General features: G+C 46.4%; 3 protein-coding genes across 17 annotated transcripts; 2 read left to right on the top strand and 1 right to left on the bottom strand.

Moving 5' to 3' along the window:
• Positions 1 to 24,041: 24,041 nt before the first annotated feature.
• Positions 24,042 to 29,507, bottom strand: LOC110485938 (neuronal pentraxin-1). Its single transcript, XM_021557185.3, has 5 exons — positions 28,333 to 29,507; positions 27,625 to 27,832; positions 26,368 to 26,612; positions 25,905 to 26,084; positions 24,042 to 25,293 (listed from the first exon to the last, which is right to left on the bottom strand). Exons 1-5 carry the CDS (start codon positions 28,774 to 28,776, stop codon positions 25,072 to 25,074), a joined length of 1,299 nt encoding a protein of 432 aa, XP_021412860.3. The 5' UTR covers positions 28,777 to 29,507; the 3' UTR covers positions 24,042 to 25,071.
• A 24,877-nt stretch (positions 29,508 to 54,384) lies between these two features.
• Positions 54,385 to 267,124, top strand: LOC110485936 (regulatory-associated protein of mTOR). 4 transcript variants are annotated; one of them, XM_036940602.2, is made up of 36 exons: positions 54,385 to 54,838; positions 57,740 to 57,914; positions 73,995 to 74,097; positions 85,599 to 85,681; positions 123,519 to 123,677; positions 124,373 to 124,519; positions 131,982 to 132,157; positions 160,942 to 161,001; positions 174,681 to 174,781; positions 176,814 to 176,958; positions 183,361 to 183,436; positions 189,172 to 189,273; positions 193,786 to 193,869; positions 195,674 to 195,784; positions 197,104 to 197,178; positions 197,472 to 197,537; positions 198,809 to 199,000; positions 200,852 to 200,992; positions 201,191 to 201,311; positions 202,378 to 202,518; positions 205,882 to 206,037; positions 212,566 to 212,684; positions 218,120 to 218,223; positions 218,450 to 218,642; positions 219,048 to 219,158; positions 223,493 to 223,598; positions 247,418 to 247,532; positions 248,356 to 248,480; positions 251,151 to 251,252; positions 255,389 to 255,439; positions 260,022 to 260,128; positions 261,495 to 261,622; positions 263,544 to 263,630; positions 263,864 to 263,980; positions 264,212 to 264,341; positions 264,635 to 267,124. In XM_036940602.2, exons 2-36 carry the CDS (start codon positions 57,747 to 57,749, stop codon positions 264,701 to 264,703), a joined length of 4,071 nt encoding a protein of 1,356 aa, XP_036796497.1. In that variant the 5' UTR covers positions 54,385 to 54,838; positions 57,740 to 57,746; the 3' UTR covers positions 264,704 to 267,124. The 4 variants fall into 4 exon arrangements, with proteins under 4 accessions (XP_036796497.1, XP_036796496.1, XP_036796494.1 ...); XM_036940601.2 differs by having other exon boundaries at positions 251,151 to 251,276; XM_036940599.2 differs by having other exon boundaries at positions 218,093 to 218,223; positions 251,151 to 251,276.
• Positions 267,125 to 269,007: 1,883 nt separating this feature from the next.
• Positions 269,008 to 282,512, top strand: pecam1b (platelet and endothelial cell adhesion molecule 1b). 12 transcript variants are annotated; one of them, XM_036940591.2, is made up of 17 exons: positions 269,008 to 269,272; positions 269,397 to 269,420; positions 270,740 to 271,024; positions 271,226 to 271,383; positions 271,552 to 271,675; positions 271,933 to 272,205; positions 272,608 to 272,889; positions 273,616 to 273,897; positions 274,046 to 274,321; positions 275,391 to 275,492; positions 275,595 to 275,625; positions 276,068 to 276,150; positions 278,952 to 279,002; positions 279,137 to 279,229; positions 280,292 to 280,348; positions 281,194 to 281,219; positions 282,178 to 282,512. In XM_036940591.2, the coding sequence occupies exons 1-17, from the start codon at positions 269,197 to 269,199 to the stop codon at positions 282,286 to 282,288; spliced, it is 2,334 nt and encodes a 777-aa protein (XP_036796486.2). In that variant the 5' UTR covers positions 269,008 to 269,196; the 3' UTR covers positions 282,289 to 282,512. The 12 variants fall into 12 exon arrangements, 8 of the variants coding, with proteins under 8 accessions (XP_036796486.2, XP_036796487.2, XP_090052125.1 ...); XR_005035492.2 differs by having other exon boundaries at positions 269,009 to 269,272; positions 276,072 to 276,150; positions 282,181 to 282,512; XR_016485800.1 differs by having other exon boundaries at positions 269,009 to 269,272; positions 276,072 to 276,150.
• Positions 282,513 to 288,358: the final 5,846 nt, after the last annotated feature.

Raw genomic sequence — 288,358 nt, 5'->3', positions numbered from 1 at the left:
CATACAGTGCCTTGCGAAAGTATTCGGCCCCCTTGAACTTTGCGACCTTTTGCCACATTTCAGGCTTCAAACATAAAGATATAAAACGGTATTTTTTTGTGAAGAATCAACAACAAGTGGGACACAATCATGAAGTGGAACGACATTTATTGGATATTTCAAACTTTTTTAACAAATCAAAAACTGAAAAATTGGGCGTATATAAGGCACTGTATATATATATATATATATATATATATATATATATATATATATAAATACATATAAATAATATATATATATACACACACATATACACATATATATATATATATATATATATATTATTTTTTAGCCAACTCTTATCAGGTCTCTAAAAGAAAATGGTTTACTACCTCGAGATTCTCCTGGGTCGTAATAATTAGGGCACACCGTCTAAAAATATTTAGCAACGGAAGTAGTTCAGGTAGTCCCTACGTTTCAGTCCGTTTGGTGCTTAATTAATATTACCGTGGTGAAATAAATGTCTGATAAAAACAAAACGTCTATCTCACCGTGGCCGGACACACTGGGGTCTTTACACTCCTTTATAAAAGCCTGGTTTTCCAGACTGATCCTCACTTTACCACTGTGAGCCTTGTTATCCAGGACTATCTGTAGAATCAGATGGAAAGAGCAACAGATCAGACATTCCTACAGGTAACTAGCACTTGCTGTAAACGTTGGCAATAAAATTAAACATAAAAAGTGGTGGACTCTTCAAGGGATAATAAACTCAGCAAAAAAAGAAACGGCCCTTTTTCAGGACCCGGTCTTTCAAGGATAATTTGTAAAAATCCAAATAACTTCACAGATCTTCATTGTAAAGGGTTTAAACACTGTTTCCCATGCTTGTTCAATGAACTATAAATATTTAATGAACATGCACCTGTGGAACGGTCGTTAACACACTAACAGCTTACAGACGGTAGGCAATTAAGGTCACAGTTATGAAAACTTAGGACACTAAAGAGGCCTTTCTACGGTCTCTGAAAAACACCAAAAGAAAGATGCCCAGGGTCCCTGCTCATCTGCGTGAACGTGCCTTAGGCATGCTGCAAGGAGGCATGAGGGCTGCAGATGTGGCCAGGGCAATAAATTGCAATGTCTGTACTGTGAGATGCCTAAGACATTGCTAAAGGGAGACAGGACGAACAGCATGACCACATGTAACAACACCTGCACAGGATCGGTGCATCTGAACATCACACCAGCGGGACAGGTACAGGATGGCAACAACAACTGCCTGAGTTACACCAGGAACGCACAATTCCTCCATCAGTGCGCAGACTGTCCACAATAGGCTGAGAGAGGCTGGACTGAGGGCTTGTAAGCCTGTTGTAAGGCAGGTCCTCACCAGACACCACCGGCAACAACGTCGCCTATGGGCACAAACCCACCGTCGCTGGACTAGACAGGACTGGCAAAAAGTGCTCATCACTGACGAGTCACGGTTTTGTCTCACAAGGGGTGATGGTCGGATTCGCGTTTATCGTCGAAGGAATGAGCGTTAGACCGAGGCCTGTATTCTGGAGCGGGATCGATTTGGAGGTGGAGGGTCCGTCATGGTCTAGGGCGGTTTGTCACAGCATCATCGGACTGAGCTTGTTGTCATTGCAGGCAATCTCAACGCTGTGCGTTACAGGGAAGACATCCTTCTCCCTCATGTGGTACCCTTCCTGCAGGCTCATCCTGACATGACCAGCCAGCATGACAATGCCCTCAGCCATACTGCTCGTTCTGTGCGTGATTTCCTGCAAGACAGGAATGTCAGTGTTCTGCCATGTGGTCCATGGCTCTGAGTGTGGTCCATGGCTCTGGGTGTGGTCCATGGCTCTGGGTGTGGTCCATGGCTCTGGGTGTGGTCTATGGCCCTGGGTGTGGTCCATGGCTCTGGGTGTGGTCCATGGCTCTGGTGTGGTCCATGGCTCTGGGTGTGGTCCATGGCTCTGGGTGTGGTCCATGGCTCTGGGTGTGATCCATGGCTCTGGGTGTGGTCCATGGCTCTAGGTGTGGTCCATGGCTCTGGGTGTGGTCCATGGCTCTGGGTGTGGTCCATGGCTCTGGGTGTGGTCCATGGCTCTGGGTGTGGTCCATGGCTCAGGGTGTGGTCCATGGCTCTGGGTGTGGTCCATGGCTATGTTAAAAGAGATGGGCAAGGACATATCCACCCTCCGAAAGAATCTGAACCACTGTAAGGCCTGGGAGGGGACGTGGATGAAATAAATGGAAGAGCTCAAGAGAAGGGGGGTCACCATGTTCAAAACTAGATACCTTGAAATCTATACTCTCAGGCAATAGAAAGTAGATCTGGAGATGAGACTGAGGCAAGCAGAAGAGGGAGAGATGTCCAGTCAGAACCAGATAAATGCTCTCCAGGAGAACCTCCGGGCCAAGGAAGAATAGTGGATGGCCAGTCAGATCGAGCTCCAGGAGACCCTCCAGACTTTGGGGAAGCAGGTGGAAACTACCATCACCAAGAAAGAATGGTGGACGGTCAGGCAGGGAGAAATGCAGAGAGAGATAGACACGGAAGAGCTACACAAAATGACCAAAGCCACCATTGACCTTCAGCCCTCTCTGACTCTCAGAGGAACTGGAAGGGAGAGAATAGAGTTGGCCGGCCAGCAGCTGCTGAATGTTCTTCTGGAGACACACCTGGACATCAAGAAAGAGCAGGTGAATGAGAAAGAAGATATGGAGAGGAGGATCTGAACACTCTCCAGCAGACCCTCCGGGCCTTAGGCAAAGAACATTTACATGTTGCCAACTCAGTGTCCACCCTAAGATTTGAAGGTTGGGAGTTCGAGCCCCAGCCGATTCATACCAAATAGTGTCAAAAATGGGACCCAAAGAGTCTCTGCTTGGCACTCAGCATTAAAGAGATAGATTTGGGGTAAGGCCTTGCGATAGACTAGCGTCCTGTCCAGGGTGTGTACTTGTACATCAAGCTGCCTATTTTCCCATTATATTGATCCTCAAAAAAACTAATATTTTAATTTATATCAACAATAAAAAAATAAAGATTGACGCACAATTGGCCTAGCGTCGTCCAGGTTAGGGAGGGCTTGGCCGGTAGGGATATCCTTGTCTCATCGCGCATTAGCGACTCCTGTGGCGGGCCGGGCGCAGTGCACGCTAACCAAGGTTGCCAGGTGCACGGTGTTTCCTCCGACACCTTGGTGCAGCTGGCTTCCGGGTTGGATACACGCTGTGTTAAGAAGCAGTGCGGCTTGGTTGGGTTGTGTATCGGAGGACGCATGACTTTCAACCTTCATCTCTCCCGAGCCCGTACGGGAGTTGTAGCGATGAGACAAGATAGTAGCTACTAACAATTGGATACCACGAAATTGGGGAGAAAAATATGATAATAATTAACAGCAGTGCTGTGTCTTGGTATTTGGATTCTGTTTGAAGAATGAACAGAGCACCAATAGTTCATTGTCATAGTTAGTTTGAGCCCTGTGCTTGTAGTCAAAGTAGGGGTGGTATCGTCTCTTTTGGCAATGCACCACACACACTTTCATCTATCACTCACTCTGTCACTCACACACACTTTCATCTATCACTCACACATTAATTTCTCTCTCTTTCAGTCGCTGTCTTTTCTTTTTACCTTTATTTAACTCTGCAAGTCAGTTAAGAACAAATTCTTATTTTCAATGACGGCCTAGGAACAGTGGGTTAACTGCCTGTTCAGGGGCAGAACAACAGATTTGTACCTTGTCAGCGCGGGGGTTGCAACCTTCCGGTTACTAGTCCAATGCTCTAACCACTAGGCTACCCTGCCGCCCTACACACACACACACACACACAGACAGACACACAGACAGGCAGGCAGGCAGGCAGGCAGACACACAAACAGACAGACAGACAGACAGACAGACAGACAGACAGGCATCACTGCACAGACTCAGTGTAGCTCTCCTCTTCTCTTGTTCTCTCATCATAAACTCAACAGCTCTCAGAAGATCCACTTGAAAGCACCAGAAGAGAAATAAACATACATATTTCATCCACATTTTTCATCCTGTGGTTTTTGCAGTTGATTTGAGGATTTCCTAGCTTGATTTAATCTTCAAACAGTGTTTCATGTGGTCCCAGCCTCCAAGGGAGGTGCAATCAGGCATTCTCAGAGCAGATTTTAAAAGAAATTAACTGTAGTCTATCAAGTCTTAATGAAGGGACAGTACCAGACAGTCTCACTCCTACTCAGCACACAGCACTTACCTGGATAGAGAAAGAGAGGAACACAGACAGACAGAGGTAGACACAAAAGCAGACAGAAAGAGAGGGGGACAACGACAGAGAGAGAGAGAGAGGGTGAGAGAGGACAGACTCCATGCTCCTCACATGATTCTGCTCGATTGAAGTTAACAAGCTCTTTGATGTGTCTTTGGAGACGGCCTGCGTGAAAGCGTTCGTCAGGAGCTGACAGCGCAATGTGTATCCCCTCTGTAATTTGCTAACATGGGGGTCCTTGTCAGAGCCCCTCTGTTAGTGCAGCCTCTTATCTGTAGGTGGTCGGCTGGGACAGAGTGCCCTCTCATTTGTCTCTCTTTGAGGGGGTTGCTTGGTCGCCTCGGGCTAGATTCAATCCCTAGCCTGAAGAGCTGCGGTACAGCGCGATACAAATGTATTGCCAATGTTCCTGTGTTAGCAGAGACTGCATTCACGGTAAAGCTGTCGGCTCAATATGAAAATGACCTTTACATTTCAAATCAATTTAAAGTTTATTTGTCACACGCGCCAAATACAACAGGTATTCAGTGAAATGCTTACTTACAGGCCCTAACCAAGAGCGCAATTTTTAAGTAAAAAATAAGTATTAGGTGAATAATAGATAAGTAAAGAAATAAAAACAACAGTAAAAAGACAGTGGAAATAACAGTAGAGAGGCTACATACAGGCACCGGTTAGTACATGTATGTACATATGTACATGTAGGTGTAGTTAAAGTGACTATGCATATATGATAAACAGAGAGTAACGGCAGAGTAAAAGAAAGGTTGGCGGGTGGGGGGAGGTGGGAGGTGGGACACAATGCAGATAGTCCGGGTAGCCAATCTGCGGGGGCAGGACCCAGGACCCAGTTGCAGAGGGATGTGTTTAGTCCCAGGATCCTTAGCTTAGTGATGAGCTTTGAGGGCACTATGGTGTTGAACGCTGAGCTGTAGTCAATGAATAGCATTCTCACGTAGGTGTTCCTTTTGTCCAGGTGGGAAAGGGCAGTGGAGTGCAATAGAGATTGTATCATCTGTGGATCTGTTTGGGCGGTATGCAAATTGGAGTGGGTCTAGGGTTTCTGGGATAATTGTGTTAATGTGAGCCATTACCAGCCTTGCAAAGCACTTCATGGCTACGGACGTGAGTGCTACGGGTCGGTAGTCATTTAGGCAGGTTACCATAATGTTCTTGGGCACAGGGACTATAGTGGTCTGCTTGAAACATGTTGGTATTACAGACTCAATCAGGGACATGTTGAAAATGTCAGTGAAGACACCTGCCAGCTGGTCAGCACATGCCCGGAGCACACGTCCTGGTAATCCATCTGGTCCCGCGGCCTTGTGAATGTTGACCTGTTTAAAGGTATTGCTCATGTTGGCTACGGAGAGCTGATCACACAGTCATCCAGAACAGCTGATGCACTCATGCATGCCTCAGTGTTGCTTGCCTCGAAGCGAGCATAGAAGTGATTTAGCTCATGTGGTAGGCTTGTGTCACTGGGCAGCTCGCGGCTGTGCTTCCCTTTGTAGTCTGTAATAGTTTGCACTACGATTCAATCTTAGTCCTGTATTGGCGCTTTGTCTGTTTGATGGTTCATCGGAGGGCATAGCAGGATTACTTATAAGCTTCCAGGTTAGAGTCCCACACCTTGAAAGCGGCGGCTCTATCCTTTAGCTCAGTACGAATGTTGCCTGTAATCCATGGCTTCTGGTTGGGGTATGTGCCTACAGTCCCTGTGGGGACGACGTCCTCGATGCACTTATTGATGAAGCCAGTGACTGATGTGGTGTACTCCTCAATGCCATTGGAGGAATCCCAGAGCATATTCCAGTCTGTGCTAGCAAAACAGTCCTGTAGTTTAGCATCTGCTTCATCTGACCACTTTTTTATAGACCAAGTCACTGGTGCTTCCTGCTTTAATTTCTGCTTGTAAGCAGGAATAAGGAGGATGTTATTGTGGTCAGATTTGCCAAATGGAGGGCAAGGGAAAGCTTTGTATGCCTCTCTGTGTGTGGAGTACAGGTGAGCTAGAATGTTTTCCCTCTGGTTGCGCATTTAACATGTTGATATAAATGAGGTTAAAATGATTTAAGTTTCCCTGCATTAAAGTCCCCGGCCGCTAGGAGCGCCGCCTCTGGATGAGAGGTTTCCTGTTTGCTTATTTCCTTATACAGCTGACTGAGTGCCGTCTTAGTGCTGGCATCTGTCTGCGGTGGTAAATAAACAGCCACGAAAAGTATAGCTGAAAACTCTCTTGACAAATAGTGTGGTCTACAGCTTATCATGAGATACTCTACTTCAGGCGAGCAAAATCTAGAAACTTCCTTAGATTTCGTGCACCATCTGTTGTTTACAAATATGCACAGACCGCCCCCCTCGTGCAGCGTATATCCCGTTAGCTGAATATCCATGTCGTAATTCAGCCACGATTCGGTGAAACATAAGATGTTACAGTATTTGATGTCCCGTTGGTAGGATATTCGTGATCGTACCTTGTCTAATTTATTGTCCAATGGTTGTACTTCGGCAAGTAATACTGACTGTAAAGGCAGATTTCCCACTTGCCGTCGGCGGATCCTTACGAGGCACCCCGCTCTGTGTCCTCTGTACCTGCATCTCTTTTTCTTGCCAATGTCTGGGATTTTGGCCTTGTCGGGTGTCTGAAGTGCATCCTGTGCATCCTACTCGTTGAAGAAAAACTCTTTGTCTAAACCAAGGTGAGTGATCTCTGTCCTGATATCCAGAAGCTCTTTCTTGCCGTAAGATACCGTGGCAGAAACATTATGTACAACATAAGGTACAAATAATGCGAGAAAAAACACATAATAGCACAATTGGTTAGGCACACGTAAAACTGCTGCCATTTATTCCGGCGCCATTTTAGAGTGCTGAACTTCAGCACTATGGATTGAATCCCGCCCTTAGTCAGGAGAACTTGGGTTTGACACTTTATGATGCTTGTATAATGCAGTTGTTTCTGGGTTTGAAATATCACAATCAATTATTGCCGGGTTGTTTCAGCTTCCTTGCTTGATTGCACTTGATGTACGTGTTGTAAGTCGCTCTGGATAAAACTGTCTGACTTATTACACTAAATGTCTAAAATGAACTTTCCAATTTAATGTGATCCGTCAAACTGGGTAGAATGAAGTTGGGCTTTGAAACATCAGTCATTCAGTTGCTAGGAGATGAGGGATAAAGCATGCCATCGTAAGAAGACCAAACACACATTTTCTCTCTCTCTCTCTCTCTCTCTCTCTCTCTCTCTCTCTCTCTCTCTCTCTCTCTCTCTCTCTCTCTCTCTCTCTCTCTCTCTCTCTCTCTCTCTCTCTCTCTCTCTCTCTCTCTCTCTCTCTCTCTCTCTCTCTCTCTCTCTCTCTCTCTCTCTCTCTCTCTCTCTCTCTCTCTCTCTCTCTCTCTCTCTCTCTCTCTCTCTCTCTCTCCTCTCTCTCTCTCTCTCTCTCTCTCTCTCTCTCTCTCTCTCTCTCTCTCTCTCTCTCTCTGTCACTCTTTCTCTCACTTTGTCTCTCTCTAATCCAGTCGAAGAATGATAGCTTTCCACATTCATATCTTCATGTGTACCAGGGAAGATAATCAAAACAGGTTGGCCACTCAAACCTAGACGACCTTTTCTTCCTCAATGCCAGGCAATTACTGCTGTATACAGAAAGGTTTTCACGACCCACAATGTTCCAGCCAGGCATGCACTAATAAAGAGTTAGAGAAGTCTGAAACGGTAGCTGGGCTATTGTACGAGTCGAACCGACGCCAAGGCATTTGACCTGAAGAAAAACTTTTGAGTACAAAGCAAGGACTCGTACTTTTTAAAAGTACTGCACTGACTTAAGTACTGCACTGACTTTTCAAACATTTGGGATGTAGATGATGGCTCTTGACTGCTATGACTCGATTACCTTTTTTTTTTTTGTACTATCGTTCAATGATTGGTCAATTTCATTCTGTAAGCTCTTTTATTCCGCTCGTCTCCCACTCTGTCACTGAGTCACCCCTCCACCTTGTACTGTATATCTGTTTGTTTACCGTGTTGGATTATATTGTATTGTATCTGACCTGGCATTGGTTTACAAAGGGGATCCCAAAGGGAAAACCGGTGCATCAAAGCTGGGTCCGAGAGGCTGAAAAACAGCCTCTATCTCAAGGCCATTAGACTGTTATATTGCCATCACTAGCCAGACTCCACCCAGTACTCTGCCCTGAACTTAGTCATTGTCACTAGCTGGCTCATCCCCGTACCTTGCAAATGGAGTCACTGGTCACTGTAATCATGTTTACATACTGTTTTACTCATTTCATATACTCATGTATATACTTTATTCTACTGTATTCTAGTCAATGCCACTCCGACATTGCTCGTCCTAATATTTATATATTTCTTAATTCCATTCTTTTATTTTGAGATTTGTGTGTATGGTTGTGAATTGTTAGATACTACTGCACTGTTGGAGCTAGGAACACAAGCACTTCGCTACGGCCGCAATAACAACGCCTAAATATGTGTGTTTGATTTGATTTTAAGTATGAAAGAGGAAGCCACAAGTGCACCCACATGCACAAACACTCCCCACCAACCCCACCACAACTCTTGTATTCATCCTCTCTCATCTTCACTCTTTCGCTCACTGAATCTTTGTTTGTTTACAGATATGTGTGTCTACCATGTTGTTTGTGACCTCTGATAGGTCTATTAAGAAAGAGTTAGGATGGGGCCCAGGTCTGATGGAATAGAAATCATCTCTCTCTCTCTCTCTCTCTCTCCTACTCTCTCTCTCTATTTCTCTCCCTCATATACACACACACATACACACACACCTGCATCCCTCCCTCCTACACACGTGCAACGAGGGCAAAATGTGTTTTAACTCATCTCCAGTGCCAGTATGTGAAGTGATTTCTTTCAGTGTGCAGAGGGCTTAGGTTTCCTTTCACAGGGACAACACTGAAGTAATTAGTGTGAGAGGAGGGGATGGTTGCTCCACTACGCCATGGTTCCATGGTTCCAACTCATAAGGTCAAACCTGATGTTTTCAACCGGAGTCGCCAGATGTGCAAGAACAAATGCTCCAGTACCTTTCTCCCTCAGTTCTTTCTCAGGTCTCTCTCTCTCTCTCTCTCTATCTCAGGGCTTCCTCAGGTCTCTCTTTCTCAGTTCTTCCTCAGGTCTTTCTCTCTCTCTCTCGCAGGGCTTCCTTAGGTCTCTCTATCTCAGGGCTTCCTCAGGTCTCTCTTTCTCAGTTCTTCCTCAGGTCTCTCTCTCTCTCTCTCTCTCAGGGCTTCCTCAGGTCTTCTTCTCTCTCAGAGATTCCTCAGGTCTCTCTCTCAGGGCTTCCACAGGTCTTCCTCCCTCTCAGGGCTTCCACGGGTCCCTCTCTCTCTTTTCATCCTCTTTCTCTCTCTGTTTCATTCCTTCCGATTCCTCCCTGCATCAATCCCTAAGCATATTGTCTGTGATGTCTTCAAGACTGTATGTGTGTTGTTTTATTATCTCTCTTTGTTTCTCTTTGTCTCTCTTTGTCTCTCTCGCTATCTGTTTGTAGTGTCTGCGTGGAGGCATTTCAGTATTAGTCAGTGCTGCAGTCCCATTTTGTTCCCTCTGCCTGAATTTCACTCAGCTTCTGAATTACAGTCTTCGATACTGTCTCTCCTCTTGTCTGCCAGCCCTCGGTCCCAAAACATTATATAGTGGAAAGAAATAGAAAGGGTCAAATCTGTTGATAGAATTCTGCACTTCAGAACATGTGACCCAAAGTTATTTTCATTTATTGTCCAAAACCCGTTTGCTTTGGCAATATTTACACTGTCTACTGTGGTTTCTGCCGATAAAGCTTTACTGAATTGAAAAGTCTAGGCACTGATATTGTGCGGCTTGTGCCAACCAGAACTGTGTGTTTATATACTAAGTACCATAGTTGCCATGTGGTAGCTTAGTAGCTAACTCTCTTGGCTGCCTCTGTCTCATTTTCTGGGGTTTAGTGTGCCTGCATGTGGTCCGCCTGTTTTAGGCTAAGTCCATTAGACTGCTAATCATTGGGAAAGGAGTTTTACTGCGAGTTCTGCCTCTCTTTTCCTATTCACCAGTTGTGCCCAATAGCTGTGACCTTTAAAATAGCAGATGTGCAATTAAGGAGGTTACACCTGCTGCTATTTGATTACAGCCCCATTTACCTACAAAGCCCTTCTGTCTGGTCTATCTGCTGCCCAAATTGGAATTTACATCAGGCCCAAGATACAGGTTGGCAGGCACTCACACACACACACACACACACACACACACACACACACACACACACACACACACACACACAGACACATACACACACAGACACACACACAGACACCCACACATACAGACACACACACATACACACACAGACATACACACATACACACACAGACACACACATACACACACACACACACAGGCACACGCACACGCACACATACACACACACTCTCTTTCGTTCTTTCTCACACAGACAGACACACACTCTGACTCACTGACTCAGTATGCCTGCTCACACTACAGACAGGTGACATCGCATCTCTTCTTGGAGAAGATAATGTTTAAGGAGATGCGTGCATGAGTATATACGCATGCTCGTGTGTGTGTGTGTGTGTATGCGTGAACGTACGTGCGTGCATATGAGCGGCTGGCACAGCCCGCGACTGACCTAATAATGAAGGGGTGCGGCGCCCAGATGGTAGGTGGGTAGAGGCGAGGCGAGGCGATTGAGGCGTGTGGAGCAACACGGAGTGTAATGCGTCTCCTCTTGTCACACCTCCATATAGTGTGTGTGTGTGCGCGCTTGTGCCTGTGTGTCTAGCACTGTGTGTGTGTGTGTGTGTGTGTGTGTGGGGTGGGGGGGGGGGGGGGGGGGCTACCGTCTCCTTAGCTAAATGTTCCCCACAGGTAAACAACCGGTCTCCAGTCCACACAGATGATTACATTACTGTACTCTAATCAGATTGCAGGTACTCTACTATAGAGATTAAAGGCATAGTCCAGGATAGAACTGCCAGCGCATTTAGCTAGCAGATCCCCTTCCGGGCGAGGATTTGTGTTATTGTTGTTCTCGTGTATCCCCAAGGAGATAACCCCTCTCCTCCACACAAACTGTTGTTGTACGGGGTGGTGTGTTTGAAAAAAGCTATTGCCGTCTCTACAGCTGCCGCCTCAAGATATCCGCAACAGAAATTCTCCAATCCCCGATTCGGGCTCGTTCAATGTTCAATTATTCATGCTGATATTGCGGCACTCGGGCACGGAGGGACGAAGGAGAGAGAGCGAGAGAGCTGGCATCATCGGCATTCCCCGACCTGGCAGTGAGATGGAATATGTACAGTATGGTCCTACCGGCCCAACGGCATCTATCATATTCTGTTCCCCTGTCATCAGACCCCCGTCCCACAGCGCTCACTCTACCATTCTCACTCTGCCTCTCCCTCCATAACGTGCTTTCTCTAACTCTCCATCTCTCGCTCTGCCTCTCTCTCCCCTTTCTCCCACTGAGTCCTGGTCACACACAGACAAGCTCTTCCATTAGAGCTGTGATCACTCAAGGGGGAGCTGTGGTAAAAAAAACATCAAAGGTGTTATCATCTGCCCTTAATGCCTACACTACAGCCAAGGTCGCTTCTGCTACAAGTGACCTTGAATATGTGAAAGCGCCTAACTGAGGATCCTTGGGGAGATTACATAGCTCAATTTACACCCTTCCCCTTTCCAGCTCTAGGTGGTCACCATTTGTGACAGACCACATTCATCCCACACAGCATTCTCTATACACTCTATACACGTTCTTCTATACACGTGCATTCACGGCCGCTTAGGTTCCTATGATCTCCACCACGTGGCTGTGACTTCTCCTCCTCTCCTCTCCCGTCCTCTCTTCTCCTTTCCCCTCCTCTCCTCTCTATTCCTTGCCCCTCCTCTCCTCTCTTCTCCTTTCCCCTCCTCTCCTCTCTACTCCTTGCCTCTCCTCTCTACTCCTTGCCCCTCCTCTCCTCTCTACTCCTTGCCCCTCCTCTCCTCTCTTCTCCTTTCCCCTCCTCTCTTCTCTACTCCTTGCCCCTCCTCTCCTCTCTACTCCTTTCCCCTCCTCTCCTCTCTACTCCTTGCCCCTCCTCTCCTCTCTTCTCCTTTCCCCTCCTCTCCTCTCTACTCCTTGCCCCTCCTCTCTTCTCTTCTCCTTTCCCCTCCTCTCATCTCTACTCCTTTCCCCTCCTCTCCTCTCTACTCCTTGCCCCTCCTCTCCTCTCTTCTCCTTTCCCTTCCTCTCCTCTCTACTCCTTGCCCCTCCTCTCCTCTCTACTCCTTGCCCCTCCTCTCCTCTCTTCTCCTTTCCCCTCCTCTCCTCTCTACTCCTTGCCCCTCCTCTCTTCTCTACTCCTTGCCCCTCCTCTCCTCTCTACTCCTTTCCCCTCCTCTCCTCTCTACTCCTTGCCCCTCCTCTCCTCTCTTCTCCTTTCCCCTCTTCTCCTCTCTACTCCTTGCCCCTCCTCTCCTCTCTACTCCTTGCCCCTCCTCTCCTCTCTACTCCTTGCCCCTCCTCTCCTCTCTACTCCTTGCCCCTCCTCTCCTCTCTTCTCCTTTCCCCTCCTCTCCTCTCTACTCCTTGCCCCTCCTCTCCTCTCTACTCCTTGCCCCTCCTCTCCTCTCTACTCCTTGCCCCTCCTCTCCTCTCTACTCCTTGCCCCTCCTCTCCTCTCTACTCCTTGCCCCTCCTCTCCTCTCTACTCCTTGCCCCTCCTCTCCTCTCTACTCCTTGCCCCTCCTCACCTCTCTACTCCTTGCCCCTCCTCACCTCTCTACTCCTTGCCCCTCCTCTCCTCTCTACTCCTTTCCCCTCCTCTCCTCTCTACTCCTTGCCCCTCCTCTCCTCTCTTCTCCTTTCCCCTCCTCTCCTCTCTACTCCTTGCCCCTCCTCTCCTCTCTACTCCTTGCCCCTCCTCTCCTCTCTACTCCTTGCCCCTCCTCACCTCTCTACTCCTTGCCCCTCCTCACCTCTCTACTCCTTACCCCTCCTCTCCTCTCTACTCCTTACCCCTCATCTCCTCTTCTCTCAACACTGTTTAGTCAATGCAAGGATCAGTTCAATGTCAGCTTTTCTTTTTGTATTATGGAAATCACTCGCCTCTGGTGGATGACCTGTTTCTGTGAGATGTGGTGTATAACTGGCTCCCCTGGGACAGGCAGAGAAATGAGAGAGCGAGAGAAGGAGAAAGACAGATAAGGAGAAAGAGAGAGCACGATAGAGAGGGGTGGAGTGAGGTATGGAGAGAGAGGGAGAAAGATAGGTGGGGAAGGTATCAGTGACTGTGTCTCTCTCTCTCTCTGTACAGTGTGCTCTCGGTGCTACAGAACGTCCCACTGCACCAGTCCTTTTCTTTGTTAACTGGTGTCACGCCTGCTACCCCCTAAACTCTGTTCCCCTTCCCGAATCCGATCTCCATCTCATCACTCTGGCTTAGAGAGCCCTCAGAGAGCTGCTACCAGAAACTCTCCCTTTCAAACAAGTCATGATTCGCTAAAGTGGAGATCCTTATGTGTTTCCCTCATCCCCTTGCTGCCTCTTCCCCGTTCCTCTTCAACTTCCTGTTGATGTGCGTCACTCGTGCATTTTTCATGCTGGCGTCGGTAAGGGGGAAAAGAACGCAGGGTTGCTAATGCTAAGCTAGGCTAGGCTACTCATCAATGATTCAGGACAGTTGGAGGTAGCGCGGTGAGGGCTGGAGAGGTTATATTGGCCTGTGTACCTTCTTTTAGCCAGGCTTCCACAGTTGCCCGACTGACCTCGTTGCCCAGTGTCTGGGCAGTGTTGTCTGGTACACAGCCAATAACAGCTGGTCAGAACCACTGGGCTGGACCTGTCTGAACTGTGAACTGACCTGAGAGGTCAGAGAGCCGCAGGCATAGAGATCCTCAATCTGTGGACCTATAGCTCAGCCTTTACTGACTGACACCAATACCATCCATCCTGTTGGTGCTACTGGAGAAGGATACAGCATTCGAGTGGGTCAAACTTGGAGTGGACCAAGTCTGGAGCGTAAGGATCCCCTTCAGGCTAGATATGCTTCTTCTGCTTGTCTTGGGTTGACTCACACCCACCATCGACATTCATCTTACCTTTGATGGAAGGATTTCTTTCTGAGAAATCGAAAAAGAGGGCAATGGACACAGAAGGCCGGGAATGTTTCTTCTAGTCTACGTTTTGGGTTGGAATAGGAAGCTAGAGAATCTCCCTCTCGCTCTCTCTTGCTCTCTTTCTCCAGTCTCTGTCCAACTGCAGTGGAGATGTGCCGTCAGAGACCTCCCTATAAGGAGGAAGAACCACGTGGATCCCGACCTTACCTGTGCGCGCGGGCTCATTATCCCAGCCTGCATCCAGCCCGGAAGACTCCACTGCTCGTTAAATGCCACGAGCCGTGCTTGTGCTGCCTTCTGTAACTACCTCTCCATGGCAGAGGACCAGAGGAGGAGAAGATAGGAGGAGGAGGAGGAGGAGGGAGGGAGGGAGGTGTGGCTTTCTCTCTTTATCTCTCTTTAAAGACTTGGCTGAGTTGGACGGCCCACTTTTAGTCCTCAGCTGTTAGTGGAATCCCCCTTCACCCAGAGTGTCTGTTCAGTGCAGTTATGATAAAAGAGATGTTTCCTGCATGTGGCACAGGCTGAAATAACACACTGACAGCCCTGCATACAGATGTAGGATCTTCATTTTAGCAGTTTGCTACAGGCGAGACCCAGATGCAGACCACGGGAGGCAGATGGTTGGAGTCTTAGCTGTTTATTATATCCAAAAGGGTTAGGCAAGAGAATGGTCGGGGACAGGCAAAAAGGTCAACACCAGTTCGGAGTCCAGGAAACAGGCAAGGGTCAAAACCGGGAGGACAAGTAAATAAGACGATAGAAAAGGCAGGCGCACAGAGAGGAGGGAAACACGGGGATAAATACACCGGGGATAACAAGCAACTGATCAGGGTGTGACAACAGCAGGAAAATGATTTGTCAGCAACAGGAAATGAGAATGATTATGTGGATAATAATACATTTACATTTTTGTAGGGGTTGATACATTTTTCATAAGGGTGGAAATGACAAACTTGAAGCCTTTTTCAACCTCAAATACACTGCACATTTGAAATTTCCTGCCTTGCAGGAAAGTACTCCTGCAACAGGGTGATCGAATTAAGATCATACATCTGTAGTAAACAGGCCTTGCAGTGCACAATACATAAGGGAGTGTGTGTGTGTGGGGGGGGGGGGGGGGGGGGGTTCTGGGACGGGACTTCCAGATTTTCCTTGCATTTTGCATTTGCAAGTTTTAGTACAGCAACCCCAGGCTCTCAATATGGTGCATGGTGTTGTGCAAGTTTGTGCTACCCCACGTCAACATGAGGTATGACTCCTCCTCTGAGAGGTACTGCACTAGAGCCTTATTCATCTTCCTCCCAGAGACTAGTGCCACCTGGGACAGGTTATGAATTAATGAGACGGCTGAGATGTCATCTCTTTATCCACTCAATCTGAACGAAGAACTCCTCCCTAGGAAAGATTGACATTGCTGGGGAAAGGCACCGTGAAGCTTACTGATCTTGTCGATGGATATGCTGACAGATATGGCAATATTGGTTGACAGAGATGATCGGTTTTCTGGTGAGGTGAACTGATCATGACATTGATCTGGAGGATTTGAACAATATTTCAATTGTGATATGGGGGTATTTAAGGCTGTGGCGTACGAGTGGTTGACAGTGGTCACTGGTTTGGTGGATGAACTGAGCATAACATAGTGTGTCACGTTTTGTGTATCGTTGCATATAAAAAGTTGTATCTTTGTTGGAGAAGGACGCAAATCATGTTCTTTCCTTCATAGCTTATGTGCCATTATCCTTGAAATAGAACCGCTATCCTTGCCTATTGTACTTACAGTAGCACTGTATCGTAAAGAGAATATAGCGTTCCAGGAGCTTACCAGGTCCGTGCTCGATACTGAGAGAAAATGTATGTGCGAACCAGTATTTCTCAGGCTGACTCTTTTATTCCAGACATTGCATTGTGGAACACTGATCACAAAACGTAGCTCTATGAAGAGGGTTGAAGCCTGAATTGGGAAGTAGGGCACCTCTTGGGTTAACCTCTATGGTATGAGAAAGAACAGATGTTTACATAGAGGCAAGAGGGGTGCCCTAAAGAACGGTGCTTGCCCAGCAAAACGTAATCTAATGTAACTCAGAATATAAAAGCATCATCTGTAACAACCGTTGGCAGAAATCCTCACACTAAAGTCTGTTACTGTTTCTATATTGTCCTTGTGGAGTTCGTAATTTGATTGAATGGTTTGTCTGTTTGAATTAAAATTGAGGGCATTGATTTATGGATTGGATAATTATCAATGACTTAAATTAGGATCTGAAATTACAGTTACCCGGATCAAGTCTAGGTCTGTTTGACAGGAAAGTGTTATCGTGTTATATATGAGATGTCATGTCTTTCACAGGTTGATCCTTCCACTGATTTCTATCAGCTTCTCAGATCAGTTATTTACATTTTTCAAGGGAATGTCTGCCGGGTACTATTGATGACGTCTCCTGGCACAAAGAACACTCAGATGACCACTTCACAAATCCACGCTCGGACTCTAGCAATGCAACTCCACCACCTCTACAGCTTAGCAGCATTACGCTAGCAGGGAATTAGTGAGCAGTGTTGTAATCAGCAGAACCCAGTGATTATGATGGCATGGCCAGTCGGCCATTGACGGGTGCTTTGTGGTGACGTCAACTGAGAGGCTGGCTATAAGCGTATACTGTGGCAGAAGATCACCCTCCCTCCTCTCCTCTCCTTTGACCCTGCTGTTGTTTGAACAGTAGAGTGGAGCCTCATCCCTTGTCAACGTGCTGTTTGGGAGATTCTCAACCCTGTCCTCGGGCCACCAAGCCACTTCCACTTCGAATCTATTTCAGTAGTAGTACACCTGCGTGAACTAATCACAGGCTTGGTTATTTGTTGACTAGTGAATTGAGTGTGTAGGATGTCCTAGTCCTGTACTAAATAAACATATTGAGTGAGACATACAGGGGTGTTCAAGAGGGCTGGGCACTCCCATATCAAAGCAGGGGAAGCTCCCTGCAGAGGTGTCATGCCCATAGGGTGAAGTTCCCCCTTCAGATTTGTCCTCTTTAAAAAAAATCTGATGTTAAATTGATTACAAACTGTCTGGACCAGGCAAAGAGTACCCCCTCCCCCATTCTCCCTAGTAAGTGGTTCCTTCCAAGGTGTACCATGGAGCAAAGAAATGCTAGGCAGGACACTAGATGCTTAATAATGAATTGCACACACATGGTGTCCCAGGTCTAATTCAGTCCCTGATTAGAGTGGGGGAAATGAAAGAACACAGTGGAACTGGCTTCGAAGTCCAGCGTTGAGTTTGAGTGTGTGCAGACAGTATCATCAGTGGAGGAAAGAGAGTGTTGAGTGACCACACAGAGCGCTTGATTTGATTTTAGCTGCCAGCGATGGGCATGACTCGTAAGCCTATTGATTCCATCTTGATAAATAAATTAAACTAATCTCCCAACCTCTTAACTAGCTACCAAGCCATTTCAGGCTATCGATCAAGTTAGAGTAGCTTGCCAAACTATCGTAGCAGGCATGCCTGCTGGCAAGGTTGCTACAGTAGACTTTAGAAAATACTAAAATTGCTTTAATTCTTGGGCTATGATGCAATATTCCAGTGTTGTATTAATCCCGAGGCTTAAAAGCTCTTAAAGAATCTTAATGTGCATCTTTAATTAAAATAAAGAGGTATGCTTATATAACCTATGCAGAAAAATATACATATTTTTTTTACATAGAAATAGGAATAATGGTTATGGCTGTAGATTTAAGGAAAAAGCTGTTTCAGGTGTTTCAAAAATGCTAAATTCCCATATTTATCAGCTATCACGACTTCCGTCGAAGTCGGTTCCTCTCCGGCATTCGGCGGTCGACGTCACCAGTCTTCTAGCCATCGCCGATCCACCTTTCATTTTCCATTTGTTTTGTCTTGTTTTCCCACACACCTGGTTTACATTCCCTCATTACTGCGCCTGACTTCCCTGCAGCCAGTCACGCACCCCTTATAGAATTTCACACCCGAATATGGAGTCAGCAGAAGAAGGTGCCCCTGGTATAGGGATCGAGGAGCGCGTCCAGGAGCACGCAGAGATGCTCCACCATCTCGGTGCCACCATGGACCGCGTCATCCAAACCATTGACCGCTAGGAGAGACAGGGAGTTCCTCCACCAGCACAACCGGGGTTTCCACTACTTGCCCCCCCTGCACCCGGTCCGGGACGACTGCACGCTGCCAGGGTTTCCTGTTGGAAACTCTACCTGGCAACCGTCCACCCGGCTCCTTCGGGCCGTGAGAAGGTGTCCACCCTCGTCTCGTGCCTCTCGGGGAAAGCCCTGGATTGGGCCAACGCCGTGTGGAGAGAAAGAGATGGGGCGCTGGACCATTTCGAGGATTGCAGTCTTCGGCCCCCTGCCCGAGGGTAGAGCGGCGGGTGAACATATTTTCCATCTGAGGCAGGGGATGAGGAGCACACAGGAGTTTGCGATGGACTTTCGGACCCTGGCCGCCGGCGCGGGATGGAACAACAGGGCCCTGATCGACCACTATCACTGCAGTTTGCGCCAGGACGTCCGTCGGGAGTTGTCCTGCAGGGACACCACCCTCACCTTCGACCAGCTGGTGGACCTGTACATTCGGCTGGATAACCTGCTGGCTACTCGCGGACGTCCAGAGCGGGGTCTGTCGGTGCCATCCCCCAGCACCACCGTTCCGATTCCCATGGAGCTGGGAGGTGCTGCGCTCAAGGAGACCGGAGGAGGTTCCGTCTTGTGCACCATCTGTGGCCGCAGAGGTCATACTGCCGGTCGGTGCCGGGTTGGTTCCTCTGGGGATCGAGGCAGCAGGCAGGGCACTCTGGCGTCACCCCAGGTGAGCCGGCATCATTCTCACCCAGAGCCCTCTGTTGCACACATGTTTTTGTATGTTACTTTTCCTGAGTTTTCCCCACATTCCCAGCATAAGGCGCTCATCGATTCAGGCGCGGCTGGGAATTTTATAGACAGATTATTCGCCCATAGTTTAGGGATCCTCATTGTTTCAGTGGCTATGCCCTTCCCAGTTCACGCCTTAGACAGTCGACCATTAGGGTCAGGGTTGATTAGGGAGGCCACCGCTCCTCTGGGAATGGTGACGCAGGGGGGTCACAAGGAGAGAATCAGTCTCTTCCTCATTGACTCTCCTGCATTTCCTGTGGTGCTAGGCCCCACTGTTTCATGGCAACGGAGAGCTCTCACGGGGTGGTCGCGAGAGTGCTCGGGGAGGTGTTTAGGGGTTTCCGTTGGTGCTACTACGGTGGAAAGTCCAGACCAGGTCTCCACCGTGCGCATTCCCCCCGAATATTCTGACTTGGCTCTCGCCTTCTCCAAAAAGAGGGCGACTCAATTACCACCTCATCGTCGGGGGAATTGTGCGATAAATCTCCTGGTAGACGCCGCACTACCCAGGAGTCATGTGTATCCCCTGTCACAGGCGGAGACGGTGGCTATGGAAACATATGTCTCCGAATCCCTGCGTCAGGGGTACATTCGGTCCTCTACTTCACCTGCCTCCTCGAGTTTCTTTTTTTGTGTAGAAGAAGGAAGGAGGTCTGTGCCCGTGTATTGACTACCGAGGCCTAAACCAGATCACTGTGAGGTACAGTTACCCGCTACCGCTCATAGCCACAGCGATTGAGTCAATGCACGGGGCACACTTCTTCACCAAACTAGATCTCAGGAGCGCTTACAACCTAATGCGTATCCGGGAGGGAGACGAGTGAAAGACAGCGTTCAGTACTACCTCAGGGCACTATGAGTACCTCGTAATGCCGTACATGTTGATGAATGCTCCATCAGTCTTCCAAGCCTTTGTAGATGAGATTTTCAGGGACCTGCACTGGCAGGGGTGTATATTGATGACATTCTGATATACTCCACTGCACGCGCCAAGCATGCTTGGTCGACTGTTGGAGCATGACCTGTACGTCAAGGCTGAGAAATGCCTGTTCTTCCAGCAGTCCGTCTCCTTCCTAGGGTACCACATTTCCACCTCAGGGGTGGAGATGGAGAGTGACCGCATTTCAGCCGTGTGTAATTAGCCGACTCCCACCACGGTAAAGGAGGAGCAGCGGTTTCTAGGGTTTGCCAATTACTACCGGAGGTGTATCCGGGATTTTGGTCAGGTAGCGGCTCCCATTACCTCACTGCTGGAGGGGGGCCCGGTACGTTTGCAGTGGTCGGCTGAGGCAGACAGGGCTTTTGGTCACCTGAGGGCTCTGTTTACCTCGGCTCCCGTGCTGGCCCATCCGGATCCCTCTTTGGCGTTCATAGTGGAGGTGGACGCATCCGAGGCTGGGATAGGAGCCGTGCTCTCTCAGCGCTCGGGTACACCAACGAAGCGCCGCCCCTGTGCCGTCTTCTCGAAGAAGCTCAGCCCGGCAGAGCGAAACTATGACGTGGGGGACCGGGAGCCGTTGGCTGTCGTCAAGGCTTTGAAGGTGTGGAGACATTGGCTTGAGTTGGCTAAACACCCTTTTCTCATCTGTACTGACCACCGCAGTCTGGAGTACATCCGGACAGCAAGGTGGGCCATGTTTTTCTCCCGTTTTATTTTCACTCTTTCTTACAGACCAGGTTCCCAGAACGTGAAGGCAGGCGCACTGTCCCGGCTGTATGACACAGAAGAGCGGCCCATGGATCCCACCCCCATACTCCCGGCCTCCTGCCTGGTGACGCCGGTAGTGTGGGAGCTGGATGCGGACATTGAGCAGGCGTTACGTGCAGAGCCCGCTTTCCTCCAGTGTCCCGCTGGGCGTCTGTACGTTCCGTCTGCTGTCCGTGACCGGCTGATCTATTGCATCCACACGTCACCCTCCTCTGGTCATCCAGGCATCGGTCGGACGGTGCGCTGTCTGAGTGGGAAGTACTGGTGGCCCACTTTGGCTAAGGACTTGAGGGTTTAAGTTTCCTCCTGCTCGGTGTGCACCCAGTGTAAGGCTCCTAGGCACCTGCCCAGAGGTAAGCTACACCCCTTACCTGTTCCACAATGGCCTTGGTCGCACCTGTCGGTTGATTTCCTTACCGATCTTCCTCCCTCACAGGGTAACACCACGATCCTGGTCATTGTGGACTGTTTTTCCAAGTCCTGTCATCTCCTCCCTCTGCCCAGTCTCCCTACGGCCCTACAGACTGCGGAGGCCTTGCTTACACACGTCTTTCGGCACTACGGGGTGCCTGAGGATATAGTGTCTGATCGGGGTCCCCAGTTCACTTCGAGGGTCTGGAGGGCGTTCATGGAACGTCTGGGGGTCTCGATCAGCCTTACCTCGGGTTTTCACCCCTAGAGTAACGGGCAGGTGGAGAGAGTTAACCAGGATGTGGGTAGGTTTCTGAGGTCTTATTTCCAGGACTGGCTCTCGACATGAAACCTGCCCCTCCGCCTGCCCTGCCGGAAGCTGGGGCTGCGGTTTATGGGGCCATTTAAAGTCCTGAGGAGACTGAATGAGGTTAGTTACATGTTACAGATTCCCCCCGATTACCGTATTAACCCCTCGTTCCATGTGTCTCTCCTCAGGCCGGTGGTGGCTGAGGTGCGGGAGGTTCCTTCGCCCCCTCTGGACATCGAGGTGGCCCCGGCGTATTCCGTAAGCTCCAAACTGGATTTGAGGCGTCGGGCAGTACCTTGTGGAGTGGGAGGGGTACGGTCCGGAGGGGAGATGCTGGGTTCCAGTGGAGGACGTGTTGGACCCTTCAATGCTGTGGGAGTTCCACCGTCTCCGTCCGGATCGCCCTGCATCTCGCCCTCCGGGTCGTCCCTGAGGCCAGTGTTGGCACGCTGCTGGAGCCGCGCGTCAAGGGGGGGTACTGTCACGACTTCCGCCGAAGTCGGTTCCTCTCTTTGTTCGGGCGGCATTCGGCGGTCGACGTCACCGGTCTTCTAGCCATCGCCGATCCACCTTTCATTTTCCATTTGTTTTGTCTTGTTTTCCCACACACCTCGTTTAAATTCCCTCATTACTTGCCGTGTATTTAACCCTCTGTTCCCCCCATGTCTGTGTGTGAAATTGTTTGTTGTAAAGTGCTTGTGCACTCTGACTGGTTCGCAATGGGTTATTTTTGTACCCATATTTTGTTGTTCTGGGTGCTGTTGGTTTTGCATATTAAACTGCTCTGGTTTTTACCCAGTTCTGCTCTCATCCGCCTGACTTCCCTGCAGCCAGTCACGCACCCCTTACATCAGCACCCCTCCGGACCACCCCCCTCCATCCTAACTTACTTTGCACCCGCTCTAAAATAATGGATTGATGACACCCCTGGCTCCCTGTGTTGAACGTGTAAAACGAGCTACCTCATTAGTTATTGAATTATTGTTGGTTCAACCCACTCGTCTTAGGCCACCCCCTAGATTCATTATGTGATTCCAACCATTCTCCAGCATTGTTACCAGTCCAATATACTCTCTCGCCCCTTCAAAAACAGGCCTCAGGTGTAACCAGTCCAGTTTGGTGTGTGTTCTGTATGAGGGTGAAATTATGATAGTGAGAAGAGCAAGGACGCCTGTTCTCTAAATGAGAACCTCATGACTTTGTTGCTGGGCTCTTGACCTTGGGTAAAAGGTAGTACACCTTGGGAGAAATGAGTCTCTGGGTCAGTGAGGCTGTGTGTGAATGTTCTGTCCGAACTAATGAGGGTCTGTCCCCTCAAGGGACCTCTTTCTATCAGGGACTACATCTCCCATCTCTCCCTCTGGCTACCTACTAAATAAGGCCAATAGCCGCTCATTGCTCGCTATCTGATCAATGTTGGCCCTCAGGGAAGATCATTTTTCTAACTGGTCTTTCAAAGAGGCCTTCCCTCCCAGTTCTCCCTCTGGATAACTAACTACCCACGGGATTTATGAGTAACGGCCATAGATTTCTATGGTAACAGCAAGCCAAGCATGACGGTGCAAGCGGCACAATTTCTCCAAAGGCCATGCTGCAGGAGGCTGAGTTAAATGTGGGTGCTTCTTTGATATGTTCGTTACACCATCTGATACGTGGGTGATAACGAATATTAACTGACTCAGCTCAATGCAGCAACTGTCAAAGTACAAGACCATCAGCATCCAGGACTGGAGTGTTTTGTTACATGATGCATGTGATGGGAGAGGATGGCACTTAACACAACACTGTAAACTGATACAGAACCAAATAGAGCAGCATAAGCTACGGTATAGCATGGTGCTTTCTGTGGGTTTGGTTCAGATTGCATTGCAACCGATTGAGCTGACTCTTGAAAGGGGGGGGGGGGTGATATGACTAGGCGTTTTCTTCTTCCGACAGCCTCGCTTTCATTAGGGTAGAATGTGCGCGCCTCAAACGCACGCACACACCACAAAGCATTTGGTAGTGTTGTCTTCTGCAGTCAGCTAAAAAGAGACACCACACACACTGTTTCAGTTGTTCCCAGCACCTCTCTGACCTTCAGTCTGAGTTCAGGCGTTTTTTTCACTTATCCAGCACTAACGTCTTTCTCCTACACCATGTGACAACATTAAATCAGATTTAACCAGCAATAATTATCGTTCTCTCGCTTGCCCTCTGTTTCTCCCTTTCTCGCCCACATTATCCCTCTCTCTCTCTCTCTCTCTCTCTCCCATCTACACCTTTTGCTGCATACCATTAATGCCAGCCCATTAATACACTTTTAACTCTTATGTATCACAATTTTATTTAAAAAATTAGATCTTTTTCATATCTTTCAGTGTTGCCATGCTTGGAGCATATAACAATCCAGTAGAAAACCACTCAGTCCCAGAAAGGATAGTCAAGCAGATGTCGACGACGATGTGGCAGCGTTCTGTCACTCAGTCATGCTGTTACTATACAGACTCCATAACATTCCGAATACAGATACCGGTAGTACAAACACCTGCCCAAACACGTCATCATATCCGTGAACAAACCTCAATTAAATGACATTTATCAGAATAATAACAAGAAACTCTCCCGCCCTCCCTCAAAATAAATACAAAACAAACAATACATATAATTTGCAACGTAAAAATTATGTGCTGAATATTTGCACCTGCCCAAGGCACCCAGGCTTTGTAGCATGTTGGCAATTAACGACATTCGTTTACAACACTTTGAAGCGAACGACAATTACAAATGATTTCTACAGTCCGACTTTGCAATGTCCTTCAACGTACCCTCGGCGTCCTCTCCCTACATGGCTCTCGTCATTCACAGTGCAAGATCCGGAGGGGTGGGTGAGGTTGAGGGATTTGAAGGGCTCTGTATCATTTCACGGCGTCAAATACTGACAATACTTGGACAGACAGCGTGAGTTCCACTCCAGAGGCTGGCTCCATAAATTCCGCACTCTGCTGTGAATTGTCCAACATAAGGCGTGGATTGCCCAGCTGCCAGTCCAAGACAAAATAAGCGAATCAAAAATGCTGAAGTGCGCTTGCAACAAAACTCCAATAGAAAAACAAACAAACAGATACCAACACTGTCCAACTGAGGTTTCCAAGACGAATTAGATTTTTCTCAAGATCAAAAAAAGTTGTTTCGTACATAAATATCTAATAGAAATCCCAGATTTAAGCTTATCATTAAATACATACCAAATTGTCTGTAACGAAACGCATTAATGAAGACAAGAACGACAGAAGCTCAAAATAAATACACATATGTCGGATTGGCCTTGGTTTCATGTCGAAATGCAGTTCAGTTGAGCGCACGGCACGGCTCGAATGTCCACTTGGTAGCTCCACCAAATATTTCAATGTTGGACTCCGACCAAGAGAATACGTTGCCAGTTTGCGCTTTGCTGTTGCAGGTTGCCAGGTTATAAATCTCCCCGATGGAAAGCTTCCTGTCCCACATGTTGAGATTTGCTAGCTCACCCACATAAGCTTGTGTCGCGTCGAAACCTCCCCCCAGCGTGTCCTGTGGAGCAACAAGATGACAAGTTCAAGGTTAGTGGCACGCGGCCTTTCTTTTACGCATGGCCAATCTATTACAAAATGTGTGTACTAGGCTAGTCACACTGTACTGTATTAGGAAGAAATACAATTGTCCTATACCATGGAAATGCATTGATTTCTATTTCTAACTCTCATAAAACTATAATGCCAAGCAGACACTCTTCGTGACAGTTCCACCACCGCCGAAATTCAAATTCAACCATGTGTTATTTGCTTTGCATGACAAGATATGCCTATTACTCTTTAATTGCTAAAGATTTGCTACTTTTCTATCTGAAGTGGATTGTGTGTTGTCCCAATTGAGTGGGGGGTATTCCACGATCTCTAGCTCGACGGCCTTCATTTGTTAATTAGATGGCTACGTCTTAATTGACCATTTCGTCAAGGTCTCTCAACTTTCCCATTATATGAATATTCCTCCCTTTGATAATTGGAGAAAAAACGTGCTCTAATATTTTCATTACTAATGGGTATAATTATTTCCCCCAGGCCATTTATCTCAATAATATATCACGACTTGCATACCAATGTGATCATAAAGTTAGTTCGTCCTCATTTAGTGAACACTCGTACCTGCTCTTGTCCCAATACGAGGACCCCCTGCGGCTTGATGGGATGGTATGGCGCCAGATTCTCTCCACTGCCCCGCAGCACTCCGTCCTGAAACGCCTCCCACATCCCGTCGCGCGTGGTCCAGGTGATGCCGATGTGATGCCACTTCCCGTCGTTGATGATGAACGGCAACTTGGCCACCTGCAGCATGTACAGCGCACCCATTACTATATGTTCAAAAAGGTCTGGCCTAGAACTAATGATTGCTAAGGTTTTTAATGTTTTCAGACATGGCACTGGCTATGAATAAAATATTTGTATAATTAAGTTGCTTGTCACGTCTCCATAACTTTCCCAGACATTACATAATGCTGCGTAGTTTAATTTGAGAGTCTGGCACACCACATGTGCGCATGGCGATCTGTCCATTTTGCCTAGAACCAAATGCTGTGTAGAATATGTAATTTCTGTCAGCGATCAGTACCTTATCATTGATGAGTATCTCCATCGGGTTATTTCCCCACTCAATCAGCACCAGCTCGTTGGCCTGCCCTGGGACAGCGTAGGAGAAAGGTGTGCCCACCCCGGGCGACGCGTTAGATTTAATCCACAGACACACCGTGAAGGCATACATCTCCGGCAGGGTTCTCTTGGCTTTGGCGTACATGTAGTTGGTTCTCAACGGGAATGTCAGCTGGAACTTGTCCAGCGGTCTGTTGTCTTTCCCACCTGCGGACGAAACATAGGTCTACTTGTTAACCTTTCAGTGATTTATATCATTTGCATTGCACTCATAGGCCTATGTTATAGTCAGTTACGTCATATCATGCGATTGATGGATTTATTCGTATACATGGTTTGCTCCACCAGTAGAGATTTTCGATCCCTAACTCAAGGTTTTCTCCTTTCTTTTTAGTTTGACGATGCTCTGATTTATATAATTGGCTTAGAACAGACTGTGCATCTCTCTCAGAGCGTTATGATGTGACCACGTGAGAAGGGCAAACAGGGAATTTCTCTCTCTCTCTCGCTCTCTCTCTCTCGCTCTCTCTTACACACGCGCGCCATCCCTTCCTAACCTCCACCCCCTCATTCTCCCCATCCCTTTGGGGTTGTCAGTAAGGAACTAAACATTGATCGATGTTCCAAAATGCGCCTGTCCGTCTCCAACACTGTGCGCGCTTTATCAAGCACTGCGCACATCGTTAAAACCCTCTTGTAAAGTTCCTGAGCGCTATGTCCCCTACAAAACCAACGACTCTCGTTCACAGTCACTGGAAATAAAGCGATCATTGGCTGTCGCTCCATGACACGTGAATTATTATCCCTGCGTGGCATCACTGTGTTAATATGATATATGCAAAGCAATGCAGCTACCTCCTCCTCTCCATCTCCCATCTCCCCTTACGCACTGTGGTGAGAGCTGCGCTGCGGCACTGTCTGTATTGACAAGCTACTGTGGTATGTGGAGTGATTCCTCATGTGGGCCAGGCAATTAACCAAGTGAAATGCAGGGTTGTTTTTATACATTGGCATTGTTTTAGACATATAAACCATTGAGCGAGCCAATTCCACCACTTGTTGATTATTTTTTTTTTTTTTACTATTAAAACTTTATGCACACATTATTATCAAAATAATGTCATCAGTTTAGTCGTTTTTATAATCATTCACATGAACATAACTATTATATTGACTGTGTACATTTGGGTAGGATCTATTTGCCTCATAGCTCACTCACCTTTCTCTAGGTCCGTTATCCGGTGATGCACGGAAGTCAGCGTGGACTCCACTCGGTTCCGCTGGTCCGTATCGTTCTTCTGACCCGGTTTGGTCTCCTCCAGGGTGTTGACCCGGGACAGCACCTGCTTCTCCATATCATCAATCTTGTTCTGAAGCAGGTCTTTCAGACTATTCGCCTGGGCCGTACCGTTGTTTCGGCTGTATTGCTGTATAACGGAACAAGGACAGAGAAACAGACAAGAAGAGACGATTAAAATAACTTTGGGTTTAAATAAACACTCCTACACGTGCGAGGCGGGACTCGCCGTGGGTAAAGCTCTGGTGCTTAGCTCGTTTGTGGAGGGCTTACTGCCTCGGCAATTTGCATCAAATGCATAAATTGGTCCAAAGATGAGGCGTCTATCTGTCCTTATCGGGAGTGTGGTGCTGCTTTATGTAGTGCTCTAGAGTAATTACTTTATGTCTGGATGCGGAAAAATAGCTTTAAATAGGTCTATCGCATTTGCGACTGGACTGAAATAACCCTATAGCAAGCAATTCACAACTATATAGAGCACTTATAACTAGCACATTGAGCACTATTGGCTATAAAACCAATTGAGCAGATTGGAAATGCGTAAAAAGGATTCCAAGTTGATTGAAAGCTCAACCTGCATTCCAAATTACTAGGTCAAAATAGGGAGGCCAAACAAACGCCAATGCATACCTCAAGATTCTCCAACCTCTGTTTGAGAGTCTGTAAAGTCTGTCCTAGTTGAGCGAGAGTGTCCTGAGGACCCCTTGATACGTCCCCCATAGTGTTCTTGGCGCCGGGTACTATTCTCCGGCCTCCCGCTCCCGCCTCGGGCAGACTCTGGCTCTCACACCTGCTCAACTTGGACGTTAGTTCCCTGATTGTCTCCTTTTGGTTCATAATGGTCTCCTTTTGCTGTAACACGGTCTCCCTCAATTGCATCACTGTCGTCTTCAAGTCCTCCGCCGGACCGCTGTTCTGCATCGTAGCCGCGCACAAGTCCATATCCTTGGGCACAGACGTGCAAATAAACTGGGTCTGTCCGAAATCTTGCGTCGACCCCTCCAAAACCAAGAAAGAAAGTAGGAAAAGTTGCCAAGAGTGTCCCTCCCTGATTCCAGGCATGTTTCCTGGCATGTGTGTGGTGTTGCAGCCGCTAAGTGTGTTTTCAGGCAGTTGGTTTCAACACCACGGAGCTGTCCCCTGTCTATAGCTGTGAGGGTTCAGCTCTGCTTGTCCTAGTTTTTATAGGCTAGCTACAGCCGGGATGAGTGCAGCGTTGAGGCGGGTTCTCTGCAGCACAGTGGGGAGGAAGCAGGTTGTGCTGCTTAATCACGTCCAGCCTTTTATTTAAGGTGGACCGGGGCGATTGGAGGCATATTATATATGTTTTACACCACTGCATAACGTGAGTCGTGTACTATTATGTCAGGAAATGCAGGACCGAGTAAGATAAAGCACTGCTACTAAGCCTATACTTGTTTTAGGATTGAGTTTCTTAGGCTGCTATTATTATGGTCTGCAATTCACATCTACAAATACAGAAGTGAGAGTAGAAGATGAACTGGTTTTACCAGGAGTAAATATCTTGTAGATGGCAGTCTGCTTTACATTCTTTACATTCTGAAGGTGAACTGGCATTTAAATCCACCCCAAAAACATTTTTTTATTAGATTCAACTACAGTCGTTTCGAAGTCATATATGAATTTGAGCTAACTCGTGTATTCCATTAGGCCAAGTATAGCCTATGTGTCTGAAGTTCCACCTTAAAGGAAGCCACTCCCCATGTCCCTAGAGTGAGGATCCTGGCAGAGTCCCTCTCTCTGACTATCCCACAGAGTATTATCTCTCTTTCTCTCTCTCTCTCTCTCTGTCCGTCTGTCTCTCTTTCTTTTTCTCTCTGTCTCTCTCCTGTCTCTCTCTCACCTTCCACCAGTTGGCGTGTGTCTGATTCATCCCCATATTTCCCCACAGGTTTATCAGTTGCAATCTCGGTGCAGTGTCATGTTTTATTTCCCACGCGGGGACGAGCTGTGTCAATCATACAATGAATCTACCTGCCTGTGTGTTCATCACACAATATATTATGCATGACATGCATTCAAATTAAAAGTATTGCATTAGGCTATTAGTATTTTGCCCATAGTCTGGACTCCTTAGTCTGAACTCCTGGATGCCTTGTAAAACTTGAAATTCTGCTTCTGGATTTTTTTTCTTCATTTGTGAGGGAGGCTACTGAGGAGTCCGGTTCAAATGTGCCTCTGACATATTCATTGCAAGGAGTTACTTTATTCACTTGAATCAAATTAAATTATAATTCATTGTCTGCACTATACCTTCATCAGACCCGTTAGCATCAAGTTTCTCGTGTTCGCACATCCATGCAAGAATAGACAATATCTTGTCACCCAATTCAGCAACCCACCGAAAAACGTTTGGCAAAGTAAATGCATGAAACATTACATTATCATAGGCTAAGCAAATAGATCATTAGTCAGTGATTGGGTCCATGTAGGCTACATTTCCTCACAGAGCAAACATGTCCTCACGCTTGCGGAGTCAAACGAAAAGGAACGGTGAACTACCGTTTTTCAAACCCTCACCATGGATCCGAGGGGTGCTAAAAGAATAGGAAGTGGATTCAAATAATTAATTTAACATGTTGTTGTGTAACAAGCCCCGAGGCTATGACATGAATATTTATTAAATACTCAAATCAAATCAAATCAAATCAAATGTTATTTGTCACATACACATGGTTAGCAGATGTTAATGCGAGTGTAGCGAAATGCTTGTGCTTCTAGTTCCGACAATGCAGTAATAACAAGTAATCTAACTAACAATTCCAAAACTACTGTCTTGTACACAGTGTAAGGGGATAAAGAATATGTACATAAGGATATATGAATGAGTGATGGTACAGAGCAGCATAGGCAAGATACAGTAGATGGTATCGGGTACAGTATGTACAAATGAGATGAGTATGTAAACAAAGTGGCATAGTATAGTATAAAGTGGCTAGTGATACATGTATTACATAAGGATACCGTCGATGATATAGAGTACAGTATATACGTATGCATATGAGATGAATAATGTAGGGTAAGTAACATTTATATAAGGTAGCATTGTTTAAAGTGGCTAGTGATATATTTACATCATTTCCCATCAATTCCCATTATTAAAGTGGCTGGAGTTGAGTCAGTGTCAGTGTGTTGGCAGCAGCCACTCAGTGTTAGTGGTGGCTGTTTAACAGTCTGATGGCCTTGAGATAGAAGCTGTTTTTCAGTCTCTCGGTCCCAGCTTTGATGCACCTGTACTGACCTCGCCTTCTGGATGATAGCGGGGTGAACAGGCAGTGGCTCGGGTGGTTGATGTCCTTGATGATCTTTATGGCCTTCCTGTGACATCGGGTGGTGTAGGTGTCCTGGAGGGCAGGTAGTTTGCCCCCGGTGATGCGTTGTGCAGACCTCACTACCCTCTGGAGAGCCTTACGGTTGAGGGCGGTGCAGTTGCCATACCAGGCGGTGATACAGCCCGCCAGGATGCTCTCGATTGTGCATCTGTAGAAGTTTGTGAGTGCTTTTGGTGACAAGCCGAATTTCTTCAGCCTCCTGAGGTTGAAGAGGCGCTGCTGCGCCTTCTTCACGATGCTGTCTGTGTGAGTGGACCAATTCAGTTTGTCTGTGATGTGTATGCCGAGGAACTTAAAACTTGCTACCCTCTCCACTACTGTTCCATCGATGTGGATAGGGGGGTGTTCCCTCTGCTGTTTCCTGAAGTCCACAATCATCTCCTTAGTTTTGTTGACGTTGAGTGTGAGGTTATTTTCCTGACACCACACTCCGAGGGCCCTCACCTCCTCCCTGTAGGCCGTCTCATCGTTGTTGGTAATCAAGCCTACCACTGTTGTGTCGTCCGCAAACTTGATGATTGAGTTGGAGGCGTGCGTGGCCACGCAGTCGTGGGTGAACAGGGAGTACAGGAGAGGGCTCAGAACGCACCCTTGTGGGGCCCCAGTGTTGAGGATCAGCGGGGAGGAGATGTTGTTGCCTACCCTCACCACCTGGGGGCGGCCCGTCAGGAAGTCCAGTACCCAGTTGCACAGGGCGGGGTCGAGACCCAGGGTCTCGAGCTTGATGACGAGCTTGGAGGGTACTATGGTGTTGAATGCCGAGCTGTAGTCAATGAACAGCATTCTCACATAGGTATTCCTCTTGTCCAGATGGGTTAGGGCAGTGTGCAGTGTGGTTGAGATTGCATCGTCTGTGGACCTATTTGGGCGGTAAGCAAATTGGAGTGGGTCTAGGGTGTCAGGTAGGGTGGAGGTGATATGGTCCTTGACTAGTCTCTCAAAGCACTTCATGATGACGGATGTGAGTGCTACGGGGCGGTAGTCATTTAGCTCAGTTACCTTAGCTTTCTTGGGAACAGGAACAATGGTGGCCCTCTTGAAGCATGTGGGAACAGCAGACTGGTATAGGGATTGATTGAATATGTCCGTAAACACACCGGCCAGCTGGTCTGCGCATGCTCTGAGGGCGCGGCTGGGGATGCCATCTGGGCCTGCAGCCTTGCGAGGGTTAACACGTTTAAATGTCTTACTCACCTCGGCTGCAGTGAAGGAGAGACCGCATGTTTTCGTTGCAGGCCGTGTCAGTGGCACTGTATTGTCCTCAAAGCGGGCAAAAAAGTTATTTAGTCTGCCTGGGAGCAAGACATCCTGGTCCGTGACTGGGAAAAATACTGCGAGGGAAAACGCGCCAAAGGTCCGTTAGAATGATGTCATTAGAAATATTTAATTTCCCTTTTGGAGCGAGATGAGATACTTTTCCCTCTCATCACTGAGCTGATGGGAATGATCGGGGAAACAGATTATAGCGACAGCCAATATAGTGTAACGACCCTGGGTTTATAAACGCGTGTCTTTGGTAAATCTAGTAGTGTCTTTGGTAAATCTAGTAGGCCTAGCCCACTGGGCAAAAACCGGATGAATCAACGTAATTACAACAACAAAAATGCAATGTGATGACGTGAAAAACTGATTGAATTTGAAAAAAGTCATCAATATACGGCAATTTCGTATTTTTTTCACCCAACGTTTGACCCAAATCCAATGACATGGTGACATTGTTGTTGATTTAACGTTGAATTCACGTTAGTTGACAACTCAACCAAATGTAAATCAAAACTAGACGTTGAACTGACGTCTGTGCCCAGCGGAAGGCTACTACTACACGACAGCATAGCTCTTTTTCTCTCAACCAGTAGGCCTTTGAAAGAATCAGCACTGCACCAACACAGCACCCTGGACAGCAGCATAAATTGTTAGTTACAGACTCCGTCCTCTTGTGAAACAAATGGGCACTCAAACCCTAGACTTAATAAAGAAGCTTACCATTTTGTTTTATCAACTGAAAATATAGTTGTATAAGACTTTGTGACACGGAAGCGGTCTCAGGCAGAAAATAATGGCAGAAATTTAACTCTGTCGAGTTCATTTGGTTTAATTATCGATCGCTTGCGTTGTAATCAGCAAGGTGCCAAGCCAATGGCGGGAAAAAGTCAAGTTAACAAATGGTTAATGGCAAAATCTAATTGCGCGCCTGCAAGAGCTCATGTTGCAAATCCCCCTTATCTCAGCACATGTACATAAACAATGCGCTCTACGTCTCAAATTGCACCCCATTCCATAGTGCACTACCTTTGCCTGGGTAGTGGCAGGTAGTAAGGCAGGACTTTGGCCAAAAGTAGTGCACTATACAGAGCAAAGGGTGTCGTTTGGAAAACATACATTTTTAGCCTTTGCCATTAGGGCGCACTTACATGCATAGGTCATCACGTTAACGTTCATTATCTATCGCCAAGCCCCAACAGGCAATGCAATAGCTGTTTACCATATGGGAGCAAATTAGCCAGTGTTCTATGCATTAGATCCACAGTGCTGTAAACGATCAAGCTGAATTCTAACCCTGCTGGGACGTAATACATACCTACTGGGAGACCAGAGTCGGCCCAGCAGCTTGCCTCAGATATATATTCATATTTGTCCTTCATATCTGCTGCATAAAAAAAGAGCAGCGCCATATGCTCAACCAAACGCTTACCTTCCTCTACTTGATATCTCTGCCAGTCTTTCCTATTTTTATTTATTTTTGTCGACAGGATAAATTGCATAAACAACCAGAGTTGTGACTGAGGACTCTGGGCATATTTTGTTATTTTTAATTATTAAGCTGATTTGCAGTCTTATTGGAACGTTTGGAGCACTTTCCACTAAAATGACAGCAGTTTACATGCCAGAGTTTAGGATCAATGAAATGTGGACAAATGTAAATGACCCTGCTCCACTGCACCAACCTTGTGAGTCGATTGCGGTCTGCCTCTACCTAGCTGCATCCCTCCAAAAAAAAAAAAAAAATTCAATCGGAAATGTCGCTGTTCACAGCTCTCAGTGGTCCTTTTGGCCCCTGTGCATCTTGCCTGAGCAAAAACCTGTGGGAACAACAGGTCTTGTTCATAGCACCAAGTCCGCTCAGAGGCTGTATACGCCTGCTCTAGCCTAGATAATTTAGCATAGCTGGACTTAGCCGCTGGCGTTATGTCCCAAACGGCACCCTATTCCCTTTATAGTGCAACACTTTTGACCAGAGCTCGCGGCCTTGGTCAAGAAAGTAGTGCACTATATAGGGAATAGGATGCCATTTGGGATGCACTTTTGGAGAATGGACTGTGATCGGTAATAATCAGTCTCACTGTGCCTACTGAATAATGCAATGCCTTTATAACAGAACCCAATCTCTAAAAGCACAGATTTTTTATTTATTTTTTTATTTTACCTTTATTTAACCAGGTAGGCAAGTTGAGAACAAGTTCTCATTTACAATTGCGACCTGGCCAAGATAAAGCAAAGCAGTTCGACAGATACAACAACACAGAGTTACACATGGAGTAAAACAAACATACAGTCAATAATAAAGTATAAACAAGTCTATATACAATGTGAGCAAATGAGGTGAGAAGGGAGGTAAAGGCAAAAAAGGCCTTGGTGGCAAGGTAAATACAATATAGCAAGTAAAACACTGGAATGGTAGTTTTGCAATGGAAGAATGTGCAAAGTAGAAATAAAAATAATGGGGTGCAAAGGAGCAAAATAAATAAATTAAATACAGTTGTGAAAGAGGTAGTTGATAGGGCTAAATTATATGTGGGCTATGTACAGGTGCAGTAATCTGTGAGCTGCTCTGACAGTTGGTGCTTAAAGCTAGTGAGGGAGATAAGTGTTTCCAGTTTCAGAGATTTTTGTAGTTCGTTCCAGTCATTGGCAGCAGAGAACTGGAAAGAGAGGCGGCCAAAGAAAGAATTGGTTTTGGGGGTGACTAGAGAGATATACCTGCTGGAGCGTGTGCTACAGGTGGGAGATGCTATGGTGACCAGCGAGCTGAGATAAGGGGGGACTTTACCTAGCAGGGTCTTGTAGATGACATGGAGCCAGTGGGTTTGGCGACGAGTATGAAGCGAGGGCCAGCCAACGAGAGCGTACAGGTCGCAATGGTGGGTAGTGTATGGGGCTTTGGTGACAAAACGGATTGCACTGTGATAGACTGCATCCAGTTTGTTGAGTAGGGTATTGGAGGCTATTTTGTAAATTACATCGCCAAAGTCGAGGATTGGTAGGATGGTCAGTTTTACAAGGGTATGTTTGGCAGCATGAGTGAAGGATGCTTTGTTGCGAAATAGGAAGCCAATTCTAGATTTAACTTTGGATTGGAGATGTTTGATATGGGTCTGGAAGGAGAGTTTACAGTCTAACCAGACACCTAAGTATTTGTAGTTGTCCACGTATTCTAAGTCAGAGCCGTCCAGAGTAGTGATGTTGGACAGGCGGGTAGGTGCAGGTAGTGATCGGTTGAAGAGCATGCATTTAGTTTTACTTGTATTTAAGAGCAGTTGGAGGCCACGGAAGGAGAGTTGTATGGCATTGAAGCTTGCCTGGAGGGTTGTTAACACAGTGTCCAAAGAAGGGCCGGAAGTATACAGAATGGTGTCATCTGCGTAGAGGTGGATCAGAGACTCACCAGCAGCAAGAGCGACCTCATTGATGTATACAGAGAAGAGAGTCGGTCCAAGAATTGAACCCTGTGGCACCCCCATAGAGACTGCCAGAGGTCCGGACAACAGACCCTCAGATTTGACACACTGAACTCTATCAGAGAAGTAGTTGGTGAACCAGGCGAGGCAATCATTTGAGAAACCAAGGCTGTTGAGTCTGCCGATGAGGATGTGGTGATTGACAGAGTCGAAAGCCTTGGCCAGATCAATGAATACGGCTGCACAGTAATGTTTCTTATCGATGGCGGTTAAGATATCGTTTAGGACCTTGAGCGTGGCTGAGGTGCACCCATGACCAGCTCTGAAACCAGATTGCATAGCAGAGAAGGTATGGTGAGATTCAAAATGGTCGGTAATCTGTTTGTTGACTTGGCTTTCGAAGACTTTAGAAAGGCATGGTAGGATAGATATAGGTCTGTAGCAGTTTGGGTCAAGAGTGTCCCCCCCTTTGAAGAGGGGGATGACCGCAGCTGCTTTCCAATCTTTGGGAATCTCAGACGACACGAAAGAGAGGTTGAACAGGCTAGTAATAGGGGTGGCAACAATTTCGGCAGATAATTTTAGAAAGAAAGGGTCCAGATTGTCTAGCCCGGCTGATTTGTAGGGGTCCAGATTTTGCAGCTCTTTCAGAACATCAGCTGAATGGATTTGGGAGAAGGAGAAATGGGGAAGGCTTGGGCGAGTTGCTGTTGGGGGTGCAGTGCTGTTGACAGGGGTAGGAGTAGCCAGGTGGAAAGCATGGCCAGCAGTAGAAAAATGCTTATTGAAATTTTCAATTATGGTGGATTTATCAGTGGTGACAGTGTTTCCTATCTTCAGTGCAGTGGGCAGCTGGGAGGAGGTGTTCTTATTCTCCATGGACTTTACAGTGTCCCAGAACTTTTTTGAGTTAGTGTTGCAAGAAGCAAATTTCTGCTTGAAAAAGCTAGCCTTGGCTTTTCTAACTGCCTGTGTATAATGGTTTCTAGCTTCCCTGAACAGCTGCATATCACGGGGGCTGTTCGATGCTAATGCATAGATAGAGAAATACTTTATAACACTGTGCCTCTGCACCACTACTCCATTATACAACCTGCATCTGCAACACCCGGGAGGAGGAGGGGGCAGCAAACAAGCACAAACAAACCAAGGCTGTGGTTGCTTCCCAAATGGCACTCTATTCCCTATTTAGTGTACTACTTTTGACACGGGCCCATAAGACTCTGATCAAAAGTAGTGCACTATATAGAGAATAGGATGCCCTTTGGGATGCATACATGTGTCTGAAATTCTTATGTATTCCATATGTTGTGTGCACCATAGGTAATAGGGTGCCATTTCAGACGCTCCCCAAGAAAAGTGTTTATGCAGTGTCTTTGTTTACTGTCTTTGTTTACTGTTTAAACACAGTAAGTTTATATGCTACTGTGAGTTTAGCCCTATACGTTTTCCTGCTTAGTACTTTAACTCTGAGAATTCGCTGCAGACAGAGAGTTTAGCCACTCCGGTTGCACCTCCCCTGTTCCTCCAGTCTTGTCATATCGCTTTCCATCATGCCATAGGAGTCTCTGTCTGTCTGTCTGTCTGTCTGTCTGTCTGTCTGTCTGTCTGTCTGTCTGTCTGTCTGTCTGTCTGTCTGTCTGTCTGTCTGTCTGTCTGTCTGTCTGTCTGTCTGTCTGTCTGTCTGTCTGTCTGTCTGTCTAGCTGTCTAGCTGTCTAGCTGTCTAGCTGTCTAGTCACCGTGGGTGGTTTCCCATCGGGAGTATGGCTAGGGAGGTAGGGAATAGGGATGACACACGCACGCACACTGAGACAGACCGAGACAGGATGGGGTGAGCCAGATATGGTGAATGGCTCTGTCTAGAGGTCTGTGTCTGACCCATTTTTTTCCCAGGGGTGTCCAATTGTGGAGGTTAGACATGCAGGGAATCATACAGCCAATAATAACAGCTCTGTAGCCCCATTGTCAATGGCACACAGCTCTAGTACAGTGCACAGTTCTCTTAACATCACCTTGAAGAGATAGTTCACCCACACTTTACAATTAGTTATGTTAGCATCAATAACCTGTAGAAATATTCAATATGGAAGGGATAATCAATGAGGAGCTATGTGTTCTATGGAAAAGAATGAACGACGTGGAAGGCGTGTTCTTTGACATGATAGAGAACGCATAGAGATTGTGTAACATGTGGTAGCATAAGATAAGCAATATGTATGTGTTGGAATGGAATTGAAAAACAGCTTTGTCATGGTCCAGGAGGAGGAGGGACATTTTCGTAAGACATGACGCAATGTGTGATATATAAACTAATGTACTTTGTAATTATGTTCAGTACTCTCGAGAATAAACGCTATTACAGTTTTTCTCAGTCGCTTTGGTGCATTTTTCACATCATCCCTAACATGTGCAAAATAATAAGTGCATTTCTCAGAACAATTTGTACAAACTGCAATATACAATAGATATGTTTCTAAAGCTATAGTCAGTCACTAAAAATCCTTAGTGCATCTCTCAAAAGTAAATATTAATGTCAGTGTCATCAGAATGATAAGTCATTGAGTCATTGTTCACGAACAAGGTCGTCAAAATGTTTAGGCATGTTGCCAATGTAACTGTGTACTTTGACAGTATTACCTGATGTAAACTTAGGCTACAGTTTGGATGACAGTTACTGTATTGAAAATGCACAAGGCTGCACTTCTAGGGCATATATCAATTTCAACAGTACTATTTACATATTACTGTATGTGGGTTATTGATTGAAAGAGACTAGACAACCCAAGGGGCACAAAGGGGGAATTTTTTTTTTAGAAAGAAACACAGGAAACCACCCCTAAGGCACAACTTTGCCCGCAGCACTGTTGTGCTGTCTCTACACATCCAGACGTTCCTGTCTGTCGGCCCACATATTCTCATCCACATCACACCTGATATTTTCCCTTCCAATGCAACGTGGAAAGAATCTTTTGGAATGCCTTATCCATCCTCTGCAGGAGTCTACTGTGATGTCCTCACATGCTGCATCCATTGCAGCCAGCAGGGTCATCTGTGTGTGTGGCTGACGATCGTATATCTTCCACCTCCATGCTGAAAAGAACTCCTCATTTGGGTAAAGGAATGGTGAATAAGGTGGGAGGAATTCTATGAGCATCCTCGGGTGGGTCACAAACCATTGCCTTTTGATGTTTGATCGATGGAACTCACATTATCACAAATGACCACATACTTTGGCAAATCTTCTCTAAACAGACCCCTCTCATCATCAGGGATGAGAGCCCTGTAGAGAGTCTCTAAAAAGTTGAGTAGATGCTGGGTGTTGAATGGCCCTATAAGGGGGATATGGGTTAGGACACCATGCTCCGAAATAGCAGCACACATGGTAATATTTCCTCCACGTTGGCCTGGCAAATCCACAGTAGCTCTGTGACCGATGATATTCTGACCCCGCCTTCTGCATTTGGTCAGGTTGAAGCCAGCCTCATCCACGTATACAAAGATGTGAGAGGGTTCACTTGATTCAAACTCCATTATAAGCTATATCCCAGAACACACAGTTGAATTTGTTTTGGTAAGGAAGAGTGACATAAAATGTACATATATTGCATGTTCCTTCCACAGCAATGGAAATGTGTGCAGTTTATGCTTACTGTACTATGTATCACTATAAAATGTTGCTGTAAAGTAGTTACATAGATATATGTTTTACCTGTACATACTGGTACCGTAGCTCCTTAACTCTGTCCTCATTCCTTTGGAATGGTACACGGGACAGCTGTTTCATACTCATCTGGTTTCTATGCAGCACCCTGTTGATGGTTGAGATGCTAACCGTATGGATGTTTTCAAAGACATTGTTGTCTTCTATAATGGTCCTTTGTACTTCCCTGAGTCTCATGGCATTGTTTGCTCGGACCATGGTGCAAATAGCCTCCTCCTGTTGAGGTGTGAAAAGGCGTCCTCTGCCACCGGTTTGAGGTAATCTTGAAGTCAGTCCTATGTGGGGAAAAATGCAGTGATGCATCGCACACTTTCAAAGACAAAAACTATGCGAACACACATTTTACTGTAAAACATACAGGTGGGTGCATGTAAGGTGCAGTATGTATCTGTATAGAGTATATTTCTGTATGCTGTGAAATACAAGTGGACTACTGTAATATGAAGCCTGTAGGAAGTATACAGTATGCTGCTTATATACAGTAACAGTGCACTGTACATTGGTGGACATACCTGTTCTCTCCGAAACGTTTGAACTATTGAGGACACGGTTGATCTCCCAATATTCGGCTGCACCCTTCGACCCGCCTCAGCCATTGTAAGGCCATGATTGACAACATGGTCTACAATAGTGGCCCTTATGTCCTCTTCTGCCTCTTTCTCTGTTTTGCCTTCCACCACGCATCCTTGCTCCTCTTCTTCCTCCTCTTGGCTGTTGACCCTGTTCGTTTCCTGGTCCATCCATTATTGGAAAATTGCAACCCTGTGTCTGTCTATATATGCTTGCCAATTGATTCTTCATGAGATGCACCTTTGAGCAATTTAGACAACTGGTTGATTGTTGGTTGAACTAACACTTTACATTCATTCCTTCATGAGTGATGGTCAATTTCACCTGCACGATTCATCAATTCACGTTTTTGTACAAAAGGTCTAATAGAAATGTGTAAAACTATGCTTGACAGTTTATGACAAATAGTTCAACAATTTTGCATGTAATGGCTTATGCAAGGAACCAATGCCTAGATGTTTTGAGGTGTAAGACTATTAAACAGAGAACCATCTACTATATTTTGATCAACATGACATGAGCAATTGATAATGTGGAAAAAAGCTGACACTTGTACATTATCAATTGCAATTTGTTCAAAGGAATAAGAAATTGCTTTAAAGATGTGCACAAGTGACTAGATTATTTGGAATTTGTACAAGTTGTATCAAGAATTGCACTTTTGATCTAAGAAATGCACCAAAGCGACTGAGAAAAACTGTAATTGATTTTGAGACTGGTCTCTGTCCATTTTATGCAAATAAGTATCTTACAAATTCTTAGAAACGGACAGTGTTTTAATTGAATTGGTTAATGAACATATAGGAATTAAATTCCTCTAACAAATAGCAATAAGGCTCCTCCGGGGTTTGTGATATTTAAGTGATAATGCCCAAGAAGCCGGTGTTTGGAGGATATATTGGCACGGGTGTTGTTAGGCTCGAGATGAAGTCGAGGGTCGGCAAACCATGACAATATATCCTCCAAACACCGGCATCGAGGGCATTATGACTTTTATACAACCAGTTATCAACTTATTCAAATAATGTGTCACCTATACGCAGGGAGTCAGGAAGCAGGTGCAGGAGTGTTTAGTAACAAAGATGCAAGGCAAATGAACAAACAGGGGATGTGTACTGAACATGAAAACAAACCAATATTGCCTGATGACTGAGGCTACTGAGGGTTAAATAAAGGGAAGGTAATCAAGGTGATGATGAATGTAATGAACACGATGGGAGACAGAGAGCTGGTTTCAAGCACAGGGCACATCAGGTGTTTATTGTTAAAGGACCACAGGAGGAGGCAGGTAGCTGGGTCCAGGGGCAGGCAGGGGGTCCAAAAAGGCAACAGTACAGGCAGGGAAAAGGCTAGTAATGTCATCCGGGGGATCAGGCAATAGGTTGCTAACAGGAAATCCGATAGGCTAAATAAAGTACAGGCAGGGAACGGGCAAAAGGCGTCATTAGTGAGGCAGGCCAAAACTATCATACACGGGAGAATTGAATCACGGGAAAAACAGAGCTCCGAATAGAAGTGTGTCATAAAACAAACAATACCTCACAATGATGGGGTGCAAAGAACTGAACTAAATTGTGTGTGTGTGATAATGACATACAGGTGTGCGAATAGGTGATCAGAATTCAGGTGATTGGGATCTGGAGAGTGAGCTGCTTTCAGGGTATCTATGTACTTGAGAGTGTGGGCTGGAAAGTGAGCTGCGTTCAGGGGATCTACATCTTTGAAAGTGTGAGCTGGAAGCAGACGCTACAATGAAGTCCAGGTGTGCGTAATGATGGGGAGCAGGTGTGCGAAATAATGGTTGCCAGGGCCGGTGGTTAGTAGACCGAGGTCGTCTAGCGCTGGAGAGAGGGAGTGGGAGTAGACGTGACATAATGATTTACATATTTTCATTCCAAGCGTTATTTTGAGGAATTTATTCATACTATTTCATCCTTCCACAAGATATTGTCCCGACACAAATCTAGGGATGCTACCCACGCCGGCTGGTCGTTCATTCTATCGGTTCGGTTGCCAGAGATGCGATCCAGCAGTTAAGTCTTTTTGTCCTGTATCTATGGACGCGACCCAGTTGTTCGCTCTAAATCTTCTATTTACATACTGGCTGGCAATGTTCTTATCCCTTGCTTGCTAGCTAGCCAACTACGGCTAGCTTACAGTCATGTCAAACAGTGCAGCCAGAATAACAAAGTAGCTGCATTTACATTTGTTTCAGCTGTTTTCTAGTGACATTTATTTGGATACATCCATAACAATGAGCTAATGATGGATGATTTCACCTGGTATAGAAAATGTACTCTCTTCTCAGGACACTGTTGTTCAGCGGAGCTAGCCAGCAACACAGCTAACACAATCACTGCAAACTGATGCTGGAAAGACTGCAAACTAGCTCCACTTCATTGCGTTTTACCTGTTTTCTACTGATATTTCTTTGTATATAACCATAAAAAATTATGCTGATTCATGATTTCGACTGGCTGAGAAAAGTTGCCTGCCTGTCTGTCTCATCCCGACTCCCGACACGTTCATTATTATGTGACAGCTGGAGATCTCATTTTAATATTGAAACAATGTTGCAAATGTCGGAGAGACAGACAACAAGGTTTATACAAACCTTTGCTGTTGAAAATTAAATGTTAGTCTAGCGATAATATCTAGATGCTTTTTGTAGTGGAGATCAAGTTTATAAATTGCCTGGCTGGGTTGATGAGACAGTATATTGAGCAGTCAGATGGAACAGAGTAGGCATTTTAACATCATAGATTTAGCCTATGGGGGTAACTTGTGGAATAGACACAGGCTGTAATACGGTTTAAACCAATCAGCATTCAGTATTAGACCCACCCGTTGTATAAATGGCCATTATAAACTGGATGGTTCAAGCCCTGACTGCTGATTGACTGACAGCTTTGTTATATCAGACCGTATACCACGGGTATGACAAACATGTATTTTTACTGCTCTAATTACTTTGGTAGCCATTTTATAATAGCAATAAGGCACCTTGGGGGTTTGTGGAATATGGCCAATATACCATGGCTATCAAGGCACTCTGCGTTGCGTCGTGTTTAAGAACAGCCCTTAGCCGTGGTATATTGGCCATATACCACACCTCCAAGGGCCTTATTACTTAAATAATGCACACTCAAGAATGCCCTTCAAGCCTGTCAGAAACAAATATTCAACAATGCCATGGTATAAATAGAAAATACATTTCTACAGGTAATTGATGCTAACATAACTAATCATCAAGTTTGTTGTGACTTATTCCCCACACATTAAAACCCAAAGTGACATAAACAAACTCTTTGTTCTACAGGCGCTAAGCTAACTTTATAGCTAATCCTTCTCCTCAGTCTGCATATTAGCGCTTTCACTAAGACAGCGCTGTTTATCAAACAACCTACACTACTGGGCTTCTTGGGCCTCGTCCAAAACAAAGAAACAGCTTCCCACACTAGCTCTTCGCCTACAACAAGTGTGTGGTCGAAAACGTGTTCAGATTTCCCCTTAATTTGACGTAAGATTTGAATGACTGTTATGCCCCAGTTCCTAGTACATACTGTCGTAACCATAACAAATGAATGTTTGGACGCATGCCACAGTGTTAACAGTGGGTGGTTCTAATGAGTGGACAGCCCCAGCAGATGTGTAAGCTGGTGTAATTGGTGGTGTGTTAGTCAGGTTGCATCCCAAAGGGCACCCCATTCCCTATATAGTGCACTACTATGGACCCTGGCCAAAATCGGTACACTACACAGGGAATAGGGTGCCATTTGGGACACACAGCCTGTCTCTCTCTGCAGGTGAAGGTGTAGTGAGAGGAAGAAGCACACAGAAAGGACGAAGCTCCTCTTTGGTTGTGTCTGGGAGCTTCGTGTCTGTTGTCGGCTCTATTCACTCTAACAAGATCAACAGGCTACATTGGAGAGAGGAGATGTTTGACACCGCAATGTCTCTTGACAGTCTGCCTACCCCAATTACTGTTCTTTAATTTTTCAGATCAATGACTATTTTGCACTCCAAGGAGTGTTTTCAGTCTATGGGGAGGAGCTCATTGGGAATATGGAGGACAAACCCTATTAAAAAATATATACATTCTTAGAGATGCCTGGTATTCCACTCACATCGCCACACTATGCACGAGGTCTGTCGATGGAGATTCTCCCAGGTTCTTTGACACTGTACAAACTTGAGTGTCAGTGTATCAGCGGTAGAAAAAGTACCTCATTGTTATACATTTTACTTAAGTACTTTACACCACTGCAGTGTACCAAGGGTCACCTTAGCTTAGCTCATCATCAAAATGTCACTGCATGTGTTTCCAAGGATATGGAACACTGTGCACACTGATAATATAAATTATATAATATATTATAAACCGGGTAGTTTAAATCCTGGATGCTGATTGGCTGAAAGCCGTGGTATATGAGACATAAACTGGGGGGGTTCAAGCCCTGAATGCTGATTGGCCTGAATGCTTTTCAACCACATACCACGGGTATGACTGTAAGGGCGTTCGTCTGTAGGAGGAGGAGAAGCGGACCAAAGCGCAGCGTGGTGGTTGTTCATATTTTAATAAATCACTACACATGAACAAACTAACGAAAACAAGAAATGTGAGAACGCAAAACAGTCCTATCTTGTGACGACAAACACAGTGACAGGAACAATCACCCACAAACACACAGTGAAACCCAGGCTACCTAAGTATGATTCTCAATCAGAGACAACTAATGACACCTGCCTCTGATTGAGAACCATACTAGGCCGAAAACATAGAACTGCCCCAAAACATAGAAAAACAAACATAGACTACCCACCCAACTCACGCCCTGACCATACTAAATAAATACAAAAACAACGGAAATAGAGGTCAGAACGTGACAGTACCCCCCCCCCAAAGGTGCGGACTCCGGCCGCAAAACCTTGACCTATAGGGGAGGGTCTGGGTGGGCGTCTGTCCGCGGTGGCGGCTCTGGCGCGGGACGCGGACCCCACTTCGCCATTGTCCTAGTCCGCCTTATTGTCCGCCTCCGTGGCTTACTCACCCTGCCCACCCCTCTCAATGACCCCACTGGACAGAGGGGCTGCTTGGGACAGAGGGGCAGCTGCTCGGGACAGAGGGACAGCTGCTCGGGACAGAGGGGCAGCTGCTCGGGACAGAGGGGCAGCTGCTCGGGACAGAGGGGCAGCTGCTCGGGACAGAGGGGCAGCTGCTCGGGGCAGAGGGGCTCCGGCAGAGGCGCCGGACAGGCGGGAGGCTCCGGCAGAGGCGCCGGACAGGCGGGAGGCTCCGGCAGAGGCGCCGGACAGGCGGGAGGCTCCGGCAGAGGCGCCGGACAGGCGGGAGGCTCCGGCAGCGGCGCCGGGCAGGCGGGGGGCTCCGGCAGCGGCGCCGGACAGGCGGGAGGCTCCGGCAGAGGCGCCGGATAGGCGGGAGGCTCCGGCAGAGGCGCCGGACAGGCGGGAGGCTCCGGCAGCGGCGCCGGGCAGGCGGGAGGCTCCGGCAGAGGCGCCGGACAGGCGGGAGGCTCCGGCAGAGGCGCCAGACAGGCGGGAGGCTCCGGCAGAGGCGCCGGACAGGCGGGAGGCTCCGGCAGAGGCGCCGGATAGGCGGGAGGCTCCGGCAGAGGCGCCGGATAGGCGGGAGGCTCCGGCAGAGGCGCCGGACAGGCGGGAGACTCCGGCAGAGGCGCCGGACAGGCGGGAGACTCCGGCAGCGCTGGAGAGGAGGGAGCCCCTGTAAGGATGGGCCGGAGAGACAGCCTGGTACGGGGGGCTGCCACCGGAGGGCTGGTGCGTGGAGGTGGTGACGGATAGACCGGGCCGTGCAGGCGCACTGGAGCTCTTGAGCACCGAGCCTGCCCAACCTTACCCGGTTGAATGGTCCCGGTAGCCCTGCCAGTGCGGCGAGGTGGAATAGCCCGCACTGGGCTATGCAGGCGAACCGGGGACACCGTGCGCAAGGCTGGTGCCATGTAAGCCGGCCCAAGGAGACGCACTGGAGACCAGATGCGTAGAGCCGGCTTCATGGCACTTGGCTCGATGCCCACTCTAGCCCGGCCGATACGCGGAGCTGGAATGTACCGCACCGGGCTGTGCACCCGCACTGGGGACACCGTGCGCGCCACAGCATAACACGGTGCCTGCCCGGTCTCTCTAGCCCCCCGGTAACCACAGGAAGTTGGCTCAGGTCTCCTACCTGGCGTAGCCATACTCCCTGTTAGCCCCCCCCCAAGAAATTTTTGGGGCTGACTCCCGGGCTTCCTTGCCAACCGTGTTCCCTCATATCGCCGGCTCCTCTCTCCGTCTGCCTCTGCTCTCCTCGCTGCCTCCACCTGTTCCCATGGGAGGCGATCCTTTCCCGCCAGGATCTCCTCCCATGTGTAGCAACCCTTGCCGTCCAACACATCGTCCCAAGTCCATTCCTCCTTGTGCCGCTGTTGCCCGTTACCACGCCGCTTGGTCCTGTTGCGGTGGGTGATTCTGTAAGGGCGTTCGTCTGTAGGAGGAGGAGAAGCGGACCAAAGCGCAGCGTGGTGGTTGTTCATATTTTAATAAATCACTACACATGAACAAACTAACGAAAACAAGAAATGTGAGAACGCAAAACAGTCCTATCTTGTGACGACAAACACAGTGACAGGAACAATCACCCACAAACACACAGTGAAACCCAGGCTACCTAAGTATGATTCTCAATCAGAGACAACTAATGACACCTGCCTCTGATTGAGAACCATACTAGGCCGAAAACATAGAACTGCCCCAAAACATAGAAAAACAAACATAGACTACCCACCCAACTCACGCCCTGACCATACTAAATAAATACAAAAACAACGGAAATAGAGGTCAGAACGTGACAATGACAAAACATTTATTTTTACTCTTCTAATTACTTTGGTAAGCAGTTTATAATAGCATTAAGGCACCTCTGACCTTTTTTAAAATGTATTTATTTATTTTAATATGTTTTGCATTTTACCACCTTTTCATGATATCCGAATTGCGACCTGATTACAATCGTCTCATTGCTTCAATTACCCAAAGGGCTCGGGAAAGGCGAAGGTCGAGTCATGTGTCCTCCAAAACATGACCCGCCAAGCCGCGCTGCTTCTTAACACTCGCCCGTGTAACCCGAAAGCCAGCTGCACCAATATGTTTGAGGAAACACTGTTCAACTGACAACCTAGGTCAGCTTGCAGGCGCCCGGCCTGCCACAAGGAGTTGTTAGAGCGTGATGAGGCAAGGAAAGCCCCCCCGGACAAAACATCCTCTAACCCGGATTACCCCCTATGGGACTCCCGGTCGAACCCTAGGCTGTAGTGACCCCTCAACACTGCGATGTACCTTAGATCGCTGTGCCACTCGGGAGGCCCTAGCACCTCTGAGGTTTGTGGTATATGGCCAATATACCACAGCTAAGGGCTGTATCCAGGTACTCCCCATTGTGCATAAGAACAGTCCTTAGCTGTGGTATATTGGCCATAGACCACACCCCCTCTGGGCTCATTGCTTAAATATATAACATATTGTTACTGCAGGCTTGGGACGACAGATGATCACAGTTCACGCTGTGACTCTGGACCGTCACCACTCCCCTGGGGTGTCACAGCACCAAGTGGCACCAGTCTGGTGGCAGCCACAACTCACCAGGCCACACCTCTACACACACATCCAATCTGTTTATGGGGAGGAGCTTAGTGGATGGATAAAAACCCTCTTAAAAATTGTACTGTAAAGTTATCTGAAGGCCTTTTATGTTCTTAAGGACCACTTAAAAAAAACACTTAACCTTTATTTAACTAGGCAAGTCAGTTAAGAACAAATTCTTATTTACAATGACAGCCTATCCCGGCCAAACCTGGACATTGCCCGGCCTATTGTGCACCGCCCTATGGGACTCCCAATCACACCTGGATGTGATACAGCCTGGATTTGAACTAGTGACGGTAGTGACACCGCATGCACTGAGATGCAGTGCCTTAGACCGCCGCCCCACTCGAGATGCATGGTATTTCCTCACATCGCCACACTTTGCATGAAGACTGTTGATGGAGATTCTGCCAGGCACTTTGACATTCTACAAACTTGTTGCATTTCACGTTTGAGTGTCCGTGTACCAAGGGCGCTCCCCTTAGCTCATCATCAAAACATCACTGCATGTGTTTCCAAGGATATGAAACCCTACAATGCACAGAATCATTACCATTTAGCACTTCAGATCCACTCCTCTCATTACACGAATACACCACCCCAGCTTCCTCCTGTTAACACAACCATTCATGGGTGGATTATGAAGTTTAAAATAACTTTAATACCTCAACAGAGGACAAAGAATTGGCTTTAAACGGTTCACATTCTGCTTCCGCAGCTGGAGCAAAATGTTTTGTGAACGTTTCAGGTTGCTCCCCATAGCTGGAGTCAACGTTATGGTACTGTTGGAGGTTGGCGGCAGTTCACTTTCCTCGGTTAGGATTTGAATCTCATTATTAAGGACACAAACCAAATTAAAATTAGCCTGCTGTCTCCCAAGCAGCCGACCAGCTCCCATCATGCCCTTCACCAGACGGCGGTAGGAGCCCACAGCAGTTGTCGAGGTCACCAGAACTTTTTTGTGTGATTTATGGGGAGTTGAACCACTCCAAGATGGTTTGCGGGGACTTACTCCGAGGTGGTTTGCGAGGACTCACTCGACACACTCCATCCACTGTGTCTATAAAACGAAAGATGAAAAATCACCTAGGCAGCAATAATTAAAGTGGGTCCACATTCCCCACCAATGCATCCTTCAGCTTTGAGCTCAGTTTGCAGATACCCAGGTTCTTACTCCTGTCCTGTGTGTTTTACATACGATTAGTTTCCCTCTTGTGTAACAGCCATCTTAGATTACAATAGTACATCATTTGATGGTGTCTTGATTATTAAGTAAGTCTTCAGTGTCCACTTGTCATTGGTCTGCTCTTAAAATATAATAGCTCTGACTCTATACTGTGGGGTATCTCAATGTTATGAGGACCTCGCATGATGCAGTATACTAATGGGAAGCAGACCTGGGACACCAAGTGAGTGCAATTAACTACAAAGTAGAAACAAAAAACAGCCTGTTTCGGCCATCCAGGGAATTGAACAGCCCTGATATATGGGCGTACTGCATATATGATAGTGACATCACGTCTGAGTAAACTTGTGACACGTAAACGTTTGTCAGGTCTTATGCTTCACACCTCCTCTGAAGTGGAATTTGATTGATCCTTAACACGTTGCAACATGATGCTGCTTTGGGTGCTGTGTTCCTGCAACACGTGCCTAGTTACATTAAACACCTTGATAGACATGCTGTCAGAGAGCTATTTTGAATATAAAAAGCCCTCTTTTGTATCAGTTTGTTAGTTCATATGCCTTGCGACCGTGATATACAGGCCTAAGGCCGAGACAATAAGAAGACACAGTGGCAGAATAAATTCAACCACACCTTTGTTTCATCACAAAACCAGAGAGCACGCTCTGTCTGGTGAAGTTCAGTTTGCGTGTGCGTGCAAGTAGAAAACACATTAGCACACCCTACTTGTAGAGAAACGCCAATGCCAACCTCCTCTTTCATGTTGCCTAAACGGTTTATGACTCTGTCATACAGTACACGCTTTGAGTTTTTGCCTTCCAAGAAAACCTGGCTAAAAAGCCAGGCCAGTTAGTTAACATTAGCCTACTACGGGCCTCCCGGGTGGCGCAGTGGTTAAGGGCGCTGTACTGCAGCGCTAGCTGTGCCACCAGAGTCTCTGGGTTCGCGCCCAGGCTCTGTCGTGGGCTCTGCGACCGTGGGGCGACGCACAATTGGTCTAGCGTCGTCCGGGTTAGGGGGGGTTTGGCCGGTAGGGATATCCTTGTCTCATCGCGCACCAGCGACTCCTGTGGCGGGCTGGGCGCAGTGCGCGCTAACCAAGGTTGCCAGGTGCACCGTGTTTCCTCCGACACATTGGTGCGGCTGGCTTCCGGGTTGGATGCGCGCTGTGTTAAGAAGCAGTGCGGCTTTGGACGACGCATGACTTTCAACCTCCGTCTCTCTCGAGCCCGTACGGGAGTTGTAGCGATGAGACAAGATAGTAGCTACTAACAATTGGATACCACGAAAAAGGGGTAAAATTCAACACAAAAAATAAATAATATAAACATTAGCCTAAGACATCATTTCAGGACAGGGGCACAATGTCTGAATTTATGATTGGATCAGATTTGCCGTCAAGCACAAGTCTAAACCCCTATCTCCATCCATGGTTAATTTGAGAAAGGGCCAATTTTATCTAGATGGCTAGCTAGCCACCGGGAGACAACACAACAATTATTTTTTCTGTAAATGACGTTTGGCTTTTGGTGTGATGTGATTGGCATGAAGTCAAATCCAAACTGGCTTCCCTTGAAACTTTTTTTGGTGTGCCAGGACCATTCACATTTGAGCTCACTCAGTTTAGCTCAACGCTGACCGGCTATTATTTGTATTGATTTTTATCAAGGGAGGACAAATGCTCGCTGGCTTCCCTTATGTTCAATACTACGGGCGGCAACAATATCATATTATTTTTGCCCAGACAGCTACAGCTAGATGAGCTTCACATACAGGGACAGAGGGGCGCTGTTTCGCTCACTTGGATGCTTTCTCCGGTGATATACATTCAGCCTCTTGCGAATTGAAGGGAAATTATGAAACACTGAAAGACAAAATATATATGTATTTTTTTCTATATACATTTTTTGGGGAAGCCTGGCTTCCCTTGACATCCATGAGTACACGCCACTGCAGGTAAATGACTGTCAGCTCTATTTCAGAGATGCTGATTCAAATTTGTCTCTCAATTTTGCTGGATTTAACCCACCCACCCAGCCATATCAAATGCATTTCGATTTAAAAAAAAATGTTTTTACAATATCATGGACTGAATCCAGTCATTTTTTGTTTAACTCGATTATAACCCTCAAAATGATGACATAACTATATTATAAGTCTATTATACAGGAGGCAATTATGTCTTACCAAGACCTTGTGCTGAGAACATTGAACCTTTTCTGGTTGAAGTTGCCTGTACTGATTAACACCTAAGGACAAACCTCTCTTGGCTGCCCACACCTATTCAGTGTGTGTGAGTGTGTGCAATGTGTGTGTGTGTGTTATGTGCGTGTTTGTGTGTGAGAGTGAGAGGGAGAAAGAGTTTATGCGAAAGTGTGCGTGTGAGAGTGGAGAGGAGCAGCAGCTGTTTATCTGTGGTAAATGGGTCCTCATGTTCACAGGGTGGATATCGTCGGGGACCTTCTGTGAATGGGTGCAAACACGTGGCTAGCTGTCCTCCTGTCCAGTGGGAATGAAACCTGAGAATAGGCTGCCTGCTCGTCCACTGGCTCCAAATGTGTGTGTTTGTACGTGGGCGTGTGTGTGCGCACGTACCTAAAAATAGACATTTGGCTCAGCAATGGTGACATCACACCATTACAACCTGAGGTACCAAAATCCCCTCTAGGACCTTCTCCTCCTTTTGTCAAATGACAAATGACCTCACAACCATTGAAGTGCTCTTCAACTCAAAGTCAGCCTGCCCTCCTTTCTCCTCCTCCTCTCCTCCTCTTTCTCTCACTCCCACCAGCTCTTTAAAATCCTCCATTCATGATCAAATCCTTTCCATCGAAAGGCTTGAGTAACCCAGTTATGATAAGTGAAAGGTAATCTACGGGGCGTGTTTCACACCGATTAATCTGACACACACACACACACGTTTGTTTTACTATCCCTGTGGGAACCAAACAATTGATTCCCATTCAAAATCCTATTTTAATCTTAACCTTAACCCCAAACGCCTAACCCCAAACCCTAATTCTAACCCTAAACCTAACCCCCAAAGCCTAATATTTATTGTTTCACTATCCTTGTGAGGACTTCACACACACACACACACATGATGGAGAATTCTCCTGGTCCTACACTCCCGTTAATTGGTAGATAATCTCATATTAACACATTGATCAGGCGTAAACGGAGACCTCGTCTGGGAGTGTGATCGGGGAGTGTGATCTGTGATAGCTGCGTTGTTGATCATGAATTAATGGTCTCACAGCAGCAACTCTGATCGTCTTTGTCACGTCAAACGTTGTGAGAATGTTAACGTTACCTTTTGAGGCCTACCTCTCTCTAATCTTATTTAACCTGAGAGGGAGAGAGAGAGAGATGATGCTTTGTTGTCTCTTTTGAGGACAACCTCTGATGAAGACCCCTTATAAACACAGCGACCATTATAGTTTGAAGTTTTGAGATGGAAACTTTGGATTTGATTTAAGGCGATTAGCAACCTTGAATATGAGTTATGAGCCCCGAAGCTGGCGTGAGTCTGTCAGGGAAAATGGTCGCACTTGGAGAAAATACTGATGATGATAATAATGCTGAAGAATGCAAATCATTAATCATGGCTCCTCTGTTTTTAGTGATGGTCTGTGAGCTTGGCAGATGAACGACACCAACATGCATAATTAAAACTGGACCCAGAAACTGGTGTTGTTTCGTCCTCCGAAACAACATTTAATGTGCAACCTTTCTTTAATTCCTTAGCTTCTTTAAAGGAGGTGAAATTAGATGCTGCATGACTTGTAATGGTGGCTTTGGGTGTATTGTGATTTAAGACACCAATGGTTCGTAGATGTGTAAAAAGTCATGCTGAGTCAGGAAACCATGATTTGAGCTCTGATACCCATAATGTCGCCGGTACAGTATGTACCTTTATGTGACTGAGAAGAACTGGGTGGGGCGAGTTAATGCCTCATTACGGCTCTTCCGTCTCCAGTTTCCCGTCTGAGAGGACACACTATTATCGCTCACTTAGAGGATCACATGATTATTATATACAAGCTTCCTGGCAAAACAAACCTCTCCACATCCGATTGGAAACCTCTTCGATCCATCTCTCTATCTCTCTCTGACATTCTCTGCTCTCTCTCGTCTTGCATGGTTCTTTGGCGCTGTCGTCTTGCCAGCCTTGTTATAATCAGTCCTCAGGGAGGTGACATGTTGGCTTTTCTTCCCCCTTGTCTGATTTGGCTCTGGGAACAGCTCCATTTTCTGGATTAAGCCCTGTTGATCACCTTGTCACCATGCTCCCAATCTGGGAGGATAACAGTGTATGTGTGTGTGTGTGTGTGTGTGTGTGTGTGTGTGTGTGTGTGTGTGTGTGTGTGTGTGTGTGTGTGTGTGTGTGTGTGTGTGTGCGTGTGTGTGTGTGAGAGAGAGAGAGAATGTGTGTGACTAATCTTCCCCTCCCCTCCCCACTATCCCAGGGTCTCAACCTCCATCACACTCTTAGGAGATTGGATTGGTTTCTCATTCACACTGGACACTGAGACAGGAGGGATAGATTCGGCCTGATACAGTTATGAGTTTCACGTTCAAGATTGCTGTACCATAGTGTTGCTGCTGGCCAACCCAAATAGCCAGCATATTGATTACTGCACTGGCCAATGCAGTGAGAGGGAGAAAATCCTACTGTCCATCTGCCCTACTGTTTTCATGTTTTCTGATGATGTGATTTGACCGCCTTGTGGTGTTGCATATATATGATCTGAGCTGTATTGTGGTGTGCTCATCACCAAGAAGATGAGAGAGTGATATTTTTGTATGATTAAACAGGAAAGTGACTGAGACATTGGAAGAGCCTCTACTTCCCATCTACCTTAGCTCATCTCCATTGCACCCCCTATGTCCAGTCTCCTGTGAACCAACCAAGAAAATGTATGGAACAGGAAGGGTTCTCTTGTCCAATAAGACATTTTTTAGATTTTCCGTTGCAATACGGAAAATGAAAATCACTGCATCAGGGATAGCATACACAGATGTTTCGGCTTTACAGCCTTCTTCAGTGTGTAGGTACAATTTTCTTTAATTCAAAACAGCATTTGTAAAGAACAACCGATGAGCATCAAGTGCTTCTAATCAGGGTTGCCACTCATCTGCCAATCAGGGATGTAGCTTTTCTGGTCTACCTGTACACAAATGAGTCACAAAGAAATACATAATTATAGGGTTTTTCCACATTTTGTTACTTTACAGCCTTATTCTAAAATGTTTTTCCTCATCAATCTACACAAAATACCCAATAATGACAAAGCGAAAAAAACAGTATTTAAAATAATTTTTGCAAATGTATATTAAAATAATCTCTCAAAATGTACAGGATGTATCTTTTTGGATCGCAATGAGACATCACAACTGAACTGAATGGAATATTTTGGACTTAACTTTTTTATTATTTTACTTTTATTTTGATGAAAGGGAAAGGGACATTCACTGACCATGATGACGTTTTTAATGACATCTTCAGTCCAACCCCGAGTGCATTGTGGGTCTTTCCCAAGATGGCGGCGCCCTTGCTGAAGTGCTGAAGAAGTGTCTCTGGAGAAATACTTGGAATTGTTTGTCAATTAGCTTACGACATTTGCCTCGTCGACACACGTTTGTGTCAGAAGACCACACGACAAGCGTCATTGACAGCTCGAGCCTGACAGCGCGTGGCGTGGTTGTGGCAGAGTGTCCGTGTGAAGATGGGCCTCGTCTCGAGCACCTTCCCATAGCAAAGAGCAGCCGTGGGGAGAGAACCCGCAGATTTCCCTGCAAACACATACCGGTCGAACTTGGACCTGTCGGGTTCGACATCGTTTACAAATTGTGGACGCTACCGTACAATTTTCTTTCAAGAATTGTCTGTGCGACCGCGTCTATAATAGTCAGGAGACGGAGAGGTTTCCCACCCTGTATCGAAGAGTATTCTACCGCGTCAAGGTCTGTACGCTGCACGCCACCCTGTGCAGAAATGGCCCTTTTCCACATCTGGTTCACTTGCCAGTCATTTTTCTCTACGTTTATCTAACTACTGTAGCTTGTGGTTCAACAAGTAACATGAAGCATGCACAGTTTTACAAGCACGAAGTACAAACCTGTGATAACAATGCTAGCTAGTTGTCAGAAAGTCGGCTAAGGGTCTGCTAGTTAGCCACAAGCTAACATGTCAAACTCGACCCCGAACTCTAGAACAGCCACGCGCGAACATGGTTCTGTCTATGCAGGTTGACGTTGTACCGATTTCCAATTCTGTTGTATATCATACTGCAATGTGTACTACCCCCTTAGAAAATAGCTTTTCCGTGTAAGTTTGCCAGTCCATTCTGCATATTATCTACCATTTGACTGCTAAGTTAATTTAAAGGGAATTCACTGCTGAGACGTCATTGTCAGAGTTAAACCTTTGTACACAGCTAATGTTAACCGTGTTAAATGCAAATACAGATAGCTACTAGTTATGTACTGATTAGGACGAGAATATGCTCACTACAGCACATGATGACAAACGAGTCTTAAATGGTTGTACTTTGTATTGAAAGCTGCTCAGGTCATATCCCATCACTCACCAGGGCCACCTGTGGTGAATGGGGGCTAGGGATGTGAGATTGCTAATGTTATTGTCCATCCTATTTATGGGTGGTGGTTAGCTTTGGGACACATCATCGGGAGTCTGTGTATTGGTTGGACTCCCTGAGTTGTGGCTGGCAACAGAAAATAACCTAACCCCAGTATAGCCGGCTTCACCAAGAAAAACTTTCCTGTTAACAATGGCATATGTATAATCTCGAGAAACTGTATTTACCAAATGTAAATGTCTCCCTCGCTATTAAATAAACGTCTGAATCCAATTTTAGCCTGAACATTACCATATTCCTGTTGAGTTAGACCGCAGGCAGCCATTAGGCCATGCACTTCAAGCGAGACTTCCTACCACAAAATCTACCTCTGTTTTCACAGCGGGAATATGGTATTATATTCCCAGGTAAGAAGTTTTAGGTTGTAGTTATTATAGGACCATTTCTCTCTATACCATTTGTATTTCATCAAACTTTGACTATTGGATGTTCTAATAGGTACTTTAGTATTGCCAGCCTAATCTCGGGAGTTGATAGGCTTGAAGTCATAAACAGCGCAGTGCTTGAAGCACAGCGAAGAGCTGCTGGTAAATGCAGGAAAGTGCTGTTTGAATGAATGCTTACAAGCCTGCTGGTGCCTACCACCCCTCAGTCAGACTGCTCTATGAAATCATACTTAATTATAATATAATAACACACAGAAATACGAGCTTTAGTGTCCGGAGTTGACCATATTAATGACCTATCATTTCAAAAACAAAATGTTTATTCTTTCAGTGAAATACGGAAACGTTACTTATTTTATCTAACGGGTGGCATCCATAAGTCTAAATATTGCTGTTACATTGCACAACCTTCAATGTTATGTCATAATTATGTAAAATTCTGTCCAATTAGTTCGCAACGAGCCAGGCGGCCAAACTTGCATATACCCTGACTCTGCGTGCAATGAATGCAAGAGAAGTGACACAATTTCCCTAGTTAATATTGCCTGCTAACATGAATTTATTTTAGCTAAATATGCAGGTTTTAAAAAATATACTTCTGTGTATTGATTTTAAGAAAAGCATTGATGTTTATGGTTAGGTACATTCGTACAACGATTGTGCTTTTTTCGCAAATGCACATTTGTTAAATCCTCCCCCGTTTGGCAAAGTTGGCTGTCTTTGTTAGGAAGAAATGGTCTTCACACAGTTCGCAACGAGCCAGGCGGCCCAAACTGCTGCATATACCCTGACTCTGTTGCACAGAACGCAAGAGAAGTGACACAATTTCACTATTAATGTTAGCAGGCAATATTAACTAAATATGCAGGTTTAAAAATATATACTTGTGTTTTGATTTTAAGAAAGGTGTTGATGTTTGGTACAACGACAGTACTTTTTTCACGAATGCGCTTGTTAAATAACCTGTTTGGTGTAGTAGGCTGTGATTCAATGATACATTAACAGGCACCGCATCGATTATATGCAACGCAGGACAAGCTAGATAAACTAGTAATATCATCAACCATGTGTACTTAACTAGTGATTATGTTAAGATTGATTTGTTTGTTTATAAGATAAGTTTAATGGTACCTAGCACCTTACCTTGGCTCCTTGCTGCATTTGCATAACAGGTAGTCAGCCTGCCACGCAGTCTCCTCGTGGAGTGCAATGTAATCGGCCATAATCGGTGTCCAAAAACGCAGATTACCGAGTGTTATGAAAACTTGAAATTGGCCCTAATTAATCGGCCATTCTGATTAATCGGTCGACCTCTAGTTTATTTGATAGTTATGGTCACATTTCACTTTACGTCTGGTAAGTAGAGTTCCTAGAAATAATACAAATGTCTTTGTTGACAGGAAACACTTTATTTTTGGTGTAGTCAGCTATATTGTGGTAGGGTTATTTAATGTCGCCAGTCACCAGAACAAATCACAACTCAGGTAGTCCAATCAATACAGACCTCCGATGTTGAGTCCCAAAGCTATGTGGTGGTAGTTTTGAACCCAGAGGTGCTCCTCATCTGACCGGTAGTGTGAGCTGGTCTATGGCTAACCCAATGCTGCCCAAACTTTCCTAGTCATTAGGAAGCAGAACTTAAAATGGTTGTATAGTTCGGGTCAAAAATAGATTGCATCTGATGGATGCATGTTAAATATTTATCATATTCCTCAATGTTACACAAAAACATACTGTACAGCTATATCCTATTATTGAATGAAGAAACCTTTTTTTTAACATTGACCTCAACCTGACCTCCTCTCCATCTCTTCCCTCAGGGCCCTGATGAAAATGGACTCGGAACTGCTGCTCTCGCCGGCCATATTCCTGGCTGAGGAGGAAGAGGCGGACATGAGCGACTGGAACCTGCCGCTGGCCTTCATGAAGAAACGCCACTCGGAGAAGATCGAGGGCTCCAAGGCCCTGGCCCAGAGCTGGAGGATGAAGGACAGGGTAAGAGACATCCTTAGTCCTTATGGTCCCGCTGCACCATGTCCTAAGTCTCTACGCTGGTCTACTGAACTAAGGCTTTTTAATGGTGAATGGATAAAGGCCCAGCCTGTGTTGCTCATATTATGCAGTTGCCCTTGGTTCTCGTTATAAGGTTAATCTTGTTCAATCTTTGAAAGTAGCTCATGAATGATGAACTGAAACCAGAGAGACTTTAATTGGAGACCACTGTGTGCGTTGAATATCCAGAAAATATGGTTAGGTTCTACAGCTGTGCAGATCTTAAGATCTCCCCTTTTAAACAGCTGCTTTTCCAGATTAAGTTCTCGTTTAATTTATTTAACTTCATTATCACATTTGACTGAAGTAGGTCTACTTGATAATTTAATTTGACTTGCATACTTCTATCAAAGCAAAGTTGCTGTTGAACTAGCATATCGTTTGCCTTTCAGAAAGGAAACGCAGTGTTTTCTTTTTAAACATTTTTATCCAATTGTTATTTATTTAATAATTGGGAAAAAATATAAACATACAATCTACCTGCAGTGAAGCCGCTCAAGATTTACATTGCATTCAGTCATCTAACCGTCTCCCGTCCAGAGCGACCCACAGGAACAACCAGGGTCAAGCAACCCGCCCATGGGCACGTATACATTTCAGTGCATGTGTGGCACTATTTACATGTGTATGTGTGTGTGTTTTGAATGTGAGTGTGTGTATATACATGTGTACAAGCACTTATGCGACCTCAGCCTCAGGCAAACAGTCAATGGATGTAATAGCGTTGCCCTTTAGTGTCATTCAAACTGTCTTTTTGTTTTGTTTATTATGACTCATTCTATCCCCCGCCCAGCACCTCCACTCCCGCTTGTCTCCAATTCCACATCCCAACCGTCAGCTTCCCTCAGCCCATCCAACCTATCTCTGCTGGCCACCCTCTTCGGATTTATACGTGCCGTAGTTCTTTCACATCAAATTTTATTGGTAACATACACATTGTTATCATATGTTAATGTGAGTGTAGCGAAGTGCTTGTACTAGTTCCGACCATGCAGTAATATCTAACAAGTAATCTAACCAATTCACAACAACTACCTTATACACACATGTAAAGGGATGAATAAGAACATGTACATATAAATATATGGATGAGCAATGGACGTGCGGCATAGGCAAGATGCAGTAGATGGTATAGAATACAGCATATACATATGGGATGAGTAATGTAGGATATGTAAATATTATTAAAGCGACGTTATTTAAAGTGACTAGTGACACCTTTATTAAGTCCATATATTAAAGTGGCCAGAGATATGAGTCTGAATGTTGGCAGCAGCCTCTCTGTAAGTGATTGCTGTTTAGCAGTCTGATGGCCTTGAGATAGAAGCTGTTTTTCAATCTCTCGGTCTTAGCTTTGATGCACCTGTACTGACCTTGCCTTCTGGATGGTAGTGTCTTGGGTGGTTGTTGTTTTTTAAAATCATTTTGGCCTTCCTGTGACATCGGGTGCTGTAGGTGTCCTGGAGGGCAGGTAGTTTGCCCCCGTGATGCGTTGGGCAGACCGCACCACCCTCTGGAGAGACCTGTGGTTGCACCTTCACCACTATCTGTGTGGTTGGACGATTTCAGTTTGTCAGTTTGTCCATGATGTGTACACAGAGGAACTTGAAGCTTTCCATCTTCTCCACTACTGTCGGATGGGCGGGTGCTCCCTCTCCTTTTTCCTGAAGTCCACGATCATCTCCTTTGTTTTGTTGACGTTGAGTGTGAGGTTAATTTCCGGACACCACACTCCGAGAGCCCTCACCTCCTCCCTGTAGGCCGTCTCGTCGTTGTTGGTAATCAGGCCTACCACTGTAGTGTCGTCTGCAAACTCGATGATTGAGTTTGAAGCGTGCATGGCCACGCAGTCATGGGTGAACAGGAGGTACGGGAGAGTGCTGTGAGCGCACCCTTGTGGGGCCCCAGTGTTGAGGATCAGCGAAGTGGAGATGTTGTTTCCTACTTTCGCCACCTGGGGGCGGCCCGTCAAAGTCCAGGACCCAGTTGCACAGGGCGGGGTTGAGACCCAAGGCCTCCAGTTTGATGAGTTTGGAGGGTACTATGGTGTTGAATGCTGAGCTGTAGTCAATGAACAGCATTCTTACATAGGAATTCCTCTTGTCCAGATGGTACAGGGCAGTGTGATGACGATTGCATCGTCAGTGGACCTATTGGGGCGGTAAGCAAATTGGAGTGGGTATTGGGTATTGACTAGTCTCTCAAAGCACTTCATGATGACAGAAGTGAGTGCAGCGGGGCGATAGTTATTTAGTTCAGTTACCTTAGCTTTCTTGGAAACAGGAACAATGGTGGCCATCTTGAAGCATGTGGGGACAGCAGACTGTGATAGGGATTGGTTGAATATGTCCGTAAACACACCAGCCAACTGGTCTGCGCATGCTCTGAGGATGCAGCTAGGGATGCCGTCTGGGCCGGCAGCCTTGCGAGGGTTAACACGTTTAAAGGTTTTACTCACGTTGGCTACAGAGGAGAGCCCACAGGCTTTGGTAGCGGGCCGTGTCAGTGGCACTGTGTTGTCCTCAATGCGAGCAAAGAAGTTTAATTTGTCTGGCAGCAAGACGGGGCTGGTTTTCTTTTTGTAATCCTTGATTGACTGTAGACCCTGCCACGCATGTCTCGTGTGTAAGCTGTTGAATTGCGACTCTACTTTCTCTATACTGACGCTTTGCTTGTTTGATTGCCTTGCAAGAGGGAATAGCTGCACTGTTTGTATTCGGTCATGTTTCCAGTCGCCTTGCCATGATTTAAAAGCGCTGATTCGGGCTTTAATTTTTTGGGGTGAATGCTGCCATCAATCCACGGTTTCTGTTTAGAAAAGGTTTTAATAGTCGCAGTGGGTATGACATCTCCGCTGCACTTGCTAATAAACTCGCTCACCGAGTCAGTGTATACATCAATGTTGTTGTCTGAGGCTATGCAGAACATATCCCAAGTCCACGTATCGAAGCAATCTTGATGCATGTAATCCGATTGGTCAGACCAGCGTTGTGTAGACCTGCTCACTGGCGTGTCCTGTTTGTAGTGTCTGTCTATAGGCTGGGAGCAACAGAATGGTGTCGTGGTCAGATTTGCCGAAGGGAGGGCGGGGGAGGGTTTTGTATGCATCGCGGAAGTTAGGGTAGCAATGATCCAGAATGCTACCAGCTCGTGTCGCGCATTCGATATGCTGATAGAATTTAAGGAGTCTTGTTCTTAGGTTTGCTTTGTAAAATCCCCATCTAGAATAAATGCAGCCTCAGGGTGTATGGTTTCCAGTTTACATTGAGCCCAGTGATGTTCTTTCAGGGCCGACGAGGTATCTGCTTGGGGGGGATATCCACGGCTGTGACTATAATCGAAGAGAATTCTCTTGGAAGATAATGCGGTCGGCATTTGATTGTAAGGAATTAAAGGTCAGGTGAACAGAATGACTTGAGTTCCTGTATGATGTTGTGATTACACCATGAGTCGTTAATCATAAGGCATATACCCTCACCCTTCTTCTTACCAGAGAGATGTTTGTTTCTGTCGGCGCAATCATAAAGAAACCGGGTGGCTGTACCGACTCTGACAACATATCCTGAATGAGCCATGTTTCTGTTAAACAGAGAAAGTTACAATCTCTGTCTCTCTGGACGGCAGTTTGTGCCCTAATTTCGTCCACCTTGTTATCTAGAGATTGGACATTGGCAAATAATATGCTCGGAAGCGGTGGATGGTGTGCTTGCCTTCTGAGTCTGACCAGTAGGCCGCTCCTTCTGCCTCTCCCGCGGCAACCGCGTTGTTTTGGATCGGCCTCTGGGATAAGATCCCATGTCCAGGGTGGCGGGCCGAGCAAAGGATCCACTTCTGGAAAGTCGTATTCCTGGTCATAATGTTGGTAAGTTGACATCGCTTTTGTATCCAAAAGTTTCTTCCCGGCTGTATGTAATAACACTTGAGAAGTTCTGGGCTAATTATGTAAGAAATGATACATAAAAAAACCAAATAACTGCATAGGGTTCTAAGGACCTGAAGCGAGGCGACCATCTCTGTCGGCGCCCATCTTTCAACTATGCTGTGATGTTTAACATACAATTTGAATCGATCTAATCAAATAAAATCCACAGATTGTGAGTTGAAGATGATAACATGCTTTTACTAAGAGTATATTAGTAATCGACTGACCAGATCTCTCCAGATCTCCCAACAATGCTATTTCTAGGGTCAATTTTAGATGAATGTTATGCTTTTTCAGCCATTCCTGAACCTGAGACTAGAAACGGGCTACCTGAGGGCAATACCAGAAGAAATGGTCTATTGATTCAGTATCCTCACAACAAAATCTACAGAGCTACGATAATTGTATGCCTTAAATATTCAACATTTTGCCGGTGGCAAGAATTCTGTACAATCTTTTTAGCTGAAAGGCACACATTCTTGAATCTTACATTGTTTTATATATCAACTCATACACCCTGTGCCATGGAATTGGTACATCAAAAATCTTTTCCCGGCTGTCTTGCACTCTGTATGGCAGAAACATCTTGATATAACATTATCATCAGGGTCTACTGCTTTAGAAAAGACCGCAATTTGTTCTGCAGCGAGACTTCCACATTAAACCTAGTTAAGGTTAGCCTTCGTCTATATTGTTTCCAATATGTAGGAATTCATTATTACTCTGCTTCAGGCCAACCCTAGGTGCTTTTGCAGTGGAATTTCAATGCTTTCTCTAGTAAATGGTGACAGTGGGATTTCTGTGTTTCTATTACACCTGCCAGGGCTTATATGAAAGGTGCTGTTAGATTCCTGTAGTACTCGATACCTGATTGTTTCATAGATTCTGTTATGGATAGCTATGGCGTCAATAATGCCATAATGCCATATGGTACGCCGGCTGACTTAGTATCCCTATTGGCTAGACATTCACCCAAATGACATTAACACACGCTAATATGACAGAATTAGGCTCCTACACTGTGCTTCAGGCGCAGAATTATTTTGTAACCATAAAACATTAATGCATATATTCATTCTAAAACAGGAGACATTCCTGGGGTAAGACAAAGGGACATTCTTTCGCTAACACAGCTAGAAAATATGCCTAAATAATTTAGGCTAGTTTATGTTCTACAAGGAATACATTGTTTTGCTTCAATTAATTTGATTTCTGTGCCCCTTTTTGATTGTGTATGGCCTACGGCAGGTTTCCCCAACTGGCGTCTCCCCTATGGGTGATTGACATTTTTTTTAAATATATTTTTTTATTGTTGGACATTAGACTGTACATTTAAAAAAAAAATCTGTTCTAAAGTATTCCCACACATAATATGTGATCGTATGCAAATGTAAGCAAGGTTTATTGAGCACGGTCAATATGCTGTCTACAAATTATGTTCCAGCCCCCTGACCATCCGCTCAACAAAAAATCGGCCTGTGGGTGAATCGACTTAATGGTCCCTGGCTTACTGTTATTTACTACAGGGTGATTTACAGTGCCCTCCTGAATTATTGGCACCCTATGTAAGTATGAACAAAATATCCTGTGAACAAAATATAATTGTTTCTGCTTGGTCTCACTCAAAATATATCAATCTAACCTTTGAGTTAAAATTGTTAAAATAAAAATAATTTGTCAGCAAGAAATAATTATTTTATTCAAAAACATGCATGTCACAATTATTGGCACTCCTGTGTTTAGTACTTTGTCCCTTTTCAAAGATAACTGTTCTGAGTCATCTCCTATAATGTTTGATGAGGTGGGAGAACACACAGGAAGGGATTTGAGACCATTCTTCCATAGAGAAACTCTCCAGATCCTTCAGAGTCCTTGGTCCTTGCTTGTGGACTATTCAGCTCACCTCAGAGGTTTTGAATTGGGTTTAGGTCAATGGTCAGTGAACAATTTTCCTGTGGATTTGGGGGTATGCTTTGGATCGTTGTCCTGCTGGAAGATCCAATGACGACCCAGTTTTAGCCTCCTGGTAGAGGCAGACAGGTTTTGGACTAAAATCTCCTGGTACTTGGAGTCCATGATGCCATGTATCCTAACAAGGTTCCCAGGGCCTTTGAAAGTTAAACAGTGCCTCATCACTGATTCACCAGCAAACTTCACAGTGGGGATTAGGTTATTTTCTGCACAACTCTTTTTACGTCAAACCCACCTCTGGTGTTTATTGACAAAAAGCTCTATTTTATTTTCATCAGACCAAAGAACCTGGTTCCAATGACATTTAGCAAATTCCAGGGGCTTATTTCCAAGGGAAATTCTCCAACTGTGGTCCTTGGGCAACAAAAAAAATCCCCTTGAGCCATCCTTCTCACTGTGCGTGGGGACAAAATACACTTGTCATGACTTTCCCTCTTGGGTGAGCCAGATAAGGCCCACCCCTCCCACTCTGCAGAAATGGAAGTTAAAAATCCCTTTGTTACCACAGAGAGGGACTTTGCAGTACTGTAACAAAACGGTTGGACATTTTCAACACCAAGAATGTTGGAATTGGTCGGGAGGGACTTAAAGAACAATTATGTCAGATCAGTTGTTGTGTGATATCATTAAGGGCGGTATAACCAAATAACGGTAACTCTACAAACATCCGTTATCTGCCACGTTGAAATGGTTAGACTACTAAACCAGACAGTGTGAAGCGGTGGCTACACGGCTGAGAAATAGTTTAAAACTAAAGACCAGCGTGAGCTGAAAGGTACAAAATGGTTAGAAACTCAAACACCACACAGGAACATTGTCTGCAGCTCTTTATGCACTGTTAGCCTAGGAAACTCGAGCGACGATGCGAGACAAATAACAATTTCCTCTCACCGCTATAGGTACCTCTAGGGTATCTATTCTAAACAGAGTGAATGATAAGGCCCGCTGAACACCGCGTGGTACACCTCTGGAACTTTCGTTCCAACAGACACTCCGAGACAAACCTACTACAACTACAAAGGACGTGGTAACTTCTGGTGGACCACCAGAGACTTACACAACCAGAGACTTTCTGATGAACTACTCGCCACAGACTGATGGAGTGATTTCAACAGAGCGAGACGACAGACCTACAAGCGTAAATATGTACTTTGCATTTATATATCCAAATGAGCGCTTGTTAGGGTGCTAAATATCCATTTACGATGAGCGTATTATTCCACTGTATGTACGATAGTTGAATTCCTTTGGCTCTCGTCCCGCTCTTTCGTTCCCCACCCCCTTTCATTGTAACAAGCCATCATATCGGGTTAGTCCACTAGGGACTTCATTGCATCATGTTAGTAACCAATGTATAATCTATCCTGTGTGTTTGTCATTCTGTGTGATTAGTTCGTTCGTTAATAAATAATTAAGCCAATTTGTGTTGCTGATTCATCATGGAGACTAGGGTTTGTGCCGATTTCTAGGATATTACGGCATTCAGAATGAGACTGAGGTAATAATGTTTAATGGATGACTGGTATAACGACATATTTGACATCTTTAGAGTTAATTTGGGAAACGTTAACTCGTTAAATAAACTTTTCCCGTGGTGTCCCAGATTACTACTTAATTAATTGTTATGATTAATCAAGTAATACTTGAACGTGGTATGTAATTATTTGATAAAAGAATCATCATTGCATTAATGGTACCAACGTCACAACACTTGCATCCTCTTCCAGGCAGGTTCATCACAGCTCCAGTTGTTAAACATTTCTTCATTATTGCCCTAATAGTGGAGATGAGTATTTTCACGTGTGTAGCTGTCTTTTTATAGACATTGCCTGATTTGTGAACATCAACAACCTTTTTAATTTCATTTTTTGTCGTCTTTGGACTTTCTGATGTTGATGGATGACTAAGGGAGTTTAGCATGTGTGTCACCTTGTACCCCAGTGAAACAGGAAGTCATGGATGACTCACATTAACTTTAAAAAGGAAAATCTTAATTGGAATATACATCAACTTGATTTTGTTTCTAAGAATTACTAGGGGTGCCAATAACTGACACGCATGTTTTTGAATAAAATAATTCTTTATTTTAGATTTTTCTTTGAACAATGTTAACTCAAAGCTTAGATTCATATGATATTTTCTGTAAGATTAAGCTGATAATCAACAATGACATTTTTTCAGAGCCATTTTTGTTCATATTTACCTAGGGTGCCAATAATTCAGGAGGGTACTGTAGATTGACAGTGATGGATAATAAGGGTGGTACTAGTGTCCCTATTGGTTTTGTATCTAAAGAATTGAAGCTGTTGAGAGGAGTGGCTTGTGAAGGGGCTATCAAGTGGCCCATAAACTATGTGCTGCATCGTGGAAAATCGGCAGGATCATGGCCAGCTAGCTATTACACTATAGACACTGTTGGGCTATCTCAAGATGAGAGGTGGCAGGCTGCCCAATTACAAGGCCCATTGGTCAAGGTGGAGTCCGGTCCCTGTGGAGATGTCTGTAATTGAGTTGTGACCATGTCGATGTGGGTGGTGAGCACATGAAGCAAAGCGGCTTGTGTGTGTGTGTGTGTGTGTACACCTGCTAGTATAGTGCAAGTGTGTGAATGATTCCGATGCAGGATAGTTTCTGCAGGCCTATCATGGTCGGCAAGTTGTTGCTCCGAATGCCACAAACTTTGGCTCCGTTTTGGGCTTGTCTAATGCTGCCGTTGTGTGTTAGTGCTATTGGGCTTTATGGGATAGCTATGTTATTTATGGTACCCAAAATAGTCATGGGTTTGCCTCTGTCCTTTTGATGTCCATGTCAGGGATAGAGGTTGGGCTAGAGTCCTCTGAAAGGATACATTGTAACACTGAATGACATTCAGGTTCAATGACATGGCGCAGTGTGAGACAAACCAACCCTAACCCCAAAGTACACTGTTAGTAGACCTGACTCATTGAAGAGAACCCCAACGGTTCCTTATTAGATGTTTATGGCTCGCTCACCCCCTGCCTGAACTGGGACTATAGAGTGAGCTGTTAGTGGATGAGCAGTGGCTCACTAGAGAGGGAGAGAGAGAGAGAGGCTAGATAGAGTAAACCAGGTCGGATAGCGGATATCAGGGTTAGGATATCAGGTATCTGTCAATCAGAGCTAGTCATTTGAAATCAATGCAGTTGAGCACTTTAGCGCTTCAATGAACCAACCACCTCTGCATACTCTAAAGTACTGGCTTTCCAACAATGATTTCCACACATCCTCAAAAGCACGCTGCAATATCAAGCCCACAAATTGCAGTTCTTGGCTTTCTGCTGGGCTACCTTACTCCATCTTTGCCATTGTTTTCATCCTGCAAAAATATCTCTGTTCGCTATGCAAAATTACTATATAATCTCCATGATAACCAGTATATCTTCTTCAGGAGAGCAGTAAATCCAGGCTGAATAGCAGTCTGATCCAGGTACTGTAGATAGTCTTTGACGTGAATATGGAGTGCCTTTTGGGGTCAAATTCTGATCTGTATCGGAAGGACACATGAATGCAGGGATGAGCAGTTGGATGTCGTTCCTACCCTGTATTTGTTGTAGTCCTATTGCTTACGTTTTGACGACTACGTTACCTCTATAGCAACTCTATTGAAATCAGCAGTCGCTGTGGCCTTCGAGGAACACTATTGTTGTTTGTGTGTTGGAGACCGGAGAGTGTGTGTGTGGTCTTTAAACTGGTAATTGAGTTCGGTAACTCCCCCTCTCTGCTATTCCCTCCCTCCTTCCGATCCAGCACCTCGGCCCATACGGATCAATGACCAGTGACTATTCCATTTGCTAGTCCTGCTATAAATTTAAGGCTTTTTAAACAGAAGGAGCATCGATCTCCCCAGTGCCAGGGCAAGGCCTAGCAGGCTGGAAGGCCTTGGGGATTGTTGCATCAGCTTGGGCCACTCACTTTATTGCCAGCAGAACACACATTAGGGCACAGTCACACTCTGATACATGTACATTATCACAAACCCTTGGAATCTGTCTGGAAGTTTCTGGGTTTTCCATCGGTCATGGATAGCCAAATATAGTTAAGTACCAGTGCCATTCACCTGTATGATAGTGAGCATTGTGAACAAGTCCAAAAAAACAGATTGAACCGAAGTCCGCATCAGCTTTCACCCTACTCCCCCGTTATTGCTCACTTCCCCCACTGCGCTGCTCCGAACAGGATTTGTGGGATTACTAGAAATCCATGAGGTCCAGGAGACATATATTAAAATGTCATTTTGTTTAGTCTTTCCTTCAGATTAATGTTAACAATCAAGGAGGGTCACCCTCTTCAAAAGGAGTCCGTTGTTATGGAGGATCAGAGCCTCTCCCCCGGGGGGCACGACTTAGCCTCCACCTCTTCATTCCCTTTGTCTCTCCCTTTTCTCCTCCTCTCCTGTTCAATGACCATCTTCAATATTTTAAACACAGAAAAGCTTCAAGTGAATTAAAGCACCACGCTTTTTTGTACTGAGCTTGCTACAACACGTATAGATTCTAGGCCCGATTCTCTTCGTTTGTGGTTTCTGTGCTGGCTTGTAGCCCTCTGCTACTAAATGAGCTTACCCAAATCCAATAGTCATTTCATTATTTTGGTGGCTAAAAATCGCCGCAAAATAACAGCCTACCAAGCCACTGGAATATTAAAGAACCTGTCTCAAGCCAAGCATGTTTCTCTGCACAATGCAAGCATCTTGGTTTTGTCCCAAATGGCACCTCTACGCAGACGACACCATTCTGTATACTTCTGGTCCTTCTTTGGACACTGTGTTAACTAACCTCCAGACGAGCTTCAATGCCATACAACTCTCCTTCCGTGGCCTCCAATTGCTCTTCAATGCAAGTAAAACTAAATGCATGCTCTTCAACCGGTCGCTGCCTGCACCTGCCCGCCCGTCCAGAATCACTACTCTGGACAGTTCTGACTTAGAATATGTGGACAACTACAAATACCTAGGTGTCTGGTTAGACTGTAAACTCTCCTTCCAGACTCCCATTAAGCATCTCTAATCCAAAATGAAATCTAGGATTGGCTTCCTATTTCGCAACAAAGCATCCTTCACTCATGCTGCCAAACATACCCTTGTAAAACTGACTATCCTACCGATCCTTGACTTTGGCGATGTCATTTACAAAATAGCCTCCAACACTCTCCACAGCAAATTGGATGCAGCATATCACAGTGTCGTCCGTTTTGTTACGAAAGCCCCATATACTACCCACCACTGCAACCTGTATTCTCTCGTTGGCTGGCACTCGCTTCATATTCGTCGCCAAACCCACTGGCTCCAGGTCATCTATAATTCTTTGCTAGGTAAAGCCCCACCTTATCTCAGCTCACTGGTCACCATAGCAGCACCCATCCATAGCACGCACTCCAGCAGGTATATTTCACTGGTTACCCCCAAAGCCAATTCCTCCTTTGGCCGCCTTTCCTTCCAGTTCTCTGCTGCAAATGACTGGAACGAATTGCAAAAATCACTGAAGTTGGAGACTCACAGCTCCCGCACCAGCTGTCAGAGCAGCTCCATAGATCACTGCACCTGTAGATAGCCCATCTGTATATAGCTCATCCAACTTCCTCATCCCCATACTGTTATTTATTTTGCTCCTTTGCACCCCAGTATCTCTACTTGCACACTCATCTTCTGCACATCTATCACTCCAGTGTTTAATTTGCCATACTGTAATAATTTTGCCAATCTGGCCTATTTATTGCCTTACTACGTCCCTTATCCTACCTCATTTGCACACACTCTATATTGACTGTATGTCTGTTTATTCCATGTGTAACTTTTTGTGTCGCACTGCTTTGCTTTATCTTGGCCAGGTCGGGGTTGTAAATGAGAACTTGTTCTCAACTGGCCTACCGGGTTAAATAAAGGTGAAATCAAAATGCTAAATGTCCGGTATAGTGCACTACTTTTGACCAGGGCCCATAGGGTTGCTGCCCTTATGTCTCCTCCTGTTGGAATGTATGCTATAAGAAGGGAGACAATGGACTTCTCCACCGACGTGAGAAATGAATGGGATTCAATCAATGGGAGCCAACATCTGGCTGCTGTCAAACCTAAATGCCACATTAGCCTATTATGAATCCAAAATCTAAATTCTACCTCCCCATGTGTCTCAATTATCATATTTTTTTTCATGCTAATTTGTCGTTTTAGTCTCTCACATATGATGTTGGGAAACAAATCATTTCATTAGGGTTATTTTATTGTGATGGTAATCACTTTAGTTTCCCGTGCCAGGCTGCAGTAATGTTACAGGTGAAGTAGAATTCAGGACCGTACGTCTGGCATGAATGTACCTCACCTTTAAAACTGATCTACAGTTGATTTGTGTGTGGGTTGGTGGGTGTGCGTGACTGGGTGTGGGTAAACAGTTTGAAAACCAGGACCCGCTTTTGGTGCTTGACTGTAAACAGTGTTGGTGCTTTTGTGGGTAGCTATGCCATCTTCAGTTTGACCAAACAACGCAAAGACACTGGAAGAATAATTGCAGTCACAAATGCTGACGGTTGTTTTCAAGTTCATTGCAGTCAGTGCACTCCTTCTCAATTGTGGCCATAACTATTGTGTGTAAAAATAGGAAAGAAGATATTTGCCATCTCCCCCCAGAAATTCAGCACATTTACTGTTTTCCAGGGATTGCTTTAAAACCTGCACTCTGTAGACTGGGTGTGTCCGAAATGGCACCCTATTATTTATATATATATATATATATATATATATATATATATATATAGTACACTGGTTTTGATCAGAGCTCAATGGGATGCAGCTTTTGTAGATTCTTTGACGCAGGGCTGAAAACTCCTCCAGGCGTGTTGTCATTTCAGCTATAGTATCTTTAAAGGGCAACTGACTTATCCCTCACTGGGGTCAATGTATAAGAAAGCGGTCATGCCTACCTGAGGTTAGTGTAGTGAAAGTAAAGCCTCTTGGTGAGGGATCCTTTGGGACAGCGACGTGGATTCCCATCCACACGCCTATGGGTTTGATTAGACTTGGCACCACAACGTTGTGGGAAATGAAATGCCACGAGGCTCTTTCCCCCTCTCAGCTTTGCACACTCCGCAAGCTTCTCCTGCGCTTTTATGAGTTTCATCTGAGACCTACCTGCGTTGTTTGTTGTCTCCTGTATCTTGACCTCTACTCCCGTCTCTGCTTTGTGTGTGTGTGTGTGTGTGTGTGTGTCCGACCGTGAAAAAAAATCTTGGTTGATTCTATCTTCAGTTATTATTTTTTTATTTTGATCTAATGCTTGCTTCATTGAGAAAGTACGTGCAGTTGAAATTTGGTCATAGAACTTTCAGGAGGACGAAATTACATATTTTCCTGATGTTGAAATCAGGTACATTTTTGGTTCTGAATGAAAGTTGAAAATATGCATTTACATTTACATTTGTTGAAAATCTGTATTTTTTTGGTGACTCATTCTATACCCAAATTTCAAATGCACATACATTAATGTATTAAGCGTTCTGTCACACTAATGCATTTGAAATCTATTTAATATAGGAAAGGAAAGAGGCGCCAACTGATTGCAACATAATATGTATTATTGCTCCCATCTGTCCCATGCACTTCTGTTCATTTTTCAAAAGCTTTTAAATTGGCAGCGATGTTCAAAGGAGTCAAACCAACAGACCACTTCAACAACATTCTCAGTAACTGTTACAGACATATATTTATTCTTACTATGACTGATATGTTGTTTATCTACCTTAGTTGAATGCACTGACTGTCAGTCGATCTGGATAAGAGCGTCTGCTGAATGACCAACATCTCCAGAAAATCTGTCTTTTCACCTTTCATTCAGAACCTTAAACCTGCCTTTTTTATTTTCTTTTTTTAGACCTATTAAAAATAAATCTTACTGGGTGTTGTCATTGGGAAAATTAGCATGGAAAATCTCCCTGGTCCCTAAACGTCTTCGCTCCTTGAGAGAAGCAGAAATGAAAGAACTTTACATATGTCAACTAGATTTATGCATTCATTCTCTAATTTTCTGACATCATTCTGGTGTGCAAGGCTTTATTTAGTATTCTAGAGCATCAAGTAATGACAAAGAGAAGCTTTGTAATTATAGACAAGTTGACTAACAAATAACCTACCTAATGTCAGAAATTATAAGCAGAAAAATATCTAAATGAGTCTAACTTTAATTTAAAAAAAATAATTATCCCGTATCCCCTGTCAAAAAAAAAATAACTGACGTCCCAGGGGACAATTAGGAATATTATTTGTATTCATGGATACAGGGATTCTCATGAGTGGAATGTCAAAGCTGCATGTAAACAGCTTATCCTGAAATAATAATTGGGATTGGGCTATTATTCAGAATACTCTGCGCATGTGAACGTGGTCACTGACGTCAGCTTGCTCATTGACTAGTACTCAGGTGTTGAGAAAACATGCACCCAGCTAGTAACACAAGGGTAGTAGCTCCTCAAGTAAAAATCAGTGCAGGGTTTCGGACTGCCCTCTCTGTTCTAGCCTCTCTCGTTCTCTCTCTGTGTATGTCCATGTGTGCCCCAGTGGATCAGTCTGTGTTCAGGTGCAACATGTTTACCTGACCCTGTTTCCTGTCCCCCTGGGCGTCTTCTCTATCAGACCAGTCTACACTACAGTAAACTGCCTGGTAGGAGCAGTAGCTACAGAACTCTGCTAACCACCATAGATCAGGCACATATTTAATTCAATACCCTGCAATGAGCTTCGGCCTTTCTGTCCGTCAGCTGCAGTGTTCCATTAACTTCAGTTATCCAGGCACACATTCAATTAAATACACTTCAATAGACCTTTCTTGGAAAGTCCTTGGGAGACAAATCAATCACCAGTAAATGTGATCTTTCTTTCCGCTGTATCATTTAGTGATATCCGGGCAAGGTTAATATACGGAGTCGTGACTGTTAAAAAAAAAGATGTTTTCTACATTTTAAAATATCTATTTTTATTACAGAAAGCACTGAATCGTGACTTGTTTTGGGAGTCGTGACAGTCTACAGACTTCAAAGAGAAGTTTGTTAAGTTCTTCCCTCTTCAAGCAGAACCCTTTTGGTGTGTTCTCTACAGTCTAGTGCTTGGCATAGTGTTGGATCCAGCCTCAGTCTTGTTTTTGGACAACATCGCGCTTCACTCTCCAGATCAGGTCAGCAGCACTGTGGTTCAGAATTGCAAAGTCACGTCAGGCTATGCCAACTAGACACACCTGCCAATGGATCAATCCACGCCAGAGGGCAAGGTCAAAATAGTGTGTATGGCTGTCCAAAAAAACGATCTCACCCCAGGACACCTCAAGTAATGAAAAATACAAATAAACGCAGGAGCACTATTTCTTGATATTTGAAGGACAAACAGGGAGCTGACGTTTTGGTGTGTCAGGCGCCTGCGTGAGCTTGTGTGTGTGTGTACAAATAAAGGCCAAACCCACCACTGATGCGTCCTCTCCTTCAGTGTGGAACTCTTGCAACGGAGTCATTTTGCATGCCGAACAACCCCAGGCAAAATGTCAGTAGCCTAGTCAAACTGAGCACCGTGCCCAGCTTCGCCAGGTAGGCGCCCTGTGCCTGATCTTGCACATCTGCACGGCACCTTCAGCATTCAAATGCTAAAACGGCTTGTGTGATATTACGCTGTTAGTTGAGTGACAACCTATGTCATTTGCTAGGTTATTATCTATGCGCTGTTGAAAATGATGTTTTACCGGAATAAAAGTAAACTACTGGAGGAAGGTTCATTAGCGGGTGATTCTGATTTCAGTACCAAAGTGGGAGAACAAAAAAACGTAGGCTACATTGCCTCCCCCCAGATACGTATTAAATCGTCTTGAAAGGAAGAGATGCACATCCGATATTAATTTGAAGGATAATCTAGAGGCTGACGTTGTCAGATGCCTACCTCAGAGCCGTTTAGTGTGTGTGTGGACTCGAGTCCGAGCCCCTCTATGAACTGTGAAATATTAACGTCCTTCACCCAAATAATGTAAATAAACAGGGTCTCTCTTCACACTTATATACAGAGTATGTATTGGGATTATATCGCATATAAACAAAGTGTGTATTGAGAAGCATGTGTATTCACTTCTGTCTCTCTCTCTCTCCAGATGAAGACAGTGAGTGTGGCCCTGGTGTTGTGTCTCAACGTGGGCGTGGACCCTCCTGACGTGGTCAAGACGTCACCCTGCGCCAGACTGGAGTGCTGGATCGGTAAGAACACACAAACACACACACTTGCATAACCTGTTCCATACTCAACTCACACACACATAATTCATGATAATAAAGCCATTATTAAGACATACCCATGGGAAACATTGGCTTTCTTCTAATGTGTCCAACCTTCTCCCCAACCCATGTTGCCTTGATAGTATTTCCTGAACTCCTCTAGTTGTTCCGGGCACTGAAAAAACTGCGTATCCAGTAAAACCCCGTCAGTGAGCATTATGCGACCTCAGCTTTCGAAAACATTATATTCGATGCACTTCCAGAAGGACTTATTTGCGGTGTCATTTCCGTCTGTAGATGTAGCCTTCATGCGCCAGGATATTTTTGGGAAGCACGAAAAGGATAAATTCGGTTTCCATTGCTTGTCAGGGACACCACCAGGATCTTGGATAAGTGAGTGCCCCTTGGAAAGTTGGTGGACTAGAATTTCCTCCTCATATTGCAGGCTTACTAGCTGTGTTTTCATCCACTCATTTGTCTCAGACCCACAAATACCATGATTTGCCGGTACCCTGTCTGTCCCTGGTTTTCAGGGCTGAGCCCCTGGTTATGAATCTCTGGTGACATCCCTGTCGCTTGTTCTACCCTCCAAGAATAATGAATGCTGAGGGTAGCAGTGCAAGATCTTTTTAAGCAGAATATTTGTATTATTAGCAAATGAACGATTTGCAATTAGATTGCTGGACAATCAAAGCCATCCATCCAACACATTTATTCACTTCTGGTTAGTTGATAGATTGGGCCTAGTTATTGTCCATTAACAGCATACATTTGCATTCATTCTCTTAAATCTCTTAAAGTAGCCGATATTCTTCTTGTGCAATGTATAGCCTACTGTACTCTGTCTGTTTGGACTGTCTGCATGTCTTGGTGAGAATCTTAAGTTAATAAAATACTATAATAGCATTCTTTAATTTGTGCTTATTATTCATTTTTATTATTATTATTATTATTATTATTATTATTATTATTCCTCGGGGGGGGGGGACACCTAAAGCTAATTTCCTGCATTTTACACAATCCAATGTGCAGTCTCTATTTAGAACAAAAAGTAAGCAAAAATGCCCTCAGTCGCCACGCTAGGTAAGAGATATTATTAAATATGTTAGTGATTAATAAGACTGAACTAAATCTAAGGTGATTCAGTAATAAATATTGTGTTGCACCTTTAACCAATAGCCTAACAAATGAGCAACTCGTGAATAAAATACAAAGACTTTTGTTTGTTTTTTATTAAGTCTGCTATATCAAAATCCGCTCTATCAAATTTCAGCCAGACCAGCCAGAGCCGCCTTACTCAACTCTCTCCCAACACAATTTCCTCACCGTTCAATCATACCTTTATGTTTATTTTTATTCCCAAGGGAAAGGTTTGGAGAAAAAAAAACACACAAAACAACACACCCCACTCAATTTTAGGATGTTAGTGAAACTTTCGGGATTGATTTCGGGTGTGTTAGGCCAAGGACATTGCCTAAATGGGTATATCCCCTGACGTGGGCATGTTTTCAATATAGACTCCTTTAGTCGTACTGTATTCCATTAAAGGCATCCAGACCCTGTAAAAGATTTTCAGTATGCCCTTAATCTGGTAATAAATTAAATCTAGTGATGCATAACTTGACATTGTGGGAGGATAACCAACCTTCCAATTAATGGCAATGCATTTCTTATCCCCTATAAATGCTTGGTTACAGTTTCTTCTGATAAGTCTCAAGTATAAACATTTCCAAGCAAACAAAACGGGGAGAAGGGAGAATCTGTCGACATGCTGAGATAAAAGAACATACTCTTTGCCAGAATTCGGCCAGCCTTCACAAGACCACGCAGTGCATTCAGAAAGTATTCAGACCCCTTGACTTTTTCCACATTTTGTTACATTGCAGCCTTATTCTAAAAGGTATTAAATAAGATGTTTCCCTCATCAATCTACACACAATACCCCATAATGACGATGCGAAAACAGGTTTTTAGAAATGTTTGCTAATTTATAAAAAAACAACAACCTTATTTACATATGTTTTCTGACCCTTTTGCTATTAGACTTCAAATAATTGAGCTCAAGTGCATCCTGTTTCCATTTATCAGCCTTGATGTTTCTACAACTTGATTGGAGTCCACCTGTGGTAAATTGTTGGGACATGATTTGAAAAGGCACACACCTGTCTACCTATAGTCCCACAGTTGACAGTGCGTGCAAAAGCAAAAACCAAGCCATGCGGTTGAAGGAGTTGTCCGTAGAGCCCCGAGACAGGATTGTGTCGCGGCACAGATCTGGGGAAGGGTACCAAAACATTTCTGGAGCATTGACGGTCCCCAAGAACACAGTGGCTTCCATCTTAAATCTAAGTCGTTTAGAATCACAATGAGTCTTCCTAGAGCTGGCCGCCTGGCCAAACTGAGCAAATGGGGGAGAAGGGCCTTTGTCAGGGAGGTGACCAAGAACCCGGTGGTCACTCTGACAGAGCTCCAAAGTTCCTCTGTGGAGATGGTTGTCCTTCTGGATTGTTCTCCCATCTGTGCAGCACTCCACCAATCAGGCCTTTATGGTAGGGTGGCCAGATGGAAGCCACTTCTCAGTAAAAGGCACATGACAGCCCGCTTGGAGTTTGCCAAAAGGCACCTAAAAACTCTGACCATGAGAAACAATATTCTCTGGCCTGAATGCCAAGCATCACGTCTGGAGGAAACCTGGCACCATCCCTACGGTGAAGCATGGTGGTGGCAGCATCATGCTGTGGGGATGTTTTTCAGGGGAAGGGATCAGGATCGAGGGAAAGATGAACGGAGCGATTCTTGACGAAAACTTCCTCCAGAGTAATCAGGACCTCAGACTGGGGCGAAGGTTCACCTTCCAACAGGAAAATTACCCTAAGCACACAGCCAAGACAACACAGGAGTGGCTTTGAGACACTTTGAGTGGCCCAGCCAGAGCTCGAACATCTCTGGAGAGACCTGAAAATAGCTGTGCAGCAACGCGCCCCATCCAACCTGACAGAGCTTGAGAGGATCTGCAGAGAAGAATGGGAGAACCTCTCCAAATACAGGTGTGCCAAGCTTGTAGTGTCATACCCAAGAAGACACGAGGCTGTACTCATTGCCAAAGGTGCTTCAACAAAGGACTGAGTAAAGGGTCTGAATACCTATGTAAATGTCATATTTCATTTTTTTGTATATATACACTGCTCAAAAAAATAAAGGGAACACTTAAACGACACAATGTAACTCAAAGTCAATCACACTTCTGTGAAATCAAACTGTCCACTTAGGAAGCAACACTGATTGACAATAAATTCCACATGCTGTTGTGCAAATGGAATAGACAACAGGTGGAAATTATAGGCAATTAGCAAGACACCCCCAATAAAGGAGTGGTTCCGCAGCAGGTGGTGACCACAGACCACTTCTCAGTTCCTATGCTTCCTGGCTGATGTTTTGGTCACTTTTGAATGCTGGCGGTGCTTTCACTCTAGTGGTAGCATGAGACGGAGTCTACAACCCACACAAGTGGCTCAGGTAGTGCAGCTCATCCAGGATGGCACATCAATGCGAGCTGTGGCAAGAAGGTTTGCTGTGTCTGTCAGCGTAGTGTCCAGAGCATGGAGGCGCTACCAGGAGACAGGCCAGTACATCAGGAGACGTGGAGGAGGCCGTAGGAGGGCAACAACCCAGCAGCAGGACCGTTACCTCCGCCTTTGTGCAAGGAGGAGCAGGAGGAGCACTGCCAGAGCCCTGCAAAATGACCTCCAGCAGGCCACAAATGTGCATGTGTCTGCTCAAACGGTCAGAAACAGACTCCATGAGGATGGTATGAGGGCCCGACGTCCACAGGTGGGGCTTGTGCTTACAAGATTGGCAAATTCGCCACTGGCGCAATGTGCTCTTCACAGATGAAAGCAGGTTCACACTGAGCACATGTGACAGACGTGACAGTCTGGAGACGCCGTGGAGAACGTTCTGCTACCTGCAACATCCTCCAGCATGACCGGTTTGGCGGTGGGTCAGTCATGGTGTGGGGTGGCATTTCTTTGGGGGGCCGCACAGCCCTCCATGTGCTCGCCAGAGGTAGCCTGACTGCTATTAGGTACCGAGATGAGATCCTCAGACCCCTTGTGAGACCATATGCTGGTGCGGTTGGACCTGGGTTCCTCCTAATGCAAGACAATGCTAGACCTCATGTGGCTGGAGTGTAATGCAAGACAATGCTAGACCTCATGTGGCTGGAGTGTGTCAGCAGTTCCTGCAAGAGGAAGGCATTGATGCTATGGGCTGGCCCGCCCGTTCCCCAGACCTGAGTCCAATTGAGCACATCTGGGACATCATGTCTCGCTCCATCCACCAACGCCACGTTGCACCACAGACTGTCCAGGAGTTGGTGGATGCTTTAGTCCAGGTCTGGGAGGAGACCATCCGCCACCTCATCAGGAGCATGCCCAGGCGTTGTAGGGAGGTCATACAGGCACGTGGAGGCCACACACACTACTGAGCCTCATTTTGACTTGTTTTAAGGACATGACATCAAAGTTGGATCAGCCTGTAGTGTGGTTTTCCACTTTAATTTTGAGTGTCACTCCAAATCCAGACCTCCATGGGTTGATACATTTGATTTCCATATATCATTTTTGTGATTTTGTTGTCAGCACATTCAACTATGTAAAGAAAAAAGTATTTAATAAGAATACTTCATTCATTCAGATCTAGGATGTGTTATTTTAGTGTTCCCTTTATTTTTTTGAGCAGTGTATATTTACAAAAATATCTACAAACCTGTTTTTGCTTTGTCATTATGCGGTATTGTGTATAGATTGGTTAGGGGGAAAACACTATTTAATCTATTAGAATAAGACTAACGTAACAATGTGGAAACAATCGAGGGGTCTGAATACATGTAAAACACAAAAGGGGACATATTTTCACATCTCCAGCAGACAAATAACATTTCTTAGTGCGTGTAATTCAGTTTCACTGGCATATAGTACGATCTATGAATGGTCTCAAACTGCAGTCATGTATGTCTGAGATGATGAATGCCCAGTCATGTTCATATCATCAATAGCTTCTACCAGGTCATGTGTTGTGTCATCGGAAAATGCCTCCATCAACCCTTGATACAGTTTGGAAAACAACTTTGGAGGGTTGTCAGACTGCCTTGTAATAGCATCTGGCTGGTCCAGTGTTTGCTGCATAGAGAGAATAAAGGGTTGTCTCTGTAGAAATTCACCTAGCCTGCGTCAGACTGGTCTTCCCTGGCTGCCTGCTGAGATCCCTGTCACCATCTCATCCTCCTAGAAAATGAGGGATGACTAAGAATGACCTTGGTGTACATTTATACATTGATTCTATTCTTAGATAATATAATGGTTCAATAATTGAAATTGACCATTATTCCCAGACTGTTGCTTTAATCTTAAATGATGTCTTGTAGCTACTGTAGGTCTTACCCTTCAATTCAAGATGGAACTTTGTATCATTCACTGATATTGTTAATATACTTCAAAATCGTCTGTCTGACCATTTTGGGACCCCTGTCACCATCTGATCCTGCTAAGACATGTCGAGCATAGTGTTGTGTACTGACTGCACTAGAGGGCTGCATTCCCGCGGGTCGCGACAAAGATCATTGCAGCGCGGTTTGGGATGCGAATGTTGTCCCTTTCTTGTCCCACAGATGATTTGGAAATGTTCCTCTTTCGGCTTTGTATGCGGTAGCCTACCTATTGTATTAACAGCACATATTTGTTTAGCGTTATTCACACACGCTTCAACTTCAGGAGCCTACCTCTCCTAGTTTGGGCGTGAGAGCTCAACTGCGCCTCGTACGTGTGGCCTCATTGATGGCTGCCTACATGCGCAGAGAATCACGTGGCGGTTTAATTGAACATGAAATTAAATATGATTAGGCACTAGTTTACTACAGTATCTAAATACATATTGAGATTGGAAAGAAGTGGATGGCTCTCAACCAATGTGGGTCAAAGTGCAATCAACACATTTAATCATCATACTATGGTGAGCGAGCTTTGCGCCGTTTTGTTTTCGGTAAGTATTGACCTGTTTTTGTCTCTGCCTGCAAATCGTCCTAGAAGGTAGGCTATATCTTATAGGCCTACGCAAAACGTAGCAGGTGTCGCTGTCATCATGTTTGCTGCTTCCAGTTCAGTAGCCATACCTGTGAGATCAGGTGCCCGTGTGGTCTCGATTCAATAGTAGGCTATAGCTTATGCATGGGATGAGAAACACGGGGCAGTTCTTTCCAAAGAAATGTACTTCCTAAATAAGCCTATGATTAGGCTATAGTTTACTACATTGCTTAGAATATTGATCATCCATATTTCTCTCTGTCAATCTTCCCACTGCTAAAAGGTAGCTATAAAAATAGCAAGTCTGTCCAACTCTGCTCACTTCAACTACATCTATCACATTGGCTGATAGAGCCCAGTAACACACTATAAGGGCCATGTGAGAATCTCTGGACATGTAACCGATTTCCTACGTAATTGTTGTGTATTTGATATTGCCTAAAGGGCATACATTTGCGGGGACCATGACTGGCAAGTGATCTGCGTCACATACGGCGGGACTATGTTGGGTTTGGGACCAGTTCTTGTGGTAGCGGGTGGGAGTCAGACAGAAAGCCAGCAGGGTGCGGGTGGGAGGGAGATGAAGAATAGGTCCCTGGCAGACCTCTACTGTGCACAATGACGTCTGTAACGTTAGCGCTGTTAATAACTGTGTCAGTGTGAAAAGTAGGGAATTAGCTAGGGAAACTGATCAATACAGTTACATTGCCATACTGTCTAATAAAACTCACATAGCACTGAAAAAGCGTCAGAATAGGAATCTTAAATGGTTTTGTTGGTGGTTTCATCGTTTGATTCAGGTCTAGTGTGATTGAGGCAAAAAAATAATAGCTAATGTTAGCTAACTTTTTGCCAGCTCTCTCTATCAACCGGTGAAAGCTAGCAGAGTTCATTTAATTTTGAAAAGGGGCAAAACAAAGACTTAACATTTCCATACAAACAACAGCTGTTAGCAATATGAGGTGGCTATTATTATCTATCTGACAGATAACTAGAGGCTAGAGCTGACCTGACTGGTAGCTACTAGCTAGCATAGCTTATTAATTTACCTCAGTCAAGAGGGGATGAAACATTACCTAACATTACAATACTAGCTCAGTTATGTTTTTTTCATGAAGTTAAACAGCAGTTACCTTGCCAGCTACATGAGTCAACTAAAGAGTAGCCAATTTTTGCTCTGCTTGCTTTTACAACTTTGTGAAAGAGCGCAACACATACACACTGATCTATCCTCAGCTCTCCTGTGCTGGTCCAGCCAGCCTTCCAGAAGCTTTGCCTTCACACAGCCTGTCAACCTGCTCTGTGGCATCTGCGTGGTCCTAAATCCAGCCAGCTGAACACTCTAAATAGCCTACCCGACCGCTCGGAGGCGACCTTCTGTCCTAAAGCACACCGTTGCCGCTTTTTTCTTCTTTTCATATTGCAATGATAAAACTGGTGTGGGCAAAAATGCAATTTCAGAATGTGGGGGGACATGACCCCTTGTTCCAAGTAAAAGTTGCGCCAGTCAACTCACAGGCAATAGGCTATACATCTGGCTTCAGTTTCACGCCAAATAGGCCTACAAGGAAACTCGACATATCACGACGACGTTGGGTCCGTGCTCTGTGTAATGCCTTCCACAAAAAGTTTTGCTCAACAAAACAAAAAGGCACATAAGCCAGTTGGCACAATGCCCCTTGTGGCGAAAGTACATTCATTGAATCCATTTGAAAATATATGGTCTTAAACAAACTAGATTTCCATCCAATTTGCGACAGATTTTCATGCGCATAAGTTATAGCTTTCTTGCAGATTTTTGAATATTTGCATTTTCAAACCATAGATGGGTTTCCATCAAATGTACCTGTTGGTAAAAGGCTGCACGTGATGACGTCGTGCACATTAAAATATATTTTGTGGTTAAATTCCCATGTACTGTACTGTATAATAATTTCAAGTTAAATGGGGTTCCAATGCATTTTCAACTCTACTGCTGGTTTTGTCACAAATGTTTGCGTAATATAGTGAATTTCCCCACTGGTATTGGCACATGCGCTCTAACCAACAGCTTGCAGATACAGTGCCGGTATAGCCTAGTGTCTAAACCTTCATTACAAGGTTATTATGGACAAAAGAGCAAGATCATTTGTATTTGTTTAACTGCAGGATCGATCAACATGTCACCATAATACCCTGGATATTTATTAGAAAGGAGCAAGCTCATCACCTTGCACTTGAAGTTCATCAATACCTATTTCATCTGTAGCCTAGTGGGAGGACCACACATCATTGTGCGACTCCAAGTTTACTTTGATATGATGGTTATTTAATCAATATTTACACATAAAAGCGTTTCCACCACCATTTCTCGCATAATTAATTTTACAGACACACAGATTCCACCGTGTCTATTTGTTTTTTGTCGACATCAAGCCTGTCGTGAATTTTTTTTATCCGGCGTGTACTTTACTCGCATAAAAACGTTTGACGGAAACCTGTTTATAGAAAATAATTATTATTCTGTGAAAGGAAAAGTGATCTTTTCACAGAACCATACAAAGTAAAAACGATTGTTTTACATTGTGGGAATTAACAAATTAGTGAAGGAAATTCAGAAATGTATGAAAAATGCAACAACTATAAACAATTGGGATCAAGTTTGAAGAGTATAAAACAATCAGAAAAGAGAGCTCCATTTTAAAACCACTTAGAATGTATTTGTTGCCACGCTACGATCATGCACTCCTCCTGACGCATATTTAAAGCTTTTGTTGTTCTAAAACATAAAATATCTTCATACCGTTAAAACATGAGGAAAATATTGTTATCTGATATGACCATATTGCCCAGCCCTAAATCCACGTTTTGTAATCCAGGTTTTGTAACAGTATATTAGACAACTGAGAAGAAACCAGCCAGACAAAATGATAGTAATAATTCAACTTTACACCTCCACAGATGGTTTGACAAAAAGAAACCACATGAAATTCAAGACTGTTTGATGGTAGAGTTTATGAAAGGAAGCACTTAACACATTCAAAAAAGCAAAGACTTCTGACAGTCTGCTCCTGTTTCATTGTAGACTTTGACTGAGCACAATGCAAACTGTCAATCATCAGATCATGGTTTATTTAAAGAACTGTATAGAATAACCTTAAATGCACAATCGTTAGCTATCGTTCTTCTTCTCTGACCCACCCTCACCCCCTCCCTCCTTCCTACATTTTACACTCTGAAGAGAAATGAATGCATCATACCACTTTAGGGTCATCATCTTACATTTACTCACTGCAGTTGCGTTATACTGCACAATATACATTTCCTTGACTTGCTGGCTACTGAAAATATATCATCTATCAATAAATATGCTTTGTCCCCAAAACATTGTCAGTGTCCCTGAATATGCATATTGTCAATAGATCCGGTAATTTCTAAATCAATCATGTAATTCTCTGCATTGTGGACAGAATGTGATATTTCAGAATCTATAATATGCGCTATGCTTTATACAATTAGATTTCTTCTTGGTAATATTTCAGTCCGAAGCGCTGGGGAGATTTCTCCGTGTTATGTAGTTTAATTTGATAAGAGAAACAGCCTTACCAAACAAATGGCGAGGGATTGTGATACTGGTTCTCTATTGGGTTAACTGTCTAAACTGAATCTCTGCTTCATTGTGATGGCAATTTTGGGATTTATCTGATCTCTGTTGTGGCATATCAAATGGGCTGGAGGACTCTTAATCCAAATCATGGAATACTGCAGCTCACGATTGTAGCATTGACAGTACCAGTCAAAAGTTTGGACACCTACTAATTTAAATGTTTAAAAAAAAAATTTAAAACTATTTTCTACATTGTAGAATAATAGTGAAGACATAAACTATGAAATAACACATGGAATCATCTAGTAACCAAAAGAGTTCAAAATATATTTTATATTTGACATTCTTCAAAGTAACCACCCGTTGCCTTGATAGCTTTGCACATGCTTGGCATTCTCTCAACCAGATTCATGAGGTTGTCACCTTGAATGCATTTAAATTAACAGATGTGCCTTGTTTGTGGAATTTCTTTCATCAAGGCGTTTGAGCCAATCAGTTGTGTTGTGACAAGGTAGGGGTGGTATACAGAAGATAGCCCTATTTGGTAAAATACCAAGTCCATATTATGGCAAGAACAGCTCAAATAAGCAAAGAGAAACGACAGTCCATTACTTTATGACATGAAGGTCAGTCAATCTGGAACATTTCAAGAACTTTGAAAGTTTCTTCAAGTGTAGTCGCAAAAACCATCAAGCGCTATGATGAAACTGGCTATCATGAGGACCGCCACAGGAAAGGAAGACCCCGAGTTACCTCTGCTGCAGAGGATACGTTCATTAGAGTTACCAGCCTCAGAAATTGCAGCCCAAATAAATGCTTCAGAGTTCAAGTAACAGATACATCTCAACATCAACTGTTCAGAGGAGACTGTGTGAATCAGGCCTTCATGGTCGAATTGCTGCAAAGAAACCTCTACTAAAGATCACCAAGCAGAAGATGTGACTTGTTTGGGTGAAGAAACACGAGCAACGGACATTAGACCGGTGGAAATCTTTCCTTTGGTCTGAGCCAAAATTGGAGATTTTGATTCCAACTGCCGTGTCTTTGTGAGACACAGAGTAGGTGAATGGATGATCTCTGCATGTGTGGTTCCCACTGTGAAGCATGGAGGTGGTGTGATTGTGTGGGGGTGCTTTGCTGGTGACACTGATTTATTTAGAATTCAAGGCACACTTAACCAGCATGGCTGCCACAGCATTCTGCAGCGATACGCCATCATCTGGTTTGCGCTTAGTGGGACTATCATTCGTTTTTCAACATGATGACCTGGCCTCCACAATCCCCCGACCTCAACCCAATTGAGATGGTTTGGGATGAGTTGGACCGCAGCGTGAAGTAAAAGCAGCCAACAAGTGCTCAGCATATGTGGGAACTCCTTCAAGACTGTTGGAAAAGCATTCCATGTGACTACCTAACGAAGGTGGTTTAGAGAATGCCAAGAGTGTGCAAAGCTGTCATCCGAAAATATTATGATTTAACACTTTTGGTTGCATGATTCCATAAGTGTACAATGTAGAAAATAGTAAAAATTAAGAAAACCCTTGAATGAGTAGGTGTCCTGACTTTTGACTGTACCTGTACATCAATCTACACACAATACCCAATACCCCATAATACACACTGTATATAGATCTGTTACTTTAGATCTGCAATACTTTTACCTTCCCATCTTGTAAAAGCAATGCTTCTAGATAAATATATGAGTATTATGAGTAATGTGGTCATTTTTGTGCATTTCACTACTGTGTTGCTGTGCTGGTTGTACCCAAGACTAATGTTGTCCTTATGATGATGAATGTCTGTTTCCTCTCCTCCAGACCCTCTGTCCATGAGTCCACAGAAAGCCCTGGAGACCATTGGGGCCAACCTGCAGAAGCAGTATGAGAACTGGCAACCCAGGGTGAGTTCACATGGCCCCCATGTTCTCCCTCCTCGTCTTACTCTACCTCAGTGACCCACCACCCACACATACTAGTCTGTACCTGTACGTACTGTGTTGTGGATCACTGTCTCGCTAGTCTTTAGACAGGGTCCTATGGGGCTTGGAGATGTGTGTCCTACACGTGCACTTAAGCAGGTGGAAGGAAGGTACGTGGGGGGGAGTGGTGGAAGGTAAGGGGGGGGGAGTGGTGGAAGGTAAGGGGGGGAGTGGTGGAAGGTAAGGGGGGGGGGGGGGGTGGTGGAAGGTAAGGGGGGGGGGGTGGTGGAAGGTAAGGGGGGGAGTGGTGGAAGGTAAGGGGGGGAGTGGTGGAAGGTAAGGGGGGGAGTGGTGGAAGGTAAGGGGGCAGTGGTGGAAGGTAGGTAAGGGGGGGGAGTGGTGAAAGGTAGGTAAGGGGGGGGAGTGGTGAAAGGTAGGTAAGGGGGGGAGTGGTGAAAGGTAGGTAAGGGGGGTGAGTGGTGAAAGGTAGGTAAGGGGGGTGAGTGGTGAAAGGTAGGTAAGGGGGGTGAGTGGTGAAAGGTAGGTAAGGGGGGTGAGTGGTGAAAGGTAGGTAAGGGGGGTGAGTGGTGAAAGGTAGGTAAGGGGGGTGAGTGGTGGAAGGTAGGTAAGGGGGGGAGTGGTGGAAGGTAGGTAAGGGGGGAGTGGTGGAAGGTAGGGTAAGGGGGGAGTGGTGGAAAGAAGGGTAAGGGGGGAGTGGTGGAAAGAAGGGTAAGGGGGGAGTGGTGGAAAGAAGGGTAAGGGGGGAGTGGTGGAAAGAAGGGTAAGGGGGGAGTGGTGGAAAGAAGGGTAAGGGGGGAGTGGTGGAAAGAAGGGTAAGGGGGGGAGTGGTGGAAAGAAGGGTAAGGGGGGGAATGGTGGAAGGAAGGTAAGGGGGAGGAGTGGTGGAAGGAAGGTAAGGGGGAGGAGTGGTGGAAGGAAGGTACGGGGGAGGAGTGGTGGAAGGAAGGTAAGGGGGAGGAGTGGTGGAAGGAAGGGTAAGGGGGAGGAGTGGTGGAAGGAAGGGTAAGGGGGAGGAGTGGTGGAAGGAAGGGTAAGGGGGAGTGGTGGAAAGAAGGGTAAGGGGGGAGTGGTGGAAAGAAGGGTAAGGGGGGAGTGGTGGAAAGAAGGGTAAGGGGGGAGTGGTGGAAAGAAGGGTAAGGGGGGAGTGGTGGAAAGAAGGGTAAGGGGGGGAGTGGTGGAAGGAAGGTAAGGGGGGGAGTGGTGGAAGGAAGATAAGGGGGAGAGTGGTGGAAGGAAGATAAGGGGGAGAGTGGTGGAAGGAAGATAAGGGGGAGAGTGGTGGAAGGAAGATAAGGGGGGAGTGGTGGAAGGAAGGTAAGGGGGAGGAGTGGTGGAAGGAAGGTAAGGGTAGGAGTGGTGGAAGGAAGGTAGGGGGTAGGAGTGGTGGAAGGAAGGTAAGGGGGAGGAGTGGTGGAAGGAAGGTAAGGGGGAGGAGTGGTGGAAGGAAGGTAAGGGGGAGGAGTGGTGGAAGGAAGGTAAGGGGGAGGAGTGGTGGAAGGAAGGTAAGGGTAGGAGTGGTGGAAGGAAGGTAAGGGGTAGGAGTGGTGGAAGGAAGGTAAGGGGGAGGAGTGGTGGAAGGAAGGTAAGGGGGAGGAGTGGTGGAAGGAAGGTAAGGGGGAGGAGTGGTGGAAGGAAGGTAAGGGGGAGGAGTGGTGGAAGGAAGGTAAGGGGGAGGAGTGGTGGAAGGAAGGTAAGGGGGAGGAGTGGTGGAAGGAAGGTAAGGGGGAGGAGTGGTGGAAGGAAGGTAAGGGGGAGGAGTGGTGGAAGGAAGGTAAGGGGGAGGAGTGGTGGAAGGAAGGTAAGGGGGGGCGAGGTGGAAGGAAGGTAAGGGGGGGGGCGAGGTGGAAGGAAGGTAATGGGGGGGGCGAGGTGGAAGGAAGGTAAGGGGGGGTAGTGGTGGAAGGAAGGTCAGGGTAGGAGTGGTGGAAGGAAGGTAAGGGGGGGTGAGGTGGAAGGAAGGTAAGGGGGGGCGAGGTGGAAGGAAGGTAAGGGGGGAGGAGTGGTGGAAGGAAGGTAAGGGGGGAGGAGTGGTGGAAGGAAGGTAAGGGGGGAGGAGTGGTGGAAGGAAGGTAAGGGGGGAGGAGTGGTGGAAGGAAGGTAAGGGGGGAGGAGTGGTGGAAGGAAGGTAAGGGGGGAGGAGTGGTGGAAGGAAGGTAAGGGGGGAGGAGTGGTGGAAGGAAGGTAAGGGGGGAGGAGTGGTGGAAGGAAGGTAAGGGGGGAGGAGTGGTGGAAGGAAGGTAAGGGGGGAGGAGTGGTGGAAGGAAGGTAAGGGGGGAGGAGTGGTGGAAGGAAGGTAAGGGGGAGGAGTGGTGGAAGGAAGGTAAGGGGGGAGGAGTGGTGGAAGGAAGGTAAGGGGGGAGGAGTGGTGGAAGGAAGGTAAGGGGGGAGGAGTGGTGGAAGGAAGTTAAGGGGGGGGCGAGGTGGAAGGTAAGGGGGGGGGGCGAGGTGGAAGGTAAGGGGGGGGCGAGGTGGAAGGTAAGGGGGGGGCGAGAGGTGGAAGGAAGGTAAGGGGGCGGGCGAGAGGTGGAAGGAAGGTAAGGGGGGGGAGAGGCGGGTGGAAGAAATGAGGGTGGAGGAGAGGCGGATGGAAGAAATGAGGGTGGAGGAGAGGCGGATGGAAGAAATGAGGGTGGAGGAGAGGCGGATGGAAGAAAGGAAGGGGGAGAGGTGGAAGGACGGATGGAAGGAGGTGGAAGGACAGAAGGAAGGAGAGAGAAGGAAGAATTGAATGGAAAGGAGATTTGAGCGTGGGAAGGACAGTAAGTAGAAAGGAGAAGGCGAGCGTGAAGAGAGGGAGAGAGTGAAACACACCAGCTGAGTGTGGGCTGAGTGAGCCAGAGGTCAGTACCAGATGGTGGGAGAGAGGAGGAGGGAAGGAGTGGAGGAGTGTGAAATCATTCAGTCTCTTTCAGCCTCAGGACATAGGCCTACTGCTCGGCCAGAGACCACTTCTGGACCACAGACCTCTCTGTATGATGCTGTAACTAATAATACTAGCACTGAGCTGAACTTACACCTGTCACACTCTGACTCTGGGTTCATGTGAAAACCACTCATGAAAATGAAACTGGACCTAAAATAACCTTCTTGTATTTTAGAATACTGTATCTTGTGTATTTAGATGTATCATTTACATGGAGCCGTTGTAACTAATTTTTTTAACTTTCAACTTTTAATTATGACCTGAACCACAATATGAGTACCACCCCGTTGCATGAAATCAACTCTGTCTTCCTGGCCTCCCGAGTGGCGTAGTGGCCTGAGGCACTGTATCAAAGTGCTTGCTGTGCCACTAGAGATCCTGGTTCGAGTCCAGTCTCTGTCGCAGCCGGCCCATCACGCACTAATGACTCCTGTTGCGGGCCGGGCTCAGTGCTCGCTGACACAGTCGCCAGGTGTTGTACGTTTCCTCCGGCACATTGGTTCGCCTGGCTTCCGGGTTAAGCAGGCATTGTGTCAAGAAGCAGTGTGGCTTGGCTGGGTGTGTTTCGGAGTTGTTTCAATGTTCGCCTCTCCCGTATGGGAGTTGCAGCGATGGGACAAGACTAACTACCAATTGGATACCATGAAATTGGGGAGAAAAATGGGTATCATAAAAATACAAAAAATAAATAAATCCCTCTACTTTGCCGTGTTCTGAAAATTAGAATGGCCACCTCGTTGGTACTTAATCAGTGATATCCGAGCCCTGTTCAACTCTTGACAACTGTGCCTATACTGCCCATGTTTGGAGGGACTTTCTCCATGGTTGGCAGTGCCAGCCTAACCTGTCATCATGTCTCTCTCTCTTGCTCGCTCGCTCTCTCTTATTTATGTATATATACAGTTGAAGTCAGAAGTTTACATACATTTAGGTTGGATTCATTAAACTCGTTTTTCAACCACTCCATATATTTCTTGTTAACAAACTATAGTTTTGGCAAGTCGGTTAGGACATCTACTTTGTGCATGACACAAGTCATTTTTCCAACAATTGTTTACAGACAGATTATTTAACTTGTAATTCACTGTATCACAATTCCAGTGGGTCAGAGATTTACATACACTAAGTTGACTGTGCCTTTAAACAGCTTGGAAAATTCCAGAAAAGGATGTAATGGCTTTAGAAGCTTCTGATAGGCTAATTGACATAATTTGAGCCAATTGGAGGTGTACCTGTGGATGTATTTCAAGGCCTACCTTCAAACTCAGTGCCTCTTTGCTTGACATCATGGGAAAATCAATAGAAATCAGCCAAGACCTCAGAAAAATAACTGTAGACCTCCACAAGTCTGGTTCATTCTTGGGAGCAATTTCCAAACGCCTGAAGGTACCACTTTCATCTGTATAAATGATGGTACGCAAGTATGAACACCATGGGACCACTCAGCCGTCATACCGCTCAGAATGGAGATGTGTTCTGTCTCCTAGAGATTAACATTCTTTGGTGCGAAAAGTGCAAATCAATCCCAGAACAACAGCAAAGGACCGTGTGAAGATGCTGGAGGAAACTGGTACAAAAGTATCTATATCCACAGTAAAACAAGTCCTATATCGACATAACCTGATAGGCCGCTCAGCAAGTAAGAAGCCACTGCTCCAAAACCTCTGGTCTGATGAAACAAAAATGGAACTGTTTGGCCATAATGACCATTGTTATGTTTGGAGGAAAAAGTGGGGGACTTGCAAGCTGAAGAACACCACCCCAACTGTGAAGCACGGGGGTGGCAGCATCATGTTGTGGGGGTGCTTTGCTGCAGGCGGGACTGGTGCACTTCACAAAATAGATGGCATCATTAGTCAGGATGTTATGTGGATATATTGAAGCAACATCTCAAGACATCAGTCAGGAAGTTAAAGCTTGGTCGCAAATGGGTCTTGCAAATGAACAATGACCACAAGCATACTTGTGGCAAAATTGCTTAAGGACAACAAAGTCAAGGTATTGGAGTGGCCATCACAAAGCCCTGACATCAATCACATAGAACATTTTTGGGCAGAACTGAAAAAGCATGTGCGAGAAGGATCTTATTGTTGGAAGCTTGTAGAAGGCTATCCGAAACGTTTGACCCAAGTTAAACAATTTAAAGGCAATGCTACCAAATACTAATTGAGTGTATGTCAACTTCTGACCCACTGGGAATGGGATGAAAGAAATAAAAGCTGAAATAATCATTCTCTCTACTATTATTCTGACATTTCACATTCTTAAAATAAACTGGTGATCCTAACTGTCCTATAACAGGGAATTCTTACTAGGATTAAATGTCAGGAATTGACACACGCACACGCACAGTGTTAGGGACTATACTCTGTTTCCTGGCTAGAAGTACATAGCATCCCCAGCTATGGCACATTAGCCCACATATGTCCCCCTGTACTGTAAATTATTCACGTGGTCTATTTTTGGCTCTTGTTACCTTGGGATGTAGCTAGTGCACTGTAACATATTTAGCCATGTATATTCCACCAGTGTATCTATCTATATAGCTATAAATTAATGGCTGTGTGTTAAACCCTTTCTTGGGTATTACATTAGCATAGCTTAGCGTTACATTTCTAATTTAGCTCAATATATGTTAAACTACAATACTACAATTGCTGTACTGGTGTACTTTAGGCCTATTTGGTCCCCTTGGCTATCATGGCATATCCTCGAACAGCGTAGCCTAGCATAGCGTGACCTACCGCTAGCGTAGCATGCTGCCAGTGGCTCATTATTGATAAAGAGTCTGAGTGAAAGTGACACCAGACTCCTGGCACGGCGGCGCTGCAGAGGGACAACGGGCTAATCTCATCATGATCCATCACCCCGCCAGCCCACGTGACTGACTGATACACAGGCCCAAAATAGACACTCCCAGACACTGGGTAGCTTGGGCCAAAACCATTGGCAGTTACTATACCTGTACATGTCCTACCTATTCCTTTCCTCTTCTATACTTTGCACAGAGAGAGACACACATACCAGTGGAGGCTGCTGAGGGGAGGATGGCTCATAATAGTGGCTTGAACGGAGCGAATGGAATGTCATCAAACCGTGTGTTTTGATGTGTTTAATACCATTTCCGCTCAAGCCATTGCCACGAGCCAGTCCTCCCCCAATTAAGGTACCACCAACCTCTTGTGGCGCATACGTACAGACAAATATACACATGCTCACACGTGACACACAACAACGACGATCTGTGGTGAACTGGGATTGAGACTTTCGTCGCATCTCGTCGAATCATCTTCAAAGTTGAAACATCTCAAGTCCTCCTCAATATCTCGCCTCCACACTAAACCCGGTGTTGGGCCTCTGCTCTGCCTCTGAATGGGTTCGATGCTCTACTGCTCTCCTCTAGAGCTCAGCCTCACCTAGCTAACCCGCTCTCCGCTTCCTAATGGGCCCTCGTTAATATTTTATGCCTCCCAGGGTTTCTTCTTCACGGCTGTACACCGACCAACCACCGCTGATGGCAGAGAAGGGAGAGATGCAACTACCCACACTCCCACAGCGATGTGCATAGTAGGTGGTTGCTGCGGTAGCTTGCTCGATTTGTGCGCCACTCCTATGAGACCGATAATGACGTAGCCTACATGTATTGCCGTCAATATGTGACAGCTTGCATAACAACTGACAGGCATTGCTGAAGAGCTCTTGGCTTTGAGGGGTAAAACATGACCGATTTAGTCAGTGCACAGATTACAATTGCTCACTTGTGGGTTGCTCACAAGTCTTCTCTTGACTTAAAGGCGTTGCCAGTTCTGTTCTACTGTGGATGTGGATTCAACTGAGAACTAGCACCGCATTCAGTTTCGTGACTGCCGCCTACTGTGTTGAGATTTCTCTCTTTGCTCTATTCTGTCTCTTTCTGTCCCTGTCTGCCTTATTCCTACTCTTCCTGTCTGTGTTCCTTACTTTATCCCCATGGCACTTTCTCACTCTTTCACCCTCTTTCGTAGCATGCATTCTTCTCCCCCCCCCTTTTTCTCCCTCTCTCTTTCTCACGGAACAGTTGGTTAGAATTGTTGATTTTGTGCCGCATGTCATCGTGGATTTTCTCCCCTCTCCTCTCCACTGGTTGAGATGAAAGCTCCTGTTTTTAAAAGCAGCAGCTTTGTCAGAATGCCATTACCTTTTTAACAGCCCTGTGGCAGAGAAGACTGGCTGAGCAGAGCTGGTGTGACTTCTCTGCATGCCTGCATAGTCTCTTCCGCTCTCTCTCTCTCTCACCCTCCAACTCCCCACCTGTATCCCCCGTAACTTTTCTCTCTCGTTGAGCTGCTTTTTCTGCTAGCACTGCACTGGCTGTAGATCTGAGCCTCTGCTGCCAGTAGAACGCCCTCTACATTATTTATCAGTGTTCTTAAAACTCTGCTCCTGATTTGGGTTTTTAGATTCACTTTTATTACCCGGGCTGTGTCGAGATCTCTGGCGGGAGAGAGAGAGAACAGAGCGTGACAGGGACGAGGTGTTGGGTGACTGAGCTAGTGTGATCTTGACAGTCTTAACTGTTCAAATTTGGAATGCAAATGTTTTCAGAACAAAGCGGAATTCACATCTTCACATGCAGAGATGGCGTTCCCTCCCCCAATGCTCAATGATTCTCTTCCCCCTTTAGGCGGGACGATCACAAACTATTCAAGCGAGGGGAAACAAGCATATAACATGTGGAGATGTACTACTAGCCCATCTGGGTCGGGGGGACCAATTAACACACAGGAAGAGGTATGGTTGCCTATTTCCCTTGGTCAGTGGCCGATCCATAGATCGGATCTATAAACAACGTGGTAATGAGCCGAGGCATCGGTCAAGGCAATGGGATCCCTATGGGAGACAGGAGGAACCACTTCAGAGCAGTATCGATCAGCTCTGACTGCTGATCACCATTCTAAATATCATAGGAAAGACAACTAGAGATCTAGAGACGATCTGGTGGAGGTCGCAAACGTTTAGTACCGATCAAGTGTCAATTTGTGTGTTATAGTACAGTACGTTGATCCCCTTTTCGAAATGTAAACTACAAAACAATAGGGACACCTTCCTAATAGTGAGTGGCACACTCCCCTTTTTGCCCTCAGAACAGCCTCAATTCGCCTGGCATGGACTCTACAAGGAGTTGAAAGCGTTCCACTGGGATGCTGGCCCATGTAGACTCCAATGTGTCAAGTTGGCTGGATGTCGTTTGGGTGTTGGACTATTCTTGCTACTCACAGGAAACTATTGAGTGTGAAAAAGCAAGCAGCGCTGCAGTTCTTGACACTATCAAACCGGTGCAACTGGCACCTGCTACCATACCCGTTTCAAAGGCGCTTACATCTTTTGTCTTGCCCATTCATCATCTGAATGGCACACACGCAATCTATGTCTCAATTGTCTCAAGGCTTCAAAATCCTACTTTAACCTGTCTCCTCCCCTTTGTTCACACTGATTGAAGAGGTGTGGACTGGAAAAAGCAGGTGTTCTGGACTGGAAAAAGCAGGTGTTCTTAATGTTTTGTACACAGTGTATATTGGTCACTTATAGGAAAAACAATACAAATAATAGTCAAATGCAAAGATTTATATAGAAACCAGGTTGTCCTTCCAAGGCCCCCAAAGGCATTGTTTTATTCTCTCATTCACATTCCTATAGACCAGGGCTGTTCAATTCCGGTCCTTCTGGGTTTTGTTAACTGCACTCACTTGGTGTCCCAGGTCTGAATTAGTCCCTGATTAGAAGGAGAGGGAAGAAAACCGGAAGTGTTTTGTCCCTCCAGGGCCGACATTGAACAGCCCTGCTATAGACATTGAAGAGACGGAGCATAGATTCGTCTGTGTACTGTTGGACTGGTCAATGGCCTTGAGCAAATACATTAGACATATGATGGTCAATGTCTCGATTTAGTTGCCTGTTTAGTAATGATTGAGTGAGTGGCGGTGTGTTCTCCTGTGCAGGCAGGCGTGAGATGGGGACCGTCATGTGAGAGTGACCATTTGTGTTAGTAAGACCTCACATCATCTCAGTAAGTAGAGTGAGTGACACCATTGCACTGTGTGTGACTGTGTGACTGTGTGACTGTGTGTGACTGTGTGTGACTGTGTGTGACTGTGTGTGACTGTGTGACTGTGTGTGACTGTGTGTGACTGTGTGTGACTGTGTGTGACTGTGTGTGACTGTGTGTGACTGCGTGTGACTGCGTGTGACTGTGTGGGAGGTGTTTCAGACTGCTCGCTCCATGTCATAAAAGTGACGGAGAGGTGGAATAGTTTGACAGAACTAATGATAAGTGGCAGTGGATTGGGTTATTACAGATTTATATGACAGCACCGTGGCAGAGGTGTGAGTGAGTATCTGTATGTCCGACCACCTGATTTGGTAAGTGTGTGTTTGTGTAATGAATAGCGGCGGTGTCCTGCTGCTCTCGCTCCACAGTTTCACAGTGACTCATCTCTCAGCTGCCGCTCCAGTCATGTTTCTGTGTCAGCGATGTTCAGGGACAAATGGCCAGCATGGCACTATTATTGAAATATGCTGTCCGTGTGTGTGTGTGAGCGATCCTGTGTCTCTCTTGTGTGTGTCATTTGGCAAGCCCTATGGGCCCAGTCATAGAGAGGATACAGACTACAGAGCAGGAGGCGAGGCGAGACCCACAGGAAGACAAGATGGGACTAGGGACAGAAAGAAATGAATGCTGCTTCACTTACTGCGCTTAACTTATCATACAGTTATTCTTTCTATGTGTGAATGACTGGCATTGTGGATGGATCCGTGTGGGCTCTAACTTTGTGTGTGTGTGCGTGCAAAACTGTGATTTGTGTGTTAGGCACGGCTTGAAATAGGACTGTGACGGTCATATTTTTTGGGATTACGCTAATTAGCCTACCAAATGACTGCGGTCATCGTAATAACCGTTCAAAGCATTTTTTATTTTTAGTATACATTTTTTAAACACTTTCTCTTCCCCTGACTGCATGTGCTGCTATAGAAATAGAATGAATAGAACAGGCATCCCCATTCAAGTCAATGATGGCATAATGGGTGGACTGGCGGCCATTGCGAGTGTACCTATAGGAGCAAAGCAGGAAGTTGGCGGCAGATAGGCTAGAGCTGTAAGAGCATCGGGCCTGTAGGCCAAAGGTTGCCCGTTTGAATCTCCCAGCCGACAGGGTAAAAAAAAAAATTGCAATCTCCCTTGAGCAAGGCACTTAACGCTAATTGCTCTATGGTCTCTGGGGCGGCAGATGGTTAGAGCGTTGGGCCAGTAACCGAAAGGTTGCTGGATCGAATCCCCGAGCTGACAAGGTAAAAATCTGCCACTCTGCCCCTGAACAAGGCATGTTCCCCGGGCGCCAAAGGCGTGGATGTCAATTATGGCAGCCCCCCCCCCCCCCCCCCCCCCCCCCCCCCGCCGCACCTCTGATTCAGAGGTGTTGGGTTAAATGCGGAAGACACATTTCAGTTGAATGCATTCAGTTGTACAACTGACTAGGTATCCCCCTTTCCCCAGTAATGGCTGATCCCTGGCCATGACTCCACTCTCCGGGGGGAGTTTGGATATACAAAAAACACTTATTCACACCTGCCACTCGTACAGGTTACTGACTTTTACTTGAGGTGAAACAGGACAAATATAAGCAGCCCCTCCCCTATTTGACCTTTGACCCATCAACATGTGCTGTGATTTGATTCAACCCAACTGACATTACAATAAATGCATTCTATTGCATGAGCCACATCAGTTAACAGAATTTGTATGAACATTTTACATTTCCATGGAAATGATTGCATCACAATTAAAGGCAGCCATTGCTAGTTTACCAGTCAAATTGTCAGAGGTTCCAAGCCCTTTATATTCAATGTATTTCTGTGTGCTGCTGCTGCCTGGAGGGGGGTGTTGCCTAGGCAGCCGAAGACTCGTTTCAGCAACGAGCAGCAAAGTTTCATCACGTTGTCAAGAGTCCATGTTACAGCAGAAACGGACCCAACCGCACGAAGCCCAGGCCGTCCCCTCTTCAGTCAGCTGTTCGTTCCACGCAAAATATATACATACAGTGCCTTCAGAAAGTATTCAGGCCCCTTGACTTTTTCCACATTTTGTTACATTACAGCCTTATTCTAAAGTTGATTTAAATATTGTTTCCCCTAAGCAATCTACACACAATACCCTATAATGACACAGGTTTTCGTTCATTCGCTGAGGTCACTTGTTTTGCCCGTTCTAACATTCAATCGAACAGTAACTGGATGTCTGTCTGCCTGCTTTATATAGCCCCGGCCACGTGCCTCACTGTCTGTAGGAGCGTGACTGGAGTGGTGTAGCTAAAAAAAACTGTCCGGTGAGTGTATATTTTTCCCGGCTCTGACGGATATTTTATTTCATCCATATGTAACGGTATAGCTTCCTTCCCTCTCCACGCCCCTACCTGGGCTCGAACCAGGGACCCTCTGCACACATCAACAACTGACACCCTCGAAGCATCGTTACCTTTCGCTCCACAAAAGCCGCGGCCCTTGCAGAGCAAGGAAACAACTACTTTAAGGTCTTAGAGCGAGTGACATCACAATTGAAACGATATAAACGTGCACCCCGCTAACTAGCTAGCCATTTCACACTGGTTACACATAACTGTCGGATACACGCTTATACAGTAATTGTGCCAGGCCTAGCTTGAAATCAAGGTCCTGTCGTCCCAGGAAAAATACAAAATATGACTGGGAATGTTCAAAACAGACTCTGGGACAGTTCTGGGACGATGGATCCAAAGTTAGTGCGTTTGGAAAGTATTCAGACCCCTTTACCTCTCCCATATTTTGTTACGTTACAGCCATATTCTAAAATGGTTAAAATTGTTTTCCCCCCTCAATCTACACACTACCCCATAATGACGAAGTAAAAACAGGTTTTTAGACATTTTTGATAATATTCTACAAAAAAACTTGAAATATTAAATTTACATAAGTATTCAGACCATTTACTCAGTAATTTCTTGAAGCACTTTTGGCAACGATTACACCTTTGAGACTTCTTGGGTATGACGCTACAAGTTTGGCACACCTGTATTTAGGAAGTTTCTACCATTCTTCTCGCAGATCCTCTCAAGTTCTGTCAGGTTGGATGGGGAGCGTTCCTGTACAGCTATTTTAAGGTTTCTACAGAGATGTTTGATCGGATTCAAGTCCGGGCTCTGGCTGGGCCACTCAAGGACATTGAGACTTGTCACGAGGCCACACCTATGTTGTCTTGGCTGTGTGCTCAGGGTCGTTGTCCTGTTGGACGGTGAACCTTTGCCCCAGTCTGAGGTCCTGAGCCCTCTGGAGCAGGTTTTCATCAAGGATCACAGTGTACTTTGCTCTGTTCATCTTTCCCTCGATCCTGAATAGTCTCCCAGTCCCTGCCGCTGAAAAACATCCCCACAGCATGATGCTGCCACCACCATGCTTCACCGTAGGGGTGGTGCCCGGTTTCCTCCATTCAGGCCAAAGAGTTCAATCTTGGTTTCTTCAGACAAGAGAATCTTGTTTCTCATGGTCTGAGATTCTTTAGCTGCATTTTGGCAAACTCCAAGTGGGCTGTTGTGCCTTTTACTAAGGAGTGGCTTCTGTCTGGCCACTACCATAAAGGCCTGATTGTTGGAGTGCTGCCCAAATGGTTGTCCTTCTGGAAGGTTCTCCCATCTCCACAGAGGAACCCTGAAGCTCTGTCAGTGACCATCTGGTTCTTGGTCACCTCCCTGACCATGGACCTTCTCCCCCGATTTCTCAGTTTGGCCAGGCGGCCAGCTCTAGGAAGAGGTTCTAAAGTTCATCCCTTTAAGAATGATGGAGGCCACTGTGTTCTTGGGGACCTAAAATGCTGCAGAAATGTTTTGCTACCCTTCCCCAGATCTGTGCCTCGAAACAATATTGTCTCGTCGCTCTATGGGCAATTCCTTCGACCTCATGGCTTGGTTTTTGCTCTGATGTGCACTGTCAACTGTGGGACCTTATATAGACAGGTGTGTGCCTTTCCAAATCCTGTTCAATCAATTGAATTTACCACATGAAGTTGTAGAAACCTCTCAAGGCTGATAGATGGAAACAGGATGCACCTTACCTCAATTTCGAGTCTCATAGAAAAGTTATGGTTTCTGGGAACTAACTCCTAAACTTGGGATAGGGTTGATTATCAGGTATCCTATTGAAATATGGAGTGTTGAGGGTTAGAGGGTCTACACCAGAAGTTATTGGTTATCTGTATGAGGAAGGTATGTAGTGTGTGCAATTAGGCTTGGAATGTGCTGAATGCAGGGAAATGGATCACATGTACAGTTGTGGCCAAAAGTTTTGAATGACACATTAATTTACACAGTTTGCTGCCTCAGTGTCTTTAGATATTTTTGTCAAATGTTACTATGGAATACTGAAGTATAATTACAAGCATTTCATAAGTGCCAAAGGCTTTTATTGACAATTACATGAAGTTGATGCAAAGAGTCAATATTTGCAGTGTTGACCCTTATTTTTCAAGACCTCTGCAATCCACCCTGGCATGCTGTCAATTAACTTCTGGGCCACATCCTGACTGATGGCAGCCCATTCTTGCATAATCAATGCTTGGAGTTTGTCATAATTGATAGGTTTTTGTTTGTCCGCCCGCCTCTTGAGGATTGACCACAAGTTCTCAATGTGATTAAGGTCTGGGGAGTTTCCTGGCCATGGACCCAAAATATCGACGTTTTGTTCCCCGAGCCACTTGGTTATCACTTTTTCCTTATGGCAAGGTGCTCCATCATGCTGGAAAAGGCATTGTTCATCACCAAACTGTTCCTGGATGGTTGGGCGAAGTTGCTCTCGGAAGATGTGTTGGTACCATTCTGTATTCATGGCTGTGTTCATAGGCAAAATTGTGAGTGAGCCCACTCCCTCACACATGAATGGTCTCAGGATGCTTTACTGTTGGCATGACACAGGACTTATGGTAGCGCTCACCTTGTCTTCTCTGGACAAGCTTTTTTCCGGACGCCCCAAACAATCAGAAAGGTGCTTCATCAGAGAAAATGACTTTACCCCAGTCCTCAGCAGTCCAATCCCTGTACCTTTTGCAGAATATCAGTCTGTCCCTTCTTGACACCAGGCCATCCTCCAAGTCTTTGCCTCACTGTGTTTGCAGATGCACTCACACCTGCCTGCTGCCATTCCTGAGCAAGCTGTGTACTGGTGGTGCCCCGATCCCACAGCTGAATCAACTTTAGGAGACGGTCCTGGCACTTGCTGGACTTTCTTGGGCGCCCTGAAGCCTTCTTCACAACAATTGAACCGCTCTCCTTGAAGTTCTTGATGATCGATAAATGGTTGATTTAGGTGCAACCTTACTGGCAGCAATATCCTTGCCCTTTTTGTGCAAAGCAATGATGACACGTGTTTCCTTGCAGTCAGCCATGTTTGACAGAGGAAGAACAATGATTCCAAGCACCACCCTCCTGTTATTCAAACTCAATCAGCATGACAGAGTGATCTCCAGCCTTGTCCTCGTCAACACTCACACCTGTGTTAACGAGAGAATCACTTACATGATGTCAGCTGGTCCTTTTGTGGCAGGGCTGAAATGTAGTGGAAATGTTTTTTTGGGGTGATTCAGTTAATTTGCATGGCAAAGAGGGACTTTACAATTAATTGCAATTCATCTGATCACTCTTTATAACATTCTGGAGTATATGCAAATTGCCATCATACAAACAGAGGCAGCAGACATTGTGAAAATGTATATTTGTGTAATTCTCAACTTTCGGCCACGACTGTACAATATAAAGAAATGAGAGGCCTCGTCATTCAGTAGCTTGACTGTAAAGCATCAATAACAATGTCCCTCGGAGGATGAAGTAATTGCTTTAGGTTTTGTTTATTTTTCTTGCCCGTCAATGGTTCAGTAGGAGGACATTAGCGTCTGTTAGCACCATGATCCTCAGCAATACAAATACAATACAAACAATGTAGCGATTAGCGCTCCCGGACACCCCGACATCGGCGGGAGACTTAGAGCTATTGAAACAACTCCAGAACGTGTGTGTGTGTGTAGCTATTCAAACAGCTCCACGTAATTAAAAAGTGAGTCATGTGCACACACACACGTTCCTGTGTTTACCATGTGCTGCTGGCGCCGTCGCAGCCTCCACCTCAAGGACATCCGATGAGGAGCTGTCACAGAGCCTTCTCGATGGAGAGAGCTGAGAATGGAATCCAAAGGCGGATAAACTCATTCTCGTAGGGATAAACTCGTCTTTGTGTAAACAAACATTGGTTTTCTGAGAAGAGAAGACAAGGGCTTTTGTAGTCTTCAGGCACAGTGAATAGGCTGATGGGGACATGAAAGTGTTTGAGTTTGACTCATGATGCTGTAGACTAGTGTATGGGGAAGATGTAAAGGCCTTTACAGAAAGGCATTGCGTTTGTTTGTGCAGACGTGTTCGATTATGTTTTGTAACTGACGCTGTGAAATGTTGTGCGATTCATGATGGCATCGGTGTCGAAGAAAGGAACCGTGACTCTGTGGAGACATTCTGCAAAGCCTTCAACTGAGCTGAGAAACACGCCATTTGTTTTTGAGCAGGTGCGATTTGACTTGAGATGAGGACCTTGAGTTGAATGTCACACATTAGTATTAACGGCAACTTCTTGCTCACGTCAGGTAAGGGTAGCATCAAAGTACAGATCCAGGATAAGCCTGCCCTACTCAAATTCTGAGAATTCTTAGAATCTAGGTGCTCCATCCATAATTTCTCCCTTATTTGGAAGCTAAGTGAATTGCAACAGCACTAGGCTGTATTCAAAACAAATCTCCCCCTCCCCTGTATCCCATTTCCCTGTAACATGAAAGAGACTAAGGCTTGAACCTTTCTACTTTCGGTTTTGGTCCACCAGCTTCAAACGGCTGGAAAAACAATATTTTTTTGTAATTGAAAAGATTTCACGGTGATTTAGATGGTGACAATGATGCCCTACACTATTCAGTGCTTGTTTTCTCACAGACTGAAATTGAACTAACTGTGTTGAATTTTAGCAACCAGGAAATGACATTGATTTCTACATTGGCCACTTCACCTGATTTCCACTGGATAACACTGCCACAAATTCAAAACAGCTTTCCCGTTTTGACAAAAAGACACCGCTCCGGCAGGAGAAATCTATAGGCGAATATCAGACAATTACAACTTTGGCAGGCAAGTAATACTGTGAAATACTATCATTCCACTATTACTGGAGATATATTACGGACATTTCCTGAAAATAACATGCAAAAATTCTTAATCCTTTGTGTAGCGCTTTAACCAAAACAGACCTTGGATCAGTGCTTGCATTCTCAGAACTGCATGTACTGAGATGAGGCTGGTTTAGAAGTAGTGTCCACAGACTTACCATAAGTGTAGTGAGGGCCAGACTTAGAACAGCTCAGAAAAAGCATGTTTGTCACTGCTCACAGTTCAGTATAGAACATACTACAGAAGTCAGGGAAAGGTAATCTATTTGGTTGTAGTGGTTAAGTGGGTCAGATGCCTACAAGCCCTTACATGTTACTCAGTCATGGGTCAAGAGCTTAACACACAAGTACAACTAACGTGTATTGACACACAACACAGGCACACACGCTGAACACGGATAGGAAGAGAAGATGGACACGTGAAAATTAGAGCCAGTTGCTTAGTAAAACACGCATGTGGGAATCCAAACAAGTGTTTTTGAGGAAAAAGGATTATGGAAATGTTATGATTCCAGTAAGTAAATGTCGCTCAAATCCAAAAACGAGAGCACAACTAGCTCGGAGGGTATCAGATGGCACGATGGTAAAATCCTCATTAGTGTAGCAGGGGTGGTTAATTCTGGTAAACATGACAACAGCTTTCCAGACACCACGTAGTCTAATGCACAAACACTCAATAGAAAGCCCCGCCGCACACCAAATTGATCCTTGTTTTTAGATCACACAGAAATCCCATGTATTACTAATGCCCAATACAGACACTCACGATGCATGCTTCCATACGGTGTATAGTGAACACAGCAGGTATGAGCCACACAAGCAAATGACATTTTAAGTAAGAGCTCTATTCTGGTGGCTGGAGCTGCATACAAATTGGAGGCAGTGGAAGAGAGAAGGTAGACGGCCAAGACGAATAGGGGGCAAGTGGGAATCAAGAGGCAGTTCGAGTGAGTCGGTAGTGTGGGACTAGCACATTGGGGAGGCTAGGAATTGGATGCTTGAAAGATGAACACGACACAATTCGTAGTTGTAGCCCAACTCTAAGCAGACAGACAGGCTAGATGGTAGGCCTAGAGTAGGATACTACAGAGAATCAGGAGAAAAAGCCAAGTAAATGGGTAGAGTGGGGCAGAAATAGTTTGACATTAAGAATAGTGGAGGGCGCTGAAAAGTTGAGACTACCCAATTGTTAGTACTATCTGCAGGCAAATGCTATCAGGCAACTCTATGCATAAAGTAGCAACATGTTCATGCCATGTCCAGGCTCCAGCTAAAGTCCACGCGAGGGCTGAGGGTCTAGGGGTTTGTGGGTGCCGAGAGGAATGGAGAGGCTGAAGCCAGATAGAGGGGGAGGAGAGAGAGAGAAAGGCTTGGAAACGAGAGGCCTTGAGACATGGAGAGTGATGGTGAACAGTGGAGGACTTTGGCCTTTCTCCAGCTTCTGTGTCTGAGCTCTTCAGTCTGAATGGGATGTAAAAAGGCCAAACGGGACAATGCTAGTTTTAGCTGTCATCCGTCGAACGCATGTGACTCACACTAACTTGCATAAACGTACAGAAATAATTAGCCTACACTTCAAAAGGTGATCTAAGTGCATTGACGTCAGCAAACATGCTGACACGTGGGAGGCGCCAGAAATTGTAACCAAACTTTAAAGACTTAATTACATAAAGAATGACTAAATATAAATATAATAATAAATAAATAAATAAATATAATTAATGATAAATAACATTAATGTGTTAAGGCTTGATTCTGTCAACATACTAGTTCAGGTCAAATGGCCAGTGGCTGTTGTGCACCGCACATCACCACCAATCTGAGGAACCAAATCTCAAACAACTTAATTGTTGGAAACTTGGATGTTTTACTTCATATTATAAGGCAGGCCTTACCTGGCTTGAAATTAGCGAAGACAAAATCTGACCATAGAAATGTTGAATTATTTTAGAAACACTTCCTCATATGCCATTGAAAGCAGCATTTCTCTAGTGTTCTCTTGGTTTTCAAATCAGTTGCTCCTTAGAACAGTTTTGTCTTGCCGCGTGTGCATTACTGGGAGTATAATGTGAAGAAATAATAGTTTATTAACATCTTAAGCTTAACGCTCTGATCTGTTCCATCAGCCTCGTTGTGTTTTACCATTTTCTGGTAAAACCGTGGGTGTTCGGTGCATTCGGAAAGTATTCAGACCCCTTCCATTGTCCCACGTTTTGTTACATTACAGATCTTATTCTAAAGTGGATTCAATTAAATGGTTTCCCTCATCAATCTACACACAGTAGCCCATAATGACAAAGTGAAAACAGCTTTTTATAAATTCTTGCAAATTTATTACACATAAAAAAACAAATTCCCCATTTACATAATATTCAGACCCTTTTGTTAGGTTCTAATTCTGAGTATAATACTCCACGGACACAATGAAAGCTTAACCAAGTTTATTCTTCCCAGAGGATCAATTCAGCTGCATTAAATACATTTTCACACAAGCACTGATATTTAACCCTTCCTCCTAGGTTGAGTCTCCTCCTACAAATCTGAACAGCCAATGCATCTCTGTTGCTAGACAGAACCTTAGTGATATCTGTTCTTCCTCACTTCATCTGACCTGACCTCTACCTCAATGCCTGCTACAGTCGTGGTCAAAGGTTTTGAGAATTACACAAATATACATTTTCTGCTGTCTGCTGCTTCAGTTTGTATGATGGCAATTTGCATATACTCCAGAATGTTATGAAGAGTGATCAGATGAATTGCAATTAATTGCAAAGTCCCTCTTTGCCATGCAAATGAACTGAATCCCCCCCCAAAAAAATTCCACTGCATTTTAGCCCTGCCACTAAAGGAGCAGTTGACATCATGTCAGAGATTCTCTCGTTAACACAGGTGTGAGCGTTGACGAGGACAAAGCTGGAGATCACTCTGTCATGCTGATTGAGTTCGAATAAGACTGGAAGCTTCAAAAGGAGGTTAGGAATCATTGTTATTCCTCTGTCAACCATGGTTAACTGCATGGAAACACGTGTCATCATCAATGCTTTGCACAAAAAGGGCTTCACAGGCTGCCAGTAAGATTGCATCTAAATCAACCCTTTATCGGATCATCAAGAACTTCAAGGAGAGCGGTTCAATTGTTGTGAAGAAGGCTTCAGGGCGCCCAAGAAAGTCCAGCAGGCGCCAGGATCGTCTCCTAAAATGAATTCAGCTGTGGGATCGGGGCACCACCAGTACAGCGCTTGCTCAGGAATGGCAGCAGGCAGGTGTGAGTGCATCTTCATGCACAGTGAGGCGAAGACTTTTGGAGGATGGCCTGGTGTCAAGAAGGGCACCAAAGAAGCCACTTCTCTCCAGGAAAAACATCAGGGACAGACTGATATTCTGCAGAAGGTACAGGGATTGGACTGCTGAGGACTGGGGTAAAGTCATTTTCTCTGATGAATCACCTTTCTGATTGTTTGGGGCATCTGGAAAAAAGCTTGTCCGGAGAAGACAAGGTAAGCGCTAACATCAGTCCTGTGTCATGCCAACAGTAAAGCATCCTGAGACCATTCATGTGTGGGGTTGCTTCTCAGCCAAGGGAGTCGGCTCACTCACAATTTTGCCTATGAACACAGCCATGAATAAAGAATGGTATCAACACATCCTCCGAGAGCAACTTCTCCCAACCATCCAGGAACAGTTTGGTGACGAACAATGCCTTTTCCAGCATGATGGAGCACCTTGCCTTAAGGCAAAAGTGATAACTAAGTGGCTTGGGGAACAAAACATCGATACTTTGGGTCCATGGCCAGGAAACTCCCCAGACATTAATCCCATTGAGAACTTGGGGTCAATCCTCAAGAGGTGGGCGGACAAACAAAAACCTACAAACTCCAAGCATTGATTATGCAAGAATGGCTGCCATCAGTGGCCCAGAAGTTAATTGACAGCATGCCAGGGTGGATTGCAGAGGTCTTGATAAAGAAGGGTCAACACTGCAAATATTGACTCTCTGCATTCATGTAATTGTCAATAAAAGCCTTTGACACTTATGAAATGCTTGTAATTATACTTCAGTATTCCATAGTAACATCTGACAAAAATATCTAAAGACACTGAGGCAGCAAACATTGTGTAAATTAATATCTGTGTAATTCTGAAAACTTTTGGCCACGACTGTACTAAGCAACTTTCAATATCCCACATTACCTCAGTCTGTAACGTCATGATGTCCATTCAGTATTCAAGAAGGATCAAGTCAAATGTAGTGCTGTTTTGAAGGGTGATTGAATTGAGGCGCACAGCTAAGCTGCTTTACAGTCCAGCTACAGTACTGCTGAATGACGAGGCTTCTGTTTACATTGTACTAAGCAATCTTCTCTATCCATTTTCCAGTCAGTTTCGTCATAAGATGTAGGCTCTCACAATTCCCGAAGAGTTTGGTCTGAGGATTTTTCTGTTGCGCCCAGAATAGCTCAGTCAAGGCCTCATCGTTGGCGAACTACAAAGTTGCACGTGTACCGTAACATAAAGGGTTACGTGTGAGCCAAGCTGTTGTACAATTTGGTCTTCGTTTGTGTTGCCGTCGATTTCTAGAGGCATGTATTCTTCCCTCCCAGATGTTGCCATCTTTATTACTGTAAAATAATGCAGAACCTTGGTTTAGGTCTCGGATCAATGCTCTTGTTCTTTATTGTTAGATGTACTAATAATGTAGAGAATAGAAGTCTATTCACTTGTCTTTTCTCAAGGAACACCGAGCTTCTAGAATGCCTGGTTTTTCAGACGGGCTCCCAGTGCATATTAAGTGTCATATTCCATTTATCCAGTGACCTCATCTAAATATCCATCTACATTCTCCTGCTCTGGCTTGTCAAGGGAAAGTGAAGAGCATGAGGCATATGCGTGTCTTGGTATACTTCTGCACGACTACTCAATCAGCAGTCTCAATCAGACACATACACTTTGTCATTTGCGCGCGCACACACATTCTTTCTTCACACACATTTTCCATCCACACATCTGTCACTCAACCAGCTCCTTCCTCCATTTGGTGCTTTGGTTGCTTTTGAACCTGGGGACCTTGGCTTTTCTGCTCTCCCCCAATTAGCGACTGTGGGGACTTCAGTTCTAAGGGATCCCTAGTGTGTGTGTGTGTGTCCATCCCCTAGCTAATGATCTCCTGTCTGAAGGGTCCGGCAAGTGGATGCCTGAATAATCCACTTTCTCACAGGGCTTGTACTAAGAGTTCCACTTGGCTGCCTTTACTTCTTCTGTCCTCTTTATTCCAAAGTGTCAGAAAGATACTGGTTTTATGTGTCGAGACAATTCAGTTACAGCTCATTGCCATAAGATGACATTGCAACTGCCAGTTTGACAGATTTCTTGGAAATGAATGTTGAAGAGTACAAAAAGCTCCCGTCTTGAATAGGATTTTTAGGCTGATGAAATGGCTTTTATTGCTTCATTTAGCCGACGCTTTTATCCAGGGCTACTGACGGCAGAAATTAGGTTGAATATAAGTGCCTTGCTCAAGGGCACATCGACATACTTTTTACCTAGAACCAGCGACCGGTTTCTGGCCCAGTGTTCTTCACCGCTAAGCTACCTGCCACCCAGTCTTGTCCTTGCCATTCTCTTTGCCACTTGACAAGTGTATTGAGTCATAGAGATCTGTGGGCATTTTTCAATATGCAATCCAACCGTGCTCCACACACTCATGTTCCCAGCGCATTCTCCGAGGATGTTCTCTGAGTACGTTCTTGTGAGGACGAGAGTGTGGAGCGCACAAACATTTGAGAAGCACTTCCATTACTGTGTTACCTCACCCTACACCTCCCAATTCACTGAACCTTATTCCAACCAGGACAGTGGCAACAATGGAGACCAAACAAGATATACACACTGCAAACATTTTACTTCATAACTATCAGCTAGATACAGCATATGTGAATTGTAATAATGTAGCTAACCAGAAAATGACCTAAAGCTACTGTTAGCTAGCGAAAAAATTGTAGCTAGCCAGTTAACACTATTGACTTAATATGGGCTTGTGATCTACGTGTGCGACAGTGGGTATTGTAGGCAGGTAAACATGCCAAAATTTACACCGCATGTATTTATAAACCTATCAAGTTCAAGTATTGTATTCAGGCAACATTTTGATGTGAATAGGCACAATGGAAAAATTGATATAAAAAAAATATATCACTTGCCACTTTAAACAATGCCACTTAATATAATGTCTACATACCCTACATTACTCATCTCATATGTATATACTGTACTCGATACCATCTACTGCATCTTGCCTATGCCGTTCTGTACCATCACTCATTAATATATCTTTATGTACATATTCTTCATCCCTTTACACGTGTGTAAGGTAGTTGTTGTGAAATTGTTAGGTTAGATTACTCTTTGGTTATTACTGCATTGTCGGAACTAGAAGCACAAGCATTTCGCTACACTCGCATTAACATCTGCTAACCATGTGTATGTGACAAATAACATTTGATTTTGAATATTTAATTCCGAAGTATGTTTTCTCTCGCTTCAGTGAAAATAATGGGCGCCATTGATTATATATTTTTTTAATGGGCGTTTTATATTTCTGCTCATTCGAGTACGCATTAGAGAAGTGCTTTCCGTCCTCCGTTTCGCAAACTTCGACTTGGACTCAAACCCCGACCCTCCCGTGCTCCAATTTGCTTGCTCGCAGCATCGGTATTATGCATTTATTTTAGAAACACCCTGTGTGTTCGATTCAAAGGTGCATTTAAAACACCCTGTATTTGATCACACCGATGAGACTAATCCTATTGTAATGTAGGGATGTGAGCGTCTGGCCTTGTGTTAGAGCTGATATAAGGAGGTTCAGGTCTGGGCCTGCCTGCCTGTCCTCCTCAATGCTGCTTACTTAGTTAGCTACAGCATCCTTTCCTTCTGCAGCGCATGCACCCTTCAGTGCAGCGTGTCTCTCCTTCTCACTGTCTATTATGCGGTGTGTTTGTGTGTGTGTGTATCCGTGTTTACACAATGAGGTTGCAGCGCGTCCTTCCAGTCGTCACACAATCCTCAGGCTCACAGTTGATGTGCGTCGATAAGAGTGACAAAAGTAAAGAGACTCGAAACCCGCAGACCCAGTTCTCAGAATTGGTAGATTATCTTCAGATTCTGAGAACAGTGTGTCAGGCTTTCCCGCTCTACTTTTCTCACTCTTTTCACTGCCTTCCATGCTGTGAGCCTGTGACACAATTAGTAGTGGAGAGCGCTACACGGGATTATCCGCTTTTCACTGCTGCAGGGAATGGGACTGCAGCCTTACAGCTGATCATTTGAGCATTATCTTGCGCTCTCGTTCCGTCTTCGGTCTCCTCTCGGAAGCTCCACGCAGAGCAGGGCTTTAATTCCAACGTGAAACCTGATTCCATCTGAGCCCTCAGTAAACCCCGCGGTGGGGTAATAAAAGTACTAGAGGGAGTGTCTGTCCTGTGAACGGACTGAGAGCCCTCGACGACGAATGTACGGCGCGCGTTTGTGACATGGCAGGCGTGATGTGCTCACAAACCGCTGAGGATTCACTGTTTGTTCATGACTCTTCACATAATCTCACTCATCAGCACACACTCGTCACACTGTTTAGGATTCAGTCCGTCTCAAATCAAATCAACTTTTATTTGTCACATACACATGGTTAGCAGATGTTAATGCGAGTGTAGCTTCTATGCTTGTGCTTCTAGTTCTGACAATGCAGTAATAACCAACGAGTAACACAAGTGTAAAGGGGTAAAGAATATGTACATTAAAAAATATATGAATGGGTGATGGTACAGAACGGCATAAACAAGATGCAGTTGATGGTATAGAGTACAGTATATACATATGAGATGAGTAATGTAGGGTATGTAAACATATAAAAGTGGGATTGTTTAAAGTGGCTAGTGATACGTTACATCAAGATGGCAAGATGCAGTAGATGGTATAGAGTACAGTATATACATGTCTCCTCCAACTGTAATGTTTCTGTCCTCTGGCCAGACAGATGTTGCCTGTCACTGAAGGCTTCGGTGGCCGTCGTACACAGGGCAATATGTGGGAGGTGTGTGTGGCTGACCATAATCTCCTGTCACTGATGGCTTCGGTGGCCACGTGAGAGTAAAGGAGATTGCGTGTGTGCAAGCCGAGGTGGGCTCAGGACACTGACTGGTGTGTGGCAGGGCTAGCCCTGGACACTGAATCAGTAGGCAGGACAGAGCAAGGGGCAGCAGGGTGTAGAGAAATATAAGGAGAGAGACGGGGAAGAGGAGGAGGAGGAGGAAGAGGAGGAGAAGAGGTATGCCTTTTCTGTACTGGCTGACTGGACATAACTTTGTATGAGCTGAGCTTCCAAATCTCTTTTTGTGGTAGTGCACTCGATCATTTTCAACCTTTTCTTGGACTCCCTAGTTTGTCATATTAATTGAACTTGATCTTTAGTTCTCTCTAACTTGCATTCTAAATGAAGTCATCTCATACTACTCTATTCTCTGTGAGGTTTCCCTTTTAGTTCATCAGTAGATATTTAAATAGAGAAAAGGAATGGATAGAGGAAGGTAGAAGGGGGGTGTTTGGAGAAAGTATGGAAGAACGAGAAAAGAAGAACGTCCTTAAAATAAAATCAGTTCCGTGATCTGGTACCAGCCTCAGCGGGTGGTAATTGTCTTTGTGCAGATTGTAGAAGCTGGGATGACTCTGGGTGAAGTTGTGTGTGAACGTGTGGCTGTTCCCATCACCTCTTACCTGGCTGTGCTCACCTCTCCGTCCCACCAAACTGTTAGGTAGTGTGACAGAAACCATTGGGACGATTCCGATTCAGCCTCCGAAGGGGACTGACTACCCACCTAGCCAGCTGTGTGTCTTTACACGACAGCTACAATTAAAGCTCTGGCCAGGCAGACTGCCTCTGTACCTCTGTTACGATCTACTTCAACGACCTACTGTGCTGGGAGACGGGACGGGGAAGAGTGGGGGTAGAGGAGAGGTAATAAAGCCTTGTACACACGGGCAGTTTGAAGTGACTCAAATCCATATCTTTTTTTGTTGGCATATCTGACAGGTCTGATATTTTTCCTGTAGTTTGAGCACATAGATTCGGATATTTTCAAATCGGCTTTAAACCACCTCTATAGGTGGTTGTAAGTCAGATAGAAATCTGATTCCTAGCCATGTGACTTGTCTGAAAGGTCAAATGAGATTTATTTGTTACTTGGGATATCTTGTTGCTTGTGAGCTACTCTGTTGAAAATGGCAAAATTCTCGCTAACTAGCTTTTTAATTGGTTACAAAAGCATTGGTGAGTGTGCCTACAAGCTAAACCGCTAGCTCGGTTGTTGACTGTTGTGGCTAGCCAAAAATAACTCATTTTGAAAGTTGGATCATTCTTTGACGTGACTTGGAAACTTCCATGGCAGGCACTGTCACCTTAGCTAGCTACTCAACCTCTGAGTGATGGGAAGCACAACCACCAATCAGCCTACACCACTGCACAGACACCTGTCTTTACTTTCACAACTAGCGGTAGACGTGTCAGTCAGCAAATGACGGCTGTCTGAACACACGAATGCCATTTGGTCACTTGTAAATTGCTTTTTGGACAAAAGTGATTTGAGCCTGCAGTCTGAACAAAGCAGAAGGGTGAAAGAAAGGACAAGTGCAGGGAGACTGAGGAAGATACGGAAAGAGAGCGGGCTGAAGGCGTCGAGCTTGTCTGTACTCTCCGTGTGTGTCCCGAATGCAAACCTATTCCCTGGGAAGTGCACTACTTTGGACCAGAGCTCTGGTCCAAAGTAGTGCACTAGAAAGGGAACAGGCTCCCATTTGGAACACTACCCCTCTCTCTCTGAAGCTAGGTAGCCTAGTAAGAGAGGAAGCTGTTCATCACAGCCACTCTGTGACTAAAGCCAGTCTAATGAAGACAGATCGCTACTGGAGCAGGATACATGAGTAGGTTATCTCTATGTTAAGCACGCGCATCGTTAGGAAGGCAACCTATGTACAGTACATGACATGACAGTGATTCGAAACCATTTAAAGTGGTAGACACTCATACTTCATTTGTAGTTGGACATTTTGGCCCTCTTTCTGGATGGTCCACTTTAGCCTTCTTCAACCCACTTCAGTCTACTTGGAGCCTTGACGTTATGTTAATCCGTTCGTGATCATGATGCTGTGATTCTCATTTAAATATACTGAACAAAAATGTAAATGCAACATGGAACAATTTCAAGCTTTTACAGTTCGTATAAGGAAATGAGTCATTTGAAATTAATTCATGAGGCCGTAAATTATGGATTTCACATGACTGGGCAGGGGCGCAGTGGGGAGCCAGGCCCAGCCAATCAAATATTTTTTTCCCAACAAAAGGCTTAATTACATGGATAAATACGCCTGTTTCATCAGCTGTCTGAGTGGATGGTGTCAGCCGATCCCGCAGGTGAAGCTGGTGGATGTGGAGGTCCTGGGCTGGCGTGGTTACACATGGTCTGCGGTTTTTAGTCTGGTTGGGCATACTGCCAAATTCTCTAAAATGATGTTGGAGGTGGCGATCATACTGTTTAATCAGCTTCTTGATATGCCACACCTGTCAGGTGGATGGATTCTCTTGGCAAAGGAGTCCTTTGTTGCCAACATTTGAAAGAAATACGATTTTTTGTGCATATGGAACATTTCAGGCCTCTTTTATTTCAGCTCATGAATGATGGGACCAATGTGTTACATGTTGCGTTTGATATTTTTGTTCCGTATAGGTTGGATCTTTAAGCGTTAGACTGAGTTGGTCCTTTTGGTCCTCCTCCCGGTTCACTTGAAGCCTACTTGAATGGTTTGACATTATATTTATCTGTTAGCCTAGTTAACCCATTCATACAGTGTTTTCTGTTCTACATGAATTGCTTCTCACTTAATTACGTAGGAAGTTAAGGTCAAGTGGTTTGCTTTGAACGTTGCTTTGCAACAGAGACACATTTTTGTTTTTTGGAACCTGATCATCCCTGATCACCTACCTTTCCGTTTTCCATTACTGGTTTATTTCTTGGCCTGTCACCCAATGCCGCTCTCCTCATCCTCCTCTTCTTTAATAGAGGGTTCATCTCTCCATCCCCTACCACCTAGACTGCATCTGCTTTCCTCTGGAGCCACAGCTCCCTCTCTCCTCTCTTGCAAGCCCCGTCTCTTACACTCCCCACCCAGTTTCTCTCACCCTCTACTGCCTTTTTACTTGCTTTCTGTCCATCCCGTCTCTTTTCTCTACAGGCATATTTTCCATGTAGTGTTGTATTTTTAATGTGTGTAGATGAAGAGTGAATGATGCAAAACCTTGCCCTGTATTGGCCCTATGGCTGAGGTCTGAGGACAGCAGGCTTAGCCTAAGGGCCTCTGTTCCAGACAATCGCTCTGCCCCCCCCCCCCCCCCCCCCCCCCCAGACAGGGTGAATAATACTGCAGCACTGACACCATGTCCCAGGGAGGGAGGGAGGGAGGGAGAGAGAGGGTGGGCAGGTGGAGGAGGAGAGGAAAAGGTACACACACGAGCGGTGGGAACGCTGGTGAGATGTAGACGGGCAGAGGTGTTCCCGTCACGGTGTATTTTACCGAGGGCCTAAAAACAGAACCACCGTGGGAATGTGTTGTAATTTGTAATGTGATTGGGTCTGCCTGCTTACCGTCCCCATCACATGCCAAGAGCGTCTTACAGTGTTATTTTAAGCGTCTTTTGGTCCTCGTGGAACTTAAGTGTAATAATGCAGAATTCAGTTTCTCTGAATTCAGTTTTAATGTCTGTAAAGTGAATTAAATGTAATTTGCTGTTTAGTCTCATATAGAAATGTTGTCCTTGGTATCAATTTCAATATATCTGTTACATGTCTGTCTCTATATCAGCAGGGTAGATACCACTTCTAGGAGATTCAGACCATTTCTTTTACTCTTTCCTTTTCCTGTTTTTTTCTGGAATGGGGCGGGAGGGCTGAAGAACTCTCTCTGTCGTTTACCAATGCAGCTAGCCCAAGGGATTTGGGGGTGGAAGTGTGTTTAGTGCAAGGGAGTAGGACTTGCAGTCATTAACACACACTTGGGTGTACACAGAGCTCACCTGAGAGAGAGAGAGACACACACACACATACACACACACACACACACACTATTCACTAAGCAGTTTCTAAGCATTACAATTAGAGGCATCATTTAAAGCCCCCCTGACCCAGTATTGCGTATGGCCTTGCCACCGGCTATACTACACACCTAGGCGCTGAGTCTTACATTGAGACTGCAAAGTTCACTCACTCACTCACTCACTCACTCACTGACATGCACATACACATACACAGACACGCACTATAACTACACTTCTGAAAACGCACACATTTCCAGTAAACACACTCACTGGGCTATAAAACCTGTCGGGTATCTTCCCCTCATTTGAGAGGCTTTATTGATCAGGGCCTTTTATAATAACCCAGTGGTCCCTGAGGAGCAGGAGGAGACATATTTATAACCTGATCAATGAACCCTAAATCAGATGGAAAGATCTGAAGTAGGCAGAAAGACACCTGACCTGGATACCGCTACAGGCTCACATATCATACCCCTGTGTGTGTGTGTGTATTTTCTGGAAACCCAACCCAACTCCAAACCCCTTGGGATGTTGAGGGCCCATCATTTACCATAACCAGGGGGAGGAGTTCTACCACAAACGTCCACGTTGTGACTGAAATCACCTGAGGTTTGTGTGTTTGCATACCTACAGGTATGCCCGGTAGACCACTGCATTCCCCCTTGTTTGCCCGACTGCCCCACATTCTAAATGTAACCCTGAAACACTCATCTCTCTTTTTCCCATAACCACATCCCACTTTTCTCCTCTCTCTTCCTGGTGTATCCGGACACAATTCCCACTTCAATCCCCCAGCACACACCGGAAGTCCCCAAGCCTTTCCCAGACTCCGTCTTTAGTAATGGACTCTGGCGTTGCTGCCACACCAATCCCTCATCAATCAATTCTGTCTGGAAATTGGAATCGGCGTTGATTTAGAGGAGAACGAGAGAAAAGTAGCGGGTTGGGCAGCTGACAGCTGAGCCCGTAGGAGTAGAGCACTTCGCTGGACCTCTGTACTGAAGCTGTTCACTGGAGCTATGTACCACAACTCTAGAATGGCGTCCTGGTCCAATTAGCTGTGTTTAGACTGGAGCTGGCTATGGTAGAATGATGGGTTATTTGTGTCTTAGTGTCTGAGGTAGAGTTATGTGGGCTTAGCTGTTGCGTCATGGTCCTGAGGCGCTAGTTTTCTAGCATACAACGGCGAAGGAAGAGATATACGGCAGCGTCTAGCTGTATTTAGCCCAGTGGCCATGGTAGAGTTATGTGATGCTGGCCTACACGGCAAAACAGCCGCGTTATGGTGCCAACGGGGCGAGCTGAGTAGTGTACGCTGCAAACAGAGTTATGTGGTGATTACATGGTGGCCTGTGGCTGACACACACCACTGGGGATGAAGGTTTCCACAGCTCATTCTGCCACCAGCTCATTCTGCTCCCGATCCTCCCAGTCTGTAAAAGCACAAGCAGCAAGCATTAAGTGGCGCTGCGATCTAAGGCTGCTTCGCTGTGCCACTAGAGATCCTGGTTCGAGTCCAGGCTCCTGTCGCAGCCGGGGCGGCGCACAATTGGACCAGCGCCGCCCGGGTTAGGGGAGGGTTTGGTCGGCAGGGATGTGCTTGTCCCATCGTGCTTTAGCGACTCCTGTGGCGAGCCGAACGCAGTGCACGCTGACACGGTCGCCCGGTGTGCGTTGTTTCCTCCGACACATTGGTGCGGCTGGCTTCCGGGTAAAGCGGGCATTGTGTCAAGAAGCAGTGCAGCTTGGTTGGGTTGTGTTTCGGAGGACGCACGGCTCTCGACCTTCGCCTCTCCCGAGTCCGTACGGGAGTTGCAGCGATGAGGCAACACAAACTACCAATTGGATACCACGAAATTGGAGAGAGAAAGGGGTAAAAGAATGACTGGTACTGTAGATGGATGGATGACTTATGAAAGTTAGCTTGCTGATTATAGACCTAATTAAGTTGGTTTCCTCTCTCCTCGCTTTTCTTAGACAATTAAGGCCAGGGCTGTTTGCTCGTCTCCTAACTGCCGGGAATATGCTGGTTAACTTTGCTATAATGCACATCGCAACATGGTCTAGTGTTCCACCATTGCTCTTACATAATACATCCATATACCATTTCAGTAGCCCGTGTCATTCCCACGGCCTCCACAATGGATCAGTCTGCTTAGACAGGCGCCAATCAGACTGGATGTATTGTACACCACCATTATAAAACTGTTTTTCTTTCATGCTTCTGCTCGGCTAAAGAAATCTCGGTCGACCACCAGCCTATTTACCAAACATGTAAACCATAGGCTAAATGGGGTCAGTCCTAGTGCAGTCGCACACATGGTCCACTGATATTAGACCAAGACAAGTTATCCCTCACCCACCCACACAAACAACCAAAGAAATCATTTTTGGGCTGACACACTATACAAATTTGAAAAATCTGCCCTCACTACACATTGCAACTGACACAGAAATGGACCCTCACAAATAGCCGGTGTGTCTGTTTTCTCTAGGGAGTTGGGCTCTGTGTCTGAAATGCATTACAGGCTAAGCCCAGTGTTTGCTCACTAGATTGACTTGAGTTCAAAGGGGCAGGGTATGTCTGTGGATCCTAGCGACCTGTTACCTTTCGTTTCCTCCGGAGTGGATGTGCACACACACACACACACACACACACACACACACATACACATACACATACACATACTGGACTGTGCAGCTGCAGAGCTTATTTTGAGTGTTGATTAACTGTGCTGTGTGTGTGTGTATGTGTGCGCACATCAGGCAGAGTGTGCCAGCTAACCCCCAGTCTATTAAAAGAGAGTTGGCTACGTTGTACTGCAGCAGCAGAAGTATCAACACTGCCACTCTCACACACTCAAGTGTGTGTTGAGCCGTCAGTCTACATCAGTTACTGGTTTGGCTGTGGCCTGTGGTGCCACTGTGGGGCCATTGTGGAGAGTCTCCTAGAATAGGAGCAGCACATGTTTGTTAAAGACACGAGGGGATTGATTTCTCCATTCTTCTCAATGGACAAGCTCATACAGAGCGTAATATCTACTGGGGGGCAGGAAGGTAATGATATCATATCACATATCAGCCATACACTGTTTAACCATTGAGGGCTGAAGGGCAAAGACTTCATTTGACGTCACAGTAGCAATCTCTTAGCGACTATTGCTTAGATGTGGTTTCATAGTCATTTCCAAGATGGTTTGAATTTGGAGGAGTGGGAGGGGGGGTGAGAGCATGTCTCACCCACTTCACATGGCCTCCCAGTCAATCAGGGCCGATTACACCCTACATGACATGACGTCTGACAAACAGGGAGGAAAAAAAGTGACGCCAGATCAACGATCTGTCCACTTACCCATACTAACCAGGAAGTGACGTGTCCTCTGTGTCATCCTAAACCTGTTAGTACTCAATGCTGGTTCATGAACAGTTGTGAATTATTAGAAAAATAGATATTCTTATACATTATAGCACAGTGGTTCCCAAACTACTTCACTCAGGCCCCCTTCCAGTATTGGGGAGCATCCCGCGATCCACGCCTATTTCGATGGGCACAAGTACTGTTCACGACACACTGTTTACACCAATATTGTTGGTGGAGAGAGAATTGTGCAGGTTTAAAGCTTATTTTCTTGCAGTTCTATTATATTTTGCTATGTCTGTGTGTTACTGTGGTATTTGAGTGACTCAAACATTGCAACAATCTATGGGCAAAAAAAAAACTTCACCTTATTAAACAACCAGCTGGCAAGGGCTGGTTGATCCAAACATTTCTTACAAGTTATAAATAGCTCTCTAAAGTGATGCAATGACTGATATGACGGGGAAAGCTGATTCCCTTAATAATACAAAAAAAAGGCAATTCTAGTCCCCCTCAAACTAAATGCATGCTATTCAACCGATCACTGCCCCGCACCTGCTCGCCCGTCCAGCATCACTACTCTGGATGGCTCTGACTTCAAATACCTAGGTGTCTGGTTAGACTGTAAACTCTCATTCCAGACTCACATTAAGCATCTCCAATCCAAAATTAAATCTAGAATCGGCTTCCTATTTCGCAACAAAGCATCCTTCACTCATGCTGCCAAACATACCCTCGTAAAACTGACTATCCTACCGATCCTTGACTTTGGCGATGTCATTTACAAAATAGCCTCCAACACTCTACTCAGCAAATTGGATGCAGTCTATCACAGTGCCATCCGTTTTATCACCAAAGCCCCATACACTACCCACCACTGCGACCTGTACGCTCTCGTTGGTTGACCCTCGCTTCATACTCGTTGCCAAACCCACTGGCTACAGGTTATCTACAAGTCTCTGCTAGGTAAAGCCCCGCCTTATCTCAGCTCACTGGTCACCATAGCAGCACCCACTCGTAGCACACGCTCCAGCAGGTATCTCTCACTGGTCACCCCCAAAGCCAATTCCTCCTTTGGTCGTCTTTCCTTCCAGTTCTCTGCTGCCAATGACTGGAACGAACTGCAAAAATCTCTGAAGCTGGAGACTCATATCTCCCTCACTAGCTTTAAGCACCAGCTGTCAGAGCAGCTCATAGATCACTGCACTTGTACATAGCCCATCTGTAAACCATGTTCCATCTACCTACCGCATCCCCATATTGTATTCATTTATCTTGCTCCTTTGCACCCCAGTATCTCTACTTGCGCATTCATCTTCTGCACATCTACCATTCCAGTGTTTAATTGCTATATTGTAATTACTTCGCGCCCGTGGCCTATTTATTGCCTTAACTCCCTTATCTTACCTCATTTTCACTCACTGTATATAGAGTTTTTATTTTCTTTTGTTCTACTGTATTATTGACTATGTTTTGTTTATTCCTTGTGTAACTCTGTTGTATGTGTCGAATTGCTATGCTTTATCTTGGCCAGGTCGCAGTTGCAAATGAGAACTTGTTCTCAACTAGCCTACCTGGTTAAATAAAGGTGAAATAAATAAAATAAACATTTACAGCTCAGTCTGGATTAAAGACTGGAGAGCAGGGCCTCCCGGGTGGCGCAGTGGTTAAGGGCGCTGTACTGCAGCGCCAGCTGCGCCATCAGAGACTCTGGGATCGCCCCGGCCGCGACCGGGAGGTCCGTGGGGCGACGCACAATTGGCCTAGCGTCGTCCGGGTTAGGGAGGGCTTGGTCGGTAGGGATGTCCTTGTCTCATCGCGCACCAGCGACTCCTGTGGCGGGCCGGGTGCAATGCGCGCTAACCAAGGTTGCCAGGTGCACGGTGTTTCCACCGACACATTGGTGCGGCTGGCTTCCGGGTTGGATGCGTGCTGTGTTAAGAAGCAGTGCGTCTTGGTTGGGTTGTGTATCGGAGGACGCATGACTTTCAACCTTCGTCTCTCCCGAGCCCGTACGGGAGTTGTAGCGATTAGACAAGATAGTAGCTACTACAACAATTGGATACCACGAAATTGGGGAGAAAAATGGGTAAAATATATATATATTTTTTTAAAGACGAGCGAGCAGAGAGGGAGAGCAGAGAGGGAGAGCAGAGAGGGAGAGCAGAGAGGGAGAGCAGAGAGGGAGAGCGTGCAAAAAGTTGTGCACATACTGTATCTGCACATATGATGCAATTTTGGGAGACCACTTTTGGCTCGTGAGCACTACTTTCAGAACTACTGGCAAGAAAAGTATACAGAAGTACCGGAGAATCTTTTACTAGGTGGTACGATTCTGCCATGACACTTGCCTCATGCGACGCAATTTCACAGTCTGGCAAGGACAGTACCCTTCATAGAAATAGAGTGACTTTCATATGGTTACCTATCACCTTTACTGTGACTAGAATGTGTCTGTGAGACTGTGAGTGTCTATTAACAGGAGTAACAGAAGGGTCTCTTCAATCTCCTGAAGTGCGAATTGGAAGAATGCAAAGTAAAGGAGCCCCTGGCTGACTTCTTACCAACACACGTCATCACTGACAGATCTATGAAAGGGTGTGTGTGTGTGTGTATGTCTTTGAACATGCAATGAAAGTGAACAGAAGTACAGGCTTGCTCATTGTGTGTGTGTGTGTGTGTGCACCATCAAACCATTGGCATCATTTCTCCTCAGCAGTATTGATCTGGGCAGCTGAAAGCAGGAAGATGATACAGTGCTTGAGAAATGACTGTGTCTCGATTTCTCTTACTCGCTCTCTCTTCCTCTCTCGCTTTCTCTCTGCCTTTTAGATTTGTGGTTCTCGTTCTCAGCCAAACAATCCAAGTATTTGTGCTGACATGTTAACAGCCCTTTCCATTGACAGGAAAAGGCACAGCGCTCAACAGATATCCGTTTATTGGCAACAAGTGGGGGTGCCACAGCCACTGCTCGTGTCAACTATACAAACTGACTTCAGACATTGTCTATCCTTGCTTCTTCTTTGGTGCTTTTAGCTCAAGGTTGCTGTTGGACCTTGCAACAAATGTATCTGTAAAAAGTATTCAAGTCCAATTTGATTTTGCAACTTGTTTTTATTTTGCATACATGCTTTTGGTCTTCAACTTCAGTCTGTTAGATTATCAGCTTTCAGTCTTTCTGGTAAAAAAAAAAAAACTATCCGACTGGTGACAAGCTTACAATCTGCCTGTAGTAGTATCTCCTCATTCTCAATCCTCTTTCTCTGTGTCACGTATTTTTGTTACACAAGATTTATGCAAGGCTGGTAATACCATCCATCTTTTCCTTTGTAATCAGAGTGAGTTTAGTCTCTAATGTCCCTGTGGGCTTACCGTCCTGTACCCCTCAGTGTTGAGAATGGCTTTAGGAAAGGTTTAGTGTGTTAATGATGGGGCGTTTTTCCCCCTTCTTCACTCTGGTTCGGTCCCAAATGACACCCTATTCCGTATGCCGTGCACTACTTTGGAGCTCGCTCTGGTCAAAAGTAGTGCACCACAGAGGGAATAGGGTGCCATTTGGGACTTCTCTGATCTGCTCCATAACAATAAGAGCCTGAGAGGTTGGTTACGCTCTGTGCTTTTCCCTTGTTCTAGTACAGGGATTATCCCCAGTCCCACAGGTCCGCCATCAGTGGAAAATGTTTGTGTGTGTGCCCGACTGCCTGTGTGTGTTCCTGTGTGCCCGTGTAGGCTAAGCCCATATATATATGTATGTATGTATGTATGTATGTATGTATGTGTGTGTGTGTGTGTGTGTGTGTGTGAGTGTGAGCGAGTATTTGAGTAGCTTACGGTATCAGTATGTCTGAGATTGTAAGAGTCTGTCTTTTCGTGTTCTTGGTTATCTGTGTCCTTCCCTGGTACCTGTTCCTTGAAGCAGACAGGGCAGGGTTTAGCTCGGCTCAGGCTGACGTGCACCAGGCACCTTATCTTTCCTGACATTGACAGAAACAACAGAACCACTTCATGCACCAATGGAGTCGGTTAGAGTTTTAGAAGGAGTGATGGATCAATACATGGAAACTTCAATAGAGCCAACTAAACAGAGACAGACCGAGACTGGAAGGGCAGACACACCTGAAATTCCCAGCTCAGTGCCAATGGGACTGCTCAGACACTGCTGGGCATTGGGAGCTAGCTGCAGAGATGGAGGATAGAAGATAGATGGGAGGAGGACTTCCTGGGAGCATCGACTTACCTGCAAGGAGAGTCCCAGTGGGGGTACCAGGGCTCCCCCTTCAGGTCAAGATGGGGAACAGCAGTTGAGTGTATGATGGACACATACACAAACGAGCTTTCACTCTCACTTTCTTCCTTTCCCTCTTTCTCTCTCCTACTCTCCCCCTTCCTCCTTTTCTCTCCCTCCATCGAACACGCTCTCTTGAAGAAAGTTTAGTCAGCCTAAACTGATCAAGTTACCTTCCCATCTCTCCCCACTCACATCCGATTTGTGAAATCCCAACTCTTAACACAATTAGCAGCTGCTGATAACACTTGATCTCATAAGGACTAACATTGGATCGTTGAGAGCGTCTATCCGCCAGGCAGTGTTCAGACTGCGGTCCTATCTGATTGCACCAAACTCAATCAGCAACTTTTCCTTTCAAGGCGTGTTTGAAGCCAAATGGGGAAGACTGGATGATGTCTTTGAACCCAAATACATATTGGACTGTTTGGTTTGTTGCTAATTAGCTTGCTGTTTCTAATGATTGTGTGGGTTAAATGCTGAAGTCCTTGAATGGGAACTGTTGGAGTTTAAAAAGTTGGTTGGTTAATACTAGGTTGAATGGGAACTGGTTAATACTAGGTTGAATGGGAACTGGTTAATACTAGGTTGAATGGGAACTGGTTAATACTAGGTTGAATGGGAACTGGTTAATACTAGGTTGAATGGGAACTGGTTAATACTAGGTTGAATGGGAACCAGTTAATACTAGGTTGAATGGGGACTGGTTAATACTAGGTTGAATGGGGACTGGTTAATACTAGGTTGAATGGGGACTGGTTAATACTTGGTTGAATGGGGACTGGTTAATACTAGGTTGAATGGGGACTGGTTAATACTAGGTTGAATGGGAACTGGTTAATACTAGGTTGAATGGGAACTGGTTAATACTAGGTTGAATGGGAACTGGTTAATACTAGGTTGAATGGGAACTGGTTAATACTAGGTTGAATGGGGATTCTGTTGATGTAATATTGTGCGGTCATGAGAAGGGCCTGCCAAGAAAAACTTCCTAAAGGACTCTTGAGGTAAAAACGTAGTTGTTGCACAAAAAAAATAAAAAATAAACATTGTTTTCTTATTGCTCACTTCAATCTATTGTACAAGATGCGGACAGGTGACTGACGTTTTGTGCTCGTCTTGTTTGAGAGCGAGAGAGAACCTGTGTTTGACTGTTTGTATGATTCCCATGTGCGTACACCGTTCATATGTGTACGACGACGTGTACACACACGCAGCAGGACCATTATTTAAATATGCCACTGAAGCCTATTACAGCGAACACGATAGTCTCTTCTATTCTCCCCAGGTAGGATAGCAATGACGCAAATACACCTCCTTTCTCATAGTGTTAAAATAGAACAAAAAAAAGACATCTCCCGTAGCCCTAACCTACTTTCAGCACCGCTACTCAGTTGTATCTAGTTATTTCTAGTCCTCTTGGCATTGGCCTGGAAGGACTATCACGTGCTCGGTTTCTCCAAAGTTGTTTAGTGATGAAAGAGGAGAGGAGGGAGTTGAATTGAAAAGACCTGTCGCCCTTTGATTTCAGAATAATAGCGTGAGGGAGCTGTGTGTGTTTGGCCTGCCTCTCGTTTCACCCCCCCCCCTTTTCATATTTCTACGCTCGCATCCGTCTATTGATCAGTACATTTTTAACTATGGTGTACGCGTCTGTCCACGCTCTCAAACTGAGACGCGTCTCTTTCCTTCTCTCTCTCTCTCCTCTCTTCTCTAATCGAACGCATGTTGTCAGATCAGATGAGAGGCCGGTAGTTGTCGCAACGTGATAATACAACACACAATCATATCAAATCATAACGCTCTCTCTCGCTCTCTCTCTCTCTCTCTCTCTCTCTCAGGCACGTTACAAGCAGAGTCTGGACCCCACAGTAGACGAGGTGAAGAAGCTGTGTACGTCCCTGAGACGCAACGCCAAGGAGGAGCGTGTCCTCTTCCACTACAATGGACACGGGGTCCCCCGACCCACCGTCAACGGAGAGATCTGGGTCTTCAACAAGGCGAGAGAAACACACACATACAGAAATACACGCACGTCCAATGATGACTTCCACTTCTGCCTCTACAGTCGTACTAAGACGAAAGTCCAGTCGTTGAATACACACGAACACGAACCCACACTAGCAGATCCATTGGGTCAACTGATATTAGACTTAAACAAGTTATCCCACAGACACACCCACACCAACAACAAAAATAGTTTTTGGACATCTCACACAAGGAAACACCCATTCTAAATGACACACGGCTCCTGTCTTGGTTTGGGCGCGGCCTCTCCCCAGTACACCCCAGAGCCTCTCCTCTTCCTCTCTTTATTCCCCTTAATGATGAGTCCTATAAAACCAGCCCTGCTGCCTACTGTCTGCTACGGTGTGCCAAGGTCCCATTGACCCCCCCGGTCCACCTCCTAAAAACACTCCCACAGAGTATCTCCCAGTACAGCAGTCAGAAACAACACCAGGACTTTCATTGCTTCCCCTCGTCCAATCCAATAAGCGAATTGGGATGCAGCCGTACAGTTAAAACCATATCTACCCCTCTTTCTTTCATTATTAGTGTTGACAAGGATGAAAAATAATTGCTAGTAGTACATAGAACATTTCTATTTACCGGGCTGTAGGTGGCTATGACAGGTCATCTAATTTTGTCTACCAACATGTTTAATAACCCCCCATCCTGTCTGTCTGTCCTGTAGAACTACACCCAGTACATCCCTCTGTCTGTGTACGACCTCCAGACGTGGATGGGCAGCCCCTCCATCTTCGTCTACGACTGCTCCAACGCAGGCATCATCGTCAAGTCATTCAAACAGTTCGCCCTGCAGAGAGAGCAGGAGCTGGAGGTGGGTGGCAGAGAGATAGATATACAGTGCATTAAGTATTCAGAGGCCTCAACTTTTCCCCACATTTTGTTACATTACAGGCTTATTCTAAAATGGATCAATTATATTTTCCTCATGAATCTACGCACAATACCCCAGAATGACAAACAACAGGTTTTAAGACATTTTTGTAAATGTATAAAAAATGATTTACATAAATTGCTATGAGACTCGAAATTGAGCTCAGGCACATCCTGTTTCCATAGATCATCTTTGAGATGTTCCTACAACTTGATTGGAGTCCACCTGTGGTACATTTAATTGATTGGGCATGATTTGGAAAGTCACACACCTGTCTATTTAAGGTCCCACAGTTGACAGTGCATGTCCGAGCAAAAGCCAAGCCATGAGGTCGAAGGAATTGTCCATAAAGCTCAGACAGAATGGCATGAGGCACAGATCTGGGGTAGGGTACCTAGAAATGTCTGCTGCATTGTAGGTCCCCAAGAACACAGTGGCCTCCATCATTCTTAAATGGAAGAAGTTTGGAACCACCAAAACCCTTCCTAGAGCTGGACACCCGGCCAAACTGAGCAATCGAGGGAGAAAGGCCTTAGTCAGGGAGGTGACCCAGAAACCGATAGTCACTGACAGAGCTCCAGAGTTCCTCTGTGGAGATGGGAGAACCTTCCAGAAGGACAACCTTCCCTGCAGCACTCCACCAATCACGCCTTTATGATAGTGTTCAGACGGAAGCCACTCGTATGTAAAAGGCACATGACTGCCCGCTTGGAGTTTTCCAAAAGCCACCTAAAGGACTCAGACCATGAGAAACAAGATTCTCTGGTGTGATGAAACCAAGATTGAACTCTTTGGCCTGAATACCAAGCATCAAGTCTGGAGGAAACCTGGCACCATCCCTACAGTGAAGCATGGTGGTGGCAACATCATGCTGTGGGGATGTTTTTCAACAGCAGGGATTAGTCAGGATCGAGGGATTTAATATATTTTTTTAAAGTACAGAGATCCTTGATGAAAATCTGCTCCAGAGCGCTCAGGACCTCATACTGAGGTGAAGGTTCACCTTCCAACAGGGCGACGACCCTAAGCACACAGCCAAGACAATGCAGGAGTGGCTTCATGACAAGTCTCTGAATGTCCTTGAGTGGTCCAGCCAGAGCCCTGACTTGAACCCAATCGAACATCTCTGGAGAGACCTTAAAATAGCTGTGCAGTAACACCTCCCCATCCAACCTGACAGAGCCTGAGAGGATCTGCAGAGAAGAATGGGAGAAACTCCCCAAATACAGGTGTGCCGAGCTTTTAGCGTCATACCCAAGAAGACTTGAGGCTGTAATCACTGCCAAAGGTGCTTCAACAAAGTACTGAGTAAAAGGTCTGAATACTTATATAAATGTCTTATTTCATTTATACATAAAAAAAAAACAAATGCCACAAAAAAAGTTTAATCCAGTTTAAAGCAGTTTAATCCATTTCAGAATAAGGCTGTAATGTAACAAAATATGGGAAAAGTTAAGGAGTCTGAATACTTTATGAATGCACTGTACACACACACACACACACACACACACACACACACACACACACACACACACACACACACACACACACACACACACACAGAGTTCCCCAATACACACACAACCACTCCCGCAGCGAGACCAAGGTATGCGTGTGTATAATGCGCGTTGAATTCCGAATGGCAAGCCAGCTAAACCTTTTGAATGGAAGAAGCGTTTCACAATCTCCTCTCTGTGATCCCAGCCTGCGAATAGGCAGCTGGAGCTAAATGAATTAATGATTAGTGTTTTGGTTTGGTCAGGATCTCCACTCCCCCTCCCTACCATCCCTGCATCCCCTTTATTCCACTGTTTTCTTCTTACCGGCCGTGGCATCTCAAGTGAATTTACAACACGCAGTTCAATTATTCATAAAGGAGATTGAACGCACTTCAGATTATATGGAATACAGCAGGAAGAGAAAGAGGGCGAGCGAGAGAAGGACAGGGAGGGATGATGAGATGCAGAGAGAGGGGGAGAAAAGGGCGAGCAATACAAAGGGGGAGGATGTAGGGAAAAGAGAAGTGGGAGAGGAAGGGATGGCGAAGGACGAAAGTGTTCCAATGCAGTCAAGAGAGACTGAGAAAAAGACAGACGGATTGTGAGAGGAGACTCATCCTTCACTGTGCAGCAGGAATACCTGCAACACAACTTCTCTCCTCTCACCATCCACCCATTACGTTTTAGAACACCTACTTATTCAAGGGTTTTTCTTTATTTACTATTTTGTAGAATAATAGTGAAGACATCCAAACTATAAAATAACACACATGGAATCATGTAGTAACCAAAAAAGTGTTCAACAAATTAAAATATATTTTATATTTGAGATTTTTCAAATAGCCACCCTTGGCCTTGATAACAGCTTTGCACACTCTTGGCATTCTCTAGACCAGGAATGCTTTTCCTACAGTCTTGTTGGAAAGAAGGACTTCCCACATATGCTGAGCACTTGTTGGCTGCTTCTCCTTCACTCTTTAATTAGGCACACCTGTTAATTGAAATGCATTCCAGGTGACTACCTCATGAACCTGGTTGAGAGAATGCCAAGTGTGCAAAGCTGTTATCAAGGCAAAGGGTGGCTGTTTGAAGAATCTCAAGTTTACTTTTTTTTCGCTCACTACATGATTCCATAAGTGTTATTTCATAATTTGATGTCTTCATTATTATTCAACAATGTATAAAAAGTAAAAATAAAGAAAAACCCTTGAATGAGTACGTGTTCTGAAATGTTTGACCGGTGGTGTATATGTCCAACTCTTACCAGGCTAAGATAGCAGGGGTCACGGCCCGATAGAGGGATGTAGAGATGGAAAGACGGAGGAGAGAGACGAGGCCCATCAATAACACTTAAAGCTGTCAGCGTGTGATAGGCGGTAGAGCAAGGGGGGCGGGCAAGGAAGAGAGAGAGAGAGGGACAGAGGGAGAGATAGCAACAGAGGTCTAGAGCGAAAGGGCAAGGGACAGGGATAGAGTAGTGTTTGCTCCTCAGCTGTTAAAAAGTCTTGGTGTAATTGGCCACTGGGTTCTCTTTGGGTCACTATGGGCTAAAGCTCTTAGCTCCAGCCAGCTGGAACTGTTGTCAAATCAAATTGTATTTGTTGCGTACACGTGTTTAGCTGATGTTATTGTGGGTGTAGCGAAATGCTTGTGTTTCTAGCTCCAACAATGCAGTAATATCTAACAAGTAATGTCAAACAATTACACATAATACAGACATCTAAAGGAATGGAATTAAGAATATATAAATATTTGGGCGAGCAATGTTAGAGCGGCATAAACTAAGATACAGTAGAATAGGATAGAATACAGTATATACATATGAGAAGAGTAATGCAAAATGTGTAAACATTATTAAAGTGACCAGTGATTCCTAGTCTATATAGGGCAGCAGCCTCTAATTTGCTAGTGATGGCTATTTAACAGTCTGATGGCCTTGAAATGGAAGCTGTTTTTAAGTCTCTCGTTCCCAGCTTTGATGCACTTGTACTGACCTCGCCTTCTGGATGATGTATTGCAATATGGGCCATGTGATTGAATGGAATTGAATGTGCCATAACGGAACTGTCTTTTGGGCCTCCCGAGTGGCGCAGTGGTCTAAGGCACTTCATCGCAGTGCTAGCTGTGCCACTAGAGATTCTGGGTTCGAGTCCAGGCTCTGTCCCATCGCGCACTAGCGACTCATGTGGCGGGCCCGGCAGTGCACACTGACACGGTCCGGGTCAAGAAGCGGTGTGGCTGGGTTGTGTTTCGGAGGACGCATGGCTCTCGGACCTTCGCCTCTCCCGAGTCCATACGGGAGTCGCCGCGATGAGACAACACTAACTATCAATTGGATACCATGAAATTGGGGTGAAAAAGGGCTAAACATTTTTTACATAATAAAATAATAAAACGGTCTTTCAATAAAAATAAAAGTGACATTTTGGACAAACCTTATTCAACAACAAATATCAGCTGTCGGAAAGCTAAAGGGCTCCACGTTGCACCTTAGTGCACATCTCCCCCACCTGCACAGCAACAGGAAGAGAGGGATGGGGGAGTGATGGAGAGCGAGTTGGAGGAGGGGGATGGAAAGGTGGATGGTAGTTGGGAGGGGCGGGGATAGATGAAAGAGGAATATTGAAATAGGATGAGGGCGGTAGAGGAAGGAGACAGGTGGAGAGACGGGGAGGGAGGTAGTTCCGGAAGACTATTAAAGATGCATGAAGGTACCAAGGCAGGGAGTCCCTCTCCATCCCTGTTTCCGCTACAGCATAACGCTCTGCAGCAGAGTGGACGAAGAGGGTGGCCCTAGTTCACACACACACACACACACACACACACACACACACACACACACACACACACACACACACACACACACACACACACACAGGGACAGACTTGATCCCACCAAGGGCCTTTTTTTAAAAACCGGGAAATAGGGGGAGTGGTGTGGAAGGATGGGGAGGCCTCTCTCTCCTCTCTCTAACAGACATGCAACCTTCAGGCTTGGTGTCTGAGTGCTCTGTTATGTGCAGTCTGCTTCCTGCTAAATATTTCAGAACTTACTGTATGGAGTCAGCAGTATGATGCTCACCGCATTATCATCTGCTGCGTGGAAATGACTGTGTGTTTGTGTCCGCTTTCCTTTTGGGCGGATGGCGTCTGATTGTCGCGCATTTGTCTGTTGGTATATCTGTTCTCAGTCAATGCACACTTCCGTGTGTGCTTGTTGTCTCCTTGCTCTGTCTGTGTATGTGTTTCTGTGCACGTGTATACCCCCCCTGATTAGTTCTGTGAATTAGTGTACGCCAATTTTTGTAAAAAAAATGTACATACCCCAGTGTGGTGATAAATTTGCATTACAATCATGGAAGGATTATATTTATGAGATTACGATATGTTAATATGCTAATTACCGAAAAGCAGACGGTTTAGGCAGTAATGTGGTATTTACCATGAGGTGTGTTGACCCGTATCACAATATCCCAAATGATTTGTGTAACAATATTGTTCCACCATCGTTGATCCATCGCCATGCATTATAGAGGAGTTAAAACATCCATGCTGCGTTGGTGAGCGTGACATTCCCCATTTCATCATTAAGAAGTGACCGAGAAGATGTAATCGTACGAGACACTGACATGCACAGTGTTCATACGCCAGCACACACACACACACACACACACACACGTCCCTATTAATCCAGACAGGTCTGAGCAGAGCTGTAGGTTTCGTAGTGCTATTTTACGAGTGTGTATCTAAAACGCAATGAAGACTCACGTGGACGTCACACTGAGATGTTAGCTAGCTTGCAGGTCCTACATTTAGTTTCCTTTCTCTGGAGTCTCCTCATTATAACAAGCTACAATTAGAGAGGAAGGCTCTTCTGCCCATAGCTCTGTTGCACCCTGAACTGAGATGTGTAATCATACAACACGCTGAATCTCACACACACACGCACACACACACCTTACTTTTCATGCCTCTGTTCATTTCAATTGAACGTTTTGGAGTGTTGAATTTGCACATCATCGAGGGGGGAAAATCTGGAGAAAAGGCTGGCCTGTCTGTCTGGTTGCGTTTCAGTGTGTCTGTTTACCAGATAGCCCTTAGGAAAACATGACCAGCCTTCCATCGTCTGCACTCTGGCCTGAGAGGCGTTAATAAATCAAAAATAAGCCTAGGTTTACCAAGCCTTGCATCAGATGTTGAGGAGTTGATTATGAGGAGAATTGAGCTATTTTCACCTCACTTTTTCCAGATTGTGTGAGTGCAGTGTGAGTGCAGTGTGAGTGCAGTGTGAGTGCAGTGTGAGTGCAGCGTGAGTGCAGCGTGAGTGCAGCGTGAGTGCAGCGTGAGTGCAGCGTGAGTGCAGCGTGAGTGCAGCACATTCCCTTCTCTCCCTATAGCCTAAGGAGATGTGAGGACAGCCTGATCAACTGGGCATGTGTCCCTGGTCTACTGCGCTGTATGTAAGTGTTTGGGTTGACACTTTGAAGAAGACCTTTCACTTCCTTTCTGCACAGCAATTCTAGCCAGCTTTAAAAACAAGTGTTTTTAGCACTTATAAGCAGTTATTTCCCTGTTCTCTCACGGATGTAATGGTACTAGGAGTGGCAGGTAAATCTCAATCTCCTGTGTGCAATGAAATGTCCCACTCTTCAGCACGCGGTACCATCCATCTACCGTAACGCTAGCTATCATAAGGCTAGACGGACAAAGTGCTTAAAATTGTATTGCATTCTATCATATGCATCAGCTATGTCATCAGTACAAAATCTCCAGATCCTTGCCTGAAACTTGGCCGCACGTCACGTGTTGTTAGTCATTAGAAGATTTAGGCTGCGCCAGAATTGTAGAATTATGGCAGAACTCACACATTTGAAGCTCGAAAGTACAAGCGCTTCAGTCATAAGTCTGAAGTATTTATAAGCCCGGGGAGTCTGTGGTCAAACAGCCCTGGGTGAGGAGGGGAAGGGAGCACTCCGAGGTCGTCAAATGAAAAATGGAGCTCACCTCCACAAGCTGCCTAGAGGCAGACTGACATCAAACCAGGTCTGGATGGAACTGTACACCCATACCAGGAGTAGACACACACACATACGCACGCACATACACTCGGGCACAAACGTACACACACACCTGTCCATTCCACACACACACACACACACACGCTCTCTCACACCTTTGTATTCATGGCATTGTACAGGTGGGTCCAGCTCCCCAGAATGATAATATAATTTGATCCAGTATCTGCTCCAGAGGCTGTTTGTTCAGAATACACTATGCTATCGGACACCTCCGCCACCCTGAACTCCAAAAGCTCTCTTCCACATCTCATTACCGGGTGATAGCAGAAGTTTATAGGAGTGAGAGGATCCAATGTCCTAAAGGTTTTCACTCCCTCTCTCTGACCTGCACATCCCTCTGGCCTATTATCTGTCTCTTCTCTTTTCTGCTGGTTCTCTTCTTGTTCTTTTATCTGGTCCTCTTTCTCTTGCTCGGTGTTACCATCTCTGTTTTTTTTTGTTTGTTTCCTTCTCTCTTGTTCTGTCATCTTGTTCTGTGTCTACTGTTATTTCTCTTTCCCTTTACCTCTCTTTTTCGCTCTTTGACTTTATTTACATTTGAGTCAGTTAGCAGCGCTCTTATCCAGAATGACTTACATTTTAGGGGGGGGGGGTCTAGTGTGCGAGTTCAGTATTACTTATTGTCTCTATTATGCCATGGTGTTCTCTGTTTGTCTGGACCTTTTTTTATTTGATTTTTGAATAAGAACTAATATTTTATTCCGACGGGGATAGCATGGAATCGGTGTGTCCGTCTGTGCAGCTAATCTGTTTGACCTGTGTCTCTGTATAGCCTATCCCTCTATTAGCCTCATCTCCAATCCAAGTCTTTTTGTCCTCTTCCAGGTGGCAGCCATTAACCCCAACCACCCCCTGGCCCAGATGCCTCTCCCCCCTTCCATGAAGAACTGTATCCAGCTGGCTGCCTGCGAGGCCTCAGAGCTACTGCCCATGAACCCTGACCTCCCCGCTGACCTCTTCACCTCTTGCCTCACCACGCCCATCAAGATCGCCCTGCGCTGGTAAGAGCCACAGTGGACCAGCCAATAGATGGATCACTCCAACTTAAAACTCCTTATTCTCAGACACCCTGTCTAAGCGGCATACTTTCCTTGTTCAATGATATTATTATGCCAAATAAAGTATTTAGATATATTTTCCACAAGTATGGTCATTAGTAGACATCCCTGCTCTCTAAAGCATTGATGCGTCATTAGTTTTGAACATATTTGAACATACTGTACTTCGGGGGAATATATTGGTATGGCCTTCATTTGACATACTAATATAATTGGATATCATTCCATATTCCGTTGTATTTTCTGCCTCTAGTGCTGTCTCTGTGTGGTACAGCTGATTTAGTATGTAGATCACACTGAGGGGAGTCTTGCTTACCAACCACAGGTGATTTCATCACCTCTAAAGATCCCCTGTCACTTTACCATGCGTGCCCACACACACACGGCCATCTGTATGATGTGTCATTTATGTAATGATTGAGTGACGATTAGGGTCGTAGGGCACAACAATATAGTTGTGGGTTGATGTCTGGCAGAGGAGGTGGTTCAACTGGTACGCTAGCACAGGAATCCTCTTGGGAAAGGGTCACGGTCAGTTTGTCTAAAGGGGAGAAAATGGACATTGAATTAAGATGTCACCCATGTTCAACTTCATGGTGTGTTTTTTTGCTCTTTGCCTAATGAACATGACTCTGGCATCGCGGTGTTCTCTGTAGTGTGTTTTCTCCTCTGTTGCTCATGAGTAGAGACCTCAGAATTCTCTGTCTATCCAATCATCAGTGTATTTTCTTTGCGTGTGTGGGTGTGTGTGTCATTGCCGAGATGGCAGTAACTAAGTTCATGAAATTAGTTTGGTATTCACAATGGGATTAGGCCACGGGCCCAAATCTATCTCATCTATCTATCCAATCTGTGCATATTAAACGGGATGCTCCATAAGCCGGAACATCTCTCTCCTCACTTTCATTGTCTGTCTATTCAATTCAAAGGGTTTTATTGGCATGGGAAACATGTTTACATTGCCAAAGCCCATGAAATAGCTCATAAACAAAAGTTAAATAAACAATACATGAACAGGAAACATTGCAGTCACACAAGTTCCAAAGGAATAGACACATTTCAAATGTCATATTGTGGCTGTATACAGTGTTGTAACGATGTGCAAATAGTTAAAAGGAAAATAAATCAACATAAATATGGGTTGTATTTACAATAGGGTTTGTTCTTCACTTGTTGCCCTTTTCTTGTGGCAACAGGTCACAAATCTTGCTGCTGTGATGGCACACCGTGGTATTTAACCCAATATATATGGGAGTTATATTGGACTTGTTTTTGAATTCTTTGTGGGTCTGTGTAATCCAAGGGAAATATGTGTCAAGTATGATCATACATTTGGAATATGAAGGGGTAAGGAAGTGCAGCTCAGTTTTCTCACCTCATTTTGTGGGCAGTGTGTACAAAACCTGTCTTCTCTTGAGAGCCAGGTCTGCCTACGGCGGCCTCTCTCAATAGCAAGGCTATGAGCACTGAGTCTGTACGTAGTCAAAGCTTTTCTTAATGTTGGGTCAGTCAGTGGTCAAGTATTCTGCCACTGTGTGCTCTGTTTAGGGCCAAATAGCGTTCTAGTTTGCTCTTTCCAACGTGTCGTATAATTATCTTTTTGTTTTCTCATGATTTGGTTGCGTCTAATTGTGTTGCTGCCTGGGGCTCTGTTTGTGTTTGTGAACAGAGCCCCAGGACCAGCTGCTTAGGGGACTCTTCTCCAGGTTCAGCTCTCTGTAGGTGATGGCTTTGTTATGGAAGGTTTGGGAATCGCTTCCTTTTAGGTGGTTGTCGAATTTCTTGATATTATGCAGTTCATTTGGCTTTGATGCCTCATGATTGAGTATTGCTCTGTTCTAGTAGACTGTGGTTTTGCTGTGATCTGATAGGTGTGTCAGTGGGCTGACTGTGAACTATCTGAGAGACTCTGGCTTGAGGTCAGTGATGAAGTAATCTACAGTACTACTGCCAAGGGATGATCTGTAGGTGAACCTACCGTAAGAGTCCCCTCGACGCCTACCATTGACTATGTACTGACTCAAAGTGAGACAGCTGCAGGAGTTGTGATCTGTTTTTGTTGGTTGTTTTGTTCTAGTTGTGTCTAGGGGGGCATATTTGGGAGGGAATGTCACCTCCAGGTAGGTGTTTGCCCACTGTGTGTCAAGAGTGTCAGGTTCTTGTCCGGTTCTGGTATTTATCTACCAAGGGAATTCTCTTCGATTATAGTCACAGTCGTATATATATCCCCCCCCCCCCAAAGCAGACACATCGATGGCCCTGAACAAACTTTATTTGACTCTATGTAAACTGGAAACCACATATCCTGAGACTGCATTCATTGTAGCTGGGGATTTTAACAAGGCTAATCTGAAAACAAGACTCCCTAAATTCTATCAGCATATCGATTGCGCAACCAGGGCTGGTAAAACCCTGGATCAATGTTATTCTAACTTCCGCGACGCATATAAAGCCCTCCCCCGCCCTCCTTTCGGAAAAGCTGACCACAACTCCATTTTGTTGCTTCCAGCCGACAGACAGAAATTAAAACAAGAAGCTCCCGCGCTCAGGTCTGTTCAACGCTGGTCCGACCAATCTGATTCCAGGCACAGTCCTGGGAAATGCTTGCGTTCACCGACCTGTATGGTGGTAGTTTGAACTTATTTTTCTGGTAGCAGGGTGGCAATAACCACTTGTGCGTTGGGGAAAGTGGAAAATGCTTTTTCAATCACTCCCTTGAGTGCTGTGGCCACCCTTTCCTGCCTCGCTCTCAGGTCGTTTGTGCCTGTGTGTATTATGATGTGGCTGGGGACCCTAGTCGGTCCTCTGACAGCTGCTCCAGGGTACCCCGAGTGTTCGGACACCAGAGTTTAGCCACTTTGGTGTTTTGGTCAAAGTTTCCTCTCATCAATGCATTTCCCATTTGAGTCAATGAGGAGCGCAATCTCTGGGCTCTGTGTGTCCTCAGTGGGGTTATTGTCAGGAGAGCTATCTGGTGGGGGCTGGTACCAAGGAGGGGGAGTCTGCTGTGTTGGTGGATCCTGCCTTGTCTGTCCTGCTGTGGCGTTAAGGCTGTGGTTGAGGTCTGAAGTGGGCTGTTCAGTTGGCTTCTCTGGGAGGATGGCTAGCTCTCTCTCTCATGAGTGGTGGATTGTCACAACTCTGCTTTCTCACCTCCTCCTGCAGTGCTGTGAGCTGTGCCATGTGTTCCTCGTTCTCCTCCTCCAAGTTCTCTCACCTCAGACCGGAGTGCAGCCAGCTTTCTCGCACAGCAGTCCATCTCCACCTTCAGCCCTCTGGGTACTGTGTGTGTGAGTGGGGGGGTTGTGCTGGCCTGTTTTGTGTGTCTGTGCTGTCTGGAGAGTGTGGACTAGCTCTCTGAGCGCCACCATGTCTCTCTCAAGCTCAGTGAATGTATCCCTCTCAGTGATGGAGGAGCAGTGCAAATGTGGGACCTGGTTGTGTTTAGTGCTGGGGGGGGGGGTGTGTGTGTGAGACTATCCTCGTCTGCAGGACAGTTTGAAGAGGTGTGATCAGACTCGCTCGAGGTGGGGGAGTCGTCACCGAGAGAAATCTTCTCCTGCCGTGCTCTCGCTGTGATTCTGTGGAAGTCCTTCTGGAAATGTATGACGCTGCCCTGCAACACCACTGTTCCATTTCCTACAGGTTGACAGAGGGTGTCTCAGGGTCCTCGTTTTCCACTATTCTGATTTTAACCACCCTCTGCCAATACCCTCTTAAAAGAGGGGCAGTATGCTCTTATAGGTGTGTGCCATGCCCAGGGATGGTCCCTGTGGAAGATTAGGTTGCTTACTTTCCCATTTTTTTTTAGCAGTCAGGAAATAGTGTCTCTGGATTGTCCATGAGAAGCTTTTCTTTGCACTTTCTTTCCGTGCCTTGTCATTTTTTATATCCAAGGGCTACTGGACTGTGGTGACCTCTGCACAGAGGGAAGCCATGCTGCAGGGGGGGAAAGAGGCCTCTGCATTTGGGTGGGGGAGGGACACTGCTGGATGAAAGCTCTCTAGGAGTGGCAACATGTATGCCAGGCCCTTTCATGTTAGGTTGAATGTCTGGTGTACCATACAACTTCAATTAATAGCCCATGCGTTTATTGGCTTCCATCACTGAACACAACCAGCGCCTCCCCTCACCTTGCAGTCTCGCCCTCGTCTGATCCGCCTAGCAGTCTCGCCCTCGTCTGATCCGCCTAGCAGTCTTGCCCTTCATTGAAGGAGGGAATTATTTTATAAAGACTTAAGAAGTATTTGACTTTAACTGTAATGTTGCAGGGTGGCCAACCATCCTCCCAGGAGAGCTACTGAGTGTGCAGGTTCTTGGTCCAGCCCTGCTCAAACATAACCAATTTGTTTAAAAAAATCAGCTGCTCAACAGGGCCTTGGTAGGCTGACTCTGGTGTGTTTGTGCAGGGCTGGATTAAAAGCATGCCACGCAGTAGGTCCCCAGTTGGAGGGTTGACGGCCCACATGCGTTTTGTACTGTGGCCTACTAGTGCAGTATTATACTTTGTGGTGGGTTAAGTGCCTTGCTCAAGGCCACAACGGCTGGAGACACTTTATAATACATGGGCTCAGAGAGCAGCAGCCTTCCATTGTTAATACCAGTGATACTGTAATAGTGAATATAATTTTGTGAAGTGGTTCCTAGCATCAAACAGCACCATTTTCAGTCACCTTTTTGGCCCGTGGTGTTATTGGGGGGGGGGGGGGGTGGCACAAGTGATTTGAGCTTTCTGCCCAACTTGTCCGAAATATAAATTCTCATGTGAAATTGGAGTTCCTCGATCCAAAATGGCTGTCGCAATGTCCGATTGATAGAATAAATTGTTCTTCTGGTAGTTGCTGTTCTCCATTTGACTCCTTAGAAATGACAAGGTCATGCCAGTTTGTGAAGCATTTCAGAGTAGACATTGTATTTGCAAAGCACTGTTTGCCAGATTCTAACATCATAAATGCTTTAGCAGGTTGTGAGCCCTTTGTAAATATCATTGACTGATGACGCTGAGATATGTGGGTGAGGAGGACGGGCAAACTTCAAGATGTACTCATAGGACATTTAAAAAGCAATTATTTTTTGTCAATAACACACTGGATTTCGATATTCTATTATTACTGAAGGTCAACATATAAGACTTACGCTGAGTCCCAAATGGCACCATAATCCCTATATAGTCCCTTCAGACCAGAGACTTTTGGGGGCCCTATTTTGACCTTCAGTTTAATGAGGTCTCTGTAGTGTCATTAATATGAATGACTTTAAAAACAGCAATTTCTGGATTTTGTTGGATTAACAATCAGGAATAGATTGGTCTCCGATGGTCTCAGGTGTGCACACCCACGTAGAGACACGCGCCACTCATGGTTTTTCAATCAAAGGATGAAGTGTAGGCTAATGGCTACTAAAAATGGCAGTTTCTGAGGAAAGTGAAAGACTGGAGTAGACATTTCCTCTTCTGTATCAACTCTTTTCATACTCAAAGGATCCGTTATAGTGGGATGCATTGGTGTACAATAGTACGTTTTAGAGGCATGGAATTCCCAGTGTCAACATTAAACTGGTCTGGTAAAAATAAAGTTTAGTGATGAAGTAATTTAACTGTAGATAATATTTATATAGCCAAGTCTAATTGCTTAAGGATTTGATAGTCTTAGAGTAAACGTCATTGGATTGGTCATAACAGATGTTTTCCAATTCTAGAAATATCTATTATCAGCCCTTGAGGCTGCAGTGAAATCTGCCTCTCGCTCACTCTCACCCGGTCTCCCCTCCATGCTGAAAGAGGCGTGCTTCTCTCCTTAGCTAATTGCATTCAGCCCGGAGTGGAAAAAAACCCAGATGAAGGCTCACCAAGACGTCAAGGCCTCTGCTTCCAAACCTGCAGAAATATTACACAGAGGAAAGTGAACGAAAGAGGGAAGGGGGATGAGAGGGAGAGAGCGAATGAACATAGGGAGAGATGCAGAGAGAGGGCTTCCTTGCTTACCAGAGCAAGAAAATCATTACTCATTTCCCTGTTAATGGAGGGGGGGGAGAGAAGAGTGTAAAAGGGGGGATAAAAACAAAGGGAAAGGTATGAGGCAGGAAAGAAGAGAGGAAAGGCGGGAAGGGGAGAGGAAAGTAGTGGAGACGAGAGAAGCGGACAAGAAGGAAGGATGAGAAGGTTCTGAGGAGGAAGGAAAAGAGGGGAGAAGAGAGCAGGGTTAAATAAGGATTGTTATGCTTGATGGAGTCCGCATGCTTATCCACAGCCGCTGGAAGTAGGGGTGCTGCAGCGCCCTTTTGAGCAATGAAAAAAATAAGAATAAAATGTCTGCTTTTTTAAAAACCAACTTAGTGCACTAAGCCTCATATTGCTGTATGAGCGGAGAGTGAGAAAAAAGATACTTGTCAGCAGAACGGGGAGAGAAATCTTCCCATAACCATTTGCTTATCAGAAGGTTGGGAGCATCATATGGCCTCGTGTGACTGTAGCTGAGTAGCTGCATCTTCCTGCTGAATCTTTAAAGAACACTCCTGTTCTGCTGCTCCTTCTGACCACACTCCTCATGCCAACCCTGCCACCTGGGCATCATGTGTGTTTTCACTAAGGAAGGTCTGACATAGTCACACAAGCAAGCACAAACTCAAGCAAGTGCACACACACAGAGGCAGGCACAGAAACGTGCACATATGCACACAAACGTGCACATATACACAGGCATGCACGTTTATGTGTGCGTGCATGAGCAGGGTTTAACGTGAAGAAATATGCTTTCTCTCTACATTCAGCTATTTATAGGCTATATTTGGTTATTATAATATACAACAAACAGGCTCATTGTGTTCAGGACAACCCAGGGTAAAACGCTGTCTGTGTGCGGCCTTCCTGCTGCCTGCGCGCAGATCTCTCACACCTAAAAAACAAAGTACTTTAAAATGTGTTAAATAACATGACTTGCCAACACCATTTAGTAGAAAGAAAACACATCTTCCACTAGGAATCGATTCCTAAGATTCAGTATTTTTTAAATGACTAGACTGATTAGTTGCCACACTTCCTGGAACGCAAACACTGTCTTTCATAGCGAGCTAGCGAGGGACGGAGAGAGAGGGGAGGGGCACAGTATAGACAGGTTGGCCTCCAGGCAGACAGTCAGAACCGTGCACTAGGCCCATCTATCAGCAATCAAAAGCTGATGTATTTCTGCAATTTCTTAGCTTGCAATGTCTTGCAACTTCAGTAAAGTAGAGCATATCATCAATGAATAGGCTAGGATATTCTACATGCAATAGACTGAATACTGAACACACTCTCACATCATTAGCAAAGAGAAAGAGCGGGTGAGCCAGCAATTTATTGAAAATAAATACAGAAATATAATTTACGTAAGTATTCACACCAGAGTCAATACTTTGTAGAAGCACCTTTAGCGCCGGTTACAGCTTTCTTTTGGGTAAGTCTCTAAGAGCTTTGCACACCTGGATTGTACATCATTTGCCAATCTTTTTACAAAAAATTTAAAATTTTATTTTTTATTTTTTACAAATACTTCAACCGCTTTCAAGTTTATTCTTTATCATTGCTTGACATCCATTTTCAAGTCTTGCCGTAGATTTTCAAGCCGATTTAAGTCAAATCTGTAAATAAGCCACTCAGGAAGATTCAACGTTGTCTAACACCTGTGCAGATTTTGCCTTGCGTTTTAGGTTTTGTTCTGCTTAAAGGTACATTTTTCTCCCAGCGTCTGTTGGAAAGCAGACAGAACCAGGTTTTCATCTAGGATTTTGCATGTGCTTATAGCTGTATTTCGTTTCTTTTTATCCTAAAAAAACTCCCTAGTCCTTGCCGATGACAAGCATACCTATAACATTATGCAGCCACCACCATGCTTGAAAATATGAAGAGTGGTACTCGGTGATGTGTTGTGTTGTTTTTGCCCCAAACGCAACGTGTATTCAGGATGAAAAGTTAATTTCTTTGACACATGTTTTTGCAATTTTAGTGCCTTATTGCAAACAGGATGCATGTTCCAAACAGGATGCATGTTTTGGAATATTTTTATTCTATACTGGCTACCTCCTTTTCACTCAGTCTTTTAGGTTAGTATTGCGGAGTAACTACAATGTTGTTGAACCGTCCTCAGTTTTCTTCTATCACAACCATTCAACTGTAACTGTCTTAAAGTCACCACTGGCCTCATGGTGAAATCCCTGAGCGGTTTCCTTCCTCTCCAGCAACTGAGTTAGGAAGGACGTCTGTGTCTTTGTAGTGACTGGGTGTGTTGATACACCATCCAAAGTGTAACTAATAACTTCACCATGCTCAAAGGGATATTCAGAGTCTGCTTTTTTTAAATGTTGACCCATCTACCAATAGGTGCCCTTCTATGCGAGACTTTGGAAAACCTCCCAGGACTCTATGGTTGAATCTGTATTTAAATTCCCTGCTCGACTGAGGGACCTTACAGATAACAAAATGTATGTGTGGGGTACAGAGATTAAGTCGTCATTAAAAAAAAAAATCTGTCCATGCAACTTTTTATGTGACTTATTAAGCAAATCTTTACTCCAGAGCTTATTTAGGCTTGCCATAACAAAGGGGTTAAATACTTTCAAATACTTTGACATTTCAGCTCTTCGTTTATTCATTTGTAAAAATGTCTAAAAACATAATTCCACTTTGGCGTTATGGGGTGTTGTGTTTAGGCCAGTTGTGGCCAGTTGTGTTGAGGCCAGTTAATGAATTTTAAATTCAGGCTGTACCAACAAAAAAAGTCAAGGGGCGTGAATACTTTCAGAAGGCACTGTACCTTAAAGTAGGGAGCTGCATTGATCTCTGTCGGATCCAGCAAGTCCTCCGGGTATCCCGCGAGTCTCAGCAGAGAGAATTGCGGCGAGGTTTGCATTTTTCATGCTGCTAGCCGGAGCATGGGGTCAGACAGACGACTTTGGGATGAAACTATTTTGGTTGTCCAGCAGATTATTTGGAAATGGTTGTCTTTCTCCTTTGTGTGGCTTAGTCTACCCGTTGTATTAAAAACACACATTTTTAGCATTTTTCACACACTCGTAGCGTCAACTTTAGTAGCCTGCCTCTCCTAGTTGGGCGTGAGAGTTCAAGTGCACCTACGTGTGGTCTCATTGGCGGGGAATCACATGGCTGTTACTCAAAATGAAATTAACTTAAATATGATTAGACTGGAGTTTACTACAGTGTCTGTAAATAAATATTGATCATGGAAATAAGTGGAAGGTGCTCAACCAACGTGAGCAGAGGTGCAATCAAAGATTTCTATTATCAATGAAAAGGAACAAGGCGCACATGTTAGGCTATATTGGTGACCGAGTGTTGATTACCCATTTATTTGTTTGTCTGCAAATCATCCTACTAAAAGGTACACTATATACACAAAATTATGTGGACGACCACTTTACATTTGGGTGTATAAAATCGAGCACACAGCCATGCAATCTCCATAGGAAAAAACATTGACAGTAGAATGGCCTTACTGAAGGGCTCAGTGAATTTCAGCATGGCACAGTTATAGGAGGCCACCTTTCCAACAAGTCAGTTTGTCAAATTTCTGCCCTGGTTAACGGCAAGTGCTGTTATTGTGAAGTGGAAACGTCTAGGAGCAACAACAGTGGTAGGCCACACAAGCTTCCAGAACGGGACCATCGAGTGCTGAACCGTGTAAAAATCTGTCCTCGGTGGCACACTCACTACTGAGTTCCAAACTGCCCCTGGAAGCAACATCAGTACAATAACTGTTTTTCATGGCCGAGCAGCCACACAAGCCTAAGGTTACTATGTGCAATGCCAAGCGTTGGCTGGAGTTGTGTAAAGCTTGCCGCCATTGGATTCTGAGCAGTGGAAAAGCATTCTCTGGGGTGATGGATCACGCTTCACCATCTGGCAGTCCGACAGACAAATCTGTTTTTGGCGGATGCCAGGAGAACACTACCTGCCTGAATGCATAGTGCCAACTGTAAAGTTTGGTGGAGGAGAAACGATGGTCTGGGGCTGTTTTTCATGGTTCGGTCTAGGCCCCTTAGTTCCAGTTAAGGGAAAACTTAACACTTCAGCATACAATGACATTTTAGACGATTAATTATTTCCAACGTTGTGCGAACAGTTTGGGGAAGGCCCTTTCCTGTTTCAGCCAGACAATGCCCCTGTGCACAAAGCGAGGTCCATACATTGATTGGTGTGGAAGAACATGGGTGGCCTGAACAGAGCCCTGACCTCGACCTCATCGAACACCTTTGGGATGTATTGGAATGCGTACTGCGAGCCTGGCCTAATCACCCAACATCAGTGACTGACCTCACTAATGCTCTTGTGGCTGAATAGGTCCCCGCAGCAATGTTCCATCATCTAGTGGAAAGCTTTCCCAGTAGAGTGGAGGCTGTTATAGCAGCAAAGGGGGGATCAACTCCATATTAATGCCCATGATTTTGGAATGACATGTTCGACGAGCAGGTGTCCATATACTTTTGGTCATGTAGTGTAGGCTCTATCCTCTTTGCAAAACGTATCAAGTGTTGGATCGCATCATTCTTGCTGCTTGCAGTTCAGTAGCCATCCCTGCGAGGTCAGGTGTGTATGTGGTCCCAATGAAATAGAGTAGGCAATAGCCTATGCATGGGCGGAGAAGCACAGGGCAGTTATCTTTCCAAGGAAATGTACTTCCTAAATATGATTAGGCTATAGTTGACAACATTGTGTAGAAATAAATATTGATCATCCATATTTCTGTCTGAAAATCTTCTCACGGCTAAACGGTGGACTATGAAAATTGCTCAAGAGAAAGTGCAAGTCTGTCCTACTCTGCTCACTTCAACTACATCTATCATATTGGGTGTAGCGGGATGAAGAAATCAGTCTCTACCTTGGAGTACCTTAGAATACTTTGGAACTTCCTCAGACTGCCGAGAAAACCCTGGGCTAAAATGCACTGCTGTTTTGAATGCAACTCTGTGTTTTATCAATTCTGTTGCTGTTGTCACCAACCGATTGACTAGTCCATCTTCAAGGAAATCCTAGTCGATCAAAAAACATTTCTGTAGAAAAGCCAACGATTAACTATTGCCACAGAGTTTCGAAACCCAGAAGTGCGACATTGTGAGACTTCCGGGAACACTCGCGAAGTAGGGTAAGTCAACGATTCTTCATTATGTTCATTTTCTAGATCTCTAAAGGCACAATCTAGATTCGAGCCAATGTCTTAAGTTGTTGAACATTGTTATTTCTACAACCTCGTGAAAGTGACAAACTGACAGGTTTCCGTTTTCATCAAAAACAACTTCAAATCGAATGAGTGCTTTTGATTTGACAGCCTGCCCATACGCAGTTCAGCACATGACGACCGTTAGACCCGTTGAGGTGTTTCTGTGCTTCGCTAGCCAACGTCACCATGACATTGGAGAAGCAGTTCCCGCTAAATGCATTTGATTGATTGAACATGTGTTTACTTCCCCACTGTGAAGTCACCACAGAGAAGAACAACAGCTACATTTACATTATACTCTGTGTGTTACACCCTCCCATGTTTCCTCCTTCCCCCCTGTTGACTAAGGAGATGTGAGGACAGAGAGAATGAGTAGTTCGTTTACTGACGCATTTTCATTCAGAATTGATCAGTGTGGTGCCTTTTTGAAGGTGTACTGTCATTCACAACATCCTAGATAATGAAAAGAAGCTACTTGAGTTGACAGGAAAGGCTAAGTTTTCAGGAGGGAAGCGAAGGTCGCGCTCATGCATGCACGAAAGTGTGCACACGCGTGTACTTTTCTTTTTCTGTTATGTGTGTTTGCATGATTGTGAGAACTTAGCTTCCTTAGCGAAAACACACACCATCCCCAGATGGTATGAGATTGAGGCAGTCACCTGTCAAGGAGTTGGCAGCAGAACAGAAGTAGTGTTTAAAGATTCAACAGGAAGATGGTGCTTCTCAGCTCCTCACAGTCACGAGGGCACGACTGGCTCCTAACCATCCGATAAGCACGTTGAGTCCCTCAAGAATCACTATCCTCATTTCCTTTCCTTATTTACCCCCCCCCCCCCCTTCTTTCCAACCTCCTCGGATCTTTCTCACCCATCTTTCCTCTCCCTTCCTCATTTCTCCACTCCTTTCCTCTCTCCTTCCCCCCTTTCCTCCCTCATACCTTTCCCTTTCTTTTTATCCCCTCTTGTTCCATCCTTTCCTGTTTTCTCACCATCTCTGCTCTTCTCCTTTCCCCCTCCATTACCATAGCCACTCTCTATCTGAACATCGGGGAAATCCCTTGAAGCTAGTGCTCTATCAGTAATGATTTTCTGCTCTGGTGAGCAAGGAATCTCTCTCCCCCTCTATATTCGCACTAACTATCTCATCCCCATCTTTCATTCTCTTCTCTCTGTACGTTTTATGCAGGTTTGGAAGCCGAGGTAAGCCTGTCTTAGTGAGCGTTCTCGTCTGTTTTTCTCACTGCGGCGCTGAATGCAATTAGCTAAGGAGAGAAGCACATGTCTCTTTCAGCATGGAAGGGAGAAAGAGACAGATTTCACTGCAGTCTCGAGACAGGGCTGATAATGGATATTTCTAGTATTGGAAATCATTCTTTGTTATGACCCATCCAATAGCTTTACTCTAAGACTATCAAATCCTTAAGCAATTTGGTACTTGGCTATATAAATATTATCTACATTTTTTATTTTACCAGATAAGTTGTGGCCAAGTGAGCTAATTGGGAACAAAGGATTAGGTGGCCATGATAATATATGTTGGGTTTGAAATTTAGCCAAGAGACAATATACTTGCAACAAATACCAAGAGCTGTATGGGGATGACTGAGACCTCCGTTTATTGTCACAACCAAAGAGTATTGCTACTTTTTTGGTATGACATGCCTATTAATGTCCTTCCCATGTGGTATTATTGTACGCCAATGCATCCCACTATAATGGATCCTGAGAGCATGAGAAGATAGTTGACAAAGAAAAGGAAATGATTTCTCCAGTCTTTCACTTTTTTATCAGAAACTGCCATTTCAAATCAAGGTTTATTTGTCACGTGCGCCGAATACAACAGTGAAATGCTTACTTACAGGCTCTAACCAACAGTACAAAAAAGGTATTAGGTGAACAATAGGTAAATAAAGTAATAAAAACAACAGTAAAAAAGACAGTGAAAACCCATTAGCCTATACGTCATCCTTTTTTAATTATTATTTTTTTTAATTTTACCCCTTTTTCTCCCCAACTTCGTGGTATCCAATTGTTGTAGTAGCTACTATCTTGTCTCATTGCTACAACTCCCTTACGGGCTCGGGAGAGACGAAGGTTGAATGTCATGCGTCCTCCGATACACAACCCAACCAGCAGTACTGCTTCTTAACACAGCGCGCATCCAACCCGGAAGCCAGCCGCACCAATGTGTCGGAGGCTACACCGTGCACCTGGCAACCTTGGCTAGCGTGCACTGCGCCCGGCCCGCCACAGGAGTCGCTGGTGCGCGATGAGACAAGGAGATCCCTACCGACCAATCCCTCCCTAACCCGGACGACGCTAGGCCAATTGTGCGTCGCCCCACGGACCTCCCGGTCGCGGCCGGTTACGACAGAGCCTGGGCGCGAACCCAGGGACTCTGATGGCACAGCTGGCGCTGCAGTACAGCGGAGAAAAAAAACATATGCGAGCGACAAATGCCTGTCCGTACGGCATGTGTGCCCGTGTGAGGCCTTTCCCGAGTTCTTGCCAATACTTGTCAATTTGTACTAGAAATGCTAAGACGCATACCGTGAACTTCAATTAATATCCTGGCCGTTTGTTTGCTTAAAACACTGAACAAGACAGGCGCTTTTTAGAGAGATTATTATTTTTGTGCAAGGAGTCTATTTCCTTAATGCACACAGCTTTTGCTCATTTGCATAGTTGTTTAATTCCGGCATTTACTTCCAACAATTTAATCAATTTCAAGATTTCCTGCATAATGCATTTTAATTTACACATGGTCACATTTCTTATGCCTCTAAAATAAAAAAATTAAATAAACTTTTCTTTGACAGAAGAAATATATTTTTATTTCTTACCTTCTCCACTAGAGGGCATGTCAGAGCAATTTCTTATTCCCAAAATGTAAAAAAAATAAACTTTTTGCTTTGTCATAATGGGATAGTGTGTAGATTTGTATTTTTTCCCCTGATCAATTTAATCCATTTTAAAATAAGGCTGTAATGTAACCAAATGTGGAAAAAGTCAAGGGGTCTGAATACTTTCTGAATGCACTGTATAATGGAAGAAGTCCCTTGAGAGGACTTGTGTTCTGAAAGATGAGACGTTGAGGACGATAATAAATACAGTTTTGATGTAATTAGGGGTGTGATCTTTTAAACATTAAAACCTTTAAACGAAATTGGGATCCTTATATAAAATTTTAAACTCCGCAAAAAAAGAAACAATCTCTGTCAACTGCGTTTATTTTCAGCAAACTTAATGTGTAAATATTTGTATGAACATAAGATTCAACAACTGAGAAATAAACTGAACAAGTTCCACAGACATGCGACTAACATACATTTAATGAGTCCCTGAACAGGGGGGGTCGTCAAAATCAAATAACAGTCAGTGTCTGGTGTGGCCACCAGCTGCATTAAGTACTGCAGTGCATCTCTGCTCATGGACTGCACCAGATTTGCCAGTTCTTGCTGTGAGATGTTACCCCACTCTTCCACCAAGGCACCTGCAAGTTCCCAGACATTTCTGGGGGGATTGGCCCTAGCCCTCACCCTCCGACGCAACAGGTCACAGACCTGCTCAAAGGAATTGAGATCCGTGCTCTTCGCTGGCCATGGCAGAACACTGACATTCCTGTCTTGCAGGAAATCACACGAGCAGTATGGCTGGTGGCATTGTCATGCTGGAGGGTCATGTCAGGATGAGCCTGCAGGAAGCGTACCACATGAGGGAGGAGGATGTCTTTCCTGTAATGCACAGTATTGAGATTACCTGCAATGACAACAAGCTCAGTCCGATGATGCTGTGACACACCTCCCCAGACCATGACGGACCCTCCACCTTCAAATCGATCCCGCTTCCAGAGTACAGGTCTCGGTGTAACTCTCATTCCTTCGACGATGAATGCTAATCCAACCATCACCCCTGGTGAGACAAAACCGTGACTCGTCAGTGAAGAGCACTTTCTGCCAGTCCTGTATGGTCCAGCTGCGGTGGGTTTGTGCCCATAGGCGACGTTGTTGCCGGTGATGTCTGCCTTACAGCAGGCCTACAAGCCTTCAGTCCAGCCTCTCTCAGCCTTTTGCAGACAGTCTGATAACTAATGGAGGGATTGTGTGTTCCTGGTGTAACTCGGGCAGTTGTTGTTGCCATCCTGTGTCTGTCCCGCAGGTGTGATGTTCGGATGTACCGATCCTGTTTAGGTGTTACACGTGGTCTGCCACTGCGAGGATGATCAGCTCTCCGTCTTGTCTCCCTGTATCGCTGTCTTAGGTGTTTCACAGTACGGACATCGCAATTCATTGCCCTGGCCACATCTGCAGTCCTCATGCCTCCTTGCAGCATGCCTAAGGCACGTCCATGCAGATGAGCAGAGACCCTGGGCATCTTTCTTTTGGTGTTTATCAGAGTCAGTAGAAAGGCCTGTTTAGTGTCCTAAGTTTTCATAACTGTGACCTTAATTGCCTACCTTCTGTAAGCTGTTAGTGTCTTAACGACCGTTCCACAGGTGCATGTTCATTAAATGTTTATGGTTCATTGAACAAGCATGGGAAACCGTGTTCAAACCCTTTACAATGAAGATCTGTGAAGTTATTTCGATTTTTACGAATTATCTTTGAAAGACGGGGTCCTGAAAAAGTGACTTTTTTTTTTTGTTGCTGAGTTTATATGGGTCAAAGACTTACGTTTTTCAAAGTAGCAAAAATATAAAACAACAATTACAATTCCCTTCAAGGCTTTTTTAGGTTCATTGGAATGTCACCTATGCAATTATATTAGTTATATTCAAGAATAAAGCCAATTAATTTTTATTGTGATTCATATTAATGTACCCTAGTAAAATGTCATTCAGCATAACACTAAGTATTAAAAAAAAGAAGAAAAAAAAAGAATTCATAATCACAAGGTTATATATCCATACATAGACTGCCAGAAATATAACTACCCAGAAAAAAGTACATTATTTTATTTTTAATACCACATTTGGTGCGTCACGGGTATCAAAACGTCTTGCCTTACACTGGGAAAAAAATCTAAAATGTAGGAAACAAAAAAAGGTATTGTATTTTAATATAAAATGCTGGTGTTATACTGTATGACAATATTTTGTTATCCTTAATGACATCACTACGGCCCACAAATTTTGATTAAATGTGATTCCTTTAGCAATAACAGTAATGATCCTATTATTAGTAGCAGCAATAGTATTTTTCTTTTAGCAATTTAAGGTATAAAACTGTGTGAAAAACAGATTAAGATGTTTCAAATGTGCAGACTAGCTGAACTTAGATCTCTTCCATACTAGAGAGAGAGAGAAATGACCCATATGCCACACACTTGAAGAACATGGGGTTTTACTATGCAGCATAGGTTAACTGACACATAAGGTACAATTTAATGTAGGATTAAATCAGCATTGAACATTTCCAACAAAGCATTTCATTAAAAAACATTCCATAAACATTGTGCAAAAAAGTTTTGCTTGAAGTCATCACGAAACACCTGGATATCTTTCTCAAAGTAATATCATGACATCACATCGTTTTTACTTTTGCAGGCGCTTGCAACACTTTGATACCGTTTTCACTTTTTCTGGAGTGGAGGAAGCAAGTGGTTGCTCCAGTGTTTGAGATTGAGGCTCAAGGGATTTACGAGTTTTGGAGTCAATGACTCAGGTGGTTGCTCCAGCTCTGGAGGTGCAGGTTCATGTTGTACTTGTTCAGTTGATACTGTAGTGAAGTTCATCACCACATTAATTTATTAGATTTTTTTTTCACAGCGGTGCCTCTGATTTAATCAACTTTTCCCCCAATATTTTTCAGCATCAGATTGTGTCATCGTATGGATCGGTGGATGATCAGGAGTGACATGCTTCTTCTCTGATAGCTAAAAAACGAAAATGTAATAGTTTTGACACTGGCACAGAATAGGATCCGCATCCATTAAATGTTATTAGTAGTCTATTAATAGTAGGCTATACAATGACACTTAATCAAAGTTGAAAAGTTAAATCAACTCCCTCTCCCTTTCTCTCTAACATGTTTTGTTACTATTTCAAATCAATTCAAATCAAATTGTATTATTCACAGATGCCGAATACAGTGAAAAGCTTAATTACGAGCCCCTAACCAACAATGCAGTTAAAAAAACTGATAAGAATAAGAGAAATGTAACAAGTAATTAAAGAGCAACAGTAAAAAATAACAATATATATGCCGGTACAGAGTCAATGTGCGGGGGCACTGGTTAGTTGAGGTAGTGTGTACAGTTAATTAAAGTGACTTTGCATAGATGCCCCCTCCCCTCCGTTGTCAATGCAAATAGTCTGGGTAGCCGTTTGACTCGGTGTTCAGGAGTCTTATGGCTTGGGGTTAGAAGCTGTTTAGAAACCTCTTGGACCGCTTGCCGTGCTGTAGCAGAGAGAACAGTCTATGACTAGGGTGGCTGGAGTCTTTGACCATTTTTAGGGCCTTCCTCTGACACCGCCTGGTATAGAAGTCCTGGATAGCAGGAAGCTTGGCCCCAGTGATGCACTGGGTTGTACGCACTACCCTCTGTAGTGCCTTGCGGTCGGAGGCCTAGCAGTTGGTGTGCTTGGACCATGTTAGTTTGTTGTTGATGTGAACACCAAGGAACTTGATTCTCTCAAACTGCTCCACTGCAGCTCCGTCGACGAGAATGGGAGCGTGCTCGGTCCTCCTTTTCCTGTAGTCCACAATCGTCTCTTTTTGTCTTGATCATATTGAGGGAGAGGTTGTTCTGGCACCACACGGCCAGGTCTCTGAAGACCTCCCTATAGGCTGTCTCGTGGTTGTCGGTGATCAGGCCTACCACTGTTGTGTCATCGGCAAATGTAATGATGGTGTTGGAGTCGTGCCTGGCTGTGCAGTCACAAGTGAACAGGGAGTAATCACTTTACTATAATTTGAGCTTGCGGCAAACACTTTCCGTTGCATTAAGTGGCATTATTACACGATTATTACATGATAGTTAATGTTGTAATTATGCATTGTTACACTGTAACGGGTAAATTTCTATTCAATATAGGTACACAAATGCAGTTTCAAGATACCTACACAAAATAGCTACATAAAATGCCCATCAAACTACTTAAATTCAAACGTGTTCGGTCTCGATTTTTCATCAAGTGCCCCAGCTATTAACTAATATAATTAATAATCAATTTTTAATCCATAATTGTGTATAATATTATATTAACTAATATAATCCAAAAGTTATACCTTAACTGCAGTGCAATAAAACATTAACTACAGTGTAATAGTACATTTTAAGGTTAAGTGTTATCCACCCAGCTTTATATCCTATTATATCCTATTCTGTTGCTGACAGTAGCATGAAACCATGAAAACAATCTTTATTATTAGACAACTGCATCTACAGTATAAAGAAAATGTGCCTTGAAATACCTTAAAATACTATAAAATAGTTTAAAATGATAATACTCAGTATTCATACAAGTAAATATGAATTGCATGATTAAATGTTGTAAACTAGTGAAAACATGGGATAACAAAGCTACTGTCCTTCAGCATAACGGATAACATAGTGGTGTATCATGAAACTTTTGTTGTGCTGATACTGAAGGACGGATTTCATACATAAACATATTTAACAGGCAGTTCCTTGGCCACCTATATAAAGTATAATTACCTTGACCTATAAAGGTTATCCTTTTCATATTTAATATAGCTTTTATAAAAATAACATTAAAATTATGTTTTCTGTGTTGTACTGAAGGACATGTGTTTTTGTTACAAAGGTGAAAAGGTGAAACCATAAAATACTTCAGAGATTTACTCACCTCATCACATTGATACATAATCCAAGATGGCGTAGCAGTCAGACGTCAGTTTTCTTGTCCCGTGTATATATTTCGTATATATTTTAAATCTCAATTTCCAACTACGGACTGAACATACTCTCCTGCAGTCTGCCTCAGCCAATGTGGTATGGATCTGTTATTTTTTCACTTTGGAACCAGAACCCCCATCAGAAGCTAGCCAGCTTACTAGCTAGTAGTCAGTTAGCCACTGCTAGCGGTCATTACAGTTAACTCGGACATCAGCCAGCCTCAGCCCGGTCAGTTCCTGCCAGTCTGCACAGGGCGATATCAACCCGGAGCATATCGGACTGCTTTTTATCTACCACATCTCCGGATTCCTTCAGCAAGCTCTGAACCTTTACACCGGATCATTGCAGCTAGCTAGCTGCTATCCGAGTGGCTACTCCTGGCTAACGTCTCTGTCCCGAAGCAAGCACCAGTTAGCCTGGAGCTAGGCCCGTCTCCCGGCTACCCGAAGAGGTCCATCAGCCGATTCTTGAGCTACAATACCTATTTTGCCGATTGGCCTGGACCCTTTAACTGCCGACACGGAGCTCCGCCGATCCATCATGACTGGTCAACAGGCTCTATCGTTGTGACGTCCCCCGGAGGCCCATCTGCTAGCCTGCTAGCCCCGACCCGCTAGCTGTCTGAATCGCCTTGTCTCCAGCTCGCCTAGCTACTCACTGGACCCTATGATCACTCGGCTACACATGCCTGTCAATATGCCATGTCTTATTTCACCGTAGAGCCTCCAGCCCTGCTCAATATGCCTTAGCTAGCCCTTTTGTTCCACTCCCCACACATGCGGTGACCTCACCTGGCTTAAATGGTGCCTCTAGATGCAAAACCTCTCATTGTCACTCAATGCCTAGGTTTACCTCCACTGTACTCACATCCTACCATACCCTTGTCTGTACATTATGCCTTGAATCTATTCTTCCGCGCCCAGAAATCTGCTCTTTTTACTCTCTGTACTGAACACACTAGACGACCAGTTCTTATAGCCTTTAGCTATACCCTTATCCTACAGAGGGTCTTCAATGGGTCGTCTTTGTGATGTCAGTCACATGATTCGCATCATGTGATATGCTTTAAAATGGCTTTTTACCTTTGTTATACTGAATGACATTGAAGCGCAAAAGTTATTCAAGTTTTTAAATATTTTTTAGATACAGTATGTCGCCCATTATTCTATATATTGTTGCAAACACTAACACAATTATGCCATGGGTGTTCATTTATATTTTTAGGATGAATTTCTACATTTTTCAAAGCCTTGTCATTAGAATTTTAACCCGGACAGTTACACTGAAGGACATTTTGACACTTTAGAGCTCAATAACTCCCTTAATTTAGTAGTTTGCAACACAAATATTTCTGGGTCAAAAGAAGGGTAAGAGTTGAGTGGGTTTATTTTATATTTATACATCTTTTTATGTTAAATGAAGGGCCTTCGGACACCAAATTTACACGTCTCGTCTTTGACCCATATATAAAATACATTTTCTGGGTGGAAGAAGGCTTTCAGTGTAAAATGTAATGACTAAAACCCAAATATAAAGTGTGTAGAAAGGATAATGAACCTATATATTTTAAAATAATATATTTGAGATCTAACAATTACCAAAATAAAAGCTAGACAGTTAGGGAGAATGCATAGACTTGCTTTCAATGAGAATGACAGATCTATAGCACATTTCTTTGTACATTTGGTCGGGTCGCCCAAAACTACATATTGCACCTCTCTCCCAAGCAAATTTCCTGCAATTCTATGCATTTTGCCATGGCTGATGCAGTGTTATTTTTCTCAAACAATAAAACCAATAGTGCTAAATTCATTGTTTGGTGAATTTTCTATGCGGCGGTGCAATTGCTGTATAGTTCCTAACAGCTGTCATTCGAATACCATACAGTGTTGTGAAGCGGAGAACCTGAGCTCTGACGTCTTGAATAGCATGTTACAGTACTGCCACTGCATTCCAATTTAGGCGCTTACCAATTACAAAATCTGCCATTTCTTTTATACCCAAATACGGGAAAGGGCTTACCAATCAGGAAGAGTTCGGTACTGAAAGACCACTGCATTATTTGATCTCTTATTCTGTGTGAACTACAATACCCAGCTTACCCTTCTCCTGCTAAAGTAGTAGTGTTGTAGTTTGAATGGATATTTGGGTGTGTTGTTTTTATGTGAATGTCTCTTAGTGTTTGGCACTGTTCGGGGTTCAGACAGTGACAATTCTAGTACAAAAAGAGTAACGCACACACATAACGTGCAAAGTCTCACACATATTTTTTTTCTATCAATGGTGTAGTATAGCTAATGGGTAAGTCAAATCACAGTTTCTGAGAAAGTGAGACTGGAGTAGACGTTTCCTCTTTGTCAATTATCTTTTCATGCTCAAATGATCCATTATAGTGAGTGCGATGCGTTGGCGTACAATAATACCATTGGGGAAGGACGACATTCGTTGTGAATTATATATGCCTATTTCTTTGCAATTTTCATTCTTTGGTTGAGACATTTAAACTGAGGTCTCGGTGGTAGGTTTTCCATTTCCCTTTCATTATACATCTCTCTTGGTATTTGTATTGTGTCTTGGTTAAATTTCAACCCCAACATCTAATATTATCATGGCCACCTAATCCTTTGTTCCCAATTGGCTCGTTTGACTACTCAACTTATCTGGTAGAAATCAAGATCAGTGATGAAATAATAACGGTAGATAATATTTATATAGCCAAGTACCAAATTGCTTAAGGATTTGATAGTCTTAGAGTAAAGCTATTGGATGGGTCATAACAAAGAATGATTTCCAATACCAGAAATATCCATTATCAGCCCTGTCTCGAGACTGCAGTGAAATCTGCCTCTCTATTTCTGTAGATCTATCTCTCTCCCTTCCATGCTGAAAGAGACATGTGCTTCTCTCCTTAGCTAAGTGCATTCAGTACTGCAGTGAGAAAAACAGACGAAAAGGCTCACTAAGACGTGATGGCTTACCTCGGCTTCCAAACCTGCAATTATTATTATTTTTTTTTAAAGCACAGAGGGAAGAGAAAAAGAGAGGGAGGTGGAATGAGAGAGGAAAAAACAAATATAGGAAGAGTGAGAGTCAGAAAGAGGGGTTCCTTGCTCACCAGAGCAGAAAATCATTACTGATAGAGCACTATCTTCAAGGGCTTTCCCCAATGTTGAGAGAGAGGGTGGCTACGGCAATGGAGGGGGAAAGGAGAAGAGCAGAGATGGTGAGAAGACAGGAAAGGATGGAACAAGAGGGGATGAAAAGAAAGGGAAAGGTATGAGGGAGGAAAGGAGGAAGGAATGGAGAAATGAGGGGAAAAGAAAGAAGGGTGAGAAAGATCTGAGGAGGTTGGAATAAAGGGGAGAAGGAGGGTTAAATAAGGAAAGGAAATGCGGATAGTGATTTTTGAGGGACTCAGCATGCTTATCGGATGGTTAGGAGCCAGTCATGAGCCCGTGTGACTGTGAGGAGCTGAGAAGCACCATCATCCTGCTGAATCTTTAAACAAGACTCCAGTTCTGCTGCCAACACCTTGACAGGTGATTGCCTGAATATTCTGGAACTCTCCTCATGCCAACTCCACCACCTGGGCATTGTGTGTGTTAGCTAAGGAAGCCTAGGTCTCACACTCACGCAAGCACACACCGACAAATTCAGTCACACACACATAACAGAAAAAGAAAGCACACACATGTGCATGCTTGTGTGTGTGCACGTGAGACCTTAGCTTCCCTCTTGAAAACTTGGACAGCCTTTCCAGCATCCTCAAGTATCTTCTTGTCATTATCTATGATGCTTTGCATGACGTTACACGTTCAAAAGGCAATGCACTGATCAATTCTGAATGAAAATGCGTCAGCATGGAGCTGCATTATCTGGTCTTACATTCCTTTCATTTGCCTAGATATCTGTTGACACACACCAATGTTTTGCACTCGTTTAAAACTAACAAAACTCATTCTCGGTCCTCACATCTCCTTAGCCTATAGGGGGAAGGAGGAAACAATTGAGGAGGGTGGAACACACACACACTTCCTGTACAATCTCTGGAGCGTGGACTCAATATGGGAAAAGTTAATGGGACTGTACTCTTTCCTCTTTGTCCTTGTCTGTGGTGACATCACAATGGGGAAGCAAAGCATTGAAAACTTGCTTAACCTCATGTTCTATGACCCTGCGGTAGTACTGTACATTCAGCTTTGTTTCAACAGACCTAAACGGGAATGTAATGGGTGCAGGAAGTAGAGTTTTTCCTCATAAAACCTCATAATGCTTCAGAACACTTTAACTACCTCAGACTACCTTCACGGCCCTGTGCGAAAACACATTGCCGTTCTGAATGCATCTCTGCATTTTCAAAATTCTATAGCAATGCCTAGACCTTTTGAAATAAAATATATTTTCTTCCAACCCGAGGGCCTTGAACCAGATCCAATAATATACATGATACATATACGGCTCTGCCCTTGAACCATAGAAATTAATAAAGATAGGTTATGCCTTGAACATCCTTGAGACGTAAGCCCTGAACCTACTGGAACTGTGTTTCTCTGTATGAATAACCATTTAGCCTCTAATAGTGTAGATCTCATTAGAGATCGACCGATTATGATTTTTCAACGCCGATACCGATTATTGGAGGACCAAAAAATGCAGATACCGATTAATCGGCCAATTTTTATATATTTGTAATAATGACAATTATGACAATACTGAATGAACAATGAACACTTTATTTTAACTTAATATAATACATAAATAAATAATAACATGTTCAATGTGGTTTAAATGATGCAACAACAATGTTGGAGAAGAAAGTAAAAGTGCAGTATGTGCCATGTAAAAAAGCTAACATCTAAGTTCCTTGCTCAGAACATGAGAACATATGAAAGCTGGTGGTTCCTTTTAACATGAGTCTTCAATATTCCCACTTAAGAAGTTTTAGGGTGTAGTTATTATAGGAATTATAGGACTATTTCTCTCTATACCATTTGTATTTCATTTACCTTCGACGATTGGATGTTCTTATAGGCACTTTAGTATTGCCAGCCTAATCTCGGGAGTTGACTGCGCTGTGCTTCAAGCATTGCGAAGAGCTGCTGGCAAACGCAGGAAAGTGCTGTTTAAATGACTGCTTACGATCCTGCAGCTGCCTACCATCGCTCAGTCAGACTGCTATATCAAATCATAGACTGAATAATAATATAATAAACACACAGGAATACAAGCCTTAGGTCATTAATATGGTCAAATCCGTAAACTGTAATTTCGAAAACAAAACGTTTATTCTTTCAGTGAAATACGGAACCGTTCCGTATTTTTTTATTTAAAAATAAATACATTTTAATCCGTATTTTTACTGAACGCACGAGAAGTGACACAATTTACTTAGTTAATATTGCCTGCTAACATTAATTTATTTTAACTAAATATGCAGGTTTAAAAAAAATATACTTCTGTGTATTGATTTTAAGAAAGGCATTGATGTTTATGGTTAGGTGCATTGGTGCTTTTTTCGTGAATGCGTTTGTTAAATCATCACCCATTTGGTGAAGTAGGCTGTGATTCAATGATACATTAGTATCATCACTAACATAAGTTAGTGTATCATGAGGGGGAGCAAGGGAAAGGATGGCGCGGGAAGCCAGAAGAGGGAAAGGATGGCGCGGGAAGCCAGAAGAGGGAAAGGATGGTGCGGGAAGCCAGAAGAGGGAAAGGATGGTGCGGGAAGCCAGAAGAGGGAAAGGATGGTGCGGGAAGCCAGAAGAGGGAAAGGATGGCGCGGGAAGCCAGAAGAGGGAAAGGATGGCGCGGGAAGCCAGAAGAGGGAAAGGATGGCGCGGGAAGCCAGAAGAGGGAAAGGATGGCGCGGGAAGCCAGAAGAGGGAAAGGATGGCGCGGGAAGCCAGAGGAGGGAAAGGATGGCGCGAGAAGCCAGAGGAGGGAAAGGATGGCGCGGGAAGCCAGAGGAGGGAAAGGATGGCGCGGGAAGCCAGAGGAGGGAAAGGATGGCGCGGGAAGCCAGAGGAGGGAAAGGATGGCGCGGGAAGCCAGAGGAGGCAAAGGATGGCGCTGGAAGCCAGAAGAGGGAAAGGATGGAGCGGGAAGCCAGAAGAGGGAATGGATGGAGCGGGAAGCCAGAAGAGGGAATGGATGGAGCGGGAAGCCAGAAGAGGGAAAGGATGGAGCGGGAAGCCAGAAGAGGGAAAGGATGGAGCGGGAAGCCAGAAGAGGGAAAGAATTAGAAGACAGGAGGAGGGAAGCAGATGGTGAAGGAGAGACGAAAAAATAGAGGCATATAGAGAATTGGAAACTTAGTAGACGATAACGACTTGGAGACGTGTAAAATGGAGAGGGGGAGTGGAGGACAGACTGAGGGATTTGGGGTTGGGAGACATGAACACATTCAGAAGGAGAATGTGATGGAGCGAGAGACCGAAGGACGGAGAAGGGAATGGAAGTAGAGCCGCATCGAGGGAAAGATGGAGACAGAGGGAGTCTGGGGAGAGCTGATTGGGGGATGTAATGAGCTGTAGCAGACAGTCGGCTCCGAGGGGACCAACCGAGACGCTCCGCTCCTCCCTCTACGACCTAGTTTGGGATCCCACCGAGAGGTAGCCGTCGCGCACAGGACCCCACACACACTCTTCCTCGCTCTCTCGTTCTCTCTCTCGTGCTCTCTCTCTCTCTCCCAAGCACGTACGCACAGACAAACTCACACGGACCCCCAGTACCACTCCACAAGTTATCTCCACTCCACACTTCTCTATAGTACAGTATGTCCTCTGACACCCTTCTCCATCTCTCCTCTGTTTGTTATGGCTGTGGATCAAAGTCTCATCTCCTCATGTGTGCTTTGGGAACACTTCAGGCGAGAAGTCCCTTCTCTCTCTCCATCTCTGTCTCTCATTCTGTCTATATGGCCTTGTCTCTATTCATGTTCCATGTCCTATTTGAGGAGACTCTCGTGTGCCACTTTGACCTCTGTCCTAAAAGTTCATTACCACAACACACACAGTGGGAGACCTGTGTAGCGAGCTCACCATCTGAATGTAATGGCCACCTGAGGTTTGTTGTGGGGAGCTGTTACACGGTGTTAGTTTGACCCTGGTCTGTGTACGTGCTTGAATGTCCAGATGAGAACACGTAGGCTGGACAGCTGGTGGCGAGGTTTCTGCATAATTCAAACGTTGGATTTGTGTAACGCGCGCGCATGAGTGCACACTCACACAACACACACTCACACAACACACACTCACACAACACACACTCACACAACACACACACGCGCACACACACACACACACAATCCCGACCTCAGACACACACCTGAGTTCCCCTTGATAATAGTGACTAAGCCCCATCTGCGATCCCAACCCAGCTGCTATATTTGCTGCCTCAGCAGTGCTATATAGTGCCTCTCCTCTACCTTTTAAACATCACCCTGCTGTGAACGCACTGGACCTGCTACCAACCGGGCCGGTCCAAGCACGATGATACCCTCTTCACTGTGGGAGTCACAGTGCGGTCTAAATTAGAGGTCGACCGATTATGATTTTTTTTTTTTGTAATAATGACAATTACAACAATACTGAATGAACACTTATTTTAACTTAATATAATACATCAATAAAATCAATTTAGCCTCAAATAAATAATGAAACCTGTTCAATTTGGTTTAAATAATGCAAAGACAAAGTGTTGGAGAAGAAAGTAAAAGTGCAGTATGTGCCATGTAAGAAAGCTACCGTTTAAATTCCTTGCTCAGAACATGAGAATGTATGAAAGCTGGTTGTTCCTTTTAACATGAGTCTTCAATATTCCCAGGTAAGAAGTTTTCGGTTGTAGTTATTATAGGAATTATAGGACTATTTCCCTCTATACCATTTGTATTTCGTTAACCTTTGACTATTGGATGTTCTTTTAGGCACTTTAGTATTGCCAGTGTAACAGTATAGCTTCTGTCCCTCTCCTCGCTCCTACCTGGGCTCGAACCAGGAACACATCGACAACAGCCACCATCGAAGCAGCGTTACCCATGCAGAGCAAGGGGAACAACCACTCCAAGTCTCAGAGCGAGTGATGTTTGAAACGCTGTTAGCGCACCCCGCTAACTAGCTAGCCATTTCACATAGGTTACACCTGCCAAATCCCAGGAGTTGATAGGCTTGAAGTCATAAACAGCACAATGCTTGAAGCACAGCGATGGGCTACTGGCAAAACGCACGAAAGTGCTGTTTGAATGAATGCTTACGAGCCTGCTGGTGTAACGGATGTTTCAATCGGTGACGTCACTTGCTCAATCGGTCACGTCACTCGCGGCTTTTGTGGAGCGATGGGTAACGATGCTTCGAGGGGTGACTGTTGTTGATGTGTGCAGAGGGTCCCTGGTTCACACCCGGGTATGGGCGAGGGGACGGTCTAAAGCTATACTGTTACACTGGTGCCTTCCACCGCTCAGTCAGACTGCTCTATCAAATCATAGACTTAATTATAACATAATAAGACACAGAAATACGAGCCTTAGGTCATTAATATGGTTGAATCCGGAAAGTATCATCTTGAAAACAAGACGTTTATTATTTCAGTGAAATACGGAACCGTTCTGTATTTTATCTAACGGGTGGCATCCCTAAGTCTAAATATTCCTGTTACATTGCACAACCTTCAATGTTATGTCATAATTACGTAAAATTCTGGTAAATTAGGCGGCCCAAACTGTTGCATATACACTGACTCTGCGTGCAATGAACGCAAGAGAAGTGACACAATTTCACCTGGTTAATATTACCTGCTAACCTGGATTTATTTTAGCTAAATATGCAGGTTTAAAAATATATACTACTGTGTATTGATTTTAAGAAGGGCATTGATGTTTATGGTTAGGTACACATTGGAGCAACGACAGTCCTTTTTCACGAATTTGCACCGCATCGATTATATGCAACACGCTAGATAAACTAGTAATATCAACCATGTGTAGTTAACTAGTGATTATGATTGATTGTTATTTATAAGATAAGTTTAATGCTAGCTAGCAACGTACCTTGGCCTGCTGCATTCGCGTAACAGGCAGGCTCCTCGTGGAGTGCAATGTAATCAGGTGGTTAGAGCGTTGGACTAGTTAACTGTAAGGTTGCAAGATTGAATCCCCCGAGCTGACAAGGTGAAAATCTGTCGTTCTGCCCCCGAACGAGGCAGTTAACCCACCGTTCCTAGGCCGTCATTGAAAATAAGAATGTGTTCTTAACTGACTTGCCTAGTTAAATAAAGATTGTCCAAAAATACTGATTTCCGATTGTTATGAAAATTTGAAATCGGCCCTAATTAATCGGCCATTCCGATTAATCGGTCGACCTCTAGTCTAAATAGACCTGGATATACCCTGCGTGTATCCCTTTGTGACCTGACCCTCACCTAAACCTCTAGTTCAAAGACCTTATGCTATGCAATTGAAAGTTACTTGTTGTTTCTGTGATATCAAACTTATTTTCACTGTGAAAACAAAAAACGTTTGTGGTTGACATGGCAATGCTTCCATGCAAACGTTCAGCGTTTTACAGATGAATTAAGACCTGAAGCATTTTTTTTTTTATATAGCACTTTTGTTTGCTTTCTTGCTGCCCTGATTGGACTGGACCTCTGTTTCTGCCTCCAGGTTTTGCATGCAGAAAAGTGCCAAGCTGGTACCAGGAGTGACGTTGGACCTCATTGAGAAGTAAGTACTGCTGTGGCAACTCTCCCGCTTTCATTTCTGCTTCCTTTACTTTATATTGCTATTCTTCTTTTGTTCTTTCAGCGAGTAGTGTAGTTTGGATTTTTTTAAAGCCCTTACTTTTTCTTTTGTAAAGATCTGTGTTTTTTTTTTAAATGTTATGGATGGATTTGAGTATGTTCTTGTTGTGAGTGATACAAATGTGCCAGATAAAATGCAATTCCACTCGTTTTGAGAACATCGAAGGCAACTTGCATCACCTGGAGCTCTTTCTCTATCCCAACTACACAGAGCGAGGACGTTCACACGCTGGCATAACAGTTAAACAAGAGCCGGAGAGACAAACTTTTCACTACTTCAGATTTGGCGAGTCTTTGTCTGACTCAGGCGCACGTTCTCGCTTTCCCTCCAAACACACATGCTGGCGTGTAAACGCGAGCATGACTTTCCCTGCAGCTAATTGTGTGACTCAGTCAGCACATGGCCATGATTCCCTCGGTGTGCTCAGTGTTAACCAGGCCAGAATGGACACACACACACAATCTAGTCCTCCTCTAGAGGTTAATTAGTGTGTTTGGCTAAGGGCTAGTAGAGGCTGAGGGTGTCATGGTGCAGACTCACTGAGCGTGTGTGTGTGTGTGTGTGTGTGTGTGTGTGTGTGTCAGGGGCTCACAGTTCATCTAGTAGAACTCTTTTCCCAGTGTGATGCTGATAGTCACGTTTCACTCCTCTCTCTGCCCCTCGCCAGATAGTCATGTTTCACTCCTCTCTCTGCCTAGTCTACACCTCTCCAACACTGGAAGTGTATTTAGGATTGGCTCCAAACTCCAGAGTTGCCTCTCCTGTGCCCCATAACTCAGGCACCTCAGGCGAACCGCAGCCCGTTCCTTTTTCAAACAATCCCCTGTTTTGAAGGAGAGGATACAAGAAGTGTCTCTCTCTCGTCAGGTGGATAAGGTACTCCCTTCCTTCTCTCTTGCTCACTGTATGGCTCTCTCTCTCTCCCTTTGGCATCATGTCTAACTCTCTCGCTCTCTTCCCACCTTCTCTGTAGCTCTCTCTCTTTTCTCCTCTTCCTCTCGCTCGCTCTCTCTGACGTGTGGAGATGCCCCTGTGGAGGTTAAAAGCTGGTTGAGAAATAACCAGAGAGAGAGCCTTTCAACTAACAATCAGAGAGATCTCTCTTACTTTGCTTCTCTCGCACTCTCTCCTCTCTCTCTCTCTCTCGCTCTCTCTCCCCTTTTATTCGCCATATCAGTACATCATGGGCCGGTTTTGACAGCTTTGACACCTCTCCCTCCTTACATGTCTCACTGGACTGGAGCAAGGGCTGCGGCGAGAACACATCTAAAGGCACGTCAGGAGGCTCATACGAGCGTCAGTCTTATCGTAGGTTTGTGTCGGAGATTGAGGTCGTGCTGGGAAAACGCTCCCCTCTAAAACACTAGGAAGGTAGCTCTGTCGGCATTCCGACTTGACCCAGATGCAGACCCTGAAGAAATCAAAATGCAGGTCGCGTTTGAGAGCTTTTTGAGTTTGAGCATGTTTTTGGAGTCCTCGTCTCAAGTGAATGTGTAGTGTATTCCGTAGTGTACTCGTTCAGTATCACCTCGTTCAGAGTTGGACACCATCCGACCCAGTGTAATCAGTCCGTGCTGGGAAAGGCTTCCCTTCCGACTGTGTATTTTTTAAGTGACGACGTGCATCTGACCCAGATGCAGACCAAAAAGAAATCAATGCGAGTGGTATTTCAGAGCTTTGCAGATGTTTTAAGTGGTGAACTAGTTCAAAATCGGACTTCACCCCCAAAAGGTACTGGAGTCCAGTGCAGAGCAACATAAGCTCTAATTCATCATGGCCTGTAGCCGTTCCTCTCTTAAGAATCACCCAACACCATACCATGTGTGGTTGCCAATATGCTGCAATGGCAAAAACAGCCCTTTCAGAGAGACAGATTGTTTTAGACCGGTTGCTCTGTCTTCTGACGGGCCTGTTCTGTTGGGTCCATAGAGTTCACACCTCGTCACAACACTCGTTTAAAGGACCTTCTCATTTACCTCTGGAACTTTAAACATGGCTGATTTTGGTGGCAGTCTCTAAAATGGTTACTGGTCACTCAAAAAACAAACAAAAGTGATATCTGAACGCTGTAACGTTGCATCCCCCTGAACAGGCCCCAGGTTCAGAACCCTGAACACACCCTGTGTGGTTCTCCAGGACCGGGGTTTTAGACAACTCTAATAAGGAGTGTTGCTGAAGCGTTAGCTTCCCGAAGGCTGAGCTGTGTCAGTGTGTGTTTCAGCGCTGGGCCCCAGGACATGGTGACATTTACCTCCCAGCTGAGTTTGTGACTCAGTCAGCACATGGCCATGACTCTCCGTGTGTTCAGTGTTAACCGGCCATAATGGAGACACACACACACACACACACACACACACACACACACATAGACTTTCTGCTCAGAGGGCCAAAATGTTACATATCAACAGCCGACCCCCATTACATAAGACTAAGTCACTGCAAAGAACTTAAACCAACTAATAATTATTTACTTCTCCTCTCCCTCCTACACACACACACACTCCTACATACACACTTATTGCAAAAGGATCTTAGATAAGAGATTGAGTCACGATTCTAAACCATGTCAGTTATCGTGACTAATACACTCTACTTCACTCAGATGCAATGTAATGTTTGTTGTTTATTTCCCATCTTTTGACTTCACTCCTACAACAGCCAAGCTGCCTCCTGATCAGGGATGATCCTTTCTTTTCAGGAAACACAGCTTTTCTTTTCATCTCCCCACAACTCTGTTTTCCCACTGCTTGGGAATGATATGGGAACCCAATGAGCTTTGAGCGTGGATTCCAATCCCGCACCCTATTGATACGGTCTCCCCCAGACCCCCTGGAGGGGTGCGGTGCTCGTCTAGCCCCCTGCTGGGTCTCTTTAGGGGTCTCTAAGTAGGGCAGGGCTGTTCTCATCATGCCTAGTCACTTGGCTTATGTGTCGTTATTTCACGTGACTTAGTCACCTGAGAGACTTGGGAACTCAGCAGTGACACGGGCACACTCTACCTTTAGGAAAACAATAGTAACAAGTCGATTCAAATGAATAAAAATGGAAAATATCTATGCTGTAGCTGGTATGACCGGTAACAGATGTTATACTTTGACCAGGATATCCATTAATTCCTCCCTTACCTCTGTGTCCCCTTGAACAAAGAGGAAAACCAATTGACCTCTACTTTTCTGGTACACAGGTTGTCCCGTCCGGGATGCTAAATGTTTCCTCTTTGGTGCTTCACGATGTTGCCAATCACTGTTGGCAGGAACACCCAGTACTCAGTGCTTTTACTCCACAGGGCCACCAGCCGTTCATCTAAACGGTAATGGGATGTTGTAGGTTGTATCGTTTGTCCTTCACAGGTCTCTCCCCTAGCCAAACAAGCTTTGGAAATGTGTTAGTAAATCATACTGGTAGGGTAGGTTTTATGGAAATATTGACAATCAATTGTTTACCTCAAGCAGGAACCCTGAGAAAACATGTCTTCACATGTCGCTGCTCACCAGTGCCCCCCCCCCAGTGCCCCCCGTCTCTCGGAGTCAAGGTTATGGCAGAACCATGTAGTCTTCCTTTTCCTCCGTTCTAATGCATTTAGCAGAGTGAGTGAGTGTGTGTTGTCAGTACTGACTGTGCATGTGTGTTAGGCCAGATGAATGGGGGCAGTGGGTGAGCTCTTGTGGGGTTTAGCAGGTCTGAATGGGAAAGAGAAATGGTGTCTCTTTGATGCTCTGACACGCTGCTCTTTCACATGAGCGATGTCTTGTTGGTTCAGTGCAGCTCCTCAGCGTCCTCTCTGGGCACTGTGTGTGTGAGCTTTCTTTAGTGTGTGTGTGTGTGTGTGTCAGGATATACCCAGGGAGATGGGGTAAGCCATTCGTTCCACTCAGTCTATTTCCCCCTTCCTCCTTGTACTCCACTGAGGGGGTCATGAAGCATCATGGGGGGCCGGCGGCCCGGTCAACACATCACCATCAACACAGCCAGGCCTCTATTGATCTACACTACACACACTGGGGCTGTCAGGAGTCATCATTAGACCACACACACCACATGCTGTACATTGTTTTACATTTTGTTCATTTAGCAGACGCTCTTATCCAGAGCGTTTCAGGGTTAAGGTGACTTGCTCAAGGGCAAATTGATGCATTTTTCACCTAGTCGGCTCAGGGTTTCGAAGCAGCATCTTTTCGATTACTGGTCCAACGCTCTTATCCGCTAGGCTACCTGTCGACACGCACACGGACAGACAGAGCAGGAGATCAATGCGGGGACCCAAGAGGAAACTCCTTATTTGGCATCAACAGGAAGTCCCATCTGAGGACCAAGTTCCGACCGACTAGTGCCATCAGGGGACTAACTAGTGTGACTGAGCAGGAGATCAATGTGGGGACCCAAGAGGAAACTCCTTATTTGGCATCAACAGGAAGTCCCATCTGAGGACCAAGTTCTGACCGACTTGTGCCATCAGGGAACTAACTAGTGTAGGCTATTGTTTAGGGCACAAGGGGAAGATGGATCCTAATCTAGATTACTGGCAAAGTTTGTATTGGTAGAACCGCCTGGCCTTTCAGCCTATCAGTACCCGCTACAGAACGTTGCCGGGCATCCTCTTTAGCATATGCATCAGATGCATATTAACCTGCAAGGTGCACAAACCAGATTGATAAATAGAGCATAAACTATTGTAAATGTAGGCCTATAGCCTGTTTTTGTTTCCCTTACAATAAAAACACTACAGTGTAATCCATTTGATCAACTTAATTTGTAGATTTGATTAGTGATAGTTATAGTAATTAAGTCCAGTTTCAGTTTGTAGAAGTCCACCCCATGCTCTTTCCGCCGTTCTCCCTGCGGACATACAAGAGTTCAATAAATGTTTAGAGTTCAGCCATAGACATGTCCCACCTACTGTTTCCTTTTCTATGCACATGAGCAACAGTACCATCTCTGATGTGCTGCAACATCTGCATGTCACAAACTCCTCCCTCTTTTCAACCCAAACCGTGCCGTCCCTCCCAGACTCGTGTCTCACCGTGCCGTCCCTCCCAGACTCCTGTCTCACCGTGCCGTGCCGTCCCTACCAGACTTCTGTCTCACCGTGCCGTCCCTCCCAGACTCCTGTCTCACCTGCCGTGCCGTGCCGTCCCTCCCAGACTCCTGTCTCACCGTGCCGTGCCGTCCCTACCAGACTCCTGTCTCACCGTGCCGTGCCGTCCCTACCAGACTCCTGTCTCACTGTGCCGTGCCGTCCCTCCCAGACTCCTGTCTCACTGTGCCGTGCCGTCCCTCCCAGACTCACCGTGCCGTCCCTCCCAGACTCCTGTCTCACTGTGCCGTCCCTACCAGACTCCTGTCTCACCGTGCCGTGCCGTCCCTACCAGACTCCTGTCTCACCGTGCCGTGCCGTCCCTACCAGACTCCTGTCTCACAGTGCCGTGCCGTCCCTACCAGACTCCTGTCTCGCCGTGCCGTCCCTACCAGACTCCTGTCTCACCGTGCCGTGTCGTCCCTACCAGACTCCTGTCTCGCCGTGACGTCCCTCCCAGACTCCTGTCTCACTGTGTCGTCCCTCCCAGACCCCTGTCTCACCGTGCCGTGACGTCCCTCCCAGACTCCTGTCTCACTGTGCCGTCCCTCCCTGACTCCTGTCTCACCGTGCCGTGCCGTGCTGTCCCTCCCAGACTCCTGTCTCACCGTGCCGTGCCGTCCCTACCAGACTCCTGTCTCACAGTGCCGTGCCGTCCCTACCAGACTCCTGTCTCGCCGTGCCGTCCCTACCAGACTCCTGTCTCACCGTGCCGTGACGTCCCTCCCAGACTCCTGTCTCGCCGTGACGTCCCTCCCAGACTCCTGTCTCACTGTGTCGTCCCTCCCAGACCCCTGTCTCACCGTGCCGTGACGTCCCTCCCAGACTCCTGTCTCACTGTGCCGTCCCTCCCTGACTCCTGTCTCACCGTGCCGTGCCGTGCCGTCCCTACCAGACTCCTGTCTCACCGTGCCGTGCCGTCCCTACCAGACTCCTGTCTCACAGTGCCGTGCCGTCCCTACCAGACTCCTGTCTCGCCGTGCCGTCCCTACCAGACTCCTGTCTCACCGTGCCGTGTCGTCCCTCCCAGACTCCTGTCTCACTGTGTTGTCCCTCCCAGACCCCTGTCTCACCGTGCCGTGACGTCCCTCCCAGACTCCTGTCTCACTGTGCCGTCCCTCCCTGACTCCTGTCTCACCGTGCCGTCCCTCCCTGACTCCTGTCTCACCGTGCCAGTTGGGATCACTGTCTCAGTTTTTCTATGTGGCGAAGAATCAGGCATCGGAGGCTCGAAGTCAACATCTGAATCGGATGAAGACTCTTCATCAGCAACGTCGACTTCAAGCTCAATATATGATCCTCCATCCGACTCTAACTCACCTAGTTCTGCAGCATTTGCAATAATGTCAGTGCGTCCATTCGTTTGGTTCGGCTTGCCATTGTGAACTACACGCTGTATGTTGTACTCTGTGTCTAATTTGACTCTCCCCGAGGGGAAATTATATAACCTTTTACAGCCTTTCATAATAAAATAGACTGCCCACAATTCGTCATCAAAGTTATAATATAGTTCTAAATTCAATCATCCTCTTCACCCTCATCATTCAGATCAATCCAATTCAATCACCCTCATCAACCAGTTCATTGAAGTCACCATTATCAGTTTATACCTGGTTTCTATTGCCCATTCATCCATGGACGACAGAATAGCATATTTGAACTGTGTTATGTTACTGGTTTTTGCGTAGTAGGCAGAGCAATGCTGCCGCGTGAGTGGTCATGTGCTGAATTCATGGACAGCAGGGATATTCTTGGGAAAAGTGACATTTTGGAAATAGAGCTGCACCTCTTGAATAGCGAGTTATTTGACAAAGGTAAGTGTAAGAGAAACTACAGAATATGCTCTTTCTGATACTATTTAGAAATGAAAATGTTTTACCTGCATGTGACTCTGAAGGAGGATATGATGAAGTGATGCTCCTTTCCCTGCGTCTGTAAATGTATGTTTGACAACTGATATTGTCACTCATCAGATTATTGTCAATTTAATCTTGTCTGTCGTCTAACTCTCTTAATCTGTGTGAAATGAGTTTGGGTGTAGTTTAGGTGTGGTTTCCATGGGCCGGCTGTGCAGGCTGACTGGCATCGCAAGGATCTGTTTTGCATTGTTCCGAAGGCCGACTGCATCACACAGCATGTTTTCTGTTTCCCTTACAACACATTCGACTAGTAATAGTTACAGTAAATAATAATCCTGTGGCGGCTTCTTTTTACAAAGTAAAACGTAACAGAGAATGGTATCAAGGCGTGCGGTCCAATGATTAACATGACCGCCAACGCTGATAAATAGGCACAACACACTCAGTACACAGAATCATTACACTATCGCTCAAAATCAATTCAACCTCTTCACCCTCAGTTAGGCCTCATTTTAAATTTGATTGTGAAGTAACTTGCACAATTATCGCCCATTCCATCCGTTTGTCATTCATTCAGTGGGCTGGCATCGTTTGCTTCGCTGGACAGAGTCCAGGATATGTTTTACATTATTCTAAAGGCCTACTAGCTTGTTTCAGTCTCCATTACAGGAAATTTGATTAGTAATAGAGCTATAGTAAATAAAACAGTCCCACAACAGCGTATTTTGACAAAGTACAACTTTAAAGAGAATGGTATCAACCCCCAGGGCGTGCGGTCAAATGATTTGCTGCTGATAAATGGGCATAACACAAACTCTTCATCCCATTGTCTTTCTAAATTAAATCAACCTCTTCACCCTCCTTATCATTAATTAGGCCTCATTTGAATTCAATTGTGAAGTAAGTTGCACAGTTATCACCCATTTGTGTTTCATTCAGTGGGGAGAGAGTCACATTAGCACCTGGCTGGATACCAACATCCTGTCTTGACGGGTTTAGTTGGTAATAGGTGTGGAAACAAACAGAAAAAAAGGCTAAGTATTTTTCTGTTTGTGTCTTTCAAATTCTGACAAATGAGCAGTGTAAAATACAAACATTTAGGAAAAGTTGTAAGGAACAGGACAACTTTTATTGTGTGCTGATTTTTCCCCCTCAAATGTATTTTCAAAATCAAACGTCAGTGGCCGTTGGCCTACAGTCGTTCTAGTGTTAACCCCCTCGCTCCTTTCTCCCTCTCTCCCTCCAGTCCATTAGCCATTAGTCTCTCTCCCTTTAGTTCAGTACTACACTCTCTGTTAGCTAGTCTTTAGCCTTCTCCCTCTCCCTCTCCCTCCCGCTCTCGTGCGCTCTCTCTCTCTCTCGTGCTCTCTCTCGCTCTCGTGCTCTCTCTCGCTCTCGTGCTCTCTCTCTCTCTCGTGCTCTCTCTCTCTCTCGTGCTCTCTCTCTCTCTCGTGCTCTCTCTCTCTCTCGTGCTCTCTCTCTCTCGTGCTCTCTCTCTCTCGTGCTCTCTCTCTCTCTCGTGCTCTCTCTCTCTCTCGTGCTCTCTCTCTCTCGTGCTCTCTCTCTCTCTCGTGCTCTCTCTCTCTCTCGTGCTCTCTCTCTCTCTCGTGCTCTCTCTCTCTCTCGTGCTCTCTCTCTCTCGTGCTCTCTCTCGTGCTCGCTCTCTCTCTCTCGTGCTCGCTCTCTCTCTCTCGTGCTCTCTCTCTCTCGTGCTCGCTCTCTCTCGTGCTCTCTCTCGTGCTCTCTCTCTCGTGCTCTCTCTCTCTCTCGTGCTCTCTCTCTCTCTCTCGTGCGCTCTCTCTCTCTCTCGTGCGCTCTCTCTCTCTCGTGCGCTCTCTCTCTCGTGCGCTCTCTCTCTCGTGCGCTCTCTCTCTCTCATGCGCTCTCTCTCTCTCGTGCGCTCTCTCTCTCTCGTGCGCTCGCTCTCGCGCGCTCGCTCTCTCGCGCTCGCTCTCTCTCTCGTGCGCTCTCTCTCTCTCGTGCGCTCGCTCTCTCTCTCTCGTGCGCTCGCTCGCTCTCTCTCGTGCGCTCGCTCTCTCTCGTGCGCTCTCTCGTGCGCTCTCTCGTGCGCTCTCTCGTGCGCTCTCTCGTGCGCTCTCTCGTGCGCTCTCTCGTGCGCTCTCTCGTGCGCTCTCTCGTGCGCTCTCTCGTGCGCTCTCTCGTGCGCTCTCGCTCTCTCGTGCGCTCTCGCTCTCTCGTGCGCTCTCGCTCTCTCGTGCGCTCTCTCTCTCTCGTGCGCTCTCTCTCTCTCGTGCGCTCTCTCTCGTGCGCTCTCTCTCGTGCGCGCTCTCTCTCTCGTGCGCGCTCTCTCTCTCGTGCGCGCTCTCTCTCTCGTGCGCGCTCTCTCTCTCGTGCGCGCTCTCTCTCTCGTGCGCGCTCTCTCTCTCGTGCGCGCTCTCTCTCTCGTGCGCGCTCTCTCTCTCGTGCGCGCTCTCTCTCTCGTGCGCGCTCTCTCTCTCGTGCGCGCTCTCTCTCTCGTGCGCGCTCTCTCTCTCTCGTGCGCGCTCTCTCTCTCGTGCGCGCTCTCTCTCTCTCGTGTGCGCTCTCTCTCTCTCGTGCGCGCTCTCTCTCTCTCGTGCGCGCTCTCTCTCTCTCGTGCGCGCTCTCTCTCTCTCGTGCGCGCTCTCTCTCTCTCGTGCGCGCTCTCGCTCTCTCGTGCGCGTTCTCGCTCTCTCGTGCGTTCTCGCTCTCTCTCGTGCGCGCTCGCTCTCTCTCGTGCGCGCTCGCTCTCTCTCGTGCGCGCTCTCTCTCTCGTGCGCGCTCTCTCTCTCGTGCGCGCTCTCTCTCTCGTGCGCGCTCTCTCTCTCGTGCGCGCTCTCTCTCTCTCGTGCGCGCTCTCTCTCTCTCGTGCGCGCTCTCTCTCTCTCGTGCGCGCTCTCTCTCCCTCGTGCGCGCTCTCTCTCTCTCGTGCGCGCTCTCTCTCTCTCGTGCGCGCTCTCTCTCTCTCGTGCGCGCTCTCTCTCTCTCGTGCGCGCTCTCTCTCTCTCGTGCGCGCTCTCTCTCTCTCGTGCGCGCTCTCGCTCTCTCGTGCGTGCGCGCTCTCTCTCGTGCGCGCTCTCTCTCGTGCGCGCTCTCTCTCTCTCGTGCGTTCTCGCTCTCTCTCTCGTGCGTTCTCGCTCTCTCTCGTGCGTTCTCGCTCTCTCTCGTGCGTTCTCGCTCTCTCTCTCGTGCGCGCTCTCTCTCTTGCGCGCGCTCTCTCTTGCGCGCGCTCTCTCTTGCGCGCGCTCTCTCTTGTGCGCGCTCTCTCTCGTGCGCGCTCTCTCTTGTGCGCGCTCTCTCTTGTGCGCGCTCTCTCTCGTGCGCGCTCTCTCTCGTGCGCGCTCTCTCTCGTGCGCGCTCTCTCTCGTGCGCGCTCTCTCTCGTGCGCGCTCTCTCTCTCGTGCGCGCTCTCTCTCTCGTGCGCGCTCTCTCTCTCTCGTGCGCGCTCTCTCTCTCGTGCGCGCTCTCTCTCTCGTGCGCGCTCTCTCTCTCGTGCGCGCTCTCTCTCTCGTGCGCGCTCTCTCTCTCGCGCGCTCTCTCTCGTGCGCGCTCTCTCTCGTGCGCGCTCTCTCTCGTGCGCGCTCTCTCTCGTGCGCGCTCTCTCTCGTGCGCGCTCTCTCTCGTGCGCGCTCTCTCTCGTGCGCGCTCTCTCTCGTGCGCGCTCTCTCTCGTGCGCTCTCTCTCTCGTGCGCGCTCTCTCTCTCTCGTGCGCGCTCTCTCTCTCTCGTGCGCGCTCTCTCTCTCTCGTGCGCGCTCTCTCTGTCTCGTGCGCGCTCTCTCTCTCTCTAGTGCGCGCTCTCTCTCTCTCGTGCGCGCTCTCTCTCTCGTGCGCGCTCTCTCTCTCTCGTGCGCGCTCTCTCTCTCTCGTGCGCGCTCTCTCTCTCGTGCGCTCTCTCTCTCTCGTGCGCTCTCTCTCTCTCGTGCGCGCTCTCTCTCTCTCTCGTGCGCGCGCTCTCTCGTGCGCGCGCTCTCTCGTGCGCGCTCTCTCTCGTGCGCGCTCTCTCTCGTGCGCGCTCTCTCTCGTGCGCGCTCTCTCTCGTGCGCGCTCTCTCTCGTGCGCGCTCTCTCTCTCGTGCGCGCTCTCTCTCGTGCGCTCTCTCTCTCTCTCTCTCGTGCGCTCTCTCTCTCTCTCTCGTGCGCTCTCTCTCGCTCTCTCGTGCGCTCTCTCTCTCTCTCGTGCGCTCTCTCTCTCTCTCTCTCGTGCGCTCTCTCGTGCGCTCTCTCGTGCGCTCTCTCGTGCTCTCTCTCTCGTGCTCTCTCTCTCGTGCTCTCTCTCTCGTGCTCTCTCTCTCGTGCTCTCTCTCTCGTGCTCTCTCTCTCTGGTTCAGTAGCCTTTAGTCTTAGCCTCTTCTCCCTCCACTTCTAGCCTCACTGACTGCTCATTATATGACGGAGAGCTGGGAGAGGGGCTGAGGTGATTTTCCTGTGTCGCCGTGTTGATTACCATGGTGCCGGGCGCCGCGGATACCGCTCCCGTCTGGGACAAGCAATCCCCACGCTCATTTCCATGGCAATCTCAGGTTTGGAATACTGAGTGATCCGAGACACAGGATAGGTTAGTGCTAAAGGAGAGGTTTCCTATTAGGTCTTTGTGGAGGACTTTGATTTAGTTGAAGATTGTGTATGTCTGAGGCAGAGTCCCAAATTGCACCCTATTCTCTATGAAGTAAGGCTATAGCGATTAGAACTTTTTGAGGTCGTTTCGTTTCGATTGTTAAAAAATAATCACGGTTTTTGGTTTCAATGTATTTATTTATTTATTTAGACATGAAATTCCAAGTTGAATGCTGTTTCACATAATACAACTATGAGTAAGTCCCATGGTGACTGCCCATGACTGTTTATCACTTAATAACTGTTTTTTCACGTTACTTTAATAAAATATTAGATTTATTTAAAACTTTATTTCTTTCCAAGTCGTCTCATCTCTATAAAGCTGCTGCCTATGCTGTCTGACAAAAATACATGTTTTAGTAGATCTTCAAAGTAAATAAGGCTGAATAACAACAATCAATCAATCATGTATTTTCAGGCTTGCGAAGCAACTGCCTTCGATCCCTCTCGACCACGCCTCGATCAGACCGTCAACGTCCTAGCAGTCAAAACATCTTTCCTTTCAACCCAACATGTTTACCAGATGTGTGCAACAACAGTGCAACATTCACCTTCTGCTACTGTTTCTGTCAAGTCGTTACATACAGTTTGATGCGTACATTAGATACATCCCACATACGCAAGACACAGAACACAGAACGCACTGGAACTACCTCTGCAACACAATGCTGCAAGCCAAACAAGCCAAACACAGCATTCTATTAGAAATGAATATGCGTCTGGTGGAGCAAAACGCAATGACGCTGTCGGTCTGAGTAAGGCGCCAGTCTCCATGTCTTGCTCCGCACAGACCACACAAGTTGAAGCGGGCGCGTTAATGGATTATGGTCATTGTAGTTAATTACCACATCTTCTGTGCTAAACTATGCACACTGAATAAAAATATAAACGCGACATGTAAAGTGTTGGTCCCATGTTTCATGAGCTGAAATAAAAGATCCCAGACGTGTTCCATACGGACAAAAAGCCTACTTCACTCAATTTGTGCTAAATTTTGTTTACATCCCTGTTAGTGAGCATTTCTCCTTTGCCAAGATAATCCGTCCATGTGACGGGTGTGGCATATCAAGAAGCCGATTTAAACGGCATGATCATTACGCAGGTGCACCTTGTACTGGAGACAAAAGTCCACTAAAATGTGCAGTTTAGTGTCACAACACAATGCCACAGATGTGTCAAGTTTTGAGGGAGTGTGCAATTGGCATGCTGACTGCAGGAATGTCCACCAGAGCTGTTGCCAGAAAATGTAATGTACATTTCTCTAAGCTGCCTCAAGTCGTTTTTAGAGAATTTGGCAGTATGTCCAACTGGCCTCACAACAGCAGATCACGTGTATGATCAGAGTGCCCCATGGTGGCGGTGGGGTTATGGTATGGGCAGGCCTAATCTACGGACAATGAACACAATTTCATTGTATCGATGGTAATTTGAATGCACACAGATACCGTGACGAGATCCTGAGGCCTATTGTCGTGCCATTCATCCGCAGCGATCACCTCATGTTTCAGCACCATGTTGCAAGTATCTGTACTCAATTCCTGGAAGCTGAAAGTAATCCAGTTCTTCCATGGCCTGCATACTCACCAGACATGTCACCCATTGAGCATGTTTGGGATGCTCTGGATCCACGTGTACGACTGCGTATTCCAGTTCCCGCCAATATCCAGTAACTTTGCACGGCCGTTAGAGGATTGGGACTATATTCCTCAGGCCACAATCAACAGCCTGATCAACTCTAGGAAAAGGTGATGTTGCGCTGCATGAGGCAAATGGTGGTCTCACCAGATACTGACTGGTTTTCTGATGCCACGCCCCTATTTTAGGGTATCTGTGACCAACAGCATCTGTAGTCCCAGTTATGTGAAATCCTTTGATTAGGGCTTAACACTGCTTTAAATCCATGGTCGCATTCCTCCAACAGAGTTCCAGACACTTGTAGAATCTATGCCAAGGTGCATTGAAGCTGTTCTGACTCGTGGTGCCCACCCCTATTAAGACACTTTATGTTGGTGTTTCCTTTATTTTGGCAGTTACCTCTATCTTAATGTTACTGACTAACCTATGGTGTTGTGTAGGATACCTGGGAGACTGAATGACAGACGCACCCCTCTGGGAGAGCTCAACTGGATCTTCACTGCTATCACTGACACTATCGCCTGGAACGTGCTGCCCAGAGGTACACACACACACACATGAGCTTGGGAGCGTTTCTGCAAGCACACACACGCATACCCCTGTGTCTACCTAGGTTGCTCAGACAAGTAGAAAGTATCTCTCACTCACTCACACTCATGTGAGTCGTGATGTGAGAGGAGAACAGTGGTGATGGGCTGATAAGCCCCAGAAGCCATACGGCACTGCAATTCATTAATCAGCCTACATCACAGAGAATCTCCTTCATGAAGGCACGGCACACCTAATCCACCACACACACACACACACCTCACCACACAAAACACTCTCACACGGACATACACACTCACTCTGTCACACACAAAAGCACGCGAACACGCACTCGAATCACACCGCAATCAAAACACTTATACACAGACAGACTCACTCTCTCTCTCACACACACCCACCCACACACACCAATTATTATCATTAGTTGGGGATTAACACTGGAGCAACCTGGCCCCATTAAACTAAATGAGATAATGCATGAATTAATAATAAGAGTTGAAAATGTCACTACCGCCCCCTGCCTTGATCTATCTGGCGCTGCTACGGCACTCTGCCTGTCTGTCCACATTCAATACATACACACACAATGCACACACACCTACAGTACATTCGGAAAGTATTGATCCATTGACTTTTCCACATTTTGTTATGTTACAGCCTTATTCTAAAATGGATCAAATCATTGTGTTATCATCAATCTACACACAATACCCCATAATGACCAAACAGAAACAGGTTTTTAAAAATTGTTTCAGATTTATAAAAAGTAAACAAATAGATACCCTATTTACATAAACATTCAGACCCTTTGCTTATGCGTCTCGAAATTGAGCTCAGGTGCATCCTGTTTCCATTGGTCATCCTTGATTTTTCTACAACTTGATTGGAGTCCACCTGTAGTAAATTCAATTGATTTGACATGATTTGGAAAGGCACACACCTGTCTATATAAGGTCCCACAGATGCTAGTGCATGTCAGAGCAAAAACCGAGCTATGAGGTTGAAGGAATTGTCTGTAGAGCTCCGAGACAGGATTGTGTCGATGCACAGATCTGGGGAAGGGTACCAAAAAATGTCTGCAGGATTGAAGTTCCCCAAGAACTCAGTGGCCTCCATTCTTAAATGGAAGAAGTTTGGAACCACCAAGACTCTTTCTAGAGCTGGCCGACCGGGCAATCGGGGTAGAATGGCCTATGTCAGGGAGGTGACCAAGAACTCGATGGTCACTCTGACAGAGCTCCAGAGTTCCTCTGTGGAGATGGGAGAACCTTCCAGAAGGACAATGGTGGTGATGGGCTGATAAGCCCCAGAAGCCATACGGCACTGCAATTCATTAATCAGCCTCTGCAGCACTCGACCAATCAGGCCTTTATGGTAGAGTGGCCAGACGGAAGCCACTCCTCAGTAAAAGGCATCTAAAGGACTCTGACCATGAGAACCAAGATTGAACTCTTTGGCCTGAATGCCAAGCGTCACTTCTGGAGGAAACCTGGCACCATCCCTACGGTGAAGCATGGTGGGTGCAGCATCATGCTGTGGGGATGTTGTTGAGCGGCAGGGACTGGGAGACTAGTCAGGATCGAGGGAAAGATGAACGGAGCCAAGTACAGCGAGATCCTTGATGAAAACCTTCTTCAGAGTGCTCAGGACCTCAGCCTGGGGCAAAGGGTCACCTTCCAACAGTGCAATGACCCTAAGCACACAGCCAAGTCAATGCAGGAGTGGCTTCGGAAACAAGTCTCTGAATGTCCTTCAGTGACCCAGCCAGAGTCTGGACTTGAACCCGACCGAACATCTCTGGAGAGACCTGAAAATAGCTGTGCAGCAACCTGACAGAGTTTGAGAGGATTAGCAGAGAAGAATGGACGACTTGAGACTGTAATCACTGCCAAAAATGATTCAACAAAGTACTGAGTAAAGGGTCTGAATACTTAGGTAAATGTGATATTTAAGTGTTTTTTTTATTTGTGCAGAATTTGAAAATCCTCTCTTCTCTTACTCATCCTTTCTCTCTCTCTCTCTAGATCTGTTCCAGAAGCTCTTTCGTCAGGACCTGTTGGTGGCCAGTTTATTCCGCAACTTCCTGTTGGCCGAGAGGATAATGAGGTCATACAACTGCACCCCTGTCAGCAGTCCTCGCCTGCCACCTACGTACATGCACGCCATGTGGTAAGACGCGCTGGCGCGCACACACACACTTTAACTCTGTTGGCCTTTTTCTATTCAGTCTACTGTCTGTCCATTCATTAGATGCATGTTGAAAACTGTCTGCAAAATCCTTTTGTGTGTTTTTCCACCATCGGTCGCGAAAAGCATTAGTTGGGGGGAGTGTTGTTGCTGAAAGCCTCTTGAGGGAGCGATCGCCTGTTTTCTCTTCTTGAGAAGACATTAAATAGCACGGAATAATTTTTCCTTTGTGTTACTACACCCCATCACAGCTCTAAAGAGATGCTTGAGCCAGCAAGAAAGGAAGCACAGAGCGAGAGAGAGAATGTGGAGGGAGGGGAAGGAAGAAGTCAAAGGAGAACAAGGGATGGCAAGAAAGAGTGGAGGAGAGAGACTGATAGGAAGTGTTGAGGTAGCTAGATAGCAGTGAAGGAAGGAAGAAACAGTGGAGGAGAGAGACTGACAGGTGTTGAGGTAGCTAGATAGCAGTGAAGGAAGGAAGAAACAGTGGAGGAGAGAGACTGATAGGAAGTGTTGAAGTAGCTAGATAGCAGTGAAGGAAGGAAGAAACAGTAGAGGAGAGAGACTGATATGAAGTGTTGAAGTAGCTAGATAGCAGTGAAGGAAAGAATAAATAGTGGAGGAGAGAGACTGATAGGAAGTGTGTAGGGGACAGAGTAAGAGACACAGAAAAGCAGACACAGTGTGGAGGTGGTTAGAAACAGTGGAGGAGAGAGACTGATAGGAAGTGTGTAGGGGACAGAGTAAGAGACACAGAAAAGCAGACAGTGTGGAGGTGGTTAGAAATAGTGGAGGAGAGAGACTGATAGGAAGTGTGTAGGGGACAGAGTAAGAGACACAGAAAAGCAGACACAGTGTGGAGGTGGTTAGAAACAGTGGAGGAGAGAGACTGATAGGAAGTGTGTAGGGGACAGAGTAAGAGACACAGAAAAGCAGACACAGTGTGGAGGTGGTTAGAAACAGTGGAGGAGAGAGACTGATAGGAAGTGTGTAGGGGACACAGTAAGAGACACAGAAAAGCAGACACAGTGTGGAGGTGGTTAGAAATAGTGGAGGAGAGAGACTGATAGGAAAGAGACACAGAAAAGCAGACACAGTGTGGAGGTGGTTAGAAATAGTGGAGGAGAGAGACTGATAGGAAAGAGACACAGAAAAGCAGACACAGTGTGGAGGTGGTTAGAAACAGTGGAGGAGAGAGACTGATAGGAAAGAGACACAGAAAAGCAGACACAGTGTGGAGGTGGTTAGAAATAGTGGAGGAGAGAGACTGATAGGAAGTGTGTAGGGGACAGAGTAAGAGACACAGAAAAGCAGACAGTGTGGAGGTGGTTAGAAACAGTGGAGGAGAGAGACTGATAGGAAGTGTGTAGGGGACAGAGTAAGAGACACAGAAAAGCAGACACAGTGTGGAGGTGGTTAGAAATAGTGGAGGAGAGAGACTGATAGGAAGTGTGTAGGGGACACAGTAAGAGACACAGAAAAGCAGACACAGTGTGGAGGTGGTTAGAAATAGTGGAGGAGAGAGACTGATAGGAAGTGTGTAGGGGACACAGTAAGAGACACAGAAAAGCAGACACAGTGTGGAGGTGGTTAGAAACAGTGGAGGAGAGAGACTGATAGGAAGTGTGTAGGGGACAGAGTAAGAGACACAGAAAAGCAGACACAGTGTGGAGGTGGTTAGAAACAGTGGAGGAGAGAGACTGATAGGAAGTGTGTAGGGGACAGAGTAAGAGACACAGAAAAGCAGACACAGTGTGGAGGTGGTTAGAAATAGTGGAGGAGAGAGACTGATAGGAAGTGTGTAGGGGACACAGTAAGAGACACAGAAAAGCAGACACAGTGTGGAGGTGGTTAGAAATAGTGGAGGAGAGAGACTGATAGGAAGTGTGTAGGGGACAGAGTAAGAGACACAGAAAAGCAGACACAGTGTGGAGGTGGTTAGAAACAGTGGAGGAGAGAGACTGATAGGAAGTGTGTAGGGGACAGAGTAAGAGACACAGAAAAGCAGACACAGTGTGGAGGTGGTTAGAAACAGTGGAGGAGAGAGACTGATAGGAAGTGTGTAGGGGACAGAGTAAGAGACACAGAAAAGCAGACACAGTGTGGAGGTGGTTAGAAATAGTGGAGGAGAGAGACTGATAGGAAGTGTGTAGGGGACAGAGTAAGAGACACAGAAAAGCAGACACAGTGTGGAGGTGGTTAGAAATAGTGGAGGAGAGAGACTGATAGGAAGTGTGTAGGGGACACAGTAAGAGACACAGAAAAGCAGACACAGTGTGGAGGTGGTTAGAAACAGTGGAGGAGAGAGACTGATAGGAAGTGTGTAGGGGACAGAGTAAGAGACACAGAAAAGCAGACACAGTGTGGAGGTGGTTAGAAACAGTGGAGGAGAGAGACTGATAGGAAGTGTGTAGGGGACAGAGTAAGAGACACAGAAAAGCAGACACAGTGTGGAGGTGGTTAGAAACAGTGGAGGAGAGAGACTGATAGGAAGTGTGTAGGGGACAGAGTAAGAGACACAGAAAAGCAGACACAGTGTGGAGGTGGTTAGAAACAGTGGAGGAGAGAGACTGATATGAAGTGTGTAGGGGACACAGTAAGAGACACAGAAAAGCAGACACAGTGTGGAGGTGGTTAGAAATAGTGGAGGAGAGAGACTGATAGGAAAGAGACACAGAAAAGCAGACACAGTGTGGAGGTGGTTAGAAATAGTGGAGGAGAGAGACTGATAGGAAAGAGACACAGAAAAGCAGACACAGTGTGGAGGTGGTTAGAAACAGTGGAGGAGAGAGACTGATAGGAAAGAGACACAGAAAAGCAGACACAGTGTGGAGGTGGTTAGAAACAGTGGAGGAGAGAGACTGATAGGAAAGAGACACAGAAAAGCAGACACAGTGTGGAGGTGGTTAGAAACAGTGGAGGAGAGAGACTGATAGGAAGTGTGTAGGGGACAGAGTAAGAGACACAGAAAAGCAGACACAGTGTGGAGGTGGTTAGAAACAGTGGAGGAGAGAGACTGATAGGAAAGAGACACAGAAAAGCAGACACAGTGTGGAGGTGGTTAGAAACAGTGGAGGAGAGAGACTGATAGGAAAGAGACACAGAAAAGCAGACACAGTGTGGAGGTGGTTAGAAACAGTGGAGGAGAGAGACTGATAGGAAAGAGACACAGAAAAGCAGACACAGTGTGGAGGTGGTTAGAAACAGTGAGGGTTTGGGGAAATATGTTGATTGATGATCGTGTCCATACATAACCAGCAAGTGTTATTAAAAATGCTCTTGTTGTGTCTTTGTTAGTGGGCCATTATTCGGATTTAAATTGGCTGGGGACAGGTGTGTGTGGTGGGGGTGTATGGCCTCTACGGCTGCACCCAGCTCTGCTGCAGGTAGAAGCTATAGCAGTGTCAGCAACTAGACACAAATACCCTCATACACACTTTCTTAAAAGGTCCCAAGGTCCCGAACTGTCATTCTGATTTCCATGTAAAATAGCCTTTTGAGTGACTAAAATATCACCTATAATATTTGCTTTGGATAGAAATGCTGAAAATGTGCGAAAAAAGTACTTTTAATCTCATGGCTAACTACCAGGAAGTTTGAAAAGACAAGACTTTGTGGGCGTGGAGTTTATTATTCATGAGCTCGACCTTGACTGACAGCTCTTTGACACGCCTATGTCTTGCAACTTGGATGCAGTGAAATCATCTCAAGCTAATTTAGTGATACACAAAGCAACTCAAACGACATTGAAATTGCATCAATGATGTCAATTGTTTTACACGTCTCTTCTTTGGCGTTGCTCTTGTGATGCGGTTCGCAGCAGCAATGACAGATGTTTTGAACGACGGCTCGGAGATTCGAACCAGTGATCTTTGGGTTACTGGCCCAACGCTCTTAACCGCTAAGCTACCTGCGGCCTTCACACACCCCTCACTCCTATCAAACCCCAATCACGTTTCATGTCACTTTTCACTCACTTCCCAAACTGATACTAACAACAAGAGAGATGGGTTTTTGTTGTCGCCGAACTAATGTTTGTCTGCTTGACTCGACTGATTCCAGATGTTTCATATATTTGATATATTCATGCACTGGGATTACAGATATTTATACCTGATCTGAATATTGAATGCACACTGTTATGTGAATGATATGATGATTTGTATTCTACATAGATTATAACTAGCATTTAGGATCCTTTGACTAGGGAAATATCTTTCTCCGTAGAGAAATGTATTCGTCATTTATCTTGGATTCCTCTGTTACCTGGATGGAATAGGCAAAGACAGTGTTCTTAGTTGCGTTCAATGACTGGAACAAATCTGTAACGTTGAGTATTGTTGCATTCGTCAACCAAAAGCTAAATTCCTGCATGCACTTTCTTTTTTTTTATTTTCTTCTTTTTTTCTCCCCAATTTCATGGTATCCAATTGTTAGTAGCTACTATCTTGTCTCATCGCTACAACTCCCGTACGGGCTCGGGAGAGACGAAGGTCGAAAGCCATGCATCCTCCGATACACAACCCAACCAAGCCGCACCGCTTCTTAACACAGCACGCCTCCAACCCGGAAGCCAGCCGCACCAATGTGTCGGAGGAAACACTGTGCACCTGGCTACCTTGGCTACCTAACCCGGACGACGCTAGGCCAATTGTGCGTCGCCGCACGGACCTCCCGGTCGCGGCCGGCTGCGACAGAGCCTGGGTGCGAACCCAGAGTCTCTGGTGGCACAGCACTTTCTAACCAGAGGACAAACCCCTTAGCTGCAGACCCCAAGTGCTGCCTCAGAACAAATAGGGGAAAGGGGGGTTGGCGGATAGGGGAAAAGGGGGGTTGGCGGATAGGGGAAAAGGGGGGTTGGCGGATAGGGGAAAAGGGGGGTTGGCAGATAGGGGAAGGGGGGGGTTGGCGGATAGGGGAAGGGGGGGGTTGGCGGATAGGGGAAAAGGGGGGTTGTCTGATAGGGGAAGAGGGGGGGTTGTCTGATAGGGGAAGAGGGGGGTTGGCGGATAGGGGAAGAGGGGGGTTGGCGGATAGGGGAAGAGGGGGGTTGGCGGATAGGGGAAGAGGGGGGTTGGCGGATAGGGGAAGAGGGGGGTTGGCGGATAGGGGAAGAGGGGGGTTGGCGGATAGGGGAAGAGGGGGGTTGGCGGATAGGGGAAGAGGGGGGTTGGCGGATAGGGGAAGAGGGGGGTTGGCGGATAGGGGAAGAGGGGGGTTGGCGGATAGGGGAAGAGGGGGGTTGGCGGATAGGGGAAGAGGGGGGTTGGCGGATAGGGGAAGAGGGGGGTTGGCGGATAGGGGAAGAGGGGGGTTGGCGGATAGGGGAAGAGGGGGGTTGGCGGATAGGGGAAGAGGGGGGTTGGCAGAGAGGGGAAGAGGGGGGTTGGGGAAGAGGGGGGTTGGGGAGAGGGGGGTTGGCGGAGAGGGGAAGAGGGGGGTTGGCGGAGAGGGGAAGAGGGGGGTTGGCGGAGAGGGGAAGAGGGGGGGTTGGCGGAGAGGGGAAGAGGGGGGTTGGCGGAGAGGGGAAGAGGGGGGTTGCGGAGAGGGGGGTTGGCGGAGAGGGGAAGAGGGGGGGTTGGCGGAGAGGGGAAGAGGGGGGTTGGCGGAGAGGGGAAGAGGGGGGTTGCGAAGAGGGGGGTTGGCGGAGAGGGGAAGAGGGGGGTTGGGGAAGAGGGGAAGAGGGGGGTTGGGGAAGAGGGGGGTTGGGGAAGAGGGGAAGAGGGGGGTTGGGGAAGAGGGGAAGAGGGGGCTTGGCGGAGAGGGGAAGAGGGGGGGTTGGCGGAGAGGGGAAGAGGGGGGGTTGGCGGAGAGGGGAAGAGGGGGGTTGGCGGAGAGGGGAAGAGGGGGGTTGCGGAGAGGGGGGTTGGCGGAGAGGGGAAGAGGGGGGGTTGGCGGGGAGGGGAAGAGGGGGGGTTGGCGGAGAGGGGAAGAGGGGGGTTGGCGGAGAGGGGAAGAGGGGGGTTGCGAAGAGGGGGGTTGGCGGAGAGGGGAAGAGGGGGGTTGGGGAAGAGGGGGGTTGGGGAAGAGGGGGGTTGGGGAAGAGGGGAAGAGGGGGGTTGGGGAAGAGGGGAAGAGGGGGGTTGGCGGAGAGGGGAAGAGGGCGGAGAGGGGAAGAGGGCGGAGAGGGGAAGAGGGGGGGTTGGCGGAGAGGGGAAGAGGGGGGGTTGGCGGAGAGGGGAAGAGGGGGGTTGGTGAGAGTGCAGCAGTAAAGGGGGTTTGATGTGTGTTATGTAACCGTATGAATTAAACATGATGACCAGGGAGAACACTTTGGAATGGATCAAAGCTTCAATGCTTTCCTCTCTAGGACAGTCTGTGTGTGTGTGTTGGACATTTGGGTTGTTGATGCCTAATGTGTGTGTGTGCATTGCTCCTCTACAGGCAGGCATGGGACCTGGCTGTGGACATCTGTCTCTCTCAGCTGCCCACCATCATTGAGGAGGGCACCGCCTTCAGGGTGAGTGTGTGTGTGTGTTTTCCATTTATCAGTGCGGGTTCCTCGGTAACTTTGGGACCTAGTCATACCATGTGTTTGTCTATGTCAGGGGTCTCAAACTCATTTTGCCTGGTGTCCAAATTCTGTCTCCGCCAAGGTCCCGCGGGGCCACACTGAAAAAGTATTTTTCCCCCTTCATTTGAATAGCTCTCAGGCGTTAAGATAAATTGCCCTGTATGCTGTGGATACAATTTCTGTGTGTTTGACACCTCACTGATAAATAACCCCACTCGCTGACGGATGGCTGTCGGTCACTTCAGGTTGACTAGTCTGACTTTCAAGTTCTTTCACTTTCATTTTTATTTACCCGGGTAACTTTGGGACTTCTGTGAGTTTAAATATCCATTTTATTTCCACTGATTCATCACAAACACTCTCCCCGGCCCAGTCAGTGTATCACCCTATTACCCGTCTGAGCCAGTGGATGCAGGGGTGAAATGTCAGGCCTAATTATCATCATATCACTCCATCCTGGTAAACCCATCTGGGGCTACTTGTCCAGTCACTGCAACTCCATCATTCGTTATAAGATATTTACAACACGAGCCTGAATGTTCCCCACTGTGGTAGTCGGCGCTAGCGCATCATCTTTTGGGGTCAGTTTGGGTGGTATGAATTGTACACTACATGCTGCCCTGCCGTATACTGCCTTCCTCTGTGCTTTTCTACAAAAATATCAAATCAAATACAAGTGTATTATATACCCAGAGATTGAACTTGAGATGGTCATAAAATATACGTTGTTGCAGCTCCCTGTAGAAATAGAATAGTCGGTCTGTCCAGACGAGCTACAAAAGTTTAGCATCCCGTTATGGTGTAATATTGAATTCCCAATCTCTCTGGGGGGGAACCCTGGGCCAGGCAGGGGTAGAAACGCTGATTGTGAAAACATCCCATTATTACCAGGGGTTGTGTCAGGTCTCCTTACGCCGTCTACCGTCATCTTCTGAATTCTCCCATCTCTCTTTTCCTCACTCTATCTATGCCGTCTTTACTTGAACTCCCTCTGTCTATTTTCCACTCTCCCTCTGTCTATTTCCCCTCTCCCTCTGTCTATTTCCCCTCTCCCTCTGTCTATTTCCCCTCTTCCTCTGTCTATTTCCCCTCTCCCTCTGTCTATTTCCCCTCTCCCTCTGTCTATTTCCCCTCTCCCTCTGTCTATTTCCCCTCTCCCTCTGTCTATTTCCCCTCTCCCTCTGTCTATTTTTCCCACTCTCCCTCAGTCTATTTCCCACTCTCCCCCTGTCTATTTCCCACTCTCCCCCTGTCTATTTCCCACTCTCCCTCAAACTCTTACCCCAGGGGTGTCAAACATATGGCCCCATGGCAAGAAAATATAACATTTCAGTGCAGCCCTCCGGACCCCGGTGAAGACCGAATGCAGCCCGCCGGCTAAATTAGTTTGACATCCGTCTTTCTCCCTCCCTCTTATTCCCTCTTTCACTTGTCTCTCTTCTTCCATATCTCCTCAAAAAACGTAGCTGTGAAATTATTTTCATACACCGTATCAAGCGGAGAGCAGTGCACTCCCATTGCAAAAGTTTGTATGGAAAAAGTTGAATGAATCTCTAGAGCGCGACTCCCTCCCTCCGAGTCTGCAGTCCTATCAGTACTCCACCTGGCCTGTTGAGGTGTGCCTCTTCTCTACCACTTCTGAGAGAACATCCCTCTTCCCCCTCTCTCTCTCATTCTCTTCCTGCTCTTCCTTCGCCCCCGCATGCTTAATGGAACTATAATTGACCCCCCTGGGTCCTCTACAAATGTTCCCCCCTCTCTCCGTCTGCCTTTTGAGAGATAAGAGACTCGTTCTCTCTCTCTCTCTCTCTCTCTCTCTCTCTCTCTCTCTCTCTCTCTCTCTCTCTCTCTCTCTCTCTCTCTCTCTCTCTCAGTTCATTCAGAGAAACTCTCTGAACTCTTAGTTTGTGTGCGCGCGTTCACTCCTCGTGTGTGTGCTCACACGTTCGCTCCTCGTGTGTGTGCTCGCGCGTTCGCTCCTCGTGTGTGTGTGTGTGTGCGCGCACGCACGTGTTCGCTCCTCGTGTGTGTGCTCGCGCGTTCGCTCCCCGTGTGTGTGCGTGCGCTCGCTCCTCGTGTGTGTGCTGCCGCGTTCGCTCGTGTGTGTGCTCGCGCGTTCGCTCCTCGTGTGTGCGTGCGCGCGCGTTCGCTCCTCGTGTGTGTGTGAGCATGTAATTGTGTGAGAGCATAGCGGTGGTGCTTTGATTATTCACCAATTCATTCCCCTCTACTCTCGGCAGCGAGAGAGTCTCTGTTGTAATGTCCTCTGCTATACGAAAGGGACGTTGATGATGAAACTGGTCATGGTGCAGTTAATAGCGGCAGACACATTGTCATGACAGCACTGCTCTGTGGGGCTGCAGGGAACAGAAGGCTGGTACATAAAGAAGTGGCACGCGTTCACACACACACTACTGCAGCTGGTAGGAGTCAAGGCTACAATAGAGGCTTCCTTATGTAAGGGTGTTATGTAATCGACAGATCGGTATAAGAATTGTCTCCGTTCAGTTGATCGGGGGGGTGGGGGGGGTGTCGTCATAGAGAGGTGTGCTGCAATAGTTTCATGACTAGTGTCTGCATGTTGCATTGTTGACATCGACGTGCTGAGTTGCCGTGCACGTGCTTATATAACTTACACACAATACCGAAATGAATAAACATTGTTACAAAACTCATTCTACATTGAGATGTATGGTGCTGTGTGTACAGTTCATTATCGATGCATTAAGCCTAATGTGTGTGTGTGTTAGAGAATGGTGTTCTCGCTCCAACTATTAAATGGATAATGCTATTGTTGAGTTGTGTGTTTGAGAGGTTACAGCTGTGTTTGTATGCAGGTCAAGATACACTACGTGGACCAAAAGTATGTGGACACTTCCTCGTCGAACATCTCATTCCAAAACCAAGGGTATTGAAATGGAGTTGGTCTCCCCTTTGCTGTTATAACAGCCTCTTCTGGGAAAGCTTTCCACTAGATGTTGGAACATTGCTGTGGGAACATGCTTCCATTCAGCTACGAGAGTATTCGTTAGGTTTGGCAATTAGGCCAGGCTCGCAGTCGCCGTTCCAATTCATCCCAAAGGTGTTCGATGGGGTTGAAGTCAGGGCTCCTTGCAGGCCATTCAAGTTCTTCCACACCGATCTCGACAAACCATTTCTGTATGGACCTCGCTTTGTTCACAGGGGCGTTGTCATGCTGAAACAGGAAAGGGTCTTCCCCAAACTGTTGCCACAAAGTTGGAAACACAAAATCGTCTAGAATGTAATTGTATGCTAAGGGGTCTAGCTCAAACCAAGAAAAACAGCCCCAGGCCATTATTCCTCCTCCACCAAACTTTACAGTTGGCACTATGCATTGGGGCAGGTAGCATTCTCTAGGTATCCGCCAAAACCAGATTTTTCCATTGGAGTGTGAAGTGTGATTCATCACTCCAGAGAACACATTTCCACTGCTCCATAGTCCAATAGTGGTGAGCTTTACACCAATCCACCCGACACTTGATATTGCGCTGGTGATCTTAGGCTTGTGTGCGGCTGCTCGGCCATGGAAACCCATTTCATGAAGCTCCCTACGAACAGTTCTTGTGCTGACGTTGCTTCCAGAGGCAGTTTGGAACTCGGTAGTCAGTGTTGCAACCAAGGACAGCTTGTGTGACCTACCACTTTGCGGCTAAGCTGTTGTTGCTCCTAGACATTTCCACTTCACAATAACAGCACTTACAGTTGATCTGGCCAGCTCTAACAGGGCAGACATTAGACGAACTGACCTGTTAGAAAGGTGGCATCCTATGATGATGATCCTATGATCCACATTAAAAGTCACTGAGCTCTTCAGTAAGGCCATTCTACTGCCACTGTTTGTCTATGGAGATTGCATGGCGGCGTACTCAATTTTTGTTATACCTATCAGCAACAGGTGTGGCTGAAATAGCCGAATCCACTCATTTGAAAGGTGTCCACATGCTTTTGTGTGTACTCTGTGTGAGTGAGCTCAGTATCAATGTATTATACAGTGCCTTGCGAAAGTATTCGGCCCCCTTGAACTTTGAGACCTTTTGCCACATTTCAGGCTTCAAACATAAAGATATAAAACTGTATTTTTTGTGAAGAATCAACAACAAATGAGACACAATCATGAAGTGGAACGACATTTATTGGATATTTCAAACTTTTTTAACAAATCAAAAACTGAAAAATTGGGCGTGCAAAATTATTCAGCCCCCTTAAGTTAATACTTTGTAGCGCCACCTTTTGCTGCGATTACAGCTGTAAGTCGCTTGGGGTATGTCTCTATCAGTTTTGCACATCGAGAGACTGAAATTTTTTCCCATTCCTCCTTGCAAAACAGCTCGAGCTCAGTGAGGTTGGATGGAGAGCATTTGTGAACAGCAGTTTTCAGTTCTTTCCACAGATTCTCGATTGGATTCAGGTCTGGACTTTGACTTGGCCATTCTAACACCTGGATATGTTTATTTTTGAACCATTCCATTGTAGATTTTGCTTTATGTTTTGGATCATCGTCTTGTTGGAAGACAAATCTCCGTCCCAGTCTCAGGTCTTTTGCAGACTCCATCAGGTTTTCTTCCAGAATGGTCCTGTATTTGGCTCCATCCATCTTCCCATCAATTTTAACCATCTTCCCTGTCCCTGCTGAAGAAAAGCAGGCCCAAACCATGATGCTGCCACCACCATGTTTGACAGTGGGGATGGTGTGTTCAGCTGTGTTGCTTTTACGCCAAACATAACGTTTTGCATTGTTGCCAAAAAGTTCCATTTTGGTTTCATCTGACCAGAGCACCTTCTTCCACATGTTTGGTGTGTCTCCCAGGTGGCTTGTGGCAAACTTTAAACAACACTTTTTATGGATATCTTTAAGAAATGGCTTTCTTCTTGCCACTCTTCCATAAAGGCCAGATTTGTGCAATATACAACTGATTGTTGTCCTATGGACAGAGTCTCCCACCTCAGCTGTAGATCTCTGCAGTTCATCCAGAGTGATCATGGGCCTCTTGGCTGCATCTCTGATCAGTCTTCTCCTTGTATGAGCTGAAAGTTTAGAGGGACGGTCAGGTCTTGGTAGATTTGCAGTGGTCTGATACTCCTTCCATTTCAATATTATTGCTTGCACAGTGCTCCTTGGGATGTTTAAAGCTTGGGAAATCTTTTTGAATCCAAATCCGGCTTTAAACTTCTTCACAACAGTATCTCGGACCTGCCTGGTGTGTTCCTTGTTCTTCATGATGCTCTCTGCACTTTTGACGGACCTCTGAGACTATCACAGTGCAGGTGCATTTATACGGAGACTTGATTACACACAGGTGGATTGTATTTGTCATCATTAGTCATTTAGGTCAACATTGGATCATTCAGAGATCCTCACTGAACTTCTGGAGAGAGTTTGCTGCACTGAAAGTAAAGGGGCTGAATAATTTTGCACGCCCAATTTTTCAGTTTTTGATTTGTTAAAAAAGTTTGACATTTCCAATAAATGTCGTTCCACTTCATGATTGTGTCCCACTTGTTGTTGATTCTTCACAAAAAAATACAGTTTTATATCTTTATGTTTGAAGCCTGAAATGTGGCAAAAGGTCGCAAAGTTCAAGGGGGCCGAATACTTTCGCAAGGCACTGTATTCATCATAGATGTATTAAAATGATTGTGTTTGTGTTTCATCCCAATAGCACAGTCCGTTCTTTGCAGAGCAGCTGACAGCGTTCCAGGTGTGGCTGACCATGGGAGTGGAGAACAGGAACCCCCCCGAACAGCTCCCCATCGTACTGCAGGTACACAAACATACATACGCCAACGGATGTAAAATATCTACCCTCCCCAAAAAACATCTTTCAGTTTCCTGAGTTTTTCCCTTTAAATCGCCATAGAAATGGCCCCTTTCAAAGTTGATTGACCGGGTTTCGAGGAATAGAAAGTCACGCATCTGGAGATGAAAATAACAATGGTATCAAGTTGAATTTGATTGGTCTGAAGTGGGGAAACGCCTCCTAATCTTACCACCTCCAAATGTCGAAATACAGAAGATCTAAACCAGCAACGGTTCCAACAAACTAACGTTCTTACTTAATCAGTAAGCATATTAAGGTTGTGTGATTCGTAATGACATAGGCTAAAGAGAACTAGGTTTCGACGAGGGCTGTCAAACGATTAAAATAATGAATTTCAATTCATCACATTAAATTCTGTAGTTAATCGCAAATGTTACATTTGGTGCTAAATAAAGAATTTTCCATTTGAAAACAAAAGCTGTGTATTGAGTTGTAGGTGTGTAGGGACAAACGCAAAATACACTGCTCAAAATAATAAAGGGAACACAATGTAACTCCAAGTCAATCACACTTCTGTGAAATCAAACTGTCCACTTAGGAAGCAACACTGATTGACAATAAATTTCACATGCTGTTGTGCAAATGGAATAGACAACAGGTGGAGATTATAGTCAATTAGCAAGACACCCCCAATAAAGGAGTGGTTCTGCAGGTGATAACCACAGACCACTTCTCAGTTCCTATGCTTCCTGACTGATGTTTTGGTCACTTTTGAATGCTGGTTGCATGAGATGGAGTCTACAACCCACACAAATGGTTGAGGTAGTGCAGCTCATCCAGGATGACACATCAATGCGAGCTGTGGCAAGAAGGTTTGCTGTGTCTGTCAACGTAGTGTCCAGAGCATGGAGGCGCTACCAGGAGACAGGCCAGTACATCAGGAGACGTGGAGGAGGCCGTAGGAGGGCAACAACCCAGCAGCAGGACCGCTACCTCCGCCTTTGTGCAAGGAGGAGCAGGAGGAGCACAGCCAGAGCCCTGCAAAATGACGTCCAGCAGGCCACAAATGTGCTAGTGTCTGCTCAAACGGTCAGAAACAGACTCCATGAGGGTGGTATGAGGGCCCGACGTCCACAGGTGGGGCTTGTGCTTACAGCCCAACACTGTGCAGGACGTTTGGCATTTGCCAGAGAACACCAAGATTGGCAAATCCGCCACTGGCGCCCTGTGCTCTTCACAGATGAAAGCAGGTTCACACTGAGCACATGTGACAGTCTGGAGACGCCGTGGAGAACGTTCTGCTGCCTGCAACATCCTCCAGCATGACCGGTTTGGCGGTGGGTCAGTCATGGTGTGGGGTGGCATTTCTTTGGTGAGCCGCACAGCCCTCCATGTGCTCGCCAGAGGTAGCCTGACTGCCATTAGGTACAGAGATGAGATCCTCAGACCCCTTGTGAGACCATATGCTGGTGTGGTTGGCCCTGGGTTCCTCCTAATGCAAGACAATGCTAGACCTCATGTGGCTGGAGTGTGTCAGCAGTTCTTGCAAGAGGAAGGCATTGATGCTATGGACTGGCCCGTCCGTTCCCCAGACCTGAATCCAATTGAGCACATCTGGGACATCATGTCTCGCTCCATCCACCAACCACAGACTTTCCAGGAGTTGGCGGATGCTTTAGTCCAGGTCTGGGAGGAGATCCCTCAGGAGAACATCCGCCACCTCGTCAGGAGCATGCCCAGGCGTTGTAGGGAGGTCCTACAGGCACGTGGAGGCCACACACACTACTGAGCCTAATTTTGACTTGTTTTAAGGACATTACATCAAAGTTGGATCAGCCTGTAGTGTGGTTTTCCACTTTAATTTTGAGTGACACTCCAAATCCAGACCTCCATGGGTTGATAATTTTATTTCCATTGATAATTGTTGTGTGATTTTGTTGTCAGCACATTCAACTATGTAAAGAAAAAAGTATTTAATAAGAATATTTCATTCATTCAGATCTAGGATGTGTTATTTTAGTGTTCCCTTTATTTGTTTGAGCAGTGTATATATTTATATAATAAATGTAAAAAAACGAAGCCTCTTGAGTAAATCTGAGCTGACAAAACATTTTAGACTATTCTGGAGCCTATTTCACATTGTAATCAAAATTCTAATGGGCGCATTTCAGCCTGTCCTGTTGTGAGGCACAGTCGGGAACTCGTTCTGTACGATGGTGAGTGGTGGGGTTGATAATCCAGGAGGATTCTCCAGCGTTTAAATCTCAGTTTGGGAACAATATGCCTTCCCCTGTAATTACCCTATTTGTATTTTTAAATCGTGGCCACTGCAGAAATATACAATTATAATAACATTCCAAACGTTTAAAGTGGTGTGGCGGAGTTGCCCTTAAAATGTCAAGCGGTTGCTGTGCTCTCTGTAAACCTGGCTCAGTTAAATCATGGCCTGCTCTCTATCTCCACAAATAATGCATTTAACTGCCTTGCCAGCTCCTTGCGCTCCCTCTCATTCGCTCTCTCTCTCTCTAGTTCTCGCTGCTCTTTCTCTCCTTCCGTCACCCTCTCCCTAACGCACTTTATGTCAGGCAATATTTTCTTTAAAGTGGCACTTCACAGCAGCAGTAGCCCCATGTGTTGTTGTGCTGGCCTAGCCCCTGTGCTGTACGGCTCCCGTGCTGTACTCGGCGTGATCGTTTCCCCCTGACTCAGCAGAGCTGAGAGCTGCAGCCTTCCCTCACACGTCCGCTGGGGAAAGAAAGTCTAATGAAAAACCAGGAGACGGTCTGGGAGAACCATCGGGGAGGGATAGTGTGGAGGGGTTTTCTTTTGATGGGTGGGAGCGGAAGCGCGTGTGATGTGTGTGTGTTAGTGGGTGTGCGCTTGTAGAGCATTGTACACACCCACGTAAGCTCTTACACACACACCGTAGAACGGACAATCTTGCGTTGATCTGTAATATATAAAGGGGTGACATTGCGTTCTCAGTGATGCAGCGTGTGATTGTGTATAATCTTATTGATAAGGAGCTTTGGGAAAATAAGTAAAAGAGAGGAGGGGTCAGACAGAGAATGCCTCTTGATGTCGTCATAGTATCGGACTTCCCCCTTCTAGACTTCCCATTGAAACAAAAGGATTGGGAAAGATGACGTTGTCATTGAGTTGTGATGTCCTACGACTGCCAGCTCAGAAGGGTTGGAGTTCTAGGAGGGACACTCACAAAGCCCATTCAATCATTAATGACAGTATAATGAATCAGTGGGTGGCTGCAGATTGAACATCTGTACGTGCCTGTTGATTCACTCCCTGGTGACTTGTAACACGTGTTACTGATGATCAACCACATGCTTTGACAGGACAGTGAAAGAGCATATTACTCTGTCATTTGAGCTGGTCTTGGTCTGTGAACTTTAGCTGTGTGTGTGTGTGTGTGTGTGTGTGTGTGTGTGTGTGTGTGCGTGCGTGTGCACGCGCGCCCACTTAATGATGCTGATTAGTCACTGTCACTTGTCTCAGCAGTTGGGACAAGATTGATGAGTGACTTTGCAATTCTGTGTGTGTGTCATTAGTGGCTGTTTATATAATAACATCATTCAGAAGTATTTTCATCCCTCCGATTCAAACCGCTCTTAAATCGCTGAATATTCCTCCTCTTGTATAACACAGACAGACCACAAATTCCCAGGCTCTCCTTTCCCAGGCATTTCCCTGGAGGGTTGAGGGGTAGCCCTGGCACGGTCCAACCCCGGTCCCCTCCTGCGTTCGCTCACGGTCGTTGGGTTGTGGTCACACTGCTCTAATAATACACAAAACCATGATAGAAATAGCAGTGTGTATGGGTTGGTCGGGGGGTGGGCCGTGAGGAACCAATCCGCCCCCGTGCGCACATGTCCTCTCGCCCACAATGGGGACACGCCAACGTCCGGTCCTGGTGGTGCTGGCGTGCCAAAAACACACACAATCTGTTACCATAACACCCCACCCACATGCAATGTCATATACTGCAGGGAACCAGTGGAGGCTGGTGGGAGGAGCTATAGGAGGACGGGCTCATTGCAATGGCTGGAATGGAATCTAAAGGAATGGAGTCAAACATGTGGTTTCTATGTGTTTGATCTGTTTGATACCGTTCCATTGATTCCATTCCAGCCATTACAATGAGCCCGTCCTCCTATAGCTCCTCCCACCAGCCTCCACTGATGGGAACACAGCCATACACATGTGTTCATATTCACCTCATTACACACAGACCTATTATGCTAATATGGTATGTACACCTGAAGCAGCCAAAACTCTCTCTCTCTCTCTCTCTCTCTCTCTCTCTCTCTCTCTCTCACTCACACACACACACACACACACACACACACACACACACACAGAGCGACAAACAACCGCCAGTGCCAGCATATTGGCTAGTGGTGTGAGCCACCTCTCCCGCTCACCTTTTGCTCACGATGCCACTAAACACGTTGAACGCACCACAGTATTGACTTCTGCCCTCTCCCTGGTCTCTTTCAGGTCCTCTTGAGTCAGGTTCACAGGCTAAGAGCGCTGGACCTGCTCGGCCGATTCCTGGACCTGGGGCCCTGGGCCGTCAGTCTGGTGAGAAACTATGCAGCATTCTTGTCTGCCAATACACAAACACACAGCCTAAATACAAGATTAGCTAGCACAGAGAGATGATTATTGTAGATAAACAATCTATATCAACTAGTGTACACTAAAAATAACAAAAAATATACTGTGTCCGTAAAATGTATGTAGGTTCAGAACTTTTGTCAAACATCACAGCGTAGTGGGAGGGGTTGAGGGTAGCTGAAGAGTGGGACTAAAAACAATCAAAAGATAACTCATATAAAATATACTTTGTCCGTAAAATGTATATAGTACTGAATGTAGAAGCCTAAGTGTTGTCGTCCATTAGTTTTCTCCAATTAGGGAAGGGGTGGTATATTTATTCTAAAATAAATAGGCAGAGCGCGAAATTAAAAAGTATTTTTTTTAGAAATACACCAAATTAAAGCTTAACTTTTTGTAAATCTCCCCATTGTGTCCGATTTCAAAAAGGCTTTACAGCGAAAGCACACCATATGATTGTTAGGTCAGAACCTAGTCACAAAAACACATACAGCCATTTTCCAGCTAAAGAGAGGAGTCACAAAAAGCAGAAATAGAGATGAAATTAATCACTAACCTTTGATCTTCATCAGATGGCACTCATAGGACTTCATGTTACACAATACATGTATGTTTTGTTCGATAAAGTTCATATTTATATCCAACAATCTCAGTTTACATTGGCGCGTTAAGTTCAGTAATGTTGTGCATCGAAAACATCCGGCGAATTTGCAGAGAGCCACATCAATTTACAGAAATACTCATCTTAAACTTTGATGAAAGATTCAAAAGATACAAGAATTACAGATAAACCTCTCCTTAATGCAACCGCTGTGTCAGATTTAAAAAAAGCTTTACGGAAAAAGCAAACCATGCAATAATCTGAGTATGGCGCTCAGACACAAAAAAAGCCATACCCAAGATACCCACCATGTTGTGGAGTCAGTAAAAGTCAGAAATAGCGTTATAAATATTCACTTATCTTTGATGATCATCATCAGAATGCACACCCAGGAATCCCAGTTCCACAATAAATGTTTGTTTTGTTAGATAAAGTCCAAATAACTCCTTTTATTAGTGTTTCATTCACAAATCCAAACTCACGAGGCGCGGGCAAGTCCAGGCGAAAGTTCCAGAAGTTATATTACAGTTTGTAGAAACATGTCAAACGATGTATAGAATCAATCTTTAGGATGTTTTTAACATAAATATTTTGTCCTTAGATTCCTTTCTTTAGAAATGCAATGGAACGCAGGTTGCTCTCACGGGCGCACGCGTGATCAGCTCCTGGCCTTCTGCCAGACCTCTGGTTGAAACAGCTCTCATTCTCTCCCCCTTCATAGTAGAAGCCTGAAACAACATTCTAAAGACTGTTGACATCTTGTGGAAGCCTTACGAAGTGCAATATTACCCCATAGACACTGTATATTCGATAGGCAATGAGTTGAAAAACTACAAAACTCAAATCCAACCAGGAAGTGGGAAATCTTTCTCAGGTTTTCTCCTGCCCAATGAGTTCTGTTATACTCAGACATCATTCAAACAGTTTAAGAAACTTCAGAGTGTTTTCTATCCAAATCTTCTAATGACATGCATATATTAGCTTCTGGGCCTGACTCGCAGACAGTTTACTCTGGGCACGCTTTTTATCCGAACATGAAAATGCTGCCCCCTATCCCAAACAGGATTTATACAGGCGTTGCTAGAAACGCACAGTACATAAAGCCAGTTCTGATTTCTTTGGGTGTGAACTTTTAAAGTGAATAATATCTCGCGTGTGTGTTTTCAGGCCCTCTCAGTAGGGATCTTCCCCTACGTGTTGAAGCTGCTACAGAGCTCTGCGCGGGAGCTCCGACCCCTGCTGGTCTTCATCTGGGCTAAGATCCTGGCTGTGGACAGCGTGAGTGGTAACACATACATACATACATACACACTAGCACATATCTACACATGCATCCCACAAACACTCACTGTACACCATTACAATAACCAACCCACACCATTATAGCAAGCTACATTTGAATTGTTGCACTTTTATTTTTGAACCAATTTCACTCTCCCTACAGAATAGTTGATGTGTGTCTATATAGGGACAGTGAAGTTGTATCTATTACAACTCTGTGTAGCTGTACAGAGACATGATTGCCATAAAGTCAATAACAGTCCCAGATAAAAGCAGAAAATATGTCTATCTGAACCCATTCAGCCAGTCAATCAGTTTAACATCAGTTGACGTTAATTAATGTGGAGTAATCACCATCCGGAGATTCACGATCAGGAGATTGAGTTGTGTGTGAGAGGCTGCAGCCGAGACACACAGGCTTGAAATCATTGGCCACTTTAATAAATGGAACACTCGTCCCTTCAATAATGTCTGCATATCTTGCGTTACTCGTGTCATATGTATATACTGCATTCTATCCTACTCTACTGTATCTTAGTCTATGCTGCTCTGATATTGCTCATCCAAATATGTATATATTCTTCATTCCTTTACTTAGTTGTGTGCATTGGGTTTATGATGTGAAATTGTTTGATATTACTTGTTGGATATTGCTGCCCTGTCGAAACTAGAAGCACAAGCATTTCTCTACACCCGCAATAACATCTGATAAACACCTGTATGTGACCAATAAGATTTGATTTGTGCTACTTATTTTAGTGAATCCTCAACCCACTTAAGTATTTAGCTAGCGATCAGATATCAACATTGGGTAATGTTCATAGAGGCCGTGCCATAAGTATGTGATAGGCATGTTTATAGTACACACTCGCTGACTAGGTTATCCGTAACACAAAGAACATTGCCCTTTGGGCACATTTTAGCTGTTGAACAAAATGGCCACCCTAAAACTCACTTTCACAAAGCACATTTTTGACTGACGTAGTAGAACTAACCGTATAACCCTAAGCTAGTAGGACAGCCGTAGTATTCTAGTGATTCTTCAGCGTCCAGACACCCGAGTTGTCGTCACAGTGTTAGTCTATGGTAAAGAATAATCAAAGGACTTTGAGATGAAAGAACAGGAAGAGAAGTCAAAAATGTTTTCTCTGTCTGTTTAGTAGTGTGACTCAGGTGTTGAGTTATTCAATATTGTCTAGGCTATGTCTTTAACCTTGGTTCTAAATATTATATTGAGTAGTTGCACATTTGTAGTGCTGCAACATATGACTCAACTAACTTACTGGATGGTTTCTCTCTCCTCTCTCGCTCTCTAGTCGTGTCAGGCAGACCTGGTGAAGGACAACGGGCACAAGTACTTCCTGTCTGTCCTGGCCGACCCCTACATGCCTGTGAGTATCACCCAATCAGAGCATGAGAGAACCGAAAGCGCCACCAGGCACCCATGGGTGTGACCCAGATGTTACCCGTAACCATAGATCTAGAATCAGATTGCCCTTACCTCCGATCATAAACCTTTTCCATTACAGCTGAGAATATATCTGACCCTGTATCAGTGGTTAGTGGCGACTTCGACCTACTCAAACATGTTGTGTGCTATGATCCACAGCTCCTAGTAATGAGGTGTTGGGGAACTGAGTTGATACATGGAACTTGACTGAGTTTCTTGTGTTTCCTGTTTCAGGCTGAGCACCGTACCATGGCTGTCTTTATCCTGGCTGTGATTGTCAACAGCTACACCACAGGCCAGGTGTGTTTGTGTGTGTGTGTGTGTGAGGGGAGAATGTGGTAAATTATTCGATGAAGAAATCACTTTAAAGATGACGCTATTATAAAGCAAACCCCACATTGATTAAAATCCCTTCAACAGACACACTCATTAATTCTCCCCAACTCTCAGTGGAGTCGATAAGTCATATTTTAAACATTTCCTCCCATTCTGCTCTCTCTCTTCCGACAACACTTTATCATGGCAACTGTCACTGTATACCGTATACTCCTCATTTATTCCCAGAAACTGCTCCAGACCTATTCACGTGGTTTTTGGTGTTTATTGAGTCTCACAGATCCACATAGACTTACAAACCCCCCTATCCGCTCTCTGTCGGTTGGTCGCTCTGTCTCCCCCTTCCCTCCTCTCTGTCTCCCCCTTCCCTCCTCTCTGTCTCCCCCTTCCCTCCTCTGTCTCCCCCTTCCCTCCTCTCTGTCTCCCCCTTACCTCCTCTCTGTCTCCCCCTTCCCTCCTCTCTGTCTCCCCCTTCCCTCCTCTCTGTCTCCCCCTTCCATTTCTTTCTCTCTCTCTTTCTCTTCCTCTCTCTCTCTCTCTCTCTTCCTCTCTCTCTCTCTCTCCCCCCCTCCTCTCTGTTTACTTAATGTTCTCCGTCTCCCATTGGCTCTGTGTTAATAATAGATGAGCTCCAACATTAGAGACGAGCGGTTCGTGGATTGGTTGTAACATGTGGTCTGAGCTTCAGGGTTAGGAGTGATGGTACTCCTACTGGTAGGGCTCAGCTACGGTGTGATCACGTTAAAACCTTGTTCCAGCTTGTACACAAATCCCTGAACTGCTCTCCTGGTCTGACGGAGGATAGTCTGCCACAATGCAGAGAGACTGCCAGAATAGGTACAGGCTTTCAAATGAACCAATACAACCCCACATAAAAGGTGACAAACTCTTAACTGTCAAGCTTTGGACATCGACCCTTCATGTTCACAGTGGGAGGTAGAGGTTAGTTCCCTGTTAGTTTTCCCATAGACTTCCCGATGTGAAGCTCAGCTTAAAGCCAAGTCATAAAGTGTGTGTACATCCTACAGGGTCTCATCAAAGGAAATTGTGTGGACGACGTGTGTGTGTGTGTGTGTGTGTGTGTGTGTGTGTGTGTGTGTGTGTGTGTGTGTGTGTGTGTGTGTGTGTGTGTGTGTGTGTGTGTGTGTGTGTGTGTGTGTGTGTGTGTGAATTACTGACATGGCCTCCCAACTCCTTTCTCCTCATCCTCCTCAACCCTCCCGCTACCCCTCCAGGAGGCCTGTCTGCAGGGGAACCTGATAGCCATCTGCCTGGAGCAGCTCTCTGACCCTCACCCCCTGCTCCGTCAGTGGGTGGCCGTCTGCCTGGGACGCATCTGGCAGAACTTTGACTCGGCCCGCTGGTGTGGTGTCAGGGACAGTGCCCACGAGAAGCTCTACAGCCTGCTGTCCGACCCTATACCTGAGGTGAGAGGGAAGGAACACACACCTTTGGGACATACACTCAGTGGCTGTGTGTGTGTGTAACACCTAACAGATTGAGGGTTCAGTGGCTCCTTTAGGATTTTGAGGACCTGAGGGACAGTGAATAGTCAGTTTGCTCTGTATTTCACTCATCTCACATGGGTTGAAATGCAGGGCACACATACACACTGGGACAGAGGACATCTGTTGCCAGCAGCCTAGCAAGGCAACCTCTCTCTCTAGAGGCCAGGCAGCTGCTGTGGCTGAGTGGTGAGACCAGGGTCTGCATCCACTCTGGCGTACACACACACACACACACCTTGTGTGAGTGTACCCATGCACACGCTTACAATGCCTGAAGAGAATTGGGTATTTGAGTGCATCACCAGGAACTTCGGAGGAACCCAGGCACCAACGCAAACCACAATTTAAAAATGGATATTTATTACTCAGACTAGTTTGATCAGCTCCCTCCTCTTCAGGGACCAGATTCACAAAACCTTCTTAAGAAGAGATTTCTTCTTGACTGGCATTTTTTCCCCCTTAACTCTAGACTTAAGAAGAAAGTTAAGTGAAGTTGCTATTCCTCAAAGGCTCTTGGAAATGTTCTCGCGCTATGTATTATGTTTCTCGTTAAGCAAAAAGTTAAGAAGAAATGTGATTCTTGGAAATAAAGTTATTGGAAATGTTCTTAGTTCCAAGATATCTGAACCCTTGTCTTAAACTCAGGGCAGTGAGAGAAAAAGCTCATGAAAGCAATTGAACATCTTCATTCTCTCAAACTTCCTCTGAATGTTTCAGTCTTGTTTATTTAAACCCAAGAACATGTTTTAGAAAAGTTCTCAGTTCGAAATATGCTAACATGATTGCCATTGCTCGCTAAAGCGCTTGCCTAGCAACACACATCTTATGAAGGAGATTTGTAAGAAGATATTTGAGAAGCTAGTAAGAAAATCATAACATCTTAAGATGTTGAGGAACTGCACTAAAGAACTTATGAACCTCTTATTTTTTTTCTTAAGTAGCTTAAGTTTTTGCATAAGAAGTGTTTTGTGATTCTAGGCCCAGTTCCTCTCTTTAAAATGAAGGTGTGTGTCAAGTACACCATATAATGCAGAGAGTGAGTGAGTGAGTGAATGAGTGAGTGAGATGGGCAGAGTGAGATGGCCAGGGAACAGAGAGAGTGAGGGGCCAGGGAACAGAGAGTGAGGGGCCAGGGAACAGAGAGTGAGGGGCCAGGGAACAGAGAGGCCAGGGTGAGTGAGAGCAGAGCTAAGAGAGAGAGAGGTGAGTGAGTGAGAGGTGAGTGAGCAGAGTGAGAGCGAGAGAGAGCGCACAGAGTGACTAAGCAGAGAGGATTTTTAATTAATTTTCAGGCCTGTTGGGAGGATTCCTCAAGAGGAGAGGCATATTTACTGTCACACACACACACACACACACACACTGGGCCAGGTTTGAGTTAGTGCAGTGCCTGTCATATGCAAAACTGAGGGAGATACATAAAGAATAAACAATGTATTATGTGTACATGCACTGTCTTTGTGGCTTCTTGGGGCAATTATTGATAACAATTTAGAAGTAGGAGTTACTGTTATTTAGCTTACGCAGTTAATTAGTGTGATGGGTGGGGTATTGTGTGACTAATGGTAAATTATTATTTTCAGCCACCATTGATATTCTCAGTAAATATGGCTGCATTAGAAATGAGAGAATTAAGGAGTGAGTATTATTATTGATTCCCCTTTTTAAAAAGCAGCACCAACGCTATCTAACCAATGACTTGGTCTGGATCCAACCAGGAAGTGACTAGGGCGTGAATTCTCTTGGTGCCAAAACTATCTCCGGTCCCCTCAGGTGCGCTGTGCGGCGGTGTTTGCCCTGGGGACGTTTGTGGGGAACTCAGCCGAGCGAACGGACCACTCTACGACCATCGACCACAACGTGGCCATGATGCTGGCACAGCTCATCAACGACGGCAGCCCTGTGGTCCGCAAGGTGGGTCGTACACACACACACACACACACACACACACGTTTTTTTCCCCTCACCATCTCCAATATTCGTGCTAAGGTCGTTGACTGATTTTTACTGTGGGGCGATGGACTGTGGTACGTCTTCTTCTGTGGTTGACTAGGTTCTGACCGTGTGTGTGTTGGATTCTGGTTGACTCTGTGGCGGCGGTGTGTTCTCCAGGAGCTGGTGGTGGCTCTGAGTCACCTGGTGGTTCAGTACGAGAGTAACTTCTGCACCGTGGCCCTGCAGTTCATGGAGGAGGAGAAGAACTACGCTGTACCCTCAACTGCCAACACCTTAGGTACACACACACACGCCACATACACACACTTCAAACATCTGTCATGACCATTACAGTCGGAAGTCATTGACGTGTGTTGTTGTGAAGCACGCTGGTCCACTTTAGCCTCGTCCCGAAGACTAACTGCTATACATGTGAAATGGGGTTTAGGGATCTGAAATATGCAGCATGTTTTGATAGGGGACATCAATATTTAAAATGACCTTTATTACCTATTCTCATATTGATTGTCATGCCGCTACTGTATTCCATTTAGTGCCAAATGAATGGGTTAATTGACCTTCCCCAGTGTGTGTCTGTGTACAGAGCCCGGTAACCTGACTCCAGTGTGTGTCTGTGTACAGAGCCCGGTAACCTGACTCCTGTGTGTGTCTGTGTACAGAGCCCGGTAACCTGACTCCAGTGTGTGTCTGTGTACAGAGCCCGGTAACCTGACTCCAGTGTGTGTCTGTGTACAGAGCCCGGTAACCTGACTCCTGTGTGTGTCTGTGTACAGAGCCCGGTAACCTGACTCCTGTGTGTGTCTGTGTACAGAGCCCGGTAACCTGACTCCAGTGTGTGTCTGTGTACAGAGCACGGTAACCTGACTCCTGTGTGTGTCTGTGTACAGAGCCCGGTAACCTGACTCCAGTGTGTGTCTGTGTACAGAGCCCGGTAACCTGACTCCTGTGTGTGTCTGTGTACAGAGCCCGGTAACCTGACTCCAGTGTGTGTCTGTGTACAGAGCACGGTAACCTGACTCCTGTGTGTGTCTGTGTACAGAGCCCGGTAACCTGACTCCAGTGTGTGTCTGTGTACAGAGCCCGGTAACCTGACTCCTGTGTGTGTCTGTGTACAGAGCCCGGTAACCTGACTCCTGTGTGTGTCTGTGTACAGAGCCCGGTAACCTGACTCCAGTGTGTGTCTGTGTACAGAGCACGGTAACCTGACTCCTGTGTGTGTCTGTGTACAGAGCCCGGTAACCTGACTCCAGTGTGTGTCTGTGTACAGAGCCCGGTAACCTGACTCCAGTGTGTGTCTGTGTACAGAGCCCGGTAACCTGACTCCTGTGTGTGTCTGTGTACAGAGCCCGGTAACCTGACTCCAGTGCGCGACAGCCCCGCCATCCCTCGGCTGCGTTCAGTCAACTCCTACACCAACATCCGAGCTGCCACCACCGCACGCAACCTCAACAAGAGCCTGCAGAACCTCAACCTCAACGAGGAGGGTAGGAGAGAGAGAGAGGCGGAGAGGATGACATTGAGGCGGGCGGGCGAGAGAGAACTGGGGGGAAAAAAAGAGAACTGTGGTTATGTACTGTAAAGGAGGGAGAAGGAGACAGTGAAGGAGAGAAAGAAATCAACTTAAGGGTGGAGACTTCTCTCTTCTTTTCTTTCTGTGACTGCCTCTCTCCTTTCCCAAAGAATGACTTGAGGGGATTTGAAGCATCGTCATCGTCATCATAGACACATCATAGCCTATGTCCATCATACATCCACAACATTATTGGAAGATTACACTCTTGACCCTCTCTCAGCCCCTGCTGTACTGACTGACTCAGATGTCAGCTCATTCTCGCTGAAGCCCCTGTCAACACAGCCACATAGCAATATAGCCATGCTGAGTAATACTAGCCGCTAGCACGTTAGCGTACCGCTTCCAGCCTGTCTGAGTCCACATCATCCACTCATTCTAACTGGCAGCAGTGCTTGTCACCAACAACCATGACAATCCGTTTAGCCTGCCTTGCCTACTCCCAATCCCCATCTCAATATGCACTCCGTCCCAGGGATATATGGCGGCCATTTTGTGTGAGTCAGGCGATGGGAATGGGGAGTTGTGTAGAGTTATAGAGTGTGATGACTCGGGCGGACAGTTAGAATAGGCTGGGGAGATTGAATGGAAGGTCCGGTCAATAGCTTGTAGTTTCTAGTTTTCTAGCTGGGGGGGGGTAATTTCTTGAGCTAGTAAAAAGTTGACACTTCACTTTACCTGCAGACACACACACACACACACACATACACACACAAAATCAAACAATCGGAGCAGAACAAGTACTTTATTTTCACTCTCCATACTGTTCCATATGCATCACTTCAGGGTATAGTTATTCTAGTATACTATGGTATATTTCAGGGTGTAGTTATTCTGGAATAATATGGTATATTTCAGGGTGTAGTTATTCTGGTATCATGTGGTATATTTCAGGGTGTAGTTATTCTGGAATAATATGGTATATTTCACAGTGTAGTTATTCTGGTATCATATGGTATTTTCCAGGGTATAGTTATTCTGGTATAATATGAAATATTTCAGTGTGTAGTTGTTCTGGTATAATATAGTATATTGCATGGTTTAGTTATTCTGGTATCAGATAGTATATTTCAGCGTATAGTTATTCTGGTATCATATTTCAGTGTATATTTGGTATATTTATTCTGGTGTCAGATACTATATTTCACCGTATTGTTATTTTGGTATAATATGGTATATTTATTCTGGTACAATATGGTATATTTCAGGGTATATTTATTCTGGTATCAGATATATTTCAGCATATAGTTATTCTGGTATCATGTGGTATATTTCAGGGTGTAGTTATTCTGGTATCATGTGGTATATTTCAGGGTATAGTTATTCTGGTATCATGTGGTATATTTCAGCATATAGTTATTCTGGTATCATGTGGTATATTTCAGGGTGTAGTTATTCTGGTATCATGTCGTATATTTCAGGGTATAGTTATTCTGGTATCATGTGGTATATTTCAGGGTATAGTTATTCTGGTATCATGTGGTATATTTCAGGGTGTAGTTATTCTGGTATCATGTGGTATATTTCAGGGTATATTTATTCTGGTATCAGATATATTTCAGCATATAGTTATTCTGGTATCATGTGGTATATTTCAGGATATAGTTATTCTGGTATCATATAGTACACTGCTCAAAAAAATAAAGGGAACACTAAAATAACACATCCTAGATGTGAATGAATGAAATATTCTTATTAAATTTTCTTTACATAGTTGAATGTGCTGACAACAAAATCACACAAAACTTGTCAATGGAAATCAAATTTATCAACCCATGGAGGTCTGGATTTGGAGTCACACTCAAAAATTAAAGTGGAAAACCACACTACAGGCTGATCCAACTTTGATGTAATGTCCTTAAAACAAGTCAAAATGAGGCTCAGTAGTGTGTGTGGCCTCCACGTGCCTGTATGACCTCCCTACAACGCCTGGGAATGCTCCTGACGAGGTGGCGGATGGTCTCCTGAGGGATCTCCTCCCAGACCTGGACTAAAGCATCCGCCAACTCCTGGACAGTCTGTGGTGCAACGTGGCGTTGGTGGATGGAGCGAGACATGATGTCCCAGATGTGCTCAATTGGATTCAGGTCTGGGGAACGGGCGGGCCAGTCCATAGCATCAATGCCTTCCTCTTGCAGGAACTGCTGACACACTCCAGGCACATGAGGTCTAGCATTGTCTTGCATTAGGAGGAACCCAGGGCCAACCGCACCAGCATATGGTATCACAAGGGGTCCGAGGATCTCATCTCGGTACCTAATGGGAGTCAGGTTACCTCTGGCGAGCACATGGAGGGCTGTGCGGCCCCCCAAAGAAATGCCACCCCACACCATGACTGACCCGCCGCCAAACCGGTCATGCTGGAGGATGTTGCAGGCAGCAGAACGTTCTCCACTGTGTCTACAGACTGTCACGTGCTCAGTGTGAACCTGTTTTCATCTGTGAAGAGCACAGGGCGCCAGTGGTGAATTTGCCAATCTTGGTGTTCTCTGGCAAATGCCAAGCGTCCTGCACGGTGTTGGGCTATAAGCACAACCCCCACCTGTGGACGTCGGGCCCTCATACCACCCTCATGGAGTCTGTTTCTGACCGTTTGAGCAGACACATGCACATTTGTGGCCTGCTGGACGTCATTTTGCGGGGCTCTGGCTGTGCTCCTCCTGCTCCTCCTTGCATAAAGGCGGAGGTAGCGGTCCTGCTGCTGGGTTGTTGCCCTCCTATGGCCTCCTCCACGTCTCCTGATGTACTGGCCTGTCTCCTGGTAGCGCCTCCATGCTCTGGACACTACGTTGACAGACACAGCAAACCTTCTTGCCACAGCTCGCATTGATGTGCCATCCTGGATGAGCTGCACTACCTGAGCCACTTGTGTGGGTTGTAGACTCCGTCTCATGCTACCACCGCCAGCATTCAAAAGTGACCAAAACATCAGCCAGGAAGCATAGGAACTGAGAAGTGGTCTGTGGTCACCACCTGCAGAACCACTCCTTTATTGGGGGTGTCTTGCTAATTGCCTATCATTTCCACCTGTTGTCTATTCCATTTGCACAACAGCATGTGAAATTTATTGTCAATCAGTGTTGCTTCCTAAGTGGACAGTGATTTCACAGAAGTGTGATTGACTTGGAGTTACATTGTGTTGTTTAAGTGTTCCCTTTATTTTTTTGAGCAGTGTATATTTCAGGGTTTATTTATTCTAGTATCAGATAGTATATTTATTCTGGTATAAATGGTATGTTTCAGTGTATAGTTATTCTCTTGTGATTTGTATGTCTAGGTGGTCCGGTGGCATTCTCTCCAGGTAACCTGAGCACCAGCAGCAGTGCCAGCAGCACCCTGGGTAGCCCTGACAACGACGAGTACATCCTCTCCTTTGAGACCATCGACAAGATGAGACGAGTCTCCTCCTACTCCTCCCTCAACTCCCTCATAGGTATGAAAACTACTAACCTACGCTACCCTTACTACTGACCTACGCTACCCTTACTACTGGCCTACGCTACCCTTACTACTGGCCTACGCTACCCTTACTACTGGCCTACTACCACTAGCAGTGGCGATGAGCATTTCAAGCGCACTGTATATCTCAAAGCCATATATACTGAACAAAAAGATATTCAACTATTTTACTGAGTTACAGTTCATATAAGGAAATCATTTAATTGAAATAAATTAATCAGGCCCATATCTATGGATTTCACAGAGCAAGGACAGCCAATCAGAATTAGTTTTTCCCCACAAAAGAGCTTTATTGCAGACAGTTTCCTCAGTTTCATCAGCTGTCCGGGTGGCTGGTCTCAGACAATCCCGCAGGTGAAGAAGCCGGATGTGGAGGTCCTGGGATGGCGTGGTTACACGTGGTCTGCGGTTGTGAGGCTGGTTGGACGTACTGCCAAATCCTCTAAAAATGACGTTGGAGGCGGCTAATGGTAGAGAAACTAACATTAAATCCTCTGTCAAAAGCTATGATGGACATTCCTGCAGTCAGCATGACATTTGCATGCTCCCTCAAAACTGAGACATCTGTGATATTGTGTGTGTGACAAAACTGCATATTTTAGTGGCCTTTTATTGTCCCCGGCACAAGGTGCACCTGTGTAATGATCATGCTGTTTAATCAGATTATTGATATGCCACACCTGTCAGGTGGATGGATTATCTTGGCAAAGGAGAAATGCTCAACTAACAGGGACGTAAACACATTTTGAGAGAAATAATCTTTTTGTGCGTATGAAATATTTCTGAGATGTTTTATTTCAGCTCATGAAACATGAGGGACCAATACTTTATATGTTGCGTTTGTATTTTTGTTCAGTGTAAAATATTTGGTATTGAGCTCAATATATAGAGTTGAGAAAAAAGTATACCCACAGAAAGCTCTCTTCAACAGTTTCAACAGTTGTTGCTTCCAACTCTGTTTTTTTCCCACAATTGCTTTTTTAAATGTTATACAATCAGAACCCTTTTTTGGGGGGGGGAGAACGTGTGGCTCGCGCATCACAACAGGCACCAGAGAAACAGTTACAGGGGCTGGGCAGACACTTTCATTACAGGAATCTTGAGCATAATGCACTCTACTGTTTGACCAAATCATGGTTTTAGCCGCCAGAAAATTAGGACGTTTTGAAACTTTTGAGTGAGTTGACCTCGTCATGAATGTTCAGCTCGCACCGACGCAACCAATACATTTTTTTTACCTGCACAGCCAGGTGCAGATTAAATGGGATTAAATGGTTGCAGTATGGAGCCCTGCCTTCCTATACTTTTCCCTTTCTCTTGCTTCAATTCCCTCATACCCGTAGGTAAGGCTCTCGTTCTCAACCTTACCATCCTCTACTGTTCAACTCACGAGGGTGCCCCTGGCTCCAAAAGACTGAGTGCTTTTCCTGGTCTCACTGAGGGCTGGCCCCGCTCTGTTTCCCCTATGCTGTGGTGATTGGCAGAGGCCTTGATGCGTCCCGACACTCAGTTTGTGTGTGTGGAGAAAAAGCATTAACTCACCAACAACACGAGGGAGGGAGGGAGTGAGAGAGGGGGAGAGAGATGGGGATTCCCTACCTTCTGTTGCCATTTTGAGAAATGCCTGCTTCACACACCAACTGCCCTTGTATTTGACAATGTACTCTAAAACCGTGGTTCCCAACTCCAGTCCCCCCAAAAGTACATATTTTTGTTGTAGCTCCGGACAAACTCACCTGATTCAACTCATTGAGGGCCTGATGATTAGTTGACAAGTTGAGTCAGGTGTGTTGTCTGGGCTACAATGAAAATGTGTACTTTTGGGGTACTGGAGGACCAAATCTGGGAACCACGACTCCAAAAGACAAGGACACGGCTACACACATGCGTGCGTGCGTGCGTGCGCGCGCACACACACACACAGACCGACAGATGAGTACACTACACACGCATCACTCAAGTGCACCACTGACCCATGGCAACAGAACGCTGCGTTAACTCGGATTAATCAAATAATCCAATATTAATAAACTCCCACAGGAAGCCGGATTGGCCAAGTCCATCACAGTCACATCTATGGGTCTTTTCAGGACACAGTGGCATGCGCCTTAACATTGAAGTCTGACAAATACATTACCAGGAAATGGTTATAAAATATATATTTTTATATAAAAGATAATAAACTATTCACATTCTGGTAGACGTTTCTGTCGCTACCCTTTTAACCGGTGCGTTTAGCATTCATTCAGCCTTTGTCTAAATGCTTCCCAAGCTGCACTGGGCTCCCTAACACCATCATGAGGTCTGATTCATTCTTAACAGGTTGAGTATGAAATTGGCCCCTCGCCCACTATGCTGTGTCCGGTTTAGCATCTTACCATAGAATAGTATGTCATTCTATTTCCATTGTCCTTACCTCCCTGTGTGCTTGATTGTGACTCTCAGCTAGCAGCATGGGGTTTGTACTAGAGGTCGACCGATTAATCGGAATGGCGATTAATTAAGGCCGATTTCAAGTTTTCATAACAATCGGAAATCGGTATTTTTGGGGTCGCCGATTTGCTGATAAAAAAAAAGATATATATATATATATCATATTTTTTTTATACCTTTTATTTAACTAGGCAAGTCAGTTAAGAACACATTCTTATTTTCAATGACAGCCTAGGAACGGTGGGTTAACTGCCTTGTTCAAGGGCAGAACGGCAGATTTTCACCTTGTCGGCTCGGGGGATGCAATCTTGCAACCTTACAGTTAACAAGTCCGACGCGATAACCACCTGCCTCTCTCTCGTTGTACTCCACAAGGAGACTGCCTGTTACACGAATGCAGTAAGCCATGGTAAGTTGCTAGCTAGCATTAAACTTATCTTATAAAAAAACAATCAATCATAATCACTAGTTAACTACACATGGTTGATATTTCTAGATATTATCTAGCGTGTCCTGCGTTGCATATAATCTGACTGAGCATACAAGTATCTAAGTATCTGACTGAGCGGTAGTAGGCAGAAGCAGGCGCGTAAACATTCATTCAAACAGCACTTTCGTGCGTTTTGCCAGCAGCTCTTCGTTGTGTGTCAAGCATTGCGCTGTTTATGATTTCAAGCCTATCAACTCCCGAGATGAGGCTGGTGTAACCGAAGTGAAATGGCTAGCTAGTTAGCACGCGCTAATAGCGTTTCAAACGTCACTCGCTCTGAGCCTTCTAGTAGTTGTTCCCCTTGCTCTGCATGGGTAACGCTGCTTCGATGGTGGCTGTTGTCGTTGTGTTGCTGGTTCGAGCCCAGGGAGGAGCGAGGAGAGGGACGGAAGCTATATACTGTTACACTGGCAATACTAAAGTGCCTATAAGAACATCCAATAGTCAAAGGTTAATGAAATACAAATGGTATAGAGGGAAATAGTCCTATAATTCCTATATTAACTACAACCTAAAACTTCTTACATGGGAATATTGAAGACTCATGTTAAAAGGAACCACCAGCTTTCATGTGTTCTCATGTTCTGAGCAAGGAACTGAAACGTTAGCTTTCTTACATGGCACATATTGCATTTTTACTTTCTTCTCCAGCTCTTTGTTTTTGCATTATTTAAACCAAATTGAACATGTTCCATTATTTACTTGAGGCTAAATTGATTTTATTGATGTATTATATTAAGTTAAAAGTGTTCATTCAGTATTGTTGTAATTGTCATTATTACAAATACATTTTATTTTTTTTAATTGGCCGATTAATCGGTATCGGCTTTTTTGGTCCTCCAATAATCGGTATCAACGTTGAAAAATCATAATTGGTCGACCTCGAGTTTGTACCATAGAGGGTTTTTCATAGTGCTGACTTGATGCCTAAACATTTAGATATGCAACTTGTTTGGGAGCCGAGCCGTGTTGCAGGAGCACAATTGGGTTGAGTTAGCTAACACTGATCGGTCCCACAGAATACATCATTGATTGGGGCAATACCTGGTAGTTGCTAGAAGTGCTCTTCGTAAAGGGACTGTCCCAGAACAACACAACAGATGGCACAGCATATGGACTTAAAACTTTGAATTTTGGGAGAACTACCTCTAAGGCCCTGAGAGAGACTAGCGTTCTGTCCAGAGAGTGTACTTGTACAGCAAGCTGCCTCACGCTACAGAAACAGGAGATTCTATTCCCTCCTGAAAATAACAGTTGGAAACGCTTAGTGAATCTGGCCTTTAAGATAAAAAGGAAAATGTCTTACACAGCAAAATACCACCCAGAGCAACCCTACCTACTCTAAGGCGTTCTGATATCCTCCCATACGTTTCTGTTTGGCCACAGCATGGACTTGGCTCAGCTTCTCCCTGTGTCAGTGCATTTAAGATGCTCATGTTTGATTGAAGGAAATGGGTTATATACCGTAGCTTTCAGAGCCTGACCAAGACTTATATTGGACTGGGTGTTAAATATGCATTAGCAGATGACCTTTGAGGAAAAAAACGTCTGTCTTGTTCGAATACTGCAGGGGAAGCTTCAAATGTAGCGGTTGTAGTGAGAAAGATCGTTTCGGATATAACACGGTTGTAAAATTGTGCAGATGATGCAAAGGTCCTCATACCAGGCCTTGCTGAACACAATTCAGCCTGGGAATGATCTGTAGTCACAGTCTCTCATGTTGAACTGTGTAGCGTGCTGTGGTGATAATGTGTCTATGCCAGTGAACTGGTAGTATTTCCCTGTTTAAATGGGGAAACAGTATTTCACATTCCTCACCAGAGCTGTTTACCGCAGCACCTAATCACATTCATGCCCCCGGGCTAGAACCTAATCACCTCTTTACCTCGCTCACCCGCTCTCGCTTGCACACACTCGCTTTTTCCCTTGCTTCCCTCTCTCTTGCCTGATTACTTGATTGCTTTCTCGCTCCCTCTTTCCCCCGTGCTCTCTTTCTCTCTCTCCTTCTCATGCTTCTGCTCTTGCTTACCCCCCTTGCTATCTCTCTCTGCCTGCCCTCCCCCTCCAGCTCTCACCCTCCCCCCCTCGACCCACACTACAATCTGCTGCAGTACTATTAACCAGAGCTCCCGATTTTCACACACTGTCTCTATGAAATGCACTGGATAGCCGCAACAGTTCGTGATAGCCTGCCACGCCTCCCCTCACACGTCCCTCATTCTACAGCCTCTGGAGGAGGAAGAGAGTGTGTCCTGTCTAGGGGTTAAGACAGTGTCCTCTCTTACCCTCAGCATAAAGTGACTCAACTCCCTAAGGACATTTTTCATTCTGTTCGCTATCTACAAGTATGAAGTGCTGGGGAGAGGGAGAGGGAGAGAGAGAGAGAGAGCATTAACAGCTGGATACCTTCACTGCCGGGCGTCGAGACGAACAGAAGATTGCATCAGACAGAGGCAGAGAGATCATGTATGTATGTTTGAGCGAGGACGGGTACAGCAAAGACACTAGGGAGAGGGAGTGCTGTGTTACTTGCAAATTGCGAGTCAATGTGCCATAATAATGAACTAGAAGAAGAGGGGGCACTCCTTATACAAAGAGAACGGTGACAGGCAGGTTTAGGCCCGGAGCAAAACAAACTGATGTTGACAGCTCCTTCGTGGCCAAACCCGGTGAGTGACCGTCTCTCTCGAACTCAGCTCAGCGGCACTGCAGTGTTCTGTCAGGTTGAGTGGCAGCTTGGGATGACACCGCAGAGAGGACGACAGGAGAGGGAGAAAATGGATAAATAAAATATGGAGGGGGGGGTAGTCCTGGGTGGAAAGGGAGGGAATAATCGTCAAAGTGAACACACACTTTCTCACAAACACACACAGACCAGTCGCCCTCGGTAGGTAGAAAAAAGACAATAGCAGAGCACTTGCTCATTCATATTCCGCATAATGATGACAGTTGGCAGTCATGTTCCTGTCACAATCAGCAATGGTGCAGAAGCCAGCTGCCTTCATTGTGTGTGTTGATTAATGAGTTACATTACCTGACACGGCAGCCATGTTGGCTCCAAAACCTCAGCAGATGACTGAGTTAAGGAGAAGTGAATGTTTTTGGATGTTAGATGATGAGTGATTAGCATCAATTGGATGTTAGCGTTTCTATGCTATGATGATGATGGGGAATTCAGTGGTTGAGTGTGATCACTAAGCATGTTGTGTTTGTGTGAGAGAGAGAGCGAGCGAGCGGGAGAGATTGTCGAGTGTTGATGGAAATCATGCCGTGTGCGTACGAGAGAAAATGAGATGGTGAGAAGGTTGGCTCTTATTGATGGTCGCTAATCAAATATTGATGGTAATCATGCTGTGTTTACGTGCTTGTTGAGAATGGGATACAGAATGTAGATGTTCGCTAATGTATATTGATGGTTTTCACACTGCGTGGGGTCATTAGGTGAATGGTAATTCAATGTGTGTGCGTATTGATGGTAATTGATGCTGTGTGCCTGTGTGTATTAACGGTAAGTCACATTTGTCTGTGAATGTTGGATCATTATGTATATGGATAATCATGCTGTGTGTGTCTTTGCAGGGGTGTCGTTCAACAGCGTTTACACACAGATCTGGAGGGTTCTCCTGCACCTGGCGGCCGACCCATTCCCAGAGGTGTCCGACCTGGCCATGAAGGTCCTCAACAGCATCGCCTACAAGGTACTAGACATACACACTGTTCTCTCTCCCTCTGCTGTGTGTCTGTTGTTTGGTTTTCTTTAGGGGTGTTCTTATGCTTTGAAAAGGTCATGTGGTTTCATACACGCACACCCACTCTCTCATTCTCACACACACACACATACACACACACATACACACACACACACACACACACACACACACACTCACTCTCTCGTTCTCACACACACTCATTCTCCCTCTTCCCTGACATTTTCACCACCTCGAGACCGTTACTTTTGTGCAAATGCAATTAAGGCGAAACGACTCCCTCGGGCCAGCCACTGCAGAGAGGAGAAGCCTGCCGTGACTTAAGGAGGTGTAATAACCATTGTTGCGCCTCGCGCTGGAGAGAGACCCCTTGTATTTGCTGCTGACAACACCAGTTCCTTGCAGTCCCCAGAACTGTTCATCTCATCTTTAGGGCTTCCCACTGAAGCCCCATAAAAAAAAAACAAGACTTATTAGATATTACATTGCAATAGACTCTAATGTATGAAACGCTGCAACAGACTCTAATGCAGTGGTCACCAACCTTTTCTGAGTCAAGATCACTTTCGCAGTCCAAAAGCAAACTGAGATCTATTGCTCAGATTATATATTTTTTTTTACATTAAACCTCACACATACAGTTTTGTAGGAAGGAGGTTTGGGCTGTAGGCCTAATACATTATCACAGCATATTGGCTGTACGATTGGCCTTCCAATATTGTTAATCAGACCATATTATATTTCAGAACTCGAGCTTTGATAACAAAATAGAGCAGTTGGTTCAGCACTTGTTGAGGCACTGTTTAGCCTAAATTGAAATTATTATCTTTTTTATTTTACACCTACCGGCAACAGCTCAACACGATGAAAAAGAAAATAATAGTTTTAAAACGGATCGCAAGCCTTTATCGTTCGTTGGCTTTTCTGCAGAAATATTTGGTGATCGACTAGGAATGCCTTGAAGATCGACCAGTTGATCGCGATTGGCGACCACTACTCTAATGTATGAAACATTGCAGTAGACTCTAATGTATGATGGGACAGTATTTTTTTAAATATACAATGTGGTCCACTGCTACATTCTCAGTTCCTTGCAGTCCCCCAGAACTGTTCATCTCATCTTTAGGGCTTCCCACTGAAGCCCCGTAAAAAAAAAAAAAACAGGACTTATTCGATATTACATTGCAATAGACACTAATGTATGAGGCACTGCAACAGACTCTAATGTATGAGGCACTGCAACAGACTCTAATGTATGAGGCACTGCAACAGACTAATGTATGAGGCACTGCAACAGACTCTAATGTATGAGGCACTGCAACAGACTCTAATGTATGAGGCACTGCAACAGACTCTAATGTATGAGGCACTGCAACAGACTCTAATGTATGAGGCACTGCAACAGACTCTAATGTATGAGGCACTGCAACAGACTCTAATGTTTATCTCTGCACGTGTCCCAAAATGACCCCCTATTCAAGTTGTGCACCACATGGTGAATAGGGTGTCATTTGGGATGCACATCTCTCTCTTTGTTTTTTCCTGCTCTTTTGATCCGCCTGTAGATGAGCACGGGAGGAACTATCATCTCTCTATTGCAGTGGTTGTTTCATCTCCCGGAGGTTTTCCTTCCTAAGATGATTTTAGGAGGATTTTCTTTTATCAGCCCCACCCTCACGATACATTCAGGTTCAGATGGACTGATTTAACCTCTAAATGATCGTTGCTGTAGAGACTTTTTTCCCCCTCTAACCACTTACCCGGTGGAATGAAAGTTAATGAACAAGCAAATGCGAATGGCGACGACTTAAACTGTCTGTGATGTGACATACAGACACGCACAAACAATTATTGCACTGTAAATTGTCTTCCTGAAATAACGCTTATGCAACCCATTCCATCCTACTGCGGCGTTGACTTTATGTTCGCGTTCTTGTTGTCGCTAAAGAACCTGCGTGTAAAAGCATTCCATTGGATGCTGTATGCCGTGTGCATCCTGTTCATGCCACTGATAAAACTGGAAACCTCAACTTTACTCCCGTCAACAAGAAAAAGCCATCTCACACGGATGCAGGGATTCTCCACTTACCTAGTCGTCACACACTCCTCAGCCTGACAGCACTTCAGAGGGAAGAACAAAGAGGGTCTACCCACAACTTTACACACACACACGCTTAAAAGCAAGTGTCAATCCCGGTATTCAGTGTCCCGTGCTAAACACATTATTGACTGGAGTGTGTAGCGGTTTGGTGCAGCCTGCGTCCGGAGAAGCCGGAGCTCTCGACAGCCTTCCCTTGACAAGCAGAGAAATGATCTCATTGGTTTAAGTGTCCAACCGAGCAAATCCAATTCTGTTTTAATTAGGATTTTTAGCGCCTAGTTGCCAGGTGCCAAGGAGGATGGAAGTGTGAAACGCACGCAGGCTCTATGTTCTCCAAATGAACATTTAGTGCATTTTTTAGGGGGGGGAGAGGGGGGTACTTAATCAGTTGTCCAACTGAAATGTGTCTTCCGCATTTAACCCAACCCCTCTGAATCAGAGAGGTGGGGGGGGGGGGGCTGCCGGGGGCTGCCGTAATCGACATCCACATCTTTGGCGCCCGGGGATCACTGCCTTGCTCAGGGGCAGAATGACAGATTTTTAACTTGTCAGCTCGGGGATTCGATCCAGCAACCTTTCGGCTACCTGCCGCCCCTTAAGAGGTTTAAGCATAAAGGTTAATTGCACATTTTTTTGTATGTGGTCCATACTTTGTGATGATAAGATTGAAGTAGAATTTGGATGGGAGTCTTGGCTACTCTCTCACACTCTAATATCAGTCGTCCCGGTGCATTGTGGGTGAATGTTAGCCTTCAACAGGGTTTCTTATTGCAGAAGTGCAGGTAGATCCCTTCCCATTTCAGCCTGTTTGCTTCTGTTTGGTTCCTAATGAATACCCCTTTTTGGTCCCAGATCTGGTTTTCTTTTGTGCCGACTCCCACAGACCACCAGTAGGAGTTAGCAAGAGAGCACAAACTGATCTGGAATCAGGCTTGATGAATGTCTCACATTCGGGGAAACACTGGTAGAAAAAGCTCTAAAACCCACTGCATGAGATCATGACCTACCCACTCTTCTCAACCCACAATCTCTGGGCCTTACTGCCTTACACAGCAGAAAATCACCACAATCCCTCCCTCTCGGTACTCCCCCAACAATCAGATAGCTCCTTCCATCAGACCACGTCCCCTTTCCAACCAATCACACCTTAGTTTGAGACCACTTCACAGGGCTATTATCGTTGATCAGGGAGGTGTTCTGTACTTTTGTGCGCCCGCAGAACATTTAAATCCCCCTTTTGAATCATTCAACACTCACAAGTACAGCGATACTGGCTGGGGATGCATCCCAAAATGGCACCCTATTCCCTACACAGTGCACGACTTTTCACCAGGGCCCAGTAGTGCACCAAATAGGGGAATGGGGTGCCATTTGGGACCTAGATGCCGTGAACGTTGCCTGCTGCAGTAGCAGTCGGGTTGCAGGTCTCCTGGCCCGCCGGGAAGCCCCTTGTGATAACAGGGTGTATATATATATATATATACTCTACAGTATCTCTCTAGTTGTGTTTATTTTGTTAGCTTGGCTTTTGGAAGTGATGAATAAGTAAGGGAAGTAAGTAGAGAGGGGGGGGGGACAGGATGTTCCACAGCGCCGCCGCGTTGGCGTCTCCGTTAAGTGCACCGGGGGCGGAACTGGACGCGTCTGAACTCGGCAACGTGCAATTATGCAACAATATGTCATGTTTTGAGTGCATTACGGTAGGAAGCGTTGTCTATGGGGAAACCGTGCACCAATGCGGCGAAGATGACTATGTTCACACTGCTGGTGGAACGAGTTGGTTTGAACCAGCCGGGCACTTAAATGACATGCAATTATTGGACACAATTACGCAGCAATTCTATGTAATGTTTTGCATGCATTATGCTGGGAAGCGTTGCCTGTTGGGGAACGATACGCGTCTTGTTTTCCCCCCATGACGATGTGCCAATGGTGGAATCGTCGGTTCGAAGCCAAGCACTTTATACCATACAATTATGGGACACACTCACTCAACAATGGTATGTTTTGCATACAGGAAGCTTAGTCTGTGGGGTAACGATACCTATTGTCTTCCATGCAAGAATCATTATGACTGTGTATGTAACATGGGAAATAACATCTCGGTAATTCAATTTCTTACGCTGTCAAACCGACTTCATCACCAGCTCCTCTTACTGATTGTGGTGAAATGGCACCTTTCACATCTTCCTCCTTTTGCTATTCTCTCTCCTCCTCTTCTTCCGCTTGCTGTGACTATTGTTTAATAACGATACCTGGACTCGCTTTGTACAGAGGGCAAGCTAATCTCCATTGTTCCTTAGTTGGTATGAGCATCTCAATAAACACTTAGCAAAAGGCTCCCAGTGGGAGATGAGAGAAATGTTACCCTTTTGAAGATTTCTGTCCAAAAAGAAGAAAAAAAATGCTGCTTCTCTGTGATGGTGTGATGGTGTCTGTTTGTGCCTGTGTGTATGTTAAGGGATTGTTGCCTAAATGCTTTCTCTGTGTTAGTGTGGCGTTACAATGTGCCAGTGTGGTGGTGGTGTGATGATTACTTGTTTTCTCCCACCTTATTCATATTTTATACTGCAGTTTGTGAAGCCTCCCAGAGTAGTGACGGTCCGTCCGTAACGACTGTCATTTCTGTGCTTCTTTTTAATGAAGCGCTCGCCTGCAAACACAAGTAATTGATGCTGCCGCAACCCACCCACACACACACACACACACGTATCGTAGTAAACGCAAAACTCACATACACACACTACCACTGGTAATTAGCATAGAAATCAAATCAAAAGGCAATTCCAGATGGTAGAATGTGTTTGTTTGCTGGTGTTAACTGGATCTCCTAAAGCCAACCAGGTTTTTCTCTCTGCTCTGGCTTTTTGTAAACAACTCGCTGTTATTCATCAGCTTTCCCTTATTGAGTTTGTTTTACTCTCCTCTGGTGAATAGCTGTTACAGTGTATACTGGCGTTGATTCTGTTCTTGATCGGTGCAGTACCGGGAGGATTTCAAGGTGTCTGGCTGTTGCTGGTGTTGTTGTATAGATCATTTGTTGAAGGGTAATATGTTGAAATACAGTAGAAGTTCACCCAACTGTTCAAGTTACAGAACATAGGACAGTAAGTTTCCTGACAAAGTATGGTGTAGCCTGTTTGCTTATGTTTTATGTTACATTGAGCTCTTCATGGCTATTCTCATTCCTCTGTTTTTGTACTCCTGCTCTCTCTTTTCCTCCTGTCTCCCTCTTCTCCTCCTGTCTCCTGTCTCCGGTCTCTCCATCTCTCTTCTCCTCCTGTCGCCGGTCTCTCAGGCCCTGTCTCTGTCTCTGTCTCCCCAGGCCACTATGAACGCTCGGCCCCAGAGGATCCTGGACTCTGGCTCTCTCACCCAGTCGGCCCCCGCCAGCCCCACCAGCAAGGGGGCACACATCCACCAGGCAGGGTGAGTGACATGCACACACACAAGACGCACGCTCAACTCATATTACACACAGTCCTCGTATTCTTAACTCTACCAGGAATATTGGCGTAGCAGACTCACACACACACACACACACACACACACACACACACACTACTTTACGTCCACCGTCCTCATTTTCTCACCAATGCTCTCCTGCCACCTACACTAACCTCCCTCTCCCTCCCAAATCTGCCTCTTCCCCCAGTGGTTCTCCCCCCATGCCCAGTGCCAGCAGCTCCAGTCTGACCAACGAGGTGCCCAAACCCCCGACACGTGGTGGAGAACAGCTCCCCACGCGACCCCCCTACACCCCCACGCTGGGCGGACAGGCCCCCCACTCCCACCAGTTCCCCCGCACGCGCAAGATGTTCGACAAGGGGCCCTCCGGCTCTGAACAGGTACCCTGACGTCTAAGAACTCATTTCTGTTTAACTGGTTTCTTAAGGAAAAACGTAAGAACTTGTTGAGGGACAGCGACTTTAACTTTCTTCCGAAGTCGATAGTAAAAAGGAAGACGGGGCAGTTGAGAAATTAGGTCTCAGAACTCCACTAGCATACCCATTTAAACAAGAATGTTATGCTAACTACCTCAATTGCTCAATGAATGCTTCTGCAGAACTTCTTTAGCTTTACTTGCTTAATTTTAGTCAATTTAGTCTGTTTGATTAATTACGAAAGAGAACTCCCAGACACTTATTTTTGGATGATCTTTTACAGTGAATTCTGAGAGTGAGGTGGTGTGTATTGGTGGTAGTGTGTTTAAAATGAGAATATTTTTAATTTTGTGTGTGTGTGTGTGTCAGGCCGGGGATGATGCAGATGACCCAGGAGGTCACAAGGCCTACATGAATGCCAACCTGTCTACAGGGCTGTGTGACTGGAGCGCCAAGTACTTTGCTCAGCCTGTTATGAAGGTACTGTACTACACTTCTCTCTCTCTCTCTTTCTATTTTCATCCCTCTTTCTTTCTCTCTCACACTCTCGCTCTCACACTCTCTCTCTTGCCGTCCCTCCTGCGCGCGCGCGCTGTAGTGTGTCTTCAGTACCTGTTCAAGGAATCTGTTTAGGCTGTTACAGCACCTGACCTTCCTTTGATGGTCAGAGGAAGCAGCTGAGTCATGTGTATGGCTGTCTCCACACATACACACACACACGCACACACACGCACATGCGTGCACACACACACATTCTCACACACAGTTATAACTATAATGCAGTTATAGGAGCCGCTACACTCTCCAACGCTTTCTCAAACCAGCCTTTCATCTCTCCATCCTCTCCTCTGGAAGAAAGAAGAGAAAAATAAACGTTGTCAGCTCGTCTTGACTTTGCCAAACTGACTCGGGTCTGGAGGTGAGAGAGGGAAAGAGAGAGACGGATGGTGAGAGACTGTAGGTGGAAAAGAGAGAAGGGTCTTGAGAAACAGTACAGAGAGGCAGGAACAAAGTGGGGACATGGTATAGAAGGGGTGATGGGGTGAGTTGAGACGGATGAGAGAGAGGGAAGAGAGAGGGAGAGGTATGCACTTTGCAGAAGTACAAATGAGAAAGCTGTGTTTGCAATTTCTGGAATGCTCCCATAAAGATCCTTTGTGTCTGAAAGTCTGTACACAGGTTATCATATCAATGTGTCAGCAGTACGAGGTGTGTGTGTATAACCATTAGCAGAGCTTTTGTGTGGGGGGGTGTCTCCCTCCTTTCTCAGACAGGGTCATTGTACAGTCAGTGTGTAATGTCCCACATTAGTGGCTGAGATATCCATATAGGGCTGAGATATCCATATAGGGCTGAGATATCCATATAGGGCTGAGATATCCATTTAGGGCTGAGATATCCATATAGGGCTGAGATATCCATATCGCATTTTTTTTTGCGCCATGAATGTAACATTCAAATGTAATAAGGATCCCCTGGGAAACTGACCAACACTTTGGTGCCTACCCTATCACAACTTCTACTGTACCTGGCTTTTTTCATTCAATGTCATGCTAATTAGATTATTAGCCCATATCCTGCAGCCCTAGCTGAGACCCAGCATCATGACAGCCTCTCACCTTGACACACACACCTACACACACACACACACACTCATCAGCTCTGACTGAGGCCGGCCTTCGTGTCTTAGCACTGTAGAGATGTCCAAGCAAACAGTGACTTGCACACGCTATTTCCTTTAATTAATCATTATTTTTCTATCCCCCTTTCGACTCTTTCTCTCTCCCCTTTTACCCTCTTTCTCTCCCCCCTTTTTTACTCTCTCTCCCCCCCCCCCTTCTACTCTTTCTCTCCACCCTTCTACTCGCTCTCTCTCTACCATCCCTGTCTCGCTCCACCCCTCTCCAGCTGTCCCTCCCTCCACCCCTCTACATGTTATGTCACTGTGAGTGCTTGGTGGTGATTACCAGAGCATATGAATCCACATGCGGTTGCAGCTGCAGTAGCAGTCAGTGGCTGTGTCCGAAATGGCTCCCTATCCCCTAGAAAACGCACTATGGGCCCTGGTCAAAAGTACATAGGGACTAGGGTGCCATTTGGGATGCAATCAGTGTGTGGCTGCTCTGTTAGTGTTTAGTATTCAGAGGGCAGAGCAGGGAGCCTGGTGGGGCATGTACTTAATAAGCAGCAACAGTCTGGCCTCACAACCCTCCACCATTACACTCCATTACAGCCTTTCTCTGTGCATTACCAGCCCTGTCCATAATGCTAATGGTTACAGCTATACACACAGGGACATGTACGCACACACGGACGCACAGAAACAGACATGCACACACCTCCACTTAGAAACACACACAGATCTACACACAAATGCACGCATGCACAGACACGCGTACACACACGGAAACACTCCAACTCAATCCCTTCCTTGCCCTCTGCAATTACAACAGACGACCTCCATTGATGTTCGCTAATGATTTTCCCCCTGTCAGGGACTAAGGGTTGGAGGAAACCCCTCAACACAACCTGAGAGGCAGCCCTCAGAAAGAGAGGGATGAATGGATGGCGAGAAAGAGGGGGCTATGTGAGTGTGAGGGAGGAGAAAACCCCTCAACACAGCCTGAGGCAGCACTCAGAAAGAGAGGGATGAATGGATGGAGAGAAACAGGGGGCTATGGGAGTGTGAGGGAGGAGAAAACCCCTCAACACAACCTGAGGCAACCCTCAGAGAGGTGATGGATGGATGGAGAGCGAGGGAAGGAGGGAGGTGTTAAGGAATGGATAGAGGGGGAGGAGAGATGAGAGGACAAGCAAGGATAGAGCTTTTAACACTTCAAGCCTACGAGGCGATCCTCTTCATTTATCTCATTAACCCATCATTCCAAAGAATGGGATGACAGAACGAGAGGAGAGGGTGAGATAAGAGTGTTAGATGGGCAGGAAGAGGATGAGGGTGGTTTGAAACGTGGGAGAGAACACTTAGCAGCCTGAGAGGCCACCATGTTCATTTAGCCCAGTATCAAGAAGCTCTTGTCTTTATGCAAGACCATGAAGGAGTATAATTGGAGGGGAGCGAGAGGAAGGGAAGCAAGTGTCTTCCTCTTTTAGCGCTGTAACCACTTCCAGTTTAGACCTGCTTCTACCCTATTCAATCTAATAGAAATACAACGGGTACAGTTGAGGTCGGACGTTTACATACACCGTAGCCAAATACATTTAAACTCAGTTTTTCACAATTCCTGGCATTTAATCCGAGTAAAAATTCCCTGTTTTCGGTCAGTTAGGATCACCATTTTATTTTAAGAATGTGACATGTCAGATTAATAGTAGAGAGAATTATTGATTTCAGCTTTTATTTCTTTCATCACATTCCCACTGGGTCAGAAGTTTACATAAACTCAATTAGTATTTTGGTTGCATTGCCTTTAAATTGTTTAACTTGGGTCAAACGTTTCAGGTAGCCTTCCACAAGCTTCCCACAATAAGTTGGGTGAATTTTGGCCCATTCCTCCTGACAGAGCTGGTGTAATTGAGTCAGGTTTGTCGACCTCCCTGTTCGCACACACTTTTCAGTATTGCCCACAAATCTTCAATAGGATTGAGGTCAGGGCTTTGTGATGGCCACTCCAATACCTTGACTTTGTTGTCCTTAAGCCATTTTGCCACAACTTTTGAAGTCTGCTTGGGGTCATTGTCCATTTGGAAGATCCATTTGCGACCAAGTGTTAACTTCCTGACTGATGTCTTGAGATGTTGCTTCAATATAACCACATACTTTTCCTCCCTCATGATGCCACTATTTTGTGAGGTGCACCAGTCCCTCCTGCAGCAAAGCACCCCCACAACATGATGCTGCCACCCCTGTGCTTGACTGTTGGGATGGTGTTCTTCGGCTTGCAAGCATCCCCCTTTTTCCTCCAAACATAATGATGGTCATTATGGCCAAACAGTTCTATTTTTGTTTCCTCAGACCAGTGGACATTTCTCCAAATAGTACGATCTTTGTCTCCATGTGCAGTTGCAAACCGTAGTCTGGCTTTTTTATGGCGGTTTTGGAGCAGTGGCTTCTTACTTGCTGAGCAGCCTTTCAGGTTTTGCCGATATAAGACTCGTTTTACCGTGGGTATAAATACTTTTGTACCAGTTTCCTCCAGCATCTTCACCAAGGTCCTTTGCTGTTGTTCTGGGATTGATTTGCATTTTTCGCACAAAAGTACGTTCATCTCTAGGAGACAGAACACATCTCCTTCCTGAGTGGTATGATGGCTGTGTGGTCCCATGGTGTTTATACTTGCATACTATTGTTTGTACAGATGAACGTGGTACCTTCAGGCGTTTGTAAATTGCTCCCAAGGATGAAGCAGACTTGTGGAGGTCTCCAATTTTTGGCTGATTTCTTTTGATTTTCCCATTATGTTAAGCAAAGAGGCACTGAGTTTGAAGGTAGGCTTTGAAATACATCCACAGGTACACCTCTATATGACTCAAATGATGTCAATTAGCCTATCAGAAGCTTCTAAAGCCATGACATCATTTTCTGGAATTTCCAAGCTGTTTTTCAAGGCACAGTCAACTTAGTGTATGTAAACTTCTGACCCACTGGAATTGTGATAGTGAATTATAAGTGAAATAATCTGTCTGTTAACAATTGTTTGAAAATGTACTTGTCATGCACATAGTAGACATCCTAACTGACTTGCCAAAACTATAGTTTGTTAACAAGAAATTTGTGGGTTGGTTGAAAAACAAGTTTTAATGACTCCAACCTAAGTGTATGTGAACTTTTTCTCGCTCTCTTTCTCTCTCTCTAGATTCCAGAGGAGCATGATGTGGAGAGTCAGGTGAGGAAAGAGAGGGAGTGGAGGTTCCTGAGGAACGCCCGCGTTCGAAAACAGAGCCAACGCATCACGCAGAGAGGTGACACACACAAACACTATGCATAGCTACACATAAATACACAGATCCACGATGCATCGCTACACACACTTGTGTAGATTTGCTGTCACTCACCCACAGTATAGAAGAACAAAAAACTGTGCCCATGCACATGTCATACATACCTTGGCAGAGGGATAGGGAGATATTTGAAGAGTGAAACACACCAGTGAGGGGAACATGAGTATGCATATGAAGTTAGTGGGTTCGAGGATCTATTGGAATCCCCCCCTGTTCCAAAAGCTCCAACACACACACACACACACACACACACACTACACACACACATTAAAGACCCCAGGCTTCAGCGCAGCTCCCCAGCTCCCCCTTTGAAGTCAGAGCCTGCTCAAACAGAATGGCTAACACTCCCACGTCACTGCCAGCTCCTACAACACACATGGGCGTACGCACACACACACACACACACACAGGATACACACGCGCACGCTCACGAGTCCATTGGCGTCAGAGCTGAGGCTCACATACGCATGTATCGCTCTCTCCCCTTTTAACCATCCCTTTCTGCCATCCTCTAATGTTGAGAGACTGAAAGATCAGGGCTGCCCTCATTCATTCTCCTGCCTCTGGGGAGATGGACAGACAGAGAAAAGACAGGGGGAGGGAGGGGGTACATTTGAAGAGAAAGGGTGGGAGACAGATAGGGGGAGTTAGAGGGTGACAAAGAATAGAGAGGGAGGAGTAGAGACTGAGGGGGTGAGAAAGACAAGTAAAACTTGATAGAGGGTCAAGAGTGGGGAAGAAAAAAAACAGGGAAGGCAACAGACATGAAAGTAGAGAGCCGGGGAACAGACATGAAAGTAGAGAGCCGGGGAACACGGAGAAAGGAAATTAGAGAGCCGGGGAACACGGAGACAGGAAAGTAGAGAGCCGGGGAACACGGAGACAGGAAAGTAGAGAGCCGGGGAACACGGAGACAGGAAAGTAGAGAGCCGGGGAACACGGAGACAGGAAAGTAGAGAGCCGGGGAACACGGAGACAGGAAAGTAGAGAGCCGGGGAACACGGAGACAGGAAAGTAGAGAGCCGGGGAACACGGAGACAGGAAAGTAGAGAGCCGGGGAACACGGAGACAGGAAAGTAGAGAGCCGGGGAACACGGAGACAGGAAAGTAGAGAGCCGGGGAACACGGAGACAGGAAAGTAGAGAGCCGGGGAACACGGAGACAGGAAAGTAGAGAGCCGGGGAACACGGAGACAGGAAAGTAGAGAGCCGGGGAACACGGAGACAGGAAAGTAGAGAGCCGGGGAACACGGAGACAGGAAAGTAGAGAGCCGGGGAACACGGAGACAGGAAAGTAGAGAGCCGGGGAACACGGAGACAGGAAAGTAGAGAGCCGGGGAACACGGAGACAGGAAAGTAGAGAGCCGGGGAACACGGAGACAGGAAAGTAGAGAGCCGGGGAACACGGAGACAGGAAAGTAGAGAGCCGGGGAACACGGAGACAGGAAAGTAGAGAGCCGGGGAACACGGAGACAGGAAAGTAGAGAGCCGGGGAACACGGAGACAGGAAAGTAGAGAGCCGGGGAACACGGAGACAGGAAAGTAGAGAGCCGGGGAACACGGAGACAGGAAAGTAGAGAGCCGGGGAACACGGAGACAGGAAAGTAGAGAGCCGGGGAACACGGAGACAGGAAAGTAGAGAGCCGGGGAACACGGAGACAGGTAAGTAGAGAGCCGGGGAACAGAGACAGGAAAGAAGAGAGCCGGGGAACACGGAGACAGGAAAGTAGAGAGCCGGGGAAAACGGAGACAGGAAAGTAGAGAGCCGGGGAACACGGAGACAGGAAAGTAGAGAGCCGGGGAACAGAGACAGGAAAGTAGAGAGCCGGGGAACACAGAGACAGGAAAGTAGAGAGCCGGGGAACACAGAGACAGGAAAGTAGAGAGCCGGGGAACACAGAGACAGGAAAGTAGAGAGCCGGGGAACAGAGACAGGAAAGAAGAGAGCCGGGGAACAGAGCCGGGGAACGGAGACAGGAAAGTAGAGAGCCGGGGAACGGAGACAGGAAAGAAGAGAGCCGGCGAACAGAGACAGGAAAGTAGAGAGCCGGGGAACAGAGACAGGAAAGTAGAGAGCCGGGGAACAGAGACAGGAAAGTAGAGAGCCGGGGAACAGAGACGGCGAACAGAGACAGGAAAGTAGAGAGCCGGGGAACAGAGACAGGAAAGTAGAGAGCCGGGGAACACGGAGACAGGAAAGTAGAGAGCCGGGGAACACGGAGACAGGAAAGTAGAGAGCCGGGGAACACGGAGACAGGAAAGTAGAGAGCCGGGGAACAGAGACAGGAAAGAAGAGAGCCGGCGAACAGAGACAGGAAAGTAGAGAGCCGGGGAACAGAGACAGGAAAGTAGAAAGCCGGGGAACAGAGACAGGAAAGTAGAGAGCCGGGGAACAGAGACAGGAAAGTAGAGAGCCGGGGAACACAGAGACAGGAAAGAAGAGAGCCGGAGAACACGGAGACAGGAAAGTAGAGAGCCGGGGAACAGAGACAGGAAAGTAGAGAGCCGGGGAACAGAGACGGGGAACAGAGACAGGAAAGAAGAGAGCCGGGGAACACGGAGACAGGAAAGTAGAGAGCCGGGGAACAGAGACAGGAAAGTAGAGAGCCTGGGAACAGAGACGGGGAACAGAGACAGGAAAGAAGAGAGCCGGGGAACAGACACAGGAAAGAAGAGAGCCGGGGAACACGGAGACAGGAAAGTAGAGAGCCGGGGAACACGGAGACAGGAAAGTAGAGAGCAGGGGAACACGGAGACAGGAAAGTAGAGAGCCGGGGAACACGGAGACAGGAAAGTAGAGAGCCGGGGAACAGAGACAGGAAAGTAGAGAGCCGGGGAACAGAGACAGGAAAGAAGAGAGCCGGGGAACAGAGACAGGAAAGAAGAGAGCCGGGGAACACGGACACAGGAAAGTAGAGAGCCGGGGAACACGGAGACAGGAAAGTAGAGAGCCGGGGAACAGAGACCGGAAAGTAGAGAGCCGGGGAACAGAGACAGGAAAGTAGAGAGCCGGGGAACACAGAGACAGGAAAGTAGAGAGCCGGGGAACACAGAGACAGGAAAGTAGAGAGCCGGGGAACAGAGACAGGAAAGAAGAGAGCCGGGGAACAGAGCCGGGGAACGGAGACAGGAAAGTAGAGAGCCCGGGGAACAGAGACAAGAAAGTAGAGAGCCGGGGAACGGAGACAGGAAAGAAGAGAGCCGGCGAACAGAGACAGGAAAGTAGAGAGCCGGGGAACAGAGACAGGAAAGTAGAGAGCCGGGGAACAGAGACAGGAAAGTAGAGAGCCGGGGAACAGAGACAGGAAAGTAGAGAGCCGGGGAACACAGAGACAGGAAAGTAGAGAGCCGGGGAACGGAGACAGGAAAGTAGAGAGCCGGGGAACAGAGACAGGAAAGTAGAGAGCCGGGGAACGGAGACAGGAAAGTAGAGAGCCGGGGAACAGAGACAGGAAAGTAGAGAGCCGGGGAACGGAGACAGGAAAGTAGAGAGCCGGGGAACGGAGACAGGAAAGTAGAGTGCCGGGGAACGGAGACAGGAAAGTAGAGAGCCGGGGAACACGGAGACAGGAAAGTAGAGAGCCGTGGAACACGGAGACAGGAAAGTAGAGAGCCGTGGAACACGGAGACAGGAAAGTAGAGAGCCGGGGAACACGGAGACAGGAAAGTAGAGAGCCGGGGAACACGGAGACAGGAAAGTAGAGAGCCGGGGAACACGGAGACAGGAAAGTAGAGAGCCGGGGAACAGAGACAGGAAAGAAGAGAGCCGGGGAACAGAGCCGGGGAACGGAGACAGGAAAGTAGAGAGCCCGGGGAACAGAGACAAGAAAGTAGAGAGCCGGGGAACGGAGACAGGAAAGTAGAGAGCCGGGGAACAGAGACAGGAAAGTAGAGAGCCGGGGAACAGAGACAGGAAAGTAGAGAGCCGGGGAACAGAGACAGGAAAGTAGAGAGCCGGGGAACACGGAGACAGGAAAGTAGAGAGCCGGGGAACAGAGACAGGAAAGAAGAGAGCCGGGGAACAGAGCCGGGGAACGGAGACAGGAAAGTAGAGAGCCCGGGGAACAGAGACAAGAAAGTAGAGAGCCGGGGAACGGAGACAGGAAAGTAGAGAGCCGGGGAACAGAGACAGGAAAGTAGAGAGCCGGGGAACAGAGACAGGAAAGTAGAGAGCCGGGGAACAGAGACAGGAAAGTAGAGAGCCGGGGAACACGGAGACAGGAAAGTAGAGAGCCGGGGAACACGGAGACAGGAAAGTAGAGAGCCGGGGAACACGGAGACAGGAAAGTAGAGAGCCGGGGAACACGGAGACAGGAAAGTAGAGAGCCGGGGAACACGGAGACAGGAAAGTAGAGAGCCGGGGAACAGAGACAGGAAAGAAGAGAGCCGGGGAACAGAGCCGGGGAACGGAGACAGGAAAGTAGAGAGCCCGGGGAACAGAGACAAGAAAGTAGAGAGCCGGGGAACGGAGACAGGAAAGTAGAGAGCCGGGGAACAGAGACAGGAAAGTAGAGAGCCGGGGAACGGAGACAGGAAAGTAGAGAGCCGGGGAACAGAAACAGGAAAGTAGAGAGCCGGGGAACACAGAGACAGGAAAGTAGAGAGCCGGGGAACAGAGACGGGGAACAGAGACAGGAAAGAAGAGAGCCGGGGAACACTGAGACAGGAAAGTAGAGAGCCGGGGAACAGAGATAGGAAAGTAGAGAGCCGGGGAACAGAGACAGGAAAGTAGAGAGCCGGGGAACACGGAGACAGGAAAGTAGAGAGCCGGGGAACACGGAGACAGGAAAGTAGAGAGCCGGGGAACACGGAGACAGGAAAGTAGAGAGCCGGGGAACACGGAGACAGGAAAGTAGAGAGCCGGGGAACACGGAGACAGGAAAGTAGAGAGCCGGGGAACACGGAGACAGGAAAGTAGAGAGCCGGGGAACAGAGACAGGAAAGAAGAGAGCCGGGGAACAGAGCCGGGGAACGGAGACAGGAAAGTAGAGAGCCCAGGGAACAGAGACAAGAAAGTAGAGAGCCGGGGAACGGAGACAGGAAAGTAGAGAGCCGGGGAACAGAGACAGGAAAGTAGAGAGCCGGGGAACAGAGACAGGAAAGTAGAGAGCCGGGGAACAGAGACAGGAAAGTAGAGAGCCGGGGAACACAGAGACAGGAAAGTAGAGAGCCGGGGAACAGAGACGGGGAACAGAGACAGGAAAGAAGAGAGCCGGGGAACACTGAGACAGGAAAGTAGAGAGCCGGGGAACAGAGATAGGAAAGTAGAGAGCCGGGGAACAGAGACAGGAAAGAAGAGAGCCGGGGAACAGAGACAGGAAAGTAGAGAGCCGGGGAACAGAGACAGGAAAGAAGAGAGCCGGGGAACACGGAGACAGGAAAGAAGAGAGCCGGGGAACACGGAGACAGGAAAGTAGAGAGCCGGGGAACAGAGACGGGGAACAGAGACAGGAAAGAAGAGAGCCGGGGAACAGAGACAGGAAAGAAGAGAGCCGGGGAACAGAGACAGGAAAGAAGAGAGCCGGGGAACACGGACACAGGAAAGTAGAGAGCCGGGGAACACGGAGACAGGAAAGTAGAGAGCCGGGGAACAGAGACCGGAAAGTAGAGAGCCGGGGAACAGAGACAGGAAAGTAGAGAGCCGGGGAACACAGAGACAGGAAAGTAGAGAGCCGGGGAACACAGAGACAGGAAAGTAGAGAGCCGGGGAACAGAGACAGGAAAGAAGAGAGCCGGGGAACAGAGCCGGGGAACGGAGACAGGAAAGTAGAGAGCCCGGGGAACAGAGACAAGAAAGTAGAGAGCCAGGGAACGGAGACAGGAAAGAAGAGAGCCGGCGAACAGAGACAGGAAAGTAGAGAGCCGGGGAACAGAGACAGGAAAGTAGAGAGCCGGGGAACAGAGACAGGAAAGTAGAGAGCCGGGGAACACAGAGACAGGAAAGTAGAGAGCCGGGGAACGGAGACAGGAAAGTAGAGAGCCGGGGAACAGAGACAGGAAAGTAGAGAGACGGGGAACGGAGACAGGAAAGTAGAGAGCCGGGGAACTGAGACAGGAAAGTAGAGAGCCGGGGAACGGAGACAGGAAAGTAGAGAGCCGGGGAACGGAGACAGGAAAGTAGAGGGCCGGGGAACGGAGACAGGAAAGTAGAGAGCCGGGGAACGGAGACAGGAAAGTAGAGAGCCGGGGAACACGGAGACAGGAAAGTAGAGAGCCGGGGAACACGGAGACAGGAAAGTAGAGAGCCGGGGAACACGGAGACAGGAAAGTAGAGAGCCGGGGAACACGGAGACAGGAAAGTAGAGAGCCGGGGAACAGAGACAGGAAAGAAGAGAGCCGGGGAACAGAGCCGGGGAACGGAGTAGGAAAGTAGAGAGCCCGGGGAACAGAGACAAGAAAGTAGAGAGCCGGGGAACGGAGACAGGAAAGAAGAGAGCCGGCGAACAGAGACAGGAAAGTAGAGAGCCGGGGAACAGAGACAGGAAAGTAGAGAGCCGGGGAACAGAGACAGGAAAGTAGAGAGCCGGGGAACGGAGACAGGAAAGTAGAGAGCCGGGGAACTGAGACAGGAAAGTAGAGAGCCGGGGAACGGAGACAGGAAAGTAGAGAGCCGGGGAACGGAGACAGGAAAGTAGAGAGCCGGGGAACGGAGACAGGAAAGTAGAGAGCCAGGGAACGGAGACAGGAAAGTAGAGAGCCGGGGAACACGGAGACAGGAAAGTAGAGAGCCGGGGAACACGGAGACAGGAAAGTAGAGAGCCGGGGAACACGGAGACAGGAAAGTAGAGAGCCGGGGAACAGAGACAGGAAAGAAGAGAGCCGGGGAACGGAGTAGGAAAGTAGAGAGCCCGGGGAACAGAGACAAGAAAGTAGAGAGCCGGGGAACGGAGACAGTAAAGAAGAGAGCCGGCGAACAGAGACAGGAAAGTAGAGAGCCGGGGAACAGAGACAGGAAAGTAGAGAGCCGGGGAACAGAGACAGGAAAGTAGAGAGCCGGGGAACAGAGACAGGAAAGTAGAGAGCCGGGGAACACAGAGACAGGAAAGTAGAGAGCCGGGGAACAGAGACGGGGAACAGAGACAGGAAAGAAGAGAGCCGGGGAACACGGAGACAGGAAAGTAGAGAGCCGGGGAACAGAGATAGGAAAGTAGAGAGCCGGGGAACAGAGACAGGAAAGAAGAGAGCCGGGGAACAGAGACAGGAAAGTAGAGAGCCGGGGAACAGAGACAGGAAAGTAGAGAGCCGGGGAACAGAGACGGGGAACAGAGACAGGAAAGAAGAGAGCCGGGGAACAGAGACAGGAAAGTAGAGAGCCGGGGAACAGAGACGGGGAACAGAGACAGGAAAGAAGAGAGCCGGGGAACACGGAGACAGGAAAGAAGAGAGCCGGGGAACACGGAGACAGGAAAGAAGAGAGCCGGGGAACAGAGACAGGAAAGTAGAGAGCCGGGGAACAGAGACGGGGAACAGAGACAGGAAAGAAGAGAGCCGGGGAACACGGAGACAGGAAAGTAGAGAGCCGGGGAACGGAGACAGGAAAGTAGAGAGCCGGGGAACGGAGACAGGAAAGTAGAGAGCCGGGGAACGGAGACAGGAAAGTAGAGAGCCAGGGAACGGAGACAGGAAAGTAGAGAGCCGGGGAACACGGAGACAGGAAAGTAGAGAGCCGGGGAACACGGAGACAGGAAAGTAGAGAGCCGGGGAACACGGAGACAGGAAAGTAGAGAGCCGGGGAACAGAGACAGGAAAGAAGAGAGCCGGGGAACGGAGTAGGAAAGTAGAGAGCCCGGGGAACAGAGACAAGAAAGTAGAGAGCCGGGGAACGGAGACAGGAAAGAAGAGAGCCGGCGAACAGAGACAGGAAAGTAGAGAGCCGGGGAACAGAGACAGGAAAGTAGAGAGCCGGGGAACAGAGACAGGAAAGTAGAGAGCCGGGGAACAGAGACAGGAAAGTAGAGAGCCGGGGAACACAGAGACAGGAAAGTAGAGAGCCGGGGAACAGAGACGGGGAACAGAGACAGGAAAGAAGAGAGCCGGGGAACACGGAGACAGGAAAGTAGAGAGCCGGGGAACAGAGATAGGAAAGTAGAGAGCCGGGGAACAGAGACAGGAAAGAAGAGAGCCGGGGAACAGAGACAGGAAAGTAGAGAGCCGGGGAACAGAGATGGGGAACAGAGACAGGAAAGTAGAGAGCCGGGGAACAGAGACGGGGAACAGAGACAGGAAAGAAGAGAGCCGGGGAACAGAGACAGGAAAGTAGAGAGCCGGGGAACAGAGACGGGGAACAGAGACAGGAAAGAAGAGAGCCGTGGAACACGGAGACAGGAAAGAAGAGAGCCGGGGAACACGGAGACAGGAAAGTAGAGAGCCGGGGAACAGAGACAGGAAAGTAGAGAGCCGGGGAACAGAGACGGGGAACAGAGACAGGAAAGAAGAGAGCCGGGGAACACGGAGACAGGAAAGTAGAGAGCCGGGGAACAGAGACAGGAAAGTAGAGAGCCGGGGAACAGAGACGGGGAACAGAGACAGGAAAGAAGAGAGCCGGGGAACAGAGACAGGAAAGAAGAGAGCCGGGGAACAGACACAGGAAAGAAGAGAGCCGGGGAACACAGAGACAGGAAAGTAGAGAGCCGGGGAACACGGAGACAGGAAAGTAGAGAGCCGGGGAACACGGAGACAGGAAAGTAGAGAGCCGGGGAACACGGAGACAGGAAAGTAGAGAGCCGGGGAACATGGATACAGGAAAGTAGAGAGCCGGGGAACAGAGACAGGAAAGTAGAGAGCCGGGGAACAGAGACAGGAAAGAAGAGAGCCGGGGAACAGAGACAGGAAAGAAGAGAGCCGGGGAACAGAGACAGGAAAGAAGAGAGCCGGGGAACACGGACACAGGAAAGTAGAGAGCCGGGGAACACAGAGACAGGAAAGTAGAGAGCCGGGGAACAGAGACAGGAAAGAAGAGAGCCGGGGAACAGAGCCGGGGAACGGAGACAGGAAAGTAGAGAGCCCGGGGAACAGATACAAGAAAGTAGAGAGCCGGGGAACGGAAACAGGAAAGAAGAGAGCCGGCGAACAGAGACAGGAAAGTAGAGAGCCGGGGAACAGAGACAGGAAAGTAGAGAGCCGGGGAACAGAGACAGGAAAGTAGAGAGCCGGGGAACAGAGACAGGAAAGTAGAGAGCCGGGGAACACAGAGACAGGAAAGTAGAGAGCCGGGGAACGGAGACAGGAAAGTAGAGAGCCGGGGAACGGAGACAGGAAAGTAGAGAGCCGGGGAACGGAGACAGGAAAGTAGAGAGCCGGGGAACAGAGACAGGAAAGTAGAGAGCCGGGAACGGAGACAGGAAAGTAGAGAGCCAGGGAACGGAGACAGGAAAGTAGAGAGCCGGGGAACGGAGACAGGAAAGTAGAGAGCCGGGGAACACGGAGACAGGAAAGTAGAGAGCCGTGGAACACGGAGACAGGAAAGTAGAGAGCCGTGGAACACGGAGACAGGAAAGTAGAGAGCCGGGGAACACGGAGACAGGAAAGTAGAGAGCCGGGGAACACGGAGACAGGAAAGTAGAGAGCCGGGGAACACGGAGACAGGAAAGTAGAGAGCCGGGGAACACGGAGACAGGAAAGTAGAGAGCCGGGGATCACGGAGACAGGAAAGTAGAGAGCCGGGGAACACGGAGACAGGAAAGTAGAGAGCCGGGGAACAGAGACAGGAAAGAAGAGAGCCGGGGAACAGAGCCGGGGAACGGAGACAGGAAAGTAGAGAGCCCGGGGAACAGAGACAAGAAAGTAGAGAGCCGGGGAACGGAGACAGGAAAGAAGAGAGCCGGCGAACAGAGACAGGAAAGTAGAGAGCCGGGGAACAGAGATAGGAAAGTAGAGAGCCGGGGAACAGAGACGGGGAACAGAGACAGGAAAGAAGAGAGCCGGGGAACAGAGACAGGAAAGAAGAGAGTCGGGGAACAGACACAGGAAAGAAGAGAGCCGGGGAACACGGACACAGGAAAGTAGAGAGCCGGGGAACACGGAGACAGGAAAGTAGAGAGCCGGGGAACAGAGACCGGAAAGTAGAGAGCCGGGGAACAGAGACAGGAAAGTAGAGAGCCGGGGAACACAGAGACAGGAAAGTAGAGAGCCGGGGAACACAGAGACAGGAAAGTAGAGAGCCGGGGAACACAGAGACAGGAAAGTAGAGAGCCGGGGAACACAGAGACAGGAAAATAGAGAGCCGGGGAACAGAGACAGGAAAGAAGAGAGCCGGGGAACAGAGCCGGGGAACGGAGACAGGAAAGTAGAGAGCCCGGGGAACAGAGACAAGAAAGTAGAGAGCCTGGGAACGGAGACAGGAAAGAAGAGAGCCGGCGAACAGAGACAGGAAAGTAGAGAGCCGGGGAACAGAGACAGGAAAGTAGAGAGCCGGGGAACGGAGACAGGAAAGTAGAGAGCCGGGGAACGGAGACAGGAAAGTAGAGAGTCGGGGAACGGAGACAGGAAAGTAGAGAGTCGGGGAACGGAGACGGGAAAGTAGAGAGCCGGGGAACGGAGACAGGAAAGTAGAGAGCCGGGGAACGGAGACGGGAAAGTAGAGAGCCGGGGAACGGAGACGGGAAAGTAGAGAGCCGGGGAACGGAGACGGGAAAGTAGAGAGCCGGGGAACGGAGACAGGAAAGTAGAGAGCCGGGGAACACGGAGACAGGAAAGTAGAGAGCCGTGGAACACGGAGACAGGAAAGTAGAGAGCCGGGGAACACGGAGACAGGAAAGTAGAGAGACGGGGAACACGGAGACAGGAAAGTAGAGAGACCGGGAACACGGAGACAGGAAAGTAGAGAGCCGGGGAACACGGAGACAGGAAAGTAGAGAGCCGGGGAACACGGAGACAGGAAAGTAGAGAGCCGGGGAACAGAGACAGGAGAGTAGAGAGCCGAGGAACAGAGACGGGGAACAGAGACAGGAAAGAAGAGAGCCGGGGAACAGAGACAGGAAAGAAGAGAGCCGGGGAACAGAGACAGGAAAGAAGAGAGCCGGGGAACAGAGACAGGAAAGTAGAGAGCCGGGGAACAGAGACAGGAAAGTAGAGAGCCGGGGAACAGAGACAGGAAAGTAGAGAGCCGGGGAACAGAGACAGGAAAGTAGAGAGCCGGGGAACAGAGACAGGAAAGTAGAGAGCCGGGGAACACAGAGACAGGAAAGTAGAGAGCCGGGGAACACGGAGACAGGAAAGTAGAGAGCCGGGGAACACGGAGACAGGAAAGTAGAGAGCCGGGGAACACGGAGACAGGAAAGTAGAGAGCCGGGGAACACGGAGACAGGAAAGTAGAGAGCCGGGGAACACGGAGACAGGAAAGTAGAGAGCCGGGGAACACGGAGACAGGAAAGTAGAGAGCCGGGGAACACGGAGACAGGAAAGTAGAGAGCCGGGGAACACGGAGACAGGAAAGTAGAGAGCCGGGGAACACGGAGACAGGAAAGTAGAGAGCCGGGGAACAGAGACAGGAGAGTAGAGAGCCGGGGAACACAGAGACAGGAAAGTAGAGAGCCGGGGAACAGAGACAGGAAAGAAGAGAGCCGGGGAACAGAGACAGGAAAGAAGAGAGCCGGGGAACAGAGACAGGAAAGTAGAGAGCTGGGGAACAGAGACAGGAAAGTAGAGAGCCGGGGAACAGAGACAGGAAAGTAGAGAGCCGGGGAACAGAGACAGGAAAGTAGAGAGCCGGGGAACACAGAGACAGGAAAGTAGAGAGCCGGGGAACAGAGACAGGAAAGTAGAGAGCCGGGGAACAGAGACAGGAAAGTAGAGAGCCGGGGAACAGAGACAGGAAAGTAGAGAGCCGGGGAACAGAGACAGGAAAGTAGAGAGCCGGGGAACAGAGACAGGAAAGTAGAGAGCCGGGGAACAGAGACAGGAAAGTAGAGAGCCGGGGAAAACGGAGACAGGAAAGTAGAGAGCCGGGGAAAACGGAGACAGGAAAGTAGAGAGCCGGGGAAAACGGAGACAGGAAAGTAGAGAGCCGGGGAACAGAGACAGGAAAGTAGAGAGCCGGGGAACAGAGACAGGAAAGTAGAGAGCCGGGGAACACGGAGACAGGAAAGTAGAGAGCCGGGGAACACGGAGACAGGAAAGTAGAGAGCCGGGGAACAGAGACAGGAGAGTAGAGAGCCGAGGAACAGAGACGGGGAACAGAGACAGGAAAGAAGAGAGCCGGGGAACAGAGACAGGAAAGAAGAGAGCCGGGGAACAGAGACAGGAAAGAAGAGAGCCGGGGAACAGAGACAGGAAAGTAGAGAGCCGGGGAACAGAGACAGGAAAGTAGAGAGCCGGGGAACAGAGACAGGAAAGTAGAGAGCCGGGGAACAGAGACAGGAAAGTAGAGAGCCGGGGAACAGAGACAGGAAAGTAGAGAGCCGGGGAACACGGAGACAGGAAAGTAGAGAGCCGGGGAACACGGAGACAGGAAAGTAGAGAGCCGGGGAACACGGAGACAGGAAAGTAGAGAGCCGGGGAACACGGAGACAGGAAAGTAGAGAGCCGGGGAACACGGAGACAGGAAAGTAGAGAGCCGGGGAACACGGAGACAGGAAAGTAGAGAGCCGGGGAACACGGAGACAGGAAAGTAGAGAGCCGGGTAACAGAGACAGGAGAGTAGAGAGCCGGGGAACACAGAGACAGGAAAGTAGAGAGCCGGGGAACAGAGACAGGAAAGAAGAGAGCCGGGGAACAGAGACAGGAAAGAAGAGAGCCGGGGAACAGAGACAGGAAAGTAGAGAGCTGGGGAACAGAGACAGGAAAGTAGAGAGCCGGGGAACAGAGACAGGAAAGTAGAGAGCCGGGGAACAGAGACAGGAAAGTAGAGAGCCGGGGAACACAGAGACAGGAAAGTAGAGAGCCGGGGAACAGAGACAGGAAAGTAGAGAGCCGGGGAACAGAGACAGGAAAGTAGAGAGCCGGGGAACAGAGACAGGAAAGTAGAGAGCCGGGGAACAGAGACAGGAAAGTAGAGAGCCGGGGAACAGAGACAGGAAAGTAGAGAGCCGGGGAACAGAGACAGGAAAGTAGAGAGCCGGGGAAAACGGAGACAGGAAAGTAGAGAGCCGGGGAAAACGGAGACAGGAAAGTAGAGAGCCGGGGAAAACGGAGACAGGAAAGTAGAGAGCCGGGGAAAACGGAGACAGGAAAGTAGAGAGCCGGGGAACAGAGACAGGAAAGTAGAGAGCCGGGGAACAGAGACAGGAAAGTAGAGAGCCGGGGAACAGAGACAGGAAAGTAGAGAGCCGGGGAACAGAGACAGGAAAGTAGAGAGCCGGGGAACAGAGACAGGAAAGTAGAGAGCCGGGGAACAGAGACAGGAAAGTAGAGAGCCGGGGAACAGAGACAGGAAAGTAGAGAGCCGGGGAACAGAGACAGGAAAGTAGAGAGCCGGGGAACAGAGACAGGAAAGTAGAGAGCCGGGGAACAGAGACAGGAAAGTAGAGAGCCGGGGAACAGAGACAGGAAAGTAGAGAGCCGGGGAACAGAGACAGGAAAGAAGAGAGCCGGGGAACACAGAGACAGGAAAGTAGAGAGCTGGGGAACAGAGACAGGAAAGTAGAGAGCCGGGGAACACGGAGACAGGAAAGTAGAGAGCCGGGGAACACGGAGACAGGAAAGTAGAGAGCCGGGGAACACGGAGACAGGAAAGTAGAGAGCCGGGGAACACGGAGACAGGAAAGTAGAGAGCCGGGGAACACGGAGACAGGAAAGTAGAGAGCCGGGGAACACGGAGACAGGAAAGTAGAGAGCCGGGGAACACGGAGACAGGAAAGTAGAGAGCCGGGTAACAGAGACGGGGAACAGAGACAGGAAAGAAGAGAGCCGGGGAACAGAGACAGGAAAGTAGAGAGCTGGGGAACAGAGACAGGAAAGTAGAGAGCCGGGGAACAGAGACAGGAAAGTAGAGAGCCGGGGAACAGAGACAGGAAAGTAGAGAGCCGGGGAACACAGAGACAGGAAAGTAGAGAGCCGGGGAACAGAGACAGGAAAGTAGAGAGCCGGGGAACAGAGACAGGAAAGTAGAGAGCCGGGGAACAGAGACAGGAAAGTAGAGAGCCGGGGAACAGAGACAGGAAAGTAGAGAGCCGGGGAACAGAGACAGGAAAGTAGAGAGCCGGGGAACAGAGACAGGAAAGTAGAGAGCCGGGGAAAACGGAGACAGGAAAGTAGAGAGCCGGGGAAAACGGAGACAGGAAAGTAGAGAGCCGGGGAAAACGGAGACAGGAAAGTAGAGAGCCGGGGAACAGAGACAGGAAAGTAGAGAGCCGGGGAACAGAGACAGGAAAGTAGAGAGCCGGGGAACAGAGACAGGAAAGTAGAGAGCTGGGGAACAGAGACAGGAAAGTAGAGAGCCGGGGAACAGAGACAGGAAAGTAGAGAGCCGGGGAACAGAGACAGGAAAGTAGAGAGCCGGGGAACAGAGACAGGAAAGTAGAGAGCCGGGGAACAGAGACAGGAAAGTAGAGAGCCGGGGAACAGAGACAGGAAAGTAGAGAGCCGGGGAACAGAGACAGGAAAGTAGAGAGCCGGGGAACAGAGACAGGAAAGTAGAGAGCCGGGGAACAGAGACAGGAAAGTAGAGAGCCGGGGAACAGAGACAGGAAAGTAGAGAGCCGGGGAACAGAGACAGGAAAGTAGAGAGCCGGGGAACAGAGACAGGAAAGTAGAGAGCTGGGGAACAGAGACAGGAAAGTAGAGAGCCGGGGAACAGAGACAGGAAAGTAGAGAGCCGGGGAACAGAGACAGGAAAGTAGAGAGCCGGGAACAGAGACAGGAAAGTAGAGAGCCGGGGAACAGAGACAGGAAAGTAGAGAGCCGGGGAACAGAGACAGGAAAGTAGAGAGCCGAGGAACACAGAGACAGGAAAGTAGAGAGCTGGGGAACAGAGACAGGAAAGTAGAGAGCCGGGGAACAGAGACAGGAAAGTAGAGAGCCGGGGAACACGGAGACAGGAAAGTAGAGAGCCGGGGAACGGAGACAGGAAAGTAGAGAGCCGGGGAACAGAGACAAGAAAGTAGAGAGCCGGGGAACACAGAGACAGGAAAGTAGAGAGCTGGGGAACAGAGACAGGAAAGTAGAGAGCCTGGGAACAGAGACAGGAAAGTAGAGAGCCGGGGAACACGGAGACAGGAAAGTAGAGAGCCGGGGAACGGAGACAGGAAAGTAGAGAGCCGGGGAACAGAGACAAGAAAGTAGAGAGCCGGGGAACGGAGACAGGAAAGTAGAGAGCCGGGGAACAGAGACAGGAAAGTAGAGAGCCGGGGAACAGAGACAGGAAAGTAGAGAGCCGGGGAACAGAGACAGGAAAGTAGAGAGCCGAGGAACACAGAGACAGGAAAGTAGAGAGCTGGGGAACAGAGACAGGAAAGTAGAGAGCCGGGGAACAGAGACAGGAAAGTAGAGAGCCGGGGAACACGGAGACAGGAAAGTAGAGAGCCGGGGAACAGAGACAGGAAAGTAGAGAGCCGGGGAACAGAGACAGGAAAGTAGAGAGCCGGGGAACACAGAGACAGGAAAGTAGAGAGCCGGGGAACGGAGACAGGAAAGTAGAGAGCCGGGGAACAGAGACAGGAAAGTAGAGAGCCGGGGAACAGAGACAGGAAAGTAGAGAGCTGGGGAACAGAGACAGGAAAGTAGAGAGCCGGGGAACAGAGACAGGAAAGTAGAGAGCCGGGGAACAGAGACAGGAAAGTAGAGAGCCGGGGAACAGAGACAGGAAAGTAGAGAGCTGGGGAACAGAGACAGGAAAGTAGAGAGCCGGGGAACAGAGACAGGAAAGTAGAGAGCCGGGGAACAGAGACAGGAAAGTAGAGAGCCGGGGAACAGAGACAGGAAAGTAGAGAGCCGGGGAACAGAGACAGGAAAGTAGAGAGCCGGGGAACAGAGACAGGAAAGTAGAGAGCCGAGGAACACAGAGACAGGAAAGTAGAGAGCCGGGGAACAGAGACAGGAAAGTAGAGAGCCGGGGAACAGAGACAGGAAAGTAGAGAGCCGGGGAACAGAGACAGGAAAGTAGAGAGCCGGGGAACACAGAGACAGGAAAGTAGAGAGCCGGGGAACAGAGACGGGGAACAGAGACAGGAAAGAAGAGAGCCGGGGAACACGGAGACAGGAAAGTAGAGAGCCGGGGAACAGAGATAGGAAAGTAGAGAGCCGGGGAACAGAGACGGGGAACAGAGACAGGAAAGAAGAGAGCCGGGGAACAGAGACAGGAAAGAAGAGAGTCGGGGAACAGACACAGGAAAGAAGAGAGCCGGGGAACACGGACACAGGAAAGTAGAGAGCCGGGGAACACGGAGACAGGAAAGTAGAGAGCCGGGGAACAGAGACCGGAAAGTAGAGAGCCGGGGAACAGAGACAGGAAAGTAGAGAGCCGGGGAACACAGAGACAGGAAAGTAGAGAGCCGGGGAACACAGAGACAGGAAAGTAGAGAGCCGGGGAACACAGAGACAGGAAAGTAGAGAGCCGGGGAACACAGAGACAGGAAAATAGAGAGCCGGGGAACAGAGACAGGAAAGAAGAGAGCCGGGGAACAGAGCCGGGGAACGGAGACAGGAAAGTAGAGAGCCCGGGGAACAGAGACAAGAAAGTAGAGAGCCTGGGAACGGAGACAGGAAAGAAGAGAGCCGGCGAACAGAGACAGGAAAGTAGAGAGCCGGGGAACAGAGACAGGAAAGTAGAGAGCCGGGGAACGGAGACAGGAAAGTAGAGAGCCGGGGAACGGAGACAGGAAAGTAGAGAGTCGGGGAACGGAGACGGGAAAGTAGAGAGTCGGGGAACGGAGACGGGAAAGTAGAGAGCCGGGGAACGGAGACAGGAAAGTAGAGAGCCGGGGAACGGAGACGGGAAAGTAGAGAGCCGGGGAACGGAGACGGGAAAGTAGAGAGCCGGGGAACGGAGACGGGAAAGTAGAGAGCCGGGGAACGGAGACAGGAAAGTAGAGAGCCGGGGAACACGGAGACAGGAAAGTAGAGAGCCGTGGAACACGGAGACAGGAAAGTAGAGAGCCGGGGAACACGGAGACAGGAAAGTAGAGAGACGGGGAACACGGAGACAGGAAAGTAGAGAGACCGGGAACACGGAGACAGGAAAGTAGAGAGCCGGGGAACACGGAGACAGGAAAGTAGAGAGCCGGGGAACACGGAGACAGGAAAGTAGAGAGCCGGGGAACAGAGACAGGAGAGTAGAGAGCCGAGGAACAGAGACGGGGAACAGAGACAGGAAAGAAGAGAGCCGGGGAACAGAGACAGGAAAGAAGAGAGCCGGGGAACAGAGACAGGAAAGAAGAGAGCCGGGGAACAGAGACAGGAAAGTAGAGAGCCGGGGAACAGAGACAGGAAAGTAGAGAGCCGGGGAACAGAGACAGGAAAGTAGAGAGCCGGGGAACAGAGACAGGAAAGTAGAGAGCCGGGGAACAGAGACAGGAAAGTAGAGAGCCGGGGAACACAGAGACAGGAAAGTAGAGAGCCGGGGAACACGGAGACAGGAAAGTAGAGAGCCGGGGAACACGGAGACAGGAAAGTAGAGAGCCGGGGAACACGGAGACAGGAAAGTAGAGAGCCGGGGAACACGGAGACAGGAAAGTAGAGAGCCGGGGAACACGGAGACAGGAAAGTAGAGAGCCGGGGAACACGGAGACAGGAAAGTAGAGAGCCGGGTAACAGAGACAGGAGAGTAGAGAGCCGGGGAACACAGAGACAGGAAAGTAGAGAGCCGGGGAACAGAGACAGGAAAGAAGAGAGCCGGGGAACAGAGACAGGAAAGAAGAGAGCCGGGGAACAGAGACAGGAAAGTAGAGAGCTGGGGAACAGAGACAGGAAAGTAGAGAGCCGGGGAACAGAGACAGGAAAGTAGAGAGCCGGGGAACAGAGACAGGAAAGTAGAGAGCCGGGGAACACAGAGACAGGAAAGTAGAGAGCCGGGGAACAGAGACAGGAAAGTAGAGAGCCGGGGAACAGAGACAGGAAAGTAGAGAGCCGGGGAACAGAGACAGGAAAGTAGAGAGCCGGGGAACAGAGACAGGAAAGTAGAGAGCCGGGGAACAGAGACAGGAAAGTAGAGAGCCGGGGAAAACGGAGACAGGAAAGTAGAGAGCCGGGGAAAACGGAGACAGGAAAGTAGAGAGCCGGGGAACAGAGACAGGAAAGTAGAGAGCCGGGGAACAGAGACAGGAAAGTAGAGAGCCGGGGAACACGGAGACAGGAAAGTAGAGAGCCGGGGAACACGGAGACAGGAAAGTAGAGAGCCGGGGAACAGAGACAGGAGAGTAGAGAGCCGAGGAACAGAGACGGGGAACAGAGACAGGAAAGAAGAGAGCCGGGGAACAGAGACAGGAAAGAAGAGAGCCGGGGAACAGAGACAGGAAAGAAGAGAGCCGGGGAACAGAGACAGGAAAGTAGAGAGCCGGGGAACAGAGACAGGAAAGTAGAGAGCCGGGGAACAGAGACAGGAAAGTAGAGAGCCGGGGAAAAGAGACAGGAAAGTAGAGAGCCGGGGAACAGAGACAGGAAAGTAGAGAGCCGGGGAACACAGAGACAGGAAAGTAGAGAGCCGGGGAACACGGAGACAGGAAAGTAGAGAGCCGGGGAACACGGAGACAGGAAAGTAGAGAGCCGGGGAACACGGAGACAGGAAAGTAGAGAGCCGGGGAACACGGAGACAGGAAAGTAGAGAGCCGGGGAACACGGAGACAGGAAAGTAGAGAGCCGGGGAACACGGAGACAGGAAAGTAGAGAGCCGGGTAACAGAGACAGGAGAGTAGAGAGCCGGGGAACACAGAGACAGGAAAGTAGAGAGCCGGGGAACAGAGACAGGAAAGAAGAGAGCCGGGGAACAGAGACAGGAAAGAAGAGAGCCGGGGAACAGAGACAGGAAAGTAGAGAGCTGGGGAACAGAGACAGGAAAGTAGAGAGCCGGGGAACAGAGACAGGAAAGTAGAGAGCCGGGGAACAGAGACAGGAAAGTAGAGAGCCGGGGAACACAGAGACAGGAAAGTAGAGAGCCGGGGAACAGAGACCGGAAAGTAGAGAGCCGGGGAACAGAGACAGGAAAGTAGAGAGCCGGGGAACAGAGACAGGAAAGTAGAGAGCCGGGGAACAGAGACAGGAAAGTAGAGAGCCGGGGAACAGAGACAGGAAAGTAGAGAGCCGGGGAACAGAGACAGGAAAGTAGAGAGCCGGGGAAAACGGAGACAGGAAAGTAGAGAGCCGGGGAAAACGGAGACAGGAAAGTAGAGAGCCGGGGAAAACGGAGACAGGAAAGTAGAGAGCCGGGGAACAGAGACAGGAAAGTAGAGAGCCGGGGAACAGAGACAGGAAAGTAGAGAGCCGGGGAACAGAGACAGGAAAGTAGAGAGCTGGGGAACAGAGACAGGAAAGTAGAGAGCCGGGGAACAGAGACAGGAAAGTAGAGAGCCGGGGAACAGAGACAGGAAAGTAGAGAGCCGGGGAACAGAGACAGGAAAGTAGAGAGCCGGGGAACAGAGACAGGAAAGTAGAGAGCCGGGGAACAGAGACAGGAAAGTAGAGAGCCGGGGAACAGAGACAGGAAAGTAGAGAGCCGGGGAACAGAGACAGGAAAGTAGAGAGCCGGGGAACAGAGACAGGAAAGTAGAGAGCCGGGGAACAGAGACAGGAAAGAAGAGAGCCGGGGAACACAGAGACAGGAAAGTAGAGAGCTGGGGAACAGAGACAGGAAAGTAGAGAGCCGGGGAACACGGAGACAGGAAAGTAGAGAGCCGGGGAACACGGAGACAGGAAAGTAGAGAGCCGGGGAACACGGAGACAGGAAAGTAGAGAGCCGGGGAACACGGAGACAGGAAAGTAGAGAGCCGGGGAACACGGAGACAGGAAAGTAGAGAGCCGGGGAACACGGAGACAGGAAAGTAGAGAGCCGGGGAACACGGAGACAGGAAAGTAGAGAGCCGGGTAACAGAGACGGGGAACAGAGACAGGAAAGAAGAGAGCCGGGGAACAGAGACAGGAAAGTAGAGAGCTGGGGAACAGAGACAGGAAAGTAGAGAGCCGGGGAACAGAGACAGGAAAGTAGAGAGCCGGGGAACAGAGACAGGAAAGTAGAGAGCCGGGGAACACAGAGACAGGAAAGTAGAGAGCCGGGGAACAGAGACAGGAAAGTAGAGAGCCGGGGAACAGAGACAGGAAAGTAGAGAGCCGGGGAACAGAGACAGGAAAGTAGAGAGCCGGGGAACAGAGACAGGAAAGTAGAGAGCCGGGGAACAGAGACAGGAAAGTAGAGAGCCGGGGAACAGAGACAGGAAAGTAGAGAGCCGGGGAAAACGGAGACAGGAAAGTAGAGAGCCGGGGAAAACGGAGACAGGAAAGTAGAGAGCCGGGGAAAACGGAGACAGGAAAGTAGAGAGCCGGGGAACAGAGACAGGAAAGTAGAGAGCCGGGGAACAGAGACAGGAAAGTAGAGAGCCGGGGAACAGAGACAGGAAAGTAGAGAGCCGGGGAACAGAGACAGGAAAGTAGAGAGCCGGGGAACAGAGACAGGAAAGTAGAGAGCCGGGGAACAGAGACAGGAAAGTAGAGAGCCGGGGAACAGAGACAGGAAAGTAGAGAGCCGGGGAACAGAGACAGGAAAGTAGAGAGCCGGGGAACAGAGACAGGAAAGTAGAGAGCCGGGGAACAGAGACAGGAAAGTAGAGAGCCGGGGAACAGAGACAGGAAAGTAGAGAGCCGGGGAACAGAGACAGGAAAGTAGAGAGCCGGGGAACAGAGACAGGAAAGTAGAGAGCCGGGGAACAGAGACAGGAAAGTAGAGAGCTGGGGAACAGAGACAGGAAAGTAGAGAGCCGGGGAACAGAGACAGGAAAGTAGAGAGCCGGGGAACAGAGACAGGAAAGTAGAGAGCCGAGGAACACAGAGACAGGAAAGTAGAGAGCCGGGGAACAGAGACAGGAAAGTAGAGAGCCGGGGAACAGAGACAGGAAAGTAGAGAGCCGGGGAACACGGAGACAGGAAAGTAGAGAGCCGGGGAACGGAGACAGGAAAGTAGAGAGCCGGGGAACAGAGACAAGAAAGTAGAGAGCCGGGGAACACAGAGACAGGAAAGTAGAGAGCTGGGGAACAGAGACAGGAAAGTAGAGAGCCTGGGAACAGAGACAGGAAAGTAGAGAGCCGGGGAACACGGAGACAGGAAAGTAGAGAGCCGGGGAACGGAGACAGGAAAGTAGAGAGCCGGGGAACAGAGACAAGAAAGTAGAGAGCCGGGGAACGGAGACAGGAAAGTAGAGAGCCGGGGAACAGAGACAGGAAAGTAGAGAGCCGGGGAACAGAGACAGGAAAGTAGAGAGCCGGGGAACAGAGACAGGAAAGTAGAGAGCCGAGGAACACAGAGACAGGAAAGTAGAGAGCCGGGGAACAGAGACATGAAAGTAGAGAGCCGGGGAACAGAGACAGGAAAGTAGAGAGCCGGGGAACACGGAGACAGGAAAGTAGAGAGCCGGGGAACAGAGACAGGAAAGTAGAGAGCCGGGGAACAGAGACAGGAAAGTAGAGAGCCGGGGAACACAGAGACAGGAAAGTAGAGAGCCGGGGAACGGAGACAGGAAAGTAGAGAGCCGGGGAACAGAGACAGGAAAGTAGAGAGCCGGGGAACAGAGACAGGAAAGTAGAGAGCTGGGGAACAGAGACAGGAAAGTAGAGAGCCGGGGAACAGAGACAGGAAAGTAGAGAGCCGGGGAACAGAGACAGGAAAGTAGAGAGCCGGGGAACAGAGACAGGAAAGTAGAGAGCTGGGGAACAGAGACAGGAAAGTAGAGAGCCGGGGAACAGAGACAGGAAAGTAGAGAGCCGGGGAACAGAGACAGGAAAGTAGAGAGCCGGGGAACAGAGACAGGAAAGTAGAGAGCCGGGGAACAGAGACAGGAAAGTAGAGAGCCGGGGAACAGAGACAGGAAAGTAGAGAGCCGAGGAACACAGAGACAGGAAAGTAGAGAGCCGGGGAACAGAGACAGGAAAGTAGAGAGCCGGGGAACAGAGACAGGAAAGTAGAGAGCCGGGGAACAGAGACAGGAAAGTAGAGAGCCGGGGAACAGAGACAGGAAAGTAGAGAGCCGGGGAACAGAGACAGGAAAGTAGAGAGCCGGGGAACAGAGACAGGAAAGTAGAGAGCCGGGGAACAGAGACAGGAAAGTAGAGAGCCGGGGAACAGAGACAGGAAAGTAGAGAGCCGGGAACAGAGACAGGAAAGTAGAGAGCCGGGGAACAGAGACAGGAAAGTAGAGAGCCGGGGAACAGAGACAGGAAAGTAGAGAGCCGAGGAACACAGAGACAGGAAAGTAGAGAGCTGGGGAACAGAGACAGGAAAGTAGAGAGCCGGGGAACAGAGACAGGAAAGTAGAGAGCCGGGGAACACGGAGACAGGAAAGTAGAGAGCCGGGGAACGGAGACAGGAAAGTAGAGAGCCGGGGAACAGAGACAAGAAAGTAGAGAGCCGGGGAACACAGAGACAGGAAAGTAGAGAGCTGGGGAACAGAGACAGGAAAGTAGAGAGCCTGGGAACAGAGACAGGAAAGTAGAGAGCCGGGGAACACGGAGACAGGAAAGTAGAGAGCCGGGGAACGGAGACAGGAAAGTAGAGAGCCGGGGAACAGAGACAAGAAAGTAGAGAGCCGGGGAACGGAGACAGGAAAGTAGAGAGCCGGGGAACAGAGACAGGAAAGTAGAGAGCCGGGGAACAGAGACAGGAAAGTAGAGAGCCGGGGAACAGAGACAGGAAAGTAGAGAGCCGAGGAACACAGAGACAGGAAAGTAGAGAGCTGGGGAACAGAGACAGGAAAGTAGAGAGCCGGGGAACAGAGACAGGAAAGTAGAGAGCCGGGGAACACGGAGACAGGAAAGTAGAGAGCCGGGGAACAGAGACAGGAAAGTAGAGAGCCGGGGAACAGAGACAGGAAAGTAGAGAGCCGGGGAACACAGAGACAGGAAAGTAGAGAGCCGGGGAACGGAGACAGGAAAGTAGAGAGCCGGGGAACAGAGACAGGAAAGTAGAGAGCCGGGGAACAGAGACAGGAAAGTAGAGAGCCGGGGAATCAACCTCAAAGGCTTCTAAAAAACTGATTAAACTGATTGAACTGTTTTATTTGTGATGAAAGACATGATGAGTTTGCTGAAAGCAACAATACAAGGTTTCCCGCTTGCAGTATTGAATTTTGCATGGTAGAGAAAACGACACAGACAAGACTAGCTTTTAATTAACACCTTTTCAAAGTCGGAAGTCCTTGCCAAGGTCTTGCTAGGCTAGATTAAAAAACATTTTCCTCCGGTATTTCTTTTGTTCCCGACTTTATGAAATATTTTTTTCAATGAGTATTTCTTCTCTGAAATTCTTGACAGTCCTCTTTGAGACATTCCAGATAGCCCGAAGGACACCTTGACGACACAAGTGATGCTTGTCATGGCAGCGAAGCCAGACCTTTTTAGACAAGGATTGTAATGCGACTGTTGGACTATTGAATAGGGCTCTCACAAGCAAATGTTCCGGCCTTTATGGGAGTTACAAGAGTGTTTTCATCCAAACATATCTTTACTATCATGATACCACAGTCACACACCCATATAAATATAGACCGCTTGACTTATTTTCATGAATTGATGAAGGCAAATAATATGTATATGGATTGTAATTGTTTGACCGTTTACATTTTGTACATTTTTTATTTATCTATGACTGACTGTTTGATTCTTGTTTGGTGTCAGGTGACTGATAGTGCTCAGTGTCTCCTCCCCCTCTAGGCGTGACGCGTCTGGACGACCAGATCTTCATCAACCGTAACCCTGGCGTTCCCTCCGTGGTCAAGTTCCACCCCTTCAACCCCTGCATCGCCGTGGCAGACAAAGACAGCATCTGGTGAGAGACTGCTGTCTTGTGCGCAACGCCCCAGCTATATTTGAGACGCATTATTGACTGTCTCGTATGAGTCTGTCCCTGTACGCGATGCTCTACTTTGGCCAGAGACAAGCAGTGCCTTCAGAAACTTTTCACACAAGGAGCACGACAGTATGGGAGAAAGAGGAAGCCATTTGAGATGTGGCCATTGACTGTGTTTGTTTGCTGATCTGAGGACTGGATATGTGGAAACAAGCCATATGGTGTGGGTTATTTGTGTTCGTCTCTGTGAAAAGAGTTTGAAAGTCATCAGAACCAGGTCATTCAGACACATGCTGTAGTGGCAGCCCTGAGAAAAAGTCTGTCCCCTATCAGGGCCATGACACAGTCCAGTGACGCACATAGAAACATAGCTGGCAGTGCTACAGACACTTGGTTTGATGTATAAGTGCTGGAAGTGACTAAAGTGCTGGGAGTGACTAAAGTGCTGGGAGTGACTAAAGTGCTGGGAGTGACTAAAGTGCTGGGAGTGACTAAAGTGCTGGGAGTGACTAAAGTGCTGGGAGTGACTAAAGTGCTGGGAGTGACTAAAGTGCTGGGAGTGACTAAAGTGCTGGAGTGACTAAAGTGCTGGGAGTGACTAAAGTGCTGGGAGTGACTAAAGTGCTGGGAGTGACTAAAGTGCTGGGAGTGACTAAAGTGCTGGGAGTGACTGAAGTGCTGGGAGTGACTGAAGTGCTGGGAGTGACTGAAGTGCTGGGAGTGACTGAAGTGCTGTCAGTGACTGAAGTGCTGTCAGTGACTGAAGTGCTGTCAGTGACTGAAGTTTATGTGTGTTCTGTAGTTTCTGGGACTGGGAGAAGGCGGAGAGGTTGGACTATTTCTACAACGGGAACCCTCGCTACACCCGCATCACAGCTATGGAGTACCTCAACGGACACGACTACTCCCTGCTGCTCACTGCTACAGGTCAGACACACACACACCTCTACTCTGTCCACACCTCTACTCTGTCCACACCTCTACTCTGTCCACACCTCTACTCTGTCTACACCTCTACTCTGTCTACACCCATACTCTGTACACACCCATACTCTGTACACACCTATACTCTGTCCACACCTATACTCTGTCCACACCTATACTCTGTCCACACCTATACTCTGTCCACACCTATACTCTGTCCACACCTATACTCTGTCCACACCTATACACTGTCCACACCTATACACTGTCCACACCTATACACTGTACACACCTATACTCTGTACACACCTATACTCTGTACACACCTATACACTGTACACACCTATACTCTGTACACACCTATACTCTGTCCACACCTATACTCTGTACACACCTATACACTGTACACACCTATACTCTGTACACACCTACACACCTATACTCTGTCCACCCACACCTCTGTACACACCTATACTCTGTCCACACCTATACTCTGTCCACACCTATACTCTGTACACACCTATACTCTGTCCACACCTATACTCTGTCCACACCTATACTCTGTCCACACCTATACTCTGTCCACACCTATACTCTGTCCACACCTATACTCTGTCCACACCTATACTCTGTCCACACCTATACTCTGTACACACCTATACTCTGTACACACCTATACTCTGTACACACCTATACTCTGTACACACCTATACTCTGTACACACCTATACTCTGTCGACACCTATACTCTGTCGACACCTATACTCTGTCGACACCTATACTCTGTCGACACCTATACTCTGTCCACACCTATACACTGTCCACACCTATACACTGTCCACACCTATACACTGTACACACCTATACTCTGTACACACCTATACTCTGTCCACACCTATACACTGTCCACACCTATACACTGTCCACACCTATACACTGTCCACACCTATACACTGTCCACACCTATACTCTGTCCACACCTATACTCTGTCCACACCTATACTCTGTCCACACCTATACTCTGTCCACACCTATACTCCGTATCGCTGGTTCGATTCACCTAGCCGACTAGGTGAAAAATCTGCCGCCGTGTCCTTGAGCAAGGCACTTAACCCGAATTGCTCCTTTAAGTTGCTGTGGATAAAGTAGAATATAAATTCTCCCCCCTTCAATCATCTCACGAACACGCACATACACTCAGACTTAATCATCTTGCGCGTCACACAAACATATGCAAGTACACATACACGTTAAAAAAAAATATCTAACAAACAGTCAATCTCTTCAGCATCACCCAATCGAACTGAATGCAGAGATCTTGAACAATGCAGGAACTAAATGGATCCAAGTTGCCTCAATTCAATTACACCATTTTGCAGCAAATAAATGTGCATGTTTCCTCCCTCCTAGACCTTGAAGCCTTAATAAGCCTCCAACGCCTGACTCACATCCTCAGACCGGAGCACGCGCACATTGTTCCCTGGGTGACAAATGCCGTCTTAAATAAGTATAAAAGGAATTAAGTCGGCAGCGTTATATTGAATTGCTGGAGAGCACCATTCTGTTCACTTTATTTCTCTCATGTGAAACTAATTATCGCAGGGCTGTATTAAAATGCTTTGCGGCTCCAAAGTCATATACAGTAATGTGATTTTGTCTGTAATTTTAAACATAGTCATTCATTCACCCTGGTTTGCAATCCTGTCTGAATACTTTCAAAATGCATCCGTATTTTTGAAGTTCTTCCCTAACTTGACGTGAAGGATCAAGCTCGATGAGTCATTGCTTCTAGGAAGAACAGACTACATTGAAACATGGCCTTGACTTAGGCTAAGTGGCTCAAAACTGAACGCTCAGGGTTTCTTTGACAAATCTGTTCAGGAGGACTAGAGAAACAAGACCCTGTTACCCTGGACTTGGCCAACCCGGCTTCCCGCGGGAGTTTATTAATACTGGATTATTTGATTAATCCGAGTTAACGCAGCGGTGTGTTGCCATGGGTCAGTGGTGCACTTGAGTGATGCGCGTGTAGTGTACTCATCTGTGTGTGTGTGTGTGTGTGTGTAGGCTTGAAAGCAGTGGGAAGGTGCCAGGCTTGAAGGAGAGGCACAAGCGCATTGTATTGTACATATGAGTTTGTAAAGTTGAAGGAGGCTAGAGGCTGAAGAGACGAGGTCAAATTGCTTGAAAGTTGCTTTGTTGTAGACCCAATGTAAAAACTTTTGTTCAGAGATTTGTTAAGGGATGCATGTTAAGGGATAGGATGCCTCCCAAACAGCAACCTATTCCCTATATAGTGCACCCATAGGGCTCTGGTCAAAAGTAGTGCACTATCTATGGAATAGGGTGCCTTTTGGGATACAAGCCATAGACTGTGCTTCTGTTGTGTTCTTTCGGCACTCTTAGGTCACGGACGCGCTCGAGGCCGTAGTGGTTAATGCAAATCCACGTGCACATGCTTCGTCTCTCATGGGCACAAAGGGAGGAAGTGTTTGTGCAAGTGTAAATATGGAAGTTGTTAGCGACCTCTAACCTTGAATGATAATATCTAACGTTTTTTTTTCTCTTTTCCTTCTCGGTCACCCTCCTTCCTTTCTCCAACCATCCTCTCTCGTGCTCTCTTTCTCTCGCTCTTTTTTTCTCTTTTTCTCTCTTCCCTACCCTCCTCCTCTAGATGACGGGGCGTTGCGTATCTGGAAGAACTTTGCGGACCAGCGGAACCCCGAGATGGTGACGGCGTGGCAGGGCCTGTCCGACATGCTCCCCACCACCCGAGGTCAGCCCTCCTCCAGCGCCCACAGTAAACACGCTATTTACCCCCCCTAGACCTCCTCTATTTATCAGCCTAGACCCTCAGTGTACCTCCACATCGACCTCCGTTTTACCCCCAGTCCCACCACCACCGCCACACAATACAACCTTTACCCAATTCCCATCCACCCCACTACCCCAAACCCTCAATCCACCTAGTCCCCACCCGCTCAGAATTCAGACCCTCATCTCCCCACATCCCTTTTCCACTAAATTCTCCATCCCCTGTCATATTTCCCACTCTACATCTGCAAATCGCTTGTCCATGTTCCTCTCTGTATTTCTCTGACGTGGCCATTCAGTATAATCGGCTATGCTTGTGGATGGCAGGTGCAGGAAATTGGCTGCTTCATTCTGCATTCATTCATTCGTTCATTTGTCAGGGACGATGTGCAATGTTTCATACTAATCTAGGAATTTATTTTGGTGCAGTTTAGGCTTGAGTTAGAATTGCGTCAAATCAAAACGACGTTTATTGGTGGCATGCACAGTTTAGCCCATGTCATCGCGGGTGCTGTGAAATGCTTATGGTTACTAGCTCCTAACAATGCAGTAAACTGTAAAGAAATGAAGACGCGTCGGTGTGAATCTAATTAACAACCCAAAAAGCGCTGTAACAGTCATCCAAACGCAATCTATACGTAGGGCAGGGTAGCCTAGTGGTTAGAGCGTTGGGCTAGTAAACGAAAGGTTGCAAGTTCAAATCCCCGAGCTGACAAGGTACAAAATCTGTCGTTCTGCCCCTGAACAGGCAGTTAACCCACTGTTCCTAGGCCGTCATTGAAAATAAGAATTTGTTCTTAACTGACTTTCCTGGTTAAATAAAGGTAAAATAAAAAATATAAATAAAAAAATGTATATCCTCGAGATATGCGAAGAATGCTATGTACAGCAGTAGATATATTAAGAGTTGAGCTATGTCAGGAATCCAGTATATGAATAAACAACTGTAACTAAAATGTACGGAAGTAGAAATATAAGAAGTGTGTGAGTACATACAGGCCAAGGACGAGCTGTTGTATGACATAGCTGAATCACATTCACTTGTTATCTGTGGTGGGCGTGTAGGAGGAGGGCAGGCGAGCGCGCTAGCTGGTAGGACGTTAGCTCTGACAGCTCTGTGTAGAATCATAGAATGAGAGACGCTCTGGGGCGGCAGGGGAGTGGTTAGAGCGTTGGACTAGTAAGCGAAAGGTTGCAAGATCGCATCCCCGAGCTGACCAAGGTACAAATCTGTCATTCTGCCCCTGAACAAGGCAGTCATTCCTAGGCAGTCATTGAAAATAAGAATTTGTTCTTAACTTACTTGCCTGGTTAAATAAAGGTCAAATCAAGAATGAATTATTTTCTTATGAGTGTATTGACAAAGATGAGCAGAGTCCCTGCTCAGGGTACCTGCTGAGAGGCGACACACTTAACTAGCGTCACACGGAGAGCTGTCAGGTATTCCGCAATCAGGATTTAGCAGGGTAGCCACCACTTCACCTTGGAGGTGGAGAGCGGTGGAGAGGGTCTGCGCAGCTCAAGCTTGCGTTGACACAGCTAGCGCCGTTCAAATGAACAGATGCCATTGTGAGATCATCGTTGGCACCGATTTGTAACTGCTTCAGAAGCACAAACACACACATTCCAAATCTCCCCCATCTCCATAACACAGGCTCTCCCCTCCACCCAGTAGCTTGTGTCGGGTGCTATTCCTCGTCGTTTTGCCTCCTTTCATTGAGGTCTTCTAACTCTGGCCTACGTTCCTGCCACGTTGACTTTATGTTGCTTTTATGTTTAATCTTCCTCTAGCAGAACAAGGCTGCCAGCTCCCCCACAATGTAATAGATGTATTGGTGTTAATTGTCACTATGCTATATGCAGTTAGTCCTGTTGTATTGCAGTACGGACACACACACATTCATGTGCAAAACATGCTCTTTCCATGACAGACTGACCAGATGAATCCAGGTGACAGCTATGATCCCTTACTGATGTCACTTGTTAAATCCTCTTCAATCAGTGTAGATGAAGGTGAGGAGACAGGTTAAAGTAGGATTTTTAAGCCTTATGACAAGTGAGATATGGATTGTGTCATTCAGAGGATGAATGGGCAAGATAAAAGATGTAAGTGCCTTTGAAACGGGTATGGTAGTAGGTGCCAGGAGCACCGGTTTGAGTGTGTCAAGAACTGCAACGCTGCTGGGTTTTTCACGCTCAACTGTTTCCCGCGTGTCTTAAGAAGGGTCCACCACCCAAAGGACATCCAGCCAACTTGACACAACTGTAGGGCCAGCATCCCTGTGGAACGCTTTTGACACCTCGTAGAGTCCATGCCGCTACGAATTGAGGCTATTCTTAACGTTTTGTACTCTGTGTACTAGAGGTCGGCCGATTATGATTTTCAACGCGGATACCGATACTGATTAATCAGACTATTTTTATTTATTTGTAATAATGACAATTACAACAATACTGAATGAACACTTATTTTAACTTAATATAATACATCAATAAAATCAATTTAACCTCAAATAAATAATGAAACATGTTCAATTTGGTTTAAATAATGCAAAAACAAAGTGTTGGAGAAGAAAGTAAAAGTGCAATATGTGCCATGTAAGAAAGCTAACGTTTAAGTTCCTTGCTCAGAACATGAGAACATATGAAATCTGGTGGTTCCTTTTAACATGAGTCTTCAATATTCCCAGGTAAGAAGTTTCAGGTTGTAGTTATTATAGGAATTATAGGACTATTTCCCTCTATACCATTTGTATTTCATTAACCTTTGACTATTGGATGTTCTTATAGGCACTTTAGTATTGCCAGTGTAACAGTATAGCTTCCGTCCCTCTCCTCGCTCCTCCCTGGGCTCGAACCAGGAACACAGCGACAACAGCCACCCTCGAAGCAGCATTACCATAAGTCATAAACAGCGCAATGCTTGACGCACACCGAAGAGCTACTGGCAAAACGCACGAAAGTGCTGTTTGAATGAATGTTTACGCACCTGCTTCTGCCTACCACCGCTCAGTCAGATACTTAGATACTTGTATGCTTGTATGCTCAGTCAGATTATATGCAATGCAGGACACGCTAGATAATATCTAGTAATATCATCAACCATGTGTAGTTAACTTGTGATTATGATTGATTGAGTTTAATGCTAGCTAGCAACTAGCATTAGCAACTACCTTGGCTTACTGCATTCGAATAACAGGCAGTCTCCTGCAACGAGAGGCAGGTCGTTATTGCGTTGGACTAGTCAACTGTAAGGTTGCAAGATTGGAAAATCTGTCGTTCTGCCCCTGAACGAGGCAGTTAACCCACCACTCTTAACTAACTTGCCTAGTTAAATAAAGATGAAATAAAAGTGTTAAAAATAAAAAAAAATCGGTGTCCAAAATTACCGATTTCCGATTGTTATGAAAACTTGAAATCGACCCTAATTAATCGGCCATTCTGATTAATCGGTCGACCTCTACTGTGTACATACACACTCATTCACACTCACATACGTGAACACCAACACCACGTGTATTCAACAAGGTGCACACACACACACTCGTCCTCCCTGTGGTACAGGGGATTTAGACTCTTCTGCCCTCCAGGCTTTTAGATGAGATATTATCTACATCCCAAATGGCACCCTATTCCCTATATAGTGTACTACTTTTGGCCAAGGCCATAGGGTATATATATTTTTTAAGATGGAGTGTAGCTATCTGGCGCCTGCTTTAAATGCACAGCCAGTAGTTGAGTCGTGGAATATCTCTCTGTTTTTGATCCGGGCGTGTCCGTGGTGTTAATTTGGAAGATGTCATGCTGGGGAAACTGTGGCCTTGTTCTTCCACTGCTCATTGTGTCTGTCTGTCTATGTCTGTCTGTCAGACTCGCACAAACTAATACACAGAGAGAGTGCGTGTGCGAGACTGCGTGTATGCGTCAGAGTGAGTGTGTGTGTGTCTGTGCATGTGGGGGGGTCCTTGCTTAACGGTATGTAGTGCTGGGGCTGATGTGCTTCTGACTCTCCTTCCCCTCTCCCCGGCGCCTCCCCATCTCCCTCCTCCTTTCTGCTCCTCCCCATCTCCCTCCTCCTTTCTGCTCCTCCCCTTGCAGGTCTGGCCAGGCGGGTCTCCATCTATCTTGACAGGAGTAAGGGACAGGGAGGTGAGTGCTTCTGCCGCCTTTCCCTTTCCCACTCAGTGTGCTGCACAAACTCCAGCAGTCTGCCCCTGCACTACTTCTTCCTCCTGTTACTGACCCGTCCATCCCTCCATTCGACGATCCCCCCCCCCCCCCCCCCCCCCCAGGCCTCCCTTTCTTCAGTATCCCTCTCTCCACAGGCCAAAGCTTGGTATCGTGTATTCCTACCAGTACAAAACAGACATGAAGGGTGACAAACTCTGCCCAGACAACTGTGTAGTTTGAACTATAAGCTTTCACACACAGATAGAGCGTGATTGTCATTTTAGTTTTCAGGAATTGTTTTTGCATCGTTTGACCCTTATGAATAAATGAACACAAAACAGTATGTGTAGACGTAGTTAGAGCAATGCTTCAACTGCAGCGTGAACGTGCCGTTTCTGGTTCTATCGGCCCAGTATCGCTGCAGGGTTGGAATTACAGGGAACCCCCATTTAGTCTTACAACTGTCAACACGGCACCCCCATATGGGTTATAACAGATTTTTTGGGGGGGCATCCTCAATCATCTAATTTGTATAATTAGAGGCCTGCTGGTAATGTGGGATGTTGATAGTAGAACTAATGGACCTCCTTCCTCTAGCCCTGAGGCCTCAGTACCCATGATTTAGTTCCCTACAGTACCTGTGATTAGTTCCCTCCACAGCCAAGCAAAGTGGCCTTAAAACTGTCTTCGTCCAGACTTGGGTTTTTCCCCTGCAGCTGAATTGGCATGCAAACTGTGTCGGAGAGAAGACTATAGAGATTGGGAGGGAGGGTAGAGGTAGAGAGATGGATGGGATAGGGAGAGAAAGTGAGGGGTTGACCGAGAGAGGAGGAAAGTGAGAGAGGGGGAGAGAGATGGGTGAGAGAGGGAGAGCCTTGCCTGCCTGTTTGGGTGCTGTTTATTTCTATCTGTTGTGGAGCAGCGCCGTCTCCCTCTCAGCCCTCATTACACCCTGTGGAGTTATCATTAGTGTTTGTTTAGCATTCCGGAGAGGGAGACCCACATCGACTTCCCGTCCACACAGACAGAGCGCAGACCTAATTAAGTTCTCATGCAGATGTCGTTTATAACATATTGCTCTCTCCCCCCTCTCTCATTCTCTCTCTCGTCTATCTCTCCTCTCGTTCTACTGCAGCAGCTTGAGGAAGTTGTTCATTTTCTTTTTTTTCTCTGACGAGACTGGGGAAGTTTGAGTGAAAGTAGGGCAGTCCTACTCCACGTACACTGGATGGCTGGAGGCTTGTTAAAAAGGCCTCTGGGAGGTAGTGGCTGGGAGATGCGGGACTAAAAGAGGATAAGTACACAGAGAGGGAGAGCGTGGAACAGAGGGAGGAGGGGGGGGGCAGACAGACAAAGAGAGGGACTAGGAGAGGAACAGACGGAGGGGGACAACAGAAACTAAAACAGAGACTGAATATGAGAGAAGGCTCAGATGTCTCAGCGACTCTGGACCCAACCCAAATAACTGTGCCAAGGTTTTTAGTCATCACTGCTCTAAACACTGAGTCCCTTAGCCTGTAATACAGGTTAAATACAGGCTCCACTCTAGAGCTTTTTTCCTCTCGTCAGCTCACAGGTTAACTTGCCTAGCGCCAAAAGCGTCATAAACTACCGGTGTCCGTGTCCATCAAATCAACCCCATCCATGGTGACGGCCTCATCGTTAACTACAGCCTTGTGCAGCGTAGTCCTAGTTAATTCCATCACCTGGGTCCCAGAGGACACTTTCAAAGCAAACACGATTAAGGGAATGAAAGAGAGAGAGGAGGGAAGTGTGAAGTCGGCGCGCAGTCTTTAATAACCTGCGCTGTGTGAGAGCCAGTCCATCAACAGGTGATTAATGGTGTGGAATGCAGAGGCAGTGCTCGTCCCCTGGAGCGAAAGAACAAGTGATGGAAATATAACGTGACACTGAGGGACATCTAAGGAGAGCTATAGAGAGAATGGGATTAGGGAAGTAGAGCCAGGGGCAGAGGTGAGTAGTGGAATGGGGCTATCGTAGCCACTGGAGACCGCTGACGCTAGTTTATGCAAACACTAACTGTAGGGCTAACCTCAGCTAGCACATATACGCACCAGCAACACCCACGCACAGGCAGCCTCGAATATCCATTCAATTATACATTATGCTAATGCTAACTAAATCATTAGCCGCTTTTGTAGTCGTTATTAAGGAGAACAATGGGCCTCCAGTTGGGAGGGAATTTGAGATGGAGGTTAGAGAGGGACAGTGTGAGAATGAGGGAGAGGGGTAGAGTATATATTCGAGGAGGTATTCCCCTGTGTATAAGAAGAAACCCCGAGAATCCGATTGTGACGAGGCAGCAATGCCTAGGCTGCACTCCCTCATCCACTCCCTCAGTCACACATCTCCATACACAATGGCGCTATTGATTTCTGTGTGGACTTGTCAAATCCCTGCCTCACTGGTTAGGCTGCCGTAGGGAACTGGGATTGATTCTGTCATTTTAGGGAAGTTGACTAGTGGCCTATAGAGTCTGTGAATGAACTCAATGTGTTTGACCCCGAGGTGACCTGAAGCCAGGCATTTTAAAGGGGCCTTTTATTGTCCCCGGGACAAGGTGCACCTGTGTAATGATCATGCTGTTAAATCAGCTTCTTAATATGCCACACTTGTCAGGTAGATGGATGGATTATCTTGGCAAAAGAGAAATGCTCATTAACAGGGAGGTAAATAAATTTGTGCACAAAATTTGCAAGAAATAAGCTTCTTGTGCATACAGAAAATGAATGGGATCGTTTATTTCAGCTCATGAAACATGGGACCAACACTACATGTTGAGTTTATATTTTTATTCGGTGTATATATAAACCGGTACTTCTGGTTCGAACCGGTTCAGAACTTTGTTATGCTGGTCGGAACATTGGAATGGAACTAAAACAAAATTGTGCTTCTGTTCAGATCAAAATGATTGGAAATGTTTTAGGGTTTCCAACCCTTGCTTGTATTCATCGACTTTCGTACTATCTGCCTGGAATAGTAAGAATAAACAAGGTTAGGGTTTCTCTGCTACACTCGCTTTCTCTCCCCATCAACCAGAAATGGGAATTTCTCACTAACACAGAGCTCCGGACTTCAAAGGAATGCCTCCTCTTCTCCCTCAGTCTCTGAATGGGGCCAGTCGTTCTGCGAGTGTGCTTGTGAGTGAGTGTGTGCACGCGTGTTAGTGTGTGCAACGAGGAAATCACAGAAGTTTGTGTGTGTGAGGGTCCCAGCTCTGTGGGTGGCTGAGTACATTCTGTGAAGTGTTCCCCCACGCGTCTGCATGTGAGCCTGAGCTAGCTAACAGCCCGCGTAGCTGTGACGCCAGAGCTAGCCACACTGGGGCTTTGAAACAGGGCTGTGAGGGATTTGGACCAGACTGATGGAACAGGGTTGGGATTGTTGATGATGGGGAAGAGGAAGGAGATCATATGTCGGAGGAGGAAAAGTAGGAAGAGGAGCTGTGTGTGTGTGTGTGTGTGTGTTTATACAGTGTGTTGCAAAGGCCACAGCTGCTTTTTCAGAGTTATCCCATGTTCCTCTCCACACCTGTCTATCACACAGCACAAGTACAACACTCTGGGAAGCTGTCTCCCTCTGCCAGTCTTTGCCTGTTTGTCAAGGTTAGGCTACGCCCCCGGCCCTCTGCCAGGTGTCACACACTCAGTAGCAGCATATGGAGGTGCTGAGGGCTCCTCTCGTTCTCCTTTCTCTCTCTCTCTCTTTCTCTCTCTCTCTCTCTCTGGGTGTGAGAACCTGTCACTGCTGCCTGCCAGTAGCAACATCTGGTGGAGGAGTTGGTCTTTTCTTATTTGGTTATTATTTTTTTTTTTACACACTTTTTAATCCCCCTACCCAATTTCGATCATGTCTCATCACTGCAACTCCCCAACGGGCTCGGGAGACGAAGGTGGAGTCACGCGTCCTCCGAAACCTGACCCGCCAAGCCGCGCTCCTTAACACCCGCCCGCTTGACCCCGAAAGCCAGCCGCACCAGTGTGTCGGAGGAAACACGGTTCACCTGATGTCCAGGCGCCCGGCCCGCCACAAGGAGACAGAGTGCGATGAGTCAAGTAAAGCCCCCCCCCCCGGCTAAACCCTCCACTAATCCGGAACTGGGCCAATTGTGCGCCGCCCTAGAGGAGTGGGTCTTTTAATCTCAGCCTGTTGTGAGTCACAGGACTGGCAACCGTCTGAAAGGCTTTTTGTCCCCTTCCAAATCGTCCCCTAGCCCTCTAACCTTAGGGTTGGATAGGTATTAGTGATATCCTGATGGCTGGTGTCAGACAGTGACCTTTCATTTGACCCACAGTTGACTCAGCTGGTGTGTTTCCTGTTTGAGTGTGTCTGAGAACTCTTGGCAGATGCCACCAGAACCCGTGCTCAGCTGGTAGATCATACCTCAAACTCCCAGGCATTGACAGCTGCGTCATGGTCAATGATAACCACTGGTTTCCGCCTGTGTGTGTGCTCCCTTGTAATCTTTCCGCCTGTGTGTGTGCTCCCTTGTAATATTTCTGTCAGTGTGTGTGTGTGTTACTAACCGGTGTCCTCTTAGGTGCAGGCATGGTGGTGGACTGGGAGCAGGAGACGGGGCTGCTGATGACGTCTGGAGACGTGAGGGTCATCAGGATCTGGGACACGGAGAGGGAGATGAAGGTCCAGGTGAAGAGAACACACAGTGATCATAACTAGCCTGTTTATCGATGGCAATGTTTTTGAAATGTCACAGTTGCCTATTGCACGTCCATGATTTCTCAGGGGACAAACCTCAAATCCAAAAGGTCCATTGGGAGCGTTATGACATTCTGTGGGACTGTGGATACTTTCCCCTGCTTTCTTACGTATCGGTTTTTACAGTGCCTTCAGAAAGTATTCATACCCCTAGACTTGTTCCACATTTTCTTGTGTTACAGACTGAATTTCAAATGGATTCAATTGAGATTGTGTGTCACTGGCCTGTGAGGTATTTCACAAAGTGGAATTATGTTTTTAGAATGTTTTACATATGTATTTAAAAAAAATTATAATAATTTAAGTTCAAATGTCTTTAGTAATGATTTAACCCCTTTGTTATGGCAAGCCTAAATACGCTCAGGAGGGAAAATGTGCTTAACAAATCACATAATAAGTTGCATGGACTCACTCTGTGCGCAATGATAGTGTTTTACATGATTTTTGAATGACTACTACCTATCTCTGTACCCCACACATACGATTTAATCATCTAGCAGTGAATTTCAAGCACAGATTCAACCACAAAGACCAGGGAGGTTTTCCAATGCCTCGCAAAGAAAGGCCCCTATTGGTAGATGGGTAAAAAACAAAACAAAGCAGACCTTGAATATCCCTTTGAGTATGTTGAAATGATTTATTACACTTCGGATGGTGTATCAATACACCCAGTCATTACAAAGATACAGGCTTTCTTCATCACGCAGTTCCTGGAGAGGAAGGAAACCGCTCAGGGATTTCACCATGAGGTCAATAGTGACTTTTAAACAGTTAGAGTCTAATGGTTGTGACAGGAGAAAACTGAGGATGGGATCAATAACGTTGTAGTTAACTCCACAATACTAACCTAAGTGACAGAGTGGAAAGAAGGAAGCCTGTACAGAATAATGTACATTTTGAATTCAGGCTGTAACGTAACAAAACGTGGTATAAGTCCAGGGGTATGAATACTTTCTGAAGGCACTGAATGCATCCTGGTATTCAGCACCTGGCTCAACATTATCGGTTGTATTTCCATTCAACCTGTTAACCCTTTATTGGACAGACAGTAGTATGGTAGGTATGCGAGCCCTGCCCTGTCTCTGGCTGTATTGACGGCAGAACCCAGACGACGTTCTCCATCAGTCAGCTGAAGACGTGATTTGATCGAGTTGTTAGCCAGTTACTCCAAGTTTAATGAGCGCCGTGACAACCACAATGTTCGTTATGTCACGGCAACGACTATGTGATTACCTTTTTTTTTTGTTGACATTGCTTGAACTAATTGTGTGTGTGTGTGTGTGTGTGTGTCTACCAGGACATCCCAACGGGGGCAGACAGCTGTGTGACTAGCCTATCATGTGACTCACAGCGGTCCCTCATCGCCGCGGGGCTGGGCGACGGCTCGGTCCGCCTCTATGACAGGAGGATGGGCGCCAACGAGTGGTGAGTGGTCGCGCACACACACACGCACGCCCGCCCGTGCGCTCACACAAACGCAGACACAAACTTTTAATGCTGCCTCCACACCTTGACTTTCATAAGGCTTCAACAATGAGAATCATCCCTGCCACGCACATGTACCTCATCACATTATTCTGTCTAAAATGTGACTGGAGGTAAACGTGAATGGGCTTCTAATCTTCCTAATTCATTACTAATCATAGGGTTGCTTATTCCCAGTAGCACAAAGCGAAGCTGTGTGTCTTAATGTTTGATGAAGCGCTCATTAGCATCGGATATATTTTATGCAGGAGTGCTTTTAAAAAAAAATCCCCTTAGTTATCATCAGACACACTGTAAAATCGTATGAGCAAAGCAAAATAGGTAAAGCTGTTAATCATTTTTTCTTCGTCATCTCATATACACTTACCAGACAGTTTTAGGTACACCAATCTAGTACCGGGTGGAACTCCACTTTGCCTCCAAAACAACCTGAATTCTTCGGGGCATTCTCCAAGGTGTCGGAAACGCTTCACACGCAGATTGAGTCGTGCTGTCCGAGATGCCGTTCTGCACACCACTGTTGTACTGCGCCATTATTTGTCTTTGTGGTCCGCCTGTTAGCTTGCCATTCTCCTTCGACCCCCTCTCATCAACGAGCTGTTTTCGCCCACAGGACTGCCGCTGACTGGATGTTTTTTGTTTGTCGCGCCATTGTCGATAAACCCTAGACACTGTCATGTGTGCAAAACCCAGGAGGGTGGCCGTTCTGAGATACTGAGGCACCACGATCATACCACGCTCAAAGTCGCTTAGGTCACTCTTTTAGTCCATTCTGACATTCAATTGAACAGTAACTGAATGCCTCGATGTCTGTCTGCCTGCTTTCTATAGCAAGCCATGGCCACGTGACTGACTGACTCTGTGGGAGCGATCCATTTTCGTGAACGGGGTGGTGTACCTAATAAACTGGCTGTTTATTGTATGACTCATATCACTGTCATTTCATTGAGTTGTTCATAAAGTGAGTTTTGCTATATTCTCATTTGTGGAGCTCTCCAGCCACACCCTGTGTGCATCTTCTAATGCCCCCCCCCACCCCCACCCCCCTAAAAAAAAAAGAAAACAGGGCAATTAAGCCATAGTGTCCCATAAATCTTTAATTAATGTTAATGTTAATTTAAGTGCTTCCCCTCAGGCACTGAGACTGTAGCACCCGTTCCCTATGTGCTCTCCTTTAAAACCAGTAGGGGGCTAAGCAAACACACGCATCACATGCACACTCAGGCACACACACACAATCATGCACACTCTTACACAGAGTTTGTCACTATTTTTCGCCAAGGCAACAGGGATAGGCTTTGGTCCTCACTTTGGTGTTCTGTTTGCTTCTTACTGCTGGCCCAGGGTCAGATTTTGTTTTCGACTTCTTAAAGCTGGGATTTGGGGTTAGGTCATCTAGAGCATAGATCTGTGCTTAGGGGCAACTTTCCTCCTCAATCTTCAATCACAGTGCCTCAGTTACACAAGGATGCTGTTACCATGGCGATGGGCCGTCCAATAGTGCTTATACCCATGTACTTAGGGCGACACCCAATGGCCATATGCACACACTACAGCCTTGCTTACTGTTTGGGGTTTTAGGCTGGGTTTCTGTGTAGTACTTTGTGTGACATCTGATGTAAAAAGGGCTTCATAAATACATTTGATCGATAACATAGACTCCGTTCAACACAACGGCACTGCTTTAAATTCTCAAACACCGGTCACTTTTACACTGTGTGGCGTCTTGCATGTTGATAACTGTGTGGGAGTCCCTCCACCCACGCTGCTTTTCACATCTCCCTCTGTCTCTCCCGTGAACAGCGACATGGTTGTAGGTGGACTAAAGTTGATGACGCTTTTCCTCTCTGTCTCCCCACAGTCGTGTGATGACGTACCGGGAACACTCGTCCTGGGTGGTCAAGGCCCACCTGCAGAAGCAGACGGACGGCAAAGTCATTAGTGTCAGGTAGTGCTCGTTGATGAGTGATGTCAACGGTTGATTGATTGATTGATTGGATTATCTCTGTGACGGTCGGGTGTCCCGATATGGTCGAACAACTACTCTTGACTCTCTCACACGCTCTAGTTTTCTCGCCCGTCTGTGGCCCGGTCCAAGACCAGCGGCCCTACTTCCTGTAGATCTAAATGGATGTGATGACATGTCATGTACTGTTTGGACTCCTTCGTCCTCCTCCCCAGTGTCGATGGAGACGTGCGGTTCTTCGAGCTGCGGTCGCCGGACTCTGTGAACGTGCTGCAGACGGTGAAGGGGTTAACGGCGCTGGACATCCATCCGCAGGCCAACCTGTTCGCCTGGTGAGTTCACAGGTTTACTGCCTTTATAATTGGTCTAAACCATAGAGTTCCATAGAGGACAGTAGGTGGGTGTAACCCGTTTTAGCCCTCTATCAAACTCTTTGGTCTAAACTCACTTTGAGGAATTAGACGTGTGAAGGGGGTGGGGGGTCTGACGATTTCAACGTTTGCTACATTTGGTCTAGCAGCTATGATGCTAATTTCTCACTCTTTCCTTCATCCTTTCCCCAGTGGATCGATGAACCAGTTCATAGCCGTGTACAACTCCAACGGTGACGTGATCAGCAACATCAAGTATTATGACGGTTTCATGGGCCAAAGGATCGGGGCCATCAGCTGTTTGGCCTTCCATCCCTACTGGGTACTATGGCATTCTTTACTCTCTTCATTCATAGTCTGAATCCCAACTAGATAGCGTAACATGGGAACTACGATTTGGGTGAATAATGCGTTGAAGTGAACGAGTTGGAATTGCGTGGGTACAAGGAGTTATCCCTATGTCTCTTAAACTATACTCTGCGAAACCTACTAAACCTATTAGGTTTCATCACACCTAATTACACAAAATGATTTGGAAAAGGAATGTTTTTACACCTGTCTTTATGCGTCTGTTATATTCTCTCTCTTTCTCTCTTTCTCCCTGTGTCCCAACAGCCCCACCTGGCGGTGGGCAGCAACGACTACTACATGTCCATCTACTCAGCGGAGAAGAGGCTCAGATAACCCCTCCCCCCCCTCGAACTTTACCTTTGACCCCTGACCTGTCTCCCCTCGGAGCCAGGATGTAAATGACTTCTAATGTACATATGCAATTGTTACCACCCCTGAATGTCCTATAGTGATGGCTGCTGACAAACTCGTGTTATTATGTTGACTTATATTATTATTCTTGATCGTTTTATTCATATTCTTATTATGAAGCTATTGATTGTAGACTTGGCAGTGCTGAGGAGCGTGTATATTTAATTGCGTGTATACAGAGATGAATAATAGGTCTATTTTAAAGGTTCCAGCCTTGGCTGGGGGAGACGGGCGGTGTCGCTACCTGAATGACCTCTACGTTTACCTTTCTATGACCTCTATGCATCGGGGTCAAGAGGTTATCGAGAGATAGACAATACCCTCTCTCACACACGACTCTGGGCCTGAAGGCCGTGGCTCACGGACACCCGCACGACCCTTATTGAAGCCCCCCCCCCCCCCCCCCCCCCGCTGTAGCCAGTAGACTTGCTCTCACTGTTCACTCACAAGATGGCGGACTACGGGGCGCTTCTGGTGTGTGAGAAAGTAGAACAGAGCACAGATGAGCCCAAAGTTGGCCCACTGCCTTGGACACAAACCGATGCCCATACAGATGTCCACTACCATGCTATACTGTAGGACTAACCAGACCTCCTTGCATCCCTGCGCCCTCACCCAATTGTTCTAAACTCACCAACCTTTGCCATTCATCTCCATTGTCCTATGCCCACAGGCTTACCCCGTGTCCTTAGTGCAATGGGTGACTACTGCTCAGCTCTAATCCCAAGACTGATGCTACCTGTCTGCCCTACCTGCAAAGCAATAATGAATTAGCTTGGAGCTCTCTACAGCCTCCATGCTTCTGCTGCTCCAGACCCCTCCCCTGTCCCCCCCACTCATCGGCTGAACCATACCCGCCTGAGAAGCCCCAGCACCGGGAGACATGGAGCAGTTTGCTGGGGTCCTGAAGTATCGATTCCAGAGTCCTGGCTGAGGCCTGCTTGGCCCATGCCCATCCCCAGTCTTTCCTACAGACCCCAGCCAGAAGCACTCCCAGGCTGGACAAGAAGAAACACAGCGCCCACTGCATCCCCGGGGGGGGTGGGGTTCTGCTGCTACTTTTCTGCATCCTCGCACACAGGCTTATGAGGACTGTATGGACTGTCCCCAGAATCACACACACCAGCCCTAGGCAGCCCTTTCCCCTGTGTGCCAACCTTCCACCTGCTATCCGCTACACTTTTTGGAGAAAAGTCTGGCAATTTTCTTCTATCTTTGTTTGTTTTTTTCTTTTAACCTTGATTTTATTTGCCAGCCGTGTTTGGTTTATTTTAGCGGAAAGGGAGTTTCAAGAAGATTGGGATAGAGAAGTTGGGTCAAAAAACAGGAGTGACTTCAGACCTTTGTGTAATACAGTGCACTGGTAAATACACAGTAACGCTCCATAGCACTTCTTCAGTTCAGTGTCTTTGTTGTCAAAAGCCACAGCTCTCCTGTCAACCTCCAACGCTAGCTCAGGTACCTCATGAGCCACGATATACCCCATAATACCGCGCCGTCTCTGCCTGTTAGACTCACAGAGGTCTGACGTTACTCTTGATATGACGAACTTAGATGGTCAAAATCAGTTCAGTGAGTCCGGAGGTGCCTTTTTTTTTTTTAACAAGGGTTACCCCTCTGGTCAACACTCGCTCCAAGTGCGGTATCGCCATTAATGTGCCTCTATTAGGGGTCGCTTTTTGGGTTTGCTCTGTATTACCTTCCTGTTTTTCTTTGATTTTTTGTTGGGGTTTTTTCCCACTTTTATATATTTTTTTAATTTGCTGGTGTTTGTTTGCCTTGGACCTCAGTGGGATGGTGAGATGGGAGAGGGCTGTTTCTCCCCCTTTCACAGACGCTCTCGCCCACACGGTGTCTCTCCTTGTACAGTACTCCCCCCTGGACTCTACCCTCACCTTTTTGCCTCTTAAGTCCTCAGCTTGGCTATCACCCTAGAAAGGAATGGACAATAATGCTTTGCCTGTGGACTGAACCGGTCACGGTAACCGGTAACACATGCCATGCATTCAGCATAAGCGGCTGCGCACTCTGTCATAACCAAGCCTCACTACGCTCAGTAGCTCCCCCTGTAGGGTACGGAGGAGGTACTGCAGCCTTCACTGCTATCACTGACACCTTCAGCAAAAACGTCCACAATGCCGTCTGTCAGCCATGCTCAGAATCACATCTCTAGTTATCCTGCTTTGAGTTTTAACATTTTAGATATGGAAACAAAACTAAACTTTGAAGATGTAGAAGGAGAAATTAAAGCAATCAGGTGTTTCTCTGTGACGGTAGACTGCTTTGCTGACTGGTTTATAAGGCAGGAGATGACGTCAGTCAAATAAACCAAATACACAACAACACTAGTTTTCCTGGTGTTTTTTGTTGTTGGTGTGTGTTTTCATGTTTGTGTTAATGTTCATGCTCTCGTTGTGGAGTTCGACATGTATTGTGTAAGACAGATGTTTCTGCTATTTGCGTCACAATATTCATGTCGTCATTACCATATCGGTTGATCTGGAATGTTTTCTTTAAATAAATATAACACTTTTATCAGGCATGTTGTCCTTCTCACCAGACCGCTTCAAAAAAAAATCCCCTGAGGAGTGAGTGTCTTGTGTGATGTGAAAATCAGTCCTGATATGAATTTCATAGCAAAGAGATGATTCAAACATTTTTCATAGACTTAATTAAGCCTGAGATTTGAGGTGCTGCTTGCTACATTTAGTTTTTCATTCTGAATCCTTTTATTTATTCTTTGTTTGGTATTTCATGAATATTCTGGATAAAATCAGATCCGGGGCTGTATTCAATCCGTATCGCGGAAGTTCAGCGTTACAGCGTGATTGAAATTATATGGCAGTGTTTCTACTCACCATAAATGCTGCATATCCTCGGCTCAATGGGAAATGACCTTTTACAATTCTATTGTGCAATCTGTAACACTTCAGCGAGACAGATTGAATAGAGGTCTTAACTTTGAAAACTGTTTCTCTGTTTGCCGTGACATTGGTTTGTCTATGGTTAAAGGTCAAGAAAGCCTCAGTATAAAGAGAGACCTTTTAATTGATAACAACCAATGATACTTGCCAGCTAGCAGTCCCTTATCGGAGTTTAGACATGGAATAGAATCCTACTGGTCTGGAAGTACAGATAAGTGTGCCTTAGCTCCTTCCCTGGCTCCAGTTAAGATAAGTCCAGTATCTCACTGTCTTGTGCAATTGGATCTCAGGCACACAAAAAAAAAAAGTGAATTTAAAAGTAATCCAAGAAGAAATCTAGTTTTTCAAAAGTATCTGATTACAATATTTTTGCTGGTAGTGTAAGGTTAGGTTTGTTTTGTAATCAGATGAAATGTAAGTGATTACATGTAATCAGCTAGTCCCCAATCCTGCTTAAGGGGGTATAAAGAGGTTGCTGGTTCTTGAGCGAAAAAATTCATGGACACCTTTCTGTTTTCTCAATGACATTCAAGTCAGCATTGAAAAAAGTGCCAAGTTTGAGTCTGACCACAAGTCAGAGACCGCTATGATGACACCAAATGCGTTTGATGTATCCTTTTTGTCTTCTAATGCCTCTTAAGGGGAAATTAATCCAAAGTAATCAGATTACGTTACTGTAATCCAAAAGTTAAGTTGCTTTTTACAATTTTGAACAGGTAACTAGTAACCATAACAGATTACATTTAGAAAGTAACTTACCCTGCCCTTAAGAAATGTACATTTACATTTTTGTCATTTAGCGCAGATGCTCTTAACCAGTGACCAGAGTGCATACATTTTCATATTTATATATTTTTATTTCATATTGGTACAAATGTATGAGTGGTATATCATAGTAGAACTGTTTTATTTTGTTCTAATAAGTTCATCCAATAAGGTATATGTCTGGCGGTAGGTAGCTCAGTAGTAGTTAAAACAATCAAAATCGTAACTAGGAGCTTAAGTTAACAGTAGTTTGACAGCTTTGAACGGCATGCTGTGATTTACGACAGTGTAAACCCTCAAGAAACAGGGTCTCCTGAGCACAGAAGCAAGGGTGCCCCTCTCCATGTTGCCCCATAATACCTGCAGAGGCCCAGACACTGGGGGTTGGGGGGGGGGGGGCAAAGGTTATCTCCTGCTTACTGCACCCTAAAGCATGCTGAACAGTGTCTATGACGACTCACACGGCCCAGAAAGAGAACATTCCAAAACAGCAAAACGCCAGCAGCTCACATCCTGAGGAAACAACAGTCACTTCCTGGCAAATTAAGCCAAGTCGAGGGCTCTGCTCGCTGTGATAACCAGCGGCCAGGCGTCCCACTCTGTGGCCGAGGTAGAGCACCTCCCCTGTCCTCTCCCTCCTCCCCTCCCACCACTGCCCCCCAGTCAATCCTCAGCCTCCTAACCTCCAGTCACTCCAGTCGCATCAGCCCAAGACAGCCACCACCAATGTGGGAGCCCCAGCAGCCCTCTGTCAGGATGGTCACCCGACTACTACTGCTAACCTCCGCACTCCTCTCCACCTGTAAGGAAGCTTGATAATGATCTACCTCTGGGAGGGTTTTGGGTTGGGTGGGGAAATAAGGAAGTTAGGATTTTCTTTACATTTGATGTACTGTTTTTTTTATTTTTCCTCCTGTTCCGTCCAGGTCAAGCGGCGGAATCTCCGGCATGTAAGTATTAACGTGTTCTTGAGGAGATTCTTAAAATAGGATAGTCAAGAGTGCAGTGAATGCAGTTTTCAAAACAGGGGAACTCTTGAGTGTGTTTCAGGTTTTTCCTTTGGAGTGGTATGTAAATTCAGCTATTGTTTTTTTTTTTTTCTCCTTTCAGTGAGAATGTGTGTGTTCGTAGATAGTGTGGGCTTTGGGACTGGACGTTCTTTCTTATCTACTTCTTTCTAACGCTACGGACCTGTTTTACTAGGACATATCTTTTTCTGAGAGGTGACCGATATACCCTAATTGTAGTATTAACACAGGTTAAAACTACTGACACACTGGAAATAGCATAACTGGGAATCCTATGAGAATGGTGCCTGGATCTTGTTGTCTTATCAGTGTTTTCACTCTTTTCGAGTCCGAGGTTGTGGAAGGCTTTGGGAACTCACTTGTTAGCAGTGTCACACGCCTCCTCCTGTTAGGATAAGGGGAAAAGCCCAGCACTGGGCAGAGAAATGAGTTCAGCTAGCCAATGGTAGAGATGGACGCCTTATCCCGACCATGCCGAGATGAGCAATTCTGGGCTTGGAATAGCAGAATACCTATATTCTAAGCAGGAACGTTGACTCATTGGCTTTGCCAAGACTAGTCAGTGGTCACACAGCCTTTCCATGGGGTTCCGCTATGGCTCGTGCCCTGGTTGGCACTACCCTCTGCCCTCCTATCAGTGGTTTTCCCCCCTCGGTCGTGCCGGGCCCTGCTGAGTGACATTGGGTGGGGACGGCGGTTTCTAAAATAACGGTGGGTCCCCTGAGAGGGTGTCTGTTTGTTTAACAAAATGCCTTTCCTTCCTCTGGTTGGCGGGGGCCTGTTTACTGGGACGTCCCCCTCGGGACAGGAGCCACCCGGACTGTGGGTCTCAACCTGACAGACTGTCTGCACTAGACCCCACTGGGAGGCCCCTTATCTGGAGAAGCACTCTGGGGGGGGGACAAATGTGGGAAAACAGTTCGCTATCAGCATGCGCGCTGAATCAAAAGACTTCTTGTGGTGTTTTTGTTGAGGGTCTGTGTTTATGTCCAATTCATTGGTGTGAGTGATTTCATCTCCTGAGTATCTTGGAGCTGGAAGGTGACTATATATATATATAGCACCTTGATTTATTGCACTGTTCTCTAACTATGGAGATGTATTTTTTTGTCTTTGTGAACAGATTCATGCCACTACAAGGTTGTGAATTCACTAAATAATGTGCTTCGGTACAAGGTCACACAGGCTTGTGCTCTAGGACTTTGATCAGTCAGAGCATTGACCTTGAGTTCTTTCGCCAGTGTTCACAAGTGTCACCCTGACTCTCGAGCCCAGCAACGCCGTCTCCCAGGGTACCAACGTGACGGTACGCTGCCAGGCCTTGGTCAGCAGCTCTGGGTTCCTGAACCGTAAATACACCATCTACAAGGACAACACCGTGGTGTACACGGAGAGCATCACCACCGCAGAGGACCTCCTCTACTCTCTGCGCATGGCCAGAGTGGCCAACACTGGGAAGTACAAATGCAAGGTGAACATACCGGGCAAGGAGCTAAGCAGCAGCTCTGAGAAACTGACTGTGACAGGTTGGTACTCTTGTCAACTCCTCTCTGTTGTGGACTGAGAAGCTTTTGCAAGTTCAGCATTTCACTGTGGTGTTTTGCACCTGCCGCGTGTGACTTTGTGTCCTGCATGAATGTGGTTTACTTGTCAACTTTGTGTCCGCGGCATGTGATTTCCATCTGTGCGTGTCCTGCGTGCTTTGACTCGTACTCGTGTCCACCCAGGCCTGCAGACGCCAGTCCTCAGCGTCGACAAGCGCGTGTTCAGCGAGGGAGAGGAGGTGACCGTTGGGTGCAAGGCCCCTGAGGAGTCCGGCGCTATCGTCTTCTACTTCTACAAGGACTCCAAGGAACTCTATGAGGAGAGGGTCAACGCCAACCATGTGTGTTAATATGGAGTGTGCTTGCTTCGTTTTTCTATTTCTTTTTTTTTTTACCTCTTCTACAAACTTATTTCTCAAACATCAATACTTCAGGTAGCAAGCACACGTGTTTACTTTAGGAAATGTCCTTTTCTAGTTAACATTGTTGGTGTTATTATGACCAACCAGGTGGAGACTAGGCTGCGATTCAACAACGCTGGCGACCACAGGCTACACTGTGACTACAGGGTCATACTGCTGACAGACTCGGTCCCGTCCAATGCCAGCAACAATGTGGTGGTCACTGTAAAAGGTGAGTGGAGCCCAAAAACAGAACATGGCGGTGAACGTCACGGGCCGGTTTCCAAGACACAGGTTAGACCTAGTCTTGGACTGAAACGCACATTCAGAGATTCTCAGTTGAACTACCTTTTTAGTCAAGGACCCTACTCTTGTTTTCCATCTCGAATCATTTTAACCATGTCCGAAGCTGAATAGAATGTGTCTGGGAAAAGTCTCTTGGTTTCAACCTTCAGCTTCCAGACCAATTTTCCTCGTTGTGTTCTCCAGAGCTGTTCATCACACCTGTAATCTCTGTCCGACCACACGGATCAATGATCATCGAAGGGGACAATCTGGACATCTCCTGCAGTGTCAGTGGTAACCTCCAGAACAGCTCTGGGCTCAAAGTCTTCCTGTCCAAGGGACCGACTCTGCTGAGTTCTGGTCAAAGTAAAGCCAACCACAGCATGAGAGCCCTGGCCGAGCACTCTGGGGAGTTTCAGTGCTCTCTGGAGGTGGGAAATGTAGTCAAGCGAGCGACGGAAGACGTGAGGATTACAGGTGAGTGAATGGATTTTACAAGGAATCTGAAATGTAGAATGTGGTGTTAGCTGTTGAAAAAAGCTGATAAAAAAAATCTATCTGTTCTATCAGTTTATAACCAAGTTGCAGCTAGGGTAAAAAAAATTCTGGTGAATTTTCCTTAAATTCCTAGGTTTTCCAGAATTCCTGGTTGGAAGACTCCTGGAATCAGGAGCAAATAAACAGGAAAACCAGAATCCTCCAACCAGGATTTTTTTTAAACCTGGGCAACCCTATTCACAGTTACAACTTTTTTTTATCAACCTGTGATGCTTATCAATGTTAATCACAACATTCCTCGGGGATGTTCTTACATGTACTCAGCCTCCCAAGAGTGTTGAGTAATCAATGTTTTTTTTATTTTTTGTATTCACACAACAGAACTGTTTTCCCAGCCAGTTCTGACCATGTATCCGACAGAGGTCTTTGAAAGGGAGAAAATCACGTTAACCTGCAAGAGTACCAACTACTCCTCTGACAGAATCAGCGCTTCGGATGTGAAATACTCCATTTACAAGGACAATTACACACTGACGCCGGGCAGCTTCAATGGGATATACGTTGTCCCCGGGGTGGTACCGAACTCGAGTGGGATTTATTCATGTAAAGCAGATGCCAGGATGATCTCCAAGTACAGTGCAAAGCTGCCTGTCCAGGCAAAAGGTACTACTACAGCCCATAAGGCTTTTACGTGTGACCCAAAGTAAGTCAATCTCACTTGTCTTTGGTCGGTCCCTGGATGGGAGACCAGATGCTGCTGGAAGTGGTGTTGGAAGGCCAGTAGGAGGCACCCTTTCCTGTGGTCAAAAAAATATATATATATCACAATGCCCCAGGGCAGTGATTGGGGACATTGCCCTGTGTAGGATGCCATCTTTTGGATGGGATGTTAAACGGGTGTCCTGAGACTCTGTGGTCACTAAAGATCCCATGGCACTTATCGTAAGAGTAGGGGTGTTAACCCTGGTGTCCTGGCTAAATTCCTAATCTTGCCCTCATACCATCATGGTCACCTAATCATCCCCAGCTTCCAATTGGCTCATTCATCCCCCTCCTCTCCCCTGTAACTATTCCACAGGTTGTTGCTGTAAATGAAAACTTACCTGGTAAAATAAGGATATGCGTAAGGACATACTGATAACATGTATGGATGCAGTATATGTCACAACAATATGATATTAAAGGGGAACTCCAATCGAAAATGAAAATGTGGGAAATGGTTCTTTAGGTGAAATTTCAATCTTGACTCAGATACAACCTTTGAGTCAAAGTTTAGTCATACGTGTAGCTGCTAAGTAATGTTGGTGATGTCATTGGACGGTAACCTCTCCACATTAACAGTCCCATTTTGTCATTTCCGTCACTTTCCTTGTTCTATTCATTCCCCAGTTCTTGTCAGTAAACCGGAGATAACGGCCATTGGCAGAGTGATCGTGGGAAAGCCCTTCCAGGTGCGCTGTCACTCAGACCGAGGCAGCCTACCCATCGAGTACACCTTGTGGAAGAAGTATTCTGAGGTTAACTCGACCATCGTGCAGCAGCCGCACCATCAGGCCATCTTCCCTGTCACCGTCCAGCACTACAGCGACATGCAGGACTATAAATGCGAGGCGCGGAATAACCCCAAAATCGACACGGTGGTCAGCAACAAACTCAACACCACAGTCATAGGTGAGCCTGTTGAAAGTGTGGAATGGTGTACATAAATGCACCTCCATGCTTCATTAGATTGCAGCATTATTGGACCCTTGCTATTTAATCATCAGAAATGCCTTCAAGTGTCGTCACACCACCTCACACTATTCACTCCCTCTCCCAGTGCCTCTGTCCAATCCAGGACTCAGCGTCGTCCCAGACCTGTTGGAGGTCACCGAGGGAAATGAGATGTACCTGATCTGTGGGGTGGAAGGTTCCCCGCCCGTCACCTTTAAGTGGTACCGACGTGGGAACGTCCAGCCGCTGTTCACCACCACCTCAACCCAATCCAGCGCGTCCCACCAGATCAAGGGAGTGGGGAATGAGCACAGTGGCACCTACTACTGCGAGGCTATCAACTACGCTAACATGGTCCGGAGTCAGCCAGTCACCGTAGATGGTGAGAGTTATGCATACACACACACACACACACACACACACACACTCTCTGAGAAGATAGACGTGTGTGCGTGTAAGCACACACACATGTACAGTGATGTGCAAGGCCCTGCTGGACTTATCACAATAGGTTGAGAGGCATACAAACACCACACTCCACCATAGAGTCCACACATTTATTTACTGCTCTTACTAGATGCAGAAGTCTACATTAATTGGCGTTGACAGTACCACTTGTGTAAAATCGAAAGACCCTCTTTGGACCAGCAGCGACAGTTTTGCTCTTCTCACAACACTGTTCGGGGGGCTGCTTCAGTGACAGCTGACAAGTTTACTTCCTTCTGATCTGATCCCTCCACCCCAGTGCCTGCCAGCAAGGTTATCTGACCCCACTATCAACGAGCTCCTCTGCTGTGGCTGTTGATGATCATGAGCCACGCTAAATACCCCGCTGCTAAGCTAACCTTGGCCCATAGCCACTCTGCCCTCTATGTCCTGTGGTGTGGTTAGCGCCGACGGCTAACGCAAGAGCACAGTCAAATCCGGATGCTAATGGCGACGCGCTAGGCTCCCATGGGTTGTGACTCCTCAGCAAGACGTGGCTAGCACTCATTAGCCAGAGCAATTAGACCCGGCCTGCTTCCCCCCATAGTGGCACTACGGCAGCTACAGTGGCAAGGCAGAGGATGGGGAGGAGAGGGGAAATGAAGGGAACACTTAAGTTCAGACCCCAAGAGGAATCACTTAATGAAGGGAACACTTAATGAAGGGAACACTTAAGTTCAGACCCCAAGAGGGATCACTTAATGAAGGGAACACTTAATGAAGGGAACACTTAAGTTCAGACCCCAAGAGAAGGAAGCAGATGACTCTGAACTTTAAGATTGACTTCCTCTCTCTCTCTTTCAACCATCCTTCTCTGCCCTCCACTCTGTCCTCATCTCCACCCACCCTAACTTTCTTTTAACCTTTCCCGTTTCCCTCTCACAAACACCCTGCCTACCTTCCCCCTCCCCCTACCTCTCCCTCTCTTGCTCCCTTCCTCTCCCTTCCTCTCTCTCTCTCTACAGTGAAAATGGCAACGTGGAAGAAAGGTTTGATCGTGGCCTGCTGTCTGCTAGTGGTGGCTCTCCTAGCCCTCGCCTGCGTGCTGCGCTACAATTCCAAGAGAGGTAGAGAGACCTACAGTCCCCCAGCAACACAGGCCTTTGCTGGTGTCTGACTATGTATGAGCCTCCTCTTCTCTCTCTCATCCCCTTCTCTTTATTGTATAGGTAAAAGAGAGAACGCAGCTGAACTGTCAGTGTGAGTTGGCTTGCCTATTTCCTAAGTTGTTTTCTGTGACCGTGGCTGTCTAGGATGATGGCATTAGATGGCGCCAATGGTTTTTGGACAGTGCTTAGCACCATGCTGCCACGTACAGCACGGCCAATGGTCCTTAAAGGGATAGTTCACTCCAAAATGAAAAGTTTGTCAGATGTTTTCAGAGCTTGAAAAAGTGGTCTTTTGACAAGATGCATCCATGTCTCGTGGTATCTGTTATGTAGATCCGGCCATATGCCTCAATCCCAAATAAATGTGAACGATAAGCACCTTTTCATTTTAGGTGTGATCTGAAAACATTGAACAACCTTTGATTTCATATTGAATTAACTTTCCCTTTAATGCGCTTTAAGGGTCCAAGAATTATGAAATGATCTCTTGTTGTGTCACTGCCAACGTTGACTTTATGTTCACCATTTCTCAGAAAGCCTTCGAGCCCTAAATCAGATGACTCTCTAACAGTGAGTCTTACCCACAGCACTATGGAGGTTTATAACCCGCCCGAAGGTAGCCCGTTTTCCTACTCTCTCCTGTGTGTTCCCGTCTTGACCTATCGTCATGCTTCGAACCATAACCGACGTTCAACTGCCCACGTCCGTCTCACCCCCCCCCCCCCCCCCCCCACCATTCGTGTGTTCCATTTCATGCTAGCCGTTAGCATGCTAGCTGCTTGTAGCATGTTGGTGTCAGAAGTTGTCATCCTAACGTCAGTCGATACCATGACACCCATACTGTGTGCATGTAAGGGTCTCTGAGGGGATCTTAGGTGACTTCTTAACTCTCTGCATCTCCTCTCCTCATATTTTCCTGTTAGAGGAACAAAAATGCATCGTCTTACCGTCCAGCTGTAGACATCCTGTGCAACTTAGAATGCATGAGAGAGGACATGGCAGAGAACTTGCTGTGTGTGTGTTTAGACAGGGGAAGTAGCTTAGTTCCTCATACAAATCGATGCAGGTCTTAACAACTGATGTTTTACTTCAGCAAACATGCCTCATTAGATGTGCAGATTCTGCAGTGGTTGGCAGGATGTAGCTAGCTACAGGGCAGCTGTGTTCAGTAGTGATTGTGTCAGGTGTTGAGTGTTTGTTGAGAGTGGCCATATCATCTTATTACAGACGCAGCGCCACCCTTTGACGGCATGGAGGGGAGAGCGACCAATGGGACGCGAGATAGTGTGGCATCACTTCCTGCTGGCATCAGCAACAGGAGCAGCTACAGTCTCCCAGCAACAGTGTAGAGAAACCCAACAGAGGGGAGGGACTTTTTTGGTTTGAACAGAAAAAGAACAAACATTTTGCACCACTTGGTTGAATAAAGGGATATATGGGAGGAAAACCAAGGATGACAACAATTGGAACAATGGCTCAAACAAACAAAATCCCCACAGACATTTTTAGAGAGGGAAGAATGGCCAAAAATGTCTTCCTTTGAGAAAGTATGACTTATTTGTTATGTGTTGTAGATGTAATATCAGAGGGTACAGGTGTAGTGGACACAAGATGGCCGACACCAAGGGGCTTGTTGCCAACATCAGTCCCAGTGACAGACAGTTGAACTGGCCCTATTGCTCCCTCTCCTCTCCTGCTGCTGTCTGGAAGAGCTGTACTTTCCTGTCATTATCAACATACTGTCTTTGTCCTGTGTTCTCACCTCACTGTGTCTGCCTGTCTGACTGCATGTCTATCGAATGATGGAACTAGCCCATTTGTCTACTAGCCTGTTTGTCCAAAAACAATGTGCGCATGTCTAAATGCATAGACCTGATGCTGTATATACAGTACACTAGACAATCATCAATAGAAATGTGTGTATATATTTGGGGTTTGGTTAACTGATTGATTTTGAAGAAGCACTTCTAGAATAAAACATTTTTTTTTTAGCAATGTGTCAGTACTGTGCATTTTGTTTTTCAGAGATACCGTGAGCTATCAATGAATGTCTATAATGTGTAGCTACACTAGAGTATACCAAATATTACCACCTGCTCTTTCCATGACATAGACTGACCAGGTGAGTCATGGCGAAGGCTGTGATCCACTTCAAATCAGTGTAGATGAAGGGGAGGGGACAGGTTAAAGAAGGAAGCCTAAGCCTTTTGAGACAATGGAGACATGGGCTGGGCACGCGTGCCCTTCAGAGGGTGAATGAGCAAGACAAAAGATTGGAAGCGCCTTTGAACAGGATATGGTCGTAGGTGCCAAGTGCAACGGTTTGAGTCGAGGACTTGCAGCGCTGCTGGGTTTATCACGCTCAACAGTTTCCCGTGTACATCAAGAATGTTCCGCCTTCCCGAAGGACATCCAACCAACTTGGCACAACTGTGGGAGGTATTGGAGTCAACATGGGGCCGCGCATCCCCGCGGAACGCATTCGACGCCTTGTAGAGTTCACGTCCAGATGAAGTGAGGCTGTTCCCCTCTTTTGTAAGGGCAAAAGAGGGGAATGCAACTCGATATTAGGACGCTGTTCTTAAGGTTTTGTGCACTCAGCCACTTAGCCAGTATATGTAGGCCATATTTGGTGGTTTACCAACCATCTTAATATGTTGGCTAAAGTTATTTTAAGTTGCAACACCCTAGTTTACTAGCAAAGGCTGCCTTGAAGGAATACTGAAACAATGGCGTCTGTGTGGAATTTCCTATGTGGGCACCAACCATTTATAAAACAGCGTTTGTTAAATAGTGGACTTGGGGGGGGGGGGGCAGACTGTTTGTTTCAGGCCAGTCGAGTTTGAATGCAGGCAGCAGGTGGAGGAAATGAATCGCTTAGGCCCACTCTGAGGTTCATTAGAATCTGAGGTTGCATTAACGAATAGGAAGTTGTAACGGGATGTTTTTTTTGCAGGGAGCTATTGTGTTCCTGCTGTTTAACAAACAGTCGCCAGTGTGCGTAAGGTACCGGAACAGCTCTGTGGAAATCAAAATGGAGACCTGATATCCACTCCTCGTTTGTCACAGAATGTTCTCTTGCGGTGTTCTGATCGCTCAGCAGCCTGTTAAAGGCTCCAATCACTTCTGGAAAACATTTGTGGGGGAATTCTAATTCATTCACACGTTGGAATAATATTCAACTTGTGAAACAATAGACATTGACTGTCTACTAAATGTTTTACCTCGCCTCAAAACTTTCCGGTTGGCGTTTCTAATTGAATAGCACCCCAAGTCACAATTTCCTGTTCCACCTAACAGTCATTTGACTTCGCTGGGCAGTAACTTCCCTGGGAATCTTGGATCTTTAGATCTCCTGGCTTGTGTCAGGGAGCATTGCTTTATGTCTGTGTGTATCTATGTGTTTGTGTCTTGTAGTTGGAGTGGATGCTGCTGTAAGTGTCTGGAGCGAGAGGCCGGTAGACCCAGGTGAGACCAACAGAGTACCTGGGTTTATGACCGAAGTTGCATATGGAGTTCGAGCTGTGTTGTCTAAAGTCTGCCTCTGTCTTCTTGGGCTGTTTTGCGTGATGGGATCTGTGTGTATCTTGTACCTGGTGCAGGCAGTGACGGGGAGAGCAGTGCAGCGTCTAATAATGAGCCTGATGTGGAGTACACGGAAGTGGTACACCGTCAACCAGTGGACCCTGCCAGAGGTGACCACACACACTCTCTCTCTCAAACACTCACACACACACACACTCTCTCTCTCTCTCAAACACTCACACACACACACTCTCTCTCTCTCGCTCAAACACTCACACACACACACTCTCTCTCTCTTAAACACTCACACACACACTCTCTCTCTCTCTCTCTCTCTAACACTCACACACACACACTCTCTCACACTCACACACGCCAGTTTTTCACTCCGGCTACCTTATTCCCTTTATCTTGCTCCCCTTTTCTACCACAGCTCTCCCTCTCATAGCTCTTTCTCTACCTCTTCCCGCTCTCATTCTGTCCCTTTACTCATTTAGAATCATCACAAGAGGGCTTGCTTTTCCGTCATTATTTCAGCTTATAAGACTCAGCGCCACTTCCTGGGGGGGGGGGGGGTCTAATTGGCCACGATTAAGTCATCTCCATAGTAACCTGTGTGATAACCATGGTGATCAGGCTTAAAGAAACATCTTCTGGTGAATAAACAGGAAGGGCTGAACTAATTGCCAGGCTACTCTCTATGGTACCAACCCCCCTTGATCTCTATACTCTGTTGGCCCCCATGGGTTTGCGATGGCAGTTGGTTGGGCTTATCCTTAAGCAGGGGCGCGACTTTGGTTTTAGAAGTGGGGGGGGACATAATATTTATTTTATTATTATCCAGTTGGATCAACACTCCAAACAGCCTACCCGACTGCTCAGAGGCGTCCGCATGGCCCTGAAGCTCCCCGTTGCCTCATTTTCTATCACATACCAATGATAAAACTGATGGAAAAATAATGCAAATTCAGAATGTGGGGAGGGGGGGCATGCCCCCGTCCCCCATCCCCAGTGAAAGTTGTGCCCATGTCCTTAAGTATCCAGTACATTGATTTGCCAAGAGATGGGGAGCATCTGCTAAGAGATGAGGACAAGTAAATGTGTAACGGTTGTAATGCAGGGATATGTGATGATGGTTATCTAATGTGTGTGTGTGTGTGTGCCCATGAGCAATGTTTAAGTGTTGCAATTGTGAAACATTGTTTCACTATTTTGTTTCTATCTTTTCGCAGCTCCCCTGAGAAAAGGCACAGAAACGGTGTACAGTGAAGTCCAGAACTCCCCAACAGGTGAGTGCATCACACTGTAAATGTGGTTAACATTTATAAAGTGCTTTGAACTAGGGTCTCAAAACACTTGACGTTGCCATGGGGATAACTCACCTAATCCACCAGCAGTGAGTGAAAGGAGGTGTAAGGGTGAGGTGTTCATTACTGTATCCAGAACTGCTGGAACAGCCGGGTCTGTATGAAGGTGACCATATCCTGCGGCTAGCAGGAAGTTCCTGTTTTTAGAACGCGATCCAAGTTGAATTTGTCAGTGAAGCAGCCCATGGTGGAAATGGACCTTTTATCAACCCAAATTGAACATACAAACACGTAACATACCTTTTTGTTTGTAACGTTCTCAATTCTCTGGTGAATTGGTGGGTGTTTGGGATAAGGGTGGGTGTTTGGGATAAGGGTGGGTGTTTGGGAAGAGGGCAGGGACTGCGCTTGTTGCTCTTTTTTGGCATAGTTATACCCCTGCTGTGATAAAACAATGGGCTCTGCTTCAAGGGAACCAATGAGTCAGCAACTAGGCCTGGTCGTCATAACTGTCAAATGAGTCATCATGATGAATACATTCAGAGAATGATTATTATTCAATACCCTCAGAATGTGGTCTAATGAAAGAGGGAAAGGGAAGGTGATATGCACATCCTGAACTTGAGAATGCTGGGCTAAGAAATGGTACACACCAAGGAATGAGAGGCCCTCTAACACTGGGGAGTAGTAGTCTGTCGTTCCTTTGTCAAATGAAAGAGTACACACACACACACACACACACACACACAGACACAGGTTATACACTATGTCATCTTTGTAATGGTCTAGAGCTTGTTCTTCCCTGATTCTGTGTCTTGTGTTCCCAGGTGCACCTGGTGACCATTATGACTATGTAAGTACAGCTTGAGTCTCAGTGTCTTACATTTTTACTGCCTGTGACTGTGAAAACAAACACACACGGCTAACACACTCCGTAACCACAACTGACCTTTCCTCCAGCCCACAAAAAAGGGTGAGGAGTGACAGAATGAAGGCCACAGGGCGCACCGTCTCCTCCTTCCCTCTCTCCCTCCCAGCCCCAGTCACTCTGTGGGCTGAGGCTCTTGGGTAGTAGTAATTTCACTGTGCAGGAGAGAGAAGCTGCGGTCAGAGTTTCCAGGCTAGAACAAAGGAATTTTGGGCTGGGGCTTCCTTCCCTATCGCCCAGTGAGATCAGCAGCCAAAGGCCCAGGCAAATTATACCTCCATGCACAGCTCAACCTCAACCACCACACTGTCCTCCTCTGGCTACTCACCAAGACACATCAGTGATTTACAGACAGCCCATTACAGGCCCCACTGTTTGCCCTTACTTGGAGCTGAGGGACTAAGGCCGGGTTATCTGTTTTGAAGGGAAATTTGACATAATGAGTCAGGATATGACATGATGGTCTACACTTAAGACAGTTAATTCACTCCTTGATATAAAAGGAGGAGCAGCCAAGATTGTGGTGAGGTGGTTTTTGGTGATAAAGGAATTTCATTGCGTGTTTTTGAATGTGTGCAGCTACCCCTGGAGAAATATAGTTTTCGTATTCTGTGACGCCTTGGTGAAATACAGTGTAGTGTTCTGTGAGGAACGCTTTCAACAGTTGACGGATTTTTCGCCTGCCTTGAGAGAATCCGATTGTGTTCCAATGTGATGGTACAGAGTTGCGCTGTAACAGTTTGGATTTGGGTTGCGTTATGGCGTGGACTTTTCTGCGTGAGGTTAGTTACGGTGTTGACTTTCATTGTGACAGTGTTTAACATAATTGACACTGTTGAGCAGTGCAGTGTGTCAATATTCAGTGGGATCTCTGTTGTCTCAGCAGGGTTCAGTGGAGTACGCCGATCTCAACGGTGACCAACCGGAGGTCAACCAGGCCCTGCTGGAGGTCAATCACCAGGACCACCATGACCTCCCAGTGCCTGTGGAGTAAAGGTTACCTCTGATCCCTCGCGGCCCCTCATACTAGAACCACAAACGAAATTATCCCCACCTCTGCCCCCCGACAGTAACCACAGTCCTTATTTCAATATTCTTCTTGTATTCTGTACATTTTCCCAACTAGGAAAGTTGTTGACTCGTGTACGCTGTAGGTATTTTTGCATAATTTTATAGCCAAATAAAATCACAGATCCTAATTAGGACTTAGTTCTGTCATACCTTGTAGACTCTTATCTTTGTTTACTTTTACGTCACGTCTCATGACCATAGAGGGAGCTCCAGAGTTCAGTGAGCCTGGCCCCTCCCCACAGTTCCCTTTGATGTCCTAAATGGACAGCATGACCGTTCCGCTCTCTGTCGTGATGGCTAAAAAAAATCCCCCTTTTAGACTTCCGTTGCAGGGCAGTGTGAGTGGACTGATAACCTCCCTACTGTCACTAGACTGGCTCCACACCCAAACCAGGGCACACTCCAGTAGGGCTATCCCTGAATCACACTATGGAAATAACTATGGGAGAGAAAAAAAAGTGAATGTAAACAGAGGAGCTGCCCGTCTCCAGCTGCTCATCCTGATGGTATATGGTGTCTGTGATGTCACATCCTGCCAGGCTGTGTCCAAGTCTGTCGAAAGTTGGCGGGAGACAAGTGTCAGGCTTGAAGTGACTCAGACATGCAGTGTTGCACATCGTTTTAAATGACCTTCTTACTGCAGTTACAGTTTTTGTAAGATCACACACAAAATGATCCAAGTAAAGTCAAGGTAATGTTAAAACATTTTTAAAAAAGATCTATCTTTCTAAACTTTTGAGTATCGTATATTAAGTTATTACGGTGTGTTAAGCAATACGTTACATTAATAGACCATGGTTACAATCGTCCTGTAAATTACAACGCCATTGTAACCAAGGCAGTTAACCCGCCGTTCCTAGGCCGAGGCCGTCGTTGAAAATAAGAATTTGTTCTTAACTGACTTGCCTAGTTAAATAAAGGTTATATATATATATATAAATGAGTATAGGGGTCTATCATTAGTGTAATAATCAGTTTGGCCAGTAGAGCGCAGCATCCTCTTAAAAATACAGTGACTTTTGACCAAGAATGTTTCTGCTGCCTTGTACTTCACACAGACATTCGCAGTGGGGAGTTATTGGTGTGTGGATTCCGCCATCTTGTGACTAAAAGTCGTATGTGTCAGATAGTTTCTAATCATAAGAGCGATAAGGGCCCATATCTCCAGTTCTCAACGTAGTAGTGCTGATCTAGGGTGTCCATTATGATTCAAAAAGGTAAAACTGATCCTAGGTCAGCCCTACTCTGAGACCCGTTTTAAATACAGTCCCTGATTCTGTTTTTGTTTTATTTTCGAGACGAGACTCCTAAAGTAACCCTAAAAAGGTACAAAATGCAAATAGGTTGGTGGTTTTTGTGAAACTATAATAAATGTAGGCCTATGTCATCTTAAACTCAGAGCACCTGCAGAGTAACTCTGTCTTAAAAACAGATAAACACCATTTTCACACCTTAAAAACACGTTCATACAACTGTGACATCTTTGCAGCCCTCCTCCCCGCTGACTGTTGCTTCCTCGAGTACGGTGCACAATGTCTTTCCTGCGTTGTTTACGAACATGTCAGCTAACACCGAGACACTCTCGTAATCATCTCTCGTAGTCTTGACAACAGGACCTCACGTCAATTATCTATCTAAATTGCAATTTCCTCTCTTTGATAACCTCAAGGCCATTGGGAAACTGCAATGGCAGCATTGGCATGGCAACCACAAATTAAACTCTTCTCGTTCTAAGGCCCATTTACATAATGTCCTCATCGTGGTCAGAAGCCTGTTAAAGACTAATTAAAGGACATTACCAGAATGGCCATAACATCGCTTGAGTGCTTCGATAGTTGACCTGTGTTAATGGATTCATGACGCTGCGATTTTTGGATGAATACATTTGGTTAATTTGTGCGCACCGTTTTTCACATCTAAAATGGGACGTAGAACAATGTGTTTTGCTGGGTCAGACGAGATGAGAGTGTAGCCTATAACATAATAATAATATAACTGTTACGTAGCCAAATATCATTGTTTTATAGCTCAAACATATAGCATCATTGACCTAATGACATGGCAGGGGACAGGGTAATCGAGAACAGTTACAGTGCTCGAACATCCTTCTATTTGCATATCATTTGCATATTGACTTATAGATCAAAATGAAACAATAGGTAAACATCCTGCCACCCTTCACACCAAATGCTATTGTTTCTGCCCTGCAGGCACTGTGAGTGTTGCTAATACTGGCGTGTGGTGAATGGGCGTGGAGAGAAACCTTGTATATTTGTTTTGTCTATCTGTCATTACAGACTAGCCTATTTAGTGTTTTTGCATTAGTGGAAGTAGATTGGGACTGACTGTGCGAACAGGGCGGGAAAAGAATGAACTCCAATGACCGTAGTTGAGATGATGTGGACAAACCAAGTGTGAGCCGAGCAACTGTCAAATCAGTTTGTCAGCCAGTCAGTCGCGTGACAGATTAGATGACTGTGAGAAGAGCTGGCGCCCTTTAATGCGCTGTCAGTCATGACACCTACTGGTGTTTGCACATAAGCAGAAAAGTTGTGAATTTGTGTTGCGCCGGTCTTCGTTTGGAAGGAAAACACATCTACGTGAACAGCATTATGGTGCCAAACATTTGAAGAGTTCTATTATCTGAAATGAAGCAAGGGAATGCAATTAATCGGCCTATCGTGCGCTGTAACTAATAGACAGGTGTGAATTACCTCTTAGATCCATACACGTTATTTCTTTGAAATGTCGGTGAAAATTAAGTATTGTCGTCTGGGTTCAAAATACAATTGTGGGCAATAGCAATGAATACAAGACCTAAACATCGGCTGAAACCTGTCTGAAAGAAGTGCCCTGTCTGCTCTTGCCCATTGGGCCGTTCAAGAATACCAGTTTGTCAGTGGTATCCTGGCAGTTAGATTTGCACGTCCTTATCTGGTCTATTTGCATTTATTCAGCTCAACTGTTAAAATGGACTATGTGTAAGCTTTATTTGCCCTAAGCCGTCTTTGTTAAATATATACTGAAAATGCACAGTTTACGACGGACTCGGTTGATAGTATGTATGTCATCAGTGTTTCAGAATTGACCAATACTGTGACTAGCTTTCAGTGTACCCAAGGACAATACATAGCCAATGGCTGCAGAGGTTTTGTTGCTAATCACCAGCACACTGTTACAATCATGACTTAAAGATCACAAGACAATCGGTGTCTATTGGGAAATAGCCATGACAACTGGTTATTCAACTTGCTCAGTGCACCGTCAGCATAGTGATAACCCTGAATAGGGAAAAAATTAATAATTATGATGTGTGCTGATGGCCTCTTATTTGGGATGAGCTGGCTCCTGTGACCTGACCCTTGCAGACTTTGTACTTCCTGAACACGTCACACAACACTTTACTCATACCAGGTTGTTATTATGGCCAGCAATGTTGTAACTAATTCAACTCAACACTGTCAGTTTTGGGAATGAATAATACGTCATTTCATACATGGTGTTTCCATTCAGTCGACCTGTAATTTGATGTTATACAATAAAACAATAAAATTGGGTAATAAATAATATAGTATTATATTGTTTACATTTACAGTAAGCTAGCATAAAATATTTTACACTATTTGATACTGTCATTGTAAACATATGTCTTAGACTTCAAATGACAGTTTACTTGTTGTCTATACAGATTTGCAGATGGTATAGCAGGTGCAGCGAAGTGCTTGCGTTTCTAGCTCCAACAGTGCAGTAATACCCAACAATAAAACAAAACAATACAAATAACCCCCCCCCCCCCAAAAAAAAAAAATGATCTTGAGGGAAATTAAGAAACACACAATGTCAAAGACCAGAATATAAATATATGGTGTGTATAGACAATATGGACAGTATATGAACAAAAACGGACCCTGCATAGCTTCTTTCTTGTTCTTATTTCCTATTTTGTGTTTCAGTTCTACCTTATGTTATTTTTAGTGCTACTTTATATTGATTTCTGCATTGCTGGGTTTGGAGCGGGCAAGAAAGGCATGTCACTGTATTTGTGCATGTGACATTCTAACTTAAAGGTGTGTGCAGCAGTAGTAATATAGGTTGTGTGTTCCGAGATGTGTGTCCCTCGTCCATAGTAGGCTATTAGAAATTAAATGTTTTGTTTAACTTTTTATTCTAGGGCGGCAGGTAGCCTCATGGTTAGAGTGTAGGGGCGGCAGGTAGCCTTGTGGTTAGAGTGTAGGGGCAGCAGGTAGCCTAGTGGTTAGAGTGTAGGGGCGGCAGGTAGCCTAGTGGTTAGAGTGTAGGGGCGGCAGGTAGCCTAGTGGTTAGAGTGTAGGGGCGGCAGGTAGCCTCGTGGTTAGAGTGTAGGGGCGGCAGGTAGCCTCGTGGTTAGAGTGTAGGGGCAGCAGGTAGCCTCGTGGTTAGAGTGTAGGGGCGGCAGGTAGCCTCGTGGTTAGAGTGTAGGGGCGGCAGGTAGCCTCGTGGTTAGAGTGTAGGGGCAGCAGGTAGCCTCGTGGTTAGAGAGTTGGGCCAGTAACCGAAAGGTTGCTTGATCAAATCCCCGAGCTGACGAGGTAAAATCTGTCGTTTGGCCCCCGAACAAGGCAGTTTTAACCCACTGTTCCTAGGCCGTCATTGTAAATAAGAAGAAGAAGAAGAAGAAGAAATAACTTTGGCATCAGTATTTCCTGTGATAGATCAAATGTTCTATATCTACAGACAAGTGTGGTGTTCCTTGACCGCTCTCATCAGAGACACCTTTTTATTCAATTTTGAATTCCTCACCTTTTGATTTTCTACAAATACACTAATCTACACTGAGCCTTTTTGTAAAAATGATTTCTGAGATTGCCGAACACGTTGAGAGGGATCTTAGACCTTTCCTCCATACAGAATCTTTCTAGATCCTTGATTTCCTTTCAATTCCAACCACCGGAGACTGAGATGGCCATTGCAAAATATAGAATTTCTGGTAAATTTACCATATATTAGATGTGTGCTTGGGGTTATTGTCTTGCCGGAAGACCCACTTGCGGCCAGGTTTCAGGGGCCAGGAGCTGACCTACGCTACTATGTCCATCAATGGGGCGCTGGCAAAGACCTCACCAATGCCTGCTCACCAATGGTCATCAACAGAATTAGGTAGGTTTAGAATGACCTGTTCAAACTTCAACATAGTGTATGTTTGTTGTGTCAGATATCACCTATCCCTAACTGCCATTGGTAATAAACATTGTCTGTATGTGTTCTCAGAAACATGTATGGAGCCAGCACATGGAGACTTGCAAGATGATGTGACGAAGTCCAGGTGTGCAGACGGGCTTGATACTGATGTCTCTGAATGGAGAGAGACCTGGCACTCGGCACACACGTTTTACTTGTATTGTCTTTTTTTTAATTATAGAATGGGAATGGGGAGGAAGAAACCCTGTTATTTTGGGAATTACTGATTATAGGGGACACAGGAAGGTTTGACCTCTCTGATACGTTTGCCAAAGTAGCCCCATTACCACCAGACAAAATGCCTATAGGCACATTATCTGTATTGGCTGGGAATGACAATGAAAAATGAAAGGTACACGTTATATTAGCAGAACACCACTTCTGTGGTATTATGTAAAGCAGGTGTCAAACTCATTCCATGGAGGGCCGAGTGTCTGCGGGTTTTCGCTCCACCCTTGTACTTTATTGATGAATTAAGGTTGCTAATTAGTGAGGAACTCCCCTCACCTGGTTGTCTAAGTTTTAATTGAAAGGAAAAAGACTAAAACCCGCAGACACTGCCCTCCGTGGAATGTGTTTGACACCCCTGATGTAAAAAGGTTGATTTTACCTATTGCGATCTTTGAAAGTTATCAAAACACTTAGTTTCGAGTGTCTACATAAGTTCCGCAATTGCTTTCTTCTCATATTACTCTGTAAGCTACTGACCTATTCAAAGCTCCTTCCGGCATCTCCTCATACATCTGTAGTTCGTTATTGAATTGATCCTGCAGGAG

This window comes from Oncorhynchus mykiss, chromosome 13 (genome assembly GCF_057628025.1).
Source record: "Oncorhynchus mykiss isolate SJ-2025 chromosome 13, ASM5762802v1, whole genome shotgun sequence".
NCBI classification, from domain to species: Eukaryota; Metazoa; Chordata; class Actinopteri; order Salmoniformes; family Salmonidae; genus Oncorhynchus; species Oncorhynchus mykiss.
Note: the sequence above shows the minus strand (reverse complement) of the source record. Positions and strands in the feature narration are given on the sequence as shown.

Excerpts from the sequence above, each read along its gene's own strand:
- LOC110485936 (XM_036940599.2), top strand. The coding sequence starts at position 57,747 with ATGAAAATGGACTCGGAACTGCTGCTCTCGCCGGCCATATTCCTGGCT. Across the intron at positions 200,993-201,190 it reads GCAGCCCTGTGGTCCGCAAG|GAGCTGGTGGTGGCTCTGAG; the intron begins GTGGGTCGTACA and ends TGTGTTCTCCAG. Across the intron at positions 260,129-261,494 it reads AGAGGGAGATGAAGGTCCAG|GACATCCCAACGGGGGCAGA; the intron begins GTGAAGAGAACA and ends TGTGTCTACCAG.
- pecam1b (XM_036940591.2), top strand. The coding sequence starts at position 269,197 with ATGTGGGAGCCCCAGCAGCCCTCTGTCAGGATGGTCACCCGACTACTA. Across the intron at positions 271,676-271,932 it reads TGTGGTGGTCACTGTAAAAG|AGCTGTTCATCACACCTGTA; the intron begins GTGAGTGGAGCC and ends TGTGTTCTCCAG. Across the intron at positions 272,206-272,607 it reads GGAAGACGTGAGGATTACAG|AACTGTTTTCCCAGCCAGTT; the intron begins GTGAGTGAATGG and ends TTCACACAACAG.
- LOC110485938 (XM_021557185.3), bottom strand. The coding sequence starts at position 28,776 with ATGCCAGGAAACATGCCTGGAATCAGGGAGGGACACTCTTGGCAACTT. Across the intron at positions 26,613-27,624 it reads GATAACGGACCTAGAGAAAG|GTGGGAAAGACAACAGACCG; the intron begins GTGAGTGAGCTA and ends TTTCGTCCGCAG. Across the intron at positions 25,294-25,904 it reads TCGTATTGGGACAAGAGCAG|GACACGCTGGGGGGAGGTTT; the intron begins GTACGAGTGTTC and ends GTTGCTCCACAG.